The 288,358-nt window shown below is 39.8% G+C and overlaps 6 protein-coding genes, 1 non-coding gene and 1 pseudogene across 15 annotated transcripts; 4 read left to right on the forward strand and 4 right to left on the reverse strand.

Moving 5' to 3' along the window:
• Nucleotides 1–17,770: 17,770 nt before the first annotated feature.
• Mcub (mitochondrial calcium uniporter dominant negative subunit beta) lies at nucleotides 17,771–111,911 on the forward strand. Of its 3 annotated transcripts, none has more exons than XM_020177135.2 (8): nucleotides 17,771–17,951; nucleotides 96,481–96,556; nucleotides 97,325–97,495; nucleotides 103,770–103,874; nucleotides 108,493–108,653; nucleotides 110,187–110,390; nucleotides 110,980–111,096; nucleotides 111,704–111,906. In XM_020177135.2, the coding sequence occupies exons 1-8, from the start codon at nucleotides 17,853–17,855 to the stop codon at nucleotides 111,779–111,781; spliced, it is 1,011 nt and encodes a 336-aa protein (XP_020032724.2). In that variant the 5' UTR covers nucleotides 17,771–17,852; the 3' UTR covers nucleotides 111,782–111,906. The 3 variants fall into 3 exon arrangements, with proteins under 3 accessions (XP_020032724.2, XP_020032725.2, XP_073897629.1); XM_074041528.1 differs by lacking the exon at nucleotides 17,771–17,951 and adding an exon at nucleotides 73,642–73,709 and having other exon boundaries at nucleotides 111,704–111,905; XM_020177136.2 differs by lacking the exon at nucleotides 103,770–103,874 and having other exon boundaries at nucleotides 111,704–111,911.
• On the reverse strand, nucleotides 55,536–55,843 carry LOC109694925 (peptidyl-prolyl cis-trans isomerase A pseudogene; annotated as a pseudogene).
• LOC141411158 (U6 spliceosomal RNA) lies at nucleotides 90,481–90,586 on the reverse strand. The gene has a single exon (XR_012435998.1). It is a non-coding gene; the product is annotated as a U6 spliceosomal RNA (small nuclear RNA).
• A 544-nt stretch (nucleotides 111,912–112,455) lies between the features above and the next one.
• On the reverse strand, nucleotides 112,456–142,757 carry Pla2g12a (phospholipase A2 group XIIA). 7 transcript variants are annotated; one of them, XM_074041522.1, is made up of 9 exons: nucleotides 142,440–142,757; nucleotides 133,059–133,135; nucleotides 131,920–132,085; nucleotides 119,297–119,339; nucleotides 118,712–118,858; nucleotides 118,172–118,248; nucleotides 116,618–116,793; nucleotides 113,766–113,925; nucleotides 112,456–113,098 (listed from the first exon to the last, which is right to left on the reverse strand). In XM_074041522.1, the coding sequence occupies exons 1-9, from the start codon at nucleotides 142,648–142,650 to the stop codon at nucleotides 112,857–112,859; spliced, it is 1,299 nt and encodes a 432-aa protein (XP_073897623.1). In that variant the 5' UTR covers nucleotides 142,651–142,757; the 3' UTR covers nucleotides 112,456–112,856. The 7 variants fall into 7 exon arrangements, 6 of the variants coding, with proteins under 6 accessions (XP_073897623.1, XP_073897626.1, XP_073897625.1 ...); XM_074041525.1 differs by lacking the exons at nucleotides 131,920–132,085; nucleotides 133,059–133,135; nucleotides 142,440–142,757 and adding an exon at nucleotides 126,214–126,416; XM_074041524.1 differs by lacking the exons at nucleotides 131,920–132,085; nucleotides 133,059–133,135; nucleotides 142,440–142,757 and adding an exon at nucleotides 125,952–126,084.
• Nucleotides 142,758–144,408: 1,651 nt separating this feature from the next.
• Cfi (complement factor I) lies at nucleotides 144,409–185,579 on the reverse strand. The gene is made up of 16 exons (XM_074041530.1): nucleotides 185,427–185,579; nucleotides 169,721–169,768; nucleotides 169,182–169,289; nucleotides 167,444–167,723; nucleotides 165,863–166,016; nucleotides 162,176–162,357; nucleotides 161,196–161,309; nucleotides 160,819–160,929; nucleotides 158,482–158,505; nucleotides 158,306–158,326; nucleotides 155,931–155,966; nucleotides 155,627–155,730; nucleotides 155,348–155,451; nucleotides 151,123–151,400; nucleotides 146,721–146,825; nucleotides 144,409–145,343 (listed from the first exon to the last, which is right to left on the reverse strand). The coding sequence occupies exons 1-16, from the start codon at nucleotides 185,481–185,483 to the stop codon at nucleotides 145,126–145,128; spliced, it is 1,944 nt and encodes a 647-aa protein (XP_073897631.1). The 5' UTR covers nucleotides 185,484–185,579; the 3' UTR covers nucleotides 144,409–145,125.
• Nucleotides 185,580–202,977: 17,398 nt separating this feature from the next.
• Gar1 (GAR1 ribonucleoprotein) lies at nucleotides 202,978–211,203 on the forward strand. Its single transcript, XM_020186950.2, has 7 exons — nucleotides 202,978–203,288; nucleotides 203,593–203,809; nucleotides 205,059–205,213; nucleotides 205,683–205,742; nucleotides 208,594–208,732; nucleotides 210,280–210,351; nucleotides 210,884–211,203. The coding sequence occupies exons 2-7, from the start codon at nucleotides 203,605–203,607 to the stop codon at nucleotides 210,895–210,897; spliced, it is 645 nt and encodes a 214-aa protein (XP_020042539.1). The 5' UTR covers nucleotides 202,978–203,288; nucleotides 203,593–203,604; the 3' UTR covers nucleotides 210,898–211,203.
• A 147-nt stretch (nucleotides 211,204–211,350) lies between these two features.
• Nucleotides 211,351–228,494, forward strand: Rrh (retinal pigment epithelium-derived rhodopsin homolog). Its single transcript, XM_020186951.2, has 7 exons — nucleotides 211,351–214,909; nucleotides 219,039–219,229; nucleotides 220,911–221,010; nucleotides 221,500–221,653; nucleotides 222,569–222,737; nucleotides 225,181–225,359; nucleotides 226,741–228,494. Exons 1-7 carry the CDS (start codon nucleotides 214,804–214,806, stop codon nucleotides 226,853–226,855), a joined length of 1,014 nt encoding a protein of 337 aa, XP_020042540.1. The 5' UTR covers nucleotides 211,351–214,803; the 3' UTR covers nucleotides 226,856–228,494.
• Nucleotides 228,495–231,803: 3,309 nt separating this feature from the next.
• On the forward strand, nucleotides 231,804–250,110 carry Lrit3 (leucine rich repeat, Ig-like and transmembrane domains 3). Its single transcript, XM_020186949.2, has 4 exons — nucleotides 231,804–231,919; nucleotides 235,194–235,666; nucleotides 247,471–247,776; nucleotides 248,987–250,110. The coding sequence occupies exons 1-4, from the start codon at nucleotides 231,804–231,806 to the stop codon at nucleotides 250,108–250,110; spliced, it is 2,019 nt and encodes a 672-aa protein (XP_020042538.2).
• Nucleotides 250,111–288,358: the final 38,248 nt, after the last annotated feature.

The raw sequence follows: 288,358 nt of genomic DNA on the forward strand, positions 1-288,358 counted from the left end.
TGCCACACTCTCTCCAGCAAGGGAGAATCGTATTGAATACCAGGAAAAGCTGCAGCACTCTAAGCAACTAAATATTGCCATTTTACAACAAAAATTGTTTACTTTGGCATTCATACAATAATAATTTATAATAGTTAGTACTTTTCAAATATTGTTCCAGTCACAAAACAAAACCCCTGCATCCACGAAGCTTACACTCTCAAGTGAGAAAGTGGAATACTGAAAAGGGAAGAAAACTGTATAATTTGTCAAGTGTGATGAATGCTGTGAAGAAAAATAAAGCTGGGTAAGGGACTAAGTGTGCTGTTTTTGGGTAGTAACAGGGAAAGTACTCGTAAAAAGGTGAAGAAGTCTGAATGCATACCTCAAGCCCCTTGAGCTTTGAACTTTGTGGTAGGTGAATGTGAAGTTGCCTTCAGATTGCTCGTTTTCTCTGTGAAAGATGCTGCAGGGCTGGTGGAGTGGCTCAAGTGGTAGAGCGCCTGCCTAGCAAGTGTGAGGCCCTGAGTTCAAACCCTAGTACCTCAAAAAATAAATAAATAAAAAGATGCTACAGACCAGCAGCAGAGAAATGGGGAAGAGTGATAAGTTTCATGAATTAGTCTCCTGGAAGAGTGAGATGCTGAATTGATTAGTGTTGTGTAGCAGAGTTGCTAGGCACACTATGGGCCCATCTTGGGGGATGAGCCACGAACTTAAAGTGAAACCAGTTAGCAACTGTCTCTTCCATCAGCTATATTCAGCGCTTGGTGGAAAGTTGGGTTTAATCAGGGTTGGGACAAGAAATAGAGAAGCAAAGGAATTGAGAAATTATACAAGGAAGTGACTCATTTAAGCTAACGGAACACAAAATGAGTAGTAGAGAAAAGGTGGTGGGGCTGAGTAATTTGGAGGTTCTGTTGATGTCAAAGAGCTGTTAGAGTAGGGATACAAGAAGGAATGACCTGGAAAGATGAGGAGTAATGGTCGGGGTATCCGGTGCTCATAATTGAGGTTTGGGGAGAGTTCAGTATCGGTAATGACAAGACTTGGAGTCTGTGGGGTGGGTGGTTGAAATGCTGAGAAAGATAGCTACAGGGCAGGAGGTCAGAATGTGGTGCCTATGGTTTAAAGTTGAATTCTTTATTTAATTATTGTCCCCAAAGAGACCAGAGTAGTGGTAGAAACATGGGGATGGTAAACAACTGCAAGTGGCAGGGTATGTATGATGTGGCTGGAAGGCATGACTTTAGAGAACCTGGGGTCAGTAAGGAGACAGAATAATGTAGATTCCTACCAATGAGGATGAGCGGGGTGCCTTCCTGGGATTTGGAATCAAAACCAGTCTTTTTCCCGACAGTTCAATCAGAGGGTGTGAAGACTAACATAAATTCCCAAGATACAGACATGATGAGATTAATTCTGATCAAAGGTAGATCAGCTATTCTCATTGCCTCCCATGGGACAAGTCTCTGGCTGTTTGGTTTGTGAGGCTGAGTGCTGCTGAGTAAGCAAAAAGCATGCTTGCCAGAAACCTCTTTCAATTAGTTGAAGCTGTCATTAAAGACTGATTCTTAGTGTTGGTGTTGAGCATGGAAGCAGACTTTCTTATCCCAGGAGGGACTTTTTGGTAAATGTATCCATCCCTCTCCATATCTAATACCAATTGGGTAGGGTTTGACTAAGAGATACATACTGTATTTTAGAAGAATCTATATCTTAATGAATAAATGTGTGTTATCAAATAAAATACTATTTGATAGCTATTTGTAGATACAACTCTGTTGCAATTAACTTGTGAGGCCAGGAAGTGCACTGATTAGGAAAGTGTTATGCTAATGAAACATGGAGCCCTTCTTTCAAAATACCTTCCCACTAAAAACTTTTTTTTCTTTTTATTGCTAGCATATAATAGTTGAACAGGGGGATACATTGTTATATTTATATATGCACTTACAATTGATCTTAGATTTATCCCCTCCATCATTTCCCTTCTTTCCCCTCCCCCCAGAACAATTTCAACAGATTTCATTCTTCTATTTTCATATATGAATACAAAATATATCTGTCATATTAACCCTTTCCATAAATTACGCCCTCCTCCCTCTTACTGGTACCTACTCCCAGAAAGTAGGAAGTAGGTAGATCTTGAAGTCACCAGGGAATAAGCCTTCTCCCATATTTCTGGGGGTTTCCCCCCATTTTTATTAGGATATATTCATTGTATGGGGGGGTGGGGGGTGGGGGGGTGGGGGGGATTCATTGTGACAATTCCAAATAGCCTTACATTGTACATGGGTTAGATCGCCCCCACCATCTTACCTCCACAAATCCTCACCCCACTTAACAGCAATTCTAAGAGGTTTCGTTGTTCTGTCAACCATATTCCCTCACTTCTTCATTCACCCTCAAAACCACCACCCCCACACACACCCACACACACTGTACCTATTTTGAGGGGATAGGAGCATAGTGATATGAGGGGTTGAACTCAGGGCTTGCCAGGCAGATGTTAAACCACTTGAGCCACACTACTAGCCAAATTTGCTTTGGCTATTTTTGTGCTAGGATCTTGCTTTATCCCTGGTAGGCTTGGACTTCTGTTTTCCTATTTGTGCTTCCCTGTATAGCTGGCATGACAGATGCACTCCATCATACCCAGCCATTGGTTGAAATGGGGTCTTGCTAACATTTTGCCCAAGCTGGTCTCAAACTGCGATCCTCCCAAGTAGCTAGGATTACAGGCTTGGACCACCATGTCCAGCCATAAAATACTATTGAAGACATAGAAAAGGATGAAAACACAAGAAAGTTGAAAATAACACTGTGGACACATAACCTGCTTCTGGCCATGTGACTCAATTCTGTTAGCAAGAGGTCTATCATCAGATGTTGGCCTTATTCCTTGACCAGCACTGTAAGCCAAAGCAAATCTCGTTTTATAACTTGCCTAGTGTTCTTTCTTTCTTTGGGTTTTGTTTTCAAGATAAGAATTTCACTATGTAGGCCACACTTACCCCAAACTCATCACCAAAGCTGTTCATTTTAATGATGTCCACTGTGTTAATTATTTCTTTTGTGGATTGTGTCTTTAATCTTGTGTTTAAAAAGTTACTAAGATCACCTAGATTTTTCTCCTAGGTTATCTCTAGGAGTTTTATGGTCCCAGCAGATTTTAATTAGGAAATTATTTTAAGTAATTATTCAATGAAAGAAATCAAGGATGAAATACCTTACTGTATTTTGTAAAATGCATTTTATGTTAATTTTCTTGGAAAATTCTACAACAGAAATATAAACAAATATACATTTTCATATGTTACCTTGTAAAAAAAATTACTTAAATGTTCACAAACTCTAGAAACTTTTGTCAGTGATACTCAACAAGTCTGAAAAGCTGAAAAATGATAAAGGCAAAATATAACACATGCTATATTTTGGCTTTTACGAAACTTTGTTATGAATACATGGAATAATTTTGTGTAGATCAAAGTTACTTTAAGAGCAAAATTATGTTGCTTACTTACTCTAGTTTTTGACCATTACATTGTAAAGACTGAAGTTTCCTTGTATTTTGTCCCTTCATTATAATGTAGCTGTTTTGGCATGGATTAAAATTCCCTTTCAGAAATGCTTCCTGAAATAGCTAGTTATATTAAATAAAAATAGTTACTCTTCTTTAAAGCAATAAAAAGTTGTTTGTTAAACATGTAGCTACATGGAATTATAATCAATGAAAACTAAGATTTTAAAAAAAGAAAACACTGCAGACATTATCCAGATGGAATCACAAATAACTGAAAGAAGGCAGGGTTCAAGAAAAAAAATATACTTCAGCACATGAAACATCTGAAAAATAAGATGATAGGAAGATATTTTGTAATTTACTCATTCTTTGTATCTAAATTCAGAGATAGGATCTCTATTCACCAAAAAAAAAAAAAAAAAAAAAAAAAAAAAAAAAAAAACCAAAAAACAAAGGGTATATTCCTACCTTCTTACACCTATGAGAACTAGGAAGTATATGTGTGGATGGGTTGAGAGGGAAAAGGAAAGTTGCCATAATTGAGGGACTGACATCCATTTTTTTTCTTAGTTCCCATTAGTGTACAGTGCACAGCTCTATGGATTCTCATTTTTTTGGACCAATGCACATTATTACTAGTACCCACTAAGTGAGGTACTAAAAATAACTGAAATTTATGTTAACAAATGATAATCAGTGCTTTATTAGAATTTACTTGGGACTCTGGTTCTATTCTTTCAGGAAACTTGTGTTCTGTACAAGGTTTGCAGTTTTACAAGAATGCCCAAAAGTGCATATCCAGATCCTATCCATGGATCATTTGCAGAACCAACAAAAACTACCCCATCTTCAATCCTGAACCATTTTGTTATGACTGTATCATTGTTGGAGGTGTCCGTGGTTTTTGCTGCAATTTTTGCTTTTTTGTATACATACTATTTTAGCTTAATAGCCAGTTAGATTGCTTTAGATTATTTGATTAGTATGTGGTGATGTGTATGTGCATATTTTTATACTATATTTTTCTATAAGATTTTTAAAGATTATTATTAGAAATAAATAATTATACTCTCATTGCTAAAACAGAAGTATGCATAACCTACCCTTTACTTGGCTTATAACACTTTACTTATGATGTTGCCAATGAATATGTGCTAATTTAAGTAACTTGTAAACAGAATTAAGGCAAGTACACTATAATTACTGGATTCTTTTAAAGTTAATAGTCTAGTTTTATAATTTTTATAAGTGATGTGCGTCAGTTCTTAAAAATAAACAATAAGCAATTTTTATATGCTCCTCTCCTTTATTACATAGGAACTTGCTTTGAGGAAGGGGTTATATCTTGGATCTTTTTTTTTTTTTCCTCTAAATTCTGGAGATTGAACCCAGGACACGGTGCATGCTCAGCAAGCACTCTACACTGAGCTGTACCCCAGTCCACTTGGATCTTTATTTTGAACTTCTTATCTTATATCCTCAAGTTCCCATCCCAAGACAGCATACATGTCAGAAATACTGAATTGAATTGAATGCTGGGAAAACGTACTAGCCTGTCCTTTTTATTTTATTTTAATTAATGTTTTGGGTTTTTTTGGTAGTGGTACTGGAGTAGTGGTATGGAGTTTGATTCAGGGCTTTGTACTTGCTAGGCAGGCACTATACCAGTTGAGTCACTCTGTCAGTCCTTTTTTGCATTAGTTGTTTTTGAGGTACAGTCTTGCATTTATACCCAGATTGGCCAGGACTATAATCTTCTTATTTGTGCTATTCTGCATAGCTGGGGATGATAGATTGACAGGCATGTGCCACTGTGCCTGGTCATTGGTTAAGATGGGGGTCTTATGAACTTTTTGACCAGGCTGGCCTTGAATCACAATCTTCCATGTCTCCATCTCTCAAGTACCTAGGATTATAGGCTTGAGTCATGGCACCTGGCCTTTATTAACTTTTCTTATAATCAAGTCATTTTACAGTGACCTTTGGGAAAGTTATAAGACTCTGTACCAGTTAGAAAGACTCTCTCATTTTTAGTAAATTTTTTATGGATTCCTCCAACCCCCCCATCCAGTTTCTTTCAAGCCCTGCACCTTTAGGACTTAGCCTTATGACTTGGGGCAGGAAATGCCTATTAAATTGCTTCCTATTGAAACTTGAGAAATTTTAGTGGGACAGAAGGTATTGTGTCTCTAGCCTGTCTCCTATTAATTATCCAAAACTGAAAAGTAATTATTTGGAGACAGGAATAACAAATATATGGAGAAATGCCTGAATGAAATGTTTAAAGAAGAAAGGTCAAAACTTAAGGCTGTTGTTTAATAACTAAGACTTCGAGTTCTATGTTCATGAGAAATAAGTGGTCAGAAAGGTTTTCTCCTCAAATTTAAATTGTCTTTATAGAACTTAAGGCAGTCACTTGGGTCATAATTTGAGAAGGTGTGGGAGCAGACTGGAGTGGAGAATGGGTAGAAACCAAAAGGGTAGCATTGAGATGAAGAAGCTAATTGCACAGCATTGTGGGGGCTACTGTCACACTCAGACTTTGCATAAGTAGTCCTCTTCCTTGGAAGCCCTCTGGACCCTTTTGCTCACTGAGCCACACTCATCCTTCAGAGCTTGACCTAAACATCACTACCTCCGATGTGTTATAATTGACTCATCTCTCTCCTCGCCTTGCCTCTCCTCTCCTCTCCCCCCTCCCCTCCCCTCCCTTCTTCTCTCTTTCTCCCCTCTCTCCCTCTCCCACCTTCCCTCCCTCCCTCCTTCTCTCTTTTGGAACAGTGGCTTGAACTCAGGGCTTCACACTTGCAAAGCAAGTTATCTATCACTTGAGCCTACTGCCAGTCCATTTTGCTCTGGTTATTTTGGAAGTAGGGTCTTACAAACTGTTTGTGCAGGAGGGTCTTGAGTCATGATCCTCCCAATCTCAAAGTCCCAAGTAGCTAGGATTCCAGGTGTGAACCACTGGCACCCAGCTGACATTCTCTCTTAAACATAGAAGCTGTTCTTTTATATCTCAGTGCCCACCATGCCTGTCACATACTAAGCATTCAGTAAATACTTGTCGAATCATTGTGAAATAATCCTGAGAGAAAATAAGGTGAAGACCTGTAAACATAGGTAAAGACATAGCCTTTTAGATGAGAAAAGAAACCTGTTATGCTACACTAATTGAAATTGAGGAGCTGAGCATAGTGGTCATACGTGTAATCCTAGCACTCAGGAAGATGGGGAGTTCGAAGCTAGCCCAAGATACATAGTGATACTCTGTATCAAAAAGTAACACAAAAATTGAAGCAAAATAGAGTGGGCATAGTGGCCCTTGATGGAAGATTAAACCCTTGAGAATTCAGAAGTTTACCACCACCTCTGAAGTTTCCAGTCTCAGCTGATACCTAATTTGATCCTCAGTGTGGGATCATCATCAGTGATCTGCAGCGTGTTGCAAGATTCCCTGCAATATAAAAGACAAGTTGCTGCTCCTTATGCCACCTTTTACTCTAGCCACAGTGCTTGGCATGTTGTTTGGATCATGAAAACTACACTTAACCGTCTTTCAGCCTGCTGCTCTAAACTACTACCAAGTAACCTAACCTATAAGGCTGCCCATCTGGGGAATAGTCAGAGCAAGAGAAATGCCAATATCAGATCAGGCTACAGTGCAAACTGCTCTGCTCTGGGCTTCATAAAACTTAACAGATCCAACTTGAAGTGCTTGTGGCAAATACAGAATCGTCAAATTGGTAGATCAGACACCTCTAGGGTTTTAGAGCACAGCCATACCCTTTTCTGCAATAAACAAAAACCAAAACAAAGCCCTTACCTTTTGAGAACAGCTCCTGATTTGCTAGGTTGCTAGGGGTGTTTCCCTGTGATCATTTAACTAACGAAGAACAAGAACCTGGTTTTAAGAGAAAATACTGTCACTAACTGGATTGCTATCATATTAATCTACTGGTGGCGGGAAAGTATGAGATTGCAAGGGATGTAGATCTATACAGCTTCATAGGCAGTGGCTAATGACCAAACAGATGGTCAGGGACTTGGACGAAGTAGGATTTGAAAGCTGGTGACAAGGAGATTTAGAGAATGGGTATTTGAATGGATTTTATGAAATGGACATAGAGTATGAAGATATTTGTGTTCCATATCAGTGTACTGCATAGAGCATCTGCAGCAAAAATTGTCCACTGAGATGGACAAAGTGACCCATCCTGTCAATGTTAACCTATTTCCATTGCTTGATGCCTCATGTACAAAGTTGCCATACCTGTGGGGATAGAAGCTGTACACAGGCAACATACAAAGAACATCCCCTCACCAACATCTATCTGGCTAATGCCATTCTTCCTAACCAGTCTCAGCTGATACCTAATTTGATCCTCAGTGTGGGATCATCATTCCTCGCGGAAAACAGATAGCCACCCAGTAGCATGCTGATTACATTGCACCCCTTTGATCATGGAACAGTTTTTCCTCAATGGGACAGACACATAAGCTACTCATAGATAACCCTGGCCTGCCTGCAGTGTTTCTGCCAACAGCCATCACCTATGGACTTACACAATGCCTTCATCACAAGGCTTCCACGACATTGTCGATCAGGAACTCATTTCATAGAACGAGAACTGTGACAATGGAAATTCACTAACCTTTCACCTCCCAAAAGCAGCTGATAGAAAGGTGGACTGTCCTGAACACTCAGTTGTAGAGACAGTGGAGGGCAGTCTCACAGAGTGCAGCCTAGGCTTTGAATCAGCCACTGGCATCGTCCCATTGATACAACACACGGGTCTGAGAATCAGGAACCGGAAGTGAGTGCATTCCCTCTGACCTGTTCACAGAATTTTAGGGTCTTTGTTTCCACATAAACACAATAATATGTTCCCACTGAGATGGAGTTATGACTACTTCCTCATCATTTTGGGCTCCTTATACCAACAACCAGAAGGGCATTGGTACTAATTATGAAGAACTGATTTGCTGCTACATAATGGGTCCAGAAGGAGTATCTCTGGGACCTAGAGGATTTTCTAGAGGGCTTCTTAATACTTCTGTGTTTGCTACTGAAAGTTAGTGGAACACAGCAATCAAATAGAAGAATGGGTCACTGATGATTCAATTCAAACCCTTCAATAATTGAGTTTCGCAACACGCACCAGGTAAGAATGCCAACTTACATTCTATGTTATGTAGAAGAGAAATTGAAACACAATCTGAGCAGTGTCATGAAAATAAATTCAGCAGTGAAAAAGAATTCAATTCAAGCTCTGCACCTGTCACATTATGCCATAGTGACTTTAATGGAATGAATACAGATTCTCAGATAAAATTTAAAAAAAGAAAAAGAAGTAGAGCTGGACACCAGGGGCTCAACGCCTGTAATCCTAGCTACTCAGGAAGCAGAGATCAGGAGGATTGCAATTCAAAGCCAGCCCGGGCAAATAGTTCATATCCCGAAAAAACCGATCACAAATATAGGGCTGGTGGAGTGGCTCAAGGTGAAGGCCTGGAGGGGGAGAGGGAGTGGGAGGAGGGAGAGGAATAATACAGGTAGAATTATAGCCCTTAGTCTAGCTGCGTGACTTGGAGCAAGTCCTAAACGTCTCCAAACCTTCTTATCCCTGCTTGAGATAATAATTCCTTGAAAAGAATTACATTTATTAGAATTACATTGAATGAGGTGTGGAGTTTCTCATGAAGCACCTGTCTGTAGTAAATAATAAATAGTTGTCAGTGTCTTGTCAAAACAGCTGTGAAACAGTAAAGAAGCAATGATCCTCCCATAGTGAACCTGCTTCTTGCCCTTATATCACCTACTAGTGTCTACCTTCACTGAAATCCTTTCCCACTTCACACAGAAGGAACCAAGCAGTCTTAGTCCATCACAGCCACCTGCCACCAGACCTCAAAACCTGTGAGCTCACCTGTGAGCCACTATGCTCATGTTTTGTTTACTGTCGGTTTTGTCCCACAGAAGCTATTCCAAGCTTTTCACTTTATGCCTGACATCTTCTTTAGAAGAAACCATAAACTCGTGCCTCTGAGCATGTCGTTCCTGCTGCTAGGAACGTGGCTAGCTGTTATTCCTGGTGTGTACTGAGGTCAACCAGCCTCTCACCCCTAGCCTAGGTAGGAGCTCCATGCTATATGTTTGCATTGTGTTTTTCTATTATAAACTTTATTCTACTTATTTACCCATGGTTTAGCTTTCCCACTGTGTTCTGTGTGGGTAAGATCATTGTTTTACTCATCACTCTACCAGCAGAGCCTAGAACATCTGGCAAATCCCGGCACACTTGTAATCACAAGTGGGTGTGTTTGTATTATTCTTTTCTTTTCCTCGCCCCCCCACCTACATCTATACTATTAAATGTGGTTGCAGTTTTCAATTTATGTGTTCTGTTTTGTTATACTTCCATTAATTCATTCATCAAGTATTTGAGAACAGGCATTGTTAGGTGCTGGTGATAAAGAAGTGGACAAAACAGACAAAGTCCCTTCTATTTTGGAGCTTATACCCTATTCGGGGGCAGGGGGCAGATAAATAAATATAGGGCTGGGGGTGTAATTCATGGTAGAGCATTTGCCTAGCATGCACAAGACAATGGGATCAATCCCTATCACTGGAGAAAAAAGTGTGTGTGAGGGAGGGAGAACGATTAGGGGGCTACTAGCAAGCAGGAAATAGGAGCTAATGCCCCCAAGCACATCTTACAATGCCTTGCAGGCTGTGATGATGTCTTTGAGTTTCACTGGGAAAGAGGTGCAAAGTCTCTGAAGGACTTTGAGCAGTATTGGTAGAATCGGACCTTACTAAGATGAATCCAATCAGCCTACTGTAAGTGCTGAAGAATGCATAGAGCAGTGTATGAATAAATCAGCCCCCTAGGCATAGTTAAGTTGGAAGATGTTTGGATTGAGAGAAGGTTAAAAAGCCCTGAAATTTGGAAATTATCCCTGGCAGCTTGGATTAATCCTTATTTGATTATTCTTTTATTATAGTTCTGGGTTATATTTGCTCATGTTTCATTTAGGATCTGTTTTATCTACTTTAATAGATAAGATTGGTTTATAGTCTGCTTTTACAGTGCTTACTTCCTTAATTTTGTTATTAGCCTTGTACTAGTTTTATTAAAAATTGGACAGCTTCCCTTCTGTTTTGATGCTTTGAACAATTTGTATGAAATAGCTAAACTTTGGGTGAGTTAAGTGAGGTACTATTGAGCTGGCACACCGATGCATGCTGGTACTTGGGAGACTGAGACAAAAGGATTGCTTGACCCCAGGAGTTCAAGATCATCTGAACAACATACTGAAACTCCCTTCTTAAAAAAAAAAAGAAAGAAAGAGAAAGTATTCTTGAAATTCTGATCGAGCTCGCCCATGAAGCTTGGGCTTGGGTTCTTTTTCCTGGTTGAGCCTTGACTGCTGCTTCAATCTATGACTAGTAATCTAAAATCATAGATTTTGACAGAATCAGGGTTTGAACTCAGGGCCTCAAGATTGCTAGGCAAGACACTCTCCCACTTGAGCCACTCTGGTAGCCTTTTTATTGTGTTGAGTATTTTTGAGATAGGGTCTCACAAACTCTTTGCCCAGGCTGACTTTGAACCTCTGTCCTCCTGATCTCTGCCTCTGTGTAGCTAGGATTATAGGCGTGAGCAATGAGCATCCAGCTAGTTCTCAAATATTTTTGATTAGGGGACAAAGGATGTACTGTAGCATGGGTTAGAGGAAAAAACATTTTATTTTAAGAGATATTTTGAATAGTTTTTGGTTGATTGATATAAGCAGTTTACTAAGGGTTAGCTTTAAAAAAATCCTTTCTGTTATTTTATGTACTGTTTCTCTTGATCATCCTTGTTTTGGATTTTCCTATGTTGGTACTTTTAAAAAAAAAGCAACTAGGAGGTAAAGGAGGAGGATCGTGAGATCAAGGCCATCCTAGGCTATATAGTGAGACCCTATTTCTAAAACAAAAACATCAAACCAACTATACGTTTTTTTTTCACTATACTTTGGTTAGTGGGGAAAGAATGGTTGCTTTAAAGGAAGAATAGAGGAAATTTGATTTGTTATCTGTTACTACTGCTATCATTTCCTTCCTACTACTTCCTTTAAGGTTTACTTTTGATGCTGTTTTTTCTAGCTTATTTAGAAAAACTAAGCTTAGTTTATTTTCAGCCTTATCTGTTTCCTAATAAATTCATGCAAGACTATGTATTTTCCTGAGTACTGAAGGTTTTACTGTTAAGTGTCTTTGTTCATGTTCAGTTTTAAAATAACTCTCATTTTCTCCTCATTTCCTGTTTAACCCATATTATGTGTCATTTAAATTCTAGTGGTAAAATGGTGCTGTTTTATCTTTTTGCTAATTTCTAATATCTTGTATATAATATCATAAATATAGCTTTATGTTGGCAAGTTTAAAGAAATTTTTGAGACTTCCTTTGAGACCTGATATATAGTTGTTATATTGTAAATCTACATATGTGTTTGAAAATCGTATGTATTCTTATTTGGATACAAAGTTCTTTATAACTCTAATTATTAAAAATGGAGGCTGAGGATCTGGGGAGGTAGAATTGAAAAAAGGAATATCTTTCCCTAGTAACTGCTAAAATTGAGGAGGGGGGCCCTCCATATAAGGTACTTAACAGGAACCTCAGCCAGTCTGCTGCTGGTGTCTGCAGAGGATGTATTTGAGAAGGCACAATCCAGATAATTCTACAAATAAGACCAGAGGACATAACTATCAAACTTTTTGGTAAATAATCTTTCTTTCCATCTTAGCTGAAGCTAGATTGTTTCTGCCAGTGATAAGCAGACAGTGCCAGTCACTCAGCACTCCAGGTTCATCTGTGGAAATAAGTTCTGTACATTGAAGGTCACTTGAGGACATAAGTGAATAATGTCTGCAATGACAGGTTGTATGAGAGTCAATGGATGAAATCTGGGGACTACTTTTATTAGAAGTGAAAGCACAAATCTAAATGGTAGAGTCGTATTTAAGGAAGTGACACAGCACTAGAACTAGGGTGATGCGAGTGAGGCACTTGCCTTGGGCGCAAAATTTAAAGGGGCACTTAAAAAAGTCGGTCATTAAGATGCCCTGTGTGTGTGTGTGTGTGTGTGTGTGTGTGTGTGTGTGAGACATTGAAGTTTGAACTCAGGCTTTATGCTTGCTAGGCACTCTACCACTTGAGCCATACCTCTAGCCAAAATGCATAATATTTTAAAAGAATATTTTTAAAAACCAAAATGGATGCAAAAAATCCATGATGAGCAAAATATCAAAAACTCAAACTCAAATATAGGATTTGACTCTTCCAATCACTGATTCATCATCACCTCACCTTACCCTAATACTGGCTGTGCTGACATCTATAGCTCTAGGAAGGCCAGGTGGCCAGATGAAGCCAGAAGACATAAACAACATAAGGTCAAGGTGAAAACCTTGGGGTTGTGAATTATGTAATTTCAGTCTTGAATTTTGCCTTTAAGTAAGTTACTAATCTACTAAGCTTCAGTTTCTTCATATGTATTAGGGATCTGATAATAATCCCCCATATGTAAACCAAGTGCTTATGCCCAAGCCATAGAGGCACATGCAGGTTTTGTGGAGCCCGAAGCTCATATAATTTGGGACAAAATTAAAAATTAAAACTACAAATTGACATGGTAATGAATCTTGTTTTTAAAATGGAGGCACTGGGGTTTGAACTCAGGGCCTCATGCTTGTTAGGCAGGTGCTCTACCACTTGAGACACAATAGTAGAGAATATCAGCAATGAGAAAATAATGATAAATAATGGGTTTTTTTGGCCCATACTGGCCTGGAACTCACTATGTAGCCCAGGCTGGCCTCTACCTTGTAATCCTCCTGTTTCTACTTCCAGAGTGCTGGCATCACAGGCAGGCACCACCATGCCTGGGTGCATAAATAAAATTTTTAAAGGAAAAAAAAACCCGAAATAATACATTTTTATATATTAGTTGTCCCTACATATCATGTAATACTTTTTCCTACACTTCTTGAATTCATTCTCTTTAATTGGCTTTTCATGTAACAGTGATCTCTATGGAGAAAATAGAAAAGAGAGCTATCTTGTCACTAGCATGATTGATTTGTTTCATATTGCTGATCATTTAGAAAAGTATCCATAGACTTATAACTCACAATTAGTAATGTGCCAACTTTTATTGTTGTTAAATTTGGGGGAAACTTCCATCACATAATATATGAGCTGTACTATTTGGAAGATATTCCACAAGCCAGTTTCTTGATCCATTCATTTCTCTTTCATGAGCCACATACATCTGGTCCCAGCCACGTAGGACACATTCATATTGCAATATAACCTCTGGTCCTGCACTTCTTGTCAAAACACTGAATTGACTTAATCCATAACAACAGTATTTATGGAAGCCAGTCATGCTTGGGCATGGCTAGCAACAATTTAACAATACGCAAAAAAGATTATGAGCTACATAAAAATATCCCACTATACCCAAACTGACATATCTCCAACTTAACTTCCTCTTTGCTGACTCTTGATAATGACCAAAGCCAGCCACTCTGCCACCTGACATGTGAGGATCAGTGACAGAATGGTGGTTGCAGGAAAAGAGACAGTGGTTTTGTTCTAATTCAACTCTCTTACTTTTTAGAAATATTATGGAAACATATAACTAAGTGAACACATTGTTATGGACTCTTGTACACCCTCCTCTCTGCCCCCCTCCCCTCCCCAGTGCTCCGGAAGAACTTGGCAAGTGAGGATCCCCAGAGTTTAAGTGTCATTAGCTTTACAGGAAATTAACTATGCTGACACATAGTTCTCAGTAAGTGCCATTGTGACTGCTCCAAAGCACTCTATAGCACTTAGTACCTGCCTGCTTTGCAGCACTTACTGCACTGTTTTTATCTGCACTGTGTCTTCCTCTCCTGCTAGATTATGAAACAAGAGTAGATGCTATGGTTTACTAATCTTTGTGCCAGAGTGCCTGCACACTGCCCGCTTTAAATTCAGTCAACAGTGAACAGTCAAAATATGCTAATGGAGCCGGGCATTGGTGGCTCACGTCGAAGGACCAAGATTTGAAACCAACCAGGCAAACAGTTCGAGAGCCCCTGCCTAGCAAGTGTGAAGCCCTTGAGTTCAAAACCCACTACTACCCCCCCTAAAAAAAAGTGCAGGAGACATGGACTAAATAGGAAAGGTAAGATGCAGAAACCAGTGCTGGAAGGCCAGGGTTAGAGACCTCAGAACTAATGGGAAATGCAAAAGTATATAGGAAGGGGTTTTGAAAAATGCTCAGAATGGGTCCGTTTATGAAAGAGGTCCAAAAAAGGGAAACAGAATGTAGATTGGCAATTACCTGGGACTGGAGGTGGGAATAGGGAGTGATGCAAATGAGCCCAGGAATCTTTTGGGGTGTTGGAAATGTTCTTAACTGGTTATGGTGATTGTTGCGTAACTTGTAAATTTGCTAAGAATCATTTGGTTATACATTTTTTTGGCAGTACTGGGGTTTGAACTTAGGGTTTCACACTTTCAAGGCAGACACCATACCACTTGAGCCACACTTCCAGCTTTTTTTGCTCTGGTTGTTTTTGGGAATAGGGTCTCACTTTTTGCCCAGGCCAGCCAGGACCAGGATTTTCCTTTTTTATGCTTCCTGCATTCCTATCCTTGCTGGGATGACAGGTATGTGCCACAACACCCAGCTTTTTTCTGTTGATAAGGGGGTCTCACTTTTTGTCCAGGCTGTCCTGGAACCTCAATCCTCCCAATCTCAGCCTTCCAAGTAGCTAGGATTACAGGCAGGAGCACTCAGCTTGATTACACATTTTTAATGAGTGAAAGAATAGTATGTGAATAATACCTCAATAAAGATTTTCTATAAAATAACTTTTTGAAGATCAGAGACTCAGGTGCAAAGGTGTGTAAGTAGCATTTGTGAACTAGCTCACCAAAAGCCCCCTCCATTGTGGTAAAGTTCTTTGCTCACCAGCAACATCTGTGTGCTAAGTGACTTTATGGGAGCCCCACCAAGCCTCTCTGTTTAATGCCCAGCCCAGAGCTTCTCTCATAGCAGTTTGTTGTCTTTGTCCCTGAGGACAGATTCTGAGCTGCAAAATGAACATTTCCAACCCCCACTTCTAATAAAACTCTTCTTTCATTTGGAGCACCCGTTAAAAGAGGGAAGAGATTCAGGTAAAAGTAATTTACTTTCCCATAGGAACTTTTCATGTGTCACTGTCTGCCCAGGGCAATTGTATTTTGAAACACAAGTGCCCGTTACCAAGGGTGAGTCAGTCTTTACAGTGATGTTCTAAACCAGGCTTGTTTTGTCCCCAGGCAGTGTGTGCCAGTCACTGAAATGAGGAGTGGAAACAGGAGAGCAAGATTCAAATCTGCTTCCAGAGGCTAGGGCTTGAGCATATGGATGGGCTGGGCACAGGAAAAGGGGATTGGACCTTAACTAAGAACCAGTGGAGCAGGCTGGAGGGTTTATTCAGGCATCAACTGTTACTAGGTTTCCTGTGATAAAGTTTTTAGTATCACAGAAATTTCCAGTTCATTTTTTCAATGAGACATCACTATCAGGAGAGTTTGCTTCTTACTGCATTGTTTACCAATTTTGATTCATTACTTCAAGCCTTTTGCAGATTTATAAACTTTTCTCTTTTTTTGGTGGTATTGGGGTTTGAACTTAGCCTCATACTTGCCAGGCAGGCACTCTACCACTGTTTGAGCCACTCTGTCAGTTAGCCTCTTGCAGATTTAGCAAATAAAAATACAGAATGCCCAGTTAAGTAATTTGGTTTAAGTAGATCCCAGATATTTCATTTCTAAGTAAGTGTGTCTCATGTTTGGGACATACACAAAGATGTTGTTTTTCTGAAGTTCATATTAACTGGGTATCCTGTTTTTTATGTAAGAACCCTATTGTAATCAAGCTATGCTGTAGCTTATTTCAGGGTATTCTAAAATAGCTTGTGTTTGTTTACTTATTTTTATTGTTTCTTTGGCTGTTCTGGGGTTTGAACTCAGGGTCTTGTGCTCTACCACTTGAGTCCTCCTGCTTTAGTTATTTTTCAGATAGTGTAGCAGTGAGGAGGGCCAGAAGACAGACAGACAGGCTGTGTTCTGATAATGAGGCAGGGGGAAGGGATGGCAAAGCAGAGAGATAAAACTTAAAAGAACTGAAACATGAAGAAGGTCACATAGCGCTGGGAAAATGAAATAGCCAATGAAGTTCACATGTAGCCACAAGTGGGTTGAGCTTTGCTTTTTGCTTCTGTAACCTGCTTGCAAGGGTATATAAAGTGAGACCCCTTTGTTCTCGGCTCAGCCTTTGGACAGGAGTCCGCTGTGTCTATATGAGCACAATAAACGTTACTTCCTGCTAATCTGCCTCAGTGTCCCGCATCTCAGCTAGCAAACTCCCGCGACAATAGGGTCTCAGGCTTTTTGCCACTGGCCTGGGGCAATGATCCTCCTACCTCCACCTTCCCAGGAGCTGGAATTACAAGCGTACACCACCAGGTCGAGCCTTGTTTGTTTTTATAAACAAAAAATCTGCAAGGGAAAGACAACAGCCTTCCTCCAGTTTGGGGAAACACTGACGTTCCATTCTGTGGCTCCTTCCATGAAAACCGTGCTTCCAAAAAAAAAAAAAAGCCAGTTCTGCTGTGGGAGAGATATTTGGAGAGCGCGGGTTGGGTCCAGCACATAGTGCCCTGCAAAGCGCGGCAAAAGTGACCGCACCACGCTCACTGGTGACCAGAGGACCCAGGCCACCTCAGGTCCAGGCACATAACCTTCGAGTCACTGGGAGGTGGAACTTTGGCAAACCCCCTTCTTCATTATTCTTTCCCAACTCCCAGAGAGACCCTGCCCGTCTCCAGATCCGGGCCGCCCTTTCCCTGCGCCTCCCTCCCGGTGGGGCTCAGTGGGGCACAAAATACCCCAAACAAGCTGACCAGGCGTGAGTCACCTACAGCGCTTCGATCTAGCAGAGACATCCGCGGGAAGAGACGACGCCCTGCAAACCTCAGGCCAGGAGGACGCGCCACACGGGAGCTTGCTCGCGCCCTTTATTTTTTTGTCGGAGGGGAAAAAAAAAAAAAAGCCCTGCGTGGCGCGGGGTGCGCCCTGCTGAGTGGGGCGGGGTGCGCCCTGCTGAGTGGGGCGGGACACACCCTCCGGCCGCGCGCCCCCAGCCGGCGCGTCCCCGCGGTCTCGCGCACGGAGCCGCGGGCGCAGACGGGAGGCGGCTGCGCGAGGAGATGCGCGGCTGACGCCCGGAGCGCGGCGCCGGCGGGGCCAGGAGGATGCTCCCGAGCCGCCTGTGGCGGGGGCGACCCCGACTGCCGCCGACCCCCAGAGCCCTGAGTCCAGCGCGCCCCAGGCCGCCGCGACCGGCGCCCCAGGTGAGGCCAGGTGCGCGGCCTCGCGGCCGGCGCGTGCGAAGTTTGCGTCCCGCAACTTCGGCGGGAGCAGAGTGGCGCGGCCCCACGCGCGGGAGGCCCTACAGGTGGCGGCCGGAACGGGGGCGGGAGGCGGGGAAGGTGGGGCGGGAGGCAACCTCGATGTCCGAGGACAACTTTCCAGACGCGCTGCGCTCGCCGGGAGCGGGGTCGTGACTGTCCTGGGACAGTGACATCCCTGTCCTGGATCCGCGAGCTCCTCCCTTCCCTAGAGGCTTTGTCCCGCTACCCGAGAGTGTGCTGCCCAGTGACAGTTACTCGCCACGAGTGGACCGCGGCTCGGAGGCGCTCGGAGACCCAGGAAGAGCCCAGCGGCCAAGTGCGAGTAACTGGAGGCGGTGGAGCTTGAGCTGTCCAGACCCAGCCGTGAGCAGGCGGCCTGGGAGTTTCAGCTCCCCTCCCCCATTAGGTTCAGTTTGTTAACGGGAGACGTATGTGTATATACATATACATGTAACACATCTGTATCATCTTTTAGCTGTGCACTGCGAAGGAAAAGCCAAAAATAAGCAGTACGATTCTCTTGTCACTTTCACTTCCTATCTTTCCTTTTCTTTTTCTGCTTTGGGTTTTTTTGTTTTTCCTCCATTTCAGGGCATCAGCGTTTGGATTGATGCAGGAAATAGTTAAGTACATTTTAAAAATGATTTCCCTGATTGCTTGAAAGCAAATGAAGGCCATTTTGTTACTAATAGTGCAGAAACTGGGCAAACTTATTAAAATGTAAGAAGGTAGACCTTAATAAAGTAATGGGGGAGAGATACTTTTTAAGACTACTTTTATTGCGCTACATTTCGGTAAAAACACAAACCCCCTTCCCCTTCCCCACCCCCCCCGCTCCCCTCCCCCACTAAACTCAGCATGAGAAACTCCCTTCACCACACACCGTCTAAACACAAGTAATTGGGTTAGGGTTTTTTGTTTGTTTGACTCAGGGTCTCACTATGTAGCCCAGGTTAGCCTTGAATTCTCTATGTAACCCAAGCTGGCTTTGAACCCTAGATCTCCCTGCCTCAGCTCTGGAATGCTGGGATTATTGAAATGATTGTTTTCTATTTAGCCCTAATAGTTTTGCAGTGCTGGGATAGAACTAAGGGCCTCACAGGGTAGGCATGCACTCTACCACTAAGCTACACCCCTAGCCCTTTAACACATGGAGTAGCATTTTATGGATCCCAGGGCTGGCCACCCTTTCTCAGATTACCAACTCTAAGCCCTTTTCTCTATATTTCCCATCTGATGCCCTATAAGGTGGTGTGCCATTTCATGCCTGCCCCAGCAGGAATTAAAAGAAGTAGGAAACGATACTCATTAGACTTAATAATAGGGGAATGGTGGTTGGGGAATTAACTAGGTACTTTCACTCTAGTTAATTAGGCTCTGAAGCCTTATGTTTGAATATTTTTAATTTACAAAATTTAAGTCATCTGTTCATGCTATAAAGACAGTTTACAGAACTTCAAAAGTGGAAATGTTTCCAATATTATCAGATCTTACCTATCTGATATAAAGAAGAATAAAGATAAGCCTGTGAACTTGCCTCTTTATGTGCAGCTTTAAGTCTTACTGTAAGGAAACTGATAGAACTATCCTGGCCCCTTAGGACATTTAGCTAGGACTACTAAACCATTCTCTGCAAATCAGATTACCATTGGGGACATTTTTCATTCTAAGGTTTCACTGCATTGTGGTTATCCCACTTGATATGAAATGTCCTGTGGCTAAAGGTAAGTATTATTCCTATACATCTTTCTGCACAAACATTCAGACCCCTAAAACCTATGAAATCAGCTAGAAAAACAAAAAGTGGTTTGCAACCTGTGAGTGCATAAAATCTTTGCTTGCAAAGACTTGTTGTAAGTAACGTCTCAAACAAGCCTTCCCAGTTATAATTGGTATTTTCTGAAATTATGACTGAGCCTTAAAGAAGCACTGAATAACTTTGAAAAATACACCATTCATACCATTTATATGGTAGGTACATAATTATCTGCCAGTGCATTGTGGGTGGAAAAAAACAGTTTGACATGAATATGTTTAGTGTAGCAGAATTGTTTTTTCAAGAGCACATTTAGTCTGACGCCTAAGAGATCTGGAGCATATTTTATTATCTTTGGCCAAGACATGGCCTGGTGTCCATGGTCACGTCCTGGTGGCAGCACATCTGATGTCAGCATGCTGGCTGAGTGGTTGTCAGGGCAATGAGTGGCCCCTGCTGATGTGACTGTGAGCAAGGATGCAGCTTTGAGTAATTACGGTGCTCAGTGAATTATATCTAAACAGAAAGCTCCTGCCTAGTTGTGCCTGTTTTTTTTTTTAATTTGGGTTTTCTGCTACTTAGATTAAGACACTCCCTGATGTGATTTCATGCTCCTGAGATAGTATGTGAATCCCCACATAAGCTGTGCTTAAATTTTTCTAATCAGGTGCATTTTGCAGAGAAGCTTAAGTATTGATGCACTTTTTTTTTTTAGCTTCTTAAAACATATGGGTGTTTTAAATTCTACCACAAGATGTTAACTTAAAAGTTGTTTTCATCTGTGGGATTTAATGGGCATATTGGCTTTTTTTTTTTGATGCTGTTCAACTATTCCACCTCTGGTATTTGCAGTTAGTGCATTGCATTCTGCAATACTGGTCTCGGCACACTCTCCTGGGGAGAGCAAGTGGTTGTGTTGGTGATGATTATTTGCACTAGAGAAAAGGCTTTGATGCTTTGATCTCAGGGTAATTCTAGAACAGTTAAATTAAATACTAAACCTAACCAGCACTTAGGTCTATTCATCCTTTCTTTTTATTGAAATTTTACTTTTTAGTTACTATAATTAAATATTTGTGATGTTTTATAGAAAATTCTAAGCCAAAAAATCATTTTGAATTGTGGCAGATAATTACTTGTTGAAAGAAGTAGCTATGAAACTAAGATCATAAAACCTGAGGCTAAATATTGGTTGATTTAACTAACATCTGTATGAACTAAATGTGGTCAGGCCTGCTACTTTAGTTGATATTAGGCATTTGGGTATCTGAGGGCTAGCCAGCCTGGCTCTGCCACCACCTAGCTCTGTGAATTTAGGTAAGTCTTGCAGTCTACTTAGGCCTATTTTGTTCCCCCTTGCAAAACAAGGGGATTTGTCTAATTGGGCTTTTTTGGTTTTGGTTTTTGTTGGTATTGGGGTTTGGACTGAGAGCTTTATTCTGTCACTTGAACTACACTTCTAGCTCTTTTTCCTCTGATCGTTTTGGAGATAGGATCTTGCTTTTAGCCAAGGCCAGCCTGGTCAGTGAGCCTCCTATTTTAAACTGTCTTCTGTAGCTGGAATGACAGGCATGCACCACCAAGCCCATTTTTTTTTTTCCCTGATGAAATAGGTTCTCACAAACAGTTTTTGCCTGAGCTGGCCTAGAACTGCAGTCCTCCTGATCTCAGCTTCCTGAATATTTTGGAATAACAAGTATGTACCACTGTGCCCAGCTGATGGTTGAGATGGGGGTCTAAAGTATTTTTTTGCCTGGGCTGGCTTTGAACCATGATCCTCCTGATCTTTACCTCCCATATAGCTAGGATTACAGGTGTGAGCCACTAGCACCCCAGCTCCATTTCTAAATTTGCCATTTTGTTATTTTATCATGGGATGTAAATATACCTTTGAACAAAGTATTGTCAATTTCTAAATATTTATTTTAATGATTGAAAATTCTCTTCTATGATCTTAGGCTGTCAGTAGAGTGGCACTTTTACATAGTGGACATAATAATTATTTTTCCTTTTTGTTATCTAGTTTGGATCTTGGATGTTCCCCAAAGGACCATGTGTTAAGGTTTGGTCCCCAGCTGGTGGTGCTGTTGGGAGAGGGTGTCTCTTTTAGGAGATTGGCCCTAGTGAAAGGAAGTTAGGTCCCTGGGTTGTGCTCTTGAAGGGGATATTGGAACCCTGGCCTCTTCTCTGTGCTTCTGGGCTGCCATGTTGTAAACAGACTTCCTCTGCCACATGCTACCTTCACCATCTACTGTTCTGCCACCGGCCCAAAGCAGGGCACAGTGACCATGGATCGAAACCTCTGAAACCATGGGCCAAAATAAACCTTTTCCTCCTTTTCAGTTGATCATCTTAGGTATTTTGTCACTTTAAATGACTTAACACATCTTTCAAAAGAAGTTTAAATATACTTGATGGAGTTAGCATATCCTAATAGAATAGGTTATGTCTCTGATACTTAATTCTATCATTACTAGTGTTTTGGACTATGAACTATGAAATGTTTCATTTTTTTTTTCTAAGCACATCTAGCATCAGAACCTTAAAATTACTAAATAATAGACTTCTTAAGTTAACCTACAAGGCAGTAAACCAATAGATAATAAATAACATTGTCACAACCATATTCTAGAATAATCTCTTATCCCATTTAACTAACCAGTATCAATTTTGTTTCTTTTTAACTTACATGGAGGCAATTTATTAATTTGGGGAATCCTCTTCACAGTTGGTTACCACAGTGGCCCCCCCATCCCTCTTCCTGTTGGTGTTGTTGGAGGGGTTGGGGGGCGACATCTTCTATCACCTGATCTTTGTACCCAAGTGAGCAAGGGTCCTGAGGGCTGACTGGGCCCCAGGTCCTGGGGTCTTAGCCCTGTTTCCTCCAGTGTAGGGCAGTGATGCCCAGTTCCTTGCACCTGGGCAACCAACATGGTGGTATAGGGGAAGAATTCATCTCTTCCAACCTTCACCTTCATTCCATTAGTCACTCAGCACGTGGTTTCCATGCCAGAAGTATCAGCAACATTGAAAAGATGTCACTGAAGGATGCAACGATGTGGCAGACACCAAATACTTTCCTTAGGCCACCAGAGGTCCAGGCAGGTGACCTGTTCTTCCTTCTTTGCCTTCCCTTTGAGAAGTGCCATCTCTGTGTTCTCTCCAGACCCTGCCACCACTCTGCTTTTTAAACAAATACTAACATTCTGCTCTCCAAGTGATATATTCAAACCTTGTGACCTGGAATCCCAAATGTTTGTACTGAATTTTCCAAATTGGGCTACCTTTTAAGAAACAACACTGTGAAATGCTACAGTCAGTTAAAAGGTACCCTTTAAGAGGCACTCAGGGAAGAAATTGCAATGTAGTTTTAATTGGCAGGTTTTTCCTGAGCAGGTGCAGGGTTTCTCATAGACAGTCACATGTAAGTGAAGGCCATCTTTGTGCCCTGGCTGCCAGAAAGGATCAGATTTGCACCCACTTGTAGCAAATGTGAAAGGTTTTATGACATGCATTTTTATGTAGTGATGGTACTCATACTTCTATCTTCTCTACCTTGATTTTTTTCCATTGTATCATTACTCATTTTTTGGCACATCACCAGCCAAATAACATCAGTTATGTTATCAAATAAGATCTCCCTTTTTTGCCTGTACCAGCCCTGAACCTTGATCCTCCTATTTATGCTTCTTCTATAGCTGGGATGACAGGCACCGTGCACCACTGCCTCTGGCTTTTTTGTTGGGAATGGAGTCCGGCTAACTTTTTGCCCAAGGCTGGCCTTTGAACCACAATCCTCCTGATTTCTACCTCCTGAATAGCTAGTTTTATAATTTTTTAATGGAAAAAAGTGATGGGAAATAAGGTTATGAGAAATTTTAGGAAGGAGCATTTTGGTGTTTGAACAATATATTTTAAGTTGCAAAGTATGACAGACCCAGATCTTTCCTTTTCACATGCTCTTCTTTGGTGCGTTGCCCATAGATGGTACTCAGTAGATTGATGGTGTTGGCTCAAGTGACTGAAAGAATGTAGTTGTGGATACTGTGGCTCTCTCAAAGAAATGTGGTAGGACTGAAGTTACTCATTTTCCTCTCACACAGAAATGAATCCCTCTATTTTCTTCTTTCTACTACCAGTGGTTTTTCTCTTTTCTTTTCCTCCCCTCCCGTTTTTAAAATCACTTGATACAGATGCAGAGAGTAATTCTATTGCAGGAGGGCTCAGACAGAGACTGAGAGGGCCCCAAAGCTTTTGGGAAGTCAATTTATCAAGCTGACAGCAACTCAGCAGACTGATGTCCAAAGGCTGAACACTGAGAACATAGGGGGCTTTCCTTATAGACCATTTAGAGCACCACAGGACTTCTTGCACTTACACCATTTGACCATGGACTGTTATTTGTGCTCATATGAAAACCTTCCCTCCTGGATTCGAAGAACCACTATGGTCAGAACTAGCTTTTCTCCATCTCTGACCACCTCTGCCCTGGCGTAGGAGGTACATAGTGACTGCTTGTTGGGTAAAGGAATGAAGGAATGGATGATTAAAAAAATGGAATGCTGGATACAGTTTCTTAACTGCCTTCTCAGTTTCCTCTTTTCCACTGCATCTAGTAGAGGAAGATCTTGAAGTGTTCTTATATACTTTTTGTGATATGAGCCTTGGATAACTGATTTTCTTAAAGTTAATCAAAATAATCTTTATACACATTATATTTTCTAGCAAAAGCAAACAGTAGTCTAAAATCAAACTTTGGTTGTTTTATTTCAGATATGCTTTCGTATCAGGAGTTTTAAAGAACATAATTTAAGAAAACATACATTGTTTAAGGAAAGCCTGACATAGAAGCATTTTCTTGGTTATTCTTAAAGTCTGTTGTGTGTTTAGGATAATTGTTCATGTGTGGGGAAGCATCTCTTTCCTCCATAGAAAAGGAAACTTTCTTCATGAGATTCTCAGACTGTTGGGTCATAATGGTTTTAAACTCATAAATGCTGCTTTGTAGTTGCTGAACCTATGAGTGTTAGTACTATAAGTTTAATCATTAAAAAAATAATTTGGAATATTACTTTAAAACTCAATTATAAAAAGGATTTATTCATAAGATACAATTCCTGGGCAGAATATGAAATATGGTAAACCTTAAGAAAGGAATATAATTTTTAGTATTAGGAAATACACAGATCCTCTCAGCAACAATGCCTCCATTACTATTCTAGAAGTGGGATATATTCTCCTTTAGCAAGTGGAGTTGGCATGAGTGAGATTATCATCCACTGGTCTTTCAGTATTGGCAGCCCTTTAGGGTGCATAGCAAGGTCTGTTGAATAGTGCTGAATGTTAAAATACTGATCAGGTAACCCAGCACAGTGATTTCCACTCATCTGTTTACTTATGCAGCCTAGAATCTGAGATCTTTAAATGTGAATGGGGACTTAGTTATTTATGGATCTAGAGGATATTCAGCCACTGTTGCCGTTGTTCCAAGACTTCTAGATTTTGGGGGCAGAATGGATAGGTAGGATGGCATTTATATTATTAAATGGAGGTTTTATCTGTTACCAGGGCCTATGCCGTGACTTGTGTTGCCCCTGACCCAGTCAACTAAAAGACCTGGTTCAGCCTTAAGTCTGAAAATGTTGTAGCTAAAAGCTGGCTTTTCTTTCCCACCCCTCCTGATTCAGTTGATTTACTGTGAGCTGTAGGAATGGCTTCTCACGCTCATAATCTGTCGTAGTTAAGACCTGGTCAGTCACATTTTAACTGCTCACCTTTCCTTGTCCTTAGAATGGGTTTTGCCTTTGTCCAAGTTCTGTGGTCTCAGTGGAGGAGTTTTGTGGTTCATGTCAAGGCTGAAGGTGTACACCAAGTCCTTCAAAGTTACATGGAAGACAAGGCTACCTATGCATAAAAGATGTCTGCCCTTTCCTCAATTGACTCATGAAGGTTAAATAGATATTTTAGACAATAGATTCTAGAAGACTTCAGAGAAGGAACGTCATTAGATCCTGTGATCCTAGCACTTGGGACACTGAGACAGGAGGATCAGAAGTTTGAGACCAGCCTGGGCTATGTAGGGAGTTCCAGGTCAGCTTGAAATACACAGTGAATCCATCTTAAACAAACAAAACCCAAAAGAAAAGGAGAAACTGCAGAGAGAAGGAGAGTAAGATTTAACTAAGCTCTGAGAACAAGGTAAGGATTTAGTGGACACATTTTGAATAAGGTGAAAGAGCATAAACAGAATGGAGTCTGAAAGTGGTTGTTTGCAGGTAGTCTGATATGGCTGTCAAAAGTATTTCCTTGAAGTGTAGTCCTTGATTTGATTTACATTAGAGTTTTAGTTATCATATTAACATTTTATAATACAAGGATTATGCTTATCAAATTAAACTCTGTATCACAAACTGATTTTCTACAAAACATATTTCCTAGGATGTTAATAAATATTCCAGAAAAAACAATTCCTCTGTTCTTATAAGTTGAAAGAACTCTAGACTAGACCATGCCAAGTTAAATGGGTTCCTGTACTATAAGCTTCTGGTGTTATTACTTTGTTTATATGCATTTTGAACCTAAAAATGGGAAAGAGTTTGACCACAGAACTCTTTTATTCCACAGGATTCTCAATAACTTCTCCCAGAACAGTGTTCCATGGAATTCAATTGGGGAAAGACTGTATTAAAAAATTAAATTGGGATGGATTATGTTGTAAAATACATGATGTCTCATAGCTTCCTAGCCTGTTTCCTCAGACACAACTAATTTTATCAGTCTGGCTCTAGCAATATTGGACCACTGCCAAAAGCTATGTCTTTAGCCTTCTCCGCACTCAGGTATGGACTCATGATCAAGTTTATGATATCTCACATGATATGAAACTACAGGTACTAGTTCACATCTTTAATTAGGAAGTTGATTTCTCTCTTCCTTTTCTCCTTCTATGGGCTAGAAGGAGCCTACTTGGGCCTTGTGGAGGCCTACAATCCACTGTGGGGTGGTACAGCAACTAGACAAAAGAGACTGGGATAGCTGGTGATCTTACACTTTCTCTCACCTGCCTACCCACTAGAAAAACAAATGTCTGTTTTGTTTGAGTACTATTGTATCCTTGAGTCTGGGTGTTTTAGCATCTTTGCTTGCGTGTTGTCTTGTTCAGTGGCTGACCAGGCAATCAGAATTCTGACTTGAGAGACTGAGACACTGTGAGATGGAAGCAATTGGAGTTTCTCAGAAAGCAATACTACAGAAGCCCCAAACACAGTTACCCATGGTTAAAAACTGAATGAAAAGAAAACGAATAAATACATGGATGTAATACATTTCATATGGCATAACAGTCATGATCAATTGGCCTGCCACTTATTTCAGGTTAAAAGTCCAGCTTTGACATAACTGCTTCCATAAAGAAAGGCTTTCCAGATGAGCTAGGTGGAAATCATTCTTCTTCTTCTAGCTACTAAGGTGCTTATTCTTGTTCTACTCATCTGGCACTTGTATACTCCTTGTATTAAGGCTTTTTGTGCATCTGTTAGCATGCCTACCTCTCCCCTGCCACCATGTATCATCTCTTCCTCTGTACTGTGTAACTCTTAAAGAGCAGGTATCATATCTTTTATGTCTTAGGGGGCAGGTATATCTTTGTATTTATTTTGATAGTACAGGTATTTGTAGTTGTGTTAAATGAGATACAAGAATGGTGCTGTCATTTTCTGTATGAGAAATGATGTTCTTTGCAGGGGTTGGTAAACTTTTCCCATGGAAGTTCAGATTGCAAACATTTTAGGCATTGCAGCCTATAACCTTTGTTCCGCTACTCAAATCTGTCATTGTAGTGTAAAAAGAAGCATAGAAACATAGAAGTATGTAAGTGAATGGGTATAATTGCTTTGCAATAATCTATTACCAAAATGGCAGCAAACAAGATTTGACCTATAGGCCACAGCTTGCCAGCCTTTGGCCTATAGACTATCTACCAAGACTTTAACATTAGTAATTGAGATGTTATGATAGAAGAGAAATTGTGATCCAGCAATCCAGCCTGTATATATTGGAATGGACTAAGTGAGTACGTTGGAAAGGACTAATCATGAAGTCATGGTTACTGGACATGGATCTGGATAAACAAGAATTGAAATGGTGAAGGGAAGAGTGTGAAAATGTATAGAGACTTCAGCAGGTTTCTGTAGTGAGGCTTGTACTTGACCATGAGGTCCCAGTGCCCTGGAAGTATGAGCGAAAGAAGAGAATGGGCAAGCTGGGACTAAGATGTGGAATGTGTTGCCCTCTGAAGTTAAGAAAAGCATCAGAGTTTTGTGGGAAGTTCTTATTCTTTCGGGAGAAGGGACATGATGGGTAAAATAGTGAAGGCTTGGATAAGTAGCAATGCATTGGCCTGGGCGTTTATTCTAGTAGGTTTATTTCCCTTCAGCATTATGTCTTTAAACCTCGGGTGAGACTCAAAACGTAACTCAACTCTCCCCAAGATATCTGGCTAAGAGTAAAGTGCTGTTAAAGCATTATTAAGTACTGCTAAAGTTAATGATAGGCCTCTATTGTAAACACCCTTTTTAATGTTTATTTTTCCATGAAATAAACTAAGATTTTAGGGACAGTTTGTCTCCCTAGTTAATTGTTGCTAGGCCCTTCCATGGTGCCTTGAGCAAAGGACTATCAGCCAAACAGCTGCCTGGAGTGCCCTCCTGCCAGCCCAGCTGTTTTAAATACTCCACAGATGCCTTGAGGAAGCTACACTGCAACCTCAGCTGCTTGCTGCCAAAGCATAGCTCCAGTTCCAGAAGGCACTGTCCCAGCCACGACTGCTTCAAACAGCTTGTGCCAGATTTTTTGCCTTCACCAACCTTGGCAAACTCTACTAACATTTTTACCCAGGCCAGAGGGGCATTATTTCCCCTTGTGGCCCAGTAGAAGGCTTGTGATTGGTGCAAACAGATTCCTTCATTTGCATGAAGGTCTGCCATGATTGATGTAAACACCCTTGCAACATTCCCATCCTCTTTCTGGTTATATAGCAGACTGTTTGTCTCACTTTTTTTGGGGGGGCAGGGGAGGTTGGAGAAATTGGGTTTGAATTTAGAGTCTTGTGCTTGCTAGGCAGGCGTTCTACCACTTAAGCCATGCGCCTAGCCCTTTTTCACTTTAGTTATTTTTCAGATAGGGTCTTGTATTTTTGCCTGGGGCCAGTCTCAGACTGCAGTGTTTTACCTCTGGCCTTCTGCATAGCTGGAATTATAGGTATGTACCATTACACCCAGCTTATTTGCTGAAATGAGATCTTACTTTTTTTCTCAGCTGGCCTTGAACCACAGTCCTCTCAGTCTCTACTGAGAGGATTACATACCTGGTATTAAAGGTATGAACCACTGCACTCAGCTTTCAGCTCACTTTTTGAGCCAGCTGGAAGATATTTTCCTGTGCTGTGCCCTGGTATTGCAACATTTGGCTCAATAAAAGGCTTCTCTTGAGGTTTTCTTGCTTGTGTTTGGTCTTTATAATTAGTAGAGTGGGCTGAGCAGTAACCTGAAGAAGAGATGGTGGAAGCAGCAGTGGAGGTGGCAGTGGCAGCAGTGGCTACAACAAAAGGGCAGATGAACAGTTTGAGAGAGTGGCTGGGGCAGAAATAACAGACAGCACATGTAGTGGAGACAGTAACGGACGGCAGAAGTAGAGAAAAGTCAAGAGAGGGTGGAGAGCTGAAGAGAAACTGCAAGCCCTGGTCACTGGAAGAGTTCAAGAGAGCTGCCAAGCCTTAAGGGCCAAGGGTCTCAGAAGAGAGCTGTAACATTAGCTGCCTGACAGCTGCAACATGAGGCCTATTCAGAAGCTGCGGAGCACCAGGTCTGACCTGCTGGTTAGAGCCCAGAGCGATAACCCTGCAACCTGAGGACCTGGAACCTCAGGTGTCTGGCCTAAAGCCTGAAGCAACAGGGCCCTGGTTCTGCCAGTCCAGCCTCTGTGCCCTGGGTACTCAAGGGCCTGGAACTGCTATTCCTGAGTTCTCTCTGGTAAAAGGACCTTAGCCAGCTGGTTATGACTTACTCTTTCCGCTGGGCCCAACATTAGAACTTAAGGTCATATGTCCCTTTTTCTTCTGCAAACCTTTTTTTTTTTAATGAATTTTCTATGTCTCTGTTGTATAGAGTATATTACACCCTTGAAACAAAAGACCCAAGGATGATTTGTTGTTGTTTTGCAGTGCTGGGGATCAAACTGGGACCTTTTGTAAACTTCTGTATTCTTAACCTCAGTTTTTTCTCTGTGGAACCTATGTGAACCTGTTCTGTCATCTACTGTACATGCAGCTTTGAGAGCCAAAAGCACACAGGATTTTTTAGTCTTGCAAAGTATTGTGGGCAGGCCAGGATGTGTTCCTTGTCACTTGTGCTCATGTTCCATTGATATTTTATTGAGTGTGGCACATGGCTGCATTTGGCTACAAGGGGCTGAGAGATGGCGACTCATTCCAGCTAAAACTTGGTTACTGAGGAGAAAAGAAGAACAGCTTTCAATGGACCTTTTGCTGTATCTGCCTCAGTCTTCTTGGCTGGAAGCAGGAAGTTTCATTTTGGGGAATCATTGAATCTCCAAGCCTTCTTGAGCTCCACTCATAATTGTTCCTCAGCCATAGATATTTACAGGGAAACTATTTCTTCCTGAAAAATGTGAAGGGGAAAGATAGAATTTCAGTGTTTTTAATTAGGGCTGGAACAGGAGCATTTCACACCTTGCTGGATTCATTATAAGCTGCCCTCTGGGCTGAAGCTTAGTGGGAAAGGGTGTAGTCTCATTTATATGCTCTGAGCTAAAGAAGAAGAGAAAAACACTAATGGTTCAGTCAGAATTTGAGTCCAGAATTCAAGTTTATGCAGCAAGACCTGGTAAGGAAGAGAAGCATAGCTGAGAAAAGATGCTGACCCTACGGTTTTAGGAAAGGCTTCCTTCAGAGTAATGATGCTGATTAGTAGACACGTGAGCAATAGTAAAAGTTACAGAAATGCATAGCAGCCATGCATAGCTAGTATATGAATTCAATGGTGTTTTACAGGTTAGCTTGTTATAAATCTGGTCTAAAAATAAGAAGATCCTAGATTAGGATAGTAGACAGACCCTGAGTCTTAGAATAAAATGAATCTGAATATATAATATAAAACAAAGACTCACCTGTTATTCAGGACATATTCAGGAAGACTTTGTATGTTTCCTCACACATGCTTATTTTAATTTGTCAGGCTTGGACATCGCTATTGGTCAGTCTTAATGTATGCCTTTAAAGATATTAGAGATGTTTTTCGTGGTACTTCAGTATAATTACTGCTTTACAATAATTTAATAATTTAAATAATAATTTAGATAGACTGCTATCTTATCCTTATTCATTCTTGAACTCAGATATTCCACAATTGTTTTTGAAACATTAGTATGGCTTTAATTAAAACATTGTCCTAAAAGGCTAACACACACACACGCGCGCACGCGGGGGTGTACACGGTATTATGTTAGTAATAATTCTATATTAATGCTATCATTAGTAGTAATAATTGATACATAATACTCTTCCCTCCCTATAGCTGAGTAGTGGTGCTTGGTAAGAATGTATTGACCACTGGTTTAAGATGGCAGAAGAAAACCAACTTGGCAGTGCTAAAAAAAGGCAGTTTATCTTTATGGGGGGTGGAGGAGAAAGTATAGGATGAGCAATTCCTGACTTGGTCGTGCAAGGGGTCTGGGAGTTCAGTTCACCTGTAAGCCACCTGTGAATGTGCGACTCCACTTCTGATGGAAGTGCAGCATTTGATCACAGCAAGTGACAGTCTCGTTGTCACACTGCTTCAGGGCATTATGCTTTGTTATGGGGCGGTATTTTGAGAAGGATATTGCCAAGGCAATGGGAACGAAGGTGCATAGAGAAGGCCAGGATTCACACTGGAAATATAAAAGGGGCTGGATATTTTTAATCTAGTAGGAAAAGAAAACAAAAAAAAGTAAAGGGGAAAGTTAGAATTCAAATATCTGAATCAGTATCATGTGAAAGAAGATTGTCATTTTCTGTTGCTTGAAGCAAGAAATCCACTCTCAAGAGTGGGCAGAATAGGTAAGTAGAGGTCAGCTCAGCTTGAGAAACTGCATCTACTCAGGCTGTCCCCAAGTGGAGAGACTGCTTCTTGATGTTCAGGACTCCTGGAATACTAACTAGAAGGACCCAGGCAGGAGTTGGAGAAGCCACCAAGACAGCAGTAGGTGGTGCTAGAGAAGCCATCCTAGTCCAACCTTAGGAGCCTTCCAAGTAAACAGCGGAACCAAGAAACAGAACCGCCTTTCCTCCCTCAGTGTCTCGCCAGCACCCTCCACTGAAGAAATCTAAGCGCCAGCCAGATTCATGTTCACAGAGCAGTGGAAAAAGGCAAATGGAGAGGACAGGCATCACAGGAGGAATGAAGCAGCCCTTGTGCAGTGCCTGAAGATGACAGCTCTGCTCATGAGCACAGCCAAGTGGTCAAGCCAAGGGGAGACCAGAGGCAGAGCCAGACTGTGGTCAGGCATTGGCAAAGGGCTAGTTTGCCAGAACATAAATCAAGGAAGCAGTGCTTGACAATTCCAGAAACACAGAATACATCCCAAACATGGATTGGATAAGACACGGAGGTCAAACAAATGATGAGAACTCTAAGTGCGTGAGGAAGTTAGAATGAGGAAATAGGAAGATTAGAGGTGGATTACTGAGAAGTGCACAGGGTGGTTTGAGTAGGGAGAGTCAGGACCTGGTGTGGTAACTTAACCTCCATCTCTTAGGTTCCTTTCATCTCTAATGTCCACTGAGCCCTTAGGTACCCAGCTTTGATATCCATAACAGAGTCAGATGCTGCTGAAGTTCAGAGATAGGTAAACTCAGGTGCCAAACTAAAAACTAGTCAGCTGCGACTCATCCCTTATTCTGCCCACTCCTTACCATCTGCCTTACTCTCCAAGAAAACACTTTGTATTGTATATAGTGTAAAATTTAGTTAGTGGGAGTGGTATTCTTTTTGCTTTTTATTTTTATGACCTTATTCATCTTTCTGTAAAAGGTTTGGGTTTTGGGTGTTTGTTGTGAGGTTTTACCTGGAAGCAACGCAGACATGCTGCTTGTAACAGTTGCTTAAGCTTGGCTGTTCTACAGTCAGGGTATAGCCCTCACTGCATATGAAACTCACTTTCTAATGGACCTGGGAAGGTTTGTGTAATTAGCTTACTCTTTTTAGTGAGATTGGGCTGCCATTTAATTAGTGGATTTTGAATGTTCTTGGTTTTGAAGCTATAGAAGACAACTTTGTGGTCTATTCTTGTCACCTTACTTTTCCAGGAACTTCCCTACTCTTATCTACATGGTTCAGCAGAACTGGTTATCTTAGTACCACCTGACCTTTATCAGCTGACCACCCAGGAATTTGGAATTGAGTCTAGGATTCCCACCTCCACTGGGGGCTCTTTTGAAGAGTAGAGTTGTAATTAGAGCTGTTATGTGGTTATTATTTTCTACCATTGGAACAGGAAGCTTTGAAAATCAATTTGTAGTGATAAACAGAATGACGTTGATGTGCAAAAAAGAATGAAAATGCATCCATTCCAACCTCAATGTCACACTCCAGTCTCTGATTCTAGTCCATTCCTGAGGCTCAACTGAATGCTTTTATTTAGGTCCCATGAGGGACATCCTCCTGTCCTTAGAGTACATTTCCATTTAAGTTAAGTAAATATATATACAAAGTGTTCAGACTATTAGGAAAATGCCAAGATGTTAGTAGAGGAATGGACAAATGACATGACTGATTCTCAAAAGAAAATAATGTGAACAAGCATTTGGAAGGGATCAGCTTCATTGGTAGCCGAAGAAATGCAAAAACAATAGGACAAAGAGAATATTTGCCTTTTTTAATACAAAAATCAAACTTACAAAGAAAAACAGACACAATACTCAAACATGAAGCACAGTATGGGATGGGAGCCCTTCTGTACTGCTGGTGAGTGTATAGAATGGTGGTGTAATTCATGCTCCCAACAGGAAACAGATGGCCCACTCAGATTCGGATAATGACGGGAGAGGATACGCAGAGGGTTATTCATGGAGCTGTGGGTGCAGGGGAACCACTGGGGGTGCGCTGTAACCCAGGACTACTTGGGGGGCTGGAAGGGGCAAGGAGGAGGAGTTGTGGAGCACGACTGAGTCAAGGGCTGAACCAGACACTCATCCAGACAAGATCATTCCTTTAAACTTTATCATCCATTAAAACTGAAACTGCAGAATTCTCAACTCATGTTTAGATTTTAGGTGCTTAATTAATGAAGGAGCAAATTTTTCAAAGTCAATATTGTACATTTTTTTGTCAGCAGCTTTTGAATTCAGCACTCCTTTTATTTGATTGATAATAATCAAATAATCCTCAGCTTGTGCCAAACACTGGAAGGCTCTTTCTTACTCAGTCCCCTCCCTACAGTCCTGGGAGAAAGTACCCATTGTACCCCCACATGATGACAAAACCAAGGCTCAAATAGACTCTGAGATCAGCACCCCCAAAAGCTAGTCTGTTTTGTCATAGAGGTATGTCTCTTATTTGGAAAACACACTTTCTTTTCAAACTTTGATTATGTTGATTCAATTGAAGTAAAGTGTCAATAAACTTGATTCTTTCATAGTCTGAAATAGATGCTCAAATTTTATAAGAACTATGGGATTAAGTTTTAGAAAGTACCACAAAGATTACCTAGCCATACTAGTTTCATGTTTAGGATATAAAAATTTTAAATTTCCTAAAACCTCTTCTTAAAGATTTCCAAATAGCCAGGTACAGTGATTCATTCCTATAATCCTAGCTACTGGGAAGGCAGAGATTGAGAGGATTACAGTTTGAAGTCAGTCCAGGTAAAAAGTTCTGGAGACCGAATCTCAGCTGATAACAAAACTGGGTGTGATGATACTCACCTGTTATCCTAGGTACTCGGGAAGCATAAATACGAGGATCAAGGTCGCAGGTCAGCCTGTGCATAAATGTGAGACCGTACCTGAAAAATAACTAAAGCAAAAAGGGCTGGGGGCATGGCTTAAGTGTCGAGGGACATGCCTAGCAAGTGCAAGACCCCAAGTTCAAACTCCAGTACCACCAAAAAGTTTCCATTAAACAACGGAACAGAGTTCCACACAAACTACCCATTCCCCCTTAAGAGAATCAGTTGGCTTTACAGAAGAAGAAATTAATTAATTTTGATTAATTAAAAGAGACTTCAATTCTTTGCAAAGGCAGTCACATGTCAAGTATGACTTCAAATTATCTAAGAATATTGGGCAAGGAACTTCAGAAGACAATTTGGTTCAGAATAATGTTTGTAGTAAGATTGTAGGTAAAACTACATAGTCTTACATAAATAGTGCATAGCTATCTTTCCTGTCAAATTAGTCAACCTCCCTTTCCCTGTCCCCCAAAGAAAACAATCCAGTGTCTTAGAATTTAAAGTTATTCCCATAAGTGCACACATAAACCAATGTATACTAATGTAGTTCTTAAAATCTGATGTGTGAAAATTTGGTAACTTACTAAGAATGACTTATTACAAGTTACCTTCTATACATACAAACTCACAAAGTTCTACATGTCTTATTCTACAGGTATTTATCTTTGTAAATGAGAAAATTGAAGCCTAGGAAGATTAAATAAGTCATTCACACAGGAACTAAATATGGGACCAGGGCTTAAATCCAGAGCCTGCACTTTCAATAAACCACATGGCCTTTTCTCTCTCTTTTGTTTGTTTTATTTCTGAGATAGTCTTGTTATCTGTAGCCCAGGCCGGCCTCAATCATGATCATTCTGATGCAGCATCTGGAATGCTGGGATTGCAGGTGTGCACCACCATGTCTGTCTTAACTATTTTATGGAACCCAGAAATAATAAACTAGACTTGAACAAACCCAAGATTAATTCTATGAAGGAAATCTGCTCAATTCTTGGGTGATAAAAATGACCAAAGTTAGTAGCGAGACAAAGCACCTTGCTATTTGGTGGTACTGGTATCTTCATATCCTGGTTTCCTTCTGCTTGTATATGAGATCCTGTCCAGAGCATCCTGCCATCAGCATTCCTTAGCAGCTATCTTCCTTAGCACTTGATTCCACTGCCTTCCTCACTGCCAATTATATTACACAGAGCACCTGCTCATCCGTGGTTTATACTTACTCATTCGGTTAGGCTGGATGTTCTCTGACGTCCTGGTCCATGTGTGATCCTGTGTCATACTGTAAAATGCATAGCTCTGGATCCAAAACCCAGGTTTGTGTTTCCTGGTATGTTGGTAGAGATGCATTTAAGGCAAAACAGGACCACCAGGTAGAATTTTACAGGGTTGCACTTCTGCAGGGCACTGCGTGTGAGGTGGTATCTGTGTTGTTGCTGGGTAAATTTATGATGGTATGCTGACAGATGACTATTAAATGTATTGGAGGAAGGAAAATGGGTTTTTAAATTCACTCACATGCACCTGCGGGTCAGTGCAAAAATCCTGACCACTGCCAATAGCAAACAGTTGTGTACTGCAATCAACTCTAAGGTTTTTTCAGAGAATGGATCAGAAGGAGAAATGATATTTAACCAGGCATGACGGTGAATGCCTGTAATCTCCACACTTGGGGAGCTGAAGCAGGAGGATAGTGAGTTCTGGGCCAATCTGGGCTACATAGGAACCCTGTTAAAAATGATATTTATTTAAAGTCTCACTAAAATACTAATTAGATGAAAGATAAAATAAAGGACTAAATCTTGATAAGGAAATATAAAACTTGAAGAATATTTTTGCAATAAGCTTGAAACAAAAGTTCATGAGAAATGAGATTTTGGGGGGGAGGTGGAGATTGCTGATGCTAGGGCGTCGAGCATACTAACTACACACTCTACCACTGAGCTACACCCAGAAATGGCCACTAGATGACTAATTTCTAAAGCTTTGTTTTAAGCGTTGCATAATTTTTATAGAAAAAGCTTAACTATTTCTAAGAAAAGGACTCAGAGAAACATAACAGAATCAAGCCTAGGCTGAAAGGTTTGTAAGTGAATTCAAAAGCATTTCTTTTCTCAGATATTAAGTAGTAACTTTGATGCCTTTATTGTACTGAAAAAAATTTGACAACAGAAATGAAGACTTGTTATTTTAGTTGACAGATTTGAAATCATTAAAAGCAAAACCCGGGGAGCTAACGGTGACATAGGATCTACAATGCAGAAACTTTAAAGGGTCGCCTTCTGTGTCTCACAGGCAGATCCTCCTGGAAGGATCCAAAGAGTGAGTTCTAGCTACTTAGTTTAGCAGGAGCCTTTACCTTAACAATTGTAGAAACGGAATTAGAGTTTTGTCATGGCCTTTGTGTCCTAATCAAAAGGCAAGGTCGAATGTGGGTGAACTGGCCAGAATACATCTTTAAAAATGTGTCATCTGTTTCTCATCTTGAAGATGTTCCACTAAGAGATGACACATCAAAGTGAGAGGGGAAATGTGCCACCCTTGTGTTTCTCACTTGGCTGTAGCAGTGCAAATAGGCAGATAACTCATGCTGTTTCCTTGGGCAGCAGCCGGGAAACTGGTTTGTCTGCCATGAGAATGGGCTCAGTGTTTGTTACTGGAGATTTTACTGTGTCAGCTAGATTGACGTTTCTGTTTCCTGTGGAGACTTTGAGGTTCGTGTTCTGAAGCTAAAACTGTGAGCTTTTAGCAAAGTTTGATAACAGAGATGACCATTTGAAAGGTTTCTGTTTTACTGCCCCCCGCCATTAGGAAGTCCATCTGCTGTTTTATCTCCTGTGAAGGGCTACATTACATTTCTTACTTCAGTACTAGCAAAAATTCCTCTCCTGGCATACAGACTTTCTGTTAGGCGCAAGTTTGAAGTAAGTCAGCCTGACCTTCTTTTCTGTCATGGCTGTCAAACTGACATAGGCCAGGTGCTGTGGTAGCTTAACGCCTGTTTTAAATTGTCCATCAATTTTGTTAACTCCCTATTTTTTGTGGGCACTGAGTGGGAGACAAAGAGTGATTGATAGATAAAACAACCAACAGAGTTAGTGCAATGGGATTTTTCATGACTTAACTTTGAAATTCAACAGGAAAAGAACAGGTCAGAAATTTTTGAAAAAACGAGAGGGACTTGTCCTGAAGATGTCTTGTAAGGCAATTGTAATTAAAACAGTACAGCATTGACCTGTAAAGATCTAAATGGACCAGGACTAGAAGATGGAGTAGAGTAACAGACTGCATGCCGGTGGGAATTTAGCACCGTAGGAAAGTGGTATGGTGCCTGGCTCAGGGCAGGTGCTCGGTGTGCCTTACTTACCTGACCCAGGCAGGAGTCCTTTCGTTTCTTTCTGAGACATGGCCTTTGTTAAAAACTGCCTAGCCGTATTTTAGATAAGAATGTTCAGAATGTCTTTCCTGTCAACCATTACCATCAACCACTTTGTCTAGTAGCCTCCCTACATTGTTTCTTTAAAAAAAAAAAATCTAGGGACAAATACTGTTCAATTAAAACCAATTCACATCAGTCATCTGTTTAGTTACTTTGTAAGGAGTTTTTGTTACTTTGTGAGGAAGGCATATGCTCAGAGGCTTATTTTCTTTTGGGAGACTATTAGGATTATGCTAAGAATGGTGTTTTTTTTTTTTCCTTTTAATTCCAAGGGTAAACTGTACTCCTGTAATCCTTCATTTCTTTACCTATAAAGAACTTTGAGATATGTAAAAGTGGAGGTACATTTGAAAATATCTTATGGACAGTAAGCTGCTTACATTTGGTGTTGCTCTGTAACTGGCTTTCCTTTGACTTTTGTTTGCTTATAATTTAAGTCCTTTTTACTCCAGTTTAAAAATACTGTCTGATTAGGTCAAGTGAAAACTAAATCTAATACAATTTCTTTGTCTTACCTAGCTGTTTTATGGCTTTTAAAAATTGAGCTGCTTTTCTGTTTGAAAGTCCTTATGAAAGGAATAAAAAAAATGTTAAAAGTTAGTTTTTATCTTTATTGGATTCATATGTGCATGCATATATTATGAGTCAAATAGGCCTCCATGCATTTCCTGAAAGAAGCACTTACTACTCTTAGGTGATACGTTTTATTTATATTTACCTTCATGGTTCTAAATGGAATGCGTGCGGTGCAGGGACTTGCTATTCCATCATCTGTGCATGTACAAATATAAACACATAATCTTTCTTATGTGTGGAGGGATGTGTGGAGAGGGGCATTTGGGGGAATTCCAGGAATCTTATGTTAGTGTTTTCCCATATATAGAAAAACAAGGGCTTTTATCTGAAGATTAGAGGTGTGTACAGGGGACTCACTAGAGTAATTAGAGACTCTTATCATTCAAGTTTGTTAAAAGCCAGTTTGAGAAATAATTCCCAATGCCCTTTATTTCCAGTTTCCTCAGGGAGCCCGGTAAAGCAACTGTTGGGATTCAAAGCCCCACTCACTTGCTGTTGCTAGTCTCAGCCTATCTGTAATGGAATGCTTCTAAGATGGGGTGGTTATTTGGGGTCCCCCAGGCACTCTGGGGAGTAAGTGTGTCCCCTTCCTTTTTATGTCTGCATCTATGACAATCAGCTGATAAGTTCCAAACTGAAATGATTATTTTTAGAAGTTATTTAGAACACCAAAGTGAGTATTTTTTTTCAGGAAGAAGACTTATTTGAAAATTGGCTCTATGCATAGTTCAGAAAACTTGATTATCGTTAAGATTGCCAGAGCACTATGTTTCCTATTTTAAATCTAGACATTAAGTAAGCTAATGATGCCACATTAAAAGTTTTAATTGCTTTGGATTTTTATTTATTATCTTTAGTGGCATAATACAGTTGTTAGGAAAAATGCCACTCACAGAGAAAACTCACGAGAAAAGTCTCACGTCCATAGAGAAAAGTTTAATGGCAAGCTCGAACTGCCAGGCTGGCCGGGGAAGGATGGCACAGCACAGACTCTGGGCCAGGCATGGCTTTTATAGAAGAGGGAGGTTAAGGAAGTTTGCACATGAGTGGTAATCTCTGGCAGGGATGGGGCTGTCTTAGAGCACAGGAATTTCTGTTAAGGGGCGGGGCTGCCATTTTGGCTATGATTCACAAAATGGCGACATTATTACTCTATCATTTCCCCATTTTTTTCTTTAATAATGATGAGGGTAGGGCCTGAGGATTGGGAATTGGGGCGAAACATCGGCCTCTTAGCTGTTTCCTGCTGGCAGGGGGTGCTGTATGGGGCAAGATCCTCAGACTCCTGTGGTGTCCTGGTAGGGGCCCTCATAGCAGTCCTCTGGACGGTTATGGAGAGGTTGGTTCCCTGGAGGTGCAACTGGTTAAACTTTTGATTAGCAATAGCAGACATGCAGTATCATACAAGGGAGGAAGCTTAAGAATAGGAGAGCAAGAAATATAGGCATTAGGATGGGCATTGGCCAGGAGAACCACTGTGAAATGTTGTTCCCTAGAGGATTCCAAGTGTCCGTTCCTTAAGAGGTGCTGCCACTGGGGGATCCCATTGAGCTTGACAGCAGTGGGTGTTGTGAGAATGACCAGATGAGGGCTGGTCCACTGAAGTCCCAATGCAGAGGGTAGAAGATCCTTTAGGAGAACAAGGTCCCCTGGTTTAACAGAAATTGTTATAGGGTGGGGCAGGATCTGGTCTGCATGCTCTCTGAGAAGTTCCCTGAGGAGGTTAAGATAAGGTAGATAGTCAGCCAGAGGAGCAGGGTTTGTTGGAGGCAAGTTTATTAGAAGGAGCATAAAAGGTGTCTGTTAAAGGACTGCGTAGATTCTAGGGATACAGATTCTCCAAAATCCTGTAACTCCCAAGAAAGCTCTAAGCTGCCTTATGGTATGGGAGAGAGGGAAACGGAAGACTGGGTTGATGCACTCATGACTCAGAGAGTGAGTCTGTCTCTTTAAGGCCACATCTAGGTAGGTGACCTGTGGGAGGCATGGGCTGTCAGGATTTAAATGTAACACTCTTGGATAAAAGAGAGCTCTAGCTCATTTTTATATAACTTTGTAAATGTGTGCACTATATTTAGATAAAGTATAATATAACACTGTTACAAGGTGGTCATTTAAGACACATAAGCAAATATGTAAATGAACTCTGATTTAGTAGTACTTAAAGCTTGACAAGATCAGCAGAAAACACAAATAATTTCTTTGATAAAATCTTTCTCTGTAACAGTTTTTTGTAGATGTTACTCAGAGCAGAACAATATTAAGATAACCTTGTTATTTTATAGGCATAGAGAATTTGATTTTAGTTTGACATGACCCTAAAAATCTTTTAGGAAACTCTTAGATTATACTCAACTTTAACTTTATTACACACTGAAGCTTTTTATTATACTTTTTTTAAAACTTACTTAGACCTTTATATAAACTTATACCTTTATATAAACCCTTTGATGGCTTGTCTTTATCTCTCCTATTTGAAAAAATCTTTGGGACAAACCGTTCTTTACAAAAATCCTTTCTCATCCAAAAACCATTCCATTTTCCTTTAACTTCTCAAAAAATAATTCACTACCTATCTATATCCTTTCCAGTTGTTTACTTTGTAACTTGTATTTTAAAATTAACTTTTATAAGAATTTTAAATTTATTGTAGGGGCTGGAGCAACTAATTAGTAGCCCTTGTTGTTTTAAGGAATTTATGATAGGCATAAGGCTCATTATCCCTCAGGCTTGAGGGGATATTGTTTTGGGTGTGGAAACTGTGAGGGATTTTTGAGTTTTATTTAAATAGGGAGGGCCGTCCTGGCTTGCCCTATAGTCATCCCATCAGTCCACAATAAATAATAATCAGTCCACAACAAATAGTGGGATCTATTTGTTCCTGAAGGAGGGGGCAGCAGAGATAGCTGCCTGGGGGGGAGGAGAATCTGAGCTTTTAGTTCAGATAGTAAATCCCATCCCAGCAGGGACACTGGAGTCTTAGGGACTATGAGGAAAGGGTGACAGAAGAGGAGGTCTCCCCAAGAGCAGGCCAGAGGCTGGGTAAACTAGCACTCTAGGGGCTGGCCAGATATGCCCCAAACGATAACCTTGTCATTGGACCGGGGACCAGGAGAGAAAGGTAAAACAGAGAAATGAGCTCCACTGTCTAGCTGGAAAATGATCTTTTGTTTTTTTCTGCCATAATGGCTACCATGAGGCTCCTCAACATCAATGTTAAGAAGTGGAGTGTGGACAGAGGACCAGGACCCATCAATCCATAGGAGATGGCACCTCACCTTCCATCTGGAGGCAGGGGCACTTAGACCTCCAGTGGTTACCTTTGCAGAGAGGGCAGGGTCCCGGTTGGGGGCGGGGCTAACTCCCAGGCTGTACCCCTTGAGCATCCTCTGCAGAAGTGCCCCTCCTGTCCACCATGGTAGCAAGTTCAGGATACAGGCCCCAGTCGGGTGGGAGCAGCAATGAGGTCATGATGTCTCTTATCTTTCTCTCTGTTAGTAATGTCCCGGTTATAGTATACAGATATGGCTAGTTGTATCAGTTGATCCAATGACTTTTCTTCTTCAGCCACAGACTGAGTTTTCTACAAATATCTGGGGCTGCCTGTTAGAAATTTATCTTTAAGGAGAATCTCTCTCACCTGTGACTCTGGGTCCACTGTGTTATGCTTTCTGATAGCATCCTCAAGATGCTACAGAAAGGTAAGGGGATTTTCTTTAGGGTGTTGCTGTAAAGCAAAGTTGTTATTTTACATTGACACCTGACACTCTGGAGAGCAGGTCTCTGAACTGTTCTGGGCCTCAGTTTCCTCAGTTGAAGAATGAGGGATCTGGTCTAGGTTAAACTACTTTATTCCACTATGAGATGGCTGAAGTGACATTAACACCACTTATCTTTCTTACCATTTTTTTTTGATTTAGTAATGCTGGGGAATTGAACCCAGGGCCTTGCACATGCTGGGCAGACACTCTCCCACTGAGCTATGTCTCATCCTCAAGTTTTTTTTCTCTTTCCTTTGGCTGTACTGGGGCTTGAACCCAGGACTTTATGCCTGCAAAGTGGCACTCTACTGTTTGAGCTATATCATCAGTCCCTTTTGGTGTGGATCTGTCAAGGGGACTGCCTGTGCCCCTGTAGGTAAGCACATTTATTCCCTCATTTCCAGGTGCCACTAATATTGGGACTCATTATAAATGGTAATAATTTCTAACCTGAATGGCCTGGGCCAGAACCCATTGCTTTTCTAATGAGAAAAGAGTCTGGTCTAGTAGAAGCATAATATCTTTTCATGTCAGTTGAAAGGCTTGGATCACAGAGATAAAGGCTTGAATGTATTTGTCTGGGCATCAGTATAGCTGTCCAGATGTTTTTAAATTTCCCTTAGATCTGATAGCTGGAAGGGGACATAGACTCGCCCTCTTGGGTCCTCAGTTCACTTTTTCCCTTTTATAGAAAAGGTCTAATTGGAGTATGGTATTGTAATTTAAGGAACCCTGTGATGGCCACTTCTCTTGGTCACCCAAGGCATACTGAGGCCAGGCCTCAGTACAAAGCTTCCAACATCTACCAGCCAGAAGACTGGAAGATGCAGGTCCCATCTAGAAAGAACAAAACGTTAGGATCCTGTCTTTTAGCTAACAGCAGGCAGCCTCTTTAATAAAAGCTACCTTTTTAACAAAGGAATAAATCATCTGTAAAGTTAGAGAAGGGCATTCAGAGGACATCCTGGGCCAATAACAGTACCATACTGTCCATTTTGCGATTTCTGGGACTATAACCTTGAGCTAACAATTGGCTTACAAGGGCTGGGTCTGGTGCCCTGAGGTTTGAGGTGGGGCTAGGAGCAGGGTGTGTGCAAGGCACCAATGCCCTACACACACACCCTGGGATAAGGGAGCCTGACTGCCTCAGCCTGATCCTGCAGCCTGTCGCCTCTCCCCCCTTCCTGTGTACTCCGCATGCATTTATTCTAGGGGAAGTGGTGGTGGGCCGCAGCCATGGCCATGTGCGGCTGGCGGCCTAGGATGTGTGTTGTGTTGGCCTATGGATTCTCTTAGCTATGGCAGGCGTTTCCACTGTGCACGAGCACGAGCACGCCTATTTGCTTTCCCTCCTCCCCTTGTGGGGGCAGAGTTAGAGCATGAGTGTGGCAGCTGCAGTTTTTTGTAAGTGCTTTTGCCTCGACAGGTGCCTAGCAGCTGATTTAATGTTACTTTAGACTGACAGGCCTGGCAAGCTAGTTGGAGTAACTTAAGTCATAAGGTACCATACTACAAGTTTTTCATGGGAGGCAGGGTCCCAGTAAGCCCAGGGAAGGGAAGGCAGACAGAGACAAAGGACACAAGGTGAGACCATGGAGGAGGCAGAAAAGATGTCCTGACATTGTAGGTAAGGGAGGGGAAGGCAGTGCCTGGAGGCATGACACATGCCTAAGGGATTAGCCATTGCCTGTGCCTTTAGGTCACTTTCAGCAACACAAAACCTCCACTCTCCAGTCACTGTCTCAGGAAAAAGGGGCATTAGACGGGGGAGGTGGGGAGAAGCAGTTGTCAGATGCCATAATCAAACAGAACTCCCCCAAGGTAGCATGAGGCATACCCGAATAAGTCCCAGGCTTGGTCTCAGCCCACAGGGAGGGAGCATAAGCTCCCCAGACAGCAAAGTCCCTCAAGAAGATAGGAAGAGACAGGCAGCCTGAGCAGCGCAAGGAAGTCTGCTTACATGGGGAAGGAGTGGGTTTGGGAGAGGATTTGGTTCATTTAGAAGCTGGTTTAGAGGCTAATAGAACCTGCGCAGGGAAACAGGAAGTACAGAGGGAGGGTTTGGTGTGGAGATAGGAAAAGGATTGGGCATAGGGTATTTCCTTCCATTTACTGCATGCTCACAGAAATTGTATAAATCCCTTAAAATACTGGGATTGAAAGTGCCATTAAGTGGCCATTTGGAGGCATTGTCTAATGGGCATTGGAGCCATGCCTGATTACAGAGAAAAATGAGCTTTCATGGCTGAAGTTCAGGTGTTAGGTGGAGGGGCCCAGGGTTGGCCAGGAGACATCCCAATGGGGAGTCTGAAGGAATTTGGGATGACCCAATCTCCATGGTGAGACCTGACCTGAGGAGAGATATGGCGGGTGTCCCCGAAATATCAGTTCCTCAGGAGAGAGTAGATGTGGAACACCCAGGAGGAATGTCTTCATTAGGCGGGCCACAGTCCTAGGGAACCCAGTTCCCAGGGACGGGAGTGAGCCAAGACCTAGCGCTAGGATTTTGAGGAAATGAGAAAGAGATCACAGCTCTGCATGCGAGGAGGACTCACTGAGAGAGGTCCTTGAGGAAAGATTGGCCTGTGGTGGGTGGCAATTGGAGGTGTGCTGGGGCAGAGGAAATTCCCTGTGAGCAAGTGAGGGAGCGGTGCTTTCTAGGATCAGGGGTTCCAGCAAAGCAGCTCAGATCCCGGAGGAAGGGAATAGGAGTTGAGAGAGAGAGAGCAGGATGGGGTGGGAGAGGCCGGGAGAGCAAGGTCAGTGCCGGGAACACACCCGATCCGAGTCACAGTACCAAAATGTTAGGAGAAGCACCGCTCACAGAGAAAGCTCACGAGAAAAGTCTCATGTCCAAGAGCAAAGTTTAATGGCAGGCTCAAACCACCAGGCTGGCTGGGGAAAGATGGTGCAGCATAGACTCTGGGCCAGGCGTGGCTTTTATAGAAGGGGGAGGTTAAGGAAGTTAGCGCATGCGCGGGAGTCTCTGGTAGAGGTGGGGCTGTCTTAGAGCGTGGGAATTTCTGTTAAGGGGCGGGGCTGCCATTTTGGCCGTGATTCACAAAATGGCGACATTATTACTCTATCAACAGTGACTGTTTTTTCCAAATCATTTAGCTCAGTTACTCCCTGGCATAATGTCATACATTGGCAGTCAGGGGCAGAATTCAAGTCTCAGGTCTATAGCATTTTGAATGCTGGAGTCAGTTCAAGGGCAGTGTCAGGACTCCAGAAGTGCCTGTCAGTCTGACTTATTCTCAGACAGGAAGTGTTGGCAACAGTGCTTAGTCTTACAGAGAAAAGCCTGAGGGAAGAGGCATAACCTTACTGTGCTTAGAGCTTGGTGCTTCCATTTACATTTAATGACACCTGCTGGGTAGGAAGGTTGTCACTTCACTTCCAAATTCAACAGACTCCAAGAATTCCTAAAACAGAATGCTTATTATGGAGTATTAGGGAATACGATTGGTGTGGCTATTGGGCATTCCATAAATATTGGTCTAAAATTAGCTCATAATGCTGGCTGTGGTGATGCATACCTGTGATCTGTAATCCCAGCTTGAGGAGGCAGGAAAAACTAGAGTCCAAGGCCAGCCTGGGTTGCATAGCAGACTCTGTCTCAAAAACACAGCAACAGAAGCCTCATGTATTCTACCTGGACTGTTGAGTGCTTCTGCTGTGAGGGGTATCATGGAGCCCAGTGTACAGCTTGGAATATGCAGTAGTCACTTAGAAGCCTCTTCGCCTGAGATCCCCAAAGCTCTTCAAGAAAGCTGGTGAAGGACACCAGTGACTGACTATTGGATTACAAGACCCTGGTGTTAAAAAGAGGGGGGCAAAGGCAGCCCCCTAAATGATCCCTGGAGAGAAGGCTTCAGAAGATAGCAGCTCAGCCTGAAGTGAGGATGGAAGGGGAGACAGAGAGACAGACAGGCTTCTCAGATTGATTGGGACAGAGGCAAGGGGAGCAGGGAAGGGCTGCTTCTCGGTCATGAAGCAGTGTCACACAACTTCATACCCTAGTTCTTTAATGTAAACTAACTGAGAGGGTAGACTGTATGGTAGACATGAAAGTGTTTTCTGGAGTGAGTTTAAATCTAAGGAAAATCGGGTCAAATTATGATCTGGTTTCTTGACTTTTCATATTGCCAAGGACTGTTTGAGAACTACAAAAATGGTCTCACTGTGTACCCCAGGCTGACTTCAAACTCATGATCCTCCTGCCTCAGCTTTCTGAATGCTGGGATAGGGCATACAGTACCACACGCAAGGAAGTTTCCTTACTTGTACAGTTGTTCTTTCCATAGTGAAATAGTTTTATTTTGTTGTCTGAGTGACATGAATAGGATTAATTGTGAGGGCTGGGCATGGTGATACACACCTGTGATCCCAGCCACTCAGGGCAGAGACAGGAAGACTGCAATTCAAGGCCAGCCAGGCAAAGTGCAGGACCCAATCTCAAAAACAAACTAAATGCAAAAGGGCTGGGGGTAGCTCAAGTGGTAGAGTGCAAGGCTCTGAGTTTAACCCCCAATGCCACAAAATTGTGAAATTATTTCAATTCACCAGAATGTATTCAGCTCTTCAGACCATAGTCAGTCAGGTATTCTATTTCAGGCAAGAGTTGTATCAGAACAAATATGATGCTGTGCATTAATCATCTCTGAAGGAGACAATTTTAACTCTCTGAAGGAGATGATAGTTTAAATTTCAACTATCATTTGAAAAACTATTGAATGTCCTCGACATTTAATATGTTTAAAAAAAAGCAGACTATTTCTTTACTTGGGGAAAACAGGTAAAAGCAGAGAAGATACTCTTAAACAGTGTGTAAGCTTTATGGTCAAGGAAAAGAATTGAATATCATGGCTCACAGTGGAATTTGAAGCCTAGTAAGTGCCGAGCATAGCCCAGGTTGGAATGTCAAGGCAGGTGGAACTTGTTTTACAGTTTCCATTCAAAACCCCATTCCATCCCTCCTAGCTATGTTTGATCCTTCTCTTTGGCCTCTGTTTTCTGAATGTCTCATATGATTGAAAGCATCTTTGGAGTTATGGAAACAACCAGAATATCAGGAAACAGCTTTGCAGCCTGGCTTAATCCATTTTCTGTTGCTTTAACTGAATACACAGGTTAGGTAACATATAAAGAATAAAAGTTTGTTTGGCTTACCTTTGGAAGTCAGGGTTCATGGTTGAGGGGCCTGTCTGGTAGAGACTCTGCAGAGTGCCAGGGCAGCTCAGGGCACCACATGGCAAGAAGGGCACACACCAGAGACAGAGCCAACTGGTATTTTTATAACAGACCTACTCTCAAGATAGCCTATTAACTCATTAATCCATGAATGGGTGAAACTGTTCAGTTGGGCAGAGCCTTCATGTCCTAATCACCTCTTAAATTCCCACCAGATCCACTTTTTAATACCTCAGTAAGGATCACATTTTTCAACATAAGTTTCAGGGATTAGGCTTTACTTTTTTTTCTTCTGATTTTAATACATTTAGCTCTGGAGTATGAGGTTTTAGAATATTATCCTATGGTCTTCTTATGCAATAGTATTGGAGCAAGCTGTCTAGAAGGTTCTTGGATGTGACTGTACCTTGGAATGTTTTCTACTGGATCCTGTGAGTGATCTTGAAGATTCAAAAACTTGGTTTTGTCAGTTCCCTTTGGGGGTTCAGCCCTAGAGAGAACTTAGCTGTGCTAGCAAAATCTTATACCTCTTATTAAAATAATGTTAATATGAATTGCAATCCTTAATGCTATATGTCATATGTAGTAGGGCAGTGCTTTCCTAGTATTGAAACATCTTGGAGATGCAATTCAATCAGAAATTTGCTTGTTGGACAGGACATGGAGGCAATAATGAACCCAAGTCCACTGTAGGAAATACAGATTTTTAGTAATTAAATGACAGAAATACTTTATGTTGGTTCCAGTTTTTTCTAGTATTACCGGTGCTACCTTAGCAAGTCTTTCACCTTTTTGGGCCATGGTGTCCTGTCTGTTAAAAAGGGGATGGAACTGGATGACCTAGGGTCTGTGAGCCTTTGTACCTATTTGAAAGTGCATGCAGCATTTTCTTTTTCTCATGTTCCATGCCTGTAACAAATTCCAGCTTTCCCAGATGCTGTGAAGATCCTGCCTTTCCATTTTCTGGTTTTCTGTTATTGCCGTGAAATGATATTTTTACAGGATAAAAACCATTTTAAAGTCTTAACATCTTCACCCATGGATGAGCCCACACTAACTTAAATATGATCAGCATTTTGGGGGCTGAGACAATGCATTAGGTAACTGGACTTTCTTGGGTCTCTATTAGCTACTGGTCCAGTAGGTCTGAGAGGGGACTGAGAAAATCCTCGATTCCTGAACTCAACTTTGAGAACAAGATCTAGTGAGATGGACTAGAATTGAGAGGTCCATAAGCTCTCCGTGAGGAGTTTTGAGATATGTTTTTAATATATCCTTTAATTGAATGACCCTACAAGCATCTCTCACCTCTGAAGAGTCCTTTCCTGTAAGACTAACCTAAATATGTTGGGAGACCTTGCTTGCTTCCTGGTGGATGTTCCCTTTCTAACTTGCTTGTTTGATCTTGGAGCTGCTATTCCCTATGGTTTTGTTAGAGCTGTGAAGCCCACTTGCCAAGTTAGGTAAAATGTGTGCATATATACCAATGACAAGCTTTGGTTCCCTTACCTGGATCCATAGGCGATGCAGTGAAAGTTAATGGAATTTCTCTGTGGAGGTGCCAGGTTTCATTCTGTGGATAAGAAGCCAAGAACAATGTGTTTCATCCATCTATATACAAACCAGCACCCTCTCCTCCCAAAGGAGGTAGAAAAACCTTTGCTCCCTTAAGATCCAATGGGAAGGACCCTAGGTTCTTATTAGCTTTTCGGAATATAAATACATCTTTCCAATACATGCTGTCTTAGGGAAGAACAGGAAATTATGGCCAGGAGATGTCCCTAAGGTCAGGACTTGTGTAAATTCCCAGGTATTTTGGAACTTAGCTGTGGAACCTGTTCTGGGCAGTGTCTATTTGGCCCACTTGTAGAGATAAGAGAAGTTTTATCCCCTTGGATGATCAAAACAGTTAGCTAGACAAATGACTCTAGATACAATTCTCTGAATATGGAAGGGAACAATTCTCTGAATATGGAAGGGAACACAAGGATTTTTGAGCTTCTCTAGCTTTCTGTCATACTTATTTTTATGTCTCAAGAGGCTAAAGCTTTTTACAGGAGCACTAAGAAATCCAGGGAAGTTTTATTTCCCCACATCTAAGGGTATGCACACAATTCTGACAGCTCCTGCTTTTTAAAAAAACTCAAATATTTGATGGATAACAGGTGTAATTCAGTTCCTCATACACCACACAAGTGAGGATTTCTCAGAATTACGGCCAAACTTCACCATGATTCAAATGGTCTCAGCCTGTATTTCTTTTTGTCTGTGTTAAAAAGAGGCTGATTATTTGAAGGCTATTACATTTTATTGGTACAATTCATTCTTATAAAAATGCAGATGGCAAACTGGGGCATTTAAAATTCCACTGCTAACTAAAACTATAAGAAGAAAATAAAGCTCTATGATTATGCTGCATTGATCAAGTGATTAAGATGAAAGAACATTTTGTGACATAAAATTTCCCCTGATCTCCTTTACTGTACTTGTTGCATAAAAATTTTAGAATAACTTATTTAACAAAGATTGCTCGTAAAGTTTTTTCTCATTAATTTTATTGTTTTGCTATAACAAAATACAATAGATTGGGTGGCCTAAAAAGGCCAGGCATGGTGGTGCAAGTCTGGAATCCCAGCTTTGCAGGAGGCATGGGTATAAGGATCTTGGACTGAGGTTAGCCCTGGGGGAAAAAAGGCAAAAAAAAAAAAAAAAAAAGAAAAGCTGTAAATGTGAACTGAATGGTAGAGTGCCTTGAGTGCAAACTCCAGCACCACCAGAGAGAGAGATGGAGAGAGAGAGAGAGAGAGAGAGAGAGAGAGAGAGAGAGAATGAATGAATAATGAGAGAGATTTGTGAGTTCTGGACACTGGAAAGCCCTGGTTAAGGTGCTGGCTGTGATTTCTCAAAAGAAGAAATTCAGATGGCCAAAAACCACATGAAAAAAATGCTCACCATCTCTAACAATAAAGGAAATGCAAATTAAAACCACACTAAGATTCCACATCACCCCTGTTAGAATAGCCATCATTAGCAACACCACCAACAGGTGTTGACGAGGATGTGGGGGAAAAAGGAACCCTCTTACACTGTTGGTGGGAATGTAAACTAGTACAACCACTCTGGAAAAAAATTTGGAGGCTACTTAAAAAGCTAAACATTGATCTACCATTTGATCTAGCAATATCACTCTTGGGGATATACCCAAAAGACTGTGACACAGGTTACTCCAGAGGCACCTGCACACCCATGTTTATTGTGGCACTATTCACAATAGCCAAGTTATGCAAACAGCCAAGATGCCCCACTACTGATGGATGGATTAAGAAAATGTGGTATCTATACACAATGGAATTTTATGTAGCCATGAAGAAGAATGAAATGTTATCATTTACTGGTAAATGGATGGAATTGGAGAACATTATTCTGAGTGAGGTTAGCCTGGCCCAAAAGACCAAAAATCGTATGTTCTCCCTCATATGTGGACATTAGATCAAGGGCAAACACAACAATGGGATTGGACTTTGAGCACATGATAAAAGCGAGAGCACACAAGGGAGGGGTGAGGATAGGTAAGACACCTAAAAAATTAGTTAGCATTTGTTGCCCTTAACACAGAGAAACTAAAGCAGATACCTTAAAAGCAACTGAGGCCAATAGGAAAAGGGGACCAGGAACTAGAGAAAAGGTTAGATCAAAAAGAATTAACCTAGAAGGTAACACCCACGCACAGGAAATTAATGTGAGTCAACTCACTGTATAGCTATCCTTATCTCAACCAGCAAAAACCCTTGTTCCTTCCTATTATTGCTTATACTCTCTGTACAACAAAATTAGAAATAAGGGCAAAATAGTTTCTGCTGGGTATTGAGGGGGTGGGGGGGAGAAGGAGGGGGTGGAGTGGGTGGTAAGGGAGGGGGTGGGGGCAGGGGGGAGAAATGACCCAAGCATTGTATGCACATATGAGTAATAAAACAATAAAAATTAAAAAAAAATAAGGTGCTGGCTTTGATCCGTGTCTAATGAGGACCCCCTTCTTGGCTTGCACATGGCCACTCTCTTGTTGTAGTCTTACAAAATGAGAGAAAGCTTTGGTTTTTCTTCCTCTTGTTTTAAAGGCACTGGTTCCTTCACAGGGCTCCACACTATGACCTCATCCAATCCCAATTTTCTTCCAACAGCCCCACTTCCTATGCCATCACATTGGGAGTTAGGTCTTCAGTAGATCAGTGGGGAAAGGAGAACACAAACATCTAGTTCATAACAGAGGCCTTGAAAGTGGAGTCCAGTAAAAGACGGCAGGTTCAGCAAATACGTAAACTTCCTTCCTGAGGTCCTAACAAAACAACAATGCAGGAATAAGAGCCCATATGCACAAGGAGATTGAGAAGAGACCCCACAGCCTCAAAATGTTGGAGAAGGTGGCAGAGAGACAAAGTAACAAGCGCTATGAATTATTTGTTGTTGCCTAACAAAACACACCAAAATTTTGTGGCTTTAAAACAGCAGACATTTATTATCTTACAGTTTCTGTGGACCAGGAATCCAGGCATGCATCAGAGTCTTGTCTCTCACAGGCTGAAATCATGGTGCTGGCTGGAACCATAGTCCTTGGAGGCTTCCAAGCTGTCTTGGTGGTTGTTGCCGGGATTCAGTTCCTCGTAGGGGAACGGGCTGTGGGCTTCCCCTTTTCTCTGGCTGTTGACCAGCAGTTTCCCTCAGCTCCGGGCCACCTCTGCCTCCCCAGAATAACAAGCTGATAGGCAATAGACTGAGTAGGAAGAAAAAATAGAAGAGATGAACCGATTTGGGTTATAACACATATACGTGGAAATGTCACAAGGAAACTCCCTGTATAGCTATATTAAGCAAACAAAAATGTCATTTTTTTCCTTCTAAAAACTTGGAGAACAGGAAGGCAGAACAGGTTCTGTCTGAGGGTGGGAGTGGGGGAGGTTCCAGTTGGTTCCAGTGGGAGGGAGGAGAAGGTGGGGAAAGGGTGTAGTAGGGTGAATATAATGCAAATACTGTGTACACATGTATGTAAATGGAAAAATGAGACCTGTTGAAACTATTCCAGGAATGGGGACGGGAGAATAAAAGAGAATCGTGGAGGGGGTGAATTCAACTATGGTATATTTGATGTGTTGTAAGAACTTTTGTAAATGCCACAATGTACCCCCACCCAGCACAACAATAAACACACACACACACACACACACACACACACACACACAGAAAACACACATTTTGTTACCTAACTACAGGAGTGGCATTTTGTCACTTTTTCCTTGTTCCATTCCTTTGAAGCAAGTCACTGGATCCTGCCCATACTCAAGGAGAAGAGATAATGGAAAAAAGGTGAATACCAAGAGGCAGGGTCAATGAGAACCATCTTTTAAAAAAAATAATTCCAGTATTTATTGAGACAACTGCAGATCCACAGAGAGTTCATAAGAAATAATACAGAGAGATTTGGTTTACACTTTATTTATTCACCCCCCCCAAAATTAACATTATGCAAAATGATAGTGCAGTATCACAACTGGGATTTTGATATTGCTGGCAGAGTGGCTTATGAGGCCCTGAGTTCAAACCCCAGTGTCACCAAAAAACAAAAAATCCCAGGATTTTTGTATTGATGCTGATATACTCCATGAAACTTACTGATGTTTCTCAGTTTTTCCTACATGTGTGTTTACTTCTGTACAGTTTTATCACACATGAAAGTTGCTGTATCCATCACCACAAAGAGCTGTCATGTCAAAGGGCCATGTTTGAAAGCTGCACACAGCAGTTTGCCCAATGATTCATATTGTTCCAGTGTAAAAACACATCAACCCTTGCCAGCACTCAAATTCTCATCCCGTTGCGCCATCAGCTCAGAATCCAGAATTATGTCTTCTGAATCAGGTCCCGCCTTGAGCACAGTGCCTTGCGTATAGTACTTCTCCATCAGTGGTTCTGTGGTGTGGCAGATGTGTCCCTCCAAAAATCATATGGTAAAACACTAATCTCAATATGATATTTGGAGATGGGGCCTTTGAAATGTTATTAGATCAGGAGGAGGGTAGAGCCTTCATGATTGCTTCCTCCCTCTCTGTCCCTCTCCCCCCCAACAGATACACACACACACACACACACACACGTGAGAATAGGGAGAAGGTGGCCATTTGCCAACCCAGAAGAGAGCCATCACTGGAATCCAACCATGCTGGCACCATGTGAACTTCCCAACTTCCAGAACTGTGAGAAATAAATTTCTGTTTGTAAGCTGCCTGTCCTGTGATGTTTTGCTGTAGGGATCCAGGCTGAGACAACCTGGAAAACTAAAAGACCAACTCATCTGCTCCAGCACACTTCAACAAGGCTCTAGGTTATGCTTGGGATTTTCATCTCATTCTTGCTTTTCCCCACTTTGAATCCATCTGCCTGCCCTCTGGACTTTAGCTCTAGCATCGGTCATGAAGACAGCAGCCTCATAGAGACTACTTACCCAGCTCCCACAGCTGGACAAGGCCAAATCTCTATAATAAATGTTTATGTATTCTCACATGTGTGTGTCCATGCACTCATACAAACACACACACAGTAGTTTCTCTGGTTAAACCCAATTGATACACAGTGCAGAGAAAGATGATCCTTGGGCAGTAGTGAGAAGAGCCAGTGTTAGTCAGTTTATACACAGGATTTGAACAGCAAGTACCTCCAGAGAGATGGGATAAATTGTAGGCTGGGCACATGAGGAATGGCTGCAAATCTGCATCAGGTGCTTTAGATCTGCAGCTCTTTACCATGTGCCAGTGAACACACTCTCTCTCTTCTGGAAGGAATCCCAGCATTTTATTTCTTTTGGCTTGGAGCATAAGGCACAATTGAAAGCTGGCATACTCTGGAAAACAGGAGAATCAAGTGAAAGTTAGCTCAGTGAAGCTGAGACTCCAGCCATCTTTCTGCATCCTAGTGCTGGGGCTGCCCCCAGGTTTGTATCCTCTAAGCAGACTAGAGGCCTCTTACAGGGAGTGTGGCCAACCCAAAATAAGATACTCAAGGGTGCTGACATTGTAACAAATCCTGAACAATATAATTGTCATAGATATACATTCATTTGCCAGGTCTCTGTAAATTAAAACAAAGATGAACTTCAAAAGAAGGTGATTTTAGAACAAGTATACTCAAAGAAGAATATTCTTTGTCAGTGAGACTTTTTGTTCCAAGGGCACATCTGAGAAGGGTCATTAGCTGTAGTGCTGAGAGAGAGGGGACTCCTGACTATATCTATCAGTCCTATCAATGCTGGTGACCAGTGAGTGACAGCTGGCACCACCTGTGTGCCAGTGTTCCCACTTTAAAAGAAAAGGAAGTACTCCAACATGGTGCATGATTTTTGAAACTGTTGATGACACAGGGCATAGGCCTGTGTAAGTTCTGAAAGGATTCAGCATGCTAGATGAATGCTGGCTCCATGATGCCTCAGTTCTCACTCAACATTTGTGGAGTAAGGACGCATGAACATTTTGCTACCTGTTTTTCCTCTTCAGTGCATATTTCTGAATTGCCTTTTAATTAGCTCACTTCCTGTCCCAATAATCCACTTTGCTTAAATTTGTTTTATTTTTGTCACTTAGTTTTTATTCATAATCACAAACTTAACTGCAATCCAGCTAGACTTGGAAGGGAGTAAGGAAGTATGGAACCCAGAGAGCTGCAGAGAGAGCACAGGTGACAGGGTACTGTGAGCAGATGGGGTGGAGGGGACTCTCCTGAGCCACAGAAGAAATGGTCAGACAAATGCATTAGAGTCGTCCAAGGTCAGCAGTGGTGATCTTGCTGGTCTTGCCATTCCTGGACCCAAAGCCCTCCATGGCTTCCACAATGTTCATGCCCTCTTTCACCTTTCCAAAGACCACATGCTTGCATCCAGCCACTTGGTCTTGGCAGTGCAGATGAAAAACTGGGAGCTGTTTGTGTTGGGTTTGGTGTTGGCCATGGACGAGATGCTGGGACCTGTGTGCTTCAGGATGTTCTTATCGTCCAACTTCTCCCCGTAGATAGACTTGCTACCAGTGCTGTTATAGCGTGGGAAGTCACCACCCTGGCACATGAATCCTGGAATAATTCTGCAACAGCAGGAACCCTTATAATGAAATAGTTTCTCTCCAGTGCTTAGAGCATGAAGAGTTTTCTGCTGTCTTTGGAACTTTATCTGCAAAGAACTAAAAGGAGACTGGGCCCACAGGCTCACCATCCGTGGCGGGGTTGACCACAGTTGATGTTGTCAAAGAATGTGGTGGGGTTGACCACGGCTGGCAGTGGGCAACTGCAGGGGACAACAGTGTCTACAAAGCCACTGTGCTTAAGTTGTAACTACTTCCTGCTGGAGAGGTCTTCATGCTTTTTTTCTGCTTTATCTAAGTAGTGGGACAAACTTTCATGTCTCTGTTCTGTGCCATTCTGACTAATGAACCCTTGGCTTCCATGAAGCAGGAAAGTCTTACAGAGAATTATTTCCATGTTTCCTTACATCTAGTGGATACACTTTGGGGCCGTGTTGTCCATGGTCTGAGCCACTTGTAACCAACAGATCAATGAACTGTGAGGAAGTAACAGTGCCCTAAATTTTGTCATCTCCTCTTCGATCCACTTCTGCTTCATTTTGCTTTAGTTTGGATGTGACAATCTCTTTGAACACGAACAACTTACCCTGCCTTACTGACATGTAGATTTTTTTAAATGATTGTGAATCTTTATTGCAGTATTCACATTATTGAAGTGCTCTGGAATTGAACCTGCGATATTTTCCATGGTATGCCTGTGCCAGATTTTGTTGTTGGTTTTTTTTTTTTTTTGTAGTACTGGGTTTTGAATTCAGTTTTTGCTCGCTAGGCAGGTGCTCTACCACTTGGGCCATACCCAGCCCCACTGACTTACAAATTTTTTTTGAGCGAGTTGCAGAATTACACCACCTTTCTTTTAAGCCACTGAAATTTCAGTAAAGAAGAAAATGAAAACATCTAATAATTCCAACACTTAGAAATAAACACGTTCATATTTGGTATCTTTTCCTTCTCATCCTTTTTCTGTATGCAAGCATATTCATATATAAGGTGTTCTTAAAAACATGTACCAAAGTGAAAAGAGCAAAAGTGTAAAGTAAACCTTGTATGGATTTATTCTCCTCTTAGAAAGGAGGAACAGGTTATAAAATTGCAAATGATAGCTCACCATTTTGATATAATTTGTGAATAAAAATTTTCAGGATTTGTACATGGGCTTTTTTAAAATAACTGAATATATAAATTTTCAATTGGCCAAAGGCTGAACATCCAGTTTCATATTAAGTATTCAGTCAGTCAAAATCTACCAGTCAGTCTGCCAACCAAACTACCCCCCAATTCCACTCCTCCTGGCACATTTCCACAAATACCCTGTGTGGGGCAGGAAGAGGACTGTGACTGCTTAGCTATGCATCCAAGTTCAGATTTCATGGAAAATGAGTTTAGAAGTGAAAGTGTAATTATGAAAGCACTGTTTTTGAAATGCAAGAAATTTGAAGAGTACTTGTATATACTTCTACACAGTAAAATGTGTAGAAGCATGCAGCAGTAAATATTGTGCAGCAGTAATGCTGTACACAGCTTTGGGTTTACATCCTTTCAAATTCTCATTACCAAGAATCATATCATTAATATTTTCTTGAAAATAGTTTTTTGGGTGTACTAAGATTTAAACCCAGGGCCATGTGCTTGCTAGGCAAACGCTCTACCACTTGGGCCACATCCCCAGTCCTTTTTGCTTTTCAGGTTATTTTTCAGAGAAGGTCTTTCACTTTTTGCCCAGGTGGCCTTGGACTGCAATCTTCCTGCATAGCTGTGATTACAGGAGTCTACCACCAAGCCTAGCTTGTTTATTGAGATCTGTGGGCGGGGGGGAGGGGGGAGTGTTCTCTCTAACTTTTTTTTTTTTTTTGCCTGGACTGGTCTCAAACCATAATCCACCTGCTCTCTGCCTCAGAAATAGCTGGAATTACAGACAAGATCCACTTCACCTGGCACAATTTTTTTTTTTAAACAGTGCTGGGGATTGAACCTAGGGCCTTGTGCAATTTACTTTATCACTAAGCTTCACCTCTAGCCCTTGAAAACAATTTTAATGGATATATAATCATTTTAAACATTTATAATTTATTTAGACCTTCAACTGTTATAGACAGCTGGATTGTTTACAGTTTTTTTGCTAGTATAAATAATGTTGCAGTTAAACCTCTTTGTAGAGATAAAAATCTAATTAGATATTTATCAAGCCCACAATAAGGAATATGCAGAGGTTTTATTTTCCCTACTTTTGATCTATTTTTATACCTACTTTAGGTAAAGATGCTCTCAAAGTTATTTGGGGATGACAGGATAAGAGCAACTTCCCTTTTTTTGTTGTTGGTACATGGAGTTTGAACTCAGGGCTTCACACTTGCAAAGCAGGTGCTCTACTGCTAGAGCCACACCTCCAGTCCATTTTGCTCTGGTGATTTTGGAGATGGCGGTCTCACAAATTATCTGCCCAGGTTGGTCTTTAACCTTGATCCTCCCAGTCTCAGACTCCCAAGTAGCTAGGATTACAGGCATGAGCCACTGGTGTACAGCTATCTCTTTATTTCTTGAAGCAGTCTGGGAGGACTTGTCTCACACATAACCTGGGATTTTATGTGTAGCATCTGCCCTTGGTCCTTGCATGCATCCACATTACCCACCCTGATTTCAGTCCTGCCTCCCCTTTCATCTCAGACTCAGGCTACATGCAGGCTGTCTGCATTCCAAGGGCTGTGGAGGTTAAGTCCTTTCTTCCTTGCTCAGCTCCCCCTGTGGAAGTGAAGGACATCCCTTAACTGACTGAATAAGCCTTCAGCCTCCTGTCTTCCACATGGGCAATTCTGGGAGATACTCAGAGTGCTTCTCAGAGGTGCTTCAGTCTTCCATTGTCTGTGGTCCTGAGGGCAGTGACCTCAGGAATGCCCTTCTGTTGGCTTTTCTTCATTCCCTGCCTCAAGCCCCCATTCTCTCCTGCTTCATAGGATCACCTTCCAAGTAGATTGCACTCAAATCCTTGTCTTAGGCTCTGTTTTGGGGGAAATCCAAACTAAGACTTGCATAATAATTGTAGCTTTTCTGTTTACTATGCTTATTAAATATTTATGTTACACTTTTTTTTGAAGCACAGTTCCAGAATTTTGAACTCAAGGATTCACACTTGCTAGGCAGGCACTCTACTACTTGAGCCACTTCAGTCCTTTTTTGTGTTGGGTATTTTCTTCTTTTTTTTTTTAAGGTTTTTTTTGAATTGTGCTGGGTGGGGGTACATTGTAGCATTTACAAAGGTTCTTACAATGTATCACACTTGAATTCACCCCCTCCACTGCTCTCCTTCATCCCCCCTCTCCTAATTCTTGAAACAGTTTCAACAGGTATCATTTTTTGCATTTACATACATATGTATACATTATTGGCACCATATTCATCCTCCTACCCCTTTCCTCTCCCATGGGTGCTAATCCCCCCTTCCCCTGCAGAATCTGTTCCAACCTCCTGTTCTCTGATTTTGTAGAAGAAAAAACATAAAAGAGAAAATAGAATTTTTCATTTGTTTAATTTTTTTTTAGCCATTTGGACTTCTTCCTTTGAAAAAGCTCTGTTTAGTTCATTTGTCCATTTCTTTATTGGGTCATTGATTTTTGGGGAGTTTACTTTTTTGAGCTTCCCGAGTCCCTTGTCTGATGTATAGCTAACAAAGATTTCCTCCCATTCTGCGAGTAGCCTCTTCCATTTAGAGACCATTTCTTTTGTTGCGCAGAAGCTTTTTTTAATTTCATGTAGTCCCATTTGTTGATCCTGTGTTGGGTATTTTCAGGATAATATCTCCCCAACTATTTGCCCGGGGCTGGCTTCCAAACTTGATCCTCCTGATCTCTGCCTTCTGAGTAGCTAGGATTACAGGTGTGGGCCACCAGCACCTGGCATGTGATATGCTTTTTACCAAAGTGGCAAGTGAGAAAACAGCCTGGTAACAAATTATGATTAGCAAAAAATACATCCAAAGATAAGTAAAATGTATAGAGGAAATAAAATATCATATGGCCAAATGCCATTGTCTTTAAATAGCTACATAGTCTAAAATGAAATTGGAAAGAAAAAGTCTCTTCCCATGGTTTTGACACACAGGTGTGCTGTATTCAGCCAAGGCAGGTTCTTGTTTTCTAAGGCATTAATGAATTAATGACAGAAAACTCCAGCAAGGTGAAAGTAAGAAAGATTTATTTTCCAAGAAGAGAAAGCAAAGACTGCTCTTAAGTTGAGGAATGCCTCTAGCAGCCAGGTCAGGAAACCTGGTGTCCACTGAGGGGTGTGGGAATACTCTTTTTTATTCTCTCTGTAGTGTTTCCTTATCTCCCCAAGGCCACTGTTTCTGGGCTTGGGGCCAGCTGCCTTTCTTAGAAGCAGTTCTTCAGGTTCTGGTGACCTCTATCTCAGGGCTCCCCATCTTAGCTCTCCTTTCAGTTTCTTTCTTGCTTATTACACAAAGCAAAGGAAATTGTCAATGTAGTAATAAGATTTTTAGTACTTACTTCCCTTCCTAAATTTATACACCAGGAAGTCCACCTGATTTCAAGTTTATTAGTGATCATTGACTCCCTGTCGATGATGTATTGCTCTTCTTTGACAGCATTAAAGCTTTGTGCTGGGATGTTGCTCAGTGGTAGAGCACTTGCCTAGCAAGCACAAGGCTCTGGGTTTGATCCCCAGCACTGCAGGTCATCATCAAGTCAGCCTATACAGTAAGTATGCACTATTTGTGGATTATACATGGGGTTTTGATCAAGTGCGATCAAGAAATAATAAATTTTAAAAATCAAAAGAAATTGCAAAAACAAAAAAATTTTTTAGACATTCTTTTTTTAAATCATTTTTACATTTACTCACATGTGTATACATTGTTTGGGCCACCTCCCCCTCCCCAAAAAACAAAATGTTTAATTCCTGTCCATGAATTTCACAGCTCAGTTGATAGAGAAGCTTTCTTTTGGCATTAATGAATTAATGACAGAAAACTCCAGCAAGGTGGAGCCCCAGCTTTTCAGTTGTGGTTAAATTTTTGTGTGATCCTAGTAAGTATTTTCTTGCCATTAATTTTGTGAAAATCCGCCTCCCAAAAGCAAATTCAGCCCCCAAAGTTATAGTAATCCTCCCAAGCCAAAAAGAGCATGTAATGTGCTTAATTGGGGTGACAAAGTGAATATTTGAGATTTGCTGAATGGCAGCATATCTTTCATGGAAGTTGGGTGGTGCTGTGGGAAAAAATCAAGCATCTGCAGTATTTGAGGTAAAGAGCATGAAATAAAGTCTCTGTTTTGGTGCCCAGTATTAATATGTGTAGCAGTAATTTTTGTGACCATAAGTAGACTGCTCCATTTGGTCTCAGGTTACAGATGCTCAGACCTACTGTCTTACAGTATAGGTAAATTAAAGTAATTTTAGAGCATTCACTGTTTTTCCTCAGTGGCCCGCGTGAAGTAGCACTGTTATCCCCGTTGTGTAGTTATGGACACTGAGTTGAGAGAGGCTTATGTCCCTAGGTCACATGCTAGTCATTGTCAGTCTCGATGCCTACCCAACTTGCTGTGCTTTTAAGCACTTCATGCTAGTTCCCTGTCTCATTTCTGAGTGTCAGACAGATGCCTTAACTACATCTAATGCTGAAGCAGAGGTAAGTTCTGGTACCCCAAAGCAGAGGTTTATAGAGAGACTCCTTCCAGCTCACCACACCAGTACCAGGTCAGAGTGAGGCTGTCTGTGCCACCTGATTTCTTTCCTTACTGCTCATTGTGGACAGAAAGCATTTCATCACTGAGTAGTATGAATTATGATAAGTCACTGCACCAGAATTTTTATGAAAAGCTATCATAGAACGATGTTAGTTGGTCTCCGTTACCCCTAGAATTTACCATACGTGTTCCCTAAAGAGCCCTTTATGAAGAAGCGTTAGGTAGTTTGCCAGCTATAAGGAGAAAAGGTGACTGGGAAATGAATGTTTCTTGAGAGCTTCCCAAGAGCTAGGGTGAATCTCTCTCACATGTAAATTAGCATTCAGTTTTTATCATAACTGACTCTGTACCAATGATTTCATGGAGTAACTGTGTTTTCCTCTTGGTTATTGATATAGGAACTTGGAGCTAATTACAAGTAAAGACCATGTATTATATTAATAGTGTTGTCTTTATGATTCTTTATAATCAACAAAGCCTTTCTTCTGAGCCTTTGAGAGCGCCAGTTGGTAAGAGGCAAGTTTGTCCCTGCTTCATAGGTGATGAGACTATAGCTCGGAGACAAGAGTCAAGAGACTCACTGATTTGTTCATAAAGTAAGAACTTCATTCTTTGGCTATAAGCCATAATAAATCTTACTAATTTAGGTGACTTTTTCTTTTCTTTTTTTTTAGGGTGTAATATCGCTAGACTGAGTTGTTTGGACAGGAAGAATGGATGAAGAAGAAAGATTAAGAGACTATAAACAGTGTATTTGATTCCATACTGTTCTAAATTATAGTTGCTTAGAGTCTGGGTGATACAAAGAGTTATTGCTCATTCTCCGTATTTATCCTGCAAATTTGAGAAAAGGTGGTGATTATGCTAGTTTTAATGTGCTACTGAGAAATGTTAAAAGATAGATGTAATGAAGACTGTATAGCACTTGAAAATGCTTAGAAGAAAAAGTACATGAATTTAAGCTAGCAGTATTGAATAATAATACCCTGAGAGAAAAGAATGTAATGCTCAAAGTGGCTACACACAAAAGAAATAAAGCAAATTTTATCTCTCACAATTTACATTGTAATAAAATAAGGGACAGAGTATAGTAAGAGTATTATCATTCTGTACTTACTCCTGCTTAATGCTAAGTCACAAAATTATAATGTTGCTACCAGAGTTACTACCCAACAATAGTTAAATCCCAGCAAAATGACATTAGTGTACTTGTACTTCTGCAGTTGATCCATAGAAAACATGAACATAAAATAATGGGTGGATTTTATGACATTATTAATAAATATGTAGTTGAGCCCCAGGGATTCATGCCTATAATCCTAGCTACTCTGGAAGCTGAGATTAGGAGGATCACAGTTGCGGGGGAGTAGTTCATGAGACCTTATCTCAAAAATACCAACACAGTAAAGGGCTGGCACGGTGGTTTAAATAGTAGAACACTTAGCAAGTGTGAGGCCCTGAGTTCAAACTCCAGTCCTGCCCCCCAAAAAAACTTAAATAAATGTATGTGTTTCTCAATCACAAAAGCAATGCATGCTTATTATAAAAAAGAAAAGTTTATAAAGTATAACAGTGTTAGGAAATAAGACAAGCCTGTTGTCTATCTTCCCCACTGTCACAATACTGTGGTAACCTGTAAAGTGGGTTTTTATTTTAAACAAAAATTTTAATAAAGAAGGTAAAACCTAGTGTTTCTGAAACTTGGGATGAGATACGTAAAAATTATTTGTTGTAATAACTGAAAAGACTTTTGAATGAATGGAAATTAAAAAGTTAAAACCTACTAAAGAAAGATCTATTGTACTCCCAGCACTCAGGGAAGCAAAAGCAGAAGGTTCATGGGTTTGAGACTAGCCTGAGCTACGTAGTGAAGTCCTGACTCAACAAAACAAAACCTTAAAGGAACTTTAGGATCTTGAAAAGCAATTCTGTGACATTTAAATGTCAGTATGGTTTAAAATTGAGAATCATCTAGGCCACTTTAAAAACCAGTTACATCTAGACTTAATTTTGATAAAATGTGTTACAGTCACTGCAAGATTCAATCATGAATGTGCCTGTGTGGGGATGCTCATAGCACCCTAAACTTAATCCATCATGGACCTTATCACACAGTGCTACAGTTTTCTGTTTACTCTGTCTCATGGGGTAGGGCTTGTCTTTTGTTTATCAGTGTTTCTCCAGGGTGTGGTGCATAACATAGCAGATACAGTCAGTGCTAAGTAGATAGTTTGGGAGAAAGGAGAGAAGATTCAGGGTGAGGTAAGGCATCTCATCATTCTGAGGAATGAAATGTCCCCATTGGTTTTAACTAGTAAGTCTTAGGTTATCTGACTTTGCCTTTTCCTCCGTGATCTTTCTAGAATGCATTGGTCCATAGCACTAAAGCTTACAAGGGATTGAGTGCTAACCTTGCATTGTTCTTTCAGTTACAAAGAGTGTCTGGATAGGGTTTCTGTTGGCCAATGTGCTGAGATAATGCCCCCAGTGAAACAGGTTCTGAGAATGACGGTACAGTCCAAGGTTTCACTTCCCAGTTTAAGTCACCTGCAGTTAACTGTGGCCCAAAAACATTAAATAGAGAATTCCAGAAATAAACTATCAGATTTAAATTTTATGCCATTTTGACTAGCATCATTTCCTTCTTGAACAGTTTTCACAGTTCTCACCTATCCCTTATTCTTTCTAGAAATTCTTAGAAAGATTTGAAGAGTTTTACAGCAGAGAAAAGTTGTAAGAAAAAAATTCTTATTTTCTTTTCCAGTGACTGTAAATATACTATGTGTAAGACAAGAGCAAAAGATTTATAGAAGAGATTTTAATAGATTTAATATTCAAAAATATTCAGAAATATGCTCTAGTACATAGGTGGCAGCATGTCTATTGCTACTCAGATAAGTAGTTATAATTCTGAACACATAAACTTAAAAAAAGTCTTGAGAGTCAGGAATTTTTTTAATACAAAAAGAATAAGTGTGGGTGATCAGGTGACTTTGATGTCATAGTGGCCTAGGTATGAACTTGAACCTGCATCAGGGGCCCTGTAAATTACTTAATCCTCAAGTCTCATTAGTGAGCCAGGATGAAGAACACCTACCTCACGTGGTCTACTTGAGAATGAAATCACGTAACACAGGTGAAGTGCTGCCACATAGATTTTCAATGGTTAGTAGCTTTCTCACCTCAGTGTTATAGTTCAAGCAATATAGTGTGTTTGTATTGTCTTGTACTTTGCATTAATTAGAATTCACTTTGTTGCATCTTAAATAAGAAATGTATTGGAAGGACAATGTAGTATCTTTTAGAAGGAAGAGCAAGGGCTTGTCATGTAGCCAATTGGCAGAGTGCCTGCCTAGCAAGCGTGACACCTTGAGTTCAAACCCTACCCCTGACCCACGCCAGCAAAAAAGAAACAGAATACTCATTTTGTACAGGAACCAGAGAAGTAGAGATTCCTATGTCTCTCAGGGCCCCACTATGATTCAGTGACCTTAGTCACTTCCCATGTGTTCAAATTTTCAGATTCACAGGGGGAATTTGGTCCAGCTTGGCTCAATCAGCCCTGGCCAGTGGCTATTGGAAAAATCACTTGAAGATAGGAGTACTGCCTGATTTCTGTCTCTTCTGTGTAACATTTGAAGTATTTGGGGTATATGTTTTTCATTTTAACTTATAAAGCTTTAGCCTTTGAAGGTAGAAGGCAAAATCATAGATTTAATTTAATTCACTGATCTACTTATTCATCACATATCATATATCATATCCTATAGGATATATCATATAGGATATCATATAGGATATATATATATCCTATCATATAGGATATATATATATATATATCTCCTATAGTATGTGTGATCCTGGGGATCAAATCCAGGACCTTGTACATGCTAGACAAGCACTCCACCACTGAGATACATCCTCAAGTAGTTTGGGATAATGACATATGGTGCTTCAGTGGAAGGCTCTGAAACAGGAAGGAATAGCCTCGATACTAAATTTTCCTGGGAAAATGCAATTGGCCCTCTGAATCCTTGAGTTCTGCATCCAGAACCCAACCATGACTGAAAATATTCTAAATTGTGTCTGTACTGAACTTACACAACTTTTTTCTTGTCATTATCCTTTAAACATTAAGGTATAACAACTATTTATGTAGCAATTATATTGTGCTAGATAGTACAGGTAACACAGAAATGACTCAAATATCTGAGAAGATATGCATAAGTTTTATGCAAATACTGTACCTATTTATACAATATGAAGGACTTGAACATCCTAACGTTTTGGCATCCTAAAGGAGTCCTGGCACCAATACCTCCTGGATTCTGATGGATTATTGTGCCATACATACTTTGCTTCCATCATTAAGTGATCACACCATGTTGTGTTCACTAGTATAATCTTTGATTTTCTTTTTAGTACTGGGGGAGTTGAACTCAGGGCCTTATGCTTACTTACTAAGGCAAGTACTCTATAGCTTGAGCCAACTCCAGTCCTAAATTTTCATTTTAATACCTGATTTATTTTAAGGAAGTCATAATTGTTAAAGGTGACATTATGTTATTTACTAAACAGAAATCTAGTTATCAGTTCAGCTACTCAGACTTTATTATGCTCTTAAAGTTGTGTCTGCAGGCTTTCCCAAACTCATTTTCATTTGTAAGCCAAAGTCAAAACAATAGCTAATGTGAAGAATAGATGCTGTTGTCTACAGCTGTTGGAAGTTAAAGCTGAGTTTTAATGTAAAGTTAAGTGGGAATTGGCAGAAGTATTAGAGATTTGGTGTTAATTATTTCTGTTTCCAAGGAGAGTGCTGTTTTAAGGAAGCGTGGATGGCATTCGTAGTAATAAGACTGAACTGAACAGTTGAGGTACATTTACTGCGTTTTATTATGACTCAATAAGTTGATTTTTTTTCTTCCATCACAAAACACATTTACTTGGGGATATTTGGGGTGAGTAGAGAAAAAAAGAAGGAAAAATGGTGTAAATTAATATGAGAAAAATGTTAATGCTGCATGTTAAAGTAATGGGTGAATGATACCATTATGTGCTTTTTCTCCAAAGATTAGTTTTATTTTTTTAAATAAAGTTAACATAGCTCAAGACTTGAAGTTTTCTAATATCCTGACTTTATTTCAAAATTCAGTTTTTTGATATTTTAAGAAGTTTCTTGAAATGCTAAATTTATCTTCAAATCTTAATTCTTTGAGTTATTCTATGACTGAAAAGATGTCACTGTTCATCTGAAAACATTTTGGAAGGAATGACAAAAGAAGTAGTTGAATTTCTTATTGTTGAGAATGAATTAATTTCATCTCAATAATTACTTGAGCATAGGGTGGTACCCTAAATGATCAGGATAAATTTATTGTTTTCTCCCCCTAGTTCTAAGGACTGACCTCAGGACTCACACTTGCTAGTCAAGTGCTCTACCACTTGAAACACACTCCCAGTCTGTTTGCTTTTGGTTTGTTTTCCAGATAGGGTCTTGCTAACTTTGCTTTGGCAGGCCTAAGACCACGAACTTCCTACCACTGCCTCTGAGTTGCTGGCCTTACTGGCATGTACCACTATACCCAGCTATTAGGAGATGTTTCAAGAGTCCAGACTTTACCTTCTCAAATAGTGTGTCAAGCAATTTAGAAAGGAATAGTTTTCTCTTTGTGCTTCCACAGCATTTTTCCTAACCTTGTTAGAGAAGCTGCACATCATATTGTAGTTGTTGAATGTTTATTCATTCAACAGATTTATTTTTGGCTCTTCTTTTTTGATGCTGGGATCAAACTCAGGGCCTCACCTCTGCTAGGCAAGTGCTCTACCAGTGAGCTCATCCCAGCCCCAGATTTTTATTGAAACAGGGTCACAGCCCCCACAATAGCCTGGAACTCTCAATCCTTCTGCCTCAGCCTCCCAAGTGCTGGAATTATAGGTGTGAACCACCACACCCATCTGCTCAACAGATATTTTTATGAGTATCAGCGATATGCCAGGTGTGGTCCTGAGTGCTGGAGATAAAGCGGTAAACACAAGAGACAAAATCCTTGCTCTCTTGAAGTTTTAGTGGGTAGAGGTCAATAAAGAAGGAAACACATAAAATTTCAGAGATAAGAAGTAGGAAGAAGTGAAACAGGAAGGGGCAGGACCAATACTGGATACTCAGAGAAGATCCTCTTGAGGAACCACATTCAAGTGAGGTCTGAATGATAGGAGTCAGTGGTTCGAAGACTTGGCAATGGCATTCCCAGTGGAGGAAATGGCAAGTGCAGACTCCCCAAACAGGAATGAAATTTTATTTAAGAATGCATATAAGGAGTTGGATGTGCAGGCACATGCCTGTAATCTCTTAGAAGGCTGAGGCAGGAGGATAACATGTTCAAGGCCAGCCTCGGCTAGTGAGAACTGTTTCTAAAACCACAAACAAACAAATAAGAATGTATATAAGGAATACATTAGAAAGCCAGGGTGTCTAGAGAAAGCAGAGTGAAGGAAAGAGAAATAGAGGAAGAAATCAGAGGGACAGGCAGAGTTGAGACAGAGAAGGGATTTAAATTTTCTTTTAAGTAGTAATGGTGGGATATGGAGTTTTTAGCAAGGGAATAGCAAAAGCTGACTTATGATTTAGAAGATCACATTCACTATCATATGGATAATAGACTGTAAGAGTAAGATTCAAAGCCAGGAGGTCAGTTATGGGTTACCTAGAGTAACCAGAGAGAGATGTTGGTGAGTTGGATAGGAGTAGAAACTTAAAAGATTTGATTGATTTGTGGCTTCCTTTCAAAGGAGAGCCAATGGCACTTGCTGAGGGATTGTGTGGTTGAAAGAGAAAAGGGAGAAATGCAGAGGGTGCCTTGTTTTTTGGCTTGATCAGCTGAGAGGATGGATGGTACTGTGTACTGAGATGGGGAAGAGGAGGTGAGGGGCTGATTTGGGAGGGAAAAATAACTTCTTCCCTTCTACTAAATGGGATTTTATTGAGGAAGAGGGAGGTAAAGTTTAAAAAGGTTAGGTACCCGGGCCTAGTAGAACCAGGACTTCAGTTAAAGCAGTCTGAAGCTGGAGTTTGCACCCTTTCTGTTGGGCTCCATGGTTAGGATGGTAATAGGGTCTCGGAGGAAGAGCATTTGGGGCAAAGGAGATAGAAGTGGAGAGGAAGTAGTTGGCAAATAATTGCAACAGCAGTTTGGGACTTGTTTCTAGAGAAGAATCATTTGTGACCTGTTAAGTAGGGCCTTAGGGAAGCTTAGATTATATTTGCATCTTGATGTCCCTAAGTCTATTCAGTCTGTCTGAAAAACTTTTAAGATTATTAATACATATGAATTGTACAGATTAATGGGATTAACTGGGATGTCTGAGAACATTTATTTTATTCTATTTTTTTTGGTGACACTGAGGCTTGAACTCAGGGACTCATGCTTGTGAGGCAGTTGCTGTACTACTTGAGCCACTCCTCCAGCCTTTTTTGCTCTGGCTATTTTGGAGATAGGGTCTCACTTAGGTGAGTACCACTGCACCCAGCTATTGGCTGAGATGGAGTCTCACAACTATTTGCCTGGCTTGGAACCATGATCCTCCTGATCTCTATCTGCTAAGTAGCTAGGATTATAGGCCTGAGCCACCAGTGCCTGACTTAGTATCTGTGAAGTTTAAGAGCTTAAGGTAGAGCTTTTCTTTAGCCTAGACTGTTCATTAGAAAGTTGATTTGAAGAACGTGACTTCCTTTTATATTTAATCAGATTTAAAAAGAATGTTCTAAATTTTTTCTTCTTGAGGGTGATTTCAGTCGGGTGGTGAAGTCCCTTGCGTTATCTGTACTGCCTTTCCTGGACTCACCTGTCATAGGAGCTCACTTTGTTTTGAAGACATGGGGAGTATCACCATTACACAGACTTCATAGCATATAAAGTTCCTTTAATTCTTTACATGATAAACTATTCAGCCTCTGAACGGAGGTCAGCGGCATCTCAGATATATAATTTGTCATGAAGGATACTCTTTCAGAGGAAGCAAGTTATATAAATAATTTCTACCCAGTAAATAATTGAGTACACACCTGCTCCATAAAATTCTGATTGGTATAATGCTTAACACCACACTACACACAGGTAGATCCTTGATTTGTGGCTTTTTGGTGACAAATAAATTGCTAGTTTATGATCTTTACCTACTATTATGCTTTGGAACTCTAGGAATTTTTCTATTCAACTGTCATGCTTCTTTCCCTGTCCCCTCCATATTGTATAACTAGATAAGAGTGAAATTCCTTCAGTTCAGCTTACTCAGAAAACAAGTTCTATAACAGAGTGAAACTGAGTGCATGGCTCACAATTTAATTCTCCTTTTTAAACTGCCAGCTTAAGTGTCTGGACTAAGTAGAACTCATCCCTTTTCCTTGCAGCAAGATTTCTTTCCATGTGGTGTTTTAATGTCTTTTCTGTCTTCAGTTATCTGATCTCTTGGCAGCGCATACTCATTCTCTGAGACTCTTTTTAATAGTATGTTTTTGACATGGGGGTAAATGTTGAATATCATTAGAAACTTTGGATGCAATGCAGGCTTAAATGATTTTCTTTTAAAAATGCAGGATGAGACTGGGCACTGGTGCCTTATACCTGTAATCCTAGCAACTTAGGAAACAGAGATCAGGAAGATCAAAGTTCGTGGCCAGCCTGGGCAAATAGTTTGCAAGAACCTCTTGAAATACCATCACAAAAAAAGAGCTGGTGGAATGGCTCAAGGTGTAGACCCTGAGTTCAAGCCCCAGTGTCAAAAAAAAAAAAAAGCAAAATGAAGTACATGAGAAAAAGAGGAAGTATAGTTTCGGGGGTGTGCTCATTAACAATTTATTATCTTTCTACTCCAACTGTGCATTCCTTTGCCCTGCTGTGTGGTATAGGAGTTGGGCCTTATAAACTTTTCTCCTTTGCCAATTGGTGCAGTGTTAGAGATTGCCAGTAGAGGACTATGGAGACAGCAAGAAAGCACTTTCCTTCTCAGTCAGGTTCGCAGTCCTTTATTCAGTGGAAGAGCTTAGTGTCTTCACAGAAAGGACTTGTAAAAGCTAATAAATTAATAAAATTCTGTGGTATAGGAATTTGGGAGCAGCCTAGCTGGATGAGTCTAGTGCAGTGTCTTGTGTGAGGTCATAGATGCTTGTTATGGGTACGGTCCTCTGAAGGTGCTCATAGTTGGCTGTTGGCTGGAAGCCTCAGTTCCTTTTCATGTGTGCCTCTCCATTCAGCTGGTTAAATATCCTCGTACTATGGCTGATCTAAGAGACTAAGCCAAAACTACAATGCCTTTTGTGTCCTAGCCTCAGAAGTCACATGCCATCACTTCTACTTGATTATGTTGGCCACAAGCATTGGCCCTGATTCAGTGTGGGGAGACGTTACATCAGTGTGTGAATAGTAGGGATACAGATGATTGGGGACCATTTGGAAGCTGACTACCTGAGGACTTTTCCTTTAGGATATATATTCAGTGATGTTTGATAAGGTGTTGATTAGTAAATATTCTTAGAATTCTTGTGCTTTAGAAATTTGATTAATGAAGTGATGTACAGTTAATACAAAATTATCTATAAATAGAAGCTTCTAAAATTAAACTAGTATTGTATGCAGTAAAAATGTTCTCAACCTTTCATCCAACTAAGTTCCTCTTAACCAAATTCCTGTAACCACTCTTCCTTTCATCTTTAAGACCCACAGGTATGCTAGTTTTCAAGGTGTTCCCATTAGTGAACTGTTGACTTCCTAAGAACCAACTGTTTGTTCCCAAGCATGTTTATATTAAATTATATTGTAACTATATACTTTAAATAAACTGTGTATAAACCAAAGGAATATGGGCACAAGAGTTATCTCTGTAAAAATTAAATATTTTGGATAACTTGATAAATATGTTACTTAAATTTGTTGCACATTAGATGTGAGCAAGCCAGTTATGAAAAACCAGAAACAAAAATCATGAAAATATATAAAAACATGAAACTCAGAGTGATTCTTAAGTGTCTTAAAAATCTCTTAGCAGAAACTGGAGATTTCTGGTGATGTTTTATACACGATATGCTTCTGGCAGAATGCTAGTCAATAGATTTCGTCTCAAAGAAAGACATTAGCCTTACAAAAAAAATAGCAAAAGAATGAATATTTATATATTTTGGGGTTAAAACATTTAAGGTATGTTTGTATTACATAGCATGTTTCCTCTCGTTAACTAACTACTGGTCATAATTGCATCTGATAAAAGAAACTCCCAATCTTAAACTAAAAGCCTTGGAAATTTGTAATCAAGGTATATATAGTCTTTGTTCCTAAGAATGGTATGGGTTTTGGAAGTGTCTCTGAGTTGTGTAGTAAAGGGAATGACAGTGGTGGGATGGGCAGAGAGATTTAAAAGCTGATCACAGGCTGTGGGCTCCAGAGCAGCTGCCGCATGTCTGTATATACTTACGTGTGTATGTACATATGTACATTATATATAAGCATTAATGCCGATAGATATGTATATAGAGATAGATAGGTAGGTAGGTAAGTAGATAGATAGATAGATTGAAAGATAGATGGATTCTTCCTGGATAGGAATACATTTGGACAGTTAAGAGTTTTACAACTCTCAAAAACATATTTGAAACCAGTTATCTTTTCAACTTCTTAATTATACCCTTAAATAGATACTGGAAAAAGTTATGTGATTTGACCAACAGAACAAAGCTGGAGTCTGTTAGAGTCAGTAGGAAAAAGCCTTGATGACCTGATGTCCAAACAATATTCTCTGGCTGGACCATGTTCTTTTCTCTTCAGTAAATTAAGTAGCTTCTGAGAGAATTCACTTCCCCCCACCCCAATTACTTCCTTTACAATCCCTTTAATCTTATATTTCATTAAAATAAACCTAATGAGGTTTTAGCACACAAACAATAAAAGTTTCTGTTGTTAAGAACTATGTTCTTTGACCTGTGACACTGAAATTAAGCTCAATTAAATTTTCTTTAATACTTTATTTCATCCTTTTCCTCGCAGACCCATCAGCTCCACTTTGCACACCCTCATTATAAATGTCTTCCCTTCTTTTGACTCTGCTGATCCTCTGCCCTGACACCCTTCCCCTGCCTTTCAAGGCTCAGCACAGTGGGCCCTCAGTGTATTCAATGAATTCTTTTTCCTCTGCATGACTTTTGCATGTGGAGTCTGTGCCATATCACGTAGCAACTGCCTGTAGCCTCTTCTATTACTTCTGAGGACGTGCTGTTTTCAGGGCAGGCTGACTGAGGGCTCCTGTTGTGCTCCTACCGTGGTGCTATACCTGTATCCACTCTGCCATCATGTACTGGGTTAGTTGTCCTTTGTTTGCATCTTACACGTTCAGTGAACCATCTTTTAACAAAATCTTTTCTGTTTAAATAGATCTTCCTATCAATTTTCTTTTTTCTTTTTTTTTTCCTAAGAAAAATACTGACACCCAGTAGATCTAAAAGAACATCTTGCTATAAAATGTGTTTTATTTATAGTTATTTTTCAGAAGGTGACATACTGATAACTTTTTTTAGTTTTCATGTTTTATTCTCTACAGTTCTTCTATGATTGCCAATTTTTATGTCAGCCTTATCTTCAATAGTTATGAGGGTATGGTGGCCAAGTGAATGTCAGGCCCTGAGGCTGATACTCCAAAATACTGACTATGAAACTATAATATAGACAATAAGATGTAAGGTTAGAAAGTAGAGGTGTAAGAGGCAGATATAAGATGGAAATATGTACGTTACATTTTAGGAAGGGAACCCAAGTTGAAATGTGAAATTCTAAATTCATAAATTAGAAATGACAAGTGAAGAGATATCTATTGAAAAAATAAAATTTCAGCCATTTCAGATTCTACTTGAAGTCTGTTTGAATTTATTTAAGTAGAACATAATATTTTATAAGGAAGTTTAAAGATTAAACTACTTATGTCATTACCTATGCCTGCAGTGGAATAGATATAAAGCACTTCTCTGTTGGTTTACATGATTTGAATAGCTGCCACCTGCATCACCCTGTGTGGTTTTCGGCCTTCTGTCATCTCAGGCACCCAGGCCTCAAAGCAAGGGAGAAGCAGAGTCTGCACCATCTGGCTGGACCTCAAAGTGTTGGCTCCTTTCTTTGAGGTAATTCTTGACAATGATGGGCTTATGATAGCAAACATTGGTCTATGTTCTTCTCTTTATACTATGCAAAGCTTTCCTTGCTAAGTTATTTCTTCTCTGGGGCTTTGTAACCTTTATGTATTCCCTATGTCATCATACTTTCTCATTGTATTATTCCTGCCTTACCACTATTATTTAATAGTGGCTGTTATAAGGAGAATTTAAATCTCAGTTCTAGAGTCCACTCCAGATTTAGCTGAGAATCTTGGTTTGGTTTTGTTTTGTTTTTGTTTCAATACTGAGGTTTGAACTCGGGGCCTCACACTTGGTAGGTTGGTGTTCTAGCTCTACCACTTGACCTACTCTACCAGCCCTAGTCTTTTTTTTTTTTTTTTTTGCAGGAGTAGGGATTGAACCCAGGACCTCATGCTTGCTAGGCAAACACTTGACCACTGAGCTTTATCCCTACCCGTTATCTGAGAGTCTTGAAGAGTAACATTCATATAGGGAATGCACAGTCCATAAGTGTAAGACCCTGCAAAGTGAAAATGCCATGTTATTGGAACCCAATGCAAGATGCAGAATATCACCAACACCCAGAAGATCTCTCATGTTCTCTTTTGGTCATTATTTAGCCTGAAATATAACCATACTCCTGACTGCTGGCACCAAGGCTTACATTTCCCTAATTTTGAAATTAAAAATTTTTTATTAGCATACACTAATAGTACAAGGTGGTTTCGTTGCGATAATTCCTTGCATGCATACATACTTTGAACAAGTTCCTCTTGTCTCGTATATTCCCTTAGCCTCCCCCTTCTTTCTCCATTCTTCAAATAGTGTTTTGATGGATTTCACATCATTTTAGTCTAGATTTCATAAATGAGCACAAACACATTGTTTGGCATTTTGAGTTTGGCTTATCTTGCTGAACATGACAATCTCCACTTCCATCCACTTTCCTGAAAGTGGTATAATTTCATTATTCTTTATGGCTGAATAATATTCCATTGTGTATATACACCACATATTTTTATTCCCTCATTGATTGGTGGGAACTGTTTCACAGTTTGGCTATTATGAATAGTGTTGCTGTAAACATGGGTGCACACGTATTTCTCCTGTGTGTTGATTTACATTCTTTCAGATATATGTTCAAGAGTGGTATAGCAGGGTCATAGGAGAGTTCTATTTTTAGTTTTTTGACAAACCTCCATACTGACTTCCATTTGTACTTGCTCTAATTTACATTCCCACCAACAGTGTATGCGAATCCCTTTTTCTCTCCATATTCTTGCCCAGCATTTATTGTTTGTTTTCTTGATGATAGCTATTCTGACTGGGGTGAGATGGAATATCAGAATCATTTTGATCTGTATTTCCTTTATGACTAAGGGTGTTGAACATATCCTTATGTATTTGTTAGCCATTTGTACTTGTTTTGTGAACTGTCTGTGCAATTCAGTTGCCCATTTTACTTGAATTATTTGTTCATTGAACTCAGGACCTGTGCTTGTTAGGCAGGTGCTCTACCACTGGATCCACCCTACAAGCAAATTATTTTGTTCTTTTGGTGTTTAATTTTTTGAGCTCTTTGTATACTGGATATTAATCCTTTATCCATTAAATAGCTGGCAAAACTTTTCTCCCATTCTGTGGGTTGTCTCTTGGTTTTGGAAATTTTCTCCTTTGCTGTGCAGAAGCTTTTTAATTAGATGCAATTGCATCTGTCAATTCTTGCTCTTATTTCCAGGGCAATTAGAGTCCTAAAAATAATTGCCTATGTCTATACCTTCCAGTGATTTCCTATAATAGTTTCAAAGTTTTAGATCTTATATTAAGATCTTCGATCCATTTTGAGTTGATTTTTGTACAGGGTGAGAGAAAGGGGTGTATTTTCAGTCTTCTGCATGTAGATAACCAGCTTTCTCAGCACCATTTGTTAGAGACTGTCTTTAATCTGTGTTTTTGGCTTGTTCATTAAAAAAAAACCCCAAATGGCTATAGCTTGGTGGGTTTATTTCTGGGTCCTCTATTCTGTTCCATTGGTCTTTGTGTCTGTTTTTTGTGCCAGTACCATGCTGTTTTTGTTATTGTGGCTCTGAAGTGTAATTTGAGGTCCAGTGTTGTGATACCTCCAATGCTGATCTTTTTGCTTGGGATAACTTTTGCTATTAGGGTTTTTTTATATTTCCATCTGAAATTTTAAGATTTATTTTTCTATCTCTGCAAAAAAAAAGATACTGAGATTTTAGAGGGAATTGCAGATTTTGGAGGGAATTGAATCTGTAAATCGCTTTCAGTTGTATAGCCATTTTTCACAACATAAATCCTGTCAATCCAAGAATATGGGAGGTCTTTCCATCTTCTTGTGTCCTCCTCAATTTCTTTCTTCAATATTCTGTAGTTTTCATTGTAGAGGTCTTTCACCTACTTAGTTAAGTTTATTTCTGGAAATTTTTGAGGCTATTGTGAATGGAATTGTTTTCCTGATTTCTACCTTAGCCTGATTATTATTGATATGTAGAAAAACTACTGGATTTTGTATGTTAATCATATATCCTTCTACGTTACCAGAAGTGTTTATAATATTTAGGAGGTTTTTTTTTTTGGTGTGACCTTTAAGGATCATACCATCTGCAAATAGGAATGATTTGGCTTCTTTCTTCCCTATTTGAATCCATTTTCTTTCTCTTGCCTTATTCCTCTAGCTAGGAATTCTAGTACTTTATTGAGTAAGAGTGGGGAGAGTGGACACCCTTGTTTTATTCCTAATTTAGAGAAAATGAATTTAGTTTTTCCTATTTAGTATGATGTTGGCTATAGGTTTGTCATAAATAGCTTTCATTAATAAAAAAAATAGCCTTCACTATGTTCAGGTATGTTTAATCTATTCCTAGTTTCTTCAGAGATTTTACCATGAAAGGATGGTGATTTTTGTCAAAGACTTTTTCTTCATCTATTAAGATGGTAATATTATTTTTGTCCTTGATTCTTATTATATACTGCATTACATTTAATGATGTGCATGGTTGACTATCCTTGCATCCCTGGAATGAAACCAATTTGATCATGGTGTATGATTTTTTTTGGCAGTACTGGAGCTTGAACTCAGGACTTGACACTTGCTAGGCAGGTGCTCTATCACTTGAGCCATTCCTCCAGCCCTGTTTTTTATGTTAGATATTTTCAAGGTCAGGTGTCACAAACTATTTGTCTGGGCTGACTTCGAATAGCAGTCCTCCTGATATCTACCTCCCGAGTAGCTAGGATTACAGGCTTGAGTCACCAGCACCCAGCGGTATATGGTATTTTTAATATGTTGTTGAATTCAGTTTGCCAGTATTATATTGATAATTTTTGCATGTATGTTCATTAGAGATTGGTCAATAATTCTCTTTTTTGTTGTTGCTGTGACCTTGTCTAATTTTGGAATGAGTGTAATACTAACTTCATAGAATGAGTTTGGTAGTATTCCTTCCATTTCTATTTCATGGAAAAGCTTAAGGAGTCTTGATTGTTAGTTCTTCTTTAAAGATTTGGTAGAATTCAGCAGTGACTCCATTGGATCCTGGGCTTTCCTTTGTTGGGGACTTCTTATTACTGCTTCAGTCTCATTGCTTGTTATATATCCATTTAATTTTTTTATATCTTCTTGGTTCAATTTTGGTAGGTCAAATGCATCTAGAAATTTATCCATTTTCCAGTTTATTTGAATATAGGTTTTCAAAGCATTCCCTCATGATCCTCTGAATTTCATTGGTATTTGTTGGGGTATCCCCTTTCTAATCTCTAATTTTATTAATTTGGTTAGTTTGAATAAGGGTTTATCAATCCCATTTACCTTTACAAAGAAACATCTTTTTGTTTCATTGATTCTTATATTGCTTTATTCTACATTTCATTAATTTCTGCTCTAATCTTTATTATTTCTTTCTGTCTGCTAATTTGGGGCTTGGTTTGTTCTTGTTTTTCTAAGAGCTGAAGTTACCTCATTAGATTACTTATTTGAGATTTCTGGTTTTTTTTTTTTTTTTATGTAAGTGCTCTTATCTGTAAACTTTCCTCTCAGCACTGACTTTGCTGTATCCCAGAGGTTCTAGTAAGTTGTGTTTACATTTCATTAGATTCTAGGAAATTTTAAGTACCCCCCTCTTATTTCTTTGATGACCTACTGGTCATTTGAAAATGTATTGTTCAGTCTCCATGTGTTTGAATATTTTCTGGCGTCCCTTTTGCTATTGAGTTCTAGTTTTATCCTATTGTGGTCTGAAAAAATACAAGGGGTTATTTCAGTTATCTTGCATCTGTTAAGACTTGCTTTATGTCATAAAACATAGTATAGTTTGGAGAAAATTCCATGGTCTGCTGAAAAGAAAGCACATTGTATGGCTGCTCAATGAAATACTCTGTAGGTATCTATTAAGTCTGTTTGGTCTGTAGCATTGTTTAATTCTGAAGTTTCTTTTTTTTTTTTTCCTTTAGATGATTTTTTTTATTGGTAAGAGTAGGAAATTGAAGTCTCCTACTGTTATTGTGTTGAATCTATCTGTGCTTATAAGTCCAGTATTGTTTGTTTAATGAAATTGGGTCCACCAATGCTGGGTGCATATATGTTAAGAATTATTATCTCCTCTTGTTGGATTGTTTCCTTTATTAATATGAAGTGACCTTCTTTGTTTCTTCTGATGAATTTTGGTTTAAAATTTATTTTATTAGGTAGGAGTATAGCTACTCCTGTCTAATTTCAGGTATATATAGTATTTCCTGTCATCTTTTTGTTTTTATGGTGTTTGCTTCTTTCCTAAGCCTCATTTGTTAATCTGCTTCCATAGTGAGATTTATGAAGGAGAAATACATTAATCTAGATTGACAGTTATTTTCTTCCAGGGGTTGGAATATGTCATTCCAGGCTCTCCTTGCTTTTAGAGTTTCTGTTGAAAAACCTGCTATCATTCTGATATGACTTCCTGCTACTTTCTTGCAACTTCCAATATTATTTCTTTGTTCTGTATATTTAGAGTTTTAACTGTAGTGTGTATAGGGTGTTTTGTTTTGTTTTGTTTTGCTTTGTTTTCTGATATGACTGTTTGGTATTCTGAAAGCCTCCTGTGCCTGGATGACTCTGTTTTTCAAGATTGGGGACGTTTTCTGCTATCATTTTATTGAATACATTATATATACCTTAAGTTTGTACTTCTCCTTTTCCTAAACCCATGATTTATAGGTATGGTTTTTGTTTTGCTTTTTTGTTGTTATTTTTTGGTGCTACTGGGGTTTGAACTAAGGGTCTTGCACTTCAAGTACCCTGCCACTTAGCCATACCTCTGTCCCTTTTTGCTCTATCTTATTTTTTTAAGATAGTGTCTCATGTTTTTGCCTACGATTGGCCTGAATTGCCTTCCTTCTAACTACTGCCTCCTGTGTTGCTGGGATGACAGGAATATGGCACCATGCCTGACTTCTGGGTTGAAATGGGGTATTGATAGCTTTTGCCTGGGCTGGCCCCAAACCACAATCCTCCCAATCTCCACCTCCCCCATATACCTTGGATTACAGGTATGAGCCACTGGATCCAGCAGGTTTGGTCTTTTGATGGTATCTAATAAGTCTTGCATGTTCTGTTTATATTTTTGTAGTGTTTTTTCTTTGTTTTTGATCTAATTCCTCTACTTTATCTTTGATCCCTGATACTCAATTTTCAACTTGTTCCATTCTGTTAGCAAGGATTTTGTTTGAATTTTTTATTTTGGTCATTGAGCCTTTCATTTCCAGGATTTCAATTACATTATTTTCAAGATTTCTACATCTACATTGAATTCCTCTTTCATAGCTTGATTGTCTTCCTTATTTCCTTGAATTGTTTATTTGAATTATTGGAGTTCATTCAGCTGCTATTTGTATCTTCTTTGAATTCATTCAGGTGCTTATACATGTCCTCTTTAATTCTGTCAATCATTCTTGTCATTGTTCTTTTGAGTTCATTGTTCAAGATTTCATTTGCTTCACTATTGTTCAAATTCTTTATTGTAGAATTGTTGACTTTTGGAAAACATTGCCTTGTTTTTTCATATTGCTTGTGTTTCTATGTTGGAATTTATGCATCTGAGACCAAGTCTTTGGTTGAAAGTTTGAATCACCTATAGCCTTTGAGTTGAAATAGTCTCAATGTTCAGGTAGGACAGTGTAGCGGCCAGGTTGAGGTGTGTATGGCTCAGCAGTCAAGCATTTACCCACATACTCAGGGCACTGGGCCCGGTCCCCATCACTGCTCACATTGGGGTAAATTAGCTGAGTCTCTTGTAGATCAGTTGCCCTCTGAGGGACTGATTCCACTACAGAAGCTTCACTTTTTTGTATACTGGGAGCTGGTACTGGCTACTGGGAGCTGCTGCTGGCTACAGGGAGCTCTACAGCCTGTGATCTGGGCAGGTTCCCACTTATTCCACATGTCCCTCAATTTGTGTCCCCATCAACAGCAAGCATCCAGTTCTTGGGGTGACCCCATAATGTGTCAGAGAGTTGGGAAAGCAAAAAGAACACTGAGTTCGCACTGGCTAGGGGGGAACTGAGGAACCTGGGTGCTCTGCCTGCTCCTCACAATACTTACAGACCCTGTCCCTCAGTTTACTCTCCTGTGGGGAGGAGGAGACTGGCAGTTTTATGATTCAGAGGGTCTGAACGCTGGACCCTCAGTGCTGTCAACAAATACATGCTGAGCTGCAGTTCCTGGAGGTGGGTCTGAGTTCTTTCAGGACTTGCCTGATACTTCACCTCCCTGAGGAGCATGGAGACAGAGCTGTGGGTATCCGGTGATTAAGAGGGTCTAGGCTCAAGGCCCTGATCCACCTCACAGTCAACACACAGCTAGGAGAGAGGCTGTGGAAAATGAATACTAAGTCAACCACAGACTCAGTGTTTTCTTTCTACCAAAGCCTCAGGCAATGGAACTCCCTCCTTGCAGGGGGTAGGAGGGAGGAGTTCCTACTGCTTGAACTTTTCTACAGGACCACTTCAGACCCTCTCCCTCTCCTCAACTGCCTCTTAAGGCCGTCTCCAGCACTGTGGCAGGGTGTTCCAAGACTCCCTGAGCCATGATTGTTCCTTGTTTTCAGGCTCCCAGAATATCTGAGTTTCAAACAATAGGCCTTCTCTCAAGATGGTGCCTTGCTATCACTCTCTGAGATAAGGAAAGTGACAGAAGGCTAGTTTTCCACACTGGATTAGTCACTGTCTCACCAAATCACCACACTGGGTTTAGGGTTTACAGGAGGTGTGTTTATCATGCAGCTAGAATTGTCAGTCTGTCACCTGGGCTGTGTGGGTTACCTTGTGATTGTATTTCTTCAATTTCCCCTTCCCCTCCCAAGGAGCTGGGGATGGGGCTTGGAACTATTTGCCTCTCTCTCTCTCTCTCTCTCTGTTTTTCTGCTATCCTGCTACCTCCTTTGTAATTCCCGATGCTCTTTCTGTCTTTCTGTCTTGACAGTGTCCTGTGTTACCTGACTTCTCATTCCTGGAGTCAAAATAGTAGACAATTCTAATTTGTCCTCTTGCCCTGCCTCCTGTTTTTGAAATTTATATGAGTGGAATCTCTTTTGTATCTTTTTGTTGCTTAATGTTATGTTTGTGCATTGTTTCTGTAATCATAGTAATTAAGGTCCTTCTAAAAAGGCTTATACTTAGAAGTACAGTGTTTTTATTTTTCTGTATTAATGTATCACTGTTGCTTTCAACTAAGAAATTTAAATATAAACTGCTGCTCTTGGGCTTACATTCCCTATGTAAATTACATTCCTGCTGCTGTCCATTATACATTAAGTATCTCTTCTGCTCCCAGGAGGAAAAGTTGTTTCTTTTTTAAAGTTATACAGCTCCATTTATTTTTTCATTTTTTAGCTTGAGCTAGACTCCTTTGTGGGCCATACTGTCTTCTTCTTGGTACTGGATCTTTCCCTAATACATCTGGCATGTAAGGCTGGATCACAAAGAACTGCTACTCTTACTTTAGGGACGAAAGCAGTGACGTGTTTTAAAACTGGATTTCTCTTTCTGTCATGCTCCATGACATATTATTTTCAGTTAAATGGCATGTAGCAGTTACTGATATATTTCTGATTAAATTTTTTATACTGAAATAGGGCTGAGGGTGTAACTCAGTGGCAAAATAGTTGTTTATCATGCATGAGGCCGTGGGTTTAATCCCTAGCATAAATGAATAAAGTACTGAAAATAAAAGTTATCATTTAATATTCAAAAGAAGCAGAACTCAAAGTTGAATAAGTAAGTTTATTTTATGAATAACTTATGCCGTCCTGGAAATGTGAACGCCCTAGTTGGAGTAGTAAATGACAGACTTCTCCAGATGGGGCCTGAGATGGGGTGTAGGCTGGAAGGTGCTGGGAGTCAGCCATGAAGTGTTCAAACTCTGCATGTGTGCTGGGTTCAGAATGGTCTTATAGAACTCCTTCTCAGAAAGGGTTGCTGTAAGGTAAATCCAATGGTTTCTCTTTTAAGCTTTACTAATACGTCTGAGGAATGCCAATAGTCATGGAGTTTCTAAATAAGAATTTGTAAAGGGTGCGTGATTTTTGCTTTTAAAAAATACTTTTAGGGGGAGGATATAAGGAAAGGGGTAGGAGAGTAAATGTAGTGGAAGTATTATGTACTCGTGTATGTAAATGGGAAAAATGAGACCTGTTGAAACTAATCCAGGAATGGGGGAGAGAGGAGATACAGGAGAATGATGGAGGGGATAAATTCAACTAATATATATTTTCAGAACTTTTGTAAATGTCACAATATACCCCCAGTACAACAATAATTTTAAAAACTTTATGAAGAAATAAATAAAAAACATTTTTATTTTCAAGAAACTATACTTTCCTACTGGCATGCAAAAAAAGGGTTAACATTCAACTTCTTATTAATAAATCTCTTCTATCTATATGATAATTTTGATGTTTGTCTAAACCTATTATTTTTAGAGTTTTTAAATTTTGAAACATCTTAAAGTTATAGAAAAGTTGTGAATACTGTAGGTAGAACCATTTGTTTCTGAAGTACTTTAGAATAAGTTAGTGACACGATGCCAGCCCCTCTCAAACACAAGAACATTCTTAACCATGAAATGACAAACAGTCAGAAAATTCACATCAAGCCAGGAGCTGATGGCTCACGCCTATAATCCTAGGTACTCAAGAGGCAGAGATCAGAAGGATCTTACTTCGAGGCCAGCCCAGGCAAATAGTTCTGAAGACTCTATCTCGAAGAAACCCATCACAAATCAGGGCTGGTGGAGTGGCTCAAGGTGTAGGCCCTGAGTTCAAACCCCACTACTGCCAAAAAAAGAAACCTCACATCAATACATTAGTACCATCTAATTTTTGAACCCCCATTCAGACTTTGCCAGTTTTCCCAGTGATAATCTTTATTGGAAAAAGTTCAGAATCACAGCTGTAATTGTCATGGGTCCCTCACCCTGGGGCAGTAGCAGCCCATTCCTTGACTTTTGTATTTAAAAGACTTCAGTTTTTTTGTATCATGCATCTGTTGAGCTTGTCCAGTGTTTCTTTGTGATTTGCTTTGGGTTGTCAGGAATATCAAAAAGTGTTACATGATTTCAATTTGCCCATTTGATAATTTTGATTAGTGACTGTGGTATCTGCTGTGCTTTTCCCTTTGAAGTTACTATCCTCTCTTTGGGATTAATGTTTTATGTGGAGGCATTTTAAAACTAAATATTTCATTCCTTATTAAGCTTTCAGTTTAGTCAATTATGTTAGAATGGACTATCAGCTTCCTATTTTCTTCAAAGGATTATATAATCTGTTATTATCATTATTTACTTTAATGCTAGAAATTGTTCCAAATTTGACCATTAAGACCCCCTTCAGGGTGACTTCTGTATCCTCTCGATATGTTCCCATCACTCATCGAGTCTTCCTTGCTTTCTACTAAGGCAAGATGTTGCAGGCTTAGCTAGTCCTTTCTGTGCTCCAGCACTAGAATTAGTGTCTTCCCAAGGAGATGGCTCCTCTTGAATAAGAATAGTCCCTAGTGCAAAGACCTGGATGCTGGAGATGCTTGCTACTGGTATACAGATACAAGTACAAAATACATAAAATTCACAATTTTTACATTTATGTATGTGCATATACATTAAACATTCACATCTTTTAAAAAGTCATATTTTTCTTTTTTGTATTTATTTATATTTTTACATATTTTACATATTTCATACTGAAACTTCTACTGCCAAAACAGCACTGAAGAGTTTGTTCTGTTTTCCTCTTTCCATATTGTAGCTCCTGTCTGGCAGGGTGAACATGGCTTCTCTTATTCCTGACATATGTGGTTATTTAGTTACAGCAATCACCGTCCTTCATCCCTGCCACCACTCTTTCCCCTGTGCACAAGTCTTCTTCCTCACATCTGGGCTTCAACACCTCATCCTGAGCCTACCTCCCATGCAGACACCCTCTTAATCCCACTGAGGCTCTGCTGACCCATACTAACTGTCCTCCTGGCAGTGTAGTGTCCTACATCCCCTGCTGGCTGTCCCTCTGTGTGGACTCCCTCCATACCACCTTGGGTCTGCCTTGGGTTCAAATTACCCACCCCCTACCATGAGTGTCCTTCTTAGAATAAAAGTCTTAGATTTAACAAGTATAATAAGTCCTAAGCAGGAAAAATGAAATTACATCTGTATCTGACATGCTGTGATGAAAACTGAACAACTTCAAAGGCAAAAATTCCAAAACTTCCCAAAGGAAAATAGAGATTGCCTACAAAAGAAAAACAATTAGATTTATAGAGGAGAGTTAATAGAGGCCAGAGGCAAGGTAATATCTTTAAAGTTCTAAGGGAAAATAGCAATCATCCTGGAATTCTTTATCCAGGTAAACTATCAATTTCATTAAAACAAAGATGGAGAGACTGACAGATCCTTACTGAAAGCTCTTCACAGGAAGAATGAAATGGAACACATAAAAAACCAAGGTGTCAGAAGAATGGAGAGCAAAAACATTAGAAAACTTATAGATGAATTTAAGAAACAAACACTATATAAAACAGTAGTCATGATAACAATTTGCTGGTTCTTAAAAATAATAGAATTAGAAACAATAGAGACATGCTAAGATCCTTATTTTTGTTCAGCGCAGGGCAAAGAAGTTAACTTTTTACTCCAAAGCCAAGTAAGAATGTCTCAGAATTTTAATGGGCAAGTAGTAAAAGGACAGAGAAATATGTGTTCTTCCAAACCAGTAGAGACCAAGGGGTATTAAAAAAAAAAACAAATTTTTAAAAGAAAGGAGAAAGAAATGAAGCAAAAAGCAGGATAAATAGAAATCATAAAATAAGAGGGCAGATATCTGAAATCACAATAAATATAAACATTAAACTTAACGAAAGGGACAGAAGTTGATGAATTTATAACATAGACTTTGGTTTGCCACCCACTGACTCTCAGTGAAGACATCATTCAGAGCCATCGTGAAAGTGAGAATAAGATTACAGAAGAAATATTAAATGAAGAAATAGGTAAAATATACCCAGAAAAATGAACAAAATCCCAGTCATTTAATACCTGTTAATGTGACACTTGCTGCAGGGTACTTCTGTGGTAATGTATGAAGCAAGCAGAGAGGGTTCCGCTGTTTTGTAAACTCTTTGGTACATAATTGTTCTGCCTTGAAGCTTATCTGTGAGCTCATTAGTTTTCTACCCTGTGGTGCATCATGATCTTTTTGTAGAACTTCATACTGAGCTGCAAGCTTTCATTATTTCATTTTGCTTCATTCTACCAAAAAAAAAAAAAGAAAAAATCAAATAGAACAGCTCTCTTCTGATGAACTCTTCTTGCCTCTAGATTTATATTTAAATCTGCCTGATAAAAACTGCATTTTGTAGCATTCACTAGGCAGTAACCTTAATCGATATTTTAATCTCTCAGGTGCTACATGAAGCATCACTGTTGAAATAATTTTTCGTTTGGTTTGGCAGCCTAAGAGGAAAGTCAATCTGTGACATGACTGAAACAAAACAGAAACAGAAGTGAGGCAGACAGCACTTGGCCAGCAACCAACAATAACTTCCATATATTGAGTGTAGGTAGTGTCTCACCCAGCTTCCTCTCAGCCAGGCCACATTTATATCCCTTCTAATAAGCACCAAGCATTTAAGTCAGCCAACCCTTCAGACTGACCTTAGCTGGCAGGACCCCCTGAAATCATATTCTTGTATACGTACATCTTCTTACCTCCCTCCCTTCCTCTCAACAGGGAAATGTTTCTTGTGGTACTGGGGCTTGAACTCACTTGCTTGGCAAGTGTTCTACCACTCGTGCCCCCTGTGCTCAGCAGGGAAATGTTTCTGAAAGCAAATAATGAATGATGAGAGAGAGAGGGACAGGGAGAGGGAGGGAGGGAATGAGAGAGAGAGAGAGAGAGAGAGAGATTAATTTTCCTGTCCACTGTGGTGGACAGAATACATATTCTGGTTTTTCAGAATACATATTGAAATATTAGAGTCTATTGGCATAAACAGGCATTACTTACAATTGATTGGCATCAACATTATTGCATCACTGTGGTTTCTTAAGATTTATTTGGGCTGGTGGAATGACTTAAGTGATAGAGCAACTGTCTAGCAAGCACAAGGTCCTGAGTCAAACCTCAGTACCACAAAAAATAAATAAAAGTTAAAAATTAATAACTAAAAAAATTATTTGCAGTGAAAGTGCCTACTATTTTTTCCTTCAGTTCAAATCCCTGTGCTTGGAAGGCTTCTTTAGCCTGGGTTGTAGTAATGCGGCACCTTTGTTCTCATAGGCACTGTTTCTGTCTGCCCAGGATTCTTCCTCACTAGTAGTATACCTCACCATTCCCCTTAGGGATGGGTGCATGATAACCTAAGCCAGGCGGCGAATGGATAAACTGTGACAATCCACGTAATGGAATATTGTTCAGTGCCAAAAAGAAGTGACTTGTCAGCAGGGCACTGGTGAGTCACGCGTTAATCCTAGCTACTCAGGAGGCAGAGTTCAGGAGGATTGTGGCTTGAGGTCAGCCCTGCAAATAGTTCACAAGAGCCTATCTTGAAAATACTTAACACAAAAAGGACTGTGGAGTGGCTGAAGTGATAGAGCACCTGTTTAGCAAGTGTGAGGCCCTGAGTTCAAATCCCAGTACCACCAAAAAAAGAAAAAAGAAATGAGCTGTCAAGCCATGAAAAAACACAGAGGAATGTCAAATGCATATTGCAATCTGGACAGGCTGCATATAGTATGATTCCAGACATTCTGGAACAGGTGAAACTACAGAGGCAGTAGAAAGACCACTGGTTGCAAGTGGTTACAGGGGAAGCAGCTATGAATAGGCAGAGCACAGAGGATTTTCAGGCCAGTGAAACTATTCTGTGTGATGTTATAATGGTGGATCCATGTCATTATAAATTTGTCCAAGCCTATAAAAATGTATAGCACCAAAAGTGTACACTGTGGATTTGAGGTGACAATGGTGTACCAATGTACATGTATTATTATAATAAATGTATCATTCTGGTATAGGATGTTGATAGAGCTGGAGGCTAGGTGGGGAGAAGGTGGTATATGGAAACTCTTTGTACTTTCTGCTGGTTTGTTGTGAACTGAAGACTGCATTAAAAAATAATGTGCATTTTTAAAAAAAAATAGGAAAACCAGGTAGGGTGGCACACATCTATAATCCTAACACTTGGGAGGCAGAGACAGGAAGATTGTTAATTCAAGGCCAGCCTGGGCTACATAGCGAGACTATGCCTCAAAAACCAAACACACACACACACACAACACACCAGTAGGGGGAGGTGATGCTTGATTGGCTCCATAGGCTATTGTATATCAGCTCTTAGTCTATAGTTAACTTCTTGTTATATCAGTGCTGAGCTATTTTTAAAATAAATTAATATATATAAGTATATTTCAAGGAAAACTATTAGAAATAATAGTATATACTTCATGTGATTGCTTTGAAGATTAAATAAGATACTACTGCATATCAAACTCTTAGCAATACAGAAATCATTTCAGACAGAACAGCATGTGTGTGCCTCTGGATCTGAGAAACTTGTCATATTCTATAATTTGAGGGAGGACCAGTAGGTAAGTAAGAAGAGGGGAATGAGATGAGATCAGTGCAAAAAGCAGTGTCTATGTCATGTGGCATCTTGTTGACCATTGAATCACTTTTCTGTTGCTAATGTCACAATACAACAGACTGGGTAAGTTTTAAGGAAAAGAGGTTTGTTTTCATATATAGTTGTGGAGGTCAACAGTTGAAGGACTGCATCTGGTGATGGCTTTCCTGATGGCAAAATTCCAAAGTGGTATATAGAGCATAACATGGCAATAGACAGAGAGCATTGTGTGTGTGTGTGTGTGTGTGTGTGTGTGTGTGTGTGTGTTTCTGGTCTCTCTCCCTCTTCTTAAGTCACCAGAATTCACTTATGGGAGCTCCATCACAATGGTTTGAATCCTAGTCACCTCACAAAGGTACCACATCTAAACATCATAATTGGATTAAGTTTCTATCCTCTTAATACCTCATGATGGGAATTAAACTCCACCATGATTTTCAGGAAGACAAACTGTAATAGCCATGATAAGCTTTTATTTTGTTGAAGTGTATAGGGGATCCATTGAAGGATTTTACACAGAGGAATGGAGTGATTGTATTTACACTGGAAGGGATCACTTTTGCTGCTTTAGGGGAGGATGGCCTGGAGGAGAGCTTTCCAGTCTGGGAACTGGAACAATGGATGGTGGTGGCCTGGACCACAGCACTAACAACAGAAATGGAAAGAAGAGGAAGAAATATGCAGATAGAATTGATGGCTTGATAGAAATGATAGTGTCAAGAACAGCAGCTGGGTTTGATGTGAGCATCTAGGGAGATGGTGAGTCAGATAACTGCCGGAAGAACATGGAAACAGAGGAAGAAGTTTTCTGGGAAAGTGTAGAATTTTGTTCTGGATAAATTTAATTTCACATGTCTGTGATTATATAAGGGGAGATGTTAGGCAAGCATTTGGGTGTCCTAATTTGGACCCAAAGGAAATCTATACTAGAAAACTTGAGGGACTAGAGACGGAAGCCACATGGTCATATGTCAAAGAGTGAATGGGAATTGAGTGTGTGAATAAAACCAGAATAGACAAACTTTGAAAAGTTTGGCTAAGGGGAGCATACTGATGGAGGGATGTGTTGCTAATAGGTTTAGAACTTTTTAAAGGTGAGAGACATCTTTAAATGATGATGAGGAGCTGAAATAGAGTGGGAATGGAGGGAATGGATTTGAGAGTCTTGCGAGAAGGAACAGGTACTTCTTAGTGACAGTTTCAACTACCAGTACAACCTACCCATTGATCTTATGGAATTAGGATAACTCTGAGCCCTCTAGTTATAATAACTGGTAATTAGTGGTGCCATGTGATCAAGAAAAGGAAGAAAGGAGCTGTGGAGGAATAAGACTTAGTTGAGTTTGAAGTTCCCATGGTCTGTCCCTGTGGACAGCATGGTAGGCCAGTCTGTATGGTGAGCATCAAGAGGGAAGTTTGCTGCTCCAAGAATGCCTACGTAAGTGTGTTATTGTTTGATTCTGGACCTGTGAAGATTTGCTTGTTTGAGCTCAGACTTCTAATCTGAGGTTGTTTTGAGAAAGACAACATTAAAAGAAAAAGAAAGAGAAGGGGGGAGGGAGAGAGAGAAGGAAGGAGGGAAGAAAGGAAGGAGGGGAGGAAGGAAGAAGGGGAGCAAGAAGGGAGGAAAGAAAGGAAAGAAAGAAAATATTCCCCAAAGAGGTTCAATACTACACTATCAGGATCCTAACAATTATGATCTCTTCATGCTACAATCTACCCTAAGCAGATAAAAATGCAAACAAGAATTTTTGTGCAAAGATGTTTAGAATTAATTTAGTTGAAGTGGTAAAAACTTATAATAAATAGAAGATAAAATGGAAAATATCCAGCAGTGATAAGTGATAATTCCAGATGATGATATTATAGTGACTTCTATTTTCTTTGTTTATGATTTACAGATTTTCTCAAATGAGCATGCATTCCTTTCTGATGAGAAGAATGAGGTTAGAAATAGTGTAGGAAGTAGAAATATACAGCAGCAAACAGGTAAATAGGAAATTCTTGCACCCACTGAATAAGATGTGAAAGAGCTAATATTTTGTTTGTGACGAGTTATTAATGAGTGGGTGAATGCTTTTAAGATGTTAATGATCAACTTTCAGTTGACTATATGATCACATGAGCCTGTCCATAAAAAGCTAGGGTCAGGGGATTGTATATACCTGTCTGTATTTTCCACAATGTCTTTTACTATATTTTCCTCTTTTAAAAAAAGGTTTCTATAGTTTTTCTTTCTTTTTTCTACTTTTCTTGAAAAATTTTATTCTATTATTTTTTTCTACCACTTTAGAAACTATATCCATTTGCACTATCCTTTAACTGCATTAATAGAAACAACACTTAGTTATGACTTTTCTAACAAAATCTCAGGTTTTTCATCATTTTTGCCCTCCTCCTGAACATAAAAAGGACTTTCACATTTTCTAAGAATTCACTGGATATGACATACCAAATCTTTTGTTTAGTATTTTTTACTTTTTTTTTAAATGGTGGTCCTGGATGTCAAAGCTAGGGCCTCATGCATACTGCACAGACATTCTGCTTCCAAGTTACATACACCCCAGCGCTTTACTTGTTTTAACACCAAATTTTATTTAAAACTTCTTTTTTTATATTTATGGAACACTTGATGAATTTGCGTGTCATCCTTGCACCAGGGCCTGCTAATCTTCGCTGTATTGTTCCAGTTTTAGTGTATGTGCTGCCCAAGTGAGCACTGAAAATTCTTGTAGTTTGTAGTTTGCCAACATATTTTTAAACTTTGATGTTTGTATTGCTTGCTAGGGCCAGAAATACCACAAACCAGGTGGCTTACCAAAAATCAATTTTCTCACAATTCTGGAGACTAAAAGTCTAAGATCAAGGTGTTGGTTAGCAGCACTGGTTTCTTCTGAGCCTCTCCTGTTGGTTTATCAATAGCTGTCTTCTCCCTGTGTCTACACATGGTCTTTCCTCTGTGGGTACACATGTCTGTGCCCAAATCTCTCATGAGGACACCAGTCATACTGGACTGGGGCCCAGACTAAACACCTGCACTGAATAACCTCGCATTCTCAGGTACTGGGGGTTTAGGACTTCATAGGAATTGGGGGTGGGGTAGGGCACAATTCAGCCCATAATAGTGTTCTCTTGAGTTCTGCTTCCATGTGGGTTTAGTTCCCTTCCTCCTGAAAAAGTTCCTTCACAAAGATCTGTGGAAAAGAATCTGTACTCCTATATATCTGAAAAACTCTTCATTCCCTTCTGCTTGAAGTAAGCATCCTCAGGACAGCAATTTAGGCAGTTATTTTCTCTGAACACCTTGAAGGCTTTCATACATCTGTTTACTAACTGAGCTCCTGGTGTGTGCCAGGCACTGATCCAGGTGTGAGGGTTCTGCAGTGTACCAGACAGTCCCTGCCTGCTCCAGAGAGTGTGCTCTAGCAGGAAGGAGGAGAGGGAAGAGCATCTGTGCAGATGGTACATAGCGAGGGTAAATAGAGGGGTGGGACTGCTAGGTCACATGTAAGTGAACGTTTAACATTACAAGAAACTGCCAAATGTTTTCCAGAACAGTTGCACCATTTTATTTTCTCACTAGCAATGTATGAGAATGAATTGCTTTTTGTAATCTTAAACTTTCTGTACCTTTTGTGCTGTCCCTGGGTGAAACAATATGAGTTTTCTTTTCTGTTGACTTTATCCAGTCTAAAAATTACTGTAATCCATTAAGTGGGGTTTTTAATGTGTGCATAGGTTTTTTTCCATTTCCAAGAATCCTGATTGACCATAGTCACTCATTTTTTTAAAGTTTTGTTTGTTTTGTTTTTCAGGGCCTCATGCCTGAGAGGCAAGTGCTGTACCACTGAGCTATACCCCCAGTTTCATAGTCACTTGTTTTTGAAGTCAATTTTCTTTTTTATCTTTTTGAAAGCCCTAATTATGATTTATGTTAAAGTCAGTTTAGGATGAGTCTTATTTTTATTTTCACTAAAATAAATGAACCTTCAAAATAAAATTGTTGTTTTCTTAATTTCTCATATATTAGAATTTTGGATTACAGACTCTTAAGTAGGAATTTATTTTCCATTGTGAACTTTCTGGCTAGTAATTTTATTTTATTTTATTTTTGTTTTGTTTTTCTTTTTTTTTTTTTCTTCTGGCTGGTAATTTTATATTGCTGTACTTCTGTGATCTGAACTCCAAATCACTTCTTAAAGTGACAGCTTGTTGCCCCTGTTCTGGGATGTGTAATGATACTGAGTATCACAGGTCAAGACATGAAATCACCAGAAGGCTGGACTTGACCTGGCCATGGACCTACAGGTTAACTCAGTTCTGTCACTAACTATCTGGAATTAGTGTTGAATCCCACAAGTGAAGGCTCAGTCTCACAATACCGTGCACTTCAGATGGCCCCTGCAGGTGAATGTCATAGACACTAACTTTCTAAAGCAGAAAGGTTATTTGGGAGGAGCAGGAAATTTGCAATCTAGGATACACATGTTTTGGCAGACCTCAAGAGCATCCAAGGGGATTGGGACGAAGGAGAAGAGTTAAAGACAAGGAGGAGAAATCCATACAAACATTGTGAAACAAACACTGTTGATTCCAGGGGTTCCTTGTAGGAGCCGGGGCCAGCTCATTGAGAGAGACAGACATTGTTAGGCAAGTATCCTTGTGCAGGAGGCTTTTCTGGGATGCTGCAGCACTGAGGAGTTCCTTGGACAGTTTTCATCATAGGCATAAGTGTGTGAGGGCACCTTCTTTATGGCCTCATGGCCCCTTTTTGTTGGGATTTGATATGAGTGCCACCATTTTGGTATTCAACTTTTATACCTGCCTCTCTTTTAATTTGAAGATCAAAGAGATCTCTTCCATATTAATCTTTTCCCTCCTGTCTTCTTCTGGCAATAGCCTTGGCTCATTTTTTTCTCCACTGCCAAACTTACTCTCTTCTTACAACTTGTTTCTTCCTGAACCCGCTCCTGTGCCTGTCAAATATCACAGTAGCTGTTATATATTGATGCTGGGATTCCAACGTGGGTATGACTGCAAAGTCTATGCAAGTCCAGAAGACTATCATTACCCACCAGGGAAACTTAAAGGAGAAATGCCATTGAAGCTAGATCTTGAGGGCATGACAGGATTCATTAGGCAGAAGTAGATAAAAGAAGTCACTTTAATGATGGCTTGGTGATAAATAGCTCATTTGGCATAGTCAGAGATAAAGCTGCAGAGGTGTCTGCCCCATTCTGCACATGCTAGGCTCATTAACTGTCCCTTATTCTACCTAAAAACTTTGTTTTCTTTAATCCTTATGTCAGCTTTGTATTGTTACATACATTGCTAGAGTCTGACTATTTGTGTTCCCCCAAAAGTCTTAAGTTGAAGCCTAATCACAAGTGTGATGGTGTTAGAAGGAGGAACTTTGGGAGCTGATTGGGTCAGGAGGTCAGAACCCTTGTGAATGGGATTAGTGTCCTTATAAAAGACCCCACAGAGCTGCTTTGTCTCTTCCACCATGTTAAGACATAGAAAGTGCCATCTGTGAAGCAGAAATTGGGTGGGTCCTCACCAGACAACCTAATAGCACCCTGATCTTGATCTTCCCAGCCCCCAGACCAGTGAGAAATTTCTATTGTGTGTAAGCTACCTAGTTCATGGCATTTTATTATAGCAGCCCACATGAACTGAGATACCCATTTAAGTCTTAAGAAAACTAAGCCCAAAGTCAGGTTACTTATCTGTGAGCTAGGAGTAGCTCTTAAGTGGCTAAATTGAGTTTAGAAACTCCCTTTTCAATTCTAGCCTCACAGTGCTTTCTACTTTGTATAAGCTACTGAAGACTAAGGGGTTTTCGGTAAGCTGTGAAGTGATTAGAGTTGTATTTAGGAAAGATATGTGATAAAGGATAAGACCAAGTCATTTTTCACCCTAACACCTGAGCACCATTTGAAGGCAGCAACCCTTGATCAGGCTCTAAAATTTGGAATTCAAAATGATTCTATTCTTTATCATAGTTCCCTGGAGGGCAGGGGTCTGCCAGAGTCCAGACAGTCAAAGAGTGGTCCCTACACCTCCAACTTAAGTATAACCTCTGAGCAAGCTTAATAAAGTGTAGGTTCTTGCACCCTACCTTAGTTAGACCTACTAGATCAAACATCTGGGTGGTGGGGAAGGTGAGGTAGATCTGGGAATGTATGTTTCTAACAAGCTTTCCAGGTGATTCTTAGACATGCAAAAGCTTGTCTCTTGAGCGCTCTCTCTCTAGCCCTGCTCTCTCCCTCCCTCTGGCCACTCTGTCTTTTTTCAGCATTTTCTGGTGGTCAGTTGGGTACACTTTAAAATGACTTCCTCAGTAGTAGACAGGAAACACCATCAGCACATAAATGATCAGTACTCTTGTGATGAGGAATTAGATCCCCGGCGTCCAGAGGCCTGATTCACAAGCTGCCTTTACCATTATGAGCTGTGGAATTGACTTTTAACTCATGTAAAGCACAGAGAAAAAGCTGAAAGGGCACACTCCATGCCACCAACAGCGCTTCCTTGGGGAAAGCCATGCTGTTGTGGAGAAAGTAAAGAGAGGGCTCTAGCTTATACCCTTCTGTTTCTGTATTTGACTTTCACACACACACAAGTATTTTGATAGAGAGTGAAATCTGACATGTTTGCAATGGATACATTTTTCTGTTCATGTGGTTCCACTAAAAGTAACAGTATTGTAATATTCATTATCCCAACTTGAGAATTCCTATGTATGAGAATTTGTTTATTGAGTCACATCCATTTTAAGAACCAATCAGCTTTTTTTCTTTCTTGTTTTGGTAGTGAATTATAATTTTGAAATAAAATTCAAATGAACAGCCTTAAAATAAATGTGACAGATGATGTTTTGTAGAAGCTAATTGCCTGTGATGTGTTTAACACTAGAGTTACCTATTTGAATGTTTTATTTGATTACTGACAAGACTTGATTTTGACCATCACAGAACATCATTTGAGTCTTTTTAATTTTTTTGTAACAGTGAATGTGCTTTGGCTTTCTGATTTATTATTTTAATAGTGTGCCCTCAGATCCTGAAATTTTGAAAAATGTAATTTGTAAAAGAATTCTTCACTGCATGATGTACTCACATGCTTATTGATAATAAGCTATTGGAAGGTGGTATGTTAAAAACTTGATTGAATCCCAGACACAGTGGCTCCCCCTGTAATCCCAGCTACTTGGGAGGTAGAGATGGGAGGATCATAGTTTGAAGGGGGGTTAGTGAGACCCCCCAGCTGGACCAGTAAGTTGGACAGTTGGACATGGTGGGGTGGGCCTTTCATCCCAGCTATGCAAGAGGCATAAAATAGCGGGATCATGGTCCAAGCCAACCCAGGTAAAAATGAGAGACTACTTGAAAAATAACTAAAGCAAAGAGGGCTGAGAACATGAGTCAAGTGGTAGAGCCCTTGCCTAGAAAATTCAAGCCCCGGAGTTCAAACCCCAATATCATAAAAAAAACAAAACCAAAAATACATCGAACAGCCACCGTGGCATGACCCTGGTACTAATTCATGCCCAAGTTCTTTTGAGTTCCCCGTGCCTGCAATCCAATTCTTCAGTGCCCATCCTTCCTAATGCCACAGTATCTGTGTTCACAGTGTGTCCTGATGCCCTTTGGCTTTTGTGAAGCACCAATCCCACTGTAAACACAAGCACCAATGCAGACCCTAAAAACTGGCCTTTCAGATGTTGTGGGCTCAGCAGTGCTGTCCAGTAGGACTTCTGTGATGATGGAGAGGCTCTTTCTGTCAGTACAGGCGAGACTGAGTTCTAAAGTGCAGCAGAGGCTAAGGAGGAACTGCGTTTTTATGTTGAGTTTAATGAATGTAAATGTGATGACTAGTGGCTACAAATAGGACAGCCCAGATTGAGAATAATGTTGATCAAACCTAATGCACGTGGGAGTTACCTGAGGATCTTGTTGGACAGACTTACTAGTTCAGTAAGTCTGGACTAAGTTGAGACTCTGTCTCCTTTTTTTGTGGGACTTAAACTCAGGGCTTAGTGCTTGCAAAGCAGGTGCTCTACTGCTTGAGCCAAAACTCCAATGGAGCCCGTTTTGCTCTGGTTATTTTGGAGATAGGGTCTTGTGAACTGTTTGCTCAGGCTGGCCTTGAACCATGATTTTCCTGCTTTCAGCCTCCCAAGTAGCTAGGATTAGAGGCATGAGCCACTGGCACCTAGTTAAGATACTGTATTTCTAATCAGTTCCAAGGGCATGCTGATGTTTTTGGTCTGGGACTATACTTTGAGAGGTATCTAGAATATGAATATATATATAAATGAAATAGAATATATATGCTTTTATTCATTTGTTTTAGATTATTACCTACAAGGAAAATCCAAAGCTAGAAATTATTCCAGAACGCTAGGGCTTTCGGGGGTCCTCACGCCCCAGTTTGGAGCCCTGTCCCAGAGTTACTGCTACAGCACACGTAGCAGAGGTGGCATGCAGCCAGAAAGGTTAACTGAGCTTGATAGTCTTACCCTGGCATATGTATGAAGTGTTTTTCATTGTGCATGTCATAGAAGGCTAATTCAGATTTCCTGCTTTAAAAAACATCCTCTTTCTTGCAGATTTTGCGTGTGAAGCTGTGTGGGAATCCAAAATACTACCAAGCACATCTGTATACTACAGTGGTGCCACCTGATGGTAAGCTCTCTTATGATTTGATTCCTCTGCCAGTTGATTTCCATTCTTCCAAATAAAGTGAGAGTTGTGAGTCTTGAGCAAGACAGACTTGCCCTGCCTGCCCCCACCCCAGCCATCTCCTGGCTAGGTTCAGTGTCTCTCCTTCCTGCTCCTGTAATATTTCCAATGATGCCTTTTGGCAAACCGCTCCTCCAGTAATCAGAGGAGCTAACATGAATAAGACAGCTCCCACCCTCAAAAATTGTACTCTTAGCTGGGGATGGTGGCTTGCGCCTGTAATCCTAGCTGTTCAGGAGATGGAAATCAGGAGCACAGCCCAGGCAAAAAGTTTGCAAGACCCCATCTCAACCAGTGGTTGAGAAAAAGTACCATGCACCTGCCATCCAAACTATACAGGAAGCTCAAATAGAATCGTTGTCTAGGCCAGCCAGGGCCTAAAGTGAGACCCTATCTCAAAAATAACCAAAGCAAAAAGGAATGGGGGCTCAAGCATGAGGCCCTGAGTTCTACCCCCAGTACTGCCAAAAAAAAAAAAATCCCCAAAACAAAAAGTCGTATCTTTACCCTTGAGGACATTAGCAGATGAATATAATACAGTGTGGTACAAGCTATGATAAAATGCTGTGGATTGGCAGGCTGGTATAAACTGTAGCACAATGAAGACACCTACATGAACAAAGGAAATTTTTATAGAATTCTTGTATTTTAATGTTTTCTTAAGGTATATCTTATCCATTCCTATGTTACTGTCTTTTTCTTTCTTAACAGAAATAACAGTTAATTATAGACATGGCCTTCCCTTGATAACACTTACTTTGCCATCCAGAAAAGAGCGCTGTCAGTTTGTAGTCAAGCCCATGCTGTCAACAGTTGGCTCCTTCCTTCAGGACCTACAGAATGAGGACAAAGGTGTCAAAGCTGCAGCCATCTTCACAGCAGGTATACACATGTGTGTTTTACAGCTGTGGCCCCAGGATTCTCCCTGTCTTCTTCTGAACATGTGGTTTGGTTCTTCACCTTTCTAGAAGGAATTTCATCCTTAAATTCATTATACAATAAGTGGTTGGCCTTTGCCATGCTCTTCATTTTTATGTTTCAGAACTAAAAAATAACCTCATTTAGTAAAAAAAATTAATAGAGTATTGTAAATTACATCTTCCATAAACTTAGCCTGAAGTTTTTTTCTAACATTTAGTGCGTAATTGTCAGCAAAATTTGAATAATTAGACAATGAAATATAGTTTCAGTAATTAAAATAGCCAATGAGTAATTAAATACACAAATAGTGCATTTATCTTCATTGTAAAGCAATTACAGGCTAGTATGTGTTTTGACAGAATTCATTCTTAGAAAAAAAATGCAATCTTTTTAATACCAACAGTTGTTAATCATTTAGACATTTTAATTTAGGATATGGCTTTATGTTCCCATGTCTGACATGGTCTTAAGCCAATTACTTTTAAAATGGAATGAAGAATTATTTACTTCAGCCCAACATTCAGAGGCTACTGGTATAAATTAATACATTTGTATTACCACTTTATTATAATTTAAAATGCATAGTATAACTTATTTAAAAGTTAATGATTATTCTTACCGGTTTGAAAAAGAAATATTTCCCTTCCCTATCCAAGTTCAGAACCAATTAAGGGATGATACAGAAGTTTGAAAAATGGGCATTAAAGAATTTATTCATTCAACAAGTATTTGTTGAGCACCTAACATGCCAGACCCCGTTCTAGGTGCTAGAAGTATTATAGAACAAACAACAGAAGAGATAAAAACTCCTTCCCTATGGAGCTTACATTTTAGGAGGAGAAAGAAACAAGATAAAGTAATACATTATACATTACGTTAAGGAGAAAGAGCAGGGAGAGTGGAGTGTGTGGAGGTCACTCAGGTCACATCTGAGTGATGACCTGGAAAAGATGAGGGAGCCTTGTTTGGAGGAGAGCTCTAGAGGTAGAGACATGGAGGTCGGAGCAGACTCCTGTGGGGCTCACCAGACGGAGCTGGGTGGGAGGAGGAGAAATTGTGGGAGGTGGCAGGGAGCAGACTGGGAAAGGCTTTAGATTGAACTGGAAAGAGAGCTTTCCTCCTGCCAAAATACGGGATCAGAGAACAAAACTTTTAGCCTCGTGGCCACAATGGGCTTCCAAATACTTGATTCTGAACTCCATGGACCTTCCCTAGCACAGGAGCACTGGGTGTCCGGTGGCCTATCTTCCTGGGCTGGCAGGTGCATAGCTAGAACTCGGGGCTTGGACTGAGCCCTGCCTGCCTGGTGGCCTGGTACGTACTCAGTATTTGTTAAATGAATGAAATAAGAGAGGGAAAATCAATGACTAGTATTTACCCTTTTTTTCTAAAAACATAATTTGAATAGCTTTGAAAACAGGCAATACAATGAAAGAGACTAAAAAGGAGGAGGTTTTTCTCTTAAAAGATTTAGAGAAAGAGGGCTCTTTGGGCTGTTCATCAGTTGAGGTGAGATGGTTACTGGAAAGGTTAGCATTGCTAGCTACTCCTTGCACCTGAGGGCGAATTAAGGCAAGATGTGAAAATGTAGTGAAAATTATAGCGAAGTTTGTTAGGAGCAAAGCACACCGTCAGTAGACTGAGAATGACTATGCCAGCATTTGAAGCTGGAATATTTATTGATGTTGCCCAAGAGGAAGTCTCAGTCGCAGGTCCATCTGATCCTTAGAATGCAGTTTGTGGGCCAAATTGAAGAGATTACCTGAGTGGAAATTCTCAGCCCTGGGTCCATCCAAAACCTAAGATGTGGTTTCTGGGCCTGGGACTTTGCTTTGCCAAGTCAAAGACAAATCTCTTTGTATGAAATTTCCAGCCCCAGGTCCATCTGATGTCCATGGTGGCCTCCTTTGATCTTAACAGAGACTGCTAAGAGCTGGGAAGTTCAATGACAATGTTTTTCTCTCAGAGACCTTGAAGAATCCTCCATTTTAGGTTCCCTTTGCACATCCCCATTACTCATGGCTAACTGCTAACTAATAAGATCATCCCCCAAGAATTGCCAGTAATTCAGCCCACTTTATTGGATGCTTAAATTGATGCTTGCCCAAAAATACATGAAAAATTTAACAGGATATCATTAGCTCCTTAAAAGTGCTCATGTCAGTCTTTTGCTGTTCATGCATTTACATAGAGGACAATGGAGCACCTCAACTGAGAATTACTTAGTTGATTTCTTTTTATAGTAATATTTTAAGAAGCCGATGTGAAGTCATTTGCATGTAAATTTTTAAATAGCACTTGGAAAGTCAGATAAAATAATTGGCGTGTTGCTGATTTTAAAAAGAGAGAGAGACTGTAGGTGGATTTTGCCCGTGTTTAATTTGGGTTTGAAAAGAGTGTTCCAAGCCTGTCACAGTTTTGCCCACTGTGTGGGTTGGCTTATTTGGCAATTCTTGGGAAGATGATCTCAACCCATCTGATGAACAGGAACCCAAACAACCAGATTCCAGCAACAGACTCAGGTGCAGACTTGATGTGCTGTCCCTGCACAAAAGAACCATGGAGAGCCAGACAGGTGGCAGGCAACCAGGTCCTGCCTAACCACACTGGTGTGCTCATCTGCATGCAGACTACTGCAGCCGAAATAACTTTGGTTGACTGTAGTAGCCAAGCAAACACCTGGCCAGGAGAAAATACACATAAAACACACATTCATATTTTCCTAGAAATTATTTCACATAGTTATATGTGGACTGCTCCAGTTTTCTGCTTTATTGTCCCCTGAGTTTCTTCCTTTTCTCTGGTGGCACTGGGGTTTGAATTTGGAGTCTCCCACTTGCTAGGCAGGCCTTCCACCACTTGAGCCACTCCACCAGCTCAGTTTGCTTTGTTAACATCTGGGTTATGTTAAAGTTCTATTCAAAAATAAAAGTAGGCTATATGAGAAACTGTGCAAAGCATGTTGAGGTTAAAAACTTACAGGAGATTTTTTTTTTTTCCTGAAATGTTCTTGTGCTGATCCAAAGCTGCTGAAGTGGAGGAATCTCTGAAATAAGAGGGTTTATTAAGATGTGACAAATACTAGCCAGAAAAAGGATCAGGTTCTGGGACAAGTTGTTTCAATTATCAACAGCAAAGCTAGATAGCGTTTTGGAAAGAAAAAAAAAAAAATCTCTGCTGGGCCTAGAGTTAAAAGAGTATTTTATCATGGAGATTGGAGGAGAGCATAAATTGCTTATACTGAACATATGCTGGCTGTAGATGTGAGGAGCAGGATAGCACACCACAGTCCTGGTACTCAGCAATGATGGGATTTAAGTGAAGGTTTCAGTAAACCTTCAGGAACATGAAAGTCTTATTGGTTTCACCTGTGGCTGTTAATTGACATTATCGCTTGCTCACTTGGTCCTCTGGCCCTTGTAATTCAATTTAGGGCAGCTCAGAATTCTCATCACTAGGATATTTTTTTTTCTTTTATTATTCATATGTGCATACAAGGCTTGGGTCATTTCTCCCCCCTGCCCCCACCCCCTCCCTTACCACCCACTCCGCCCCTTCCCTCTCCCCCCCACCCCCTCAAACCCAGCAGAAACTATTTTGCCCTTATTTCTAATTTTGTTGTAGAGAGAGTATAAGCCATAATAGGAAGGAACAAGGGTTTTTGCTGATTGAGATAAGGATAGCTATACAGGGAGTTGACTCACATTGATTTCCTGTGCGTGTGTGTTACCTTCTAGGTTAATTCTTTTTGATCTCACCTTTTCTCTAGTTCCTGGTCCCCTTTTCCTATTGGCCTCAGTTGCTTTTAAGGTATCTGCTTTAGTTTCTCTGCATTAAGGGCAACAAATGCTAACTAATTTTTTAGGTGTCTTACCTATCCTCACCCCTCCCTTGTGTGCTCTCGCTTTTATCATGTGCTCAAAGTCCAATCCCATTGTTGTGTTTACCCTTGATCTAATGTCCACATATGAGGGAGAACATATGATTTTTGGTCTTTTGGGCCAGTCTAACCTCACTCAGAATGATGTTCTCCAATTCCATCCATTTACCAGCAAATGATAACATTTTGTTCTTCTTCATGGCTGCATAAAATTCCATTGTGTATAGATACCACATTTTCTTAATCCATTCGTCAGTGGTGGGGCATCTTGGCTGTTTCCATAACTTGGCTATTGTGAATAGTGCCGCAATAAACATGGATGTGCAGGTGCCTCTGGAGTAACAGTCTTTTGGGTATATCCCCAAGAGTGGTATTGCTGGATCAAATGGTAGATCGATGTCTAGCTTTTTAAGTAGCCTCCAAATGTTTTTCCAGAGTGGTTGTACTAGTCTACATTCCCACCAACAGTGTAAGAGGGTTCCTTTTTCCCTGCATCCTCGCCAACACCTGTTGTTGGTGGTGTTGCTGATGATGGCTATTCTAACAGGGGTGAGGTGGAATCTTAGCGTGGTTTTAATTTGCATTTCCTTTATTGGTAGAGATGATGAACATTTTTTCATGTGTTTTTTGGCCATTTGAATTTTCTCTTTTGAGAAAGTTCTGTTTAGTTCACTTGCCCATTTCTTTATTGGTTCACTAGGATGTTTAAAATTGCTATTAGAATCCCTCCTGCCTCGCCCCATCTCCCACAAATAACACACACTGCTGAAAATTTACTTACGTTCATTTTCATTCCTGCCACCTCACCTCCTTGAGGTTTTGCCTCTTTTTTCTGCAAGCTAAAAAGGTGGTGGTGGTAGGGGGTGAACCAGGATGGTGGTGGTACTTTATGGTGCTATTTGACTAGTAAGCTTTTAACTAACACAAATCAGTCACTTCCAGTAATTAAAAATAAGAGAAAGACAGGCTTTTAAAAATGTTACTACCTGTGTGCCTACTCATACTAGTCAGAGCTGGATCGTAAGCAGCAGGAAAGAACTCTGACTAAGCAAAAGAGTTACATTGACAGATTGGAAGTGACAGGAATCCAGACTCAAATGAAAGCAGGAGAGGGAGATGACAAGAGCAAACATCAGGTTAGCCCATGATTGCCTTATGGGCTCTGCTGCTAACAGCACCTGTTTCCAAAGGCCACGTCCCAGTGTATCAGAGCACGCCGTAAGGGGCCACCAGAATGAAGAAGGCGCACACAGATCCAAGGTTTCAGAGTGCAGAATTATTGGGGGACTTGTATACAGAACTGTGGAATTGTGTCTTGCATGGCATCAACATGTGGATCCCTACAGTTTGGGCCAGAAAGGCGGGGGCTTTTCTAATGATCCAGATAAAAGTGACTTCATTCAAGCTGCAATATACCTGATTTATTTCAATAAGCCTAGTATCAAGGATGCCAGGCACATTCCTGCCATCAGGGATCAGGCCAAGAAGCTCCACATCCACTCTGATGGTTTTGTCTGTTTTTAGTGTGCTAAAACGGGAAACTGTGCAGGGAAGACAGACTAGGCCTCTTCAGGGGCAATCACAGAGGTCACAGCTCAGGATGGCCGCAGTGAGGTCAATGTGACTCCATGCCTCCTGGACACTGCCTCCTCCACTGGCCTGGCCTTGCTATAAGGAGTCCCCAACTTCCCCAATCTCTGCATAGGCTTTGCAGATTCAGTTTCATTAAGGGCATTGACCTGGGTTCCAGTCCCGCTGACACAGTGAGAGAGGGAGCACCTGCCTGTTCCATCTGGTCCTGTGAAATGAGAGGTAAAGCAACAGGAGAGATCCCCACAGTGAGAATGGTATTTGAGCCTTGGAGAACCGGCCAAATGGCAAATGTCCACCACTGTATTATAAAGATTGGGGTTGGTAATGTTTATGTGTTGGAAAATGGTTCTTACTATTTTTTTAAATTTAAAAAAGAATTTTTTATTATTCGTATGTGCATACAATACTTGGGTCATTTCTCCCCCCTGCCCCCACCCCCTCGATACCCGGCAGAAACTATTTTGCCATTATCTCTAATTTTGTTGAAGAGAGAGTATAAGCAATAATAGGAAGGAACAAGTGTTTTTGCTGGTTGAGATAAGGATAGCTATACAGGGAGTTGACTCACATTAATTTCCTATGCGTGTGTGTTACCTTCTAGGTTAATTCTTTTTGATCTAAACTTTTCTCTAGTTCCTGGTCCTCTTTTCCTATTGGCCTCAGTTGCTTTAAAGTACCTGCTTTAGTTTCTCTGAGTTGAGGGCAACAAATGCTTACTGTTTTAAAACAAAGACTTGTTCTGCAGTATGTCTTTTCTTTCAGATGGCAGTGAGATTCCAGCTTCAACCTTGATGGATGTTTTGCTAATGAAAGATTTTAGACTTGTCATTAACAATGTAGCATATGACATACAATGTCCCACCAAAGGTAAGAAACACAGCTCTACAACTCTCCTAACTGTTGCCCTTGCTAAGAACAGGTCTCTGAGGTTTTCCAGAATGGCCATTTTTCCCCTGCTAGAAGCAGGAGGGAGATTTTCTCTTGATTTTTTTTTTTTTTTAAACATGAAGACTTGAAAGAGCTTACAGATGTAACACTCACAAAGGTGAGGGCATGACCCACACTGGACCTCCTGAAGTTTTTCTGTCTTAAGACTTGTTCACATGTGGAGCCTCCAGCAACATGTCCAGTACAATTCAGGTGTTCTTACCTTGGTACCTGCTCCTTGTAGGTTTCTGCTCATGGTCTTTATTCAGATTTGGGGACATCAGTTTGCCCCGTGACCTCCATTCTCTTACCAGTCTAAGAAGAGTTGTTTTTCAGTATGTTAACCTTTTATTTAGTGTTAGGATGAGGCAAGGACTTTCAAACTCCTTACATACCAAATGGGAAACTGGAAGTCTAGCTATTTAAGGAGTACTTTTCATTTCAAACCACAGGCTGAACATCCCTAATCCGAAAATCTGAAATTCAGAATGCTCCAGAATCCAAAACTTTTTGACTCCTAACATGATGGTCACAGTCAAAACGTCAGCACACTACAAATATTGTATAGGGGCTGGGATATAGTTCAGGGGTTAGGGTACTTGCCTAGCCTGCAGAATGCCCTGAGCTCATTCCCTAGCAATGCAGAAACCAAAACCATGTGTGTGTTTATGTGTGTGTGTCACAAAATTACCCCAGTCTGCATGTATAAGAAACAGAAATAAATTTTGTGTCTATTTTATACCTGGGTCCTATCCTCAAGATATCTTATGTATACGCATATATTCCAAAATCTGAAAAAAAAATTCAAAATCTGAAAAAAGAAATCCAATATCCACTTCTGATCCTAAGCATTTTAGGTAAGAGATACCCAACTGGAACCATTTTAATCATTAGCAACATACATTTGGAAAATTCTATTATTATATTTCTTCAAATATTACTTCTGTGCCTTTCTTTCTTCACCATATAATATTTTCATTGTACATGTTGTATCTTCTGTATTTGTCCCACAGTTCTTAACTATTCTGTTAGTTTTTCCATTCCTTTTTGTTTTTAGTTTTTAGCATGGGAAGTTTCTGTTGACACGCCCTCAGACTCACTAATTCTCCCCCCCCCCACAGTGTCTACTGATGAGCCTCTCAAAGACATTTTTCACTTCTGTTGTGGTGGGTTTTATGTCTAATAATTCCTTTTGGTTGTTTCTTTGTGTTTTATCTCTCCACTTGCATTACTCACATGTTCCATGCTGTCTACTTTTTCCATTAGAAAAATCAATGTTAAAAGTTGTTTTCATATCTCAGTCTAATAATTCCAAAATCTATGCTGGGACCTTCCTCTCCTCTAAACTCCAACACAGAGTGTAAGCCTTAGGTCCTCACTGGCTAAAGCACAGCCTCCAGCTCCAACCGGCTCATTAGAAGACCCTGAGCTCTGCACGGAGGGGCTTTGTGTTAGGATGGAGCCCAGGTCTAACTGTTCTCAGTGTCAGAAGACGCTTCATTGATCACCGAAGAAGATTTGCCTGGTCAAACAGTGTAGAGAGTGAGAGGACACATCAGGCATGGTCAGATGGAAACTGAGAGAGCAGTCATACTGGATTAATTGAAAATAAATTTATAAAACTATACATTTCATAAATTAATATAAAATTAAAATAATTTTTAACTCTTTTTCTTCCCTAAAACATTGGCAGATTTGGATTTGAAAATTCAGGGTATGAAAACGAAATTCATGTGAAAGGCACATATAAAAAGAATTAAACAGCCATGAAAAAAAAGAATAAATGTCTTATATTTGGCCTTTATTAGGAGAAGCCACAGACAAATGTTGTCAGCTTAGGTTTGTAACATAACGTCAATTCTAGGGTACCCATATTTCTGAAAAAGCATTGCCAAGGATACTTGTCATTGAACTCCAGTAAACATTTTGACCAAACTCCAGACAGGTTCTCTGAGCCCTTTTCTTGACTAGGCCTATTCTTGGCCTATGAAAACTGCAGACTCTCAGCACAGATGATTTCAGGCACATTCCTAACCCTCCTAGAGACTTGAATAGTCTTTTTTTTTTTTTCTTCCAGGAAAGACCTCACTATGTTGGTCTGGAAATCACTATGGTATCAAATTTGCAATCCTTAGCTTTGAGTACTAGGATTGTAAACTTGCACCACCATGTCCATTATGGTTTCTGACAACAAAAGGCTACATCTCTAGGATAGCTCCCCTTAAAATACCTGTTTGAAGGGCCAGGTGTGGTGGTTCATTCCTATAATCCCAGCTTCTAGAGATCAGGAGTATCAGTGTCTAGGCCAGTTTAGGCAAAAAGTTAGACCCCATATCAATCAACAAGCCAGGTGTAGTGGCATATGCCGTAATCCCAGGTAGGAAGAAGGTGTAAAGGAGGAGGATAAAGGCCCAAAGGCAGTCTGAGCAAAAACATGAGACCCTATGTGAAAAATAACTTAACTGTATGGGGGGGAGCCAGGGGCATAGTTCAACTGATAGACTGCCTTTGAAGCAAGTGTGAGGCCCTGAGTTCAAACCCCAGTCCTGCCAAAAAAAAATAGTCATTAATAAAATCTGTTCCGAGCTCAGAATGTAGCTCAGTGATAGAGCTCTTGCTAGCATTTTCAAGGCCTGGGGTCCAATCCCCAGCACCACAAAAACCAAAAACAAACAAAACCTGTCCAGCTCTGTTTATTTTTGTTACACTTATGGCTTTGGACAAAACCATGCCTACCTGTGCCTTTCTTTTGTATATAAAGATTTAATTTTATTAGTGTAAATGACTTGTACAAAGGGGTTTCATTGTAACATTTCCATACATGCATATAATATATTTAAATCAAAGTCACCCCCTCTATTACTCTTTCTTATCCCCCCTTTATACAATTTTCATTATGTTATTTTTATACATACATGTAATATACTTTGATCATATTCACTCTCCCCCCACCTCCTCCTCTCACACTGGTTCTCCCTGAAACAGACTTCTTTTACATTCAGGTGTATACAGACCTCCTGATTATCAATACATTTTTCATGATAACAAGGCTTTTGACCCTTCTGTGGATCTCAGAAGTCTAGAAGAGAACTCCTCGTATATTCCCTGTGTGGCAGCCTTGGCCTAGAATGTGGAAAGAATTAAAGACCACAACAAAGTTTTGAGGAATTAGGTGGCAGTGGAAGAATAACCACCCCAGAACTACCAGCATGGAAAACCACAGGCTAATGTGGACTCCAGGACCTTTCATCTCCCATGTGTTTAGATGTTTGGGGCTGCCTGTCTTCCTTCTCTCACCTCGTCCCCATCCCTCTTACAGTGCCCGTGAATGATTACAAGCCTAATTCCCTGTAGATTTATAAACCCACAGAGGAGGAAGGATGAGAGAAATCTGTAAACAGAATAACTATGTTAAAAACTCTGAACTGTGACTCCTGTAGAGGTTGAAAATACAATTTTCCCTCTATTCTTAGCTGGGATGGACCCTTGTAACAAGAAATGGGTTAGCAAGAGCGAACGGTATTCTATTAAAATATATGTTTCACACGTACATAGGCAATGCCCAGGGAGTGAAGAGGTAGCCTAGAACTCTGGCCTTTATAGCATCTTTGACAAATAACAGTATGTTTTGCTAAGTGACAAGATGAACGAAAATGACCTTGAGTCTCTAGGGAGCAGCAAATTGTGGAAAGGCAAATAAATTTGTTAATGGTAGATAAAAACTAGTAAGATTTGTTATGTAGGTGCCACTACCAGGCTGATAAAGGTCTAAAATTGTCTCTGGTGACCAGCTCTCCAGTAGAGAAGGGAGACGTTTGTAAATCGGTGCTTTGCTTTTGAACTGAGGGAGACCAGGTGATTTTCTGGCCTTCTCAAGTCCCTTCAGCTCAAAATCCTGTGCCAAGGTGGCTTATTTCGGAGGAGGATATTCTGGTCACTGACATTCCCTTTTTTTTCTAATGTGTGTATAAACTGCCTTTTAGATGAGGTCACATGTGTTCAGGGTGGTATGGCTGTAGACTGAATTGCCTTTCAGATCCACACTTTGTGTACTGTGATTCCCCTTGCTGAAAGAACATACACTTGAACTACTTTTCAAAGTGCGTTTTACCTTTATTGACATGTCTGTACAGCAGCTTCCACACCGTGTGGATCCTGAAAGGGTTGCTGGAAAGACGGTTGGGGGCAATATGAACGTACACTGAACTCAGGTGTAAGAGTGAACCCATAAATTAGGCATTACAAGTTAAGGCGAGTTAGTCACCTGCATCCTGGTAAGTAGATACTCCCCTTACTTTTCCTGTTTGTGTATTTTTAAAGCAACAGCCAAAGTCCTATTACAAAAGAAGACAAGGCAAACACGAATTTTAAACCTGCTAATTACTGTCTGTCTGCCTTTCTGAGACTGATGAGCGCATCTGAAAGGGGAGATAGGCCAACTCCATATGCCTCCCTAGGAGATGGAGTGCTCAGGTTGCCAGGCACAAGGACTCAGAATGTTCCCCTGGAGGACAATGGAAAATGTGTGTGACTGCTTGTTTCCCTCATCTTTTCTCAGAAAAACTGAGTCACAAGCCCATGTCTGACATGGAAAACGTGAAGTCCTTGGTTCACAGGCTATTTACAGTCTTGCACCTAGAAGAGTTTCATAAGAAGAGAGAGCAACATTTGCTGGAGAAAATTGACTACCTGAAGGAACAGCTGCGTCCCCTGGAGCAGGTTCGCAGCTTTGGTTGGGTCCCTTTGAAAGTAATGCTTGGTGTTTACTGAGCACTTCCCACTATGAGCCTTTTTGTGAATTTGGTAGTTATCTTCATGTTCAGATCAGGAAATTGGGCAGCAGAGGTATAGCGCTAACATGTGGAAGTGCCTGCACTTAACTCAGGTGGTCTGATTGCACTGCTGACACCTTAAATTCAGTGCTGCATTTCCTGTTAGGATCAGCCTTGATGTTTCTGCAAACTAGAGGGAGGTGGGATGCCACCTTTGTGGCTGAAAAGTTAGTGATGGCTTCCTAGTATTACAGTTAACTAATAGTGGACATTCTTTTTTTTTGAGGGGTGAGGTAGAGTCTGTTTTTTTTTTTGGGGGGGGGAGTACATTAAGCTTGTAATCCCATTTGTGAGACGTGTGTGTGTGTGTGTGTGTGTGTATGTATAAATATATACACATATATAAGTAAATTTCTTTTGGTATAGTTTTTTTGGTAGTGCTGGGGTTTGAACTCAGCTTCACCCTTGCTAGGTGGTGTTATACTGCTCGAGCTATGACCCCAACCCCTATTTGTGATTTTTTTTTGTTTTTATTTGTGGGCCTGGGGTTTGAACTCAGAGCTTTGTGATTGCAAAGCAGGCACTCTACTGCTTGAGCCACACCTTCAGTTCTGTGATTTTTTTTTTTGAGACAGGTTGTTGATACGTAGTTCAGGCTAGCCTTGAACCCGTGATCTTCCTGTCCCAGATTACAGGTGTGTACCACCGTACCTGGTTTCATTTGTGATTTTTTTTTTTAAATGGGCAGATATATCCTTATTTTTGTATATGATTAGAAAGTTTCTGGAGATGTAAGTTTTAAGAGTAATTTCCTCTGAGGATATTTATGACATAGCAGAAAGAGGGACTTGTTTTTTTTTCTGGATTACTTGCCCACATCTTTTTTCCCTAAGGAATTGATATTTACTTGAATTTAAGTTTAGAAACCTAAAAAGTATCCAATGTATAGTTTTCCTCTTGTCCTATGCTCCCAGTCATTATGTCCCCATACTTGTGAATCATTTTGAATTTATGTCTGTGTACTCTTACCCTTTTCCCCTGGAAAGCTCTCCTTGTTGAGCTTCCCAGTTAACATTTTGATGCCATGTGGATTCTTCGTCTTTTCCTACTAAGAATGACTCTCTGAAGGACCATGTGTGTGAAAGTGTGCCCAAAGGATGAATTCCCAGAAGTGGATCGCTGGTCACAGGAAATAGGCCCGTGGTTTTAGTTAGGTTTCAGAGAATGACTTTTGAGTTTTTCATTGTATATCCTTCTATAGTATTCAGTGTTCAGTAATACCTGTAAGCAGGTATTACTTTTATAATTTAAAAGAGACCAATAAGCTGATTTAGAATAATTAACATGTATGTTTTACAAACTTTTTCCATATGCCTGACCTCTTTAAAATAACACAGATGTGCATTAGTTTGAATGTTCCTTTTCTGCCCCCACCCAAGTTGGTGCACTTGTAACTGAAGTGGCATTCCTCCTTCCTTAGGTGAAAGCTAGAATTGAAGCTCGCTCAGAAGCCAAAACCAGTGGACTCCTGTGGGCTGGCTTAGCGCTGCTGTCCATTCAGGGGGGTGCACTGGCCTGGCTCACGTGGTGGGTGTACTCCTGGGACATCATGGAACCAGTTACATACTTCCTCACATTTGCAAATTCCATGGTCTTTTTTGCATACTTTATAATCACTAGACAGGTAAGTAGTTAGGAAAATGGTAAGTTAGAATAACTTTGTAAAGAAGTCCTTATCCAAATCAAGCAAAAAGCAATAAAACCTTTCTATTTACTGAGTTACTGCTGTCTGGGTTTTCATACGTTGGTAAATTTTGTTTTTCACAAGGCTGGATGGAGACTTCATAGCACATAGAAAATATGTATATATAACCTCTGTACATGATTAATGAATATAACTCCACTGGGGTAAATTTGCCACATTTATGTTTGGTTTTCCCATTTTTAGGTGAAACTGAATTTGTATTGCAACCCACCCGGTAACTAGCTTTATCTCATGGTGGCTTTGCCAAAAATCTTCCTTTCCTTTTTTTTTTCTCTTCTTTCCCAGTATGTGTAATTTCTCTTCCCAGCGTGCTTGCTTTAAAGGAGCAGCTGATCTCATTTAGTCAAATGAGATTAAATGTGCTGTGTTGGCTCATGTTGGCTCTGACAGCCACTGTAAATATTTATAGTCCTTCATCTGCCTTCCTTTGCCTTGGTGCTGCTGAGGCCAGCGCCTTTCTTGCAGAGGCATGTGTTCATTCAACACGCTCTGCTCTTTTCTTTTATAGAATTATACTTACTCATCTCTGAGGAGTAGGCAGTTTCTTCAGTTCTTCCATAAGAAATCACAGCACCAGCATTTTGACGTGGAACAATACAACAAGTTGAAAGATGACCTTGCTAAGGTACTTAGTGCAAATACACCTATCGCTGGTTTTGTTTGGGAGCCAAAACTGAGTGTTAGGAAAATAAATGCAATTGCTGGGTCACCCTCACTCACTCTTAGATTTTTGTGTGCAGTTGGGACCGTTCAGGAAATTGGTTGACCTATCTCTTACTAGTTTCATGTTCTAGTTTTATTCTTGTCTTCTGTACTCTACATGTCATCCCCATATTTTAAACATGTATGAAAATGTCTTAAGTGGGTCAGATGCTTTCAACAGGAATCTGTTTCTAGGCCAACAGAATTTTAGCTGTGGCTCACACCTGTAATCAAGAGGATGACAGTTTGAAGTCAGCCCTGGCAAACAGTTCTCAAGACCCTATATTGAAAACAATCAGCACAAAAATGGGCTGGTGGAGTGGCTCAAGTGGGGGTAGAGCACCTGCTCAGGAAGCATGAGGTTCTGACTTCAAACCCCAGTGCCGCCACACACACAAAAAATCTGTATCAAGCTGAAATAATTAAGGCATTTATTCCAGTAGCTTAAATGTTTTAAGGAGACATTAAATTTATAATCCCAAAGTTTCTTATTTTCACTGATCACGTGCCTTTTCTTTTTCCCACAACAGGCTAAAGACTCCCTAAACCAGGTGCGCCATTCTCTGTACTTGAGAATGCAAGTAGAGGGACTCGATGAGAAGAACTAATCAAAGCACCACTGGAGTCTCCATTATATACTGATTTCCTGCCTTACAGACTGGCCATTTTTGAGTCTCACAGCATTTCAATTTGACTGTTTCAACCTTTTTTAGTTAATAAATTTGCGTAAAACAGAAGTATTCTTTGAAGTTTTTTCTTGAGAATTCTTGGTTTGTGGATTCTCATGACTAGTTAATGCTACAGAGGGGCCTGTGTGTCTTTGTCAGAGCTGTAGGTGCCAATGGCTAAACACCCTCCCCAGCCTGTCCCATGTCCCACTAACCATAAGGTGTAGCTGGACTTTTCAAACAACCCATGCAAAGTATTGCTTTTGAATTAGCAATTGACATCTAACCATCTTCGTCCCAGCAGGTTAACAAATAGTGTCACTCATGTTAATTAGCACTGCGCCTTGAAAGTCACTTGTGTTATTCTTAATGTGACAGTCTAATGACTGTTGGACATAGATGGAAGATCTGGACAGTCAAGCTTTTGCAAATGTATGCCTACAGTAGCTAAGAACTACTGTGCACTATATGTTAGTTATCCCCAGAATGCCATAAAATTGCTGAAGGTTGATTTTTTTTAAAAGTGGGAGTCAGAGTCATATTCTAAATATGGTGCTTCACGGGTACATGAGACAGTGAACATACATGACCAAGTCCACTACAAATAGCATAAATAAGACGAATTTTAAAAATTTAATAAAACATGAATTTCAAGTATCTTATTGAAGGAAAACAATCATTCTTGGGTTTCAAAAACTTTTAAAAACATTAAAATTCTATAAAAACTGGTACAAAATAGAAGTTAAATCAGCCAGGTATTTACTGTTTATATTTGCAGTTTACTAAAAAGAAAAAACCCTTAATAAATGCTTATAGATCTTTATGTAATTTCCTGAGGATTTCTTTTCAACCCCTTTCACCATGTCCACATGAACTATTAAAAAAGAAAGGCACTTCTCTGCTGGTTATTAAACCCTGCAACATTTTAGATTGCTGGACCATACACTTCCACCTAGTGACAATTATATAAAAAGGGAAGTGTTTATGGAATAGAGATAATAAGGCAAAACAGTCCCTACTTACTAGATTTTGGAGAAAAATACAGCTTTTTAGTTAGCATGGAGGCAAAGCAGGGAACCTGCTTCTTGCCAATTGCACTTGGGTCTTTACAGAAGTCCACTCGGCGCTGGGAAACCTTCCTGTTCACCAGGGTGAGGAGCTCAGTGAACTCTAAGGAGGAACCGTATTTCCCCAGCATCTCACACAAATCTTGAATGTACCATGAGCCATTCACAGTTTCTCGGTGAGAATAATAGCCTAAAAAAAAAAGAGGATAAGAGGGCACTGTAGTTTCCTTTCAGTTCAAGGTGACTGAAAACAACCTTTATTACGACTCATAGTTACAGAAGTATACTTCTCAAAGATCCTTGGAAAAGACTCAGGTGTGTCCATAATAGGGTTTTCTAATTTTTCTACTGACTATTCATGTAGGAAATTAATTCTATACTTTTATATACATGGAGTTGATGCTATATAATTTCTCCCATTTCTGAAAAAAAAAATTCCCAAGATAGTAGCCAATGATTCTGATGATTTTGAAAGGCAAAATATTACAAAACATAATATAGTGGAACACAATTATTCACAATAAAAGCAAAGAATAACATCAAAATCTTTTTCAATAAGGCTTTCCATGAATTTTACCAAAGTGGCACCACCATGTAATCAATCAGTGATAGCAGGCTGCTAATATTTAAAACGATTAGACTTGTTGCTTGACTCAACATAGCTCTTAGGAATGACGTTTTCTATAGAGTATTTTAACTTCACTTATCTCTGTGTCATGTGATGAAAGAAATCCCTTCTAACGCCTGACTTTCTGTTGGCAATTCAATCCTAAAAGACCTGACCCAGCTCAAAGGTGACACAGACGTTTAGCCAGGGGCACCAATCACAGGTCTGTCTGAACCCCTTTCCCCCTCACCTTCTGCAACAGAGTAGCACATGAGGAAGTCAGCTCCAGCAGGCAGTGTGTATACTGAGGCTGCATCCACCTCCGTTACGTTGTTGTCCAGCTTGTCTGTCTTATGATCCACCACATCCAAAGGAATGACTGGCACGTCGTGCTGGTCTCCCCGACATGCCTACAAAACGAGGATAAAGCTCTACCTACTGCTTTCTTCCCAGTCCTTCAGGTGCGGAGTGAATGTACAATTCAGGACACTTCTATCAATAACAGAACTCATACTATAAGCAGTTCAAAAACACTACACTGAGGTTGGGTGTGGTGGTAAATGCCTGTAATCAGGAGACAGAGGCAGGAAGATGGCAGTTCAAGGTCAGACCAAGCCAAAAAAAAAGGTTGAATCCCATTCTAAAAATAAAAGGGCAATGATGTGGTCCAGTGGTGGAACACTCACCTAGCGTGTGCAAGGCCCGGTGCCAAAAAAACAAAAACAAAAAAAGCCCCGATACATTCAGGTCTGCAGGGGACGAATGCTGCTGGCAGAGTTGTTTCCTGAAGTTTTTAGTCAACAGAGAAAAATAAATGGGATCCCCAAATACATACCAATTACGTTGAAAGGTATTCTGTAGAGGAGGCAAACGCCGCTAAGGTTTTAAAATTTCCAATGCATTAACTATGCCCATACAGTCTGTCTTCTTTTTGTTTATTATTATTTTTGGTGGGACTGGGGTTTGAACTCAGGGATTTGTGCTTGCAGAGCATTGTTCTACTGCTTGAGTCACACCTCCAGTCCATTTTGCACTGTTTATTTTGTTCCGTTTTTTTGTGCGGTACTGGGGTTTGAACTCAGAGCCTCACACTTGACAGGCAGGCACTCCACCACCTGAACTCCGCCAGCCTTTGCTCTGGTTATTTTGAAGATGAGGTCTTTCGAACTACTTCTTTGGGCTGGCCTCAAACTGTGATCCTCCTGATCTCAGCCTCCCAAATAGATAGTTTTACAGGTATGAGCCTCCAGTCAGTGCCCAGCTACCCTTTCTTTTCTGTGGGTTTTTTTTTTTTTTTTTTTTTTTTTTGGTGGGATGGGGGTTTGAACTCAAGACTTTGCATTTGCAAAGTAGGTGCTCTACTACTTGAGCTACATCTCCAGTTCGGCCCTTTCTTTTAAAAGCTATAGGACTGCAGGTATGACTCAAGCAATAGAGAGCCTGCTTTGTAAGCAGGAAGCCCTGAGTTCAAACCCCAGTCCCACCAAAACAAAACAACAACAACAAAAAAAAGAGCTGATATCTTTTAAAAGCTATGGTTGTACCTAAGTGTTTTCAATTAACCAGGTTATATATTTCCAGATGGGGCTGTGCCTGCCTGGCTGCTGCTATAATTTGTCAATAGTCGAAATGACATTTTCCTGACCTGAGACAACTTTCAATGTGTCTTCCTCCTTTTGTACCCACTTTAAAGTAAAGTACTAAATTTATATCCACAAATTCTGACTTAGAAGCTACATTAATTTTGTGTGTGTGCCAGAGATCAAATCCAGGGCCTCACACTTGTGATGCAAGCACTCTGATGCTGAGAATCCCTGACCTCTAAACTGTATTTTTTTTTTTAATTCATATGTGCATACACTGTTTGGTCCATTTCTCCACCCCCCAACTCTCCTCCCCACCCCTCTCGCTTCCAGGCAGAACCTGTTCTGCACTTTTCTCCAATTTTGTTGAAGAGTAGACATAACCGTAATAAGGAAGACAGCATTTTTGCTAGTTGAGATAAGGACAGATATACAGAGAGATTCCTAGCATTGCTTCCACGCACACGTGCACTCTTAAGTGAGTATTACAGGCTGAATTCTGTCCCCTGTCCTAAACTCATACGCTGAAGTCCCAGTCCCAGGACCTCGAGGTGGCTGACTGCATTTGGAGGCAGGGCCTTTAAAGAAGTAATTGAGACACAATGCAGTCATATGAGCAGGCTCTAATCCAGTATGACTGGTGTCCTCTCAGGAGGGGAGACTAGGACATGGACATGCACAAAGGAAAGACTGTAAAGACGGAAGGACAAGACAGGCAGGTTAAGCTAAGGAGAGGCTTCAGAAGAAGCCAGCTCTGCCAGCACCTTGATCTAAGACCTCCAGCCTCCTGAGACGATAAAGTCCTGTTGTTTTAAGTCGAGCAATCTATGGCACTTTGTTATGGTAGCCCCCAACTCCATGTGACACAGACACCACAACACACTTGTCCTTAACTTTTCTTACAGCCACCTCCTTTGTCAAGGCTGTAGGGCGAGATGTCGTATCATGGGATTTCATGCCCTCCAGGGCATTTCTGGAAACACAGCATTGCAACACCAGAATACTTGGTTTCTTTTTTGTTCAAAATCCTAATTGATGTGCCAAGTAATCTTCCATCAAAAAATGTTTACCCTTAAAGACCAATTTGGCAGAGAGGAAGCCATCTTGGTTTTAGGGGGACTGGCACGCTATGCCTACATCATTTCCACTGCTGCCTGTTCTTAAACTCCACAGACCCAAGCGTCAGCTGACCGGGCTGCCTTGCATGGTTCTCTTCAGTTGGCACCTTCCTTTTTCCCCTAGCTCTACCTCCATATCCAGCTCAGTCAGACAGCAGCATTTTGGTTATTTTCCATCATTTCAAACCTCAATTCAAATACTGTTGTTTTGTCATAAGGATATTGACAGTGTTGAAAAAGAATTGTCACTAGTAGTTCAAAGTATAACTCTGGCTGGGTGGGATCCAAACAGGGCCTTTCAGATTGCTGGAGGAAGTTACTTTGGAAATTGGCTTTTAGACTTTATAATCACATGTACCCAACCATGGATTTCATAATTAAGATAATATTATCAGTCTTACCTGAATGATAAATATCTTGGGTTTCCCAACCAGGCTCTGACACTTGTCTCCTTTGAACAAGCCAGTTAATGTCTGGATTTCAATTTTGGCGTCATACGCATAGACGTGATTGCCCTCACCATGGCTCAGGAAAACACATAAAAAGCAATCGGCGTCTACGTGGCTTGAGGTTGATACTATGAAGTCCCCCAAAAGTGCATATGGAAATGAAAATAAAATGCTTATTATCTGCCTATGAAAATTTAATTTATTAATCCTAGAACAAAGATACATCCAAATGATGGGGTTGCACTTGTTAGTCTTTAATAAATGTAAACTATCTGTAATGAAACACAACTTAGTTTTTAATCAAATAGATTAACTTAGAACAAACTGCATCTGACCTTTAAAAATTTTATTAAAGTTCAAACAAATAAGAGCTTAACCAAATTTCATTAGCTTTTTAAAAAACATAGAATAATGACATAGAAAACATAAAAATATTATGATGAGGACCCTCCTTTAAGATCCAAGTTACTGGGGCAAAAAATTAAGTTTCTTTGAATCACCATAGACTTTCCTAGATCAGACTGGAAAGACCCAGAAACGACCACCTCCCACACAGACCAGGCCTTCACAGTGTGTATATATAGTACTCCGAGCTTCCAGAAGAATTAAGACATGACTGGTGTCCTCCAACACTTATGAGCAAAGTAGAAAATCAAGTAAGCAGCCAATTAAAAATTATTTGCAGTGTCATTAAAGAAAAGCTCTGAAAAAAGTTTAAAATAATTATGCAAATAACAGTAATAGCCTCTTAGCAACTGATCTGAAACCCACTAGCATGCAGTAATGATGAGTTATATTAATTAGAATACCGCTTGCATAGTAATGTTGTAAAAATTAAGAAACTTGCAAGTCAATCTTATTTGAAGCCAGTGAAAAAAATGGGGTAAGAAAAGAGTCAATGTTCCTCACACCTGTAATCCTGGCTATTCAGGAGACAGAGATCAGGAGGATCAAGGTTTGAAGCCAGCCTGGGCAAAGAGTTTGTGAGACCCTATCTTGAAAAAACTCATCACAAAAAGTGCTGGTGGAGTGGCTCAAGGTGTAGGCCCTGAGTTCAAGCCCTAGAGCTGCGGGGGCGGGGGGAGGGGGGGAAGAGCCCATCAAACTGGGCATGGTGGGAATCCATCAAAATTCGAAATTCTGTAATTCCAGAACTCAAGAGGCTGAAGCAGGAAGAGCTCCTCAAGTCTGAGGCCAGCCTGAACTATACAGCAAGACCCTGCCTCAAAAAACCAAATCTGCCACCAAACATAGAGGTTACTTCATTAGAAACAGTAATGGACTGTGGCCACCGGTGTGCTAAAAGTCTAAGCTTTTGGAGGCACAATACTTTGTCAGGGTCTCTAGATCTGGTATTTACTACAAATAGAGGGCAAGACCAAAACCTACAGCCCACTGATCAATTAATAACTCTTTTTTGCCACAGTGAATTATTTATTCACTTTACAGACAGTGTACTCAATCCCCTCAGAGGAAGATGAATGGTTAATTAGAAATGCTACCTACCCTCATGAATTGTGAGCAGCAGCTCTTCTGCTCTGAGATCATTAAAGCATTTCACTTCAAATCCTAGATCTGAAAACCTGGTGACATAGTACATTGAAAATTAGCTTATGAGCTTTTCCAAGTTGTCAAAACTCCTTACTTTTGAGGAATCCGTACACATTTTTATAACATATAAATCTTTTAAGAGATAAAATATGATGATGGTTTTCTCTGATCAGCCATAGCAGGAAAAGATTTAACCATAATGACAGTCAATTTAATTTAGAATATTGCCATCCACTATGCAAATATGTTAGTAACAACACAAAGCCTGTTAAGGTTTAATAGAATAAGGAAGATAACTCAGGTAAGTGCTTAAGGGAAACTCTGATTAGGGGGTATTTGGTTTTGTGATACAGGGGCGGTTGAAACTGGGGCCTCATGCATGCTAAGCTTTGTGTTGCTGCATAGAGTCCTTGATCCGTTATCTGTGTCAGAAAGTTATGATTAGTTCTGTTATTGCTTAAGTGTGTCATCTTTACATTCAGAGGAAACTACTACCTGCGGGTCAAGTTGTCCCTGTCAGCGTGGGTGCCCCGCCGGTTTGGCAGTGTCAAATGCCACAAGAACATCTCATGATTGAAGATGAGGGCAATTCCTCTCCTCCTGTGGTCCATCTTGTACCGTTCTGCTGGATCAAATACCTCCCTGTTAATGAAAAGTTTAAAGAAAATGTCAAGTCACGTTAAATAAGGAGCCCCTCCGAGCCCAATGTCAACATGCACACGGAGGCCTACTGCTTCCCCCTTGGCCAGTCTGAAATTGTGCAGGTGTGCACTGGGAAAGGGACATTACCATCAGTTACCATCAAGTGAGCTCCCTACCCCAGGCCCTCCCCTGATCTCCAGGATCCAAGCAGCCTGGCCAGGGCGAGCTCTGGCAGCAGGCCCAGACCATGTCAATTATTAGCTAGCTTGAACTCCACTCCTGGCCCTTCGAGAGCAGCGACTAACTGCTCCACCTAAAACTGACTCCCCAAATGCTAAAACTTGACACGCTCAGTTCTATTCTCTAGCTCCAGGTCCCATTTTTGCTTTGATTTTCACAGGATATTCATGACCGTTATTAGACAAGTGCATACTTCACCTTTTGTAGAAGGCATCTGTTTCTGTCACGTTTTGTTCCTCACCTATTAAAAAAAAGTTGTTTTGTGTTAATTTACTTTTTGACTTAGGGTAGTAAAACACAGCAGAAACTCCTTTCCACTTCTGACTCTGTACAAGTGTGGAAAATGAAGGGAAGCTAATTAACAATAAATTAATTATAATAGCTCAATGCTTTCTCACCTCCAAATCTTCCCTGCAAAATAACACATCACCTTATAAACAGAAATGGAGAAAGTATCACACAAGTACAGTCACAGCAAGATGTGCCTAGAGTAGGCCAGTTCTGTGATTATGGAGCTTGAATACAATATGCAATTGCTGTGTTATGCAGAAGTGTTTTTGCAAACATTCTGAAATAGCAGGAATTGAGTCATAAAAGGGAACTAAATCCAGGTGGTGGTTAACACTGGATTACCCTACTCCATGCAAGAGTTACAAATCTGGGTGGAAGAAAGGGAGGCTAATGTCTTACAAAGGCCCAGACTTTGGATCTCCTGAATGACACACATAATGACTTCTGTGCCCTCCAATCTCTGGACAATCTTTCATCACATCCTTCTCTACTCTCCAAAGCAGTGCTGTGGGATGAACTTTCTGCACTGATGGAGTTGTTCCTCACCTGCACTGCCCCATGCAGAAGCCACTGGCTACATGTGAAGATGGAGCACATGAAATGTAGCTAGCACAACTGAGGATCTACATTTTTCATTTCTTTATATTCAATAAGTGTAAATTTATTTTGTTTTATTCTTTTGGAATGAGGTGTCTCTATATGGCCCAGGCTGGCCTTGAACTCATGGACTCAAGCCATCCTCCTATCTTAGCCTCCTGAGTAGCTGAGACTATAGACAGCTCAACCCTTGATTAATTTAAATGTAAATGGATATTTGCAGTAAGTGGCTCTGTACTGGACAGTGCAACAAGAATAGCATCATCTACAATAAGGGCCCATCATTAAGAATCCGTTTCATTATAACTTAATAGCTTAGACGTGAGAAAGTAATGAACATGCAGAAATATTAAGCTGCACCCTGTGGTTGGGGTCTTTGAAGACAGAATGATCCTAAAGTGTGGACTTCTACCTAACACCCCTTATCCCAGTGGGTTATGTTCACCTTTGTCCTTGGAGGTCTCCTTCTGACACCTGACTGTTCCAACCTCACTTCTCCCTGAAAAAAATAAACCCTTGGGAGCAAGAGTAAGGTAGGGAATTCAACTCAAGTACCGTTAGCCAGACATCTCCAGCTTATAGTTCCTGGAAATCACTCTGGCTCTCAGACTCAACTAAGATCCCAATAAGGCATTCCCTGTCCTAGGGGCAGGCCTAAGTGGGTTTTCTCAGCCTGCATCAGAATCCTGGTGTGAGTGTCAAAGTGCAGATAGATTCCTTGGTCCTAACCAAGATTTACAGACTCAGAATCCTGGAGGAGCTGTGTGGGGAGCAGAGGAGGAGAAACCTATGAGGACATAAGCACAGTTGTACTCAATATTCTGCAAGATGAGTTCAGCACAGCCCCAGCTGCAGAATAGGGTGAGACTAAGATGCACAGCAGCTGCTTTTCCTGAAATGTTTATGTCAAATTATCTGTAGGCTGAGATTTGGCACAGCCCCAGCTGCAGAAGAGAGCGAGAAGGCAAGCTGCAGCTGAGCTGCTTTTCCTAAATTGTTTATGTTCAGAAAAAGAGGAATGCATGTTTCTCCTGTTACAATGTCACACCCCTCCCTAGAAAGTCTGATCCACCTCCTTGTTTACCACTGGATATAAAAGACTCGCTGAAGGAGGATGAGAGGCTTTTTGATGGGGGGTTTTTGGCTGAAGGGAAATTGCTGGAGGGAGGACTGCTGAATGGGTTTTTTTTTTATTCATTTATTCACATGTGCATACATTGTTTGGGTCATTTCTCCCTCCTGTCCCCCTCCCTCACCTTCTCTTCCTCTCTCCCCCTCACTTCTAGCCAGAACCTGTTCTGGCCTTATCTCTAATTTTGTTGAAGAGAAGACATAAGCATAATAAGAAAGACAAAGCGTTTTTGCTAGTTGAGATAAGGACAGCTATACAGAGAGATTCCTAGCATTGCTTCCATGTACACATATGTTACAACCCAAGTTGATTCATCTCTAACTGATCCTTACACTGGTTCCTGATCCCCTTCTCATGTTAACCTCTGTCGTTTTAAGGTTTCGGTATTAGTTCCTCTGGAGTGGGGATGAGAAGATTGCTGAAGGGAAAAGAACTGCCGAAGGAGAATTGCTAAAGAGGGGTTGATAGAATTGGTTGGCAGCTTGCGATGGAAAGCTAAAGAGAGAACACAGGACAGTGCAAGTCTGCACTGAGCACTTTATGCATAGGCTTTAGAAAAGCTAAGCTAAAGAAAAGCTAGAGAGAACATGGGACAGAGTGAGTCTAAGAAAGATACTTTAAAGAACAGAGAAGACTTTAGAAGCGAGGTTTTAAAGAATAGAAAAACTTTAGAAGCAAGGTTTTAAAGAACTGTAAAGGTGTAAGGTCTTAAAGCATAAAGATAGAGAAAAGAAGCAATGAGGCTGTTGTGTGTCTCCATCCAAGTGCCCAACACACCTGGCCCCAACTTTCTGTCTATCTTTTGTCCTTTCTGCATCTCCTGTCGCCCCCAGTTAGGTTCAGCAGTAACAGGAGCGAGAAAAAGTTCGCTCCAGAGCTGGGTGTCAGTGGCTCACACTTGCAATCCTAGCTATTAGGGAGGCAGAGATCAGGAGGATCATGGTTCAAAGCCAGCCCAGGCAAACAGTTCCTGAGACCTTTATCTCAAAAATACCCAACACAAAACAGGGCTGGCAGAGTGGCTCAAGTGGTACAGTACCTGCCTAGCAAGCATGAGGCCCTGAGTTCAAACACCAGTTACTGCCAAAGGCAAAAAAAAAAAAAAAAAAAAGGAATCCTAGAGGAACAGAGTGGCAAAGAACAGCTGAATTTTCCACCAAACTCTGGTAGCAAATAGTGATGGGTTAGACCTGAGCAATTGGACATGCAAAGGAAATCTAAAATGGAGGATCTTTGATTCTCAGAGTGCTGAGAGCCCCATTCTCTTTTTCTCATGGTTTGTTTGCTTACATACTAGAAGTTAAACTTTGCTTGGTCTAGGCTTTTGGTGTCACATCACTGTAAAACCTGTGAAACATAAAGGGGACCCCCATATGACCAACAGGGAGAAGACAAGGTGTGAGCTGCTATGAAGGCCTGATGTGGATGAACCGTCCTTAAGGTCAAGCTTGCTCTGGAATGTATAAACATTATGTCTCCCTACAATTGGTCCCAAATGAAGAACAAGTTCTGATCTAAACAGGTTAAGGTGGACTAATCTCATTTTACTCTTAAATCCACCCCCTTCCTAGTGGGTTTTTCTCAGGAAGTCGTACAGTGATTCTCGTAAGACATGCTGTAATTCTATCCAGACTTCATGTCAATCATTCCCTGTAGGCTGGTCCTGAAGGGAGTGGAGCATCAGACCCCTTAAACTTCAATAAAAGCTTGGGCCAGGGTGGATGTAGACGTCATCATGGTTCTCCACCTCTCTTTCCTGAGAAGACCCACTTTCGCCTCTGAAAGTGCCTCCCTGTTCTAATAAATTTTACTGTGTTTAGTAAACTTTGCTCTCACTTTCACTACGTTCCACATCTTGCCTGAATTCATCTCACAGGATGCAAGAATAGAGATGGCTGCATTGATCTTCTGGAGAGAAGAGCTGCCCCTCTCTCCACTTTCCTGAGTTTTCATGCAGGGCATGAGACAGCTCTTTGGTCTGATCCATGCCCAGGCCATCACAGGACCACAAGCCTCCTTCTCTACACACAGCTCTGTGGAGGGAACACAAAGGCTTTCCTCCTGCCACATTCAAAAGGTGTCCAGTCCTTCCTCCCTTAGTTAACCTATCTTTTAGCCAATTAGACCACAAAGAAACTGAATAACTTCCTACTAAGCAAATGAGATCCACATTGGAAGCCAACCATCATCCTCATCCCTGAGACAAACCAGCAAAGCTGGACAGCAGCTAGCCTTGGCTTTGGTGGAAAGGTGGAGTAGACCTGGGAGCTCACCTCCTCCAGTTTTTGCCCTTATTGACTGCTGGACACAAAGTGGCCTGAAAGATGCTGGACCAAATACCTATCGCTCAACTAACTCCAGTGTCCAGGGGTGAAAGCACTGGAGTCACATGCATCCTTGACTGGGTCGTCAAAGCTAGCTTTCATATTCTCTAAGGAACGTCACACTTCTTCCTGGCTGAGGTAGTTTACGATGTGAGCTGGAGTTGTCTCGAATATTTCCTGCGGCTTGGTCAAGGTTAATAGGCTTAATAATCCCAGGAAGGGAATTTTAAAACAGCCTTTTGTTGTTTTTCCTTAATACAGGGAATGTAGAAAGAAACAGCTGTGGAAACTTCTGACCCCAGCTGATGCTAACCTTCACTGTAACATAAAAGGATGCACCTGCATTCTCTCCTCCCAATTAATGACCAGGGCCACGAGCCATTTTAGTGAGTTGGTAAAGAAAGCCGTGGAGACAAGCTGCAGGACCAAAGTTCCAATACATATCTGTATTGTTTACCCACAGGTTCCAGAAAAAAATAAAAGTACCAAGCAGTTGCGCTGAGAAGGCACACTTAACAAGTGTCATTATGAATAGAAAACAAACAACCCCTCCCAACCCTAAAACTATAAATGGCTTTGCTGACATGGAAAAAGTAATTTTCTTTTGGAGACAGGTTCTCATTATATAACCCAGGCTGGCCGAAAACTCAAGATCCTCCCAATTCAGCTTCCAAGTGGTTGGGATTACAGGTATGCTAAGCGAGAGAATAATTTTAATGAAAGATTTTTTTATATAAAAAAGAAATTTTTAACAAAAGATTCATAAATTTCTGCTTGAGTGAGCTATTTATTAAAAATTAATCATTAATTAATCAAATCTGGTGTTTTTTTCTTGGCTTTTTTTGAGATAGAGTCCTGGCCAGGCTGGCCTCAAATTCTCTCCTGTCTTAACTCTGGAGTGCTGGGATCACAGGTATGCATCATCACACGTGGATTAAACCTGACTTTTGATCTCCTTACTTCTTTTCAGTTCCCCTCTAATGCAGTTGCCATCTCCTAGCTACTAAAGTATGTTTTTTAACAAAGTCACTCACTCATTTTTTTCCCTCACCCTAATTTCATAATCCCTCCAGATAGTGCTCATACGCTACCATTGGTTGATGGTCTGGCACTTTAGATAACCTATCTCCCTAGTTCCACCACCCAGGTGCAGCAACGGAGAAAGTGGGTCACACCTGTCCAAGGTCAGTGTTGTGGATGAAGTCAGGATTGAAAGCCAGGGCTGCCAGTGGGTTCCAAAGTCACCAGACATCTCCCACCAGAGGCCGACTGGCCACCATCCCAAACTAGCTGTTCATTCTAGTATTACCTAAGAAAATCTATCCATATTCCCTATCATCCTGCTAATAACCCTACACCGAATAACCTGCTTCCTGCCTAAAACACACATTGAAAGGGTGTGGTGGGGGAAAGAAGGAAGTAAGCAGGCAAGAAAAGGAATCAGACAAAAAGAATTGAAGGGAGGGCTGCCCAATGGCTCACATCCGTAATCCCTGGCACTCGGGAGGCCGAGACTGGGGAGGATTGCTGTTCCAGGTCAGTTTGGGCAAAAAGTTAGTGAAACCCCATCTCAGCCAACAAGATAGGCATGGTGGTGAATGCCTGTCATCCCAGTCATAAGGGAGGCATAAATAGAGAAATCAAGGTCCAGGCCCACCCCAAGTTTGCTCCCTGAGACCTCAACCCAAAACTAGCTAAAGCAAAAAGGGCTGGGGACTTGGCTCATGTGGTAGAGAGCGCCTGCCTAGAAAGCTCAAGGTCCTGAGTTCAAACCCCTGCCCCCATATTGCCTAAAACAAAACAAGCTTTTGGGGGACGGGAGAGTCGGTGCCTCCTAGACCACTTGTTTCAAAGCTGGAGATGGATGGCTACCGGGCCCTGTCCTGTCCGCACAGCCATGATGACCTTTACTTCTTGCCTCTGGAACAAGGCTTCCTTGGTGCAGCAAAAGGTGGAACCGAAGCACTGACCCAAAGGCTCCTCCGTGACCGACTGTGCGCGTTTCCACCTTTTTTCTAAACGATGGCCAGGCCTGAGTCCCTAAACCTCACGAGCAATGTAACCGTAGGTGCGGGGCAGAACGTCGCGGGTGGGCGCTTACTTTGCGGAAAAGTTACTTCGGGTTTGGCGCGAGCCGTCCCACCGCAGCAGGTGTGATGGGTGCAGGAGATCCTGGGCTGCGATCCATGGGGGCCGCCCCTTCTTTAACAAGCAAGCAAGAAAACAATGGCCAGGCGGAGGGAGAGGGCGGGGCAGCGTACTCAAGAAAGTGGCCGGGACGCGGGACAAAGGCGACGGTGGCCCGCCGGGGTCGCCGCCCTCCAAGCGGCCAGGACCCGGCGGCCGGACGCCGAGGGGGTTTCCTGGGCTAAAAAGCGAAGCGGTGTCCCCTGCACCAGGCCGCTTGGGGCCAAGAATCGCACCTCCGGGAGGCCCAGCAAAGCCGAGACGCCCGGCTTCCCGTTCCCGTCCGCGCCCTCGCCCAAGCGCCCACCGCACCCCGGCCTACCTGCGGGGCGAGCCCCGGGGCTCCGCGCGGAGCTCATAGCTGCGCACAGCACCGCTAGAAGTCCTCACCGCCTCGGCTTCCTGAAACCCGGGCCGCAGCCTCACCTCCCTGCTGCCCCGCCCCGCCCCCTCGGTGCCCCGCCCCGCCCCCTCGGTGCCCCGCCCCGCCATCGCCGTCCCGCCCCTTCTTCTCCAGTCCCGGCGCCCCAGCCGCGCGTTGGTGTTTCTCCGTCACCCCGGATTCTGCAGGGACGCTCTCTCACCTTCCTCGGCTCCTGGAGACAGAGTTGGCCCCGGGGAATTGCCGGTTGCTACACGACGGCTCCCGGGAGCAGGCGTGCCAACTCTTCGCCCTTCCCGACTCCCCGGAGTAGACTGCGTGCGTCCTTACTTCACAAGGAGTGCTCTCCCCAGAGCACTTGCTTTACCGGACTTGTAGTGACATTTCTAATGCACTTTTGGTAGTGCAGGGGACTGCGCCTGAAAGAAAGGGAGGCAACTCCTGGGTTTGCAAGCCTGGCTTGAATAGAGCTGATTTGGGAAAGAAAAGTGCAGAAGTTGGGAGAACCACGGGGGGTGGGGAGGAGTTGTGTTTTCTTTAGGCAGACCAAGTGTCCTCATCCATTAAATGCCGCCCGAACTGCGTGCTTCTCCAGTGTGATGGGGCGACTCAATGTTGACTTTAACTTAGCTGCTTCTTGGGTGGTTGGCAATTGTGTAAAATTTCCTTTACTGACGGTTCTTTCAGATTGGATGAAAAGATGACTTATTTGTGACTCCTCTGGACCTTGTCATTTAAAAAATAACCAAGGTCAGATGAAGTGGAGAATAAAATTATGTTATGGTGTTGTCAATTGGCTGAGGGTTCCTCTGCTCAGGATAGAAAGCACAAAACGGCCAAGTACAGCTACCTCAGTGGTAGCAGCTCTGAGGTTTGATTGCCAGCCACTCTCCACGTTACCAGCTCTTAGTGCAACCGGCTCAGCTGTTCTAGTTAAGATAAAAATCACAGATAGGCTAAATAAAACCATTGGAAAGAGGCTTTATTAGGACTTGATGCTGCAGCACAGGGGAAGCTGTACAGCTTAGGATGAGAGCAGTGTTGCTCATGTAGACCAAGGGGCAGGCCCAGGCTCGGTGTCTCCTCCTGCTAACTGTACACTCTGCGTAACTCTGTTTTTGCAGTATTGGGCCCTCCCCTTGTCTCAAAGGCATCATTCCTAATACACTAAAATAAGTATAAGGAATGCTTAACTAAGTGTAAGGGACCAATCTCATAAATGTTATATTATGCTGGTGGAGTGGCTCAAGTGGTAGAGTGCCTTGCCTGCCTAGCAAACATGAGGCCCTGAGTTCAAGCCCCCGTAATGAAAAAAAAGTTATATTATTATTCTGGTAGGGAAAAATAAAATCTATTTTGACAACTTGCCCTACATGTGCATTAGTCAGGTCTTGCTTGGTCATCAAATCCAGTATGAAATCAAAGGGTTTTTTTTCAAACCAAGGCATTGACTGTTCGTTGTGTGCACAAAGTATTTCAGAGGTCTTGTAGCCATGCTCATGGCTCTCCTTTGCTAGAAAAGTCTATGCTTTCTTGAGCATGCTGCCTGCAGTACTTAAACTAGCAGCACCAAGTTGATTTGCACCAAACTTCCCTCATCTGTCTCCTCCCCCTTCAAGACTGATGCAAACCAACAGAACACCAGCTGCCAGTTTTCTTCCCTTCCTCTGAAAGATAAAAGGAGCCCTAAACCTGTGTTAAAATGATCATTCAACAGTCTACCATTGTCTCAGTGTTGCTGGCTTACTGAATAAACCTTTTTCTGTGCCCCAATAACTTGTCTTCCATTCACTGGGCCCTTTTTGAGCAGCAAGTAAAGGGATTTTGATTTGGTGATAGCCGCTGTCCTAATAACTTAATTCTGTAATTAAGACATGGAATGCCAGTAGCTCCCTCCTGTGGTGGCTGTGATAACTGAGTCGAGTGACTGCAAAGAACTCTGAACTGAAGCCCTGTGTGGCCCCAGGGGCCACCGGATAATAGCTGTTAGTTTTATGACTACCATCTTCTTAGCTCAGTGAAAGCAGGCGTGGCCTTTCCTTTGGTTTCCTCATTACCTAGCCCAGTGGCTCCTGTAGACATTCAGTAAATAGTTAGCTACTGAATGAGCTGAGTTTCAACATCTGCACTCTGAACCTTATTCAGTTTGAGGGAGTTGTCTACCCAGAACTTCCTGTCCTTTTGTCTGCTTTTCATGGTCTCTGCCGTGAAAGGAATTTATCCTTTTTCCCCCCTCAAGTATCTTATCTAAAATACTGTATTATACTTTTTATTTTGGTTTTTTGAGACAGGGTCTCACTATGTAGCCCAGGCTGGCCTCGAATTTGTGATCCTCCTGCCTCAGCACATGCTCGGTATTACGGGGGTGCACTTGTATACCCAGCTGAGTGTGGCGTTACCTTTCTGTTCTTGTAGCAGGGTCTTCTTATGTGACCCACACTGGTCTCAAATTTGTAATCCTCCTGCTTCAGCCTCCTGGGCGCTGGGATTATATACTCTAAGATTTTTTATCTTAAGACATATAATAAATTATGTGTTAGTGAGATTTCCATTACTGTAATAAATACCTGAGATAAACTGACTTAAAAAGGGAGGCTTATTTTTGGCTAACAGTTTTGGAGGTTTCGGTCCACAGTCAGTTGGCCCTTTGATTTGGGGGTTGTGGCAAGACAGTACATCATGGTAGGAGTGTGTGGCAAAGGAAGATCTCACCTTATGGTGAACAGGAAGCAAAGAGGAAGGGGACAGAGGGCTAGGGTCGCAGTATCCCCTTCAAGGGCATGCCCTCAATGACCTCCCACTAGCCCACCTCATAAAGGTTCTACCACCTCCCAATAACGCCAGGAACTGGGAACCACATCTCTATACATGGGCGTTTAGGGACATTCAAGATCCAAACCATAGCAGTACTTATTTGAAAACTACACATGTATAATTTTAGACTTTTAAAGAGTTACCCAAAGTAGATGGTTGCATACTTGGGATTGGGAAACATGTCAGATAAAGGAATTTACTCTTTTCTGTGAAATGGGGACCAAACATACTCTTAGAGATTTTAAGACAGCTCCTAGAACAGTACCTACCAACAGTAAGCTTTTAGGAATTAGCTATTTTTACTTACCTAGTCCACTTCTCAGACTGTGGTCCTCTGAGCTAGCGGTATAAACACCACGAGAAGTTGCTAGAAATGCACATTGTTGGATCCACCTCAGACCTACCGAGGTCCAGCAATGTACACATTTGTTTCAGGATCACCTAGACTGATGAGAGCCTATTCTCTCCACGCCCCCCTGATCAATCCATTTTATTAAAATAATTCAGATAAAGATCAAAAGCTAACTACTAGAATGGTTCAGTTCTTCGTATACCTGAATAGTCACTATTTTATGGAATTTACTGAAACTGATGATCTTAGCTTGTTATCTTTCCTTGGAATGTAATTCTAAAACTTAAATTTGGGGCATTTTTCAGTATCAACTCTACTTTCTAATTTTTTTTCTTATAGAAATTATAAAAATATTAAATTTCTACATTTCTGATTCCTATAATAAAATGTGAGTACAGCTTGGTTCTGGAACATTCTCCAGACTGTGTTGCCCTCTTAGCCCACAACTGGTGGCACTACCGAGAGCTGATTGGATCATACTGGTTAACCTCCTCAATGAATGAATGCCCTGAGAAGCTCCTGACCGAATGGACGGGAGGCAGTGGAAACTACAGGTGTGGCCTACCTGGAGGAAACAGGTCATTAAGGGCACGCTTGGAGGGAACATCTTGTCCGGGGCACTCTAGTCCCTCTCTGCCTCCTGTCTGCCATGAGGTAAGCCACTCTGTTCGGCCACATCTCTCTGCTATGGCATTGTCTCACCACAGACCCAGAAGCAATGGAGCCAAATAAGTAGGGACTGAAACCTCAAGACAAAATAAACCCTTTTGACTCCATAATTAAAGGTTTGAAAACCATACCAAGAAAAGATACAATACGAGGAATAATTTTTATTAAGAGCACATTGAATAAAAGGTCACAATCTTTAAAGAATATTCCAGAGTCTACTCTGAGGAACAAGTGCCAGGGAATAAACATCAAAGCAAAACACCTCAAGGTATATAGTGCTCTGATGTGCGACCTTAAGCTTTTCATTTGTGTCATTACGTCCATCTTTTCTCCAATTTAGGCAAAGGTTATAGCAGAATATGACATGTTACGAGAGCAGCTCGTAACACAGGAGTCTGTTTTCTCAATCTTGTTCACATCACCTTCTAGCACATCACAGAACACTGAAGACTCATGAGTTTGCCGGAGCGCTACCAGCTGATGGCTCCAATTTTACAAGGGAAGGAGGCACTGTCCCTGAAACCAGCGAGACTTTTCAATGTGCTTAGTGGGCCATGAAACAACAGATTATGTGTATTATAAATAACGGATTATGTGTAATTAGAATAGACAAAAGATGAAGCGGTTCCTTTTAGGCATAAGTGTATTTTAAATTCTATAGTAAATAAATACTTCTAAGAGAAGATTTTCCCATATTTCCAAATAAGACAATATTGAACAGACCTTATAATGATTTTTAATTTGATCTCATTTGAGTTTTGTCAACATGGCTGTGAAAACTGAGCTACATAGTCTTCTTTTCAAAATGTCTTCCCTTAACACACAATTGTGTCTGAAACTGGTTAAGACAACATGGCTGCTGAGGCAGGAAGGTACCTGAGATGACAGGCATGCCCTCCTGTGACCACCCCCACCAACTTTTTTTGTTTTTTAAACTTTGAGGTTTTAAAGTCAATATACAGACTTGTAAGGTCTAAAAATGACCTTTTCACAAAAATAAGGCAGCTTTATACAGTGAAAACACTCATTCTTTGACAGGTTATATTCTTTAGTTCACAGCAGTCACTGGCTATCAGGATCTTCTCTAAAGATCAGTTTTTTCTTCATAACGACACCTACATGCAGCTCGTTGGCTGTCCAGGTATGGTTTACAGCCTAAATGTATAACACTGTCAAACAGGAGCTCCACTGCTGTTTCACATGCTGCAAAGGAAGGAAGTGCAGTTACTGCTGGGCAACTGGAAAGCATGGCTCTCTTTTCACCTCTTCCCTGTTACAGCAGGGCTCACAGCCCAGGTGAGCACTCAAGCACACAGTAGGGGAAGGTCACCCTGCCCCTCTCACGACAGCAGCATATACCTGCAGACTTTCGGTTTACTTCTTTTCTAGGTATCTTATTTTTTAATCCAAATTCAACTGCTCAGACTCATCTTTTGTACTAGAAACTACTGGAATGCTCAGTTAATCAGTGACAACTTTCCTTTTATTGAGGAGTATAATCACTAACAAATGTGTCTGATTACTCTTAAATTTGTATTTCAACGTTAAGGTTTTTTGGTGTTTGGGATTGAACCTGTGTGTGCTTAAGCACATACTTTCCACTCAACTACATCCCCAGCCCTGAAAAGACATTTTTGGTGCAGAAAAAAAATAAAGCTTAAAAACAGAATCTCAAGTCATGTGATTATGGCCAATGGCTTCTAAGAACTGAGCACATGTTATTTAAGATGCTTAAAGTAAGTGAAATCCACACTCTTCCTCTGACCAATATCTGAATTTGGCTTGGGAGTGGTGTCATAGAAACCAAAAAGTTTTCTCCTGGTAAGGTTTTTAAAATTCTTTAAGACTATAAAGAAGGTGACAGATTTACTTTTCCTAACACGTTTTGCTTTTGTGACTATATGTAAAATTTAAATTATACAATAACCAGCTAGCTCCTTACCTCAGGAAACTGAGGGAGTTGTGCCATAACAGGTAACACACGTAATATTGGTAAATCATAGACTAAAATATAAAATGTTCAATAAGACTTTAAAAACGGCACACGATCCCAGCCAACCAGGTCACCCTTACCCTGAACATGCTGCGCTAGTCCTAGTGTTTTCTGCACGTCCCGGCAGATCTTGGAGAGGCAATACTGGAACTCTTCATCACAGTCATTCTTGCTTTTGCCACAGGTCTCATAGCATCTGTCGTGTTGATTGCAGCACTTTGTCAGGGAAGGGATGCCTATGTTAAGCTGCATGAAATATTTGGATGGACTATAGTCAACGAAATACAAAACTCTTCTGGTTAAGTAACACATTCACATAGATAATAGAAATAAGTGACAATGACTGCTGTCTAGACAATTCCAAAACCCATTTCTACCTGCAAATGTCTCTCATCTAACAATCCCATTACCCTCAGCCACACCCACCTATGTGACAGTTCAGACATGCCTCATGGCTCCTTCTTTTGCAATATTAATGTATTCACAGTTACCTGTCAATAACAAACACAACTTCCAATTGTCCTAAACCCAAAACAGTTATAAATACAAAAGATAAAGCTAAAGGCGTTAAAAAAAAATGTCTGCAGGGGCAAGTATGATTTTTGGATATTTCAAAGTATTTTGAAACATCTTTCCTCCAAATAAAATGTGCTTTCTGTGAAATGCCACAGAAAACTTTGAAGTGCCTATGCAAAGTCTTTTTTGTTTTTAAGCTTTAGGTACTTATGCATTACCCAAGAGAGCATTACTTTGAATCTGTATCTTTAATTATTTTAAATAACTCAAAAAACCCTTATGTGTAGGAATCATTTTCATAAACATTTTCCCTCACAATTATTGGCTCTGGCCCAGTCTGCCCAGCAACAACCACACTGTTACCCTTGCTAGGCCTTGCCTTAATGAAGAAAATTTGCCTTATCTCCTCCCAACTGTACTCTTTTAGTTCTGCACTGTAAACTCTTAAATTGTGTTTGTGACATTAGGAAATATAATTTACAAATACTGACATGAACAAAATTTTTTTAAAAACTTTAAATTTACCCAGTTTAGTTTTGCTAGGAGATATTAAATGTCTTGTCCAAAAAGAATGTAATAAACCCAATCACAATTACAACAAGCAAAATCATTTGTGAGCTTGAGAATGCACCAAGTATCGTGTTATCAAGAGTACTATACAGACTACTGTCAAAAAGCTTATCAAATAAGAAGCAATACTTACATGAACACCAAACAATGGAGAGCCACATCCATTTGGTGGGGAGGGTTTATATCCATAGCGTGGAAAAGGCTTTGATCCTATAAAACAAAAATGGTACCATATTTACTTTTCAAATATGACAAATACTACATGAAAAAGTCCACAATGTGCTAGACAAACCTTGGAAATATTTAAAAAATTTAGTTGGATGCTGACATAAATGATTATATCTTTATTCTGATGAACACTAAGAATGCTAATTTGTCTAATTGTTTTTATTTCTCCTGTGAAGATTGGGTTCATATACAAATGTGCACTTATATACATATATACACAGCAATTCATAAAATGTAATTATTATTTGTAATCCTGTGCTGTTCAAAACAAAAGCTTATCCTGGACTATTGGAGATTTTGAAGGCACATGCCAGATTGGGTCCATATGTACGAAAGATAAGTCCAGCCTGTTTTCCTGTACATTCTAACATTTCCTGTAAATTCTTAGAGACCACATATTCTGTTCCCATTCCAGCCAAGTGTTTCATAAATATTACAGGAGGGTACAAGTTTTACTCCAGTTATGCTATACTCCTTACTAGCACCAATGGTTTTAACAAGGAAGATATTACATTGTAATCTCAAAATTTAAAGGATGCTTTAGAAATATATCACTTCATATAATACGGAAATCACGTCAACATACCAGACAGACACCTACTATGTCCTTGAATGTTTTCCACAGTGCTCCTACATCAAGAAATAACCTATTTCACTGAGGAATGGGACCAATTGTTAAGCTGTTTGTTCTTGTGCCAGCTTCTACCTATGAGCAATACTCTGCCCCTTAGGGAAATACAAAATAGGCCAACTTCCTACTTTACGTGTTAACCCTTTCAAACAATTGAGACTACCATTTATCTTTATTCTAAAAATGAAATATACCCATTTATTTCAGCCTTAAGATATGGTATAGTTTCCAAATACCCCGCCACCCCCAAGTTGGATACTTAGGAAAGACACAAAGTACTCCACCAACTTTCTCTCATTCAATTAACAATGCTAGGAGACCTAAAGATAAGCGGGGAGGAAAAAAGCATCTCTTTCAGTACTCAGCCATCAAAATAACTTACTCAAAATAAGTAATGATTGAAAAAAAAATGGTTTCAGTGAGTGGCTAGGAAGTTCCATGATCAGTTGAGAAGACAAGAAGTCTCAAGAAAGTACAACTTCAGAGAGACAAACCTCTGGCCTGCTCCACGCATCCTGAAGGAACAACATGTACAAAAGGGTAAGTCGAGAAAAGGGGAGGCCACTGACAGAGCTGGATCTTGTTTCTACAGCACTATCCAAGAAGGGCTGTCCTTGAAAGGTGAGGGTAACTGCTTCAGGCTATCACATACGAGTCACCTGATCCTTCAACTCTTTTCTCTTGCCTTTCGTCCTTCACTCCTAAGGAAACTGTTCATTATTTAACTTCCCGTTTACAGAAGCCTATGAAAAGGGACATGGGCATCTCAAACTTAATATGCCTCTCCTGACATTCACTCAAACCTGCTCATCTGGTTCCTTCTCCTCGGTCAATAGCAATTCCATCCTTCCATATGCTCAGAGCAAAAATCTTAGCCATTTTTTTTTCTTTTATTCATATGTGCATACAATGTTTGGGTCATTTCTACCTCCTTCCCCCCGCAATCTTAGCCATTTTTGACTATTTTCCTATATCCTACATTAAGTTCAACAGATATCCTGTTGACTACACCTTCAAAAATTCAGAATTTACTTCTCAACACATTCATACCTATCATCCTGCTCCAAGCCAAAATGAACTGCCATAAAATCTTAACAAGTCTCCCTACTTTTGTTCTCCCATCCCACCTTACTCCTAGCCATGGTTCAATCTCAATAGTGAACTGAAATCATCTCACTAAACTGTACATTAGATCAAGTGTTTGCTCTACTCATCCTCTCTCCCATCAGTGGCTTCTCATCTTACTCAGAATAAAAGCCGAAGTCTGCAAAGGAGTTAACATGCTATACAGTCTGGCCTTCCCATGACTTCTCTGACTACTTCTGCTTTTTTCTCGCCCTCCCTCCCCCTTTCCTTCTCTCTCACTTTCTAGTCCATCACACCTGACCTCTTTGTTGTTTCACGGACACCCAGGTCTGCTTCTGTCTCAGGCCCTTTGAAACTGCAGTTCTTCTATGTGGATGCCCTTCCTCCTAATATCCACATAGCTGCTCTTTGTTTGCCATAATCTGAATGTTAGTGCCCCCACCAAATTAATATGTGTTGAAGCCTAATCACCGATGTGATGGTTTAGCAAGTGGGACCATTGAGGTGATTAGGTCATGCAGGTGGGATCCTCAAGAATGCAATTAGTGGCTTTATAAATGAGGCTTAGAGAGTTGCCTTGCCCCTTCTACTATGTGAGGACACAGCAAGGTTCCACTCTATGTACCAGGAAATACGCCTTCACTAGACTCTGAATCAGCCAGCACCTGATCTTCTACTTCCAAGATTCAGAACTGTGAGAAACAAATTCCTATTGTTTATAAGTCACTCAGTTATGGAATTTTGTTATAGTAGCCCAAATAGACTAGACATTCACATTTTCAGCAAGCCTTTATCCCTGACTATACTATTTGTAACATATGACTTCTAACACTATATCACTAATCTACTTAATACATTTACTGGTTGTCTCTTCATCCTGAAATGTAAGCTAAAGGGCAGGATTGTTTCTATTTTGTATGCCCAGTGCTTAGAACAGTACAATGCATATGGCTACATTCTCATTTTTCCTAAAACTGAACTTTTTAATATCTATTGCTAGAGACTCAGCACTTCACAATTTCATTTTTGAGACCCAATACAAGATTGTAAAATTCTATCTCGTTCATTTTAGTCCACCCTCCAGGACTATTCAGCAGATTTTAGATATACAGCTATTTTCCCAGAGTTACCTATATTCATAAACTTGAAACACATATACTGATAAGAGCAGAGGTCAGCAACACCTTGCTATGGATGAGCCCTCTAGGATAAACCATGAAGTTATTAACCCGACCCTCGGGGTAGACCACTTAACCAACTGTGATTTTACCTAAATAAAGTTTTAATGTCCTATGAGAATAGCATGAGAAACTACACCTTTTAGCTATGGTTTTCCTTGTCCTACCACACTAGAAACCTCTATACAGAAGGCAATGTCTAGTCCATATTCTCTTCTCATGGTGTTGGAGATGGAATACAGAGCCTTGCACACGCCAGGCAAGTGCTTTATCATTGGGCTTCATCCACAGCCCAGTCCATTATCTGTTGCTAATATCTCAATATCCCATGGTATAACAATACCTTAAATAAGTTTATTTTGGCTCACAGGTGTGATCCAAGGTTGAGGGGCTGCTCCTGGCAATGGCCTTCTTACTGGCAGCATCCTGAGATGGTGTAGGACATCGTATGGAGAGAAGGCGTGGAGGAAGACCTAGCCAAACTGGCTTTTGTAGCCAATTTGCTCTCAACCCATTAACAACCCCCTTTAATCCATTAATTGCAGAAATGGATTGATCCATCCATGAGGGCAGATCCTTAATCATCTCTTAAAGGCACTACCTCTTAATGCTTTCAGTGGGGATTAAATTTCAACATGAGGAGACAAACCATATTCAAAGCACAGCAGGGAGAGAGGCTAAATCGGCATTATATTATTGGGAAAACACATTCTAGTTCCTTAAACTTTATTAGGAAGTTCTCTTTTGTCAGGGGCTTTAACATAACTGTTTAAAATGCTTATGTACTTTTCTTGAGATATGCATTAAGCAACAAATCAAATTATTCATCTAAGAAAGGTACAACAAAAAATGCACTAGTGTGTTCAAAAAGTCTGCAAAAAGAAAAAATGTATTTTTCAGGTTAACAGTTGGACATAGCGCTTTAAATTTAGAAGTTTATCACCTAAAAAGTTGTCTGTAGGTTGAAGAAAAAATCATATTGGGACTATTATTTGAAAATGACACTATTTGCCCTATGTTTCCAACTTTTTGGACACTATGTACATTCCCCCTCCCATCTTCCAGTCTACAGATTTGTGGCACTTCTTCCTTTTCTGTGATCAGATTACCACCCTGAGGCAGCTGACATGGACCTAGAATTCTGAAAGTACATGGATTTCTAATATTCTCTTCTGCTCAAGAATCTACTGTTTTCTTTTTTACCAGGAAGATGTTTCTCTCAATGTTCATACAACCACAGTAACTTTATCTTTTCTTGCCTTTGTATTTTATCTCAAGTCACAGACTTTTCTTGGATTTCAAGTGTATAAAAATGCTTTAAATTTTGATGATGTGTGATAGCAATACATGTTATGTATGTAACTCTATTAATACATGTAGACATTTTCTCATTTTGTAAGATAATTACTGACCAGGAGAATTATCAAAAGCAAATGAAGTTAGGAAAAACAAGCAAACAAATGTGCCCACATTAGAGGAAAAAAGATGAATAGAGATAATACAAAGAATCAAGTGGTAAAAATGCGAATGGAGGTGTGAGGATACAAGAAATTGTTATCTCAAACAGGGCTAGTGTTTATAATTGTCTTAAGGAGGGAGGGTGAAAAACTTGAGTGATAAAGATCCAGTATCTACTGAATGGGAAACACTGGATAATAACACTGTAAAATAAATGCTGATAAAATTTGCTCCCTCTTTAAGTGGTAAAGTGGGTATGTATATCTGGATTTGGGTTACTTTAGAAGCAACCTGCTCATGTCACTTCTTTAGAGAGTCTCTCCCAGCTCACTCCATATAAAATAGCACCCCTTTCTTCCATTCCCACTTTTTAAAATTTTTTTGGAGGTACTAGGGTTAGAGCTCAGGGGCTTACACTTGTTAGGCAGGCATTCTACCACTTGAGTTATGTTTCCAGCCTTCCGTATCTATGCCTGGGTTTGCTTTAGCTTCCTTTCTAGTGTTATTGACCAAATTTGCATAACAGTTGTTATGAGGACAGCATCTCTGTCTTGCTCACCTAGAACATGTGTGAAACATAATGAGTACCCAAGAAATTACTAGAAGAAAAAAAAGGGAAATATTCTTTGCTGAAATTAAAATATTCTTTATCCACAGGCGAAAAAAGGAAGTAACCAGTTTGCATTTTAAAGTGTTTTAAAATTCTAAATTCACCTTTACCTTGAAATCATTATTTCAAAACAAATTATCTGTTAAGTTATTCAAGATTAAATTGAATCAAATATGAAAATTACAAACATGATTTAAAATGTTAAAAACGTAGCATTTCTACTAGTGCCAGGTTTTACAAAGCAAGCAAAAATATACTAGTTGGAGAAACAAAATTAGTGTCAAATCAAAACACCAAAATGTGTTGGGGCCATTGTTTACTAAACTTTGTACCCAGATACAGAAAGCAAAGAAAAAAAGGAGATGGAGGAAGAATTGAAAACAAACAAACCTGGCTAGTGGAGTGGCTCAAGGAGTAGAGAACCTGTCTAGCAAATGTGAGGCCCTGAGTTCAAATCCCAGTACTGACAAGAAAAAAAAAAAATATATATATATATATGCACACACACACAAATCTATGGGTACAAATGCATAGAAAGGCTACTTATTAAATTACTTTTTGACATAAACAATAGCTCCTTTTCTTGATGGTTTATGTTTTATCATCTGGATGGATGGCCAAAATCTAAGTACTTGCATGGACTATTAGTTCTTTTCCAAATTTGATGTAAATACTCTCAAACAGATCAACTTTTTTTCACCTGGAAGAATTTGAGGCAGATGAGAAGCACAAGGGAAGGCAGCTGGGGCAAAGATCTTACCATTGTGTTTTGCAAGTAGAACAGTGTAGAATCCCAACCTGTGTTCTCCAACACTGGAGACTACACAGTCACAACCACTGACCTTCATCAATCTTGGCTCTTATGCGCTCCTTTGCTTTTCTAGTCCATTCACTTTTCTATCTTCCTCAAATCTCCATCATCTTCATTTCCTCACTTCTCTAAGCTCATAACCTTCATTCCTACTTCATAGAGAAAACTGAGGCGATCAGAACTCCTGCCCACGTGACATTTGTGCCTACAGCTTCCACCTTCCTTCCTATTAACAGTCATGTGCCATCTGCTCTCGGCTAATCTATTTATGAAGTCATGCCTCTCACTTATGCAAGGATATGACTGCAGTAATTCTTCCCTCTCCTTCAACAGTATTTCTACTCTCAACCATTCTCAAAAGCACACAAATATGCTATTAATCTTTCCTAATACCCCCAAACTATTCTTTCCATGTCTTCTCCCATTTCAGTTAATGGCAACTCCGTCCATCTAGTTAATCAGGCCAAAAACTTTGGTATCCTTTTTGTGCCCTACTCACAATTTACTTCCAAATCATTGGCAAATAAATTCTTTAGTTTCTTCCTTCAAAATACCCTCCAAATCCAAACACTTCTCATTAATTCTATTGCTACCAACAAACCCACAATCAAAAAAACCCTCTAACGCCTTTTCCCTAAACTTCTGCACCATCTCCATTCTACTCCCCAACCCCTTTTGAATCTTAATTATCAATACAGCATCCAGAAGGATACTGTTAAAATACATACCAATGATCAGCATGGTGGGTCAAGCCTATAATCCTAGCTACTCCAAGGACAAGAATTTGGAGGATCAAAGTTAAAGGCAGCCTGGAAAAAAAGTTTGCCAGACCCCATCTCAACCAATAGCTGGGTGAAGAAGGGTGCGCCTGTCATCCCAGCTACATGGGGAAGCACAAATAGGAGGATCACGGTCCAGGCCAATCTGGGCATAAAGCAAGACCCTATCTCAAAAACAACCAACATAAAAAGGGCTGGGGGCATGACTCAAGTGGTAGAGGCCTGTCTACCAAGCACTGGACCATAAGTTCAAACCCCACTACTGCCAAAAAAACAAAAAACCATAGATGTCAGTGAATGAATAACAATTTATTCACAATTCTAAAAACATTTTATAAACCAATTTTTTTTATTTTTCAAAAGAAACTGAAAAGTTTTCTTCCTTAAATCTTCTGATTATCAGGGAGAAAAGTTAAGGCTAAATGCAAAACATCAATTTGTTCTCTTAAATAATTTCACATAACTCTAAGAACTTTTTCCCACCCAACAGAGGATGGCCAAAATTAAGGGACAAATCTCCACAATGCCAGTTCCTTAGGTAAAACAAGAACTGCTGAATACAACAACCTGTGACTTTTAATCTGACCATCTTCTACCTACCTATTAACTTTTTTTTTTTTAAGTTCCCTTCATCTCCTCACAATAACTAAAAAAACATCCCTTAATCACTGTGCTCCTCTAGCTTTGGGATTTGTCTGTTTCTGTTTGGTTCTGATTTGGTCACTTGCATGTCAAAGCATAGGAAAGGCTGAATCATTGTTCCAGGAAGACTTCTCAAGTAACATTAAAAACAAGAATAAATTTCATTGAGTTGGAATTGTCTGCCTGGGGACTTTGAACTAATATCCATTGAAAGATAGTACTAACATTCAAAAGGATTTTCACTGAATCATACTATTTCTGAAATTCTCAAATTCATTTGTGTTTTTTATATTGGAGACCTTGCTCTAAACTCCAAATGGCAAATTTTGTGAGGTCTGTGGAAGATGAAAAACAATTAATAGGAAATATGAAAACAATCCTTTAAGTAGGAATAGTATCCACTCAACTTCAGAGCCATTTTAAATGTAAATAAACTCTACATACCTAGACTCATAGCTAAGACTACTCCATGCAAGTCTCCCCTATCTCTGTAAATAGCAACTACATCCTTCTCTTTGGCTCAGGCCAAAACTGTCAGTTATCCTTGACTGGTATGACTGAGGTCCTTTGCTCTAGCTGGTCCCTCTGCCTGGAATGTTGCATCCCCAGATTATGGCAATGTCACCTTTACCACTTTCAGATTCTGCGCAAAGATTCTCTGGTCAGTTAGGTGTTCCTTGAACATACTATTGAAAAGAGTGATCACTGATATCTTTCTTTTCTGAGTTATTATTCTCAAAGCACTCGCATTTTGCAGACCTACTCAGCCCACTTTACTTCATTATTAGTTTACTGACTGACTCTTCTCACCAGATCATCAGCTCCATGGACAGGGAATTTTGTATGTTACTACTGAATTTTCAGTAAGTAGAGCAACAGCTGCCACATGGTTGGTTCTCTAATGAATGGGAATGACAAAGTAAAACCATAACTTTTGCCTCCGCAAAGGCTAACATGCAGACAATTCCAACTCAATGAAATTTATTCTTGTTTTGATTAATACCTTAAGTTAATATTTATTGTTCCTAATAAGCACCACAAGAACAAAAACACCCTTCCTGATACATACTGGTGGAAACATTTAGGCATAAATTTTAGAAGCAATGACACCTGTTCAGCACTTTCAGACAAACAAATACAGCTAGCTCTTTATCTTTACTAACATGTAAGTAGCTAGTTACTTGGAGAATTACAAGCAGCATGTGGCAGTTTTGCATGGTACAGGTTCCTTTTCAGTTCACACATACAATTAGCTTTATCCATTAAAGTCATGGAGTTCCCTATTGTTTTCAGCTGCCTGCATTAACTAGACCAGGTCTTGGCTAATCTTACTGGAAACATGATCTTAACATTTTGAATTTCCATACAGAAGCCCAAGTACTTTTGAGATATTAAAATAAGCATTCACAGAAATCGAAGTTAAAAAAAGAATCCTTGCCTGAAATACTGACTTTATTATTACTCATTGTCACAAAACAAGGTCTCAGATTCAAATAGAAAGTTTAAAATTAGGAAAGGAATAAATGAAAAAGTTTACCAATATTGCCCCAAAATGAGAAGGGGTCGCTAATAAACAAGGAAAGAATACTGTCAAGTATTGATAGACTATGTCAGTACTTGAAACAGTACTGAACTTTCATCAATCCTGCACACCTTTCTCAACAATCCAGTCCACCAGATGTCTGTACAAAGGTCGCTATTTATTTTCTACAGTTTTGCAAGAAAAAAGAGGAATTAATGCTAGTCCTCTAGAAAGTTAATACGGCATGACTTTTAAATGCTCAGTTAGCTTTATAGGTTCAACTGACTCTTTCACCAGCGCAAAAGTACGGAGGTAAAATCAGTCTGTTCACTCCATTCCCAGGACTCAGACTTCACGAATTCTTAGGCAACTCAGTGCCATTGCAAAAAGGGGGAAAAAAGGCTCACAGCAATGGAATAACATAGTTCACAGCGCGTACTCACACGAACCGGAGGATTTTGCAGGGGTTCATTTTTCCCCACACTCAAAGGGCACCGTCAAGGTCTGCCCCGCACCTGTCACTCACACCTCCACGACCTAGCTCGTCCCAAGTCCCGGGCGGCCCTCACCGTCACTGCACTTGTACTGACAGAGCCCGTCCTCGCCGCCCAGCAGGTCCAAGGCGGCGTTCAGGTACGTGTCTATCCTGTGGATGCCATTGCGGATGGTCTTCAGGGTGGCCCTCCAGTCGGTGATCTGCGCCTGCTCCTGCTCCTGGCACCCGACGGCGGCGGCCAGGAGGAGCAGGAGGACGAGTGCGGGCCGCCAGGACAGGGCCATCCACACAGCCCGGCCGGGTCCCCGGGGCGCCCTAGGCGGCGGCGCGGGCCCCGGGCGCGACCGCGGCCGGCTCCAAGCCCAGCCTCCTCCTTCCCGGCCCTCGCCTCACTCACCGCGTTACCGCGAGGAGGCGGTGCCCGTCGCGAGGACGCGCGGCACCACGCGCTCGCTCCCCTGGGCTGTCGGCCGCGTGCGCGCCTGCGCCGGAGCGTGGCGCGTCAGCACGCCAGCGCTGGGAGCGCGCGGCCGCTTCGCCCACGTGGTTTCCCGGGCGCGCTCCCGAAGCTCTCGGCACTGCGCGCTGACTCAGATGACAGCCACGGGGGCGGGTCTGTGAAACTACTTAAGCCCCGCGTGTGCCCTGTCTGATTACTTGGGGCAGGGATGGTAGTGGTGGTACCGGGCAGCCACAGTGGAGAATGACACCCCCTCTCCCGTAGCCTAACCTGGCCTGTCGGGGTTCAGCTCCTGCCACCCCAGCTTCTCTGGGCGTGGCCAACTGCGGAGAAACAAGTGCTAGTGTTCCAGGGCAGCAGTTCAATTTCCACCTGAAAACGCAGTCACGTTTGTCAAAACTGATCTCATCTTGCAAAGATGGCTTTGCCACCTCCGGTCCTTGTCCGCCGGTGAAGACACCCCTGTGGCCACGTTTGGGAGAATGTGGACTCTGAGAGTCCGCCAACCCAAGGCCATGGCGGTGCCCGAATTTAACCAGGATGGCTAGATGCTGGTTTAGACTTTCTGTAGGAACAAAATGATTTGACAGTGAAAACGCCAAGTTTCCTTCCCTGGTGAGGAAAATCAGTCTAACTTTAAATGTAGTTTAAAAAAAAAAAAAAGCTGGGTCTTGTGGGGCACGCCTGTAATTCTGGTACTCCAGAGGTGGAGGAAGAAGGGGGATCTCGAGTTGTAGGAGAGATCCTGCCTCCATCCTCTCCACCACCACCACCACTACCAAATCACCATAAAACGCAAGGTATTTTGTAACTTGATAGTTCTGATGTTTCTCTGTATGCTCCCTAGGCTCTATACAGAATCCATAAAAAAATGATAGCAGTACTTCTTCTGAGCCAGCACCATAAATATCTGCTTATCTTATTTTCCTAGCAGTTTCAAAGTGTTTTCTAGTAGGATCCAGGGCGCCATGGCAAGTATTGGGAATAGGTGTGTTCTTTCTATGAGAATTACCAGTAGGTTCTAGTTAGACTGTTTTTCATTTGTTACAAGCTTTTTGAGCTTGTAATGATAGTGCAATGAAGAGTTCATAAAAATTACACTCCTCTGGCTGGCAGAGTGGCTCCAGCAGTAAGAGTGGCTGCCTACAAGCGTGAGACCCTGAGTTCAAACCCCAGTGCTGCCAAAACAAACAAAAAGAATTTTTAAAAAATTACATCCCCCTTTGTTGACTGCTTACTTTGGGCCAGACACTTCACACACATGATTGTGTAAGAGTTACTTAGACTGCTTTTGCTGAAAAGCACTGACTCCTTACTTGGGCCCAGGAAGTAACTAAGAGAAAAACTTGGCATCCTGCCTCCATTTTGTATTTGTCTTTGCTCTAAGCCATGCTCTCTGCAGTCATTTCACAATCACCTTGGATTCCAGGAAGGACAAGACTGATCTGTCACATTTTCATGGCAAGGGACTGAAATTACCCTTAACAAATAGCAGAGCCCAACAGGACAGACCATCCCCACCAAATGAGAACATGCCTATGTTGCAGGAATCTCAAACTGAGATACAGGACACTTGAGGCAGTTTAGCAGGAAGCAACATTTTATTGTACAGGCACAGACTCATGTCCAAAGGCTGAGCCCCAAGAACAAAGGGGTCTCACCTTATATACCCTTGCAAGCAGGTTACAGAAGCAAAAAGCAAAGCTTAACCCATATATGGTTGTATGTGACTTTATTGGCTATTTCATTCCCCCAGTGCTATGTGACCTTTTTGATGTTTTAATTCTTTAAGTTTAATTTCTCTGCCATGCCATCCCTTCCCCCTGCCTCATTATCAGAACACAAACTTGTCTGTTTCTTTTCTGGCCCTCTTCCCTGCTACAGTAATTTGAATCCAGGCTTATGGGACTCCAATGTCACTCAACTAGCTAAATCTTTAATATAGTCAATACATCACACCTGCATGAAGAGACGATTTTATCAAATTTTCTGACAAATAAAACTTGTAGGCTGAAGTTTTAGCTCAATGGTGCCAAGCATACATGAGGCCCTGGGCTCAATTCTCAGCACCCAAAACAGCAACAACTTGTATGTTCGACCAAAATATTTACTTGAGAATTATACAGTAAAATTCCAATATAGCATAAACTTTGAAGAGACTTTAAAAAATATTCACTAAGATTTACTTAATTTTCCCCTGGAGATGTATTAATTGTATGGTTTTATTTTTATTAAAATGGAATTCCCAAGAGAATAAGTGCAGCTTGAGAGAGAGAGAGAGAGAGAGAGAGAGAGGATTTCAGACATTGTGTTGAGAAATAAGAGATCTTCCTACGTGATAACTAATCCAGTCAAAATAATTGGCCACTTTAGTGTAAACACCTGGGAAACCTGGTCTTCCACAGTTCTCACCCCAGCTCACAATGCCCCACACATAGGTCACATTGTTGGCGTCCATACACACCAGCGGGCCTCCTGAGTCCCCTTTGCAGGCATCAATGGAACCATCTTCCGTACCTGAGAAAAAGAAAATCACATAGTTCCATCCATTTATCAGGGCTGCCACACCACCTTCCCTGCCTCCTCCACCAGGGAACTCCTGTAATAACGCCCGCTTTCTTACACTTTCCTGAGAGGAAATGAGAGGGACTCTCCCTCCCTACAGGGCCTGCAGAGTTGGAGAGATGCAGATGGGAAAATACTTTGGAAGTGTTCTGATCCTCCTCCTAAATTAGCATGTTCTTTCTGCCTGTGTTTTCTGCTTTTGCAACTGTATACTGAGATGAGAGTAACATCGAACACTGACTGGGAAAATAATAGGAATATCTTGTACTTACTGATTGCTCATAGGTATTAGTCATTCGCTATTTCACTCCTCGCCCTAATCCTATGAGGTAAGTATCATTAGTTTCTTCATTTTACAAATGACTGCAAAATTCATTTACCATCTTATATTCTCTCTGTATTTAATGGTGTGGGGTTTGAACTCAGGGCCTTACACTTGCTAGGCAGGTGCTTTACCACTTGAGCCATTCTTCAGCTCTCTTAATTTACAAATTACACAGTACACAAAGAGATTAGCTATCTTGTCCGAGTTTGCACAGCTAACAAGTGACTGGCAAGACAAGAGCTTGTCTTCTTCACCATGACATTGCTTTCTGGCAGATTTTGAGCTTTTTCACCGCATTGGTCTATTCATTGCAATCCCGAGTTCCATTTCAAAACTGGAGGGCACTTGCTCCTCACTCTTACGATTTTCAAACATTTAAAACTCACTGGATATGGTTTGAGTTTGTCCCAGAAGAGTTCGTGTGCTGGAGGCATGATCTTCTTTGTGCTATACTAAGAGGTGAGGCCTAGCAGGAGGTCCTTAAGTAGGTGAGGGATGTGCCCTCAGAGAGATTATGGTGGTTCTTGTGGGATCCCTGAGTCAGTTCTCAAGAGGCTTATTATAGAAGGAAGAAGTCCAGCTCTCTTTAGTTTCCTGTCTTTTTTGGGGGGAAAGGATAGTACTGACAATTGAACTCAGAGCTTTGTAGTTGCTAAACAAGTGCTCTATACTTGAGCCATGCCCCATCCTTTTTTGTTTTATTTTCCAGAAAGGGTCTTGTGGGCCTGGATCCTCCTTCCTATGCCTCTCCTGTAGCTATGATTACAGGTGGGAGTGCCACACCCAGCTGCTTCCTATCTTTCGATGTGACCTCTCATTCTCAACCATGCTCCACCATGGTGGTGCCATCACCATGAAGTGCTCCCAGAGCTGAACTGGTGCCAACATTCAACCTCAAGTCTCTAAAATTATGAGCTAAATAACCTCTTTTCTTTATAAATACCCAGCCTCAGGTATTTCATTAAAGTAACAAAGACAGCCTAGATAAACCACTTGGCACTTACCTGCACATTCCATTTCTTTTTCATAGAAGCGATTTGGGTAAAACTTAGAGCAGTTGCTCATCAGCTTAACTTCACCCCATCTAAGTGAATAGACTCTTTGGTTATCTAAAGAAAGTGAAGAATGGACATTAAGAAATCACAAATGAGAAATCTAAATACATGTTCTCATAACTGAGTAAACCATTAGGAAGATAAGAGAATATGTATCTATAAATTCTTTAATATATATAAACTTTTGAGGATAATCCCTCAACATCTATAATCATACTCCGCTCATCTCCCTAGTTTCTCTGTCTTTCTAAACTCACATGGATAATCAAGGGAGGTTGTTGACAAGTGGGCTGAAGTCATGGTCATGGAGAATTGGCACCCTGTCATGACTGAGGTAAAATCCTGCCCCTTCAGTGGCTGAGCTCAGCAGAACTGGATATGAATTAGTGGTGGGCTCTTCATACTTAAATACCTTTGATCCTCTTACAGTTCCTAATTTCTACAAATGAAGAAAGTACATATGAAGTTATCAATGTGTGTTTTTGTGTCTCTGTGAGGAAATTAATAAAGGGAGCTGGAATTTCATTTTTAGTTAAGTGATAATTTGAACTTGAACATATTTGGTCCAAGGAAAGAGAAGGGTCATATAGTAAGAACTCAAAAAAAAAAAAGTGTGTTTAGCTGGGCACCAATAGCTAATAGAGTAAACTTAAAATGACAGAGGTCAATATGGGAAGGTGACTGGGAAGTAATGATGAGGTCAGGTAGAGATGAACCAATTCAGGTTGTAATACACTTGTGCATGGAAGCAATGTTAGGAATCTCTCTGTATAGCTGTCCTTATCTCAACTAGCAAAACCGCTTTGTCTTTCTTATTATCGCTTATGTCTACTCTTCTGCAAAGTTGTAGAAAAGGGCAGAACAGGTTCTGCCTGGAAGTGGGGGGGAAAGTGAGGGTGGGGAGAAATGGCCCAAACAATGTGTGCACTTATGAATAAATGAATAAAAAAATGATTGGAAGAGATTTAAGAAAAATAGTCACTAAATGCAATGTGTGAACTTTTGAGCTTTTTTTTTGGTGGCACTGGGGTTTGAACTCAATGTGTGAACTTTTGATCCTGATTCAGATAAACTAATTGGAAAAATAATTTTGTAAGTAAATTAGGAATATTAGACATGGACTGGATATTAGATTATATTAAGGAATTACTTTCATTTTGTTGGGTATGAAAATGGTTTTGTGCTCTTATCTGGTAAAGCCATAAACTGGAGTATTCATGGGTAAAATTACATCTGGGATTTGATTCAATATGCTACAGGAAAAATATGTGGCGGAATCTGTGGAACAGCTCCTGATTGTCCCTCACTCAGATCTATCTCCTCCATCAATGCCCTGCCCCAGCCCTAAGAACCTAGCCCATGGGAACTGCCTCACAGGGGTCCCCTGGCCTCTGCTTTCCAGCTGATCTCATAGGAAGAGGATGTCAGCAGGAAGGAGCCATGAAAGGGGAGGACAGCGAGATTGGGGCTAGTTGTAACCTTCTAGTTACTGCTTTTCAAGGCTGCCTGCTCTGAGACCCTTTCTCTTTCCTGAAACTTCTTCCTGTACACCTTCATATCTAGGGGTGATGACAGTTCTGGTATTGCTAGTCCTGGGTTTCTGCTTAGCCCTTGTGGTTCCCATTTTTGTAATTAGTTCCTAATAAATAAGCCTTCCTAATTACCCTATTGAGACCCTGATGGATATTGGGAGATAACACAAAAATGGCAGAATGCTGATAATTGTGGAAACTAAGTGATGACTAAGTAAGAATTTATTATGTTTTTTATTTCTTTTGTGTTCATTTTTAAATGTACTTATTGAGTTATTTAGAAACAGAATATAAGAATGAATTAATGCCTTCTGAATGAATTATTCCTAATAAAATTTAGTATTTTTAAAGTCTCGGGTATTCAAATATACCACAAGTGTAGGTTGTATTACACATTTATTTATAAATTTCAGCGTGGCAACTGTAGAAACGTTGAAAGTCTGTAAGACCAGTGCTATGAAGTTACTTAGGGTTTCAGCTAATGGAGTTTGAAAGACCAAAAGGAAGCTAAATTTCAAGGTTAAATCTAAGAGAAAGTGAAAGATGTTGGCTAGTTTAATTCTAATCTAATCTCTAATTCAGCAAGTCTTTGTAAAAATTTGTTTCTCCGTATCTGCATTTTGTTCATTTGAAGTACTCACCCTAAGTCCTCATGTTCTCTTTCTTTTCATGGAGGGGCGGGACACAAGGAATGGAATAGGAGAGAGAAGGATTACAAGGAATCTGGTTCAACATATACTGGGGCTATCCCTTTGCAACAGCTAAACCAGGTGTGCTGGGTGCTCCGATGGAGATGCACAACAGCCTCATTACTTCTTTTCTCTATGAATTCTTCTCTTATTTTGCTTCTTTATTCTTTAAAACCTTACTTTTCTATTCTTTAAAGTCTCTTTCCTTAGACTCGCACAGTTCCATGTTTTCTTTAATCTCTCTTAAAATCTTGGCTCTCAGACTTGCATAGTCCCACGTTCTGTCTTAAAGTCTAGATCCTCCGACTCGCAGACACACAACAGCCAGCAGCAGCAGCAGCAGTGTCCTCACAAGCAGCCCACTGCAGCTACCCCTTGCCAGCAGCTGGCCAACAGCCAGCAGCCACAGGATCAGCAGCCTCGCAGGCAGCCAACCTTGGCAGTAGCAGCAGTCCCCTCACAAGCCGCCAGGGCAATAGCTTCTGCCCCTCACAAACAGCCAGCCAGCCAATCAATCAACCTCTGTCCTCCTTCCTGAGTCTTTTATATAGAGTGGTAAACAAGGAGGTGGAGCAACAGTCCTGGGGAGGGGCCTGACATTGTAACAAGAGAAACCTGCTCTCTCTCTGAATGTAAACATCTTAGGAAAAGCAGCTGTGCTGCATTTTGCTTCATTCCCTTCTACCTCTGGGGCCATGCCAAACTCAGCCTGCTCATCATTTGACACAGTTGTGCTTATGTCAAGTTCTCATAGGCCTCTCGTAATCTGCTCCCACAGTTCTGTTTGTTTTTAATGAGACAGGCTCTTGCTATATAGCCCAGGCTGTCCTTGAACCACCAGTCCTGGCTCTGCCTCCTGAGTGCTGGGATTATAGACAATTACCCAACATAATTGCCCATCTTCATGGAGTACATTATGGCAATTTGATACATGCTTAGCACGTGTAATAATCAAATCAGGATAATGAGCATTTCCATCCTTTGAACTTTACTTTTATATGTTGTGAATTTTGTATTCTTCTAGCTATTGTGAGAATCAACTAAAGTTAGGTCTTTGCTGTCAAAGGAGTTAATGTAAAACTATCACTGTGTAGATGGCAGCTAACCTCCCTGAATTGCTGCCTACATGCTTTGTGAAATGTTGCTGGACCTTGCAAGAGTCTTGCAGTCAAACAAAGAACTGTTTATCCCCCAGATGTCCTAATCTCAAACTGCTTGCTTACAGATGAATATTGCCCAAAATATTTTCTTTTTCTGCCAGCTTCAAGATCCCCTTAACCCCATGAGCCCCTTTTCTAAGTAACCAGTCTCAAAGATTGTGAACCCAAACCCGTCAATCAGGTTGAGGGGCAGAGAGAGAAAAACTGAGCTGACTCCCCGCTCTGTGTGTTCTGCCTATCAGACTATGGTCTGTGGCTGCACCCTTCTGCAAAGTAAAACTTTTCTTTTTGCCTTGCTCAGTGACTCCTGAGTGTTTCTTTGATCGTCATTTGGGAACGACATTTCTAACAGTTATTTTGAAATATATCATAGATTGTTTCTACATATGGTTATCCTTCTGTGCTACAGAATCAGAAGTACTTCTTCCCTTCTGCCTGTGTTTGGTGCCCCTTACTGAACTATTTTTGTCCTTTCCCTGCCTTTCCCAGTCTCCTATGACCACTACTCCACTCCAACTTTCCACCTTCTAATATTCTATTCATATCTCTTCAACAAGTCCAGAAAGTCCACACTGTGTGACTCCCTGTGACTCTATTTTTCCTTGGTGAATGTTCAGGATCACAAAGTAGAAGTGTCCTATGAAATTCTGGATAAGGACTGGCTGCACCATTTGCAGGACCCAGTGAAAAATGGAAATCAGGGATGGGATGTCTTCAACAATTATTAACAGTTTCATGATGGTGACAAGCAGAGTGGTAAATCAAGCTTGGGGCATTCTGATCATGGGTGCTGGGAAACTGCACAGGTCACAGGCCTATGCAGCCAGCCCTGCTGGATGCTCACTCTTCTGGATATGTTCTGGATATGATCCTGTTTCTCTCTGAGTTCTAGAAGATTCACTCCCATGCATTTCTATTCCCATTCATCTCCAACCCCTGGATGATGATTAACAAATTATAAAACAAATACCTTTTTCTCGACCCCAGCCAGAAATGATGCATCTCTCATTAGGTTGGAACAGATATGGAGACCAGGGGACACAGGCAGAGACGGAATTAGAGGTACGACATTCTTTTTGGCCTGAAACTTTTTTCATTTCCATCAAAGCAATGTCATTTTGGTAGGTGGATCCGTTGTAATTTTCATGGATAATAACTTGTTTTACATTTTCAACCATTACCTCTGTATTAGGTTTTATCCAATCTAGTAATGCTGTCCATATTTGGTAATGGTGAACTCTACTGCGTCTATAAGAGAAAGGAAAAAGAAAACAAAATACAGTGAGAAAAGATATAGATACTGAATTCTCACCTTTTGTCATTATGGTCTCCCTTTTAAAAGATCTTTTTCATTTTTTCCCAGATTTTTTTTTAATCCTTGCTGTCATGAAACAATGGTATTAAATTTACTTAGGGAATAATAAGGTAAGTGGTAAAGGAAGACATGAATACTTTCCTCACTGTTCCTGTGATTTTATAGTCTAATGCTTCTAAACAATCAAGTATTTCATAAAATGGATTTTCTGTAGGCAATAAAACTTAAGTAATTTAATGGAAATCTTTTAAAAAATGTATGTATATACTTTCCACTTTTTTTTTTGTGGTACTGGGGTTTGAACACAGTGGTCTACACCTTGAGCCACTTCACCAGCCCTTTTTTGTTATGGGTTTTTCAAGATAGGGTCTCATGAACTATTTGCCAGGGCTGGCTTCAAATGGCAGTCCTAATCTCTACCTTTTGAATAGCTAGGATTACAGGTTGAGCCACCGGCGCCCAGTTCTGCTTTATTTATTTATTTTTAATATCTTCTGCTTTTTACAAACAATATAAACTGAACAGAATTTATCCTTCTTTAACAATGATTCAGGTAGTAGTAGTCACACTGTAGTTAAACAGTGACATCCTGGAAACTGATGAGATGTTGGATGTTTTTATTTGCATTTAGTGTAGAGGGAATGCTGTCTTCCATACTAATTTTGGTTATATTACAGGATCAGAAGTCCTGGATATTCCTTGAACGTTAACCCTGTTTATTCATTCAATTTACTCAGCAAATCATTCATGTGTATCTACTACATAAATATGTATGAGGCACTGGGACACAGAAATGAGAAAAATCAGAAGTCGCCCTTGCTGCAGTGGAGTTCAACATCTATGGAAAGATGCAGTGTTAAGTGGATGAGCCGATGAAGACACATATTCTACTACAAAAAGTGAGAAGAATGGACTGCACATGGATTTTAAGAACTTACCAGAGGGCTTTGATTTAAGGGAGTCAGGGAAGGAAGAAAAGGCTGAGATCTGAGTAAAGAGTAGCAGTAGCTAGGTAAAAACAGCGTGGGAGATCATTTCGGGCAGAGGAAACAATAAATGACGGTCCCTTTGCAGGAAGGAGCAAGAGCTTGCTCCTGAGTAGCTCAAAGAAGTCTGGAGTGGGTGGACCAGAGAGCAGGAGGTGGTGCTGTGTGCAACATGAGATCAGCAAAGGTAGGCAGGGAACAGGTCACATGGGGCCTAATGGACCACGTTGGAGGTTTTGCTTAGATTTTTATCCTCCGAGGACTTCAAAGCCATTGAATTTTAAGTGGCCAGTGATCAAAAGTGGCCAGTTAAAACCAGGTATGGAAATTTTACTCTGCACAGTAGAGAACAGATGGGTGGGGCAGTGGGTAGACAGAGTGAGTGTAGGTAAGGCAATACATATAATTCAGAGAAGTGAAAACAGAGTAATGTGAGGAGAGAAGTTTTGAGAATTGAATGATTAGAAATTAAAAATGGCTTGGTGATTCACACCTGTAATCCCAGCTATTCTGGAGGTAGAGGTAGGTGGATCATGGTCCACAATCCAAGTCCAAGGCTGTCTAGGGCAAAAGTACAAGACCTGATTTGAAAAACAATCTAAAAGCAAAAGAACTGGAAGCATGGTCCAAGTGGTAGAGTGGTCAAAGCCCTGAGTTCAATTCTCAGCAGTGAAAGAAAGAAAAAAAGAAAGAAATTAAAAATGCATCTAGAGTTGGTGAAAATTGACTGGGCTGTGGGACGGCTGAAGGTGTGAAATATGATTCTTAGATTTCTGTTCTGTGTGAGTGGTGGTGTATGCTGAGACAGGAAACACTGGGAGAGGACCATATCAGGGAAGAGGATACCATGGCATTGGTCTTGACCATCATGGATTCAGTGTACTTGTGATGTAGGTAAGTTTGTGTGTATGGCAATTGACTGTCAGTGGTTACAACAGAGGCCCAGGCTATGGCTATCATTTAGTCTGCACAGAGTATTTTAAACTACAGATAAATTTAGGAAGGAATAAAAAGAGAAGGGGAAGCCAGATCAAATGTAGGAAGTCTAATATTTCAGTGGCGCAACAATGCTCAAGCCCAGAGGGATGAACCTATGACTGCAGAGAACATGTTGTCAGAGAGGTGCTAGAAAACCAGTGAGTATGGTATCACAGAGTCCAGAGAAAAGGGTCTTTAAAGTGGAAGATTGGCCAACTGCTCCAACCCATGAGGATTCTTCCAGGTGTCACCGAACATATCTAATCATTCCCCATATATAATATCCCTCCCAACTTTGGGCCACCTAATTTGCTAAGCAGGCATTCATCTTAGTTGCAGTCAAATATGTTGAACTTGCCTCTGTTAACTAATTAGTCATGAAACTTTAGCCAGGTCCTGTAACTTCTTGGTCTCAACCTGCTTATATGCAAAATGGAACTGCCCTTTAGAACTTTTGAGAATATAAAACAAGAAATACTCTGTAAATGATATTTCATTTGCTCTAAGGGTCAGAATTGAGGCCAGAACCCTAAGACCTGCTCTTTTCCAAGTTGACCTTGATTTATTAATCAATTAAAATCTTTTGGGATTGCAATACAGCCATCATTATGGACTGAATTTTGTCTGTCCTATACATTGATACCCTAAACCCCAATGAGATTATATTTGGAGATAGAGTTTTTAAGGAGTCATTCAAAGCTAAATAAGGTTATAAGCATGGGGTCTTAATCCAGCAAGGCTGGTATCTTCATAGGGAGAGAGAGAAATGTCAGGGATGCATGTGTACAAAGGAAAGGCCACCTAAGGACACAGTGACACAAGGCACTACAAACCAACGGGAATTGTCTCAGGAGAAACCAGCCCTGTTGACACTTCCAGAACTGTGACAAAAGAAATCTCTGTTTTTTAAAGCAACTCAGTCTCTTGTATTTTGTTATGGCAGTGCTAGCAAACTAATATAGCCAGATGGCTTCTTAGATCTGCATCAAACTTGTATTTCCCATTTATGGGAAATTATGAGACATATTGTCACATGTTAATACTGAAGTCATATTATACCCACCCCACTTCTCTGACCTGAGTATTTTTTTCTTTTCCTTTTTTTGTGGTACTGGGGTTTGAACTTAGGGCGTCACACTTGCTAGGCAGGTGCTCTACCACTTGAGCCACTCTGCCAGCTCTGATGTGAGAATTTCAAAATCCTATCAAGGAGGGAAATAATGTGACTTGGCCTTCAGCAGACAGGTCTCCTCCAACTCCTCTGCAGGCTGGCTCTTCAGGGACTCAGAGCCACTGGCCAGAACCTGCTGCACTCCAGGGAACTTCCAAACGGCAAAGTGCAACATAAATGGGGCCCTTCCATGGGGCAGTGTGGTGTCTTTGCCTTCCCAGTAGCTTTCAGTCATGGACCCACATAAGCAATTTATCCAGACTCCAGCCAGTGCTGGAGTCCTGTGTGAGATAATTATCATCCAGCTTTGGATGTTTCCTTCATCACCTAGGACACACAGCAAGTACATTTAAGGGCACATAGACTTGAAAAAATGATTTGTTTTTGGAGTAAAGATAGTCCTTGAAACATGTTTGTTGAGGTGAGACCAGAGAAAATATCAGGTTAGTGTTCCCCCTTATAAACACTCAGTCATAAACTCTGGCAAACACTTTAGTTCTGGCACCAGGTAAACAAGCCACGTGAAGGAATTGGTACCTGTGTTCTCAACCTGCCCTTGCCAGTGGAATCCGCAATTTGGTCTGTGGATAACACAGTACATTCGAAGGCACCGGCTTCTAGAGTCCTGGTCATAAAGTGAGACTTAATGACTTCTCAGATATGCTTTTATTTATCATCTACCACAATCTATTATTTGTTTTCCTTGTTTCAGGAAATCTAAAACATACTAAAGACTTTTTTTTACCTGACACAGTGTGCAGCAGTCAGAATCCAACAGCCACCAATATAAATCCCCCCACAGTTGATATTTTCTGCATCCTTAATGGCCACCTGCCATGGGAAGTCTCCCTGTAAAAGACATTTGTGTGGTCACTGCCATTCTACCAGACAGTGCAAACAGGCAGCCCTAAGATCTTCCCACTGTAAGTCTCCCAGTCTCTTGCAATCACATCATCTCCTGTTTTATTCTGAGTTGAGCTGTTCCTGGAAAGTAAATGTGGCTTGTCACACAGGGCAGGCTCACCACTTGTGCTGGCTTTCCTCCAACCACTCGTTTCCTTCGACTGTGCATGTTTCTTTTGACCCCACAGGATATTTTAGGCAATAAGGACTTTATCTGTTTTCTTTCTTCAAGAAAGAAGGAGAGATTAAAAAAACTAAAAATATATGCTAATAAAAATATATATCAAAGTTAATTGTTGCTTGAATAAATTATACATGTAATATACACATTATCTATCTATCTATACCTATATACATACACATGATATTATGATGCACAGTGGAACCAGTGAACCACCAATAAAAAAAACATAATGTTAACTTACCTGCATCCATATCAGGAGTCAAAATCTCTTTTTGTTCTAAAACAAACAAAAAAAATCCAATGTTTAAAGTTATATTTATAGGGAAAATTAAAACATTAAGATAATTTAAGCTTTGACAATAGTTTTGTCTTAAAAATCTGTCCTCCCTTTTAAAAGAACTGAACAAACCCCCAGAGCATACCATCTGATCTGCTTTCTATAGCTGGGTAATTTTGAAGACGCAATAGGAACCCTGTAGAAGTACTTGCTGGTACAGATGGACATGTCTGTTGGTGTGAGTGTGATGGGACTCATGCTACTGCACGTTTCTGTATTTAGAGAAGACAAAATGCACAGGACAGAGAAGAAGACCTTCTCTCTCAACTCTCTGCACTCATAAGCTCTTTACATAAGGACAGAAGCAGTCATTGGCACAGACCAACAGAGCCCTGAGCTGTCATTAAAAGGCTCCTCTCCATGGTACCCTATAATGCATCTCTTCCCAGGGTGGTGCCCACAAAGATGTCTTTTTGGTTTCAGGAAGAGGTACCGCTAGCCTTAGGCATCTGGGATGCAAAAGTCAAAGAAAAAGCAAAGATTCCTTTTCTTTCTTAGACTTTTCCCTGAAGTTATACAGGATGCTCCCATCTCCACTCTGCTGTTCTAGAACGTTTCAGTGGACAGGATTGGGATTTCTTTGGCCTGGGACCCAAAGGCAGAGTCCCATCATCATGTTGACGAGGGTGTGCCTGGGGTCAGCATAGCCCAGAAACGAAATGTGACTTTGATGCACCAGTCCTGAATCTTGTTTCTGGATTTCCTGAATTGTCTTAGGGACAGGCGTACATGTGTCTGTTATACCACATACCTAACTTGATTTCTGGGGTGTGAGAGACTTTTTTCAGAAGCATTACAAAAATATACCATGGATCAGAGAAAACACAAATAATCACATTAAATGCTCAACAAAGAAAAACAGGGAAAGTCCAGGGTATTAAGAGAGCATCCCAGAGCTTCAAAAGCAAAAACTATAAGAAAATAATTGATGTCTTTGGTTATATAAAAATTAAGGATTTCTACTCAACAAATCTCACCATGGATGGAGTTAATAGATAGATGAGAGAACAGAAGAAAGTACTTGTAATGTCTAAAAGTGACAATGGAATAATAGTTAGAATATAATGGAAACCCTTCCAAATCAATAAGAAAGAAGTCTGCAATGAAAGAAATCTGAAGTTAACCATAGGATGTGAACTGGTAAACGACAGGAACTGGTAAGAGGAAAGAAAAGGTGGAGGAAGCTCAGAAAGCTAGTATGCACATGAATATGTAATCAAAATCATCAGTTATTATCGAACTACAAGTTAATGAACAATGCTGTCTCTTGATTGTAGGAGACCAGTAAAGTTAGAAAGCTGAATAATGCTAGGTGTTGGTGAGGTGAGGGGAACCTGCAGGCAGTACTGATGGAAGTGAAGACTGGTACATGACAGCTCTGCCAAAGAACATTCAGGCACTGGTGGTCAATTAGGAGATGCATACCCCAAGACTCATCACTCCCTTGCCCAGTGACATATCCCAGAGAAATCCCATCCCCACATCCTTAAGGAGAAGATAGATAGTCATCACAGTGCATTTGTGGGCTGAGAGTCTGCAGCTGAGAAAATGGAGAGAGTACATTGGGGACGGTGAGCAGAGTATTTTATGCAGCAGTTAGAGGAATGGACTAGATGAACACATAACGATGTGGACAGATCTTTAAAGTGTAATGTTTTTGAAAAGGGGAAAAGGAAACACGAGACCCACAACACAATGCTGTGTGAATTAAAAATGTATGTTCACAAAATAATAATGCACATTGGAGAAGGCATCCAAACAAAATGACATGCACGTTAAATTACATTAAAATGGTGGGCTATGGTGGGGGGCATGGGAGTAAAGTAAAGGAATAAGGGGGAAGAGATAAGCAGGATCAGAGGGGCAAAATGATAAGAGAGGGAGGATATGGAATTAATTAAGAATAGACATTTAGGGAACAGTGTGAATCTGAGCTTGGTTAGTATCCCCAGGAATCATGAGGAGGACATGGATTTTTGGCATTTTATGTGGGGCGGGAACATGAGTCATTTATATGAATAACTAAGAAATGGGTGGCCCCAAAGAGCTGGAGGATTTGGGTCCATGATGGGAGTGGGGGGTTTCTGGTCAGCAGGGTGTGGATGAGGGGTGTGAAACTGAAAATTTATCACACTGAACAAAGGCCTGTGTGCCTAAACCAATGTTAGTTGAGTTATTGGCCATACAGTCATATTATGATCAGTGTATAGTTACATTAAAATATAAGAAGACAATTGTTTCAATTTTTTAATATTATAAGATCTTAATAAAATTTTTACCTTGATCTGAATGTAAAAGGCCTGAAGAAAAACAAAAAACAAAACAAAACAATTTATCACAGCAAAGGATAATTTTTAATTGAGAAAAACCCATGCCACATTACTATACATACGTCATACAAATTGGAACATCTTATTTTTAGAAAATAAGCTTTCGATCATAAAAATAGATTTACCTTTAACTGTAGGATGTCTGGTTCCTAAAAACAAAAGAAAAAACTGACTATAGCAAGGAGATCATTTTTATTTGAATAAAATATACACAAACCATCAAAAATTCAGAAACAGTATAACAGCTTAAAATTAGTAGCTACCAAAAGTTAAAATAAAACCAGTGTACCATCTTACTTTGACTTTTAATTCCGTTTGTCTCTTAAGCCTCACTTACATCACTGGTTCCACCTGTCACACTAGTCTCCTCACTGTTTGTTCCTCAAACACAGTAGGAAAGCCCCTGACTTGGGAACACTGCACTGTGCTGTTGCTCTGCCTGGGACAGGCTTCTGCAGATTTGCATGGCTGGCTTCATCAAATCCTTCAGCTTCTTACCTAAAGCAAATCTCAGGGGGTCCTTTCCAAGCCACCTTACTAAAATCTCAAAATTTACCCCTTGACAGTTTATATCTTCCTTCCTTATTTCATTTTCCTCCTTGGCACTTTTTTATTTTACTTGTTTCTCTTATATATTGTCTTTCTTTCACTATTGCAATGTAAGATCCATGAAGGGATGAGGGTTTTTACATGTTGTTCAGTATTGTGACACTAGTACCTAGAACAGGAGCTGTCACATGTCATCGGAACTTAATACATATTCACTAAGTAGGGAATGAATTATATATATATATTATCATTAGGGATTGTCCAGAGCACCAACTCTTTGCTTTGAGACTTGGGAAGAATTAAGCATTATTTTGCCTTTCTACTATGAATAACATTGCATGGAAACAAAATAGTTGATGAATGAAAGTTTTTCCCTATATAATTTCATTCAATAAGTGTAGATACAATGATAAAATTATAAACTGATATTTTATAAGCCCTACTGACAAAATGGATGCAAGCAACAATTACAAAGTCTTCTAAAACTAGTAGGTGAAAGATTGTGGGAAGCTTATTAGTGAAGACATCAGAGTTACCCAGGAATCAGACCTAGCATCACTAGAAGTGAGACAATCAGACAAGAAGACAGCCTATGAAACGGGAAGCACACCGAAAGACTCATCGAAACTTTATACCTACAATAGTGAATCTTGTGTCTAAACAACTCTATAAATCTAGAATAAGGAACATCTTATAGGCAGATGGCTCAGTTTCTCTAAAAAAATTAAACATTGGGGTGAGACGATAGGGAAGGTAACTTAAAAGAAACTTTTAAAACTTAGTGATCACATGTAATACTCCCGTTCTTCAGAACCCTGAAGAACAATTTTTTGAAAAAAATTTTATTATCATATTATTGCTGTACTGGGGGTATATTGTGACATTTATAAAAGTTCTTATAATATATCATAGTTGAATTCACCCCCTCCATCATTCTCCTTTATCACTACTCCCCCCACTCCTGGAATAGTTTCAGCAGGTCTCATTGTTCCATTTTCATACATGAGTACTCCTACATCCTTTCCTTATGTCCTCCCCCTCCCACTGGTACCAACCCCCAGACAGGACCTGTGTCACCTTCCTGTTCTCTGGTTTTGAAGAGACACTTTTGATTGTTTAAGAAAGCTATACAGGGAGTTTCACTGTGATATTTCCATGTATCTACGTATTATAACTGGGATTTGTTCATCTCCATTTTTCTCCTTTCTACCTTAGTCTCCTTCTTATAGTGATTTCAACAGGTTTAAAAATTCTATATTCATTCTTGTATAGAAAGTACATCAAGCATATTCACCTTCTTTACTTCCTTTGAGAGAGACATTTTTGAGATAGGAAAATTTGAACATGGCTGCTGTTAAATGATGTTAGGGAATATCACTGTCTGTAGATACACTTATGAGAGAATGGTTTTATATGTATCATGTTTTTATCTTTAGAGATGTATATATGTTAAGTGACATGATAGCTGACATTTGTTTTTAAATACTACGACAAACAACAAGCAATAGATAAACAAAGAAACAGGCTGAAAGAGAGATGAGCAAATTAGTAAAATATCAATAACTTGTAGCTGGAAAGATTGGGTTCATAGGGAATCATGCTAGTAGTCTGTCTTTTTTGTATACATGAGAATCTTCTTTAAAGAAATAAGAAGTTCTGAAATACCGAGTCAATAAGGAAGATGAAGATCATCAAATGCCCACTCAGTAATATTCTCGTTGCTACTCTCACCTATGGTCACTTCAGATTATAATTCCAGGTTGATAAAGTACTTGCCTAGTCAGCATGAGGCTGCAGGTTCAATCCTTATAGTACCCCAGAAACAGACACAAAAAGATTATAATTTGCCTAAAGAAAAGTTTCAGAGTCTATGGATCCATAATGAAAAAAGTCACCACAAAACTTGAGATTACCTTCGCAACCGACCTCATCTTCTCCTGTAATGCAGTCCACCTCACCATTGCATTTATACTGGCTTGGAATGCAAACACCCGATTTACAAAAGAAACTTTTACCGTGGCACCCTGTGCAAACACAAATAGGAGAGGTTTCTTCCACTAATCAAAACTGAATGAGGAAAGGGCTGGGAGTGTAGCTCTGTGGTAGCATGCCTATTTAGCATGTGATTAGGCCCTGGACTCAATCTCCAGCACCATAAAAAATAAATAAAATTAGTTTAAAAAAAATTGAAGTAGACCCTTAAATTCAACAATAAAACTGCTTTCTCATTTTTTAGTCAGGCGAATGAATGGGGGGGGGTGCGTGGATTTAGAAGCCATTTTCTCTCTACCTTTACAGCAGAGCTCATCGCTTTGGTCTCCACAGTCATTTACACCATCACAAGCTTTCTTCTGAGGAATGTATTTCCCATTCACACACTGAAAGGACTGATGTGTTAGGGAATCTGTAAAGTAGGAATTATCTTTGTGAAATTTATTGATGCAGTTGTGGTAACATCTTTATCACATTTTTGGGATGAGAGGCTATTAAGATAAAAATCAGACTTCAAGAAATGATATAAAAAAAAAAAACTACTGGTAGAATCAACATAGTATGGCTAGTAAGGACAAAAATGCCAAAGCCATCTTCCAGACGTCCTTTGAGAACTAGTGTAGACATAGGAATGTGGTGTATGTGTGGTGGTGGTGGGGTGTTAGGAACTAGAACCAGGAGCATTATCGCTGACAAAAGCAAACACTGATGCTCCCTTTTCATCCCCTGCTACTACACTAACCCCAACTCCACTCCCAGGCTGCACATGGGCAGTGTCCATGTCGGTGGTGACTCTTCTTAGAGAAAGGATATGGCTTTGGTCTCTAGCACCACACATTTGGCTCATATCATTCGTGTCAGGATGGAGGAGCAAAGTGGCAGCGACTGCCAGGAAACAGAGGAACTTACATGGTTACCTAAATATTTTAGAGGAATGTTTATAAGCTGGAATGCGTGAAGGATATGCTGAAGCTTTTCCTCATGCTTGATTGACTTGTGTTTGCTATATTAACTTTAATCCTGATGTTCGAGGAAGCAAAGAGAACTCAGGCAATTTTGCTTCCTACATAGGAAATCGAAAAAATAGAAATAATATTTGAGTGGCAAAAAAGGTGTAAGAGGGGGAAAGCACCAATTTAGGCTCTGAAGCCTGAAACATGAGAGTCCGTAACATTGCCTCCTTGACTGACAGCTGGGTACAACTGTCGTTTACACAGGCCTGGTATGAAATAAACGACCTTGAAGGAAGGGAAAACGTGGGGTAAGTAATCCGCCAACCTGTATTCTCTGTAGAACACACCACACTGGCTAAGTCCAGGTAGCTCTTAGTCATTGTCTTGGTAAAAGTACACTCAGCCAGACTGGTCTCTATTCCCCGACATTCCACGTGCAGACATCCCATAGAATTCATGCGTAGATCTTCAGGCAAATGAAATCTTCTGTGAGAGTGAAGAGCACCTCTGCATGTTGAATAAATGAGACATGGCGGCAGAACAGTTAGTACATTGTGTTTCTAGCCCTGGTGTAGGAGGTAAGGGCCTGTAGCAATTTCCTCTCATCTTGTAAGCATGAGTTAAAGATTGGGCACACATTCTCTGAATCTTACTACCTTCGCTTGTAAAAGGGAATAGAGGTACCTCAGACTGATTTTAATCAAATTGATTAAAATAGTTAACTTTAGCTAGACAGGGTTCAAAACATGGTGAGCATTCAACAAATACTGGTTCCTATACTCCACTTCTTTCTTTCTTTTTTTTTTATGGTACTGGAGTTTGAACTCAGGACCTCTCTGTTTGCTAGGCAGACACTCTAACACTTGAACCACTCCACCAGTTCTGTGTTTTTTGTGTGTGGGTTGAGTGTTTTCCAGGTAAGGTCTCTTGAACTATCTGCCTGCTCTGGCTTCAAACAGCCATCCTCCTGATCTCTGCTTCCTGTGTAGCTAGGATTATAGGCGTGAGCCACTGGCACCAGCTTCTTAGTTCTCATTAAGGAAGAATGCTTCTTTCTTATGCCTGATGTTTTCTTCTAATCTGAGATGTATCATTCCTGTCTTCTCCCTATCCTTCAATTGATTTTCTCTCCAGGAAAGGGAACAGAAGATTTCAGAAATATAAATCAGATATGGTCAGCTCAGATTTTCCACCTCTTCCTTCTGGGAATCTCTCCTCCTACTCCATGCTGGAAGGCTTACCAGATTGGTTCTATTATTGCTTAAGATTTTGGAGATGAAGTTGGTTTAGCATTAGTTGTTTTGCCTTTACACTAAGCTACATTTTCTTTTTTTTTCATTTTTCTTTTATTATTCATATGTGCATACAAGGCTTGGTTCGTTTCTCCCCCCTGCCCCACCCCCTCCCTTACCACCCACTCTGCCCCCTCCCTCTCCCCCCCCTCAAAATTCAGCCTTGGTAGTAGTAAGGTGATATTTTAGCATCTCTGTGCCATTGCTCAGTTTGCTCAGAATTTGTACAAAGAAGCCCCTCAATTACCCAATATCCTAGAGACGATGACTTACAATGAACTATTCTCCATGACATTCAACTGCTCCTTGTTTCTCTTTAGAAGTAAATAAGGAATATAGGATAAAAATAAAAAGTTAAGATTCATCAGACAAATGGAAACAGAAATAAAAGATGAATGATGATATAAGTATTAGACTACTTGGAATGAAAAGCGAAAAAGAGAACAAAGTAGGTATTTCTAGTTGTTTTGGCTCCATAATGAAGATAACAGTAGTCATGGAGTTGTTCCACGAGAACAATCTGAAAGGTAAATAATATGAAAAACCTCACAACTTAAAAATACTATTTAAGTTATAATAAATGTCCTTAATGAACTCTTAAAGAAGCAAGGGAATATCTACAGCTTGAAATCAGAGAAGACTGCCCATGAATTTATGAAAAATATGGTAAGAGAAAAATACTGAGTGATTCAAAACTAAGAGAGTTTACCATTAGGTTGAAACCATAGGTTGTAAGTCACCAACTGTTGAAAATCAGAAATATATTATAGCTTCAATTTAATGATAAGAGACCCTCACTATGAACTATAGGCAGATGTGGTTCAGGAAGGAAAACTAAATCTGGAGTGAAAAAGTGAGATGCAAGAAGGAACAAACCAAGAGCTGGCAAGCATGAAGTAAATCTGAGTGAGCACTAAGTAAACAACAGTAATCACGATTGTTTAGTGTATAGTGACAGTAATTAGCTTTGGGGGTATATCAAAATAAGGTTCAATTATATATTGGAAACTTGATGGGGTAATGACATTTCTTCTATTATTCCTGAGGAAGGTGAGTACTTACAAGTCGAGGATTTATAACACAAAGTCAAAGATAAGCACTAAAGAAACAAAATTATAGAATTTCAAAACCAAGTAGCATAAGCAAAGGGGAAGGTTTTAAAAAATATTTATTAATCTAACAAGAAAAAAAACACAAAAGCACAAAAAGCAGGTAAATAAACCTAAAATAACGTAAGAAAAATAAAGTCAACAATGTAAGTACTATAAATAATGTAAAATAGGTTAAACTCTTTAATTAACAGTGATTGTCATATTGGACTTAAAAAAAAAATCTAGGTCTATGTTCTTTATTAAGAACACACCACCCAGATTACACCTGTAATCCCAACACTTGGGAGACTGAGGCAGGAGGATTTCAAGTGCCAGGCCAACATGGGCTACATAGTGAGGCCCAAAAAACCGAAAAAGAAAAAAGAAGGAAGGAAAAAACAGAAGACACTTATGGAGATACAGAATGACTGAAAGTAAAGAAATAGAAAAATATCTGAATAATATCTGAAGAATAACGACCTTGCCTATTCTAATGGATAATATTATTTTACTCTGCACATTAAGAATTTATACCCAGCACAAAGCAAATCTCAACAAGTATCTTAAAAGTTCTCATCATACAGGGGTTTTTTTTGACCACAATACAATTACATAGGACATCAATAACAAAAGGTTAATCAAAGGGCTGGCGGAGTGGATCAAGCAGTAGAGTACCTGGTAGCAAGTGCGAAGCCCTGTGTTCAAACCCCAGTACTTCCAAAAAAAGGAAAAAAATGTTTTCAAGGTTAAACTGACCTGTTCATTTGAGAAGTTAAAAAGAAACCTCTAAATTGCATATGGATTGAAAAAAGAAATTGTATTGAAAATTAGAAGATATTTTTAATTGAATAGTAAATAAAATATCACTTAAGGAGACTTACAGCATGCAGATAAAGCATTATCAGAGGAAAATTTAAACTTTAAATGTCTACATTTAAACCTTTAAAGAAAAATTGAAAATGGTTGAGTTAAGCATTCAACTCAAGAAATTAGAAAAAATACAATACAGAAAAAAAAAGGGAGGGCCAAAGATTGCAGTGAAGATCTGAGTGGTACATGCCTGTAATCCCAGGAGGTCCCAGGCAGGCCCGAGACAAAAATGGGAGACCCTATCTGAAAAACAACTAAAGTAAAAAAGGATGGGGGGCATAGCTCAAGTGGTAGAGTGCTTGCTTGGCAGTACAGTCAATAAATAAATAAATAAATAAATAAATGATGGTGAAGATTAATGAAATAGAAAATAAAGAAATAAGGGACCATTTACAAATATAAAAAATCAAAAAGACTAATAACCAAATCTTTCTAAGGTATTCAAGGATAAAAGAGAAAGAGCATAAATAAGCAATATTAGATGTGAAAATGGACACAATTCTAGAGTAGAGATAGACAGTAATGAGTGTGTTTAAGACTCAAGTCATCAAAGGATTCAGTCCAGGTATTTAAAAAAATTACAGTTGCTCAGTACTAAGCAACCATGAGCACAGCTGATCCTGTAACAGTGCTATGAGGTGTGTAGTTAATAAGTGATCCTCAGATTACAGATGAGGAAAGGAGGCCTGGAAAGATTAGGTAATCAAAAAGCAAACAGCTGGAACAATGAAATCAGAACCCCCTGGTATCAGCACTCACTGTTGAAATCCAAGTTCAACACAGGCCACGTTGGCCTCCGTGATGCCCCAGCTGCTTTTACATATGAACATTTTATTATCCTGGTCCACAAGTTTTACTTCAACAATTCCCTCTGAATCAGTATTTCCATAATTTAAGGAAACACTAAATTTTCCTAAAATGAAAAACCAAAAGGATAAACAATTCTTAGGTATTCACTTTCAATATAAAGGCCTTTTGTAAAACGCCTAATTTCAAGGTAACATTGAACACCATAAAGATTTTCACAAATAATAACAACTGTTTATTATGAGTATTTGTTATGTGTTAATGTCTGAGCTAACCCCTCACATCAATCCTATGAAAATTAAGCCTATACTCATCCCCATTTTCACACATGAGGAACCTGACTAGGAGAAGCTGTTACTAGCCTGGGGGTTAAGCCAGGAGTTAGAACTTGCTTTATTGCTCTTATCCCTAAATCCATACTCCTTGAAATAAGCCAGAAAGAGTTTATGTATTCTCATAAATTTAAAGCATTTAACGCCCAAGAGAAGAAAAATCTGACAAAATAGCCTCAACTGTCACCTTCCTCCTCTTATACAAAGAAGTTTGCTCCGCCTTTTCCACAGTACCTCTCCATATTAACTCAGCACCACAAAATTATACATTACTGTGAGCTGGTGTGTATTGTAGTACCTTGAAAAAGGTTGTTTTAAGCATCCCTCAATAAGTTCAGAAGTGTCTTTGATATCAGAAGACAAAGAGCCTGAGTTTTGCTATGATAGCTAAAATTAAAGCAGCACTTTCTGTGTGCAAGCACCGTGCAAAGAGTTTTCCACACATCATTTAATTTAATCTCTAAACTCCTGCAATTTAGGAACTTGTATTAGTCACATTTTATAGAAGAAGGAACTGGGGTCTAGGGAGGTCACACAGCATTTCAGTCACTGAGGTGGGATTAGGAGAAGCTCAAAACTAAATGTGACAGTGCAATTTGTAATCTTCACCACATGTCAGACTGCCAGCCTCTCGTGAGACTGAGCTCCTGGATGGAGTGTGGACAACTCCCTGGCCTCATGGGCCAAGTTGGTTGGCCTGCTGTGGGTCCAAAGTCAGCACTGTCTCAAGCTCCCCTTGGATAGTCAGGGACCATGGAATTGGGCCTGGGGGAAAGGGATAGAGCTGAGGGAACAGATGCTGAAAGAAATTTGGAGGGCTGGAGGTCCACAGGGGAAGCTGAGGCCCGACTAGAATACATGCAAGTACCAATCTCATAAAGAATTTTTCATCAGGGTCCGAACTAGTTGAGTGGCTCTGGAATCATCCCTTTAACCAAGTAGAAGTGAGAGTGGGGACAACTCTAAAAGCCTGGTCAGCAGAGAGTAGCACCACAAACCCATGTGCTCTGGATTCAAGGTATGACTGGATTATGGTGACCCCGATTTCTTTAGGTATCATCTTACTTACTACTGAGGGTCTTAAGAATTTTGAGTTGTCATCAGAACATTTCATAGCAAAAGTATTTTCTAATAGAAAGGATGAGATGCAATTATCCTCTTCTGTCACAGAATAGTAACTTGACAGCTAGGCTTTTCCTACCTTCACCTGTACATTTTCCCCCATGTAAAAACTTGGCCTCTGGATGAAGACATTCAAAACTCTTTTGATGACAGTAAGTCGGGTAGCTTTTTCCATTAGTTGAGCACACTGAGGTGCCATTCTTTGGGCACTGATAAGGGAGTTTACAAACACAGGTTCCATCAATACACTTCTGCCATGGTTGGCAGAAGACTTTAATGCAGGAGCGATGTGTATATCTTTTCAGTAAGCACTTCTCCTCCACCAGCTTCTCTTGGGATGCATCAGATGTTGAAGTGAACTGTAAAGCAGAGAATAAACAATAACAAACTAAAGGCTTCTTTTTGAAATGAGTAAATGAAGGAAAAGAACAAAATGGACCCACCCCACAGTACAGTTGAGGATGGTGTGGTTTGGTGGTTTTAAGAACCAGACAAGCCTGGTTTCTAGCCCCAGTGTTGGGTAAGTACAGGTATGTGGGCACACATGAATGAACTCATCTGTAAGAAGAGGGTAATAATCTCCCCCATTTTTATAGTTTTATTATAAGGATTAGAAGTAATATGTATGTAATGACTTGCAATTAGTGGGAGCTGTTATTATTATTAAGGCTGACATAAAATTCTGCCTTTAAGGAATTGATGAGTCTCAGCACATATGCTAAAAAGAGTATCAAACTTGGTGCTGATTACAGTTTCATGGAATGAATTTGATGCATGAAATTTATTAATTCTACTATTAAATGCAAAATCATTTCTTGAATTCCTACTATATGCAAAATCTTGGTAAGGTGGGCATGACATGGCCTTTGTCTCTTAAGGAGTTGCTATCTAAGCAATAAAATAGTAACACACATGTTAGCAGGATACAGGCAGATGGAGGTAAGCAATATAACTATGGTACAAACACAACACAGTGCTCTTGAGAAACAGGGTGGGGGAGATGGTCTTTCTAGGTCACATAAGAGGTAGTAACATCTGAGCAAGGCCAGGAAGGATAGGTGGAACTGTCAGAGGTGCTAGCAGGAGGGACAGTACAGAACGTATTTGGAGCATAGTGAGCAGTCCTGACGTGGAGTGTACAGCATTGAGTGTGCCTCAAATGGATGGTCAGTGATCAAGAACCTGGGGGAAGGCTGGGTGTGGTGGCTCACTCCCAATCCCAGCTCCACAGGAGACAGAGATCAGGAGAATTGCAGTTCAAGGCCAGCCCAGGTAAAAAACTTGAAAGACCCCATTTCAATCAATGAGGCACATGTGTTGGCTTGCACTTGTAGTCCCAGCTATGTGGGAGGTACAGTAGGAGGATTGTGGTCTGAGTTTGGCCCCAGGAAAAAAATTCAAGGCTATCTGAAAAATAACCAAAGTAAAAAAGGGCTGAGGGTGCAGCTCAAGTAGTACAGAAACTAAGGAGCAAACATGAGGCCCTGGTTCAAATGCCAGTACCACAAAAAAATTAAAAAAGAACCTGGGGAGGAAGAGGCAACTAGAGTGGAACATGAGAAAGAGACCTGAACAAGGTAAAACAGCGGGATTCAATCATCTAATCCATGGTGGGGTTGAAAGTGGACCCTAGGTTTTTTGCTGTAGTTTGTTTTTATGTCAGGGTCTCCCTATGTAGTCCAGGCTGACCTTGAACTCAAGATATTCCTGAGTCAGCCTCCCAAAAGCTGGGATTACAGGCATGAGTCACCATGCCCAGCAAACCCCAGGTTTTCATGTTGAGTGAATAAATGATGCTCAGCCAGTTCTTCTCTCACCAGCAATACGTCTGTGTTTCCACCTTGCTCTGTTGTTAATGATGAGCCTCTTGCTATATATTCATTACGTGTGCTTCTTATTGTGATGTGTCTTTTCCAGCTAATAGTCTGTTAAAAATCAAATGAAAAATTTCAGAAGTAATGACATGTGACTAATGACATTATCCCATGAAGATTAATGATCAAATTATGAAAATACTATGCTTAAAATTTTGTTTCTAAGATGTATTTATATAGAAGTGTACTCATTATTTATAAATAAGTATATTCATGTACCCTGGGATCACATAGTCAAAAGTGCTTACAGTGATTAGGATAGAAGCCCAGTCATCCTCCAAATGTGATTCACTCTCTACCTGCTGCTACCTCTTTGTGATTGTGGGCTTTTTATTTTATTTGATCTTTTCCTTGACATTTATAATGAAGTTGTAATTATTTTTTGTGACCCTCCTCTTTTACTCTAAGCAGTGTAGAGTAAAACTCTACTTTACTCCTATCCTAGACTCTCTCAACCCCCATACCCAGTTATAGAGCTTTACCTCCGGTTTGTTTGTCACCTTGCCTTTGCTGTGGTTTTCACTTTCACCCTATAAACAAAGGAAAAAAGGTGATCAACTATAACAGAAGAGAGATAAAGCTCAACACTCCCTAGTCACACCCCGCCTTCTTTTGACATGGACTGTCACTATATAATCTAGGGAGCCCTTTAATTCCAAAAACTCATGCCTCATCCTCCACAGTAGCTAGGATTTCAGGCATTCACTTTTCCCTTTTTCAGGGCATCATTAGAAAGTCCCCCCCCCACCTTATTTTTTTGTGTGTGTACCAAGGACTGACCTCAGGGTCTCTAGCTTGCTAGGCAAATGATATACCCCTTGAGCCACGCCACCAGACCAGAAAGTCCCCCTTCTACTGCTAACTAGCTATGTGATCTTGAGTAAGTGGCTTTACCTCTTTCTTTTTATTTAACTTAATAAATGAATTTATTACTGTTGTACTGTGTTGTGACATTTACAAAATTTTTACAATATATCATAGTTGAATTCACCCCCTCCATCATTCTCCTTTATCCCCTCCCCCCTATTCCTGGAATAGTTTCAACAGGTCTCATTTTTTCCAACTACATAATGTGTAAGTGATATTGTTTCTTATTTTATACAATGTGGAAATAAAAAATAGTGGTCTTACAAATCTATTGTGAGGATCAAATGCAAAAATATGTGAGAAAACACATGTAGACATTTCGGGTCCTAATAAATGCTAATGTGATGATAATTGTGATACATTGTATACAGAGCCAATTTTTCTGCCTTCCAATCCTTTGCTGTGCCTCTCTCTGGAGATAAGGTGTATCCCCTGTATTTTGACACTGGGCTGGCTATGTGACTTGCTTTAGCCAATAGGAAGTCACTGTGACACAAGAGATCCTGGGAAAGTATCTGTACCACTGGGTTTGCCCTTGTGTTTCTTTGCCATAGCTATAAGAGCATGGTCATTCCAGCAATACATGAAGAGAAGACTATCCTAGCCAAGCCTATCATAGATCAGCTGGGCCCCAGCCAACATACAGACTCAAATACTACATAAAGTTTTACACCAATGAGAGTTTGTGCTGGTTTTATTATTATGGCATTAACAAACTACTATAATGATGATTTCCCTGGAAGACACTGAGGGGAAATATGGACAAGCTTCAAAAGAAGTAAACAATATAAAACCGTCTTTTTTCCTGAATAGAATAAGCTATTTGGATCCTAAGAACTAACAACCATACCTGAAACCTTGCCACTGGAAGAATTTTAGACCCCCTCAGTTCCTACCCATTGTGGTCTTCACAGGTAGCACCATTAAAAAAAAAAACAACTGAAAAACACCACCACACACTAGAAGAAAAGATTGGGGCAAACTTAAAAGACCTATCAATAGAAACTGTCCAGAACAATACACAGTCATACAATGGTCTTGGCAGTCACTTCATGAACATCACCACAAAAGCACAAACAGCAAAACATAAAAATAGAAGTGGTACTGAAAATCCTTTCCACAGGAAGGGATTTGCAACATACAGAAAATATTTGTAAGTCAAATATTTGGCTTTATATCTGATAAAGGGTAAATATCCAAAAAATATAAGGAACTCATTCAACTCAATCAGAAAAAACACACACCTGATTTCAAAATAGCTGAATAGACATTTCCACAAAGCAGACATGAAAATGACCAACAAACTGAACTAGGAAACCTCTTGTAATTGCTTTAAGTGGGGTGGAGAGGGGGTTGAGGGAGAGAGATGATGAGGGCAATGTAAATAATGTATAATATAAGTCTAGTCACAACTGTCGCTATGAATCCCCCCTGTATAATGAATATTTCCTAATAAAAATTTATTTTAAAAAGTCTCCCCACCCCCCCAAAAAAACCACTAAAAACTCTCTGTGGGTTACAAATATACCATATAGAAAATGAAAAAAGATAGCAAAAGTAGTATTTAGTACTATGTAATTTAAAACATTATAAACATTGATAATGAAATGTTTCATTTCTTTGTTAAAAAATAAAAACAAAAACCCAAACATCTTGGAGGTGAAAAAAAAGAAAATGACCAACAGATAAATGAAAAGGTGCTCACCATCAGTAATCACCAGGTAAATCACAAACTATGTACCACTTAGGATGGCTATTATCAAAACAACAAAACATCACAAATGTTGATGAAGATGTGGAGTTGGGGAAATATGTTGTGCAGCCACGATGGGAAACAATATGGAGGTTCCTCAAAAAATTAGAAATGGATCATGTGATTTAGCAATCCTATTTCCAAATTAGTGGAAACCAGGATCTTGAATATGCACCACCATGTTCACTGCAGCATTATTCGCAACAGCCAAGACATGGAAGAAACCTGCATATATCAATAAATGAATCAAGAAAATGTGATATGTACATGCAATGGAATATTATTTGCCCTTAAAAAGAAGGAAATGCTGCCATTTATGACAACATGGATGGAGGACATAAATCTAGGTGAAATAAGCCAGACATAGAAGGACAAATTATACACGATATCACTTCTATTAAGGATCTAAAATGTCAGTCTCATAGAAGCAGAGAATTGTGGTTGCCAAGAACTGGGGAAGAAATAGGTAAGTACTAATCACAGGGCATAAAGTTTCAGTTATGCAAGATGCATACTTTATAGCATAGTATCTTAATAACACTGTTATATGCTCAAAAATTTAAATAATAGGATGCTCTTTATTTATTTTTATTAGCAGATAATAGTCGTACAGGAGGGTACATTGTGATATTTACATATATCTTGGTGAGATTCACCAGCTCCATCATTCTCCCTTCTCTCCTTCTTACTGACAGGTTTCATTCTTATATTTTCATATGTGAATACAAAATACATCCATCATATTCATCCTTGTTCACCCTTTCCTTCTGCCCTCCTCCCTCCTTCTGGTACCCACTCCCAGAAAAGGTCTGTTTTGCTCTCTTGTCCTTTATTAAAAAAAAAAAACAACTATGTATTGATAGTCCAAGGCAGTTTTGCCTTGGTAATTTAGGCTTTAATCATATTAACCCTCACCCATTACCTACTCTTTATCACCTTGCTCCCGTATTATTCAAGAGCTTACAATGCATTACATTATATCATATATAGAAGGGTTGTTTCAATATTTTTTATTTTCTAACATTTTCTTTCTCTTTCCCACCTCCCATAGCTCCCTCACACAAACTCACTAGTACAATTTGTTCTCTCTCTCACTACATATATGTATATATATGATTATATATATATTTATGTTCACATTTAACTTACAGATCTAGCTTCCACATAGGACAGAAAACATATGACCTTTGATTTTGTGATCCTAGTTTATTTTGCTTAGGTATATGCTTAAATTTTTAAGAAGATCTTTTAAGAGTTCTAATCATACACATACACAAATACAGATATTAATAAATAAAACAGAAAAAATTTGGAAATGAGGGACATATTTTTGGCATATGTTGCTGTAGCATTTTCATGAATACATATTTATTTCCAAGCTCATTGAGTTATATGTATTAAGTATGGATGGATTATTGTATGCCAATTATAACTTAATAATGTGGTTAAAAGACAGTCAACTGAAAATCTTTGTGTAGTAAGTCCTGATTTTGTGCTTCTACAGGGACAACTTCTGTTCATTTATTCTGTGAATGAGACATAATTTTCTCTTATTTTTGCATATTTCACAACTTTGGGTGAAACCTGGACATTTTGATTATTATAATGTAGTAAATAGACCATCCAGAGTACAATCTTAGTATTCTTTCAGGTCATTTAGAACGAATGTGTCCTGCAGAGCCTAGATGAGGCTTCCTAAATTCTTCAATCTACACAGATACTTTGAATGCCCTAATGTCCCATTGAAATTCTTTTCCTGTCTCCTCCCCATGCTTGGTGTTCTACTGCATGCCTCTACTGCAATCTTCTGCCCTACAGGGCTGACATTGTCCTTTTGCCTTATCACACTTTTGAGAAACACCTGCTGCTTTTCTGCTCCCAGTTTTGAGTTAGAGGAAATCAAGACAAGTGCCTCAGGTCAGATCCTTAAGGGAGCTCCAGACAGGTTGGAAAAAACACAATTTCTTTTGAAAAATATCTTCTCTGCCTCTTTCACAGCTAGGGACCAGGGTCCCTTACTGGGAATGTGCACTGCCATCCTTCAAGAGCACTGCCAATCAAGAAGGAAGTGGGGCAAGGACAAGTAGAAATGGCAAAACATTTTCCTAACTTTTCCTTCATTGAAGGCTTATTTTTCCTTTATTCACTATTTGCTTGGATGCTATGAACCTTTGACTATATCTCAGAATTCTGAAAAAGCTGGTTCTGACAGTTTATGCATAGTTTTTCTGTTTTGGAGGAGGAGCAGCAGGGCTTCTGGTTGCTTACTATGCTATTTCTGCTGATGTCACTTTCTCTATTGACTCTTACCTCCTGTGCACACTCTCCCTTGCCGGAATCTTGTTACCTTGCTGAACTTTACCTTGTTCTTCTTTTCCAAAATGCCATCCATGAAAGTGTAGATATAATAAACTTTTATGGTAAAATAAAAATTTGAGTATCAGTTGGAGAGTATGTCACAGTAGGTAACCCCATTGACTAAAGCATTTGACTTCCTGTTCTTGGTGGTCCTTTGGTTATAATTTACATCAGAAAACCTCAGCATCTACTCACTCTGTGCTGTGTTTCTCTTTCATCCTTTCCTGAATCTCTTTCCTTCTTTGAGTAAGTTCAGTAAAACCATTATTCTTGAAATTGAGAGAAACCCCAAGGAAATGCTCTAGACTTAACCTGCTTTATCTGCTCTTAGTTACTTGGTTTTAGTTGACTTAAAGAATCACTGACTTTAGTGGGATAGATAACACCTCTGGAATGTGGGTCATGATGGTAATAGTCAACAAAGTTGATTATACACACACAGGCTACCAATTACTTCTTCACCTTCAATCACTTTTTCCCATGTCTCTGCCCTGTTCTCAGGAGCTGAATTTGAGACTTGATCTCCCATCTACACTATTCCTTTCAAAACTTTCCACATGGAGCCTTATGTGACTATCATGGTGGTAGGCAAACTTTGGGACTTTCTAATTGATATGGGACTTATCTACTCAGTTTTAAACATTTAGCTTTCCAGATTTTCTGGAGACAATGCTAGTAATCAGGGTCTCAGGAGAAACCTGAACTCCCAACTCCTAGACTGTTAAGGGGGAAAGGCACACTTAAAAGTAGTTTCCTGTATATGTCCAAATGTTCTGCTCCATTGTTGGGATGAGATTTACTGACCCAATTAAATGCCAGAGTGACCTTTGCACCTGCACAAATGGACATTAAGGTGCTACCTGAACAAATTTGTGTCCTTTAAGTGATGCTGCTGAATCAAAGGAAACTCCTACTGAGATTCTAGGATAAATCTTACAAAAGGTAAGACTGGACATAAGGGTAGATGGGAGGCCAGGATGGGCAAAGACAATACTGCCTAAACATTAAAATTTTTCCAAGTCAGAAATTCCAGGAGGAGGATTCCAAGATGGTGGCTAGAGGGAAGAAGCAGAAAGGGTGCCTCCTACAGTGAAATCTTGGAAGGATGCTTGAGACACAATTTGCAGGCAAAGCCACTGAGAAGAGGCAAAACATTGACCCCTCCACACCTCCAGCCTGCGCAGAGAATCTCCACTTCATGTTAAACGGAGAAACCAGGAGGGCCCCTGGGCCGCCAGATGCCCGTGCCCAGATGGCTTGGGAAGACACGGACAAGGTGAGCTAAGCGGTACGTGGTACTTCCACAGACAACCCTGGGCCAGATCAGTATAACCCCCTGGACAGACAGAACCCCCAATGGGGGATAAAAGAGAAACTGAGTAATAAGCAATAAGAACAATAAAGACACATTGCAAAGAGGGTGAGGCACACTGAGCACCCAAGGGGGGAGAGGGGAATCTTTCCCGGAACTGTAAATAAACAACAAGTTCAGAAACTAGGGAAAGAATATTGAAAGCTGTAAGAGAGAAAAAACAAGTAACATACAAAGGTAAACCCATCAAAATCACAGCAGACTTCTCAACAGAAACATTAAAAGCAAGAAGAGCGTGGTGTGAGATCTTTCCGGCACTGAATGAAAATAACTTCAACCCCAGGATACTCTACCCAGCAAAACTATCATTCAAAATAGATGGAGCAATAAAAGTCTTCCATGATAAGCAGAAACTAAAACAAATGTGACCACAAAGCCACCACTACAAAAGATTCTTCAAGGGATTCTGCACACAGAAAGTGAAACTCAACTTAACCATGAAAAGACAGGTAGCACCAAACCACAGGAAAAGAAAAAGCAAGAAAGTAGAGAGTAACCTCAACTTAGGTACACACAATCAAACCTTCAAACAACTAAGACAACTAAATGACAGGAATCACCACATACCTATCAGTACTAACACTTAATGTTAATGGACTTAATTCACCCATCAAAAAGCACTGCTTGACGAAATGGATTAAAAAGGAAGATCCAATAATTTGTTGCTTACAGGAGACCCATCTCACTGACAGAAATAAGCATACGCCGAGGATGAAAGGCTGGAAGAAGATTTACCAAGCCAATGGCTCCTGAAAACAGGCAGGAGTAGCAATACTTATCTCTGACAAAGTAGACTTCAAACCTACATTGATCAAATGAGATAAAGAAGAACATTTCATACTAATAAAAGGGGAAATAGACCAAAAGGAAATAATAATCATCAACCTATATGCACCCAATGTCAATGCACCCCATTTCATCAAACATACCCTGAAAGACCTAAAAGCATATATTAACTCCAACACAGTGGTTGTGGTAGACTTTAACACCCCATTATCATTAATAGATAGGTCATCCAAACAAAAAATCAATAAAGAAATCCAAGATCTAAAATATACAATAGATCAAATGGACCTACTTGATGTCTACAGAACATTTCATCCAACTTCTACACAATATACATTCTTCTCAGCAGCCCATGGAACCTTCTCCAAAATAGATCATATCCTAGAGCACAAAGCTAGCCTCAGCAAATATCAGAAAATAGAAATTATACCGTGCACACTATCTGATCACAATGCAGTAAAAGTAGCACGCAACAACAAAAGTAAAGACAAAAAACTTGCAAACAGCTGGAAACTAAATAACTCATTACTTAATGAACAGTGGGTCATTGATGAAATAAAAGAGGAAATTAAAAAGTTCCTGGAAGTCAGTGAAAATGAAAACACAACCTACCGGAACCTGCAGGACACAGCAAAGGCAGTCCTGAGAGGAAAGTTTATAGCCATGAGTGCATATATTAAAAAGACTGAAAGATCCCAAATCAATGACCTAATGATACATCTCAAACTCCTAGAAAAAACAAGAACAAGCAAATCCCAAAACAAATAGAAGGAGAGAAATAATAAAAATAAGAGCTGAAATCAACAAAATAGAAACCAAAAAAACCATACAAAGAATTAATGAAACAAAAAGTTGGGTCTTTGAAAAAATAAACAAGATCGATAGACCCCTGGCAAACCTGAATAAAATGAGGAGAGAAAAAAACCAAATTAGTAGAATCAGGAATGCAAAAGGGGAGATAACAACAAACACCATGGAAGTCGAGGAAATAATCAGAGACTACTTCGAGAACCTATATTCCAATAAATTTGAAAATCTTAAAGAAATGGACAGATTTCTAGATACATATGATCATCCAAAACTGAACCAAGAGGAAATTAATCACCTGAGTCGATCTATAACACAAAATGAAATTGAAGCAGCAATCAAGAGTCTCCCACAAAAGAAAAGTCCAGGACCTGATGGATTCTCTGCTGAATTCTATCAGACCTTTAAAGAAGAACTGTTACCAACCCTCCTTAAACTGTTCCACAAAATACAAAGGGAAGGAAAACTGCCAAACACATTTTATGAAGCCAGTATTACACTTATCCCAAAACCAGGCAAAGATACCTCCAAAAAGAACTATAGGCCAATCTCCTTAATGAACACTGATGCAAAAATCCTCAACAAAACAATTTCAAACCGAATTCAACAACACATCAAAAAGATTATTCACCATGACCAAGTAGGCTTCATCCCAGGAATGCAGGGGTGGTTCAACATACAAAAATCAATAAACGTAATAAACCACATTAACAGAAGCAAAGAAAAAAACCATTTGATCATCTCAATAGATGCAGAAAAAGCCTTTGATAAGATCCAACACCATTTCATGATAAAAGCTCTAGGAAAACTAGGAATAGAAGGAAAGTACCTCAACATTATAAAAGCTATATATGACAAACCTACAGCCAGCATTATACTTAATGGAGAAAAACTGAAACCATTCCCTCTAAAATCAGGAACTAGACAAGGATGCTCGCTATCCCCACTCCTATTCAACATAGTACTGGAATTCCTAGCCAGAGCAATTAGGCAAGATGAAGGAATAAAAGGAATACAAATAGGTAAAGAAACTGTCAAAATATCCCTATTTGCAGACGACATGATCCTATACCTTAAAGACCCAAAAAACTCGACTCAGAAGCTTCTAGACATCATCAATAGCTATAGCAAGGTAGCAGGATATAAAATCAACATAGAAAAATCATTAGCATTTCTATACACTAACAATGAGCAAACTGAAAAAGAATGCATGAAAACAATTCCATTTACAATGGCCTCAAAAAAATCAAATACCTAGGTGTAAACCTAACAAAAGATGTGAAAGACCTCTTCAAGGAAAACTATACACTTCTGAAGAAAGAGAGGAAGACTATAGAAAGTGGAGAGATCTCCCATGCTCATGGATTGGTAGAATCAACATAGTAAAAATGTCTATACTCCCAAAAGTAATCTACATGTTTAATGCAATTCCCATCAAAATTCCAATGACATTCATTAAAGAGATTGAAAAATCTACCGTTAAATTTATATGGAAACACGAGGCCACGAATAGCCAAGGCAACACTCAGTCAAAAGAACAATGCAGGAGGTATCACGATACCTGACTTCAAACTATATTACAAAGCAATAACAATAAAAACAGCGTGGTACTGGCACAAAAACAGACATGAAGACCAGTGGAACAGAATAGAGGACCCAGATATGAAGCCACACAACTATAACCAACTTGTCTTTGACAAAGGAGCTAAAAATATACGATGGAGAAATAGCAGCCTCTTCAACAAAAACTGCTGGGAAAACTGGTTAGCAGTCTGCAAAAAACTGAAACTAGATCCATGTATATCACCCTATACCAATATTAACTCAAAATGGATCAAAGATCTTAATATCAGACCACAAACTCTAAAGTTGATACAGGAAGGAGTAGGAAATACTCTGGAGTTAGTAGGTATAGGCAAGAACTTTCTCAATGGAACCCCAGCAGCACAGCAACTAAGAGATAGCATAGATAAATGGGACCTCATAAAGCTAAAAATCTTCTGTTCATCAAAAGAAATGGTCTCTAAACTGAAGAGAACACCCACAGAGTGGGAGAAAATATTTGCCAATTATACATCAGACAAAGGACTGATAACCAGAATATACAGGGAACTCAAAAAACTAAATGCTCCCAAAACCAATGAACCAATAAAGAAATGGGCAAGTGAACTAAACAGAACTTTCTCAAAAGAGGAAATTCTAATGGCCAAAAAACACATGAAAAAATGCTCACCATCTCTACCAATAAAGGAAATGCAAATTAAAACCACATTAAGATTCCACCTCACCCCTGTTAGAATAGCCATCAGTAGCAACACCACGAACAACAGGTGTTGGCGAGGATGCGGGGGGGGGGGGGGGGGGAGGAACCCTCTTACACTGTTGGTGGGAATGTAAACTAGTACAACCACTCTGGAAAAAAATTTGGAGGCTACTTAAAAAGCTAGACATTGATCTACCATATGATCTAGCAATACCACTCTTGGGGATATACCCAAAAGACTGTGACACAGGTTACTCCAGAGGCACCTGCACACCCATGTTTATTGCAGCACTATTCACAATAGCCAAGTTATGGAAACAGCCAAGATGCCCCACCACTGACGAATGGATTTAGAAAATGTGGTATCTATACACAATGGAATTTTATGCAGCCATGAAGAGGAATGAAATGTTATCATTTACTCGTAAATGGATGGAATTGGAGAACATCATTCTGAGTGAGGTTAGCCTGGCCCAAAAGACCAAAAATCGTATGTTCTCTCTCATATGCGGACATTAGATAAAGGGCAAACACAACAAGGGGATTGGACTTTGAGCACATGATAAAAGTGAGAGCACACAAGGAAGGGGTGAGGATAGGTAAGACACCTAAGAAACTAGCTAGCATTTGTTGCCCTCAACGCAGAAAAACTAAAGCAGATACCTTAAAAGCAACTGAGGCCAATAGGAAAAGGGGACCAGGAACTAGAGAAAAGGTTAGATCCAAAAGAATTAACCTAGAAGGTAACACACACACACACAGGAAATTAATGTGAGTCAACTCCCTGTATAGCTATCCTTATCTCAACCAGCAAAAACCCTTGTTCCTTCCTATTATTGCTTATTCTCTCTCTACAACAAAATTAGAGATAAGGACAAAATAGTTTCTGCCGGGTATTGAGGGAGTTGGGGGGAGAGGGAGGGGGCGGAGTGGGTGGTAAGGGAGGGGGTGGGGACAGGGGGGAGAAATGACCCAAGCATTGTATGCACATATGAATAATAAAACAATAAAAATTAAAAAAAAGAAATTCCAAATTTAATACGCTATCTACTGCAGGAACATACTAGGAGAGGTATTCTGCCTCTTTTGATGGTGTTTCTTGTATATGATCTTATCCACCCTTGCTGGTCGCCACATAACATCCCAAGTTTACTAGTGTAAAAACTAGGCACATGGAATTATTACTATGTGCAAGACTTAAAGACAATTAACCAGATTGTGAAAGACATTCATTTACTGGCACCCAAATCTTATCCTTGCTACTTTATCTAGAGATTTCAGTTGGTTTGTAGTTCTGGATTTCAAAGATGCATTTTTATGTGTAAAATGCTAATATTATTCCTGAAAGCAGTCTCAGCCTTAAATTCAGCCACTGTGCTTCCCACTGATACTAATGAAACTGTACATGATTGCATCCAACCATTGGGATCTAATAGACCTGCCATTGAGGCATGTAGACCTTGGGATGTCACAGCTGGGAGTGGTTCTATGAAGCAAGGACACTGTAAAGCCGGATATGCATTGGTAGAACATCAAATGACAATAGAAGCAGAGTCTTTCTACCTGGGACTTCCACACAGAAGGTGGAATGTATAGATCTGACAAAGGCTCCATTAAGGTATAGACAAAAGAGTGACAAGGGTTCTTTTTCAATGGCCCATGCCTGCAGAGTCATTTTCATTGTTGTTGGTGGTGGTGCTGGGGATCAATCTAGGGCCTTGCACATGCTAAACACATGCTCTACCACTGAGCTACACCCTAGTTCCATGGATACATTTGGAAAGAGAAAGAACTGTTATCCACTGAGGAAACAGAAATTGAATAAGCTAAATAAGATTTACATTTATTAGAAGCTGTCCTGGAGCCAAAGGAACTGGCCATTTTCCAGTGCCCATGACATCAGAAATCAGATTAATGACACAGGGAAATAATGGGCAGATCAGATTGCAAAGCTATCAGCCAGGCCTAGCAGACCTAGTGTCCCAATAATGTCCCTGATTCTTGATCTGGAATTGACAACATACCACCCTAAGTATTCCGCTGATGTCTCAGACAGGGCTAATGAATGGGAGTTTGGTTGCAGTCCTGATAACTCCCAGGACACTGACTTATACTAAGGAAGGTTGGATTTATAATAGGCAAGGCAAAAATCTGTATTCCTGAATAGCTTATGTAGGACATAATAAATCACATATACAGAACACACATTATCAGAGGGATGTCACTCTCCAGTGAATAAAAAAAATCATTACAAGATCTCAGATGCAAGAGACTATTTGGTTAGATGCATAGCATTTAACTCAAACACAGAGCCCCCTTTGATAATAAACGGAGTTCAGTCCAGAGGTCATAGAGCTGGAGAAGATTTGCAAATTGACTTAATTATGATGCCAAGAACCTCTAGAAATTTTAGGTACTTATTAGTATTTTGTGGACACTGTTACTGGTTGGGTACAGCTTTCCCTTGCCAGTCTGAAAGGTTTCCAAAGTTGTTAAAGCCTTAATGAAAGAAGTGGTACTTAGGTTCAGGCTACTCATGTCTATTCAGTGACAATGGAGGGAACTTTATGGCAAAGATAACTCATTAGTATCCAGTGCCTCAGATATTCTTTGGAAATTAAACACTTCTTGGCAATCCCAATCTACTGGCAAAACAGAAAAGATAATTATAACCTTTTGCAATAGTTTGGATCATGAATGTCCCCCAAAGGCTTATGTATCAAAGTTTTGGTCCCCCACCTATGGTGTTACTGGGAACCTTAAGTGAAGCTTAGTAGAAGGACTTTAGGTCATTGAGGGTATACTCCTGAAGGGGATATTGGGATCCTGGCTACCTCCTGTATCTTTTTGCTTTCTGGCCTCCATAAAGAGAATATACTTCCTTTATCATGTATTCTTGCCATGATGTACTGTGCTGCCAGAAGCCCAAAGCACCAGGATTCAACAATAATGGACTAAAATCTCTGAAACTGTGAGCCAAAATAAAACTTTCCTCCTTACAAGTCGATTATCTCAGGTATTTGTCACAGTGATGGAAAACTAAACACTTTAAGAAGACTAGCCAAAATATGTCAGGAAACCCATTTAACTTGGGATAAGGTATTGCCAGTTGCCTTGCTTCAGATGAGGGTGACCCCTTACAAGCAAGCTCCAATTGAGCCCTTTTGAAATGTTATATGGGATGTCCTTCTTATGTTCTAGAGATGATTTGGTGAGTGGGAACTTGGATTAAGGAGCTAGACAGTCAGGTATGGACAATTGTTGGGAGTTAGTCTAATTGCTATGAAAAATTGATTTCTTGCAGGCTGATGTTTTTTCTACAGATGTCTCTCTGCACCACTTTTGTCCTAGAGACTGGTTCCTAATGACATCTTGGTAAAACAAGGATCTGGAAGAACAGCTCCATTTTCACTAGACTGGACCTTATGAGGTACTACTAAGCGACCCATTCCTTGGTGAAACTGAAAGGGGTCAAGGCATGGATCCATCACATATAAGTTAAATTTGTTCTGCGGAAGTTATGGGATCCCCTACATCCTATCTACAGGAATGGCACTGTGGAAGAATACTATGACTGAAATCACCCAAACTGTGGCTGGCTCCACATTCCAGACACTGACTTCCCTGACTGGACAAGTGAACCCCTGATTGACCTCAGATTGCTATTCCAGAGACAGTCTCCTAAAGATAAATGATGACTGAATGACTTGTTGGATAATTTATCATTTATCTTCCTTTGTCAATCCTTGTTTAAGACCTAACTTATCATGTATTGCTAGCCCAACAATAAGGGTGGTCTTCTAATGTTAGTTCACCACCTGGCCAAGAAGAACAACCTCCAATTATATTTCCCCAGGCCTTAGCCATAAATATCCCAAACCCTATCCTCAAGAGGCATGTCCCACCTCTATACCTGGTTACCTTGTGAATAAACTCTTTTTCAATTGCAAACTCATCATTTCAGCAATTGGCATACTGGCTCAGTAATGGTCTTACTTCATCATGGACAGCAATTTCATTGTCTCTCACCACCCACCAGTCCTCTTTACTCAGTTTACTCCATTGCCACATCAGTCCTTAAGAGGTTTCCTTTTTTTTTTTTTTTAAAGGAGGGGGTGCTTTTCCTCCCCTGGGAAGGAACCTGCCTCTAGCTCTTAAGATAACAGAAATTTCTGAGGCTACATATATTTCATTTTGAAAACATAAATATATATTTTTTTTCATTTTTCTTTTATTATTCATATGTGAATAATATGATTCATATGTGAATAATAATATAACAAGGGAGGGGTGAGGATAGGTAAGACACCTAAAAAATTAGCTAGCATTTGTTGCCCTTAATGCAGAGAAACTAAAGCAGATACCTTAAAAGCAACTGAGGTCAATAGGAAAAGGGGAACAGGTACTAGAGAAAAGGTGAGATCAAAAAGAATTAACCTAGAAGGTAACATACACGCACAGGAAATTAATGTGAATCAACTCCCTGAATAGCTAACCTTATCTCAACCAGCAAAAACCCTTGTTCCTTCCTATTATTGCTTATACTCTCTCTTCAACAAAATTAGAGATAAGGACAAAATAGTTTCTGCCGGGTATTGAGGGAGTTGGGGGGAGAGGGAGGGGGCGGAGTGGGTGGTAAGGGAGGGGGTGGGGGCAGGGGGGAGAAATGACCCTTGCCTTGTATGCACATATGAATAAAAAAAATAAAAAAATAAAAAAAGAGAACCTTCCAACCTCATTACAATGTGTCATTTCTGTTTTCACTTTCTGAAGAACCTAAAAACCTTTCTGATGGAATGCTTGTCTGGAGGAGCCAAGAATAGTGCTGCATTCTGCAGTGTTGCTGCTTTCCCTGAGTGGAAGGGCTAGAAAGCTTAGTGTTTCTCAATAAAGATCAAATCTAATCTAGAATTAGAGGTTCAGCTCAGATCCCTCTTGCTTCTTAATCTCTTCCTGACTGCTCAGCATTGGGTGATTTGTGCTCTCATTAAAGTCCTTTGCCATCTGGTATCTATACGATTTTGTGAAATTAAATGTGTACAGATGGTTTGATTTACAAATTTTTGATTTTATGATGGTGTGAAAGCCTTATCCATTCAGGAGAAACCAGTGCTTTGAATTTTGATCTTGGGCTAGCGGTATGTGGTAGGATACTCTTATGAAATGCTGGGTGTTGGCAATAAGCCACAGTAACCAACCAGCCACACGATCAAAAGGTGAACAATACAGAGTATTGAGCTGCTGGCAGTTTTTAGATATTGTGTTTTGGCTTCCCATCATGTCTATAAAGTGCCTGCTATTGTCAGTGCACTATTCACCAAAGTACATGATCTATTCAATACTTTATTATAAAATAGGCTTTTATTAGATGATTTTGCCCAACTACAGGCTAATGTGTTTCAAGCCTGTTTAAAGTAGGTTAGGCTACACTATGATATTCGGTTGCATTAAATGCATTTTCAACTTAGTGTTTTCAATTTATGATGGGTTCATCAGGCACCACAATGACATCATAAGTAAGGAGTACCTGCACTATCTTGTAAAATTCCCTTCTTTGGCATTTTCAAATATAATTTATATCTTACTTATTAGTTCCCCCATTGACATATTTATGTCACTTTTCTACAACTGTACTAAAAGTTTACTGAAGGAAGAGATCAGGTTCACTATTTTTCTAGCACTATACCTTAAATGTAGAAGGGAATCAGTAAATATTTATTGATTTAATATGACAATAAATGATATGTGTTATCTTATTTTGGTCAATACCTATGCACATACACAGCATGTAAAAAGAACTATTTTTTCAAACCCTCTTGTGATGACATTAGGATACTTATTACTTGCTATATAACAGCATTCTTAGTAACTAAGCTATGTAATATGTAAGTCCAAATCACATTTTTTAAGGTTTTTCCTATATTGCTATAATCTTTTAAAATATCCACTTAAAATGGTCTGCACAGAGACTGCATTACTTACCTTGCAAAAACTGAAGTAGAAGCAGGAAAGTAACAAAATGACATGGATAAGCTTCATGTTGGACGTGTCAGGGTCCGTGTCTCTGCTGAAGGCTCTTGTCCATCTCACATGGTCCTTTGAAATTTAATTTTTAACCTCTGAAAAAATATTTAAAAAGAGAAAGTCTCCTAAAAAGCTTTGTACTTTTGAACTCTTAAAGAATTTGGATAACATCCAAAAAGTTTTACTGGAACTGAAAGCCCAAACGGCCTGCCCAGTAAATAGCTGAGGAAGGTGACCAATAGGAAACCTTTGTTCCAGGAGAGGGTGACCGTCCCATGTTGCCAATGTCAGTGCCTCAATTTTGTTTTCCAGCGAAGACTGAAACCACCTGGAAACAAATCTTCAAATGTCTTACACTTTTTAAGTAAAATATGTTGTGCTGTGATCAAATTATATTCTCTTAGCACAGAAAACTTTTAAACAACTGTTCTTGCTCCGGCATGAACTATAATGCAAGACTCAATTGAATCAACATAGTAAAAATGTCGATACTCCCAAAAGTAATCTACATGTTTAATGCAATTTCCATCAAAATTCCAATGATATTCATTAAAGAGATTGAAAAATCTACCGTGAAATTTATATGGAAATACAAGAGGCCACGAATAGCCAAGGCAATACTCAGTCAAAAGAACAATGCTGGAGGTATCACAATACCTGACTTCAAACTATATTACAAAGCAATAACAATAAAAACAGCATGGTACTGGCACAAAAACAGACGTGAAGACCAGTGGAACAGAATAGAGGACCCAGATATGAAGCCACACAACTATAACTAACTTGCCTTTGAGAAAAGCGCTAAAAATATACGATGGGAAAACTGGTTAGCAGTCTGCAAACAACTGAAACTAGATTCATGTATATCACCCTATACCAATATTAACTCAAAATGGATCAAGGATCTTAATATCAGACCACAAACTCTAAAGTTGGTACAGGAAAGAGTAGGAAATACTCTGGAATTAGTAGGTATAGGTAAGAACTTTCTCAATGGAACCCCAGCAGCACAGCAACTAAGAGATAGCATAGATAAATGGGACCTCATAAAACTAAAAAGCTTCTGTTCATCAAAAGAAATGGTCTCTAAACTGAAGAGAACACCCACAGAGTGGGAGAAAATATTTGCCAGCTACACATCAGACAAAGGACTGATAACCAGAATATATAGGGAACTCAAAAACTAAATTCTTCCAAAATTAATGAGCCAATAAAGAAATGGGCAAGTGAACTAAACAGAACTTTCTCAAAAGAAGAAATTCAAATGACCAAAAAACACATGAAAAAATGCTCACCATCTCTAGCAATAAAGGAAATGCAAATTAAAACCATGCTAAGATTCCACCTCACCCCTGTTAGAATAGCCATCATCAGCAACACAACGAACAACAGGTGTTGGTGAGGATGCGGGGAAAAAGGAACCCTCTTACACTGTTGGTGGGAATGTAAACTAGTACAACCACTTTGGAAAAAAATTTGGAGGCTACTTAAAAATCTAAACATTGATCTACCATATGATTCAGCAATACCACTCTTGGGATATACCCAAAAGACTGTGACACAGGTTACTCCAGAGGCACCTGCACACCCATGTTTATTGCAGCACTATTCACAGTAGCCAAGTTATGGAAACAGCCAAGATGCCCCACCACTGACGAATGGATTAAGAAAATGTGGTATCTGTACACAATGGAATTTTATGCAGCCATGAAGAAGAATGAAATATTATCTTTCTCAGGTAAATGGATGGAATTGGAGAACATCATTCTGAGTGAGGTTAGCCTGGCCCAAAAGACCAAAAATTGTATGTTCTCCCTCATATGTGGACATTAGATCAAGGGCATACACCACAAGGGGATGGGACTTTCATCACATGATAAAGCAAGAGCACACTTGGGAGATGTGAGGATAGGTAAGACACCCAAAAAACTAGATAGCATTTGTTGCCCTCAACGCAGAAAAACTAAAGCAGATACTTTAAAGCAACTGAAGCCAATAAGAGAAGGGGACCAGGAACTAGAGAAAAGGTTAGTTCAAGAAGAATTAACTTAGAAGGTAACACACATGTACAGGAAATCAGTGCATGTCAACTCCCTGTATAGCTATCCTTATCTCAACTAGCAAAAACCCTTGGTCCTTCCTATTATTGCTTATACTCTCTCTTCAACAAAATTAGAGATAAGGGCAAAATAGTTTCTGCCAGCGAGGGGTAAGGTGGGGTAAGGGAGGGAGCAGCGGGGGGGGGGTAAGGGAAGGGGCGGGGGAAGGGGGTAGAAATGACCCAAACATTGCATGCATATATGAATAAAATAAAAATTAAAAAAATAATAATCTTATGGAAAAAAAAGATTCAATTGAACTCATCGAATAAATTTGTGATAGCAGAAATGCTGTCAGTTTGGGTTCTGTAGAAGCATCTGAGACAGTTTGGGGTGCAAGATGCTTATTAGGTGCCTGGTGGAGTAGCTCAAGTGGTAGAGTGCCTGCCTAGCAAGCGTGAGGCCCTGAGTCCAAACCCCAGTACCACCCCCCCAAAAAAATACTTACTAGAGATTGATCCCTGTGGAAGGGAGAGTGGAGAGAAATAGGAGAGAGCAGGAGGAGAAACTGACAGGTTAAACAAAGCTTAAGTTGACCATGGGGAGCTCTAGAGCAAGTGTGATCTATCAGTGCCCCTGGTTTCAGCAAAAATGGCTTAGTTACCTGATGTGAGTTGCCCAGGGAGGCACACCCTTGGGTCAGGCAGTTCTCTGTAGCTGATACAGCCCCTGAAGGATCTGGCAAATTCTTGGTGTTAACAGATGTTTTCTGGTAGCAAAATCTTCCTTGCAGGGACATTTGGGAAAGTCATCTCTGCATCTATTGGAGTGTACTACTGGCACCTTTGGATCTATTTTCCATACATATTCCAAGACTGGTTCCTTGAAAATTCCCATGGGCCTCTCTTCCAGAGAGAAAGAGAAGAAGGAATAAGTGAGAAAAGCTAGTCTCAACCTTTGCAATTGATGTTGGAGATAAGGTTGATCCTCATCCTCTGCTTCCTCCTGATCAACTCAAATTCCTGAATCCTCAGCTTCCACCTCTGCTGGTCTCAGTGGCTGATCTGATGGCATAGAAGCACAACTGCTTCTATGAGTGGATTAAGCCCTTGTTTACCATTTCAGGCTAAACTTTCTGTTTCTATTCCGTTACTGTCACAAGATGCACCTGGTAGACCATGTGGGTTCCACATATATTTCTTCCTGTCCCCATTGTCATAACAATATCCCCATTTCAGGGTCAATTGCCCCTGTCAAGATGATGACGCCTCTTCTTTTCCTATGGGTCTCTAGATAAGGAGCCTACTGCTCTAGACAAGCAGCCTTAGCTTATTATTCACTTAATAGAATTTTTGATGTGTCCCTGGTAAAACTGTGGTCTTCTGGGTACCATGACTTTTAACCCTGCAGAGTCCACAGTTGTGGGAACAGGAAGTACAAATCCCCCATTTGGTCACTGGAGTGATGGTGTTGTCATTCCTACCTCTATCCCTTGTAGGTTCCCACACACTTGTATTCTACCTATTGGGGATAAAATGCTAAATTAAAAAACTTTGGTTAAATGACATATTGCTTCCTAGAGGATAGCACCTGTTCTCACAGAATACTGCCTTTAAGAAGTACCTCAGCTCTGCATTTAGCAGGCCATTCCAACATTATAGCATCTTCTCAGTGTTGTGGTATGTGATGACCAGTGGATTGTATGATGATAGCCCCACTCCTGCATCTCCTTTCCTGTCAAGTGGCTATCTTTGTCAGCCAGGATATAATATAGGATCTCCTGTTGGAAGATTAAACATTCTGATTCTTTGGATCATGGTATTAACTGAGGCCTTGAAGGTAGGAAAGGCACATCCATATTTCAAGTATATGTCTATTCCTGTGAGAATGTACCACGGCACATTGAAGGGATCCGATGTAGTCAATTTGCCACCGAGGGACACATTGGTCTCCTTGAGCAACTGTGGCATTTTGTAGGCACAGCATTGGGTTCTGTTGCTGTTGTGTTGGGCATTTGTTGATGGAAGTAGCTAAGTAAGCCATGGAGGTCTAGGTAATTGTCTTATGGGTAATCTCCATCTCTGCTTCTAGGGTCACCTCATTCTTGTGCCCATAATGCCAGTGCTGGGGTGGCTGATGACTGAGACTGGCTGATACCAAACTGGCTAAATACTTAAAAATATTATTTTGCACCTTTTCTCTGAGAGATGCTCTCTAGTGGGTGTCAACATGTAACACAAAGATTTTTTTTTACTTCCACTCCCTTCTGTACATCCACACTTCTATCTGAGACTTTTGTTCTTGATCTTCAAATACTTTTAATTCTAAGATAAAAAGACAGTCAGGCAATCACTATTGCCTATAATTCCATACATAGTGTAACCTCAGTTTACTTCCCTTTTCAAAGTGGATGACCAGCTGTGCCACCTGAACCTCTGCCCTTGAGAGGACTTTCCCTCACCACTCTCACTTGTTTTTAGAAAGGATCTCACTATGTAGCCTAGACTGGTCTTGAACTGACTGTGTAGACCAGGTTAGTAACAAACTCGTGATAGTCCTGCTTTGGGCTCCTGAATACTGGAATCACAAGTGTGCGCCACCACATCTGGCTGCACCACTGTCTTTCAAAACAACTTCTAAGTGTGGCTTTAACACAGATGCTGTTTATTTTCAACTTGTACTAACATACTGCGCCAACCAATATGCAAGCCAAATGTAACTTTTTCTGTCCTTCAGCTGTTCATACCAGACTTCCCATAGAACCACAGGTGTGAGCTGAGGCAAGGGTGATAATTCAGATGCCCCTGTAGCAGGTCTGAGCTGCCTGCTCATGTAATTGCTTGTGACCTCTGTTCCTACTTGTGTTTGCTTATGGAAGCAATATTTTTGCTAGGCCCGCTTGACCTAATGCTTTAGTTAGTCTGTGAGTCTCATTAGGATCACATCATGATGGGCAGTTCTGGGCACATGATGATATAGTATTCTTGCTCACTTATTTCAATTTACCCGGGACCAGAAGTGTTTACATTGCTTCTCAAAAGGAATATGAGGTAGGGTGGCCCTGTTCTAGCATCTCAAGATTCTGTATTGTGGTTCTTGTGCTGAATCTTCTTTAAACACCATACACTGTTTTTTTCCATCACCGATACCTCCAACACCATGGGGTCTGCTGGGATTCCTGATCTAGCAGCCAAAGGAGTATTCCTCAGTGTGGAACACTAGCTTCAAAAGTCCAAATGGCCTCACTGAGCTTTCTCTGTGCATCTTTCTTTGTAAAAGGGAAGTGCAGAGTGCAATAGTTTGTCTATTACCATAGTGAGCATGGTTTGGCAGGTGCCTGAGCACTGGATTCCCAAAAGTTTTATTGTATCTTTTTCTCTTGTCCACTTTTCACAGCACCAAGCATGCTAGCTATGTGTTATTGCTTGTTTTCTCTGGTAATGCCATCAGTGCAAAACAATGTTGTATTTTATAGGAAAGTAAGACCTGGGGAGAAACTGAGTGCACAGTGTGGTCCATCCCATGTGAACATGAACTGTTTTTGATTATCTTTTCTGCTGAAAATGATGATTCTTATCTGACAACTAATATATATGCGCTGGTATATGCATGCTAAGGCAAAGAAGTAATTACACTAGTGTCATAAGAATTTCAGGGTAAGGCAGACACAAATTTAAATCAAAGAAATAGAAACCCTGTATTCTTTTTCCCCCTTTGGTGGAAATGGGATTTGAATTTATGGCATCACAATTGCAAAGCAGGCACTTTACTGCTTGAGTCACACCTCCAGACCATTTTGCTTTGGTTATTTTGAAGATGGACTCTTGTGAACTATTTGCCTGCACTGACCTCAAAACTCGATACTCCAGATCTCAACCTCCAAAGTAGCTAGGGTTACAGACATGAGCCACCGGCGCCCAGCAGAAACCCTGTAGTCTTAACTTTGAGTTGGAAGTATTACTGAGAATGTTTTTTATTCTTCTAAAAATATGTACCTTCTACCTCTGTTTACTAGAAGGGCCTTGAAGTCACGATAAATACAGAGGTGGTGAACACCTCTCAATGCCCAGACTGTCTTCTCTACCTTCCTTTCCCCACTAAAAACAAACAAAGCTGCATGGAAAAAGGGATGATTCATGTTTGGAGCAGGAAATGTACAAGGAAAATCAGAGACAGTCTGTGTCAGAAAGCAAGGAAGCTATAAGAGGCGGGGCAGTGGTGTTAAAAGATATAGAGCCTGATTTGAAGGGGTTCCTGCAAGCCAAAGGTGAAACATTTTAAGCATTAAAAAGAATAATGATAACACAAATTGATATAAAATTTAAAAATGTTAAAAAGGAAGGAAAGTTTTTTATTCCAGTTCATAGTTGCAGAAGGAAAGGTAGAATTAGCATAACACTGTTTTGTAACACCTTATGAACTAATGGATCTAAGTGGTGATCATGAAGAGCTGCTAAAACTCAGGTAAAAAGCTAGCAGGGAACTTTCCAGCAGAGGAATCAAGGCAATTTACACTGATCCTACTGATAAGCCTCAAAATCATGAAGAAAGACAACCAGACATTATGTGGGAAGGCTATAGGAAGTGTTTGTGAAAAAAAAATGAGCCTGAAGTAATGAAGTCTTCAGATATCATGACCAGTTAACTACCAATTTACAGAAAGCATAGAGGGTAGGGGAAATGATTAATATCACCACAGGATGTAATCAGTGGGAAAGTGAGAAATTATGTAAGACTAAAGACTCAGTTTCTTGAAAAATAAATGCCATAAAAAATAGGGAGAGAAAACTGATACAGAATAAGAGACTTAAAAGACACACGAATCAAATATAATGAGTGGACCACGTATGGATGTTTACTTGACATTTTGAAATAATTTGGGAGAATTCTACATTGACTGGATATTAGCTGATACTAAAACATTATTACTTTTCTTAGGTATGATGATGGTATGCTTATGTTTTAAAATGTCCTTGGCTGAAGATTTATGGATAAAATACTATCTGGGCTGTAAAATACTTCAGACAAAATATGGTGGCATATGTCTGTAATCTCAGCACTCAGGAAGCAGAGGCAGCAGGATCACAAGTTCAAGGTTAGTTTGGGCTATGGAGATTCTGCCTCAAAAAAAAAATGACAAGATAGGTAAGATTTGCAAAAAGCTGGCTGAAGTGGGGTTATGCATATATAGAAGTTCACTGAATGTTTTCTCAACTTTCATTTGTTTGAGATTTTCATAATGGAAAACTAAAAAAAGAAAGTCTTGTGCACATATTAATATTTCCAATTTAATATTACCTTGGTTGTATTTTTAAAATTTTGTTCCAATGTAAAAAAACTTTATCCCTTTTCCTAGCTATCAGCTTCTCTGTCATTTACAATAGATCCTTACCAAGAATTTTAGCTAAATTTTCTAACTTTTCAGTTACAGAACCAAATGTGTGCCTTTTTCTATCTTGAATCTCATTATTATTCTGCATTTACATCTGTCTCTTTTGTTCCCATTCATTTTATAATCTTTTGGGTCATCATCTTATAGTCATTTGTTGGTAAGAAGGCTCTAGAGGGATGGACAGAAATTAAAAGTACGGAGGAGAATCCTATTTAGTTCAACATATACTTGTTCAGCATCAATTTTATACTAGGCTCTATGTCAGGTGCTTGGGATATCAAGACATATAAGACATAGTCCCATCTTTCAGGAACTTATTGTCTAGTGCGAGCTCTCCAGATAGCACTAGGGGGTCTGGGAGAGGTAAGTAGGATTTTCAGAGCAGACTGGATTTCTTTTTAACACTTTTGAATTTCCTTCTCCATGCAATGCCAGATTTGCAGTGAAGAATAGTGACAAGTAGCTCGGTTAGCAATTGTGCTCTATGGCAACTCTCTGCCAGGACTATGTTCATTGGGTTGAGTCCCTTTCAATATTTGATGTGAGACAGGGGAGGCTGTTGAGAACTGTTAAGTGCTGAACTGCCCTGAGGCAGGGATGACAGGCTGATGTCACCCGTGTCTCCTCTTGAATTACATCTCCTAACCTCCCCTGCTCCTCTTACTCACTGAGAGTAGACAAGTTCCCTTGATGGAATAGAAAATCCAGGGTGCATTTTAATTCTAGATTAGTGACTTTTATGTGGGATGACTTAGATGCCACCCTGTTGCTTTGATAATGTTGGAAACACTGCAAACCTGGAGCTTGTGGGTTAAAAGTCAGTTGTGTACTGAAGATTTTATTTTTCTTTTGTGATTGCCTTGTTTAATTTGCTTTTTGCTTTATACTGAAGGAGGATTTAAAATGTCACATAAAAAGTTGAAATAAGGTTATAACATTCTTCATCCAGAGAAACATGAGACAAGAAACCATAGTCACCTGTGTCATTTTGACCTACCATGGCAGAGCACAGTGGTTCACATTGTGGCAAGGAAGCAGAGAAAAAGGCAGAGATCTGGGATGGGGAATAATCTTCAAAGCCATGCACCACTTCCTCTGGCTAGGCCTACCTCTCAAAATATCGCTGCCAGCTGAGACCAAGTGTTCACCGCATGAGCCTGTTGGGGGCATTACATATTCATACCATAACGCTTACCAAACAAAGGCCAGTTCACTAGAGAATGCTTTTTAAATAAACTGTGCAAATCTAGACAAAAAAATGTAAACCTCTTGCCACATGCATAAATCTTATAATTAAGTCTTCAAAGGATTGTAGCCATGGTTGACAATTTTTAAAAAAAAATTATCAGGAAAGGAATACACACTTTCTTTTTTTCTTTCTTTTATCTTACATGTGTATACATTGTTTGGTCCACCTCCCCACACTTCCTGCTCCCCCCAGGAATACACTTCAGTCAATAGACTGAAAGGGAGTATCTCAGAAAGGGAGGTTGAGAATGACCCCTGGTGGACATCTTGACTGCAACTTCTTGAGAGACTGAGAAAGAACCATCTAGCCAGGATTCCTGAACTTCTGACCTACAGAATTATGTAAGACACTGTTCACTGTTTTAGGCCACTAAGCATCAAGGCAATTTATTACATAGTAAAAGAAACTAATACTGGTTTGCTTCTTAAAAGCATGTTTGAGTTGAAATGATCACAGGAGCACTTCCCAGAAAAGAGTAGACCAGACTATGCCAAATGCTTGAAAGACAAAGGGTGGTTGCAGAAACATGCCTACTTAGCACAAAGTTTCATCATATGAATTAGCTAAACAAGCTCCTTCAAGGCCTTAGAGAAAGCATTGGATTGGATTCAGAGTGATGAGATTCTTGTTTAAGTGGAAATTGAGGGTTTGGAAAACTCACAATTGTGAGTTTGTGCAACATTTCCCACTGCTGCTTGGCACCGAGTAAGGAAGTCTCAAGTCTACTGGACATATTTGGGGCAACTGTAGAAGAAAACTGAATAGGATTTGCCTCTTTCTTTCACACAACTATATGACTGAAAGAAGGCCCCATTCCCTGAATCTTCTCAGCCTAGGCACCTGACCATAAGAGAAGGAGAAGAACTTTGAGTTTACGACTGTTACCAGAAGGCAAAATGTACTGATTTGCCACTTTACAAGTTTTGTATCTCCATGAAAGAAAAACATTCTTTCCTTCATAGAGATAGACCTTTTCCCATGCTTTGCAATTTCTTAGTTGTGTGAACCAACTTCCTGTTGCTAATGGTCTCGAATGAGCATTAAGAGTAAGGACAGATGGCGTCTCACTTCAGTTGAAAATGAAACCTGTATGTGTCAATTTCAAGTTCAACTCAGAACTGAGCATATACAGAGCAAAAGATAAGCAAAGGCTTCACATTAAATAGGTTATTTCATTATCTCTTGATTTTAAAATGATTCTTATGCAGTATCTTGGCCTAAATGAGGAAATCAGCACTCATTAACATCAAATCATAATCTTTACTAAATTTAAAGGAAAAGCTGCAGTTTCTTCTTCCACTTAATTTGCATAGAATTGATATTATTTGTAAGTTAATATTCTTATTAGCCTATATAGAGTAGGCAATAAATTGGACAAAAATAAACAGATTCACAGAAAAATGTTCTCTATTCAAAAGAGCACTGAATTGTACAGCAATGTAAATGTACTTAATATTATCGAATTATTATTCAAAATAATGGTGGTGAGTTTTATTTATTTTACTACAGTTAAAAAAAAGAGCATTGACAATTATTGGATCATTGTTTACAACTTGCTCATTGTGCTGACATTGTGTGTGTGTGTGTGTGTGTGTGTGTGTGTGTATAAGTTTTTTTATTTTTATGCAGGGGCTCTGGAGACAGGAAACTTATTTCAAGAGTTCCTCCAGGGTAAAAAGATAGAAAAACATTGACATAGTACATGGTAAATGGAGCTTGTCCAGACAGAGGAAGTGTTTACCAAGGCAGAGAAAGAGAAGCAAGGCAATTATGCTGGCCTAATCTGTGAGATGGTGTACTGCACATATCAGTTCTTAATTATACAGAAGGCTTAACTGATGGACGGGGACAATGTAAGGAAACTATTTCAGGAAGTTTAGTATGTCATCAAAAGCAAAGTAGATGTGAGGAAAGAAGTGAAGCCTCCAAGTTTTAATTTGAGGCAACAAAAATCCTCAGAATGTGGGAAGCTGTTGTAATTCATTTGTTATTACTTCTAGATGTTTGCATTCTTTAGATTACATTGGGTGATTTAGGCTAGGAATAAGACAAGGAAGTATGACCAATGACAGAGGCCTGTAATCAGTTGATGGCAGACAAAGATACTTCAGAAGAAAGTAACAGAAACTGATCACTTTTAATAAAAGAGACTGCAAGCTCGGCTGGGGAAGGATGATGATGGCAGGGGAGGAGAGTGCTGGAAGGTCAAAGTGCAGAGATTACACACCAAAAATATGAAGATACTATGAGGACAAATAGGGAATTGGAAACATGTGTAATTTGGGAGTAGGAAGGGGCAGAGAAAAAGGTGCAAAAGGACAGAGGTTGTGAACCCAAAGATTTAGTTTGTTCTTCTAACTAGCTGGGGAAATTACTTCACTTATCTGAATGTCAATTCCTTGCTTGTAAAATAAAGTGGCTAGGTACCAGGTAATCTTGAAGGTCTCATACAAGTCCAATGGCTTAGTTGGAGGAAACAGTGGGACACCAAATGAACTTAATGTTACATGACACTATGCAAAATACAATAGGGCAGTATTGAATAATTCTATCTTTGTATGCTATACAGAATTTAAACTACATTTATCAAGCCTAAATTAAAAATATATTTACCAGGATTCCATTAGTATATGGGACTGTTTTGTGCTTCCCCAGAAAGCTTAGACTTTAGTGTAGTTGACATACTGGAATTCCTAATATTTCCATATTAAAATTTACAAAAGTCTTTCAAAAATCCCATCTACAATTCATAAGGAAACCCAGAGAAAGATCAAAGCTGGGAAAAGAACCAAAGACCAGTAAAGCCCTTACCCTTAGCAGGGGCCCCTGCATCCAGCTATCTCTTTAGAAACTGTGGATAGCCTTCGCCCACCGCTGAGCTGACATGATATATTGTAACCTTGAACAGCTAACTACCAAGTTCGCTTCTGCACTCCCTGCTTGCTTGCTGCTGCTTTTTTCAGTAGAAAAACCTCAACCACCCTGAGCTCCGGGCCCGCGCCATTTTGGAGATATCCAGGTGCTGGCCGGCTAGTGTAATAAACCTTTCTTCCCTCCAATCACCTGGGTTTGAGTCTTAGTCGCTGGTCAGTCATATTTTCTGTAATGTTTTCTGCAACATTTTGGAGTCCCCAGCGAGATTAGACCACCACGCCCCATTGGGCAGCTGGTCCCTGCTCCCTCGCCCTGTTGTGTGGAACCAGGAAGTGTATACCCCCAATGTGATTCCAGGGTCTCCTTCCAGACGACTGATGGAGGCTGCAGAGTCAAGGACCGGGCCCTTGGACTGGTGGAGTGAAACAGAGACCTGCAACAGACATCTGGACCAGGTAGGAACCCCTGGGGTAGTCAGTATAGTAGCCGGTGTGGACTGATCCTCACAGGGGACCGGCTGAACCCTGATGTGATTCCAGGGTGACAAGTCCCCTTCCTCTGGGACCAATGTGATTCTGGCCAACTGGGTATAAGGCTAGCCAGGATTTTAGGGGAAATAAATAGGGACTGATTGTTTTAAACTCTGAGTGAATGGTGTGTGAATGAGCAGCTTGACTCGCTTGCGTTTCAAGCTCGAATCTGTGGCTCCATTGCTGGGCACCCTTGAGGTCCCCTGAAGGCTACAGAGCCTGAATGGGCTCACCTGCGATTTTGCAGTGATTGACATATGGTCTATGGTGGGATTGGACTAGCGTCCAATCGTAAGTCACCCTGTTGGGCTGAACCAATTCTGGCTAAGTCACATGGCTCCACTGTCTGGAGTTGCGGCCAGGCAAGCATCTGTGTGGCCCCTCGCTTGAGGGGCACCCCTCCCTTGTCTGTCTTGTGACACTGGCCACTGTCAGGCACATATGACCTTTGGGTCAAAGTGCCCAACAGTGCTCCAGACTATGCTTGCTAACTTTAGGGAAGGCTTTTCTGGTGACTATGGGGTTAAAATGAAACCAGCCAAGCTTCGGAGATTCTGTCAATTGTAGTGGCCCACCTATGATGCAGGATGGCCATCAGAGGGCACTCTAGACTTGGCTATTATCACCCACATCAGAGACAAAGTCCAGGACATCTGGACCAGTTTCCTTAAATCAACACCTGGTACATCCTGGCCACATGCCTACCTGACTGGCTCTGTTTTCATGCCCCTCAGAGGCATGCAGTCATTTTGGTTAATGGCAAAGTAAAAGAAAAGAAATTTGAGGTCCACTACACCTCAGAATCTGAGTCATCAGATCCACCATCATATGTCCTTCCAGTGCGCTCAGCCACTCTGGCCTCCCCAAGATCTGAGTTTAATGCAGAGGACCCCAATGGAAAGAAGGAAACATCGGGCCCAGACCCCCAACCATGTCACCCAGCAGCTTCCTCTTTATACACCCCTTTGCCTCCAATGGCCCCAAAGGAAGAGAGGCATTGGGGAAGGTCACCAAATTCTGGGAGGCTGATGAGTAAGAAAGGAAGGGCCCCAGCAGCAGCCCTATGCCCCCTCCATCAGGCTCCTGGGCTGCAACTACCCCAGAAAGATGGGTCATACACAGCTGGACCCATGCAATATGTGTATCAGCCATTCACCACCACCTACCTCCTGAACTGGTGACAGCACACCCCAGCATACTCAGAGGAGCCACAAACGGTGGTAGAGCTCCTAGCCAACATCATGCACAGCCACCAGCCCAACTGGGATGATTGTTGTCCACTCATGTCCACCTTCTCCACTTCTGATGAGTGCCGACAAGTATACCAGGCAGCCAGAGCTTGGCTAGTCACACAAGCACCACTGCACACTGCAAATCCAGAGCAATAGGCAGATGAGAGAATCCCAGACACCAGACCAGACCAGGACCCCAACACTCCAGATGGGCTCCAGTCCATCCAGCGCATGAGACAAGCCATCCTGGAGGGAGCCCGCCAAAGGGCAACCAACCTCGCCAAGATCAGTGAAGTCACACAGAAGTCTGATGAGCTGCCTAGCCAGTTCTATGACCTGTTATGTGATGCCTACCGTCGGTACACCCATTTGACCCCGGGACCACTGCAAACTGATTCATGATTAACACTGCCTTCATCCAACAGTCTGCCCCTAATGTTTGCTGAAGGCTACAAAAGATGGAGGGCGTCGCAGGTGCCAACATTGACCAGCTCATTAGTATAGCAGCCAAGGTGGTGGCAAGAAGAAATGGCTAAAAGAGAGAAGGAAAAATATTTAGAGAAAAAGGCAAAGATCCTGGCCATGGCCCTCAAGGAGGGAGGCAAAGGGACAGAAGGCCGGAGAGGGGACTCCAACAGGAAAGGATGGAAAAATTCTCTTGGGAGGAACCAATGCGCATACTGTAAGGAAGAAAGACATTAAAAAGATGAGTGCCCTAACAAGGGGAAAAAGGAAAATGTGACAGTAGCTGCTGCCACATCCAATGAAGCCTGCAACCTAGAGACAAATGCAGCCTGGGAAACGAGTCCGACTGAGGCAGACTGGGTTCCCTTCTGATCGGCCCTCAGGAGCCCATAGTCAAGAATGATGTAGAGGACCACCAAACAGACTTAATTCTGGACACTGGGGCAGCCATTTCCACTGTGACCACTCCAACTGGCCGGCTCACTAAAGGACTCAATTACCATTATAGGGGCCACTGGGAACATCAAGAAGTACTGGTTCTGCAAGCCCCGAGAAGGCACAGTTGGTAGACGTCAGGTCAGATGCCGATTTCTGTACATACCAGAGGCTCCAGGCCCCCTTCTGGGAAGAGACTTACTTTCTAAACTGGGCACCATAGTATCTATGGACTTGGTACCACTTGGCATGAGTGCCTTGCTGGTGCTAACCTTAGCAGTCAGTCTTGAAGAAGGGTGGCATAGGTTTAGGTGTCCTGACCCAACCACTGGGGCCATGGAACCGACTGGTAGCCTACCTGTCCAAGAAGCTAGACCCTGTGGCCTCAGGTTGGCCCCATGCCTCCAGGCATTGGCAGCAGCAGTCCTCTTAATGCAAGAAACAGATAAACTGACCCTGGGACAATGCATCACGCTCCAGGTCCCCCACCAAGTGACTTCTCTGCTCAACGGCACTGCCAGACGGGGGATGACCAGGGAACGAGTGGCAAGATATCAGGCTTTATTGGTGAAAACCCCCGGATAAGAGTCGAAGCGATGAGGACTCTCAATCCAGCCACATATTTACCAAAAGAGGAGGGAGAACCTCTCCACTCCTGTGAAGAGGTTTTAGACAATGTCTTCTCTTCTCAGCCGGACTTAGTGGACACTGCTATTCCAATGCTGACCTGGAGCTCTTCACTGATGGAAGCCGGAGCCCACAAGAAAGAGAACAAGCCCATAAAACAGGGGCTAAAGAAAACTCAAAAGGCTGGTTCATCACCCTGAAAGGATCCTGATACCAGAAAAGGCAGCTGTAGGCCTGGGAAGGCTGGCACATGACATCACTCATTTGGACAAAACCTCCCTACAAGGACTGTTACAAAAACACCTGGTCATTCCCCAATTGGCAACTCTAACTCAGTTGGCCAGCAAGACCTGTCTGCACTGCGCCCAGCACAACCCAGGACCAGGGCCCAAGCCCCCGCTACTCGTCCAGAAAAAAGGAGTCTACCCATTCCAACACCTGGAAATACACTGCACTGAAATCCAACTAAGCAAAACTTATCGGTACCTTCTGGTGGTGGTCTGCACTTTTACCACCAGTTCAGGTACCAGTTCAGGGTACCTAGCAGCATTGGGTCAGACAATGGGCCTGTTTTTGTTAGTCAGGTGATCAAAGAGATATCTCATCACCTCCAGAGACTTTAAAATATGGAATCCTGAGACCTTATCAATCTGCCTGGAACACTTCCTTACTGCCAATTCAGAAGCCAGACACCTATGATTACCACCCAGTGCAGGATTTTCGGGCAGTCAGTCAAACAACAGTGGCTCTGCACCCTGTGGATCCTAACCCATACAACTTGCTGGCCCTGATACCAGCAGAGATAACCTGCTTCTCATGCTTGGACTCAAAAGATGCATTCTTCTGCGTCCAGTTGACACCTGTGAGCCAACCCATCCCATCTTTGCTTTCCAATGGGAGGACCCCCCCTCAGTCAGGCGGACAACAACAGTTAACCTGGAATCATCACCCACAGGGTTTCAAGAACTCCCCAACCATCTTTGGAACTGCTCTGACATCAGATTTACAAGCATATCCAGCAAAAAAAAAAAAAAAAAAAAAAAAGCTGGCTACACACTCTTACCTCTTCCTTGCAGTAACTAACCACCAAGACTGTCTTAAAGGGACAGAACTCCCACTCTATCTCTTATAAAAAGCTGGATACAAAATATCTTTTAAAAAGGCTCAGATCTTGCAAGACCAAGCCAAGTATTTGGGGTTTCACATCTCCCAAGGCCAGCAGAACCTTGACACAAAAAGAAAACAAGCTGTTTATTCAATACCGACTCCAACTTCAAAAAGACAAATCCGTGAGTTCTTAAAAATGGCTGGGTTCTGCCAAATTTGGATACCTAATTTCTCACTAACAAAGCCTTTATATAAAGCCACAAAGGGGGGAGACAAAAGGGAGCCCCGAATCTAAAAATCTAAGTAACAGGCTTTTCGTGCCATCAGGGGGCATTAGTGCCCCTGCTCTGGGACTCCCAGATGTAAAAAGCCTTTCTTCCTCGACGTACATGACAGAAACGACATAACAATTGGAGTCCTGACCAAATTCCTAGGCTCATGACATCAGCCAAGGGCTTATCTCTCCAAACAGTTGGATTCAATAGCAAAGGGATGGCCTCCCTGCTTGTGAGCTCTCGCAGCCACAGCCTTCCTCATATCAGAGACAAAAAGTTAACATGGGGAGAAAATATCATGTCACCGCTGAGCTGACATGATATATTGTAACCTTGAACAGATAACTGCCAAGTCTGCTTCTGCACTCCCTGCTTGCTTGCTGCTGCTTTTCTCAGTATAAAAACCTCAACCACCCTGAGCTTGGGGCCTGCGCCATTTTGGAGATATCCAGTTGCTGGCTGGCTAGTGTAATAAACCTTTCTTTCCTCCAACCACCTGGGTTTGAGTCTTAATCTCGCTGGTCAGTCGTACTTTCTGTAACGTTTTCTACAACACAATAACCCTCCGGAAGGGGTATCAGCCTTTGCCTTCTTTCCAAGAAGAGGCGGTAGACTGTCAAATATCAAGGTAAAGTCTCAGAGGATTCGGGTGAAAAAGATGCCAAGCAAAGTTAGTAAGTGGAAGTCAGTAGCTTTATTATAAGAGGAGTTTTAGCGGACATGGGGGAAGCTGATGTCAGATATCAACGTTTTAAGGAGAGGGGAGAGGGAGGAGCTTCTATTACAAACAGGTGTACATCCTGTCTGTAGTGAAAACGTACTGGACGAATGAATAAACCACCTGGTACAAAAGATGAAAAGGGGTTTGGCTATGAGATACCTTTCTTTTATTCTTTAACAAAACGAATAGGACAAAAGGACAGCACAGTTCAGCACACAAGGGCGTGTAGTTCAAAAAATGGGCCGGAAACAACTGGAAAGCGTGCAAACCTTCCCGCTGGCTGTGACCGTGTCCTACGCGGCGGGACGCAGCTCTGGACAGACGGTTTGGAACTCCGCAGATGTAGCCACTGACTCTGGAGTTGGCAAGGAATAGATGAGCCAGGTTGGGGACAATTACTCGAGGAGCAAGACAGCCCCGCCAGTACTCAGAGTCTACAAGAGCCACAGCGGCCCAAACATGAAGAAACACAACTCGCCTCTGAGAAGAGGAGGCGGATCCCTAACGCCTGCTATCTCCAAGGGCAACACTGCGGCATACTTCCGGAAACGTCAGCTCGATGGGACGCGGTTATTTTACGTCACGTCCGCTACTCTCACTCGGGAAGTTGACCTCACTGTCCGTTCTTCTCACTGAGGAAGTTGACAACTTCCTCACAGGGAAGTTGTCTTTCCCTGTGCGGAAGACTCTTGAAGGGAGGTGTTAGTACTGCTGGGTCCGCCAGTGACAGTTGGTTTATGTAAACCCGTTTTTCGAGTTTCTGGTCGTGTTGAAAACTGCTCAGGTACAGTGGCCGACGAGGTTCGCGTGCGACGGAAGTGTCCAGCGGGTGGGTGTGAGCGCACGGCTGGGATCGGAGCTGCACGTGGCGCCGGTGAGTGGTCACGGAAACTGTGAAGTCAAGAATGCTGGACGCGAAAGCCCCTTGCGGGAAGGAGGGGATGCAGCGTGAAAGCCGCGCTGCCTGCTGGGGGGGAGGTACGAGCTCTGGGGCGGCGAGCTGGCGTGCGATCTGTCGGCGCCCACAGAAGCTTGGGGAGATCACTGGTGGTGTGGGCCAGGTGGCAGGGCTGTTGTCACTATTGTCCCCTCTTACGGCGGTCTGAGCGACGCTGGGAGGGGTTGGATTTGTTCTCAGACCACAGTGATCAGAAGAAGCGGACCTTTTTTTTCACCAGGTGGGAGAGATCATGTCTTTTCGAGGCGGCGGTCGTGGAGGCTTCAGTCGAGGCGGTGGAGGTGGCGGCTTCAACCGCGGCGGCGGTAGCAACAACCACTTCCGAGGTGGAGGCGGTGGCAGTTTCAGAGGCGGCGGCCGAGGAGGGTTTGGAAGAGGGGGCGGCCGCGGAGGGTTTAACAAAGGCCAGGATCAAGGACCCCCGGAACGCGTAGTCTGTATGTCGCCCTCCGAGCCTCTCCTTCTTGGGGTGGGGTCGTGGGTTTGTGCTGTTAGCAAGTTGGACTAGTAGTTAGTGCTGAAGGATAAATCCAGTTGTCCTCATAGGGTGTTTGCAGTTTGCTTGGGGCGGAGGATTAACTTTATGTGCAAACTGATTTGTAATCGTACTGTTGCACATGAGGAGATCAAGAGAGATCTGAAAATGCATTATGGAAGTGGAACTTGAGCTTGGAACAAAAGGGTGGTATTAACTAGGCTGTGTTGAGTGCTTAATCCCCTCAACAGATGAGAAAACTGATTCATCGTTAAATTTCTTTTCTGGAGTCATAAGGTTAGTGATAAGTGGTTAGTGATATAATTGAACTACAAAGTCAACTTTTCAGTTTTCATAGTCCATACTTTCAATTACCAAAAAGTAAGATAAGTGAGAAAAAAACATGCTTGAAAGAGAACTTACAGGAGAAAAGAGCAAGAATAAGACCTAACTAGTTTTACAGTAATAATCAAGGAGGTAAATCAAAGGTTTATCCCACAAACTGTTACACAGTTTTCCTCTTTCAGAGGAAAGAAACTAAGGATAACTTGGCTAATATTGGGAATAAAAGGTTCTCGGTGTTGATCTTGGGGTAACAGAGATGGAGAATTAGTTTTTTTAGGCATGTGATAAATATTTCAGATTAGGGTGATAGTTAGAAGTGAAGGTAGTTATTTGAGGATTCCAGACTTAAAAAGAAAAAACGGACTAAGAATCATTGGCAAAGAAGCGGTAGTGGGAATAGGTTCTAAGGAAGGAGGAAAAACAATACTGAAGGCTGATTAATATTTAGGAGTGGGAGAAAAAGGAAATTCAGGAGAATTAAGCATGGTGTTCAATAAAATTATAATAGCTATGATGTAACTATCATAGGTTGAATGGTCTCAGTGTGCCAGATAGTGTTACATGCATTTTACATTTGTATTACACTTAATTATGTGTTAGGTGTAGCTATATAGCTTATATGTTATTAACCCCATATTAAAGGGGACATTGAAGCAGAGTGAGTATCCTCTCCTAGGTCCCATAGCTAATGTGTTGTGGAGTTGGCATGCCAGCTCAGAAAGCCCACACTGTTAATGACTGTGTTCCTCTGCCTTAGAGGAGAGCAGATAACTGTGAAATTCCAGTCAAGAAGGAAGCTTCCAGAGAGGTTGGTCAATATTACTTAAAATAGTTCTGTTTTTTAATATTTTCTTGTCCTGTTTTAGTATTAGGGGAATTCCTGCATCCCTGTGAAGATGACATAGTTTGTAAATGTACCACAGAAGAAAATAAGGTGCCTTATTTCAATGCTCCTGTTTATTTAGAGAACAAAGAACAAATCGGAAAGGTGGATGAAATATTTGGACAACTTAGAGATTTTGTATCCTTTCTAATCTGATGACCTAGTACTCTCATTTAAAATTTACTGTCCCTGCTCTCTCCTGGGGCAGTTAGATACCAATTAAACTTCTTGCATCATTAAATAAGACAACACTGCTACAGATTGGATCATAAGGTGAATCAAGAGGGAGAATGCATTCAGCCATATAGAGAAATGTCTCTTTTTGGAAAGTTCTAGAAATGGCCATTTGGATAAGTGCCATAGGAATGCACAGGTTGCTTTGGATATGATGGTATCACTGGGATAATATGGTAGAGTTAGAATGTCTTTGTTTTGGTTTTTGAAGAAAATTTTGTTTTCTCTTGGAAACTCATTTCTTATCTTTCCAATATATGCCCTTGTGAATGTTGGGCATATGTTTAGCCTTGTTTTTAAAATTATATGTGAGGTCAGAAGGTTTATTGTCTTTTGTCTTAATTTCTTATTTGTTCCTTAACATAATTAATAGTATTTTTCAGTTAAATTGTCAGAAAATATGAAGGCAGCTTCCTTTAAAAAACTACAGAAGGTGAGTTGAACTTTTGATACCTTAGTATCCTTGGTTTTAAAATGGAATGGCGTGCCTTAATGGCATTTGAGACTCCTCCAGTGAAACTCTTAATGCTCTTTTTTTTCTTTGGCATTGGAGGTTGAACTCAAGGCCTGTGCTTCTAGGCAGACACTCTCTACCACTCCATTCCTTTTTGCATTGGTTAATTTTGATATAGAGTCTATCTTTATGCCTTAGCTGGCCTGGACTGAAATCCTCCTATTTGTGCTTTCCAGATGTCAGCTGGGTGCCACTGTGACTAGTCATTGGTTGGGAATGGAGTCTTAGGAACTTTTTGCCTGGGCTGGCCTCAAACCACTATCCTCCCAGTCTCCTGAGTAGCTGGGATTACAGACTTGACACCATGCTCAACTGAGATGTTTATTATAAACATTAAGAGTAAAAATAATTTTTGATAAAGTTTTTGAAAGTATTCCTTGCTTAAAATAAGTAAGGAAAATCTGTAACTGCTAGAGATGCTTTTTAAAAGCTCTCCTGTTGAAAAGCTTGCATGAACAACCATTCTAAGTAAAATGTTACATTATAAAACATTATTTGGGGTCTGGGGATGTGGCTCAGTGGTAGAACACTTGCATAACATATGCTCTGAAGAAAAAAAGTAGGTTGCTATAAGAATCTTTATAGTGGGAGCACACTTACTCCATGGGCTTCCCTGAGGAAGTGATCTTGAAGCTGAGACCTGAAAGTTGACTAGGAAAGATTCTTATACCTGGTTGCAAGGGTGTGTGGGGGAGTTTAAGGGGTGGGGTGGTTATTTAAGAAGATGTCCTTTTAGGGCCCATTTTTCGGAATTTGACCCAGTTGCTCTTAAGTAGGGCCCAGGATTCAATTTAAAAGGAAAATCTTCTAGATAATTTTGATGTAGTTAGGCAAACACCTGGGAACCACTGGGCTGGTCAAAGAGGCAGCCATGCATCTCATATAGGGAAAACTACAAATGCTCTGAGACAGTAAACAACTTAAGAATCCAAAAAAGGCATAGATAGAGCTTGGGCATGGACTGTCTAGGAGGGGTGAGGAAAGTTGTGAATTAAGACTGGTAGATGTAGAAAGATGCTGATTACTTAAGGCTTTAGGTCATGAGAATTAGTTTAGTTTTTGAACAATAGGATAATAGAGTTAAATTTATGCTTAAAAAGGGTTAGCACTGTGTGAAGGGTCCAAATAGGCAGTGAAATGATCGTAGAGATACTGGATGAGGGCAGAGGAGATGAGATGAAAACAGTGGCCAGGTTTATGAGAAACATAGGAAGTAGAATCAGTAAAACTTGGTAACTGATGTAAAGTTGAGGAAGTTTAAAAAATCACCATCTTACATATGTCTTATTTCAACATCTTTATGGCTGTTGATAGAATTTACAGAAATGGGCTACACTGGAGAACAGGAAGATACTGAGTTTGGTTTTGAACATAATGAGTCTAAGGTACTTGTGAGGTAGTCAGATGGCCAAATTCAAATGTTTTACTAGGGGCTGAGAATTATAATTGCCAAAAAAAAAAAAAGGCAAGACACAAGTATGTTATAAAAGTGGAATGCGTAGTAGAGAGAATGAAGTCTTTCCAAGAGGGAGTGCTGGCTGTCGCAGAATGATGTAATGTCGTCAGTGGATATAGCAGTAGTCAGGAGGTTAAGAAGCTAGTGGAGTGCTGGTGCCAGAAGCCAGATTGGAATAGAAAATGAAGTGGAGACAATACCGTGTTGCCACTGGTTATAGAAACTCTGACAAGGTATGCCTGGAGCTGAAAATTTTAGAAAGAAATAGTGCTGAGAATGGCTTTTCACCTGGTGACCAGAATAAAAGTGCTGTTAGAGCCACTTCAGTTGGTTCCAATCCCTGCCTTTTCTTGAAGTATAATTTAGTATTTGAGTATTTATTATTTAGTGCTTTTTATCACAGGTAATAAGTTGGGTACATACCTCTGGTATTCCACTGCTGTGTTTAAGTTCAGGCCCTCCTTATTCAGCCTAGGTTATAACAAAGGCTGAAGACCAATGCTGCCCCGTTGTACTTTCTGTGGAGATGGAAATCCCTGACCAGTACAACAGCAGTTAGGCACATGTAGCTTTGAGCACCTAAAATGTGGCTCACAGGACTCATGAACTTAATTTTAATTTTAATTTCACATTTAATCATTACATTTAAATAACCATATATGCACAGATGACTTTTTAAGGCAATGGGCTGTGAAGAAGAGTAATAAGGTGACATGCAGGGAGTGATACAGACATCATAAGTAATATACTACAGTTTTGAAAGCCCTAGTTGTGTGTTGTGTAAGAAGACTTGGGAAACAACAATACATCTCCTTACATTTCATTATCTGCGAAAATGTCCTCTTTACCCCAAATATAGAGGGGTTTGTTTTCTGTATGTCATTCACTACTTGTGTTCAGGAAATACTGATTTGATCCTGTCTTGAAGTAGCTAGTATGCCACTGCTTTATTTTGAATTTTAATGCTTGCAGTTCTGGTAGCTTCATTTTTCTTATGGCATTTCTATTGAGTAAAAATGTAATCTGATTTTGGGAGACCTAATTCTAAAGGAAAATGGGATTGAATTGCCTTTGATCTTTTTTTACATATGTATGTAATCTTGAATGCTTTGTGTACATCACCTTTTTGATCCTCATGTAAGCATGTGGTGGTAGATGCTAAACCAAGGTACTAAAAAGTAAGTCCTTGTCCAGAGCTGTCCGGTACTAAGTAGAATGAGTAGGATTTGAACACAGGCAGTTTTGATTATACCCTAAACTATACCTATAACTCACCTCAATTAACCACACTAATTGCTTCTATTAAACTTCCAGTTTTACATAGACCCATTTAAGCTGCTGCCACTGCAGAGGTTTTTACCTCGACCTCCAGGTGAGAAAGGACCTCCAAGAGGCGGTGGCAGGGGAGGTCGAGGAGGAAGAGGAGGAGGTGGCAGAGGTGGCGGTAGAGGTGGTAAGTCACTTAGGGGAAAGATTTCAAGCACAGTTAATTCATATAGTACAATTTGATTTTGTATGTAGGCAAACTTCTCTTATATTTATTTCTTTTAATAAAGCTGTTTTCAGATATTGGTAGAGTATCCATAGTAATAAATGCTTTATTTTAACAACTTACTTAAAAAGGAATGAAAATAACGATTTTCTTTTGAGGTATTTCAACTCTTGGGTTATTCATGTTTTCTTGGGAAAATGTACAGCCATTCATTGCTTCATGACAGATTCATTCTGAGAAATGGGCAGTTTCATTGTTGTGTGACTCATAGAGTGAGCTTACACAAATCTACATGGCACAGGTCAGTCATCATGGTTCTGGATGGGACTGAGAGAGTATACATGAGATGTGTTACACCAGTGTGCTGATATAACAGGGCATGCTGTTTTACAATAGACTTTTTATAAGGGGAAGGAATACATTTTACAGTAACAACACACAGTAGAGTACATACATAAACCAGTAACAGTTGTCTGTAGTCGTTATCAAGTATTAGGTGCTGTACCTGATTGTGGGTGCCATGCTTTTAAGTGCCTGGTCGTGTAATAGGTTTGCTTGCATCAGCATTACCACAAATAGTAATGCCTTGCTCTACAATATCACTAGATAAAATGGAAATTACCTGGCTCATTATACTTTCATGAAACCAATGTCTCATATGTGGTCCTTTGTTGATTTGGTATGTGCTACATGAGTGTGTAAGATTAACTGAATTTTACTTTCTCAGTTAACTGTCATTGAGTAATTTGATTGTATGATGAGAGCTAGTCTTGATATATTTTAATATCCATATGTATTCTTTGAATATTCAGTCACACTTTAATATAGTTAAGTATGAGGGAGTCTCACAGAAGTTAATTTTCTGTAATCCAACAACTAGCAGACTCAGAATTAAAACCTGTGTCTTCTGATGTCATGCAAGGAACTATTACATAGATACTGCTCGACTTATGATGGGGTTATGTCTCATCAGCCTATCTTGAGTTGAAAACCCATGTAGTATACCTGACCTTGCAAGCACCCTTCCTTAGCAGCATAATACATCTAGAGTATCTCTTTAAATTTCGAGGCTTATCAGATATGGTCTATATATACTCACTTAACCTCAAGCATGACATTCAGTACAGTATCTGCAGAGCACCCGCACTTAACCATCTTTTGATTTTAGGATTAAAAAGCCTTAGTCCAAACTATTCTTAGTTCAATTAAAAGTATTTAACATAAGCAAAAGCTAGGTAATCATACATTTAATAATAAGGCTAACTCATACTTTAAAGTAACAAGCTTTTCTAATTCATTAAAGTGAAAATACTTGTTTAAAAGGTGGTAATCTGGGATTTTTACCTCACTGCACACTGGGAATCTGGTATAATTTCTCCATTTTTATCTTTTAAAAATTTCTGTAAGATAAAACAGGTGACTTTTTTTATGATTATAGGAATTGTATTATTTTTATAATCTTATCAGAATGTGAGAGGCCACAAGTATTTAATATATTTCCTTTTTAGGTGGTTTTAGAGGTGGAAGAGGAGGTGGAGGTGGGGGCTTCAGAGGAGGAAGAGGGGGTGGCGGTTTCCGAGGTGAGTGAACAATGTCTTTGAGTGAATTTTTATTGCTATTGTCTGTCAGTTTCTGTGTATGCTCATTTCCCCTGCAAGTATATAGAACACTGACATTCTTTATTTAGCCTAATTTGTGGCTTTATTTTATATATCACTTTTTTTTGGCTCTCTCTCTCTTTTTAATTGTTGTGCTGGAGGAATCTTGTGACATTTACAAAAGTTTTTACAATATATCATAGTTGAATTCACCCCTTCCATCATTCTCATCAACAGGTCTCATTTTTCCATGTACCTACATGTGTATACAGTACTTGCACCATATTTACCCTCCTGCACCCTTGGTTTTCCCTTTTAATTTCTCACCCACTTCTGACTTACTTTGCTGTAATATTAATGTGAAAAATAAATGTGTGGTGTGACTTACAGTTCAATTTGTAAGGTAAATTTACTAAACAGCAGTAAGAACTGCTGGTGGTTTTAAACTTGAGATTTGGGTAATAGTACTGTTAGAAATCCTGTACTCTTCTCACTTTGACTTTCTTTTGAGCAGGGAGAGGCCATTAGGTGAAAGATGTGACAGACTTCACCAGTTGACTTCTGTGTTAACTGCATGATCTGCTTCTGCTGTGGATTGGACACCCATGTCTTGAGCAGACTTGAAGATGTGGTCATTCCATGGCAGTGGAACTGAAATGTCAGCATCATGCAAAAACAAGTGCAGTGGAAGAGTCAATTTTGCTCTGAAAGAGCATGAACAAGTCTTTGATGTTTTGTACAGTGCCTGGCACTCTGTGGGTGCTTAATAAGGGACAGTAATTTTCATTTGAAGCATGTTTGAATTTCTTAAATAAAACATTTTATTCCTTTTAAGTTATTCAGAGTGTGTGTTTGTTGAGCCAAACCTGTTTTTGGTTTTTTTTTTCCTTTTTAAATTTAATTGAAGGAACAACTAAAGGTTAAACCCAGTGCATTGCAGATGGAAAATAAAACAAGAAAACAAAAAAAAAAGGATTTGTTTATATGTGCTATGGTATGCTAAACATCAGACCACTGGAGAGTACTTTAAGATCATTTGAAAATTAACACCCCTTTCAAAATGTTTGCCTTTTGTGTGTGAGAACATTAGCATACTTTGTTGTATTTCCCTTTTGTGTTTTACTACCTAGAGTAAAGTGATTTCTCTAATTACAATTAATACTTCTAAACTTTTCTTATGATGTAAAATTTAGGTAGCTCTGTTAAATGAGAACTATAATTCAAGAAACTTCTGTTTGCTTGTTTTTGGTGGTACTGGGATTTGAACTCAAATCTTCATACTTGATAGGCAGGCACTCTACCACTTGAGCCACTCCACTAGCCCAAGACATTTCTGAAGAATCATTTAACTTTTCTCATCCAGCATGGACAGGTTATTGAAGTTTTACTGAATGTTCTTAGTTTACTTTTCCTTTTTTAAAAAAAAGATTTCAGAAGGTTCGAGATGTTATTCACCATAAGTAAGTACTTAATTGCCTAGCACATGCCAGGTTCCTGGGCAGGGTGTCACAAATAAGATTGGTTTTAGTCTCCATTGCTCATTTAGCATGAAGAAATAGCCATGATAGCAAATTAGAATACCTCAATATGGAATCACTTACCATGTGCCATTGATTTTTTTCCTCCCTCATTTGTTACTTCTCAGAAGGAAATGTCTAGCATAAGTGATTAACTCTTGGTCTTTGTTTTTTTGTTTTTTTTTGTGGCAGTGATAAGGTTTGAACTTGGGACCTTTCACTTGAGCCATGTCCTCAGTGCTTTTTAGTTTTATTTTTCAGATAGGAATTTGACCTCTTTCCACATACAGTGATCCTCTTACCTCCACTTTCCTGCATAGCTGGGATTATAGGAATGTAACATCACACCTGGCTTGTTGTTTGGTGTGGGAACTTAACCTTTTCTTGCCTGGGCTGGCCTCAAACTGCAGTCCTCCCATATCTGGAGTTATAAGCACGCACCACCATGTGTAGACCTTTTTTTTTGTGGTTGTTAGTGTTAAAATCTAACACTAACAACATACAGACATATGTATTAAAATCTAATGCTAACTATATATATAAAGTAAAATAGATGAGCTACTTGGAGATCTCACCCTTTACCTCAGGTATATATTTTGGCCATTGGCCATCTTTAAGCTTATTAATCTGGATCTTATTTTTCCCTTTTCTGTTTTACAGTACTACTCTTTCTGGGTTCCCTTTGGAGCATTTCATCTTGAATCAGGTTTGCATTTTTATGAGCCTTACATGAATGAATTTGATAGTGGTAATGATCATTGAATTCCATCAACTCACCTTCATTTCCTGAGTTGATAACTAAACATTCTAACTGCTTTCATGGTGTTAAAATGCACTGTTGCTATAGTAACAAAACAGTTTAATGGAACACAACCATTAATATTTCCTGTGTTTGTGAAAAATATGACAGGAGGATTGATTATAGGGCTCTTTAGGAAGAATATGAAATTCAAAAGATGTGAGCTGTGTAAGCACAGTATGCTTCCTTCTTAATATTCCTAAGCTACATCCCATCCCAAGATAGCTTCTCTGTAACTCATGAAGGACGCACAAGAAAGTTTTGAGAGCACCTACCCCATTGGTATCATACAGCAAACTGCTGACCATCTTTGGAATTGTCTTCAATTCTTGTAAGCAGAAATAATTATTTCTGAAAATTTTTGAGTTGTAAGTGTAGTTTTACAAGAGAAGGAATATAAAGCAAATTAAAAATTTAAGGTTTACATACTAAGGAAAAAAAGCAAAAAAGACAAACCCAACAACCTATAGGCTTTTTTTTTTTTTTTTAAAGACAAGATATTGATATGCACAGCCCAGGTTGGCCTAGAACTTTGCAATTCTCCTACCTCAGTCTCCTGAGTGCTAGGATTATAGGCTTGCACCACCGTGCCTTGTTTCACAGGTCACACACACACACACACCACACAGGCTTTTAATAGAGCGATTCCTCTTAGGTGTTTTATTGCTTTAGGCTTAGTTGAGAATGTTTTGATACTTTGGAATAGTGGTAAGATTGATTTGCCTAATATACATTTCTCTTTATTACTTCATGTTTTAAACATTTTGAGTACTGATAGCTATAAGATTTGGGAACAGATAATCATCCTGTTCCTTTGAGTTTATATTCAGGCGAGAGAACTGAGGCAAAGGATTTTCTTGCCTCCTATGCTTTAATTTTAGTTATGAAATTAAAGTAAGTGGCCAGATACAGCCCTCTAGTGGTTCTGCTGTATGCTTACACTGTTAATTTTGCTGCATCTAGGCATTACTCTGAAGTTTTACTAAGAAATTTACTATTGAGAAGAAATATACTTTAACAATGTTGCATGGTATAAAGAATTTAGCTAAAAAGGTAGTAGGGATACATTGTCATTGTGACAATCCATATTCATATTGGATTATAACCAACTTTTTAGGTTATAACAATCATAATATTAGAATTGACCTGTATTTCACAAGATGAATTCATGACTGACTGACTTCAGATACTTTGCTGATATTTTTACTATAACCAGATAATATTAATTACTCATGCATATCAAAGTGTAGGGTTAGGTTAGCTGAGGTAGATGGTAGAATAGATCATGGTATATCCATACTATGAAAAGTGTAGCAGGGCTGGAGGAGTGGCTCAAGTGGTATGGTATTTAAGAGAAAACAGGTTGCATAATGCTTATACATACACAATGGTTATACATGTATATCTTTCTCTCTGAATATATATGTGTATATATATATGTATATATATATATATATATATATATGTTTTGTTTCAAAGGGAAAAAAGGTGGGAGAAACCTCAAACTCATATATATGACAGTGTGTGTAAATTTGTATGAATAGATGTTTGTATAAGCAAAGAAAGTAAGAAAGGACGTGCACCAAACAATGTCGATACTTTTAGGGGAGTGAGATTTGGCAATATGGGGGAAGATTACTCTTCATCTCTAATTACTTAAACTGTTAAAAACAGGGAACTGAAATGGAAAAACTCAAACAGTCAATAGAAAACAGGGTCCTTAATCTGAGTAGTTGTAGGAGACAAGGCTAGTTTTTAATTTCAGGCAGAACCCAATTAAGTCAACTCCTCCACTGTTTTTCTGAGTTTATTATTTAAATAGGATGTGTATGCTTGGTAATCTGCTTCAATATAAGCCTGGTGTCCAAATTGGTTAAAATGTTGGTAATTGGTATTTGTCTCTTTGTTTTGCTAATAAGCTTTCCCTTATTCTGGGAATTAAAGTCCTTTCCTCTTTAGCCCAGTTAAATTTGTTAAGGGAGGGCCTCTATGAAAAGGCCCTTCTTTGAGATCTGTGAGCCAAAATGATTGGTTCTGAAAAAGCTTTCCTAGCTGGTGATTAAAGCAGTTCACAGTGATTGAAGGCTTATTATGAAGATTGTCTGTCTTCCCTGAAAAATGCTAAGGAATAATCTAGGTAACAGGTCAAGCTCTAGAAATGAGGATGGCTCCGTCTTTTCACAGACTGAACACAACATCGTGGCAACTTACTTGATTATGGCAGGTATGTTCCATTACTCCATTAACAGTTACCTCGTTTGGAATGGGTACAGAAAAACATGTTTTCAGCATGAGCCTGCAAAGTTGGCTTGCCCATGTGGCAAAGAGGAAAAGTATATTCTATCTCTAATAGTGTATAATTTGGGTTGTAAAGATTGAAGAAGAACCAGGCACTGGTGGCTCATACCTGAAATCCTAGCTATGTGGGAGACTGAGATTGGGAGGATAGTTGTTTGAGGCCAGCCCTGGCAAATAGTTTGAGAGATTCCCATTTCCAAAATAACCAGAGCAAAATGAATTGGAGGAGTGGCTCAAGTCGTAGAGCACCTGCTTTGCAAGCATGAAGTCCTGAGTTCAAAACCCAGTCCTACCAAAAAAGGAAAAAAAGATTGAAGAAGAGAATGTTAAGTGAAAGAATAAGTGAAAGCATTCTTAATGGTGGCTGATGTCACAGGATATCTTGATAAATAATGTGAGAGCAGTGAAGGAGGCTAAGAAAAGTTTTCTGTACAAGGAAGTTTTGAAATTTGTTTATTGTTAAGTTTATCTGGAGAGTGTACACCATGGAGAAAATATGTTTTTATATAATTTATTATCCTCATACCTAATTTTCATAGTTTTCTTCTTGGTGATAGAAACTAGCTAAAGATTGAAATGTACAGAAAAGTAAAAATCCTAACAAGAGAGCAGAGTGTAGTATTGTCATTGAAGACAGAGTTTGAAACTTCAGCTCCCACAATGCAATAATGGAAAATTCTCAAGCTTTAGATTTCATTTTTAACATTTGAAACTATGAGGAAGTTCCTTCACCTTTTTTCCCCTCCATCTTCGTATGTGTAAAATGAAGGTAAGAATATAAACTACCTATCATGATTGTTGTGAAGAGTGAGATTAAGTGTCACATAAATGTACTTAAAGGATACAATGAGTATTGGGTAAGTGTTTCCACATGCATTCACTCAATGATTCAAATATTAGAGTAAAATAAAGACTTGTTTGCAGAAAAACGTGGTAGAGGAAGTAGTAAAATTCATTGATTTTTTTTTAATGCAATGCCTTAATTGTGGTGTAACATATTGAATAATCACTTAATTTCCAACTCTATATATAGTCAGGATAAGTTTTAGAATTATCTGTTATTTTGTGTTCATTAGTTTTGGGATTGACTTTTATGGAAATTTTTAACATGTTCCAAAATAAAGTGAAAAGTATAGCAAATCTCCTTGTACCCAGTTTATTCCTTGTAATTGTTTACTTTCCCCTCATAATACAAAATTAGAGTACTAATTCTTGTGTTAGAAATTATGAGTTCCTCAGTTAATTTTAGTGATATGTTAACTCATTTGAATACTTCCACATGAAAATACTGGAAAAATCCTATTTTCTCTTAAACTGGTTTTTGTTGTTGCAAAAATAGGACAATCTCATTGTCAGAAATACATGAAAATACTTTATTTACAAGCTTTTGATTTAGCTTTTTTGTAGGTGACCAAAAAAAGATATCAAAAATTGATCTGATCACAAGACACATGCAAAGGAAATTTCCTAAGAAAATCTGGTTCTTATCCCTGCAACAGATATGACCTGAACCTTGTTATCATTTGATAACTTGCTATAGACTAGACATAGTTCTAAATCCTTAACATGTACAGAAAAATGAATCCTTACCCTAATGCAGTTACTTTTTAGTTTTCTGTTCCTGTTTATACAGATGGGGAACACACTTGGATAGGAACAGGTATGGGGCAGGAGGAGACATCCCTGAGTTGAGTTAGGCCACTCTGGACACATGGGCTTGAGTTTTATGAGACTGATCTTAGATATGAAGAAATCATTTAGGGGAGTGAGAAAGAAAGGGTGTAGGACAGAAAGCTGAGCAATGCATATATTTAATATGGTAGAGTTGGAGAAAGGAAGGTCAGAAAGTCGATTGAGAAGACTCTGCCACGGAGATTGGAGGGAAGCTGCAGAAACTATGGGGAAAGTGTTTCAAAAGTGGTCAATTTGAAGCCCTGGTTGGAATTTAGAAGGGTCTACTGTCTACTCATTAGAAAACACAACTAGGGAGATAAAGTAGAGTACTAAGATGGCTAAAGAGGGAATAGAGAAAATGGCTATATTGTTTCTGTAATATCCCCCATTATATCTAAGACTCCCAAAAATATAGTTAGTTTATTCTGGTTAAGTACTTGGTAGGCAGCAATTTATTATGCTATGTTTTAGCCTGATTTTTTAAGTTCTCAGATTTGTAGCTATTCCAGAAATATTCTTCATTATATTTTTCGTCATTTCTTATGTGTACTCCAATTAGATGCTAAAACTACAACCAAATGATCATCAAATTTGCTATCATTGTGTTAATTATGCTTGAAGGAATAATAGAAATTAAGCTTAATTATGAATTTTAGTTGTGGTTAATTTATGAAATACATCTGTTATATGTCACATATTCAAGATAGAGGTCATTAGAAGCCTGAAATCTACATGAGAAGACTAGGAAAACATAAAAGCCAATAATACAGCATCACATAAGATTAAGGACAATATAAACAAGTACTTTGGAAATTTAGGGCAGGGAATATATAGTACTATATACAGCTTTGGGGCTGTATTGGGCTTGGACTGAGCTTCAAGGTATCTGGAGGAAAGGAGTAGGGATTTCAAGTGGGGGAGATAAGAATCAAGATTTATAAGCTAAGTGTGTAATTTAGAGAAGCTGACAACAGATGGAGGCAAAGAGCCTGGAATATCAGGTTGGGACACTTGAATTTTTATCCTTTAGGCACTGGGGAAGTGTTGGAAGTTTTGGGAAGAGCCATTATTAATTTTACGCTACAGCAGGGTTATGCTGCCTGCAGTGTGGGTGGGGAAAGAACAGGAACCTGAAAGATTAGTTTAATAGGATGCTAAGACGGAAGTTTTGACTGAAGCACCAAATATAACAGACGTTCTTACTTAGTTGGTTCTTTTGTGTGTTGGTATTTGGAAGCCTTCCCTCTCTCTTTGACAATAGCTGGGAATTCTCTTCTCAGGAAACACAATTCTATTCCTGTGTGTTGTATAACCCTCCTTTAGTTTCTAGAAGTCCAGTAATGGTTCTGGACTCTGCTAAAATCTATCCATCTATCCCCACTGTAAGGACCTAGGATGACCCACATCTGACTTATGGAGAACACATGCATTCTTTTCAGTGTAAGGGGGAATCTTGATCAGGATAAGAGGCACATCCATCTACTCAGCATTATTTCTGAGTGAATACACTGTAAGTGAATACACTTGCATTCTGATCAATAAGTTTAGTCTTCCATCTATGTCAGTCCAGCTAGCTCTGAGACAATGAAAATGTTAGGTTCCAGACTGCAAGGTTATGAGCTGACTAGGGTGATAACACAGGTAATGTTCCAATGGACCAGAAAGCTGACTCAACTTGGTGTCTGCATAGTCAAATATTGCAGTGTGCATTCTTTTATAGGTGTGTGTGTGTGTGTGCATGCATGCATGCACACATTAGCACATGCATGCACACTCATAAGTGTTGAATGAAAAGTTCAGATTTGGGCATGTTGAGTTTCAAGAAATATTGGAATAGTCACATGATCTTACATACATGATGTATATTTAACAGTAGTGAACTGAACAAAAAATGTGAAACTAGAGCATGGGTCAGAGCTGGAAATAGGGGCAAACATACTGTTAGGATAAAATGACAAATCAGATTTGAGAAAGGAAGCTACAGAGAAAGAAGAGTCTTATCCTTGGGAAGAGGAATTAAGCTGCCAAAAGTGAGGGTGTGGTCCGTCCTACCTGCATTCTGAAAAATCAGCAGAGATGGTATCATGACTGCCAAGGGGGGACTTTTAGGGACACAGTGGTCAGTAAGGATGATATTAAAACCAACCATAAGTGATGGCTTATGTGATCAGCAGATACTTCGTGTTTTAATTTTCTTATTTCTATTTCACAGAAGGCCTGTGAAGATGTTACAGACTTAAGAGTAGGATCTCTTCAAACAAATGAACTAAAGTGGATTAGCTATCTTTTTTGGGGGGTGGGGGCTGGGTTTAAATATTTAATTTAGATTCTATTTCTAAACACTCAAATAAAATGCATGACATTTTTGTGCATGTCCTCAGGTCTGATAAGTATTCTCAGCAATATAATAGTTCTGGGCATCTTTGTCAAGTACAAGGACCTTCGGACACCCACGAATGCAATTATCATTAACCTGGCTCTTACTGACATAGGTGTCAGTAGCATTGGCTATCCCATGTCTGCTGCTTCAGATCTGCATGGAAGTTGGAAATTTGGATATGCAGGCTGTCAGGTACTGGAGATCTTTGGAATAAAAACAAAATGATGTACATCAAACAAATGTAAATTTAAATGTCTTTTAAAAATCCCAAGAATTTAAATCAAATAAGATATCGTAGGATAATACATGGTGCTTTTATGGAAAACAACTCAGAAGTAACTGAGGATACATTCTTTCAAAAGAGAAATAAAATCACTAATCATCATTATATATTTAAAATTCCCTTAACCCAAAGGGAGGGGGGTTTGCAAACTAACCAAACAACTAGCTTTCAACTAGAAAAAAGTGGTAATCCACATGTTCAAATAAAAATTTACATATTGCAAATTCAAAAAGAAATACCTTATTTTAATTTGATACAAAATATTTAGTGACAGTCATAATATCTAAGGAATGTAATTATGCTTTCATGTTGATTTTTGCTATAGAAAGCCCTTCTTAAGAATTATTATTTACTATGTTTACTATTATTTTTACTGACAAGGAAATAAGTTAATATTAATTTCCATTAGGATAGTAGGTAATTATGATCTTTGGTCTATTTTTTAACAGTTTACTATCATAAGCCATAAAATTATAGAGTCAAGTGAGAGTAACAGGAATACTAGGTGTCTATGTGTGTACCAACCATTTTTTGTTAAACCTTAATGCTTTTCAATCTGTGCTATCAAGTATAGATGTAAAACTTCAGAGATACTGTTGAAAGCCATTGCATATCATCCCCAATCTTATTCTTTTCCCTCCCATGTGTGTTCTTTTAACTATATATTTTTGTGTACATAAACCAGATACTGGCTTGAATGCTTAAATTTTGTGCAAATGATATATTGCTGGCATAGTGCAATTTCCTTTCATTGTTAGATACTATGTTTTTTGAGGTAGCCATGTTGATGGATGCAACTGTGTAATTTATCAGACTCCTGTGTAATATTTCATTGTGTGAACATAGCCCAACATTTTTTTTCCATTTGTCTGTTACTGAGCATTTGATCCCGGTTTTTCCTTTCACAAACAAGGCTTCAGTCAATTCTTATACAGGTCTCCAGCTCTGACGGTGAGTTTCTCTATCCATACTGCCCAGGGAGGGAGGGTTATGCTGTAGAGAATATTTGTCCTCAACTTCATTAGATGTGGCTAGTTGCTCTCCAAAATGGTTATTCTAATTATGAGAATTTCTATTACTCTACATTCTGCACTTGGGATTGTCATAATTTTAATTTTTCATAATTTCTATGACTGTGAAATGATATGTTAAAATTTGTATTTTTTTTAATACTATGGCTGTATACCTTATGTCATAAACACTGGAATGTAAATGGACTTGTGTGAATTGGCCATTCATCATTGGCCATTTTTCTGTTCAGTGTACCATTTACCTGCTGAACAACTTATCTCCTCAATGCTAAATTTTTGTTGGCTGTATGCATTTCACCCTACTTTGTGGCTTGCTTTGTGTTCTGCTTATAGAAGTTTCATATTAAGTCTTATAATTTAAAAAAATTAATGAAATTTCCAAAACGCTTTTCATAAATGCCTTTATTAAAATGGTTATGATTTGACATTGGAAAATGTATCTAAAAAAGGAATATAAAAGGGTTTAATCTGTTGGAAATAGCTCCTAACAATGAGACAAATCGTAACTGCTTTTTGAGAAGGTTTGGGATGGTGGATTCTTTCTAATTTTGATTTTCAGATTTATGCTGGATTGAATATCTTTTTTGGAATGGCAAGCATTGGCTTACTCACAGTTGTGGCTATGGATCGATACCTGACTATGTGCCGTCCTGACGTAGGTAACAGCATGTTTCTCAGTGAAGCCGTTTATCACTTACTGGTCACTCAACATATGTTCAATTTGAAGTATAAACAACAGTTTGTAAGCAGGGTCAGCCTTATCTCTCTGCCAAAAGTTTTAATGGCTTCCTATAATATTTAAAATCCAAATTTCATGAGGCAGCCTGGAAGGCTCTGCAGGATTGCCCTTGGCTACTTTTCCAATTTTGGCTAGGGCCATTCTCATGTTGAGGTAGTGGCCAAGTTCCTTCCCCTTTGGGACCTTTGTGCGTGCTGTTTCCTTAGCTTATCATCTGGCTGATCCTTTTATCATTCAGGTTTCAGCTTAAATGTCATTTTTTTCAGAATGTGAAGTCATATAGATAGGCTTTGTATGAACGGAAGGGCTTTGTAAAGAATCTACTTAATAGCAATTTTGGATGATCAATTAAAACAAAGTAAGTACTATTATTGCAAATGATGCTAATATTTCATATGTTTGATAACAGGAAGAAGAATGACCACCAACACGTACACTGCCATGATTCTGGGGGCCTGGATCAATGGTCTGTTTTGGGCTTTGATGCCCATCATAGGGTGGGCCAGTTATGCCCCAGATCCCACCGGGGCTACCTGTACCATAAACTGGAGGAAAAATGATGTGTAAGAGACATATTCACACTTCAGAAGCAAATCTTCTACTGTAGACATATTCTCACCTTCAGATTTATGCTCGATCCCATGTTCCTTACACAGAGTGTGGCAAACAGCTTCCTTGGGAGTAATGTTGCAATTCAAGCAGAAGATAAAATACAAGAGTAAATTATGCTTGTTTGCAAGTAAAGATCATCCAGCTCCTTCTTTCTCCCACTTCTCTGTCCCATCTTCCCTCCCTTCCTTCCTCTGTAGCAGCAATGGGGTAAGGGGAGTCCAGTCACCCTTCCAATATGCGTGCATCTCAGAGTTAGGATCATAAGTAGGAAGAGGGTTAAGGAAGCCAGAGTTCAGTCAGCTCCAACGAAAGCCCAGGCTTGCCTCCCGGCTATCTCTTCAACATGATCTGGTGTTCAAGCTCAGAGCTATGCAGCCAAAGTAGAGTCACTGCAAGGATTTGCCTGTGGTGCTCCTCTCTAGTGTCCAGGAAACAAGTTTAATCTAGTTCATTAAAGAAAATGACAGATGACTCAGCAAAACAAAAATTTTCTAAACCTCAAATTAAATTAAAAATTTTTGATATAAAGAGTAAAAAAAAAATAATCTAGGCTTTAGAGGTCAGACAGGCTCTGTTGCAACTATTCAACTTTGGCATCATTCTGTGAAGGCAGCTATAGACAGTATGTAATGAATGTACATGGCTGTGCTCCAATAAAACTTTACTTACAAAGATAACTGACTGGCTGGAATTAGTCCAAGGGCCATCGCTTGTCAACCCCTGGTCTAAATGAATTAAAAATCAAATATACTTTCTAAACTATTTAACAATAAAATGACTGCCAGTGTTTCTAACAATTATTTCTTTCCCCTTCCTCCATTTAGGAGATTAAATGAATTGTCATGATTGTCTTTTCTTATTTTCAGATCCTTTGTGTCTTTCACAATGACAGTTATTGCAGTAAATTTTATTGTGCCCTTGACAGTGATGTTTTACTGCTATTACCATGTCACTCGATCCATTAAACATCACGCTGCTAGCAATTGCACTGTGTATCTCAGCAGAAACTGGTCGGATCAGGTAGATGTAACAAAGGTAAGAACTTAAAATTCTCAAAAAATTTTTTGTAATCAAGTTTTTATACATACATTATTGAAAGGCTCCTATGTTGGCCACAGGTCCCTTTCCCCCACCACCAATTTTACTGCCTAGATCTTTCTTCTGGTATTTGCCCTCTATTTTTGGGTAGTATGCTTGTCTGCTGTTTAAACACTTCTGTGTGCTATCATCACTGGACTTCCTAGTATGGAAAAAGAAGATTTATTTCTCTCATCCCACCAACCTGCCCCACCCCTTCCCTATACTTTCTCTCTCCTCATCCTGACAGCAATATGATTAGATTGAAAGGCTCACTCTCTCTCTGTATGTTCTAATGTATCAGAGACTAATTCAATTTGTTTTCTTTTTGGAGCATTCCTGGTACCCTTAGCGACCTTGCTCTTCTAAGACTGCCCTCAGAAAGCCACCATCCTCAGGAATTCCTTCATCACCAGCTGGGAATTCCTTTTAGAATTTAGAATGCCTTCTAGGGTTAGATCCTCTAATTCTGTTGTCTTCCTTTTTCTTTTTTTCTTCTTGGTTTATTTCCTCTGATTTGGTGGAGCAGTCTCCAGTAGCTTCTTGAGGTTACAAAGGAATTTTCAATCATGCAAATGACTACGATCATACCATATTAATTATATCATATTTGACTGATTTTCTTTCTAGAACTCTAGGTACAAAAGTAACGGTCAAAGAACTTTAAAGGCATCACTCTACCTAGTGTCAGCTTTCAGCGCAGCTATTGCAAAGGCTCTCAGCATTCTGGAGATGATCTTTTGTACTATCTGTGAATTCTCTCTGGAAACTTACAGCATCTTCTCATGTCTCTGGTTTTCTGCATTCCATACTGATGCACCTTGGTGTGGTCTTTATTGGTTCAGTGCTGAGTACTCAAGTACTTTCAGTGCTGAGCAATACTCAGCTGACTCTGAGCTCCCCCTGTCCTTGAGAGTTGCTGCCTTAGCTGTTTCATGTTGAGACTTGGAATGGGGGACCTGGAAATGGGGTTCAGAAGTCTAACTGCTTCTGAATTCAGAAATTTCAACCAGTCCTCCTGTTTGGGGTTCCTGGTGCACTCCCACATTCAGAGCTATCCGGTACTTTTAGTTCCTATAACTGTAGTTCTGTGGGATGGATTAGTCTGTGTCTTTAATCTTTTTCTTATTTACTTTTAAAACATTCTCAAGTCTGGTAATTTGCCACTTGTCCAGTGATTATTGTTTTCATTTAAAAAATAATTCCAAAGCTGGGCACTGGTAGCTCATGTCTTCAATCCAAGCTACTCAGGAGGTAGAGATCAGGAGGATCATAGTTGAAAGCCAGCCAGGGCAAATAGTTTGAGAGACCCTATCTCGAAAAAACCCATCACAAAAAAGGGTTGGTGGAGTAACTCAAGGTGTAGGCCCTGAGTTCAAACCCTAATACTGGAAAAACAACAACAACAACAACAAAACTCCCAAAAAGCCATTATGTAATCTCTGATTCTCTGTCCTATGGGTTTATGTCTTTTTAAACCTTTTTTTCCATCATTGTAGTGGGCAATGAGGAAGGAGAAGTGTAAACATAATTTTTCAATTTAAACAAGATGCAATGGAACGTCCTTACAATATTTTACAGCATATGTAAAATATAGTCAGTTCAAATGGTTGGTGTTAGAATTCACTGAGTTCAAAGTTGGATTTTGCTTCCAGACTGAGCTTAGAAAGTTTTTTATGTTTTATTTCTATTTTTGTTTGTGGTAGTACTTGGGTTTAAACTCAAGGTCTTGAGCTTGCTAGGCAGGGATTTTACCACTTGATCCATGCCCCTGGCCTAGAAATGTGCTGTGATCCTTTTATTTATGATTCCTGCATAGGAGGGATGATAGGCTTGTACCCCCTCCCACCTCCCCCAGTTTTGATTGGTTGAGATGGGGTCTTGTGATCTTTTTGCCTGGGTTGCTCTTGACCCCCAATCCTGGCAATCTCTGCCTCCCAAGTAACTAGGATTAGAGGCTTGAGCCAGCATGCCAAAAATGTATGTAACATTCTTAAAGATAATGTTACATGTTACTCAACATACCCATTTTCCTGTTTCTTGTTATCATAGATGACTTCAGGCACCTAAACAAAGAATAGTGATGCCAAAAGCCCAGCTATTTCCTTTATGTCACCAACAGCATAAACTTATTCAAGTTCCAATCTAGATAGACTTTCACGCTATTTTTAGATATATTAATTATTTAGCTAGATGTTATGCTTGGCAATATCTATCTTTTTTTATTCCTTTCTTTTTCTTTTTCTTTTTTTTTGACGCAGGATCTCAATTTGTAGCCCAGGCTGGCTTTGAACTCACTTTGTACCTCTGGCTAGCCTTAAACATACAATCCTTCTGCCTCCACCTCCTAAGTGATGGGATTACAGGAATGTGTAATCAGCTGTATACATTTTTTCTACAGATGTCTGTGATAATGATTCTGATGTTTTTGGTGGCATGGTCCCCTTATTCCATTGTGTGTTTATGGGCTTCCTTTGGTGACCCAAAGAAGATTCCTTCCTCAATGGCCATCATAGCTCCACTGTTTGCAAAATCTTCTACATTCTACAACCCCTGTATTTATGTGGTTGCAAATAAAAGGTAAGTATGTTTAAAATGCTTCTGAGTAAAACAATTGATACAGAAAGAATGTTAATAAGGCAGTAGGTAATGTTTGAAGACTTTTCAAGATGTGACAGAAAACCATGTGAACCTAGTGTCAGGTTATCTGACTCATGCAACCAGAGCAATGTCTAGGACTTTAAATGCTCAAAGCTCCTGTTTTGTGACAGACTATTCCCACATGGTGCCAGAGATGATCCTGGGCAACCCAAGGTCCAAGTTCTACTTAATTAAGCATCACAAAAGGTGAGCTTCATCTCTTGCAGAAAGTTCCTGGTTGGTTATTGGTCAATTTGGTCCAAGTGCTTCCCCTACCCAAGTATACAGAATCATGGTTTCCAATAAAAAAAGTAATTTTATTATCATAAAATAGACAAGGTAATGTTGAACTCTCATACTGTATAGCATAATTGTATATATACCAGACAGAAGACATAGTCAATGCAAGCAAAAATGCCAGTACTAAAATAAAGGACTTCAGGAGAGGGTTGTCATTCAGGACGGTAGAGAATTCTGTTCTCCTGCCCTATACACACATTTTTTTAGGATTGTCAGTAAAGAGTTCTTTTCCTGACTCCAGCAAAGTATAGATTTCCTGTTGTTGCTGGATGATGAACCAATTGACTGTGCTTAAATATTTGACCACAGTATTTCAGTAGGGGCCAGGTAATTTCATCCTGGAAGGCCAATGCTGTATTAAACATGCACATTTATGCATATGTTTGGGAGAGCAGCCTCAGCTGTAGGTATATAAAATAATACAAAAATTTTAAGACCAGCCCCAGGCAAGGTGGTGCATGCCTGCAATCCCAGCATTTGGAAGGCTGATGCAGGAAGATCACAAGTTCAGGGATAGCCTGGCCTACATACTAGCCCTGTCTCAGAAATCAAAACAAAAAGCTAAAGCAAAATTGAACAAAAATTTAAGACCAAACAAACTAATAAAATGAATGAAGACCACATTTCAAGTTTAGTTCTTTTTGCAAAGGTCAGTCATTCTCACTCAAGTGCCCTTAAATTCAACCGGCCTTTGCTTAGAACAAATGCATGAAACACACATCCTTAGTTCAAATAAATAACAGATTGCACTTGACATTTGAAGTACCACTTTAAACACACATAATTATTGATTTCGTTAAATGTCTTCTAAGTTTATAATGAGTGGCGCAAAACTGTTCTTTAACTGTACATGTACTCTGTGAATTTGTAAAGATTCTTGACAGGAGATGTTAAAGTTGGAGGCAGAAATTTCTTCAGAGATGTCAGTTGACAGTAGTGGCACCTGAGCCAAATTAAAAAATGCCTTAAAAGTTCTGTGTCATTATAAAATAATGCTAGATTTTTCACTCTTTCATTATAGGTTTCGGAGGGCAATGTTTGCCATGTTCAAATGTCAGACTCACCAAGCAATGCCTGTGACAAGTATTTTACCAATGGATGTGTCTCAAAGCCCATTGGCTTCTGGAAGAATCTGAAATAAGACAAAAGCATACAGTCTTAAACATTTTATTTTGTGTTTTTGCAATGCTTTAATTTTTTTAAAAATGTAAACCCATTAAGATCAAGTGCAGACATATTATTGTCCTGTTAGACTGTAAGTTCCTCACATGCAGCTTACAGTTCTGTTTGGGCTTTGGCTGCAGTAGTTCATGTTTCTGATTTCCCTATGTGAGAACTTATTGCTCACCTCCTTTGATGAATCTAGGCACATTAGATTAAGGTCCCATTTTTTGTCTTTATAAGGAGTGCATTACCTGTCACTTGCCCAAGTTCTCCATTAGACTAGAAATAGCCAGTATTTGACTAGTAGGATGAATTAATTTTAATAAAAAAATACATAATCCTCAATAAATAATTACTGAAATATGTTGTTCAATGTTCCTAGCTGGAATAGAAAACATTTTTAGCATTTTGAAAATTTGAAATTTAAAATGAAATATCGGTATAACTTATTTAATAAAAATAAAGTAATGCTAAATACTATTCCTTTTAAATAAAGTCAATGCACATGTATATTTTATATAGCAATATATAATATCAGTGCATTTTGTTATGCATTCTATAATTGTAATTACCATTTTATCGCATATGTATTTCCCTATATTTGCCACTACAATTAAATTCAATCAGAGTTGGAAGTGTTGCACATTTGTTTTTGATACATTCTTAGCTCTTAGACCCATTCTATTTGTCACATAGTAGGCGCTCAATAAATATTTATTGAATGAATATGTAGACTCATAAATTTGTCATCTTAAGTGACTATTAAACATAGCACAATGAACCATTTTTTTTACTTAGTGGACATCTAAATTGCTTCCAATCTTTACTTTTCATGAATGTACAACTGGGAACATTTTAGTACAAATAACTTTTTTTGTTTGGCAGAGGCCATTTTACTTGAGCCTGTCTTCAGACTATACTTAGATACAAATATGGGAACAGTAGTATCATTGCTGCTAGCTTGCTCTCTGGAAAGAATTAATGTACACTGTGTTGACATTGTGTAACTGTGCTTTTCACCTCACACTCCTGCTTATAATGCTGTATCATTATATTTTAAACTGAGTATATGTTATAATATATAATTCATTTTATTTCACATTTTTTAAGTGTTAGTAAGGCTGTGTTTCATTGAATGTTGTATTTTCTTGTCTCTTTTTTGTTTTTATAAAGTGTCTCCTTATTTCCTTTGGCTTCATAGTAAATAAAATAAAATCTGGGTATTAGTTTTATACAATGTCTATGTACATTCATTGATAAGCTGCTATAATAATCTCCTAGTTTAGTTCGCTACACACCCTCTGCCTTCCTCCACTGCATCAGCACATTGACTTTATAACCAATCTTTTTTTTTTTTGCAGTGCTGGGAATTTAACCCAGTGCCTTACACATGATAGGCAAGTGCTCTACCACTGAGCTACATCCCCACCCCTCCAATCTTTTAAAAACAAATTTCCAATCCCTCAAATCTTCAGCTCAAAACCTTTCAATTGAGTGTCCAATAAGTATGAATCCTTCAGTTGGATTTTCAAGATGGTCTTCAACATGGCTCAAAGGGACTTTTCAGCTTTTTGTCTTTCTCCAATTACCAAATTAAAGTCTAGTGTTGCCAGAGAGTTCTGAATGTTTTATGCCTCTAGCTCTTTGCTCATCCTGACCCCTACAGCTAAGTCTTTTGCAGAGAAAGCACGGCGAGGGTCTCTGTCCAAAGTAACAGAGCAATTAAATGACTGAGACAATACTTGTCATATTGTTTAGAAAATTGATTCTGAGTTCCAATTTACTAAGCCTTGAACTCACTTCCAGCAATAAGCATAGGGTAATTTTGCCTTAAGTATAAAGGACTTCAACAGTGTGCTAATATTTTCATACTCCATTAATCAATTAATTGGCTTATATGATAAGATTAGGAAGACTTGGGTTTGGTTACATAGCTCCCTGTAAGCTTCTACTAACTTGATGTTTTAACAGCTTTTCTATATTCAATTCTATGTAGACCATAACATTCATAAAATTAATAATTTAAAAACATTTTGGTTACTTAGTGATCAGAGCTCTACCTACCCCTCCATCCCCCATGTCTTATTCCTCTTGTGCACAAGTATTCAGAGTCACCACCTATTGCTGTATCTCCAGCTGGGAAAACTTAGAGCTGTCCTAAATCTTCTCATCATCCCACAAGTAATCAAGTATTTCTTCCTTGATGTTTCCTAAAATTGCATTATCTTCACTGTTACCAGCATAGAAAGTTGCAGCTCACCTAGACCATAATTGCTGCTGTCCACATAAAAACTCCAGCTCTTCCTGCTTGCTGTATCTGAACCTTTCCTCCTCACTGCCAGAAAATTCTTCCTAATATGATGATCTGATGTGCAACTTTCAGCCTAACCCTTATGCTTTTGTCACCTACAGGCTGAACAGAGTTATTAGGGAATCTAAGGTCCTTCTTTCATAACCTCATTCTTGTTTACTCCTCAAGCTTTACTTTTCGTCATTGTGTGTAACTTTTGCCTCAGAATCTTAGGCCTGCGTACCAGAGTGTGCTTATGGTTTTCTGAGGACAACATAATGCTTCTTGTTTCTCTTACTTTGTTCCTGCTGTTACCTCTGCTTGCAATGCCTCTTTCCTGATTTTCTCATAATACATTAACATGCATCCTATAAGACACAGCTCAGGTACCTACCACTCACAATTCGGCGGGGTTTGATGTGTTCTCTTGTCTTCTTCATTACTCTGTGTCTCTCTTTATCATGTGAGTCTCTATGAACAGTTACTTATTCATCTTTGTATGTTCAGTGCTTCACAGAATAGATATTTGATGAACAAATAAATATTTGATGAAGAAATGAATTGTGAAGAATCTGAAAAAATGCAGAACGTTATTTTAATTGAACAAAGTTTTTTTACAATCTATGTACATGAATTCTATTAGTTTTTCAATAATATTTCCTATAATGTTCTTATTTTTATAGAATTAATTTTCCTTTACAAAGTTTTTGGTTTAAAGTTGACAGATGGAATCATACAATATAATGATTAAATCCTTGGCTGCCCTGGTAGAGTCTTCATTTTATGTGTGGTGGTAATTTTTAAAGTCTTATTTTCTACTACAGTCTAATATTGCTAAAAGATGTGACAATTGTTTTCTCTTTCTTTTTTTTTGGATGTACTGGGGTCTGAACTCAGGACTTTGCACTTGCTAAGTAGGTGGTTTACTGCTTGAGTTATACCTCCAGCTCTTTTTGCTCTGGGAATTTTGGAGATAGGATCTTGCTTTTTGACCAGGCTGGTCTGCACCACTTCTTGCTCTTACTGCTATGATAGACATGTGCCACCATGCCCAGCTCTTTTACACTGAGATGCATCCTCACAAACTTTTTTGCCCAGGCTGGTCTCAAACCACAAGCTCAAAGTAGCTAGGATTACAGGCATGAGCTAAGTGCACCTGGCTGACAATTGCTCTTTAAATATGGTTTTGATGCCCAAAACCTGGGAAACTAGTTTAGAATAAAATATATTCTGGGGCAGAAATAACTGCCTCCATTAGAAACAACTTGGTGGGACAAACCTTGTACACACTGAGAGGATCTGGAAGAGTCTCAGGACACAATGTCACTGGAGTTGTAGTCCTAACACACCAGAGGTGGAATGAAGAGGTTTCTCTTAAATCTCTATGACCTGGGCTTAGTTCACTCTGATTTTGGAGATAGCCAGTATGTGATTACATTGGTAACTCTATTCTAAATCAATCTTATGTCATGTGCCTCTATTTTTAAAATTTTATAAAGTTGAATGTCATACATACTAGTAAAAAGAAAATGCAAAAAAAACCCAACCACTCCAATTTATTTATTTATTTATTTTTTTTATTTTTCTTTTATTATTCATATGTGCATACAAGGCTTGGTTCATTTCTCCCCCCTGCCCCCATCCCCTCCCTTACCACCCACTCCACCCCCTCCCACTCCCCCCCCTCAATACCCAGCAGAAACTATTTTGCCCTTATCTCTAATTTTGTTGTAGAGAGAGTATAAGCAATAATAGGAAGGAACAAGGGGTTTTGCTGGTTGAGATAAGGATAGCTATACAGGGCATTGACTCACATTGATTTCCTGTGGAAACCACTCCAATTTATAAACCTGGTAGTGCACACCAGTAATCCCAGCTAGTCAGCAGGTGGAGGCAGGAGGTTTGTGTATTCGAGGCTAGCTTGGGCAGAGTTAGCCGTGACACTCTGTCTCAAAAGCAAAAGAAAAACAAAAGGGTTGGGGGTGTGTGGCTCAAGTGATAGAGTGCTTGCCTAGCATGTGCAAGGCCCTGGGTTCAATTCCAGCACTGGAAAAAAAGTTATAGTGCATATGTAAATACGTTGAAGAATTTTCTAACTTCTGCCAGGATACTGCATTCTTTTTAACATTATATGTGTGTGTGTGTATATACATATATATATATTTTTTTTTTCTGGCAGTACTGGGGTTTGAACTCAGGGTCTCATGCTTGCTAGGCAGGCGCTTTACCACTTGAGCCACTCCATCAGCCCTAAATATATATTTTATATATATATATAAATATTATATATTTATATATATATTATATATAATTGTAGTGACAATTATATCCACAGGAAAGGGACTTATTAGTTATGTCCTCGCAAGTCTAGTTATGGGCAACTATTGAAATTGTCCTGACGGGCTGGATCTTCATTTTCCTTAGAAGGTGTTACTTTGCTGAAGCCTTATTCAAAGGCTGGGCAGATTGATCCCTTGCAAAATACACTTGAAGGTTAAGTAACTCCAGAGCTCAGCTAATCCCCTGTAATCTGCTGTCACTAAATGACGACTTGCATTTCTGGAACACCAGTTTCTGAATGCTTAGGATTTGGTTTTTACTTTTTATTCAAATAACTCCTAACAGGAGCCATGCGACCTTTTGGATGTCTGTACATTGTGCTTAGCTTTCTGGAAGCAGTGTGCTGTTCGTGTCCTGCTCAGTGCACCTGTGATTATCACGGCAGATATGATGGCTCAGGATCAAGGTACGCTCCTTTCCTTGCTACTAAGTGTTCTAGTTATTTCATTAAAAGGACTCAAACAAATCAGCCTTATTGCAAAAGCAAATTGTTTGATTACCAGAAATCAAAGAAGACTTCATTTACAGATGTTTTAGCTTCAGTGTATTCATGCTGGTTGTCTACTGCTTTATTATTTTTCATTTTGGCAGTTTAACTCTCAAAAGTCTCACAAGCTATTTGAAATTCTCAAACACATTCTGTATTGCAAAAATATTCACTATACTCCTACTCACAGAATATCCCTTTCAGGAGGTCAAGCTGTCTTCAATGTGTGTGTCCAGATCAGGCCTTGGTTTTAGAAGGCCTAAGAGCATCCATCTGGGCAGGAACGATGGCTGTGTGTGCTATCAGTTTCCCATTTCATTTGAGGATCATTCATGCCAATGCCTGGACAGTGGGAAGGAAGATCACAGGAATAAAGTTAGCTTCATAATTAGATTTTTTTCATTTTAACTAATGGAATTAACAAAGTAGACGTTTCAACTATCTCTTGCAGACACTATAGGACCTCATAGAAGTCATTTAATCTATGTGGGTTTAACATGTAATTTGTTTATAATGCCCATGAGAACTTTAAGATGTAAGTTAAATGCAAAATAGGAGTCTTACTAGCTAAACATGATAGACTTTGATTTTTTCCCCAGGGAGATAAAATTAGTTTATTTTTGTTGTTTCTTCTACAGGAATTAAAAGCTAATTAAGAGCCATGTATTTTTCATCAAACTTTGGCTTTCTCGGTGGGAAAGTTATCTTTTTAAAAAGATTTTTATTAGTATGTGAAGGGGGTTTCATTGTGATATTTCCATATATGTACATATTACACCCAGGTTTGGTTCATCACCTCTATTATTTTCTGCTTGATTCTTTTTGAGAAGGTATTTAATAACAAAATCAGATTAGATGTGACTTCATTAGTAAAAGCAAATGATTAGTCTTTTGAACAAAGTAATAAAAAAATAGTGCCAGGAACTGGTGGGTCACGCTTGTATTCCTAGCAACTCACAAGGAAGAGCTCAGGAAGATCTCAGTTCAAAGTCAGCCTAGACAAATAGTTCACAAGACTCTGTCTCGAAAAAAACCATCACAATAAAATAAAATAAGGGCAGGTGGAGTGGCTCAAAATGAAGGCCCTGAGTTCAAGCCCCAGTACTGCAGAAAAAAAAACCAACCAAAACACAAAAACAAAGAATAGCTTGAGTTTAAAAGAATAATAATATGGGGGAGAAGGATAAAGGAGAATGATGGAGGGAGTGAATTCAAGTATGATATATTCATGCATTGTAAGAACTTTTGTATCCCTAACACAAAAATAAAAAATTTACAAAAAGTAAATAAAAAATAAAAGAATAATAATTAGTGGTAAAGCACTTGCCTAGCATGTGTGAGGCTTTGGGTTTGATCCCCAGCTCCCCAGCACAGTCAAAATAATAATGATAATATTAACAATCATAATTTATTTGTAAGTGCATAATTTGCCTTGCTGTTGTATAAGCTTTCTGTACCCAGTTCTTGCTTATCTTCTTGAGGTACTCATGGGGTGGTTAAAGATAATGGAAACAATACAGCAAGTTAAAGACCTATTTACCTAGGGATGTGTAGCAGTTGATAACCAGGCCAAGGTACTTTTGAGAACACTACCAGAAATATTTCCTTCCTTGCACTGGCCCTATTATTGATGGATTTTACAAAAATCATGGGCTATTCTCCCTGACAAGAACTCTAGAGATGATCTAGTTCAACCCCTGTCATTTTATAAGTGAGTAAACCAAGCAGTCAGGGGCAAAATGACTTGTCCTAGATCACAGACTTGTGTTGATGTTTGACGGAGTTGGTTAAGATGCTAGGTCTTCTAGCCTTCAGTGTAGGCTTCTTTCTATTATTACACACTGAAATGCTTATTAATTGGGTAGAAACTGCTGTCATTCTGGTATGAAGTAGCACTGACATTTGTGATATAAATGAAAGATGAAGAGTAAAGCGTTATTCCCAGGAATGTCAATGATTCCACAGGATCTAAAGTTATAGAAAAGAGAACACTGTCAGGATCTCGAAGCTTTATCCTGCTTGCCTCTGTTTATAGCATAGGCTGGCTTTTAAACGTCACCAGTTTAATGTAATGTTTTATTGAAAGGCCATTTTTTTGTTCTGATTTGCTGTCTATTGTAACATAATTTAGATGAAATTTTGCAAGACTGTTTATTATCCATTGTCAGCAATTAAGATGAGTGTAGTATGGGAGATGAGTAAGTCCTTTTTCAGACTAAAATGAGACTAAGGTCTCAGATTCCTCATACTTAAACCCACACGTGGACAACTTGTTTTTTATGCCTGTTTTACAAATACCAACAAACAAGGTCACAATCTGACTTGTTCAGGGTCACTTTAGTTAGTGAGGGCCTAACGGAATAGATTCACTTTCTGATTTATTCCTTAGGTAGAAAGCAATGCACAGGTCATGTTGTTAAAGCAGAGTTCAACTTTAAACATCTAGTATGTACACTTTTTTTCTGATAAAAAAGAGATCAATTTATGATTTTAACAGGGGATTCTTTTAACAAGGGCTATTTCCTAAAGGGATGTGTTTTGGAGTTGGATAGAAGTGAGTCAGGAAGGTAGCTCTGTAACTCACTGACTAGGTGACCTTGGGAAGTCACCAAACAGTGGTGGGCCTCAGATATTAGAGATGTAAATTTGAGGTCGTTGGTGATAGCAATAAGCACCTACTGAGTGCTTACTATGTGCTAAGAAGGTATAGAATCTGACAGCCATTTAAATTAAGCATCATGGTTGTGCCATATAGGAAAATCCCACTGCCTGTGTCTGGTCAAGTGACTTTGGCCACAGAGGAGGTGGCAGAGCTTAGATCTGAGCAAAGTCAGACCTAACATCTACCTCTCAGGACTATTGTGATGATTAATAAGGTAATGAATGTGACCTGCGTTACCTAGGCCTGGCATGGAAAGAGCTCCGTATTTATCAGGTTGAGCCACATGAGATTACTGATATTTGACCCTTTCAATAAAATGTACCATTTTATATGGTTCGACCTAGTAGTTGTGGCCGTCATGCTTATGATGATGAAGAAGGCGATGGTAAGGATGCTGATTATAAATTAGCTAGATTGAATATTTTGTGAAAACACTAGGGGATGAAAATTTCATACGTGTTTTAAATAAGGATTAGTTTTTCGAATTAGTCTTGGAAAGTGGGTCTCCTTGCATTGCTCTTGTGACACTAGGTCAGTGCTATGTAATGACCTGGACATGAACGAAGTCCCTACAAACTTCCCTGTGGACACTTGGAAACTTCGCATAGAGAAGACAGTGATTCGCAGGATTCCCGCCGAGGCCTTCTACTACCTGGTGGAGCTCCAGCACCTCTGGCTCACTTACAACTCTGTGGCCAGCATCGACCCCAGCAGCTTCTACAACCTGAAGCAGCTCCACGAGTTGCGTTTGGAGGGGAATTCTCTGGCTACCTTCCCTTGGGTGTCTCTGCTAGACATGCCTCATCTGAGGACACTGGACTTGCACAACAACAGACTAACCCGTGTGCCACCTGAGGTGGTCAGGTATCTGAAGAACCTTGCCTATTTGGATTTATCAAGCAACAGACTAAACACACTGCCGCCAGATTTCCTGGAGAGCTGGTCCCACTTAGCTGCGACACCTTCTAGAAGCTCAGACCTTTCACCAAGAAGAATTGTTCTTGGTAAGTTCACCAGCCTCTGGGCTTTTCATGTATAGATACCTTGATATGCTTATATTTATTTGTCTGGTCTTTAAATATCTAGATTGGGTTTCTTTCCCTGGATTTGCATGTGTGTGTTGTTGTTGTTGGAGATCAAACCCAGGGTCTCACACATACTGAACGTATATTACCACTGAACTGTGTCCCCAGTTCTGAATTTGCACTTTTAGTAGACTAGTACCTTGTCAGTTAACCTGTTTCCCTTGTGTAAGGTGTAATGGCCATTTGTGTGTATGTGTATATGTGTGTGTGTGTGTATATACATGTGCACATGTGGCAGGAGTGGGGAGAAAAAGCCTCATAAAAGAGAGACAATGCCCTCAGAGAGCCTCAAGATGAGAGACAGAATCTCCCAACCTACCCTACTCTTGTAAGCACACCAACCTTCACACTCTGCCACATTTAGCCTACAGCTCTGGTCAACATTCCACCAGGTTCTTTAAGACTAGGAGATGGGCATTGGTATCTAGATAGGGTGGAAGTGCTTTTGTCAGGAAGAATAGCTTCTGAATTTTCTTTTTTCTTCTTTTTGGTGGAATGGGATTTGAACTCAGAGCTTCATGCTTACCAGGCAGGTGCTCTACCACTTGAGCAGCACCTCCAGTCCATTTGCTCTGTTATTTTGAAAATGGAATCTTGAGAATTATTTGCCTGGCATGGCCTCAAACTGCAATACTCCTGATCTCAGCCTCTCATATAGCTAGGATTAGAGGTGTGAGCCCCCATACTTGCCTTCGAATTTTCTTAATCAAAAAAAGAAAAGGCAGACCCACAAGGTGTTTTCCTGAGAACCATGAAACTTGAAAGTTTGTGTGTGTGTATGTGTGTGTGTGTGTTTTGAGTCTCCAGGCTGGTCTCTAACTCATGCTTCTCCTACCACCTTCTGAATGTTGGAATTAAACACTTATACCACCATGCCCAGCCAAGCCTGAAGCTTTGATCAGTCACTTTGATTTGCCAAAACTTTGTTAGACTTCTCACCCTTCCTGACTTGGCTGCAGAAGAGGTTGTATTTCTCAGTGAATGAAAGAACTTCTGGGTCTTTGGTCAGTGAAATGACTTACCAACCTTCTTGAGCAAGAGGCAACATAAGTGCTAAATTTGTACCATGGATCCTTACTGACTGATACTACATGCTTAAATATTTGTCAAAAGTTGATAGAAGTTAAATAGAAGATGTAGCTCAGGTATTTTTTTTTTTGCTGTTAAAAGCATTGCAATGGCTCCCACCCAGCTTTAGCATTGATATGTTTAAATGTAAAGGTATTTGGTGCCTATGAGACTAAAACTATGAGTAATAAGAAAAAGATAGAAAAAAGTAGACTCATGGAAGCTTTTCTTAGGTAGCTCTTTCATGAGCTGCTCATACTTGTCCAGTTCTCAAACTTCTTTTTTTTCTTGGTGTACTGGGGTTTGAACTCAGGGCCACACTTGTTAGGCAGGTGCTCTAACACTTGAGCCACTCCACCAGACCTTTTTATGTTGGGTATTTTTAAGATACAGTCTTACAACTATTTGCCTGGGCTGACTTTGAACTGCAATCCTCCTGGTCTCTGCCTGCTGAGTAGCTAGGATTACAGGCATGAGTCAAACTTATAAGATGGGTTAGAGAAAAAAAAAAAAACCTTAGTTTAATTTAACAGATATCTATGGAATTCTTATTATATTATGTACACCCATAGGTACTATGTAAACTTATACATTGGTGTTTATTTTAGCCACCAATTTGATCCTTATGAGTGAGGCTAACAGCTACAAATTGCTTATTGTAAATATGAGATTCTGTTTCCCTACATATTTTTTAAACTTCCTTGCAAAGCAATTTTTGGTTCTAATAAAATTATCCAATGGAGATATATAATAGAAAATAAAATTCAATTACTACTTAATTGCTATTAATAGCTGTTGTGGTTAGCTACTAATATTATTATGAAGAAGCATTCCTTTGTGAGTTTAGTCTGGATGAGAATTCAATGATCAAACAGGAAAGGGTTTTGAAATTTTGGTGTTTGTGAACAGCTACCTAAATAGTTTTATCTATGTGTTAGAGTCCAGAGGCTCTAAAAGCAGTAATGTGTGATAATGTACAAAGAAAAAGAGTAAAAAATACACCAACTGGATTTCTCTCCTCTTTGGGTAGTGGGACATCTTTTCGTTTTTCTCATTTTCAAAATGTTCTGCAATGATTGTGGTATTACTTTTTGGGGGAAGTAACTGGTATTGAACTTAAGACCTTGTGCTTGCTTGGCAGGCGCTCTACCACCTGAGCCATGATCCCAGACCTTTTTTTGCTTTAGCTATTTTTCAGACAGGGTCTCGTGTTTTTTGTTTAAGTTTAGCCTGGACTGTGATCCTCCTACCTATGCCTCTCTATAGCTCTATAGCTAGAATGACAGATGTGTGTTGACACTCCTGGCTTATTTGTTGAGATGGGAGGGAGGGTCCTCACTAACTTTTTGCCTGGGCTGGCCTGGAACCAAAATCCTCCTGCTCTCCGTCTCCTGAGTAGCTAGATTACACTCATGAACCACCATGTCTGGCCTGTGCTTTACTTTTATAATAACAACAATCATATTGGAAAATAATGAGGTAGTTTGAATGCACTTAACCATATTTTCTATTTTATGAAAGGGAAAAGAAGGGCTACCCCTCAAGAGAGGACTAAGTGATGGGTATGAATCATGCAGAGAAAACTCTTACTTTTTCATCTGGAAAATGCAGATGACAGGCCTGGCTCCACTTTGCTCATAGACTGCACTGAGGATGAAATGAGCTTTTGTATGGTAATTCTTTAGAAGATGACTTGTTCAGTCTCTGGGTTAAACTTCTGGATCAACAGTTATCAATGCAGTAGTGACAGGACTGGGAGCATCTCATAAAGAAAGACTTTTGGGGTGAAATTGTTTAAAGTACAGTATACACATCTATAGAACTACTGCAATGACACCCCCTTGTACTGTTAATATATGCTAGTAAAAACAATAAGAAAATAAGAATTCTCTAATTAGCTTTTTTGTTATCCCAACAATATTTGAATCTTCAGGTTGCATAGCTGAAATACAGTGATGAGAACCAGTTCTAGATTTTCTAGAATTCAGTGCTAATCAGTGCCAATGACACCTTCCCAGGTGCCCTGTAGAATTTACTTTTTGCTATTATCAGGATACATTGTGTTTTTATTTAATTTTTATTGCCCCATGTTTATTATTGTTAATAGATGTATGTTCTACTTGTGGTAACAATTGTAACAGTTCATATTGTGAAGTTACTTGAGGCAGACCTCTTACATATATTACATATGTAAATTATTCTGTTCTTGTGTTAACCTTGTGTGAGTATCAAGTAACCCCCACTTAAATTTGCTCGTTGTGACACAGTGGTTGGAGCTGGGCATAAATATATCCCATCTGGGTCCAGGTCCCATGCCTTCCCCACTCCTTCATGTGCAAGGTGAGTAAAAATACTGAAGCTGTTTTCCTCATAAAAACATCACTTGACTGACCTCATAAAACACTGCATTTATTTAATGCAGTGTTATTTAAGAAAAAAGTTAAGGATAGGCTTTTCAGTTGTTTTCTCTTGTACCTGAGAAAAATAACAACTCAGCAAAACTGTCCTTTAATGTATCCATAAAACTATAAATGAATATCCTGCAAATTAGTGCTGAAATTAACTATGAAACTCAATTTTTGATTTGTAATATAGGTAAATTTCCATGGCCTCATCCTTAAGAAGTAGGAAATATTTACCCAGGCCCATCTGTAGCACCTGCCACTGTTTATCTTGGAGGAGAGGATCTATGGTAGGACTGGACATAAAATAGTTTATTGGGTGTTCTTTTTACTGCTACCCAAATTTGCTCAGTTGTAAACATGGGCTGTAGTATTCATAGTGGAATTTGTCTGAATGGCAGTCGCAGCCTGAGTACTTCCACAGAATTTCTAAGATGACATTAATTTAGTTCTACAAACACTTATCCATGTCTGTCAACATGCCCTGCCCTTTGCTAGGACCACAGGAGACAAAGGCACCATAGTTAAGGCTTTGCCTTCTTAGGAGCCTTTTGGGGACTTCTCATGTGTGTTTTCAGCCCTGACAACAACCCCACCCTGTGCCGATCCTCACTCTCTTTATAGTTGATAAGGAGGCAGAATCAAGCTTCAAATTCACATTCTTCACAGACATCACTCTTACTTTTTAAGCCTTTTAAAATCTATGAATTAAGATATACTATGTATACTGTGAAGTGCTAGATCTGAGGTGCATAATTCGGTCAATTCTGATCAATATGTATCCCCCATGTAAACCACATCCTCATCAAGATATATAATAGTCCATCACCTGGGCCCCTTCCCAGTCTCCCCTCACCCTGTCCAGCCATTGTTCCAATTTCACCATCATAGGTTAATTTCACCTGCCCTAGAATGCCACGTAAGCGGAATAACACAACATGCACTGCTGTGCCAGGCTTCTGCTCAGCAGTGTGTTTCGAGGTTGATTCATGGTGTTGCACGTACCGGTACTTCCTTACTGCAGAATCAGATTTGATTGGATCAATGAACCAATGTTTGCCTTTGCTCCTGTTGCTGCATACCTGGGCTATTTCCAGTTTGAGACTATTATGGATTAGGCTTCTATTAGCATTCTTTTTAAAAAAAATTATTATCGTATTATTGTTGTATGGGGGTACATGGCAACATTTACAAAAGTTCTTACAATATGTCTTAGTTAAATTCACCCTCCATCATTCTCCTTTATCTCCCTTCCCAACATTCTTAGAACAGTTTTAGCAGGTCTCAGTGTTCCATTTTCATACATGAGTACATAATAATTTCCATCACATTCACCCTCCTACACCCTTCCTCCTATCCTCCCCCTCCCACTGGTGCCAACCCCCAGAAAAGACCCATTTTACCTTCCTGTTTTTAAAAAAGACATTGCTGTTTGTTTAAGATAGATATACAGAGAGTTTCATTATGAATATGTGTTGTATCCCGAATTGGCTCATCCCCTCCATTTTTTTCCTTTCCTATATTAATTCTCATCTTATGGTGAGTTCAACAGGTGTAAAGTATAGCTCTTTGTAGAATACGTATTCATTTCTCTTTGGATTTTATTTCCCTTCGAATCCTAGGATTAAAGTTGCTGGTCGGTAGGATGGCTCTATGTATAGTTTTTTGAGAGACTGCTGGTTTTCCAAAGGGGTTTCATAACATTATACATTCCCTATGGCACTATAAAACAGACTGGTTGATCCTTATCCTCTCTGACACTCCGTGTGGTTGTTTTTCACTCTACCTCTGTGGAGAGGGCATGAGCAGGTGGACCAAGGAACACTATCATATTGTAACTTAAGCCTACATCTCCCTGATGACAGATGGCGTTGATCAGGCTTTCATTTGCTCGTTGGACATTTGTGTATATTCCTTTACGAAGTAACTGTACAGGTCTTTGTCCTAACTTTTTAGGGTTATTTGTCTTTAAAAAAAAACCCTATTAAATACAAGTCTTTTGTCAGTTATTTGCATTCTACATATTTTCTCCAAGGCTGACCCAGCTATTCATTTTTTCAGGGAGTATTTGGTAAGAAAGTTTTACATTTAGGTGGCATCTGATTTATTAGTTTTTTCTCTTACAGAAAGTGCTTTCTGTGTACCTTCTAAGTAATACCTGCCTACCTTGAGATCATGGAGATATTTTACTTTCTTTATACTTTTAGCCTTTATATTCAGTTTTTAGCTTCATCTTCTTGGCTTTTATGCTTAGGACAATGGTTCATCTCAAAATGGCCTTTGAGTATAGGACAAGATAGGAGTTAAGGTTTATTTTTTTCCAAAGAGATGTAAGGTGCTTCAGCACCATTTGTTGAAAAACATTTACTTTCTCCATCCAGTTTGTAAACACTACTGTCTCCTCAAAGCTGAGTAGGCCTTCATCTTTGACTCAAAGGACTTATAATGTGTAGCATAAACTTTACACTTGAATTTATTGCTTTCCCACACGAATACATGCACACAAATGGTACATTTAATAAAACTACTCTGATGCATAAAAATACTATATTCTTCTTTTAGAAAGGGATAAAGCAAAGCTCACTGGCCCCATCCAGGAATAGTTATATAAAATAGGTTAATTCATGAAAATTATTGTGATTGTGGTTGATGTATTGCCTGGAAGGAATGCTGTGCGAGTAATAGTTTAACTTTACAGAACCCTTGTACCTTTGCCCCCAGAATAAAAAACACTTGGTGAGTGTGTTCTGTTTTTATATCACTATTTTTATTCAGGTTTTAAAAATTGTACCTTTGACCTTAGATGTTTCAAAAGTGAACAAACAGGCATTATAGTTTTGAGGGACTTAAAAATCTTTACTTTAGGTTTATGTAACTTTTAGATGTAACCCATTGGATTAACATTTTAAGAATTTTGTTTCACTGTTAGCACATTTTATAGTAATGATTGCAACAATGTTACATGTCTGAAGTCTTTCCCCAAAACAGGTGTTTATACTCTAGATGTTGCTTTGAGGAATTTTTTTTTGTACATAATGACACAATAGCTGTTACCCTTGGCTGTAAATGTTTTCAAGTGATGAAGAGGTGAGTTATGCTAGAGGAATATTAGATTAGGAGGTTAAAAAAACAGATTAGTCAGGACTGTAGTGATTTATAGAGTCAAAGTGGTAATCTCTTTGTTCTTTAGTGTGAAATCAAAAAAAGTAATGCTGTCTTCCTGAGATGTATAAAACAACATGGTGCTATATGACACAGCAAGGTATTGCTTTAAAATCAGGGTACTTAAATTCAAATCCTAGCTGCCCAATTGTGTGACCTTTGACAGATTCCTAAATTCCAGCCTCTTGGTTTTCTCATCTTTTATGTATGTATTTATTTTTACATAGTAGTTCTATTTTAGTTTCTTTAGAAATCTACATACTGTTTTTCTGATCTATATTTTCACTAACAGTGTCCAAGGGTTTTCTCATTTCTAAGATGAGGATAATGATATGTTATGCTATTGTGAGAATGGAGTTAGACCATATTTTGGATGTTCAGTATTGATGCAAGACAATTTTCCATGATCTTTCTAGTTTCTGCATTCTTGTAAGCACAGGTGGGCACTTCATTTTATTCTGCACCATTTTTGTAAGGATTTTTGTTAGTGAACAGCTCTGGAAGGTAGAGATAGGTCTCCCTTCAGAGCAAAGGATAGATATGCTTACTACGGAGTATAATGAGAGTTTAAAATGATAATGTCTCTCCAGGGCTGTGAGTAATTATCTAGCCTTCAAGTCTGACCAACAGTCATGGTCATCTATGAACAACTATAAAATGGTGGCAGGCTGGTTTGTCCAGGACTGAGAGGTTTCCCTGGATGTGGTTCTCTCAGTGTTAAGATCAGCAAAGTCCTGGGCTAAATGGGATGGGTTGGTCATCCTAAAGCAGAATAAAATTCTAGGGTCTTTACAGTTCTTAAAAAATGCAATATTGCCATGTAGGAAACCACCAATAACTATTAATTTGTATCACTAGAATTACTGAAAAATCTTTTGTAACAAGTTGAGGTGTTTTGAAAGTTAAAGCATTCTACATATGTTAATTATGAAATTAATATTAAAGTCAAATAATAAATAACTTTGGTGAGTAGAATTCTGTTATGTAGAATGCTGATAAAATTCATAGATATAAAATGTAAAGTAACTAATCTTTCATTTCAGTGTAAACATTTTACTATTGTATTTCTAAATTTTTATTATATGATGGTATTCTATACATGTTCCACTTTGAATTCTCTTTTCTCTGTCTTCTTGTCACTAGTGTCATCTCTCTTAAATTAGTGAGCAGGCACATAACTCCATCTTCTTGAGAAGATAGATAGATTGTGAGAGAACAGCCACATAGTGAGAGATATATAGAGAGAGACATAGAGAGACAACAGTAATATATTCATTTCATTAATTTCTTCCTAATTACAGCTCATGATTCTAATAATACAAATTGATAGCAAACTCAAATTTGTAATCATTGTAACTTTTTGTAGAAGTTAGTGGCACTTTATTTAGCAGCTGACCTAATTTAAAACATTTTTGGGGGGGTTGGTGCTAGGATTGAACCCAGAGATTTTGCATATGCTAGTCAAGTGTTCTACCAATGAGCTATATCCCTAGCCGAATTCTTTTTTTAATTAGCATATATAAATTGTACAAAGTAATGGCTGACATTTTTTTCTTTTTTTTGTGGAACTGGAGTGGGGTTTGAACTCAGGCTTTGCTCTTGCAAAGTGGGCACTTTATTACTTGAAGCTCACCTTCAGTCCATCTTTCTCTATTTACTTTTTGGAGATGTGACTTTGAGACTATTTGCCTGGGTTGGCCTCAAACCATGATCCTCCCAATCTCAGCCTCCCAAGTAGCTAGAATTACAGGTGTGATCCTAGTACCTGCTCATTGTGACATTTGTTTTGCATACACATATTATGCTTTGATCAAATTTACTCCCTCAATTATCCTCTCTTATGTTCCTCCCCACTTCTCTCCTTTCATTTCCCTACCAGTTCCCTTTTACTTTCATGTCCTGTATCTCCTTCTAAAATAAGCCAAGTCATTATTTAGCTTATCTCACTTAACATGGTAATCTCCAGTTCCATCCATTTTTTTTGCAAATGACATAATTTCATTCTCCTTTATGGCTGAATACAGCTCCATTGTGTATATATACCATATTTTCTTTGTCTGTTCACCCACTGATAGACATGTAGGCTGATTCCATACCTTGCTCATATGAATAGTGCCATGATAAACATGGGTGTGCAGGTGTCTCTAGAGTAAGCTGACAATTATGCCCAAAATGATATAACTGGATCATGTGGTAGTTTTATTTTTAATTTTTTGAGACAAGGTTTCACTATGTATCCCAGGCTGGTTTCAAACTTGCAGTCCTCTGGCCTCAGCCATCTGAGCACTGGTATTTCAAGATTTGCACCATGCTATTTTTAAAAATTTTGAGAAACCTCCATAGTGATTTCCATATGACTGTACTAACTTACAGTCCTACCAACAGTCCCTTACATCCTCTCCAGCATTTTTTTTTCTTGATGATACTCATCCTGACTGGAGTGAGACAAAAAGCTCAATGTCACAGAGCTCCATGTAGAACCAAGGTCACAGAGCCCCAAGATCACAGGGTCCCATCTAGAACCCAGTAAATTCAAGTGTCTGAAGATATCATTTTCCACTAGTTTTTAATTTCTTTTCTATATCATAATTACATCTGGCCTCAGGTTGATTAAAACTTGCAATAGTAAATGAACATCTATCAGGGGTCTAGGGATAAAATGGGTTTTTGGTGGTACTGGAGTTTGAACTCAGGGCCTTGTACTTGCTTGACAGGTGCTCTACCCTTGATCCATGACCCCCACCCTGGATGTAGAATGGGTTTATGAGTGACCTCATTATTTTAGGTATACTTATTGGGCCTCATCACCGCCATTACTTATGTATCTCTGTGTTTTTTAGTAGAGATGCAGATTACATAAATTTGAACTCTTTGTTAATAGCAAGAAGGTATGGACGAGAGTGTAGGAAATGTTTTTCTTGTGTAGAAGTGTAGCTTAATCAGAATTTGAAACTTTAACTATATTAGCAGAAGGTTTTTAGTATTATGTTTATCACGAATGGTTACCTGGCAGTTTGGCTCAAGTGGTAGAGTGCCTGCCTAGCAAGCACAAGAGGTTGTTGGATACCTCCCCATCGTGGAGCTCTCTAGAACTTGGATTTCAGCCCTGCCATTAGATTTCAGGGTCACACTCAGTTACCCAATGTAAAAATAAACCATAAAGTCTGTGTGTGGCATGAAATAGGGTAAAGGAGCCAACACTTGAGAGAACAGAATTTGAATAAATATTAATTACAGAACTAGTCATAAATTCACAGGAAAAAGTTCAAGGTTATTCACTTATGGGAGAAAAGCAAAATTCCAAAATAGGCGATAAAAAACTAACAACATTGGCAGAAAAACAAGCCAGTCACGATCTGCTGTTAGATACAAATAGGCATAAATGGAAATATAGATTGTACAAATTAGCAGCTAAATTTCTACCAGGGTTAGAATTTTTCAAATTATTTTTCTTCTCAGTTATATCCCATACCATTAGTAAAAACCATAACCACAATTCTCTGAGATATATCCTTTTCTATTTTGGGTCTTTAGTGAGGCTGTTATAGAATATCAGATTCTTAGGGAGACATTTATCTGACAGAATGCTTTGAGTGCCACATTGGATTCTTCTGAGAGTTTAGCAAATATTTTTGTAGTCTCACCCTGGGATTTGATTTTTGCTCTGAAGTCCTTTCTTTTTTCTTTCTTTTCTTTCCCCTTGTTTTTGTTTTGGCAGTCTCTCACTAGGTAGCCAGGCTGGCCTTGAACTCTAGATCTTCCTGCCTCAGTGTCCTGTGTGCTGGGATGGCAGGTGTGCACCACTATACCTGGCTTGAAGTCCTTTCTTAATCTGAGAATTTTGGAGAGTTTGGGAATGACAAACAGTTCTGTTACTGTACCAAGTTTTGGTCCTTTGTTTGTGACAGTTCTTTAGCTATTGTCTCCCAGCAGTTTCGATGCTGTTTATGGAAATGACCCTGGGCAGGTCACTCATTCTCTTGAGTTTGTTTTTCACTTCTGTGCTTACCACAGGGACAGTGCTGCTGAACTTTCTGCCACCCCATAGCAGGGCTCCCTTCCCTAGTTCCCAGTAACTTCCCCCATCTCCATATTCTCTCACTGACAGGCTCCTTGAAGGCCAAAAGAATTCTGCTCACAGTTCTGAAAGCTGAGTCAGAGGCTGAAGAATCTGGAAACTGTCAGCCTCCTACATTCCTTAACCCTAATTCTCTCTTGGAGGGAGAATTGAGCAAAGCTCCTCGATGGCCATCACATAAGACAGTCATGCCAAGTCACATACTTGTGTTTGCCAGACTTTTCAATCTTATCTCCTGACACTACTAGCAGCTCACTCTATGGTATTAGTATGTAAACTTGTGTTACTTCAACATGTCTTAAAGTCACACAAAACCATGATGCACTGCAGGCTGAGTTAGGTAGCTCTTGGCATCCTATAATTGACTGTTAATAGTTTCAGAGCACCCTAGAGATGTCTGTATAACTATACTTATGGCATTTCATGGTGCATGGATTCAAATCTTGGTTCTTACACTGATTAACTATTGACCTTGGTCAAGATTTTTTGGCTTTTCTGTGTCTTGGCTTCAGTGACAACCTTACCCATCAAGTCATTTTACCTCATTGTGCCTCAGCTTCTTATGTTTAAGATGGGAATAACAGTATTTCCCTCACATTGGACTTAAATGAGATGAGTGTTTAGAGCAGAATTCAGCAAAGAGTAAATGCTCAGAAAATATTTGCTATGATTTTCAATGAACTAATGGACAGGATATGTTCATTGAGATTGCTGGATTGTAGGGTAAAAAATGACACTGAGGTGACTATATTTTATACCCCCAAATCACTTCTGTTTTAGGGGAGACAAGGGCCTACTTTCTCAAAAGGTTGTAATGTAAAGTGATTTCATCAGAATTTCCTTCTTTCTTTCTTTCTCTCTCTCTGCCTCCCTCCCCCTCTTCTTTCTTTCCTTCCTTCGTTCCATGAGGTTTGAACTCAGGGCTTTGCACTTGCTTGCCAAGTGCTTTATCACTTGAGCCACGCCCCCAACCAGAAAAACATTTATTGACCTTTTTCTCCCTTCTATTTTAGGTCTGCAGGACAACCCCTGGTTCTGTGACTGTCACATTTCTAAAGTGATTGAGTTGTCAAAGATGGCTGACCCTGCTGTAGTGCTTCTTGATCCACTCATGATTTGTAGTGAACCCGAACGCCTCACAGGAATTTTGTTTCAGAGGGCAGAGTTGGAGCAGTGTTTAAAACCATCGGTGATGACCTCAGCCACCAAAATCACATCTGCTCTGGGCAGTAATGTCCTACTGCGGTGTGATGCCACTGGCTACCCTACTCCACAGCTCATGTGGACAAGGTCTGACAGCTTGCAAGTTAATTATACAGGTATTTTCTTCATTCAACCCTATGAGACAAGGAATTTACAACTTAATCTCATGTTTTTGTGCAATGTTTTTTCTTTGGTGTGTGTGGTATCAGGTATTAAACCAAGGGCCTCATGCACGCTAGGTAAAGCACTCTACCACTTGAGCCGTGCCCCCAGTCCTTTTGTTTTATTTTGTTTTTGAGATGCTAACTTTGCCCAGGTTGGCCTAGAACTCTCAATCCTCTTGCTTCCACTTTCTGAGTAGCTGGGATAACAGGTCTGAAACACCACACCTGGCTTTTTGTGTGTGTGTGCAGCTTTAAAATGGCTGGTTAATTCTAAGAAAACATATTAGATAAAAGTGATTTGTATTTTATTTTATTTTATAGTTCTAAAGATCAAACCCAGGGCCTTATGCGTTTTAGACAAGTGCTCTGCCATAAAGCTACACCCTGAGCTCTAAAAGTCTTTTGTTTTTTTCTTCCAGTGCTGGGGATTGAACCCAGGACATGAGTGTGCTAGGCAGATGATCTGACACGGAACCACTGAATTATACTGCCAGGGCTCTGGATGCCAGGGATTGGAAGGATACATATCACTGGTTACTATTTTCCTCAGTTTATCTCACTCCCTAGGTAAAATCACACAATTTAATCATTTTCTTAAACAGAAACGGCATGGTTCAATAGATGATGGCTATAGACAAGTTGTTTGTCTTGCTCCATCAACACAGTTCACTTCAAAAGATTGTAAAAGAGACTTTCATACATGTTTTTTTTTATTTTTTAATGATTATTTAAATAATAAATCACAGGGAAACTTTATTATGGGGCAAAAGTATAATTTTTTAAAATGTTGATTACATAGACTTTTCAGATCCTACTGTGACCAAGTACATGCCTTGCTGCTAGTTTCAACAGTTGAAACTAGGTACTATTTGACTTGTCCCAAATCACATACCATTTAGTGAAGAAAGGTTTACTAAAACCTGAATCTTCTGCTTTCTATCCCCACATCTTTAAAAAAAAAATACCATTCCTCTCATATAGATCCCACAGCACCTGACAAGTCCTAGGGTTTATGCAAATAATTCTCAGAGCCATCACCCACCACAAGAGACTTACAAGGTCTCCCCCTTAGCTCGTGGAAGAGGGAATAGGTAGCTGTTTCCTTCTAGGGTGGCATGACTGCTCAACTTTTTCTCACAGGTATGTATTCGTTTTCTTCCAGTAATTCAGGAGTCTCCAGAGGAAGGAGTCAGATGGTCCATAATCAGCTTGACAGACATTTCCTATAAGGATGCTGGGGATTACAAATGTAAGGCCAAAAATTTGGCTGGGATGTCAGAAGCTGTGGTTACTGTGACAGTGGTTGGTGTTGTCACAACCACCATATCACCAGACATTTCTGAAAGAAGTAGAGATCAACCTGAGAAGTTGGGAAGATCGACTTCAATGCCTACTTCATTGTTGGCTTCTTGGTCCTCTTTTTCCTCATCTTCCTCCTCTTCTCTTTCTACTTCGACTTTGTCTCCTCCCTCCACTGCTTCCTTCTCTTCTCTTCCTTTCTCCTCCATTGTTTCTTCAACCACAACTCTAAGAACTAGTATCATAGCAATCACCACCAAGGCCAGCAGGCAGTCGCTCCAGCTCCACCCTGGTGGGAAAAAAAAGACAAAGGTGGAGATGAATGGAAATAAGCTTCCTCCAGCCAGTGCAAGTAAGAAGGAAGAGCTGCCATTGTTGAACCAAGCAAGGCCTATGGAGGCAAATGCCACGATAGAAGACATCAGCGTGATCAGCGAGACTGCAGAGAGTGTCATTTTGACATGGAACACTGCCAACACCACGCGTAACTCTGTGGTGACTGTGTTGTATTCCAAGTATGGTGAGAAGGAGCTTGTACTGTTGAATGCAGACTCCAGCAAGAACCAAGTCACCATCGATGGCTTGGAGCCTGGCAGGCAGTATGTGGCATGTGTCTGTCCTAAAGGAGTGCCTCCTGAAAAGGATCAATGTATCACTTTTTCTACTGACAGACTTGGAGAAGGTGATTCCCAGTGGCTTTTCCTTATTGTGGTGACCAGTATTGCCTGTGTTGTTCTCCTGCCATTGATTTTTTTTTTACTGTATAAAGTTTGCAAACTGCAATGTCAGTCTGAGTCTTTCTGGGACGATGACCTGGCAAAAGAGACTTATATCCAATTTGAGACCCTATCGCCCAGGTCTCAAAGTATAGGGGAGCTCTGGACACGAAGGCACAGAGATGATTCAGAAAAATTGCTGCTGTGTTCTAGGTCAAGTGTGGAATCTCAGACGAATTTTAGAAGTGAATGTTCTAGACCAGAGTATTAGTGCTAAGGTTTTGTAGTCCAGGTGACTGTGAGCTACAAAACTAAGGATCGAGGGGTATAACTGACCTTCTGGATGACTCTTGGACAGATTTTCATATCCTACTACATAATAATCACAAATGGAGTGCTTTTGATGTGTTTTTAAGAAAATGTCATGAGATTTCTGAACTGAAAAGACAATCTTAAATTTTGTTGTGTGAAAGATGTCTATAGAAATAATTTTAGGTTGGTATTTAATAAGTTTGTAATAATTTTTAGAATGTGTTTTAGTTCTTAAATTCATGTGAAAATTGTTATAATAAGTGAACTCTATGTTTTAAATAAATAGAGTTTCTTTGAGCAGTGAAGAAAGATTAGCATAACCAACTAAGCCTTGATGCTCATGCATGTTCAAAGTACTTTACGACATTTGCTGTGAATGTTTGCTGCCACTGCCTAGTGTGTGAGCATGGTATCATGAAGAATTTTGTGTTTACTGAAAGTTTTTCTCTTGTCCTTAGAAATAGCAATATTAGCAAAAATAAGGATAAAGGAGGATCATGACAAACAGACCATTTTTAAAAAATTTTAACTTGGATTTTAACTTATCTGCTGATAGAAAGTATGGGTCTTTTAAAATAATGTGCTAACTTAGAAACAGTTTGTTTAGTATTTTGATATTTGCTCTTCTTTTTCTCTTCATCTTTTTTCATCTTCATTTTTTAAAAAAAAATTTGCTTTTTCAAAAGATGTACAGGTAGCTGAAAGGCCACAGTTAAGCTTTTTGTCTTTTGCCACATCATATTTTAATTCTCTGGATAAACAGAAAGCCTTTGAAATTGTTAACTGTACTTTGAAAGTCTTTTTCAGATCCCAAAAGGTATGTTGGGATATTGAAAGAGAAACTTTTGTGGGCTCATTTGGTCAATCTTTTTTTCTAGGTTAAAAACATCAGGGAAATTGAAGTGGGTCCATGAATACATAGGAAAGAGGCTTCATAAGTAATATTTAGATTTTTATAAAAAACAAAATTTTCACAACTGTGTTAGATTCTATAAGCGAAAGTATGGCTAATAAGATGAATGAAAGCCCACTCAAGCAACCCACAGGGCTTACATTACATGTCACTTAGCAGAATGATGCAACTGGGCCAAGGATGTCCAAGAGACAAGGCCATCTCAAGCCCAGATGAACCTGAGAACAAAACTGATCCTTACAAGACTAGCTTAAACTCCTTTTAAGAAAGAAACACCTGGTAACTGTACTAGAATGGATACAGGTATAAGAAAGGGGGAGGAAGCCCTTAAATTTGACAATCTTCCTGGTCTGTCATCTGACCCCTTGACTGAATCTGGCCTATGCCACCAGCCTGCTGTCACTATCCATCTTATACAGTGCTGCAGGAATGAACAGAGCATCGCTCTGTGCTCATCTTTGATGCTGACCTACGTGAAGGAGAGAAGTCGCCTGTTGGACAGCTGGTTAACCAGGACCACCTGAAACCCTGGAATCTGAATCCTGGTGTTGAGGTTGAGATTTAGGAAGTAAGGGAGTAACAGTAACACTGCCCATTTCCATAGGGGAATTGGGAGAGATGACTGGGACTGGCTTTGGTCAAGAAACTGGGTGCTGCTTTGTGCAATGCTCCACAGTGGGCATGGTGTTTTTTGTTCTGGTTTCTGTCTATTGCTGCCTTCTACGTGCTCTTTGTGCCTTTGTTGTGGAAGTTGCAACCAGGCAAAACCTGCCAAAATTGTTCTTGAGACTGTTCTGGCCCTCCAGGAAGACAGGCTCCTAGGAGGACGGTGAAGAAAGACACTGATTTGAAGGCCCAGCTGCTAACTGGTATGTCTCCAGTCCCAGTTGTGTACAGGAGCTCCTCACCCAGAAGGATCCTGGTACCATGACACCAACAGAGCCTGAGAGGGCTAAGGTAAAGCTATCAGCAGAGCTTATGTGTTGTTGTCTGAACTGAGGGAATTAGAGGAGTATCCCCACAGAACTTGGATTAACTCCACTAGCAAAGTCATGAAATCACCAAAAAGGACACCACTGCAGTCCCTTGTCCCTCTATGCATTCTTTCAGTGAGACAGCATGGCATTTTAAGGGGTGTGCCAACCCCCCATGATGCTTGCTGGCTGTGGCTGGAATCAGCCTCTGAGAAACATGCCCAACGTGTCTCTCTGAGGGCTGTGGAATGATGATCTGGTTTTCTGGGTTACCACCGGCCAGGCCACAGGCATTGCCAGTCACCACCCAACCCATGGCTAAGAAAGCAGCTGCCACCTCCACAGTGGGCTTGGATAAAGAACATACTTTAGACATCTCTGAAACTCACAGAGACCTATATCCCTTCACCTACATGGCAAAGACCTGATGCAGAGGCCTAAGGAGAGAGGCACTACCTCGCTGTACTTACATAGCCTCAGGAAGTGGACCCAACTCACAGAAGAACTGCAATAGCGGGCAGTTGTCTCCAAAGATGGTAAGATTGGTTCATGACTTAAAGATTCTATGAAGCTATCTGGGAAGCCCAACAAGACAGTACCCTGACCACAGAGCTGGTGGACATAGCTGCCTCTCTGTGCTGCTGCAATGGCTGTTTGTGGCCCGGCGAACAGTACCTCCCAAGTGAGCCTTTTTACATCAAGGACTGAAAGTGGCTGCATACAACTGAGGAAGGAAGGGAGCAACTGAGGCATTTAGGCAAGCTGAACTGAGTTTACACAGCTGTTACCACCATGGGACAGGGCACTATAAAGAGATCCCCCAACAAGCTAGGGCTTTTGCAACACTCATCAAGCCTTTGACCCCAGCTCAAGTCTGTCCAGTCTGGAAGGATTTGCTTCATAAAGAGCTTCTAAGCCTTCATCTCACATCCTCCTCTTAGTCAGAATTATTGGGGCCTCTACTTTGTTTTGTTCACAATGACTACCTCATGTCTTCTCAAACGGGTGACTTTGTCACCTGCTGGAAGACACCTTTACTGTTAACATTGCTGCACTGAAGAGGAACTCACAGACTCACCAACCCTGACTACATCTCTGCCTGGCAAAAACTTTTGTATTTGCCCAACAACCGCGGGGGTCACCTCCATCACCATTTCTACAGTCTGCGTCTTCTGGAAGGAAGCTCTTGGAGCCTCAGCTGTGCTTGGTTGGAAGCTATCTAGGATGGAAAAGATCTACAACTTGTACTTGCTTGAGCCACCTTCAAGCTCTTGTGTTTATGATACCATCCCCAGTGCATACAGTGTCTCCAGAGCCTGCTGTTTAGTTCTGAGTCCTCCAGGTCCTTCTGCCCCATCTGGCTAGTCATTATGCTGCAGTCAGGCACCTCCAAGCTTGCTTCTGCCAAGTCCGCCAAGTCCTCTTACATCCCTACATATCCATTTTTCCAAGCCCCAGCTGCCTGCTGCCTTTCACTGTATCAGCCACGTCCAGTGGTGGCCTCTCAAGACCTATTTACCAATTAGTCAGCACTGAGGTCACCAGCAATCTCTACCATTTTGACCACCCACTGAGTGGCTGAACTTCACACTTGCTAGGTATGCTTTCATGGACCTTTGGCCACTTGCTTACTTGTTAGGATCAAATCTTGGTTATTTCCTGTCACCTGCCCTTCTCTCACTATTGGTGGGACTTCCCAGATCCACAATGGAACCCCACTCTCATTATCTCCTTTAATTGCTCTGCTGGTCACTGTGCTTTACCCTGTGATTTTTTTTCTTTTTTTTTTTTTTTTATGGGACTGGGTTTGAACTCAGCTTTGTGCTTGCAAAGCAAGCACTCTGTCACTCAAGTCACATCTCTAGTCCATTTTTGGACTGATCATTTGGAAATGGGGTCTTGTGAACTATTTGCCTGGACTGGTCTCAAACCAGATCAAACTTTTGATCTCAACATCCCAAGTAGCTAGAATTATAGACATGAGCCACAGGCACCCGGCACATTCTAGAAAATCTAATACAAGCAGTGTGAGAATAGAAAATTGTCCATTCTATTCAGACTCTTAATTGAAAAGAAAAATGAATTTTAGTTTAGGGATAATGTTTATATTAGAAGACTAGTGTAGATGGATAGCCTGTTCAGACTCTCAAATTTCCCTTTCTTGTAAAATTTCCTCTCCTCTCCTCTGCTTTCCTCCCCTCCCTTCCTTTCCTCTTGTCTTATGTATCCTTGATGCTTTCATTACTGAGTTCACTGCTGAGTATCTAACATTTTTGTTTAGCATTCATTGTTGGATTAAAAATACTTTTTACAGATAATTTTGTGTTTAGCTTCAACTTACATTTGATCAACTTATTTTAAATTAAAAGACTACAAAACTTTCCTTTTTTATTTTATCATTTTTACATTTACTTACATGTGTATACATTGTTTGGGCCACCTCCCTCCACCCCTCTGTTCCAGGCAGAACCTGTTCTGCCCTCTTTTCTGATTTTGTTGAAGAGAAAACATATGAGATAATAAGAAAGACGTAGCATTTCTGCTAGATTGAAATAAAGATAGTTATACAGAGAGATTCCTAGCGTTGCTTCCATGCACTTGTGTATTGCAACCCACACTGATTCATCTCTACCAGACCTCTTCACTACTTCCTCGTTACCTTCCCATAGTGGTCTCTGCCAATTTAAAAAAGATTATTTTATTCACTCCTGTACTGTGAGCACATCAACCACATTCAATTTTAGGTTTCTTTCCCTTCTGCTATTCCTCCTGTGTGCATTCTCCCCTTAGTGTCTGACCCATGTGAATAATATTACTGCATTTGTTTTAGGTCTATAATTCGCCTATGAGGGAGAGCATGCAATTTTTGGCCTTCTGAGCCTGAATAACTTCTCTTAAGATGATGTTCTCTAGTTCCATCCATTTACTTGTGAATGACAAAATTTCATTCTTCTTTGTGGCTGGATAAAATTCCATTGTGTATAAATACCACATTTTCTTAATCCATTCATCAGTAGTAGTTGGGCATTTTGGCTGTTTCCATAGCTTGGCTATTGTGAATAGCGCTGCAATAAACATGGGTGTGCAGGTGCCTCTGGAGTAACCTGTATCACGTTCCTTTGGGTATATCCCCAGGAGTGGTATTGCTGGATCTCATGGCAGATCTATGGTTAGTTTTTTAAGAAGCTTCCATATTGTTTTCCAAAGTGGTTGTACTAGCTTACATTCCCACCAGCAGTGTATGAAGGTTCCTTTTTCCCTGCATCCTTGCTAACATTTGTTGTTAGTGGTGTACATGATGATAGTTGTTCTAACAGGAGTGAGGTGGAATCTTATGGTTTTGATTTGCATTTCCTTTATGGCCAAGAATGGTGAAAAACACATTTTTTCATGTGTTTTTGGCCATTTGGACTTATTCCTTTGAAAAAGTTCTGTTTAGTTATGTTTCCCACTTATTTATTGGTTCATTGATTTTGGGGATTTTAGTTTTTTGAGTTCCCTGTATATTCTGGTTATCAGTCCTTTGACTGATATATAGCTAGTAAATATTTTTACCCACTCTGTGGGTGGTCTCTTCAATTTAGAGACCATTTCTTTTGTTGTGCAGAAGCTTTTTAATTGCATGTAGTTCCATTTGTCTATCCTTTCTTTTAGTTGCTGGGCTGCTTGAGTTCTACTGAGGAAGTCCTTGCCTATACCTATTGCTTCCAGAGTATTCCCTGCTCTTTCCTGTACTAACTGCAAGGTTTTGGGTCTGATATTAAAGTCCTTAATCCATTTTGAGTTGATACTAGTACAGGGTGACAGGCATGGACCTAGTTTCAGTTTTCTGCAGGCAGATAATCACTTTCCCCAGCAATATTTGTTGAAGAGACTGTCTTTTTTCCATCATATGTTTTTGGCTACTTTATCAAAAATAAGGTGGGCATAGCTGTGTGGATTCATATCCAGGTCCTCTATTTTGTTCCACTGGTCTTCATATCTTCATATCTGTTTTTGTGCCAGTACCATGCTGTTTTTATTGCTATGGCTCTGTAGTATAGTTTGAAGTCGGGTATTGTGATACGTCCAGTGTTGCTCTTTTTTGCTCAGTTTTGCCTTGGCTGTTCGCGGTCTTTTGTGTTTCCAAATGAACTTTAGGGTAGAGTTTTCAATCTCTGTGACAAATGTCATTGGGATTTTGATGGGAATTGTGTTGAACATGTAGATTGCTTTTGGTAGTATAGCCATTTTTACTATGTTGATTCTGCCAATCCAGGAGCATGGGAGATCTTTCCACATTCTGTAGTCTTCTTTGATCTCTTTCTTCAGTGGTTTGTAGGTCACCTTGTAGAGGTCATTTATATCCTTTGTTAAATTTATTCCTAGGTGTTTGATTTTTTTGAGGCTGTTGTAAATGGAATTGTTTTTCTTATATTCTTTCTCAATTTGTTCATTGTTGTTGTATAAAAAGGCTACTGATTCTGTAAATTGATTTTGTATCCTGCTACATTGCTGAAGCTTTTTATGGTGTCTAGGAGTTTTGGGTGGAGTTTTTTGGGTATTTGAGGTATAGGATTATGTCATCTGCAAATAGGGATACTTTGACAATTTCTTTACCTATTTGTATTCCTTTTATTTCTTCTTCTTGCTGATTGCTCTGGCTAGGAATTCCAGTACTATGTTGAATAGGAGTGGAGATAGTGGGCATCCTTGTCTAGCTCCTGATTTTAGGGGAAATGGTTTCAGTTTTTTTTCATTAAGTATGATGTTGGCTGTAGGTTTGTCATATATAGCCTTTACAATGTTGAAGTACATTCCTTGTAGTCCTAGTTTTCTTAGAGCTTTTATCATGAAGTGGTGTTAAATCTTATCAAAGTATTTTTCTGCATCTATTGAGATGATCAAGTGGTTTTTGTCTTTGTTTCTATTAATGTGCTGTATTACATTTATAGATTTGCGTATGTTGAACCACACCTGAATCTCTGGGATGAAGCCAACTTGGTCATGGTGAATGATCTTTCTAGTATGTTGTTGGATTCGGTTTGCCATTATTTTATTGAGGATTTTTGCATTGATGTTCATCAAGGTGACTGGCCTGTAGTTCTCTTTTTTGGATGTGTCCTTGTCCAGTTTTGGAGTGAGTGTAATGCTGGCTTCATAGAATGAGTTAGACAGTGTTCCTTCCCTTTCTATTTCATGAAGAAACTTTCCTTTCCTTACTGTGCTATAGATGTCATGTGGTTTCATTGCCATGTACCTAAAAGGCTCATATACACAGAGTACCATATCAGAAATTCTGTGTCTGCAGGAGAATGTTACAGACTTCTGAGCCAAATGGTGACTATGAAGGGGTGCCCAAATTACACAAAGGCAGGTTATTTGCTACGATTTGAGACTTGGACCATCCTGTCCTCAACATCAAAATCAAGTGAAGCCTGAACTTTTTTTGACCAATAAGGAAAGGGTGTTTGATGTGTGGTGGGCTGGGACCTCAGGAAAAGCACCTTTGTCACCCCTTAGCTTGGTCTTGGCACATGAGGTCTGTTGCAAGTGATTAATTACTAGCAGCAAAAATATTAACATTGTACATTATCTACTTTCTGAGAATACATACATTTGAGTATAGTCAAGGTTATCCCAATGGTATTATTGCTCTCATGTTCTTACAAGTATGCTTTTTCAAGTAGGAAAGAGAAACTGACAGCACAAGTGACATGGAATGTCCCATAATTAATAGCTTGCTTATCAGTGTCACTGGAAACATTGTGTAGAGCATGCCTAATTGATAATATATATGGCAATCAAAATAATTACAATATTTTACTTTCAAGAAAGATGTATTTGAATTTGCACTGAGTGATGTGATATGAAAAATGTTGAAATAGCCAGGCTATTAAGATATCCAGAAAAGGGAGCTCTGAATAGAGTCAGACAAATATTTGGGAATTGGGAAAATATGTACAAAAAAAATTCAAAGAAAAAATAATTTTGAGTCATGAATTTGAGTTTCAAAAAGAGATGACTAGTGAAGAAAGATTTTTTTGGGGGGGAAGGATTTTTTTGAGACAGGGTCTTTCTGGGCCTTAAACTGATAATCCTCCTGCCTCAGCCTCTCAAGTGTCGGGATTATAAGCATGTACCACCACACCTAATGAAAGAAAAATTTAAATACCCAAACCTTCCAACTAAATAGTCATGAAATAATTGAAAGAAAGTGGAAGACAGCTCAGGAAAGTTGAATGAATGTTTCATAATCTCAAATTCCAAATAATGTGTATATAAGATATAAAGGATTAACCACAGTCAAATGTAGAAACATGGCAAATGTATTATAAAAGTGTCCTAAAGCAAGACCCCCAAATGAACTGAGGATTTAAAAAAAGATAAAAGTGGCCAAAGGAACTTTAAGCCTTTTTTTTAGTCAAAAGAATAAGGAAGAGAAGAAAAAGGAAGACAGTGAAATAGGAGGTCCCAGGCTTTGCTCCCCTGTTACAGAAAATCCAACTAGTAACTGTCTACAGACAAGAGCACCTTTGTGAAAACCTCAAAACCTGGTAATGATCCAGACACTGGTGTGGTCCCCAGAAGCAAGTTCAAGCCTCATTAGAAGAGGAAAGAGCAGTCTTACTTTGACTGCATCACTTTTCCCTGTCCTCCGAGTTGGCACAGAACCTCCAGGTAGGAATCCCCTGGGCCTATGGTTTCTACAGTGGGAAAAGACAACTGATGGCAGACATCCAGCTTTTCTAGCAGTCTGAGATGCTTTTCAGGAAGGTCACTCCTATCTTCCCTCAGGAGAAACACTGGGGTAATAGCAGGGCTAGACAGCCTGGATCAGGTAGAAACAAAAGAAGGAGGTAGAGCTCACAGTGAGGAGCATGTGAATCTTGGTGGCAATTCTGTGTTCCTGCTAGCAACAGTGCCCCAACAGAGACACCAGCCAGTGGCATAGCCTGCCTGCAAAGCTAAGGTGGTTGCTACCAGAAGCATAATGGGAAGTTTAAACCTGGCTTGAAATCCAAGGCAGCAATGTCTATCTATACCTAGCCCTGGAACTTTCTCCAAGGCTCCACCCAGGAAGGCCTGCCATAGAACCTTCCTGTGGAGTATAGAGGTTGCATCAATTGAATCTAGGAGTGCAAACACAGCTCAGCTCAGCCTCAGAGCCCACTCTAAGACCCTGAGCAGGTGTGGAAGCAAGTCTCAACCATGCATTTCTGTGGAGTATAGCCTCTGGACTCATCCATCCTGAGCAGCAATAACTATTTTTGGATGTATATGGATTAAATTCTCCAATACAAAGATACAGAGCGGCTGAATGAGTTTAAAAACAAGAGTCCACATGAGACTCAGCTCACTTTTAAGGACACAAGTAGACTGAAAGTGAAGGAATACAAAAAGATATTTTATACAAATAGAAACAAAAAGAGAACAGAGATAGCTACTCTTATATCAGGCAAAGTAGACTAGGTAAAACACTGTAAAAAAAAAAAAAGGAAACAAAGAAGGGCATTATATACCAATAAAGGGGTCAATTCATTAAGAGGATAAAATAATTGCAAATATATGTACATCCACCAACTGAGTATGAAAATATATAAAGCAAATAAAGCAAATATTAAAGGGTATGAAGGAACAGATTGAATACAATAGTAGTAGGGGACTTAATTGTTCCGCTTTCAAGGGTAGTCAGATCATCCAGGTAGAAAACTGATAAGGGAACTTCGGATGTGAAATACACTTCAGGACTGGCGGAGTGGCTCAAGTGGTAGAGCGCCTGCCTAACAAGTGTGAGACTATGAGTTCAAACCCCAGTACCACCAAAAAAAAAAAAATTCACTTCAGACCAAATGGACCTAACAGACATAAAGGTTATCCTATCCAGCAACAGAGTACATGCTCTCCTCAAATGCCTGTGGAGTATTCTCTATGATAGGTTATATATTAGGACACAAAACATGTCTCAACAAATTTTAGAGTAATAAAATCATACCAAGTATCTTTTTCATTTTAATTATTTGAAATTAGAAATCAATGACAAGAAAATCTTGGAGAATCATAAATATGGGGAAATTAAACAACATCCTCCTTGAACAACCAGTGAATCAAAGAAGAAATAAAAAGGAAAATAAAAAAATCTTAAGAGAAACAAAAATGGAAAAATCACATATCAAGACTTGTGGAATGGAGCAAAAGCAGTTCTAAGAAGAAAATTCATAGCAACACTACTAAAGCTCCAATAATATACCATAAAGAAATGAAGATCTATAAAATGATTGCTGAAGAAACAGAATAATTCTCTCAGAGAAGTTCAATGAACTGCATGTATATGCACATAGAAAATTAAATGAAATTTGGAAAATGATACAAAAAAAATAACATATTGATTTCATTGGAAAGAGAATGATAATATCTGTATGATAATTAAAAGCTAAAAATAGAAGTAACAGTTGATTCAGCAATTCTGTCTCTGGGTAACAATCCAAAGGAAATGAAATAAAGATGTCAAAGAGACATCTGTACTCCCATGTTCATTGCATCATTATTCACAATAGTCAAGTTATGGAATCAATATGTCTGTTAAGAGATGACCTGGCCTGTGTTTAATTCTTAATAAAGTTGCTTTTGTATACAAACTGCTGATTCTTGATCTGTTGAAGTAGTTTTTAAAAACTATACATAAAATTTGGAAGGATCCTTTTAAAGCTGTGATCAGTAGAAAATTCAGAGTACCAAACATACATGAAAACATAATTGAAAAAAATCAACCCAAATAGAATATAAACAAAGTAAAGGGAAATTCAGTGAGTGAATGATGAAGATAGAAACAAATATTACGCAGATTCTAAAGCTGAGAACAAAAAACAGTTCAGGTTAGTAAATCAAAATCCTATCTCTATGAAAAAAATTAACAAGAGACAAAGCACTAATTAATTTTTAAAAGGGAAAAAGTATAAGTATAGCATCCAAGAAATGAAGAAGGGAAATAAATACTGATATAAGAAAATGCTTAAAAATCATTAACAGAGAAATTTGCGAATAAGTTGGAAACCTTGGATGAAATATGTCATGCCATTAGAAAATGCAGTTTACCAAAATTGATGACAGAGTTGATGGAAAGTTTACACAGGCATGCTTCCATAGAAGAACTGGAGAAAGTTATCAAGAAACTAGTCCACAAAAAGCACTGAGCCCAGACAGTATCATAGGGAATTCTACAAAAGACCAGATAGGTTTGTGCTGCATAAATTCCTTCAGAGATAATGAAGGAAAACTTCTGAATTCTTTTTATGAAGCAAGTATGACATTAATATCTAAATATTATGAAGAGCTTAAAATTTTGGATCAATACCATTTATGAATACAATGGGAAAAAACCCCAAAATGACAGTGAACAAACTTCAATAGCACATTAAGAAAAGAAGGCATCATGATCAGGAAAATTTTGTAAAAGAATGCAAGAATGGTTCAATATTAGAAACTGTATTAAAATAAACTACATCTAGACATTAATAGTTCTGAAAAAGCTTTTGAAAATTCCTAATAAAAACTCTTTAGAAAATAAAAATGAAAGAATAGTTTCTTTATCAAAGAACTGCATGAATCATAGATCACTGGTGATCTCTGATATGACTAGGATTGACATTTATATGTATTCATATATTGCAGTATAGATGCACATTTGTGTAAGTGTACACACATGCACACGCATATATAAAGCCAACATTTCATATAATGTGCAAATGTAGAGGCACACCTCTACATCAGGGAAAAAGGCAACTATGTCCACTATTTCTGCTATTAACATGGTACTGAATGTATTAGCCCAACTCAACTAGACAAGAAAAAACAAAGGTATAAAAATTTGAACAAGCTGGGCAATGATGGCTCACACCCATAATCCTGGCTACTAGGGGCAGAGATCAGGAAGATCGAGGTTTGAAACCAGGTACAGCCAAATAGTTCATGAGAACCTATCTTGAAAATCACCATCACAAAAAAGGGCTGGTGGAGTGGCTCAAGCAGTAGAGCCCCTGCTAACCAAGCATGAGGCCCTGAGTTCAAACCCCAGTTCCTCCAAAAAAAAAAGCAAAACTGTCTCTATTTGAAGATGACATGAGAGTAATGCTGAAAAATATGAATAATTAATCATAAAAACAACTCAAATAATGAAAGAAACCAGCAAGGTGACAGTATATAAAATTAGCATAACAAAACGAATAACCTTCACATGTACAAATGATAACCAGTAGAAAATTGCTTATGGTTACAAGAAGCCTAAAATATTCAGGAAAAATGTAATGTGAAATCTTTAAAATGTACTTAAGGAAAAAATCTCTTCTGAAAGATATAAAGTAAATTCAAATGAAGATGCATCCTTGTTCTTAAGTTGTTTTACATTATTAAGATATAAAGTCACCTCAAGTGAATTTATCAGTTTAATATTGCCTTAACAAAATGCCAGTAAATCTAAAAGCTAGATGAGTTTTTATGAAAGTTCATAAGGAAAAAGAACAACACAAGAATAGCTATAAAAGCACTGAAAAGTAAGCAGAGGTACTTAGCAGAGGTAGTTATTGCAATCTAGATTCTGTGTTAAAAGACTGTATTTTGGGCACAAGCATTGATGGAACAATGGAATAAAGAGAGAGACCAGAAACAGGCCCAACAGCATATGTAAACTGAACATATGGTAATGGCAGCATCTTGAATCATTATGGAAAAAGATGGGCTTTAATTAAATAGTGCTGGAGCACTTGATTAGTCAATTGGGAAAAGGTAACATTAGATCAATTCCTCACACCATACACCAGAATAAATTCTGTATATATCAGAGCTCTGACTGTAAAAACATGAAACTTTACAAGTCATAGAAAACAAAGTGAATTTCTCTATAAGGTGGTATAAAGGAAGGCTTTCTAAGTATGATTCAAAATTAAAATGTGATCAAAGAAAATATTGATGTTTGTTTACATAAAAACAAACTTGTTTTTGGAAGCACAGAGGGTCAAACTTTGGTCCTCATGCTTGCTAGGCAAGTGCTCTTCTATTTGAGCCACAGCTCCAGCCAGTTTTGCTTTGGTTATTTTTGAGATAGGGTCTCACTTTATGCCCAGGGTGAGCCTGGACTGCAGTCATCCTATTTATGCTTCCCAGGTAGCTGGAATGATAGGTATGTACCATCAAGCCCAGCTCTTATTGGAAGAAATGGGGTCCCCAAACTTTTTGCCCAGGCTGGTCTTCAACTTCAGTCCTCCCACTCTCTACTTCTCAAATAGCTAGGATTACAGACTTGAGCCACCACAGTCAGCCAGAAAGTAAAATAAATTAAAAATTTGCATGACAAAAAAGGTAAGCAAAAAGATTAATAATGAGTTGGAAGAAGATATTTCAAAAAAGTTCAGAAAGTGCTAATATCCCTAATACATAAATATATAATAAATAAATTTAAAAGGGAAGGGAAATGATAAATCCCTTGGTAAAGGAGAATAGAAACATAAACAGTTCATAAATGTGTCTTAAGCACATTAAAGTACATTTAACTTTACTTACAATAAGAGAACTGCATCAAACTGAGAAAGTTATACTAAGACACAATTTCCCTCCCATCAGATTCACAAAGATTCTAAATCTTGATAATACAGCCTGTTGTTGAGACTGTGAGGAAACAGACTTTCCCACACACTATTGGAGGAATGCAAGATGGAAGAGAATTTGACAATATCTAACAAACTTTCATGTGCACATAGCATTTGAACAAACCATACTAGTTCTAGGAATTTACCTAAAAGCATACCTTGAGCTAAATAAAATACATAGGCAGAATTCATTCTTTCCAGCATTATTTGTCATTGCAAATTTTTAAAATTACCTAAATGCCCAGTGAAAATCATTTGACTTCAGTATTGAACATTAGCATAGTTGGGATCTTATGCTGCTCTAAAAAGGAAGGAAAGTGTGCACACACTGATATGGAAGATTTTTCAGTATATGTTGTTAAATGAAAAACAACAGTAAAAGGAGTCTATCTATGTATCTATCTATCATCTATCTCTCATCTCTCTATCATCTGTCTGAGAGGGTAGATGTTCTGCTTAGAGGGAAATAATAAACCATGCATAAATGTGTCTACTTACCCTTGTTAAAGGAACTGCAGGAAGGTAAACCAGAAGACATTAAGGTATGCACGTGTGTCTGGTGTGGGTGAGTTTGATGGAGATGATCAGATTAGAAGGAAGTCACTTCTTTGAGTCCTCTCTGTATCATTTTTTTCCTTCAGAAGTATATTAATGTTGTATAGATCAAAATCCAAAATTGAGATCTCAAGCATGGGAAGATAATAACTAAAACTAAATGTAAGCAGAAACAAATGAATTCCAGCTGTATTTCTGATTCATCACCCATCCATATTGAAGATAGAAAGGAAGAAATAACAAATAACTCATTTTTGTTTTTTAAGTAGAATCTTTATTTTGAGATGATTGGGGATTCACATGAAATTGTAGCTGGGGAGGGGTTGTGGTGCCCCATTACAGCATAGGCAAGATGAAAGAAAGTCTTGGCTCCTACCTGACCTTTGCAGGCCTGGAGTGGGGGTGGAGCTCCAGTTCTTTCTGTGGTATTTGACAGAAGTAGGGTGGTTATTGTGCAAATGCTTTCTGTTTTGCTAGGCTGTTTTTTCTTAGTCCTTTGGCTAGAGAGAGCAGGCTGCTCTCAATGTTGTTTGAGCATGTTGGCATTCCTGGGCTGGCAGCTGGTTCAGCTCAAGTCTGGAGTGTATAAAGACAAAGAAAACCCAGGGAATTCACTATCATACTATTCTTTGGGTCTCGAGGTCCCTGGCTGCTGTGCCCTCTTCTCTTTGCCTTTCAGTCTGCTCTTGCTTGTTTTATACATCAAGTCCAGGGTTTTTAGTTGAGTAGGAGGAGTAAGGAAAAATACATACCTATTCTACTCATTAGAAGTGGAAATTTCCTCAAATAACTTTTGAATTTATTTGTTAAACATTATACCTTTGGGATAAGGGAAGGAAAAAAGAAACACAAACAAATCTTGAACAACTTTGGTAGATGTGATTTTTGTAGTATCATAGGTGCCAAGATTCTGAAATTATTCTCTGTGCATTTTAGGGCGACACAAGTAAGCAAATGTGTTGATATTCTTGGAACCAGGAATTTTACTGGGGAAAAAGGAAAATACAAATAGGGAATAGGGAAAGGCAAAGAAAAATCTTGTGCAGTTGGATTGGATTTTGGAATTGGGGGTATGAACCGATCATTTTTTTCTATCTATTATCTACCAGTCTAATGTGTTCCCCCTCTTAACTGTACTTTTGAAAGGGTAGAAGCAATTACACTTCAATACAATAAGCACATTAAACACCCAAATTTTATTTCTGAGTATAATTTTTCATTATAAGGAACCAGGGCTCCATGGAGAAATATCTGATTTTGAGCTGTGGTAGGGAAGGTAACAATTAAACCTAAAGCATATTGTTGTGCTAGAATATAAGGGCTTGCTCAGTGAAGTGATGGGATAATATCAAAAGTCCTCTTGAAGCCAGCTTGAAAAGAGACTCCCTCTGACCAAATCTGGGCCAATTCAAGCATAAAAATAAGTAAAGACAGAAATTTATTATTATCCATTAAATAAAGCAGGAATCTTGGAGTGATTATTGATAACAGATAATAGACACAGATAGATAGGTAAATAGATAGATGGATGAATATGTAGATAATAGATAGATCAATGAGATCTCTTCCTTATAGCAGAATTCTAACCATAAAACAGGAAGGACAAGAGTTGGAAGATTATCCATCATTTTTTAATCATCATAGTAAAGACTGGTTTGGGCAAGAGTCATTGATGGATGATAGTTCTAGGGGAAGTTTGAAGATGACCCTTGCTTCTTCAACGTTCTCACCACAGGATGCTCATTACTGTAAATGGAAAAAGTATCAACTACACAATAAGCATGATGGCCCTTTGAGTGGGAAAGGAAAATAAACATCACTGATAAAGGGACAACAGATACAAGGTACCTCTGGATGTGATTTCCTGAGACAGATAAAATAGTACTTTCATGATCTTCTGCCTGGGATGTAATTAACCGAATTTAAATTTCATGAGGAAATAGCAGACAAACCCAAATTGATGAATCTTCAAATAAAAAAAAAATAGCTGGCTTGTATCCTTTAAACACACCTATGTCATTAAAGAAAATGAAAGGATGAGGAGTCACTTCAGATTGCACTTGATCTTAGCCAGAAGGCCAAGAAATGATTCATTTCAGATTAAAGGAGACTAAAGACTAACTAGCAACTATATGTACAGTGTTATCCAGGACCAGAGTGGAAAAATGTATAAAGAATATTTTTGGGATGATTGAGGAAATGGGGATAAGGAGGGGTGATTAATTAAAAGTATTATATCCATGTTCAATGTCAAGTTTAATTATTGTTCTGAGATTATGTAAGAGAATGAATTATATTAGTAGTAAATGGCATGACATGTTATGATGTATGCAACCTATTCTCCAAATATATAAAGTGAGAAGTTAATGAAGTAAAAGTGGAAAAATCACAACAACTGGTGAATCTGGATGAAAGCTGTTTGGAGTTCACTCACAACTTTTCTGTAACTTTGAAATTATTTCAAAGTATAAAAAGTAAAAGTTTATATATATGCTATAGATCAAAGACTAAAATGAAGGTAGAAAATGAAAACCCAACTGAAGTCCCATCTCTGAATTATAGATAGAAGTTTGTTATGAAATTGTTTTTGCTCAGATTGGCAGTTTTTGATCATAATCATGTTTTACATGTTCAACAGGTGCTAGAAAAAACACTGTGATATCAATGAACATAAATGTTCCAGTTCCTTAGCTTGTAAAAAAAAAACCTAACATTGGAGTAGGGAAAATTGACTTTGATATCAATGCAATGCACATGCATCTTCAGATAGAAATTAATGTTGTACATGTACTATTAGAGTATGACGATGTTAGGCAGGCGTTTTTGGCATTTGTTTAAACATGATCTAAGCCATTTAATAGCCAACGTCCAAACATAGCAACTGGTTCTCTTTCTTTTGGACTAATGGAGTAGTTTCCCTAGCCCTGGGAAATACTTACTAACTCAACATTCACTGAATTCTCTTTTCTTGGGACTCTCTTTGACTCCCTACTCCACACACACCTGCCAATCTTCTTTACCCCCAGCAGAATATTATTTCACTCTAGCAATTCGCACATTTGCAAAATTGGACACCTAGCACTTTTATTTTCAAAGCACTGCTCTAGGGGTGTGTCCCAGCCTCTTGGATTCTCTAAATACATGTGCTTGTGTGTGTGTGTGTGTGTGTGTGTGTGTGCGTGCATGCAGAACAGTCTTCTCCTTGACAAACTGGCCCTCCAGTCCTCTCTTGGGTTCAAATAGACTTCTTGATGTATGGTTGCAAGTTTATTGATGGTACTCATGTTTTACAGTCCAACCTTTCAGAAAGAAGTGATCACATCTGTCGATTTTCCAAAATAACATATGTTTGTTTAATGTGTGTTACCATGATGAGCAAGAAAACTCTTTTGGAGAGTATAATTTTACGGCTACAATATTCACTAGTATAATCTAAGCCAATTATTATCTTTTTATTTAATGGCAGGAAAAGTCCTTACAAAAGATAATAAAAGATTAAAACAATCAGTTAATTTCCTGCCCAGAGAACCAAGACCTCATTCTAGTCAGTATAGACTGCATTCTTTAGTTCATTCACTCATTCACTTATTTACTGGGAAGGTATTGCATGTTGTAATTTCTGTGAGATAAAAAAGGCAAAAAATAATACATTGTGGTGAATATGATCAAAGTATATTATATGTGTATATAAAAATGAAACACTTTTGCATAATTAATATATGCTAAGAAAAATAAAGTGTACTTATAACATTAGAAATATAATAACAAAAATAATGTTGGATTCCCTTTAAAGCCAATTACATATACCTGTCTTTCTTTGTAATGCAAAAATTAATAGTCAAGTATGATTAACTCACAGTTGAACACAGAGAAGGAGCACAGAGGACTTCAAAAAACGTTTGTTTGAAGCTGGGTGTGATGGTGCACGCCTGTAATCCCAGCGCTCAGGAGGCTGAGACAGGGGGATCATGAGCTCGAGCCCAGCCTGGGGGACATAAAAGACCCTGTCTTCTAACAATCAAATACCCATAAAAACATTTTTCAATTTAATTCTATAAAATTTGCTGGCCTTTATCAAGTTTAGCCATTGAACTTTTGGCCTTCCAAGTGAGGCTGGTATCAATATCTCCTTTCTTTTAAAGGGGCTCAAATATTCTTGGGAGTGTGCCCGAGTAGACATGGGGTCTAGAGCATCATAGAGCAGAGGTATCTTCTTTCTCCAAAATGGAAACAGCTTTATTGTGATTGATGGTTATAAAAAGTAATGTATGAAAAATTTCAAGCAAGTTAGAAATGCATAAACTATGATAAAAATAAAACACCTGACTTGTTAACTCTGCCTTCAAAGATAATAACTATTAATAGTTGTATATAGCTTTCTGGATTTTTAAATTAAAATATAAAACTTTTTACACTAAATGAGATAAACTTATGCTTATTGTTCTGAAACCAGTTTTTTGCCATCTTAAATATTTGTAAAATTTATTTGCAACTGATAAATTATACATGTTAATGGAATATCCTATAATGTCTCTAAACATGTAATTTTGCAAAATGCTTAAATAAGGTTAAACATATTCAGCTCCCCAAGCATTTTTCATGTCTTTATGGCGAAAACTTCAAAATCCTTTCTTCTGGCTGTTTGAAATGCGTAGTATATTATTACTATCCGTATTCATTTTGCTGCGCAATTGCACGTTGGAGCTTCTTGCTCTAAACCAACTGTGATTCAGTTTTCATTGATCACCCTCTCCCCAGCCCTCCCTTTCCCCTGCTCTCCCAGATCTCTGATAACCACCATCCTACATTCAGTTTCTATGAGATGAGCTTCTCCAGATTGCACACATGAATGAGATCTATGGTACTTGTCTTCCTGTGCCTGGATTATTTCACTTAACATAATGATCTCCGATTCCATCCACGGTGCCACAAGTGACAATACTTCACGCTGTTTTATGGTGGAATAGTATTCTGATGTATACTGTACATGTACTGTGTTTTCGTCGTCCATTCATCAGCCGATGGGCACTTCAGCTGTTTCCATGTCTTGGCTATTGTGAATAGCGCTGCAGTGAACATGGGAGTCCAGACAGCTCCTTAATGTGTTGGTTTCATTTCTTTTAGATATAGACTCAGTAGTGTTGGATCATATGGCAGTTCTGTTTTTCATTTTTCCAAAGCCTCGATACTGTTTTCCATATGTTTATACTAATTGACATTCCCACTACATTGTGTAAGGGCTCCCTTTTCTCCTCATCCTCACCAGCACGGTTATCTTTAGTCTTTTTATGTATAAATTGTTTATATATATATATATACACATATATATTAATGCTTTTGATTATCATATTATTGTTGTAGTGGGGGTACATTGTGACAGTTACAAAAGTTGAATTCACCCCCTCCGTCATTGTCCTTTATCTCCCTGTCCCCCAGTCCTGGAATACCTTCAACAGGTCTCGTTTTTCCATTTTCATACATGAGTGCATAATATATTTTTGATAATAACCATTCTTACTTGAGTGAGGGGAAATCTCATAGTGTTTTTGATTGGCATTTTCCTGGTGATTAGTAATATTGAGCATTTATATGTCTTCTTTGGAGAAATGCCTATTAAGAGCTATTGTTCATTTTCAAAACCTTTTTTTTTGGTTATTTGTGGATTTCTTTACATACATTCTGGATAACAACCCCTTGTGAAGTGTATAGTTTGCAAATATTTTCTTCCATTATATAGATTATCTCTTTGATCTGTTGATTCCTTTGTGGTGCAGAAGCTTTTTAGTTTCATGTAATCCTGTTTGTCTGTATTTGCTCTTCTTTCTTGTGCTTTTGAGGTCTTGTCTTAAAAATTCTTGTCCATTCCAATATCCTGAAGCATGTACCCTATGTTTTCCTGTAGTAGTTTTTTAGTTTCAGGTTTTACCTTTAAGACTTTAATCCATTTTTTATTGCTTTTTGTAACTGGTAAGAGATAAGGATTTAGTTTCATTCTTCTGCAGGTGGATATTCAAATTTCTGTGCAACATTTATTGAAAAGACTTCTTTTTTTTTTCCAGTGCATAATATTGGGATCTTTATTTTTAAAAAGTCAGTGGACTGGAGATGTGCGGCTTACTTTTAGGCTACCCGCTCTGTTCCATTGGTCTGTGTGTCTCTTTTTATGCCAGTTCCATACTATAGTTTTGTAGTATGTTTTGAAGTCAGGTGGTATAATGTCTCCTGGTTTTTATCTCCTCACAGTTGCTTTGGTTATTTGGTTACTCAGGGTTTTTTGTATGGTTTTATATAGATTTTAGAATTGTTTTTCTAGTCCTATGAATACTATCATTGGTCTTTTGATAAGGATTGCCCTGAATCTGTAAATTGCTTTAGGTTGTATGGGCATTTTTAAAAATATTGATTCTTCCAATGCATGAGCATGCAATGTCTTCCTACTTTTTTTGTGTCCTTTTCAATTTCTTTCATCAAAGTTTTATCATTTTAACTGTTAAGATCTTTTATCTCTTTGGTAGATTTATACCTAAGTATTATATTTTATGTAGCTAATATAAAATACTTTCTTGATTTCTATTTCAGATAATTCACTCTTGGCATATAAGAATGCTACTGATTTTTGTATGTCGATTTGGTCACCATATGGTTTTTGTCCTTCATCTGTTCATGTTCCATATCACACTTACTGATTTGTGTACACTGAACCATCCTTGTATTCCTGGGATGAATATCACTTAATCATGATGACTCTTTTTAGTGTGCTTTAGGTGATCTTTTTGAGGGCTCTTGCACCTGTATTTATCAAGGTTATATGTTCTCATTTACTTTTGGAAGAATTCTTTCCTCTCCTATTTTAAAAATAGTTTAAGGAGAATGTTTGGTAGAATCCAGCAGTGAAGCCACCTGATCCTGGACTTTTCTTTGGTGGGAGGAATTTTATGACTGTTTTAATCTTATTATTTGTTACTGATATGTTTTTGTGTTCTTTTTCTACATGAGTCAGCTTTGGTAAGGTGTACATGTTTAGGAATTTGTTCATTTCTTGTAGATTATCGAATTTCTTGGCATCTAATTGTTCTTAGTAATCTATAATGAACTTTTGTATTTCTGTGGTGTCAGTTGAAATGTCTCCCCTTTCATTTAAAAATAAATTTTATTTATTTGAGGCTTCTCTCTCTTTTTCTTAGTCTAGCTAAAGGTTGGTCTGTTTTGGTGTTCATTTCATGGAACCAACTCTTTGTTTCATTGGTCTTTGGTATTGCTTTTTTAGTCTACATTGCATTTATTTCTGCTCTGATACTCATTATTTCTTTCCTTCTAATTTGGGGTTTAGTTTGTTTTCACTTTTCTAGTTCCTTGAGATATGGCAATGCATTATTTATTTGCAGTCTTTCTACTTTCTGATATGAGCATTGGTTGGTATAAATGTCCCTCTTAGTGCTACTTCTGCATAGGTTTTGCATAGGTTTCCCATAGGTGTTGGTATGTGAATTTTCCTTTTTCATTTGTTTCAACAAAATTTTAAATTTCCCTTTTGACATCTTCCTTGATCCATTGGTTGTTAAAAAGTAAGAGGCTTATTGTGTTTGTATAATTTCTAAAGATTTTCCTATTATCAATTGCATTGTGGTCAGAAAAGATATTTTATATGGCTTACATTTTTAAAATTCCCCCCCCACTCCTCAATACCCAGCAGAAACTATTTTGCTCTTATTTCTAATTTTGTTGAAGAGAGAGTATAAGCTATAATAGGAAGGAACAAGGGTTTTTGCTTGTTGAGATAAGGATAGCTATACTGGGCACTGACTCACATAAATTTCCTGTGCATGTGTGTTACCTTCTAAGTTAATTCTTTTTGATCTAACCTTTTCTCTACTTCCTGGTCCCCTTTTCCTATTGGCCTCAGTTGCTTTTAAGGTATCTGCTTTAGTTTCTCTGCATTAAGGGGAACAAATGGTAGCTAATTTTTTAGGTGTCTTACCTATCCTAACCCCTCCCTTGTGTGCTCTCGCTTTTATCATGTGCTCAAAGTCCAATCCCCTTGTTGTGTTTGCCCTTGATCTAATGTCCACATATGAGGGAGAACATACGATTTTTGGTTTTTGGGCCAGGTTAACCTCACTCAGAATGGTGTTCTCCAATTCCATCCACTTACCAGAGAATGATAACATTTCATTCTTCTTCATGGCTGCATAAAATTCCATTGTGTACAGATACCACATTTTCTTAATCCATTCATCAGTGCTGGGGCATCTTGGCTGTTTCCATAACTTGGCTATTGTGAATAGTGCCACAATAACATGGGTGTGCAGGTGCCTCTGGACTAACCTGTGTCACAGTCTTTTGGGTATATCCCCAAGAGTGGTATTGCTGGATCAAATGGTAGATCAATGTCTAGCTTTTTAAGTAGCCTCCAAATTTTTTTCCAGAGTGGTTGTACTAGTTTACATTCCCACCAAAAGTGTAAGAGGGTACCTTTTTCCCCGCATCCTCGCCAACACCTGTTGGTGGTGGTGTTGCTAATGATGGCTATTCTAAGAGGGGTGAGGTGGAATCTTAGTGTGGTTTTAATTTGCATTTGCTTTATTGCTAGAGATGGTGAGCATTTTTTCATGTGTTTTTTGGCCATTAGAATTTCTTCTTTTGAGAAAGTTCTGTTTAGTTCACTTGCCCATTTCTTTATTGGTTCATTAGTTTTGGGAGAATTTAGTTTTTTAAGTTCCCTATATATTCTAATTATCAGTCCTTTGTCTGATGTATAGTTGGCAAATATTTTCTCCCACTCTGTGGGTGTTTTCTTCAGTTTAGAGACCATTTCTTTTGATGAACAGAAGATTTTTAGTTTTATGAGGTCCCATTTATCTATGCTATCTCTTAGTTGCTGTGCTGCTGGGGTTCCATTGAGAAAGTTCTTACCTATATCTACTAACTCCAGAGTATTTCCTACTCCTTCCTGTATCAACTTTAGAGTTTGGGGTCTGATATTAAGATCCTTGATCCATTTTGAGTTAATCTTGGTATAGGGTGATATACATGGATCTAGTTTCAGTTTTTTGCAGACTGCTAACCAGTTTTCCCAGCAGTTTTTGTTGAAGAGGCTGCTATTTCTCCATCGTATATTTTTAGCTCCTTTGTCAAAGACAAGTTGGTTATAGTTGTGTGGCTTCATATCTGGGTCCTCTGTTCTGTTCCACTGGTCTTCATGTCTGTTTTTGTGCCAGTACCATGCTGTTTTTATCGTTATTGCTTTGTAATATAGTTTGAAGTCAGGTATTGTGATACCTCCAGCATTGTTCTTTTGACTGAGTATTGCCTTGGCTATTCGTGGCCTCTTGTGTTTCCATATAAATTTCACAGTAGATTTTTCAATCTCTTTAATGAATGTCATTGGAATTTTGATGGGAATTGCATTAAACATGTAGATTACTTTTGGGAGTATCGACATTTTTACTATGTTGATTCTACCAATCCATGAGCATGGGAGATCTCTCCACTTTCTATAGTCTTCCTCAATCTCTTTCTTCAGAAGTGTATAGTTTTCCTTGTAGAGGTCTTTCACATCTTTTGTTAGGTTTACACCTAGGTATTTGATTTTTTTTGCGGCTATTGTAAATGGAATTGTTTTCATACATTCTTTTTCCGTTTGCTCATTGTTAGTGTATAGAAATGCTAATGATTTTTCTATGTTGATTTCATATCCTGCTACCTTGCTATAGCTATTGATGATGTCTAGAAGCTTCTGAGTCGAGTTTTTTGGGTCTTTAAGGTATAGGATCATGTCGTCTGCAAATAGGGATATTTTGTCAGTTTCTTTACCTATTTGTATTCCTATTATTCCTTCATCTTGCTTAATTGCTCTGGCTAGGAATTCCAGTACTATGTTGACTAGGAGTGGAGATAGTGGGCATCCTTGTCTGGTTTCTGATTTTAGAGGGAATGGTTTCAGTTTTTCTCCATTAAGTATAATGCTGGCTGTAGGTTTGTCATATATAGCTTTTATAATGTTGAGGTACTTTCCTTCTATTTCTAGTTTTCTTAGAGCTTTTATCATGAAATGATGTTGGACTTATCAAAGGCTTTTTCTGCATCTACTGAGATGATTAAGTGGTTTTTGTCTTTGCTTCTGTTAATGTGGTTTATTACATTTATTAATTTTCATATGTTGAACCACCCCTGCATCCCTGGGATGAAACCTACTTGGTTGTGGTGAATAATCTTTTTGATGTGTTGTTGAATTCGGTTTGAAATTGTTTTGTTGAGGATTTTTGCATCAATGTTCATTAAGGAGATTGGCCTATAGTTCTTTTTGGAGGTATCTTTGCCTGGTTTTGGGATAAGTGTAATACTGGCTTCATAAAATGTGTTTGGCAGTTTTCCTTCCCTTTCTATTTCATGGAACAGTTTAAGGAGGGTTGGTAACAGTTCTTCTTTAAAGGTCTGATAGAATTCAGCAGAGAATCCATCAGGTCCTGGACTTTTCTTTTTGGGGAGACTCTTGATTGCTGCTTCAATTTCATTTTGTGTTATAGATCTATTCAGGTGATTAATTTCCTCTTGGTTCAGTTTTGGATGATCATATGTATCTAGAAATCTGTCCATTTCTTTAAGATTTTCAAATTTATTTGAATATAGGTTCTCAAAGTAGTCTCTGATGATTTCCTTGACCTCCATGGTGTTTGTTGTTATCTCCCCTTTTGCATTCCTGATTCTACTAATTTTGGTTTTTTCTCTCCTCATTTTAGTCAGGTTTGCTAGGGGTCTCTCGATCTTGTTTATTTTTTTAAAGACCCAACTTTTTGTTTCATTAATTCTTTGTATGGTTTTTTTGGTTTCTATTTTGTTGATTTCAGCTCTTATTTTTATTATTTCTCTCCTTCTATTTGTTTTGGGATTTGCTTGTTCTTGTTTTTCTAGGAGTTTGAGATGTATCATTAGGTCATTGATTTGGGATCTTTCAGTCTTTTTAATATATGCACTCATGGCTATAAACTTTCCTCTCAAGACTGCCTTTGCTGTGTCCCATAGGTTCTGGTAGGTTGTGTTTTCATTTTCATTGACTTCCAGGCACTTTTTAATTTCCTCTTTTATTTCATCGATGATCCATTCTTCATTAAGTAATGAGTTATTTAGTTTCCAGCTGTTTGCATGTTTTTTGTCTTTACTTTTATTGTTGAGTTCTACTTTTACTGCATTGTGATCAGATAGTATGCATGATATAATTTCTATTTTCTTATATGTGCTGAGACTTGCTTTGTGCCCTAGGATATGATCTATTTTGGAGAAGGTTCCATGGGCTGCTGAGAAGAATGTATATTGTGTAGAGGTTGGATGAAATGTTCTGTAGACATCAAGTAGGTCCATTTGATCTATTGCATATTTTAGATCTTGGATTTCTTTATTGATTTTTTGTTTGGATGACTTATCTATTGATGATAATGGGGTGTTAAAGTCTCCCACAACCACTGTGTTGGCGTTTATATGTGCTTTTAGGTCTTTCAGGGTATGTTTGATGAAATTGGGTGCGTTGACATTGGGTGCATACAGATTGATGATTATTATTTCCTTTTGGTCTATTTCCCCTTTTATTAGTATGGAATGTCCTTCTTTATCTCGTTTGATCAATGTAGGTTTGAAGTCTACTTTGTCAGAGATAAGTATTACTAGTCCTGCCTGTTTTCGGGGGCCATTGGCTTGGTAAATCTTCTTCCAGCCTTTCATCCTAAGCCTATGCTTATTTCTGTCGGTGAGATGGGTCTCCTGTAAGCAACAAATTGTTGGATCTTCCTTTTTAATCCATTTCATCAAATCGTGCCTTTTGATGGGTGAATTAAGTCCGTTAACATAGTGTTAGTACTGATAGGTATGTGGTGATTCCTGTCATTTAGTTGTCTTAGTTGTTTGAAGGTTTGATTGTGTGTACCTAACTTGATGTTACTCTCTACTTTCTTGCTTTTTCTTTCCCTGTGGTTTGGTGCTGCCTGTCTTTTCATGGTTAAGTTGAGTTTCACTTTCTGTGTGCAGAATCCCTTGAAGAATCTTGTGTAGTGGTGGCTTTGTGGTCACATATTGTTTTAGTTTCTGCTTATCATGGAAGACTTTTATTGCTCCATCTATTTTGAATGATAGTTTTGCTGGGTAGAGTATCCTGGGGTTGAAGTTATTTTCATTCAATGCCCAGAAGATCTCACCCCACGCTCTTCTTGCTTTTAATGTTTCTGTTGAGAAGTCTGCTGTGATTTTGATGAGTTTACCTTTGTATGTTATTTGTTTTTTTCTCTCTTACAGCCTTCAATATTCTTTCCTTAGTTTCTGAACTTGTTGTTTTAATGATGATATGTCATGGGGTAGTTCTATTTTGATCTGGTCTGTTTGGTGTCCTGGAGGCCTCTTGCATCTGTATGGGAATATCTTTCTCTAGGTTTGGGAAATTTTCCATTATTATTTTGTTGAATAGATTACGCATTCCCTTCGCTTGCACCTCTTCTCCTTCTTCGATGCACATCATTCTCAAGTTTGTTCTTTTGATGGAGTCAGTGAGTTCTTGCATTTTCTTTTCACAGGTCTTGAGTTGTTTAATTAATAGTTCTTCTTTTTTTCCTTTAATTACCATTTCATCTTCAAGTTCTGAGATTCTGTCTTCTGTTTGTTCTATTCTGCTGGATTGGCCTTCTGTTTTGAGTTGCAATTCTGTTTCGTTCTTTTTTCTGAGGTTTTCCATATCCTGGGTGTTTTCCTCTTTAATGTTGTCTATTTTTGTCCTGAGTTCATTTATCTGTTTATTCATCGTGTTCTCTGTTTCACTTTGGTGTTTATACAGTGCTTCTATGGTTTCCTTTATTTCTTCTTTTGCTTTTTCAAATTCTCTATTTTTTTTGTCTTGGAATTTCTTGAGTGTCTCCTGTACATTTTGGTTGACCCTATCCAGTATCATCTCTATAAAATTCTCATTGAGTACCTGTAGTATGTCTTCTTTTAAATTATTCTTATGGGCTTCATTGGGTCCTTTGGCATAGTTTATCTTCATTTTGTTGGAGTCTGGATCTCGGTATCTGTTTTCTTCATTCCCCTCTGGTTCCTGCACTAATTTTTTGCTGTGAGAAAACTGGTTTCCCTGTTTTTTCTGTCTTCCCGTCATTGTGTTTGGTGTTGTTACTGTCCCTGTACTGTGTGCAATTAAGTATTTTCTAGCTTGTAATAATAACAATGGTAATATTTAGCATGGAAGGGTGAGCTGAGATGGAAAGCAAGAAGTTAAAGAAATGGGAAAAACAAATACACAGAATGGAAGGAGAAAACAGAACAAGGTATCAGACAAGAAGATTTCAAAGGTATAAACAGGGAGCTTTAGTGTACTAATCGAGAGTAAGCTGAACAGACATTAGAGAGACAGAGAGAGGATTGAAAATCAAAAAAAAAAATAAAGATAAGAATAAAAATAAAAAATAAGTAAATGAAAGAAAAATCTATATATAAAAATGTATTAAAATAAAATGAAAAAATAGAAAATTTTAAAAAACCAAAAAACCTCCAAGTTCAAATGCAATGAAGTTTCAGTCTTAATAATTTGGGTGTCCATCTCAGTCTCCAGTCCTGTAGATGGTGTCTCAGATGTTGTTCTGTAGTTGTCTGGTCAAAGGGGACACATAAAGTAGAACAAAACTACACACACACACACACACACACAAAAACCTACCAAGTGTCCCAAGTTCAAATGCAATACAGTTTCAGTAAGTTTTTCAGCTTGCAGGTGTAATTCGGTTGTTATCTCATCAAAGGTAGGGAGAAAAAGGAAAAAAAAGAGTCTGGAGACAGTTCTGAGAATGGTATCTGCAGCTGTGGCTTGCCTGCCCGCTGCTGTCAGCCTGCTGTTGCTGGAGGCGTTATTTATACAGATCTCAGGGGTGAGCTTAGCACTCACCTGGCCCTGCAGGCTTTGTTTACTCAGAGTTCTCCTGTGCGGGTGCCCCTGCTACAGGCTTTCCCCTTTCCAAGCACACTGGGAAAAGTGACACTGCACCCGCGTTGTCAGGCCTGCGTATTTATTTACAGTTCATGTGGGAAGTGGGTCTTCCCCCCTCTCCTGTGAAGTTTTCCTCCCACTGCCACTTTCACAAGCTTTCCTGCTCCTGATTACTGGGTGGTGCTGCTGCTCCTGCCAGCCACCATGTTTGTTTACAGTTCACATGGAAAGTGGGTCTTCCCTCCTCTCCTGTGGAGTTTTCCTCCCTCCGCCACTCTCACAAACTTTCCCGTTCCTGGTTGCTGGGCGCGCGCCCCTGGTCCCGCCAGAGCCTCTCCGGCCAGACCGACTTGTTTATTTACAGTCCCGGGAAGGATTCCCTTCCCCCAATCTTTTGCGCTCAGTGCGCCCCACCCTCTTTCACGTGTGTCTTTATTGCTCTTATTGCTTATTACTCAGTTTCTTTTTTTCCCTGGGTGGAGATTGGTCTGTCCAGGGGGCTATGCTGCTCTGGCCCAGGGTTGTCTGTGGGAGTACCACGTACCGCGAAGCTCACCTGGTCCACGTCTTCCCAAGCTGTCTGGGCGCCAGCGACTGGCAGCCCGGGGACCCTCCTGGTTTCTCCGTTTAACGTGAAGAGGAGATTCTCTGCGCCAGCTAGAGTTGTGGAGGGGTCAAAGTTTTGCCTCTTCTTGGTGATTTTGCCTGCAAAGTGTGTCTCCAGAGTCTCTCCAAGATTTCACTATAGGAGGCTTGCTTTCTGCTTCCTCCCTCTAGTCACCATCTTGGAATCTGACTTTATATTAGTAACATCTTAAATTACAATTTAAGTAAATCTACAATTTACTTTTAGTTTGCTTCTGATTTTTCACTGTGTTAATAATGACTTGGTAAGCATCTTGGTGACACATTTTCTTTTGTGTTTTTGGCTATTTACTTGGGATAGGGTTTTTTTTCCCCCAGAGGCATAATCACCTGGTCAAGTTAAGTTTATATATTTTATTTATTTATTTATTTTGGTGATATTGAGTTTGAACCCAGGGGTTTCATCTTGCTAGGCAGGCACTCTACCATTTGAGCCACTCCACCAGCCCTTTTCTGTGTTTTTAAAATAGGGTCTCTCAAACTATTTGCCTGGGCTGGCCTCAAACTGCAATTCTCCTGATCTCTGCCTCCTGTGTAGCTAGGATTACAGGCATGAGCCATCAGGCCTGACTCAAAGCTTCTTAACTTGGATCTACTATCAAACTTCTGATTAACGTCTAAGTGGGTAATTAAATTACGGGGCGTAGGTTTGTTCCAGTAAAGCATGTGCCTCTTTAGCATAGCCTCCAGTCTCAGATGGTCAAGAAGCTAGCTGGTTTCCAGGAATGATTTTAGTCCTAGGTACAAGATGAGCCCTAATACTCCTGGGTAGACTTGTTCCAGCCTAACCTTTCCAGCCACCCTCCCCCATCTGGCCAATCAGATTAAATCTATTGCAAGGCATTTTTTTTCCAATTCAACCACAAGATAGAGAATCGAACAAAAGTTATGTTAACTTGGCTCTATGTGTAGAATGTTTGTCTATACCTGTAATAATCAGGATCTGAGTCTCAAACCATCAGAACTGTTGGCTACAAAGGTCAGATAGCAAGAGCTGATAGTGGCTTCAGGTGTAGCAGTTCAAAGCCCTCACACCTTAAAATCTGATGGATTTAAATCTGCTGCAAACATTTTACCTTTTCTCAATTGATAAGATAAAGAACAAAGAAAAGATATAGGATTAAGTCCATGATACTCACTTGGGAATGAGCTGATCTAGGAAAAGGGTGTGGTGAGTTATTAATGTCATAAAAGCATGTTTTGATATTCAGGTCAGTCTGACCCTGGTTGCAAGGAAGACACTGGGGTTCAGAGCAGGTAGCAGGCAAGCTCAATGTGATCTCTTTTTCTCTTTAGTGCTGTGCTGGGTGGGGGTGCATCATGGCATTTACATTTACAAAGGTTCTTACAATGTGTCAAATATATCATACTTGAATTCACCTCCTCCACCACTCTCCTTCATCCCTGCCATTTCTTGAACAGTTTCAGCAGTTATCATTTTTGTATTTACATACATGTGTACACATTATTTGCATGGTATTCATCCTCCTACCCCTTCAATGTGGTCTTTGAACTGGATTTGAGAGCAAGGTCTTGGTACTGCCTGTTCATCTCCTGCCATGAATGGAAAGATGTAGCGCTAGGGTGAAGTGGAAGGCTCCTGGGATTCAAGTCTGAAACCAGAAGACCACCAAAGCACCCAAGTAACCCACAGCCAATGTCCCGCAGTGAGCAACTCTGTGGCTTCAGGGCCCATGGTCACACAGCTTAGGAGAGTCATCCTCACACAAGCATATATGTTCCTGAAGCTCTGCTGAAAAGCTGTCCCAATATGCCTTTTTCTACCCAGCACACCAGTAATGAGACGACACATTTGATAGTGTCAAAAACAGGGCTTACTTTGCATGTCATCTTATAAAGAAATACCTTGGAGTTCAACTTAACTCTGCTCTTTCTTTGTTGATTTTCTGTCTGGTTGATATCTATCCATCACCAAAAGTGTGGTGTTGAAATCCACCACTGTTGGCAGGACATGGTGGTTCTTGCCTATAAGTCCAGCTTCTCAAGAGACAGACAGGAGGACTGTGGTTCAAGGACAGACCAGGCAAAAGTTAGTGAAACCCTATCTCAAAAAACAAGCTGATTATGGTGGTGCATGTCTGTAATCCCTAAGCAAAGAGACCGGGTGTGGCTCAAGTTGTAGAGCACTTGTCTAACAAGCATGAGGCCCTGAGTTCAATCCCCACTCTAACAACAAAGGCCACTACTGTTATTGTATTGCTTTCTCTCTCTTCCTTTATATCTGTATTTGCTTTAGATATTAGGTACTCCGATGTTGTGTGCATATATATTAACAATTATCATGCCATCTTGCTGTATTGACTCCTTCACCAGCATTCATTTTTTTGTCTCTTTTTATAGTTTTTGAGCTTAAGTCTATTTTATCTTATGCAAGTGTAGCTACGCCTGCTGTTTTTTGGTTTCCATTTGCATGGAATAGCTTCAAATAGTTATAAATGTTTCCATGCATAAAGAAGCAAGCCAAACCCTGGCAGGTTTAGGAATTGTCCTAGATTTCAAAAGCTCTATCTTTTCGCTCGCAGGAGTATCTTAAGTATAGGGTCTGTTTGGCTGAGGAGCAGAATATGGATGAGGCTGAGACTAAGCAACTCTTTGATTCTTCTCCCAGTCCTGAGTGCTGGGGAAGAGAGACGTGTCAGAATTCACCCTGCTCCAGCTTAAATCTAGGACCCGCGAAGTGAAGATTTTGAAACCCACTACTGTTGGTGGGACAGTAGTGCCTACCTATAATTCTAGCTACTCAAGAGGCAGACACCTGGAGGAAAGCAAGCCCAGCCAGGGCCAGAGAGGGATTTCGTTCCCCTCTCAGAAGTCAAGTGGTGTTCTCTCCTTGCTCTATGATGGAGGGACCATGAGGGAAGACTGGGAACCCTACTCATGGGTGAGAAAGTGAACAAAACAGTTCTTAGAGGCACAGCTTGCACTTCTGCCCCAGGACTTAATTACTACAAACTACCCAAAATGGGGAGGAGGGGTCCTACATTTCTTATTTCAATACCAAATGCAAATCCTAGTTCTTACCAACTTGAGGTACAAGTGATGTTACATTAGTAAGTAATCCCAAATGTGTCTAGCGCCAAATTGCATCTGCATAATGTCAGACTTTTTTTTTCTTTCTGGTACTGGGGATTGAACTCAGAGCTAGGCAAGTGTTCTACTACCTAAGCCATTCCCCCAGACCTTTCATAGCTTTTTGTTATTGAGATAGGGTCTCCTTTACTTTACCTAGGCTGGCTTCAAACTCACCATTCTCCTGCCTCTCCCTCCTGAGTAGCTGGGATTACAGACATGAATGACCAGGCCCAGATTTTCATGTGAGACTTCGGATCCACAGGCATTGCCTTTCCCATTATGTTCCATCTAGAGCTCTTCAGGGCCCAGATGTAGCTCAGTGGTAGACTGCTTGCCTAACACGCTCAGGGCCCTGGGTGCTATCTGTAGCCCCACAAAAAAGCGAAAGAAGGAAAGAAGGAAGGAAGGAAGGAAGGAAGGAAGGAGGAAATAGGGAAGGAGGAAGGGAGGGAGAGAGAGGAAGGAAGGAAGGACCCTGAAGCCTGCTCCAAACTGTGACCTCAGGAGCTGACAGAATGGCTCAAGTGGTAGAGTGTCTGCCAGGTAAGCATGAGGCCCTGAGTTCAAAGCCCAGTACAGCCAAAAAAAAAAAAAAATCAAATGGTGACCTCTTCAGCCTTCCCACAGGTCAAGAGCTCTGACAGGCTCCTTGGTGAGTTACTGAAGTAAAGCTGTTCTGGGACACCCTGTGACTCTACTAGGGAAGCAAGTGGCCCCCTGTCACTTGCCTTGTTTGGTCTGAGGACCAGGAGAAATTAAGATATCAAGCAAAAGAGTAATCTGGAGTTCAGAGAGCTGACAGGTCAGTATGTGTTGTATTTTTTTGAACCCAAGTATGTACCATGCAAGCTAGCATTTCTAATAATTGCACTTAATAAATAACTGCATGCTACAGTGCTCTGTGGTTTCATCATGGCTTTAAAATTAAGACATATAATATAATTTATGCACAGAGTTTTTCAGTGTTTTCCCTTAAAGCTAATCTTTGCAGATTGCAAAAGATAGGATGATTATTGTTCACTCTGATAGCTTTGGCTTTGTGAAAGATTACAGAAGGAAACTGCCTAACAATGACATCACCCTTCACACTGCTCCTACCCCAAGTATGGCAGGGCTAGGATGGGGGAGGCATGGGAAAAAGAGGAAGTGGAAAAGAGGCGGGGGTTCATTAGGGAAAAACCGTTTGGGGGGAACCTATTCACATTCTTGGGAGAAGATTGATCAGTTCTTGTGGTGCTATTGGGTCACTTTAAATACTTTTTAAATTTATTGAAATTGATTGATTGATTTTTGCCATATGGTAGTTTGAACTCAGAGCCTACATCTTGAACCATTCCACAGGCCTTTTTAGTGATGGGTTTTTTTGAGACAGGGTCTCGAGAACTATTTGCTTGGACTGGCTTCAAACTGCAATCCTCCTGATCCCTGCATCCTGAGTAGCTAGGATTACAGGCATGAGCCACTGGCACCTGGCTGAAACTTATATTTTTATTTAAAAAAAAGGAATATCTTAATATTTAAGCAAATCAAATGATTTGGAGGCATCTAGAAGTCATTTTCCCCTCTATATTAATCAGTTTTCCAGAGAAACAGGACCAGAACCAATAGGACAGATATATTCTTATAGGTATATATATATATATATATATATATATATACATTATACATTATATATATATATATATACACATGTATATATATATATATATATATATATATATATATATATACACATGTATATATGAAAAACTCTGATGGAAATTGGCTAAAAAGTCCCCATCTGCCATCTACAAGATTGAAGGTCCAGGAAGTTAGTAGACTTGGGCTTAGATTAATTGCCAAGTCTAAAAGTCTGAGAACAGAGAAGGGAGTCCTTAGTTAAGTCCTGGGCCAAAAGGCCTGAGAAGTCAGTGCTGGTAGCTCATGCCTGTAATCTTAGCTGCTTGGAAGGGTTCAAAGCCAGCCCTGGGCAAAAGGTCATGAGACCCTATCTCAACCACTAGCGAGGTGCAGTAGTGGTACATGCTTATCATCCCAGCTACAGGAGAGGTGGAGATTGTGAGGATAGCAGTTCCAGACAAAAAAAGTTTGTGAGGCCCTATCTCAGTGGAAAAAAAGCTTAGATGTAGTTGTCTAAGGCAGTGTGTGCCTGCAGGACACACGAATAGGAGGGTCAGGGCCCAGGCCAGCCCAGGCCTAAAAGGAGACCCCATCTCAAATACAACCAGAGAAAAAAGGATGGGGGCCATGGCTCAAGCAGTAGAGCACCTGCCTAACAAGTGCAAAGCCCTGAATTCAAACTCCAGCACCACCAAAAAATAAAAATAATAATTAAACCAAGAGTGTCAATGTATAACAAGAGCCCCTTCTTAAGAAGAGAGCAGGTCTGCCCCTCCTCTGCCTTTTTCTTCTCTCCAAACCCTCTGTGGATCAGATGATGTCCAAGCGTATTGATGAAAGCAGATACTGATGGAAATGCTAATCTGTTCTAGAAACATCCTTGCAGATACACCCAGAATTATTGTTTTACCAGTGATCTGGACACCGCTGAGACCAGTGAAATTGACACATAAAATTAACCATCCTATGTGGGGAAAAAGGAACCCTCTTACACTGCTGGTGGGAATGTAAACTAATACAACCACTCTGGAAAAATATTGGGAGGCTACTTAAAAAGCTGGACATCGATCTACCATTTGATCAAGCAATACCACTCTTGGGGATATACCCAAAAGACTGTGACACAGGTTACTCCAGAGGCACCGGCACACCCATGTTTATTGCGGCACTATTCACAATAGCCAAGTTATGGAAACAGCCAAGATGCCCCACCACTGAAGAGTGAATTAAGAAAATGTGGTATCTATACACAATGGAATTCTATGCAGCCATGAAGAAGAACGAAATGTTATCATTCGCTGGTAAATGGATGGAATTGGAGAACATCATTCTGAGTGAGGTTAGCCTGGCCCAAAAGACCAAAAATCGTATGTTCTCCCTCATATGCGGACATTAGATCAAGGGCAAACACAACAAGGGGATTGGACTTTGAGCACATGATAAAAGCTTTAGCACACAAGGGAGGGGTGAGGACAGGTAAGACACCTAAAAAATTAGCTAGCATTTGTTGCCCTTAACGCAGAGAAACTAAAGTAGATATCTTAAAAGAAACAGAGGCCAATTGGAAAAGGGGACCAGGAACTAGAGAAAAGGTTAGATCAAAAAGAATTAACCTAGAAGGTAACACACACGCACAGGAAATCAATGTGAGTCAATGCCCTGTATAGCTATCCTTATCTCAACCAGCAAAAACCCTTGTTCCTTCCTATTATTGCTTATACTCTCTCTACAACAAAATTAGAAATAAAGGCAAAATAGTTTCTGCTGGGTATTGAGGGGGTGGGGGGGAGAGGGAGGGGGTGGAGTGGGTGGTAAGGGAGGGGATGGGGGCAGGGGGGGAGAAATGACCCAAGCCTTGTATGCACATATGAATAATAAAAGAAAAAAAAAAGATTTATACCAAAAATATGAAGGACATCTCTGACTTAGTGGTTAAGAATGGTGAAAATGACATATGAATAATAAAAAAATAAAAATAAAAAAAAAATGATGAAAATGTAATTTAAGAGGTTCAAAAAAAAATTAACCATCCTATCCTAAAATTGGACCATGTTGAGCTTGCCATTTGTCTATACATATTCAAACATACTGAAAGATATATATTCACATATATAGGGTATTGTCCCCAAGGCAGTTCTAATCATTCTAAACTAATATTTGTGTTACTAGTGCCAGGAGAGCAAGCTCACACCAGTTTGCAGAGCTGTAAACAATAACCAAAGCTTCCAGGTGTTGTGGTACACACCTGTAATCCCAGCTCCGCAGGAGGCAGAGGTGCGAAGATCATGATCCAAGGCTGGTCCAGGCAAAAGTACACTAAAAGCAAAAGGGCTGGTGGTGAGGCTCAAGTGGTAGAGCACCTGTCTAGCAAACACAAGGCCCTGAGTTTAATTCCCCACTACCACCAAAAACAAAAGAAAAAGAAAGAAAGAAAAAGCTCTCATGTCTGTAACCAATATTTGCTGGGTGATATTTACCATAGGACACTATGCTCAGTTGTTTGACTGCTACTTTATTTTTTTTTTCTTACAGCAAACCTACAAGACAGGTATTTTTATCATTCCCACTTTATGGAGGAGAAAACTGAGGCAGAGAGAGGTTAAGCAGCTTGCCCTTTGTCTGTGAGGTCTGTGAGGACAGGCACCCTGATGCTTTGCTTTCATGGTGTCTTAAGCATCCCACATGGAATCTGGCAGAGTGAACCCCAATAAACAGATTTTGGCTGTCTGAGTTTGTGCAGGCAGCAGCGGGGTCAATCAGGGTTTGAACCCGTGTTCTTCTGACTCCATTAGCTCACACAACACGCTGACATCTGAGAGCTGTGGTATTGGGGAAAGGGTAAGATCTTCCCACTTGGGGATCCCCTTGGCGCACAGGAACCACAAAGCTCCCCTTTTGGAACTTGTTCAGGCTGGAGAGAGGCGTCTCCCAGGATGGCAGGTCTCTTTATACCCAGCTAGAGACCCTTCCTTCCTCACGGTGCTACTCTAGCTTTATTTCATCTGACATCCCTGAGAAAATGACCACAGAGAATGTCCACAAAGGAAGATAAATGGTAACACTTTCAGGAACCTGGCCAAGACTCTGTGCCCTCTGCTTTGCTGACAGAGGAGAAACAAACAAAAAGGTAGATGGATGAATGTGGTCTGAAGCCAAGCGTGGTCGTGCATGTCTGTAATCCCAGCACTCGGGAGGCCAAGGCAGGAAAATCACAAGTTCCAAACCTGCCTGGACCACATAGAGAGACTCTGACTCAAAAAACAACAACAGCAACCAAAAAGACCACGCTCTAGGTACCCCTGGACTAGACATGTTCACTAACAGTATCTCTGGTTGTTACCTGAATGATAGAGTGATTTTATAGAGGAGACTGAGGTTCAGAGAGGTGCAAGGATTCCCACTGCAGAGCTCATGTGGTCTGACCGCCAGTCCCAAGCTTATTCCCACAGTGAGTGCTCATGAAATGCCTTTCTGTCTTTTTTCTTCTTCTTTTTCTTTTTTGCCAGGACTGGGGTTTGAACTCAGGACCTCACACGTGCTAGGCAGCCACTCTACCACTTGACCCACTCCACCAGCCCTATCTGTCCTACTTAAGTGTTTCTGTGTGTGAGCTCCCGGGGCCAGCTGGGTCCATTTGGTTCTGATATTTTAATTCCAGCCTCCACTTCATTAGATCTGAACACCTAGACACTAAGGCAGCCTAAGAAAAAACTAAAGAAGCTCATGACAGCTGATTTCTCAGTATGATAGTGAAAAAAAGAAAAAGTTCCCAAGTACATGGCTGTCTGTATACATGTTTTGCAGCAAAAGCTTTGGAGAAAAATACAAGTTTGTTTGTTTGCTTTTGGAGGATTTGAACTCAGGGTTTTGTGCTTGCTGGGCAGATGCTCTACCACTTGAGCCATGCCCCCAGCCTGAAAAATATAAGATTGAAGTGAAATTGACCCACTAAGACTCCAAGGCGAAGAAAGAGGCTGGCTGGGGGAAGGGAGCGAGGTTCCTGGAAGGTACAGGGTACAGAAGAAAAGCTTTGTAGGGTGGCCATGGTGACGTGCATCTGTAATCCCAGCCCTCGGGATCTTGAGGAGGAGGATGGTGAGTTTGAGGCCCGCCTGAGCAACATAGCGAGACTGTCTCAAAAAAGAAAAACTGCCTGGCACTGGTGGCTCACGCCTGTAATCCCAGCTACTCAGGAGGCAGAGATCAGGAGGATCATGGTTCAAAGCCAGGCCAGGCAAATAATTCCACGAGACCCTATCTCAAAAATACCTAACATTAAAAAAGGGCTGGTGGAGTGGCTCAATAGGCCCTGAGTTCAAACTCCAGTACCACAAAAAAAAAAAGAAAGAAAGAAAAGAAAAATTGTGCTAGTGGCTCACACCTGTCATCCTAGCTACTCAGGAGGCAGAGATCAGGAGGACCATGGTTCGAAGTCAGCCCAGGCATATAGTTCTTGAGACCTTATCTCAAAAAAAAACCATCACAAAAAAAGGGCTGGTGGAGTGACTCAAGGCCCTGAGTTCAAACACCATACCACAAAGAAAAAAAACAAACAAACTGTGACTTAGGACAAAGAAGAAAGAACTGAATTGGCCTCCCCACTGGGCAGGATACTGAGGGAAGAGGCCCAAGTAACATCCAAATGGCTTTTGTGGCATGGAGAGACCCTCCTGGAGGTGGGATTAAAGGCAGAATTTAAAGGCTCAGGGGAAATGATGAGGTCCCAATAGACAAAGCTGGCAACTGAGGTGCGAGGAATGGGCTTCCTGGTAAAGCACATGACACAGGCAGTCTCCTAGAAGATTCTGAAACACAGGAGCCTCTGCAAG

This window comes from Castor canadensis, chromosome 9 (genome assembly GCF_047511655.1).
Source record: "Castor canadensis chromosome 9, mCasCan1.hap1v2, whole genome shotgun sequence".
NCBI lineage: Eukaryota > Metazoa > Chordata > Mammalia > Rodentia > Castoridae > Castor > Castor canadensis.

Excerpts from the sequence above, each read along its gene's own strand:
- Mcub (XM_020177135.2), top strand. The coding sequence starts at position 17,853 with ATGCTCCCGAGCCGCCTGTGGCGGGGGCGACCCCGACTGCCGCCGACC. Across the intron at positions 103,875-108,492 it reads CATACAATGTCCCACCAAAG|AAAAACTGAGTCACAAGCCC; the intron begins GTAAGAAACACA and ends ATCTTTTCTCAG. Across the intron at positions 110,391-110,979 it reads ACTTTATAATCACTAGACAG|AATTATACTTACTCATCTCT; the intron begins GTAAGTAGTTAG and ends TTTCTTTTATAG.
- Pla2g12a (XM_074041522.1), bottom strand. The coding sequence starts at position 142,650 with ATGGCCCTGTCCTGGCGGCCCGCACTCGTCCTCCTGCTCCTCCTGGCC. Across the intron at positions 116,794-118,171 it reads GCTGCTCACAATTCATGAGG|TATCAACCTCAAGCCACGTA; the intron begins GTAGGTAGCATT and ends GGGACTTCATAG. Across the intron at positions 113,926-116,617 it reads CCAAGATATTTATCATTCAG|GCATGTCGGGGAGACCAGCA; the intron begins GTAAGACTGATA and ends CTCGTTTTGTAG.
- Cfi (XM_074041530.1), bottom strand. The coding sequence starts at position 185,483 with ATGAAGCTTATCCATGTCATTTTGTTACTTTCCTGCTTCTACTTCAGT. Across the intron at positions 167,724-169,181 it reads GAAACACAGACGTATTGCTG|TTCACTTCAACATCTGATGC; the intron begins GTGAGAGAAGAA and ends TCTGCTTTACAG. Across the intron at positions 145,344-146,720 it reads AAAAGAAATGGAATGTGCAG|GTACGGAAGATGGTTCCATT; the intron begins GTAAGTGCCAAG and ends TCTTTTTCTCAG.
- Gar1 (XM_020186950.2), top strand. The coding sequence starts at position 203,605 with ATGTCTTTTCGAGGCGGCGGTCGTGGAGGCTTCAGTCGAGGCGGTGGA. Across the intron at positions 205,214-205,682 it reads TTGGACAACTTAGAGATTTT|TATTTTTCAGTTAAATTGTC; the intron begins GTATCCTTTCTA and ends CATAATTAATAG. Across the intron at positions 205,743-208,593 it reads CCTTTAAAAAACTACAGAAG|TTTTACATAGACCCATTTAA; the intron begins GTGAGTTGAACT and ends TTAAACTTCCAG.
- Rrh (XM_020186951.2), top strand. The coding sequence starts at position 214,804 with ATGCTAAGGAATAATCTAGGTAACAGGTCAAGCTCTAGAAATGAGGAT. Across the intron at positions 221,654-222,568 it reads AACTGGAGGAAAAATGATGT|ATCCTTTGTGTCTTTCACAA; the intron begins GTAAGAGACATA and ends TCTTATTTTCAG. Across the intron at positions 225,360-226,740 it reads TATGTGGTTGCAAATAAAAG|GTTTCGGAGGGCAATGTTTG; the intron begins GTAAGTATGTTT and ends CTTTCATTATAG.
- Lrit3 (XM_020186949.2), top strand. The coding sequence starts at position 231,804 with ATGCGACCTTTTGGATGTCTGTACATTGTGCTTAGCTTTCTGGAAGCA. Across the intron at positions 235,667-247,470 it reads ACCAAGAAGAATTGTTCTTG|GTCTGCAGGACAACCCCTGG; the intron begins GTAAGTTCACCA and ends CTTCTATTTTAG. Across the intron at positions 247,777-248,986 it reads CTTGCAAGTTAATTATACAG|TAATTCAGGAGTCTCCAGAG; the intron begins GTATTTTCTTCA and ends GTTTTCTTCCAG.